Below are 204357 nucleotides of genomic sequence, written 5' to 3' on the forward strand. Positions count from 1 at the left end.
ATTCATAAATAACGTCGTAAAATAAAATATTGTTCGTTTCAACTACTTTGGGAACGGTTATTCCGTTCCAAAGTAATGTCTTTCCCAAAACCGGATGTTGTTGAAAGTTATATTTTTCTTACTCTACCACCGCTACTCTTATGCCAATTATATAAGTGTTGTTGTTATAAAAATATAAGCAGTCGTGTATAGATGCTACGAGATTGCTACGGAGCTACGAAGGAACCATTCTTAGAAACTGAAATGTGGAATTTATCTAAGAGACTCCATAAAACATTTTAAAGATTTTATCTACATCTAATACTTTTCCAAATAAATTGATATTAATTCTAACAGATTGTGTCTCATTACTCATTATAAATGATATAATTATATATAATAAATGATATAATGAATAAATAAATATGTTTTTAAATGGTTGATGGAATTGAATCATAGTTAATTATTTTATTGAAAGCGTCGATCTGTCATTTTCATACAAATATTAATCCAAAAATACCGATTGATTCTCCCATAGATGGTTTACAATAACAGATTGACTATCGATCCATCGATAGGTCATTGAAAAGTAGTTTATGAATATTGATATATCTATCTGTAGTAGTAAAAATCTCTAGTAGCAAATATTTCAAACAAAACAATGTAGAACTGAAAATCTTTTCGCTTTTACTGAAATTTGGATGTGGAACGGTGTAAGTACACTATGAATAATAAACAATACTCAACGATTCTTGTGTATCTTTCAAAAAATCTAGTTTTATTTTCTAAAAGAGTTTTATAGATATTTGGCTCGTTATCAACAGTATATTTAGCTGTGCGCGCTCAAGATCAGACATTATATCGTAACGACTTTCGAATACTCTGTTTCAAGTCTCTTGCTAATTACAATTTAGATATCAATGGCGCTACAACCTTTATAGGTTTCTGTATCTGTTTCATGATCATTTGTTAACCGAATAGGCAAGTTGGTGCCTGACGCACGCCATCGACTTTTTGGGTCTAAGGCAAACCGGTTTCCTCACGATGTTTTTTCCTTCACCGTTCGAGCTAATGTTAAATGCGCATATAGAAATCAAATCCATTGGTGCACAGCCGGGGATCGAACCTACGACCTTAGGGATGAGATCGCATCCTCTAGCCCAACACTGCTATTTTATGACTGCTAAATATTAATTACAATTTAGTTTTATTTTATAGAGACATCAGTTATAGTCATATACGTTTCATATGCCACGTTTCGAGCTTCAGAATACTACTATGGACTTTCGTGCTTAAATATAGCTTTTGCACAGTGATTGGGTGATGTTAAATGAGTCGAGAGCCGAGACATTTTCGAGACAGATCTTTTACATTGATATATCAGAGAAATTAAAATACTACCTGAATTATAGTATAGAAATTCTATAATATAAAATAGTATAGTTTAGCTAATTAGTTACATTAGTTCCTTATACTACTAGTAGATTGAGATTAATAGTAAGTACGGTATTATTACTACTGATATCAAATTCAATTTTTTGTTTTTTGATAGCCAAGGGAGCTTTAAGTTTATTCATTTATTAGTAATCTTACTGCTAACATACATATTACAAAACAAAACACTTAGAAAATATACAAATCCAAAACAGATAACATATATAAACAATATAAATAAATGAAACAGAAATGATAAGTAAGTTAATAGACAAACTTTAACGTTAATTTAACAAAACATAATTAATACTTCAGATTAAATTAATCTCAAACCCGTCTCTTCAAATATTTCCTCACATCGTCTTTGGTGAGGTGAAAAATATCAACATTCTCATAATTAGTGTCAAATGCAGTTAATTCGTTTTCTTATGAGGCACATGTAACAATTGATGCACATGTCGCATACGGATTTTTAGAGAAATGAACGACAATAAATACTATATATCCGACAATAAACAATATCGTGCAAAACTAATATCTTGCTGACTCCTACGACATTCTATTGAGTCTAAACTAAAATATTTGCAAGAATCTGCATTTGTAAAGTTGTGTTTTAAAATACACTTTACGTGGTGTGAAAACAGAAGCTTGTGTGCCGTGTACTTGATGTAATGTGTGAAATCATTTAGAAACATAGGGTTGACTTATTTTTCCGTTCGTTTATTGATCATCCTTTATTACAGGCAAATGGGTGATTCTTCTCTGCTTAACACACGTAGTCGACTTCTGAATGTCTAAACAGATAAAAAAATATCACAATGAAAACGTAAGGAAACTTCCATGATTAAATGATCGATAGATCTATAAATTTGGTGCACAGCCGAACTTCAAAAGCACTACTTCTGACAATCGCACGAAAGCATGCTTTTTATAAAATATAACTACTTGCTCACGTACACACAACATTTATAATATTATTCTTAATTTACGATCGACAAAAAGGCATTACACAAAATATTTCCGTAAATAAATTTATTGAAATACATATAAATGTTGTATTGCACCTAGGTACATTTTGATCTGAATAAACATTATATACCGAAATACTCTATTGTCTTGTGTACAATATTTGTTTAACAATGTTTAACATCAATTAATTTAACAATAAAATGTACGATGTTATATTTACATTAGTATCACTTGCCAAACTTGATGACATGTACGAATGGTTTCATTAATATATTATTTTATCACTTATTTGTTTGTTGTTATTAATTTTGCCGTTTGGCGAGTAACATCTCTTGCGTAGTATCGATCGACAGATGTCCTTATAAGGCGAGAATAAGAATAATATTAGTGCAGAATTTCAAATATAATTTTGTATGTATTTTCGACGTAGTTCTCTCAATATCTGTAGCCCTGATAACGCAACCTTGGATTGCGCGGCGCTATTGAGGGTTACACCAGAGCAGATTTCTACGGTCTTGAGTCGGTTTCCTTACATTTTTTCCCTTCCCCATAGCAAGTATTAATTGCTCACAATCCTCAGGGTTGAAAGCCTCGCGCCTCGCCACTGGTCTACTTAAAGCTACAGGCACACATTGACTAGCAAAGAGAATCTAGCGTTACTTTTTTAATTGCCAATTTAAAAATAATTTGATCTACGTCTTTTAAGGGCAATTTAAGTTTTATGAGTCATGACAAGTGAACATATACATAATTAAGTAGTTATGTTTTCATGCATTAAGTAGTACTCGTAGTAGGTACAATATTCCTTTAGAACTAAATTGTTTCTATTTAAGTTTATAATGGTTTATTCAGACCATTTAAGTACGCAAAAATACTGAAAGAGTATAGAATTCATAGTAATGTTAATAAGATAATATGTTGCTAAATATGTAGCTTAAAAATGCTTTTCCATTTTTTATATCAGTTAAAAATAAGACCATACAAATTAGTAACTTCCCTATGGACAGCTCGAGGTGACTTTCAATCTGGCCATGACGTACATCAATACGCGTAGGTAGTGAAAACATCGTGTATTTGATCTTGAAAGACGACCATTTTACTTGGAGCTCCATGCCATTAAAACCGTTTCATATCTCGGGAAATATTTTCAATGGAATTCGTAGAGTTCAGGTTAAAGTTGTTATAGATTTTGTAATACTATATCCTAACCTTGCTGTGAATAGTACGCGCCCACGCGCGACTTACAAAATGATGCGCTCCTAATTTACCTTGCCTTAAATTAAATTAATAAAGGTAGACTCTACCACATATATATTTATGTATTGTTTTATTTATTTATTTATATTAGGCAACAGGCAGCCTTATCGCTAACAAGCGATTTCTTCCAGGCAACCCTAATATGGCAGAATAAACAAAAGAAGTTGCGTTTTATTTCTTCACATTTCACTTATTTTACTGTAGTATTTCAAGATTCTATAGATGGCTCTGTTATACAAGTATGACATCCAAAAACTCCAATATGTCAAAATTGTATTGTATTTAACTTTCGGAAGTCATGCCCCGCGTTCGAAAGAAAGAGATGGTAATCGGAGTCCATTATCGAATTTGAGTTGATGTTCTGTTTGTTGCTGACGTTTTTTCCTAATGAGTTGCGAAATTATAAATTACTGAAGATATTTAGACATATAAAATTCAACAACCAATAAATCTACTCAAGAATTGAATAAAAAGACCCTCAAGGAAACTCTAAGGCATCCGTTGTTTGTTGACAACTCAAGACTTTTTGGAGAAGCCGGAAACGTGTCAGTGTAACGGACAGTTGTAGATGGCGCCACAATAGCCAACTTGCACAACTCCCCCGTACGTAAGTTTTCACCTTCCGGTGGGGAATTTCGCGCATAGAAATGGCAACATTACTCCATTGTTACACAAAACTTTGCTAGTAATGCTCTTCTCTATGCGTGCTTCACTCACTAATTCTGGGGTCACTCGGACAAGTTGAACAGTAAATAATTCTTATTAGACTATTCACTTTTTAAGAACCTCTAAGTTCCAAACTAATTACCACTTTATTTTGGTTGTATGAAATAGTTTTATGGTTAATCTGTCGTTGTAGATTTTCATAGAAATAGAATTCGACGGCCTTTGGCCGTATATTTTAAGTCAGAAGATAAATACTTTTCTATTCTGTATTTTTATACAGAAATCGAGCGTTATTATTCAAATAGTGAAATTGGAATGAACAATAATAATCTACCATTTGCCGAGTTCAAAGAACGATTATTTATTTATTTAGCTATAAATTCATAACATATGTGCTTATAGGACAACAAATCTTCACCTTGGAACACTGACCGCTTAGCAGGTAAATGTTCATCGAGTATACAAAGGGCGCGGCAGGGCAATGTTTGTCTATTGCATACATGACACCGCCTCTGTACAAACTGACATACGGTTCTCACATCTATTTATATTTGATCTATTTGTTACGTTAATGACCGATTTAATTGTTACTGTAAGGTTAAATGTTGTTTGTTTTTGGCACGTGTGAGAAGCATATTATTTTACGCGCAATAACTATAAGTCATAAAACAACAAAATGTGCTAACAAAAGTTACTAAACAAAGAGATTTATGATAATCTTTAAGCACTAGGCTTGCAAAAAGTGTTAAGGTGATACCTGCCAACCAAGGCTCAGACTGTGGTCTGCATATCTGTGAATATTTACTAATATTTTTTTCCTATGAATTGAGACATTCACGAGCAATGAAGAAAAGTGTTGTCAGGAAACTGGCATGTAAAATACCAATAATGTATCTAAGTTTTTTATATGTCAGCTAAAAAAGACTGCAATATTTAATTCAACACTATTGCTGTCAACTGGCTGAAAATAGATGAAAAATATTTATAAATACGAACCTTCGACTAAAAGTTGCTAAGTGTTGCTGTTATGCTTACGTATTCTCTTATTGGTCAAAATATGATATATACATTCCTTGTAGACAAGATTCGCCATATTACATATATGATAAATCCGTTCTTGTTAGTACTTATTTAATAATTGGTACTTGCTTATTGGAAAATTTGTGAAACTATCTAACTAGTTCCTACGATTTTCAAATCCCGCATAATATTTTATTTTTTCTTATCTAAGGATGTTTACCATGATGATTTACCAATACAAGTTGATTTAATGTAAAAGGAGACATCCTTACGCAAATATTGACTGCATACAGAGTCACTGACATGACTTTAATTTATAACAGTGTATGAAATTACTCTTTAGATAATTATTATACAACATTTTTTTTATACGGACAGTAATGTTGAAAAGTGAATCGTTTATACTGGTGATACAGTTTAAAATGTATTTAGGGAGAGCGTATTGTTTTAGCTGGCAGCACTGCGTGATTGTTGTAGGGTGTAATTCAAAGATGGCGCGGCACGCGTCGGTCTCGTGTCGGAAGCGCGGGCCGGAAACGCGCGAACGCCTCACCCGCCGAAACAATACAATCCTGTAAATTGAAATAAATTGATGCACTCAAATTGTTTATTCTATACAAACTTAGTTTTCTATATTATATTTTTTGCATATTAAAATAGCTATATTGTGTCTTGTTTTAAATGATGTCTTGGTAAACACTTAACATAAGCATGCCTAAGGTCTTAGATAGTTCTGTTGAATTCGTGATTTATATATTATCGAAAGTGAAGTCGTAAGAAAATACCTAACAACTATATTATTTGTGCGCCTTATACCCATAAAATACCCGTAAATTATGATCTACAAACCAATCTATTATGACGATTTGTAGATATGTAAAAACAACACATTAAATTATGTTGTTACCTATTTAGATAGCATTTAGTAAGTACCAATGTTTTATCAATAAATATCTCCCACGGGTGTTGGGATTCAGAGGGCGACGGTTTCCCGCGCCCTCGGTGACTCGTCGCGGTAATTACACAATCAGTTCTCACAATTACGTGACACTATGGTCAATTACCTGCTGAATTCATTATCTTCATTTTTATCAAAACCCTCAGACACAACAAACATTCTGGTGTTCAAGTATTCAAAATAGTTCTTAGAATTGAAACTCTCATGTACACCGACGAATCAGATATTACAGGACAATTCCGCAAGATATTACTTTAAATAAAAATACACAATTTCCTAATACTACTCTTAGTATCGTTTTTTTCTTTCATAAGAATCTATATCTTGGTTTATATACAAATTAACTTATGGTAGTGGTTCATTATTTTATTTAGTTATTCATAATTCTCACTAACAATATACATACTATATATACATAATGCATACATGCAAAATACCATTTATTTTTTATTACAATTAGTTTTCTATTGTATCCTTCATATTAAATCTGATAAAGTATAAGACTCAAGTATTAGTATCTATTGTTTCTATGTGTGTACATTGTTTAATATTAAATATTTATTTTTTAATTTATCTAAAGGTAACATTTCTATACTAAAATCAAAACATAGAGATTTTTTCTTTATTTTTAAAAATACTGAAACAGAGATTTCCATAAGAATAATAATTATGATTGACTCTACTCTATGGTTCCCTCAGATTGGGAAATGACAAATTGCGCCGGAAACGATCCATTTTGGCGGGAAACGCTACACGGAAGTCGATTCGCCAACCGCGAATACCGTCGGCGCCACTGTAAGACTTGTCATTTCTACTTCGGAAAATATCTATTCGTATAATTAATAACTCTTAGTTTGATCTTTTCAAAACCCCTTCCTAATGACAGCTGCCATTCGGGCCGCCTCCCAAGCCATCTGCACATGCTACTACATGCAACTACTTAAATAATAACATTAAATATCATATAATATAAATTAAACAACCATATAGTAAGGTCGTGCTGTGACGAATTGGGCTAAATAGATAACGTTGAAAATACAATGAAATCGTGGGGTAGCCAGGTGATGTAAGTTTTTGACAACTAACATTTGATTTTTTAATTTGTTTTGATTATTTAAGAAATGATATTAACCAACATTATAGAATGTAGTATCTGTTATATATACAATTACTGCATAAATGGTATTTATTTTGTATAAGAAGTATTTTTGGATTTACAAATGTTCATGTTATCAGCACATAAGTTTTTTATAACAACACAATATGCATCTTTTACGTGGCCAAGTAATTACTCGGTTGATAAAACTGTTTACGAGTGAGTGACGTCTATTACCATGTTACTTACAAACGATTTAACCATATTTGATATACTTACATCCGTTTTGATATGATAATTACATGAGGTTCTTTAGAATAGCTCTAAAAAGTATAGTTCGATAATTTACAAAAGAAGGCTTTTATTTGTATAACAACAAACGCTTACAATTATGACGTTTAAAAACTTTGGGTTTAGTTAAACATGTAACGATGAATCTATAAAGGACATAAAGTTATTAACGTCCCCTTAAATCTAGAAAGGCCTTTCTCGTATATTTATTTGAGTGTGACAGCTCCTTGGTGTCATTTCTTATGTAACAATAATTTACAACTGCGCCGTAGAAAATATTTGAACCTATTAATGTACAAAAAGCATATTTTAGTTTGTGACACTTGCCCTAATAAAACACAATATTAGGGGTTGTATTTCACGTTTAAAGTCAGTTTGTGATTGCAGGGTGATTACAGCGCACACGGCCGGTTACGATATGTGATAACAGTAAAAGTAATGGACAATGGCGTCAGACGGCAAATGTGTCAATATAATCGTCCCGTGTTAATGGTGTGGGCTAATTGCTTCACCTATTTAGGTAAACAGAATGAAAGGAAGGTTTACATGTGGGTATCGCATTTTATAGAGCATAGCAAGCAGAAAATTATATGATAAAACACAGAATTTAAACTGTTTTAATTAAAGTACAACACATATTATAGTGAAATTCGATTTTGATTCCAATTCCTCTATGACTGTTGCCTGTACGGAAATAGATAGAACTACAATAAATTAGGTGACCTCATTGAATCGGCATTTATTAGAGTGACAATTTCAGTAAATTTTTGGTTTGGAATTTTTAATTCAAAGTAAATCGGTAGGTATTGATTGAGCCTGTCTTGCTGCGAAACCCAACTAATTGAATGTGCTTCTTTCAAAATGTCACAACCTTACTATATATATACTTATTACATATACATGACATGTTAAAATCGAAATCCGGAATCACTATTATAGGTAGGTACTGAGTCTGTCTATCCACTATGTACTTATAATAACATTCTAAATAATTTCACAGAACAACACAAAACAAGAGGAAATGACGCATTTGTTAGACAGTTTAACAATTTAATATTGTTTATGCTAAATTATCAAGGAGGATATTTTATTATTTATATAACTAGACTCGTGCTTTTAAGCACTAGAAACGTCAAGTTGTAACAATCGAACATAATTCTCGTATTAGTCTGCTAACTCTCGCTACAAGATGATGTAATAAATTCGTGTTTATATCGATTAAATAAGACATATTTTTTTCCCTTTCTTAGCCTGCACGGTTTGTGCGTCAGCCATAAGACACATTAAAGGGGTTTAGTTTTCTATTTATGAATTTTTCATTAATATTATTACTATGTAGGTTAAAAATATAGTAAATACTCTTTCGTTAGTTACTTTAATTGTCTTTGGTTGTCATAAAATCTGTATATACGTTGTTATAAATTTGCAATCTAGTTTGACCAAAATACTCAAAGGTTTGTAAATGGGCACCTGCCCAAATGGACAAATCACTCGTCAGCTATCAAGATCACATTTTTGATTAGGTTATTGACTGATGAATCATCTCAATCTTTTCTTAAACACATAATTGATATAAAGAAATATCTTTATTTTATGTATGCTTTCATGTAGTACTATAGTATCAATGACATGTTTAGGTAGATTATTTTACTCTCCAATATACCCGCACACACAGCCATTCAAACTTTCAAACATTCACGCATACTTAATGTCTTATAAGACTTGTGTTTGATTAGTTGAAACACTAAAATGACTTTTTCTCAAAAACTGTTATAAACATGTACCGTAGATGGCACGGAATAATTGTTATCTAGTTACCCACAACACAGGGACTCCCTAGTATGGGGACTAGCGATAGATGAATTTTGAGTTTAATTTATATATATAATTTTTATATTTATATAATTTTGAATTTAAAGTTGTTATAATAGTAATAATTTATTGCAAGAATATGGCGACCGGATATAGCGGCCGGATGGGATGTCTTTGATCCCTTGGTAGATGGCACGGGCTTTGGTATGGAAATGAAGATGGTGGACACGTTTGATCAGTACCACCTTTCTTTGGACAAACATATAAACTGGGGCGGCTGCAAAGGAGGGAGAAAACAATAAGCGGCAACAATAAAGAGTCTTTCCTCCAACTTTGATTTGGTTTTCTTTAGAGTAGAGACTCTTGGGCCTTGGGATACAAGTCCCTATGCACTTGGTGCTATCATCAAATTAAAGATGTAACTTGGCGCTTGGTTGATAGTATCGGCACCCCAGAGATGGAGCTATCTTCGTTAAAAATCATTAAACGTACAAACCTACCAAACTTTTGACATTTATTTGAAATTTCTATTTATTTATCCATTTTTATTATTATTACTATGAAATTTATAAATAAATATTATCATATTGTAAATTATTTTATAATTAAGTTCATAAATAAATATCAATTAAACATATTTTGTTTTATTATATTTAAATAAACAAGGGTTTTAAATAAAACGGAGTTTTCAATGCACATGCCACTGATAACGTGCGGTAACTAAGGTACCACTTAAAGTTTTAAAACCATAAAGATATGTGCCGTTTGCACAACTAATAAATTATACCTAAGTACAAATGCACTATCAGCTTGATCATTCTTAAAAATCTAATATCTACATCTAATTTCAATAAAAGTCGATTGCATCTCTTGCGCATCAATTACTAACAATATTTCTGTTTATTAATATGCAGAGCGGTAGTATCTAATGTACTTGGTTTCCATAAACCCTGAACTCCATTAACGAAAAACAAAAACATTTTTTTCATTTATAGGCTTCAGTGCCTGTGCCTGGCTGTTTATTAATATCAACGAGTATCTGAGGGTCGAATTGTTTCAGTCCTATTATCCCAAATATAATTGTACCAGGACCAGTAAGTTTTTATAAGCGTCTTATGGTTTGCAACAAAAATTGTACAAGAACGATTAGTTTCATTTTTCATTTACAAGACCGTAACATAAAAGGGCTATTGTCGGACACCTGTGTGTACATTAACCAACATGAATGCAGCACAAGTGGTTAAAAGTTCCGATCCGCAGTCATATCCGATTGACTAATGACCGGTGGTGGGTGGAAACATCCCGCCAATACTCAATACGCAATACGTCATTGCGTAAAAAATACGTTGCGTTTGTCGGCAGCGAGACGGCGCGAATTGTATCCGCTCTTCCGACTTTTGTGTGACATCCCATTATGTCCGATATTTTTGATAAAATTAACAACACAATGGAGGGTACGCTCAATGGCTTGTTGTTCGATTGTTGCATTATTGAGAATGATAAATGTAAGGTCTTCTGCTTCCTTCCGACGGGTTTGCTAACGATTGCCCTGGATAGTAAATGCCTTTAGATTCGTATACAGTATTTAATGCTTTTATTGAGACGCGAGGAAAATGGTACGGTTAGAGATGAATAGGTATTATTTAAACTTAGTGTTGTCTTTTATTAAAATAACTTTTACACATTTAAAGAAAACACTTCACTCAACGGACCACGTCACGTCAACTTTTTCACGGTTCCTCACCGTGACCACGCACGCTGTAAAGCACGCGAAACGTCGGAAAAAAATTATGTAAAATAATTATAAGTTTATAATAATACATCTTCAATCCGTTTAAAAAGTGTTTTCTTTCAATTATTTAAACTTACTATATTATATCTTAAGGCTGTCATTTAATTATTTCTATTACGTATACTGCAGAAAATCATTATATTTATATCAATAAAACCTATATCTTTATTCAACCTAATTATTATTATTACGCAAAAAAGTAGATTGTAAAAATGTAGTACAGAGATAGATTACAGTGCAGGCTTTTTGAAATGCCTTATTCCGAGGAGTTGATCGCTGCGGCATGCAGATTAATAATCTATTTTTGTGTACTGGAATCCATACGCAACTTAGTGACTAAATTTTTGCTTACATAATTTGTTATTCCAGTTACAAAATAGTAACGTAGGGATTGGACAATGCATGGGCTTTTCAAAATAAATAAATCAGTGCCGCTAATCATGAATCATGATCAATCAATCTAATAAGCAAGTAGATGATCCTCCTGTGAGTAGCCTCCTGTGCCTGACACAAGCTGTAGGCTTTTTGGGTCTAAGTTGCCGGTTACCAAGCCGGTTTCTTCACCGGTCGGGCGAATGTTGAATGCGCTCATAGAAAGAAAGTCCATTGGTGCACAGCTGGTGACCGAACCTACGACCTCAGGGATGAGAGTCGCACGCTGAAGCCACTAGGCCAACACTGCTCTCAAGGGCCTTTAATTGACCTTTATACCTACTTCTACCACAATCTCATATCCCTTATATTCACATATGCAATATCTATTTGCATTTCAGTAATAACATTTTATGGCACAGGAGGCGAACGAGCAGGCGAGTCACTTTGCATAAAACGGAACTGCCACCCATGGTCACCTGCAACACCGGGGCTAACGAGTGTGTTGCCGACCTTTCGGGGAATGGTACGTTCTGTTCGTGAAAGCCCCCAAGTCGTATCAGTTTGGAAATACCTCTTCTGGCTGGTTCAACAAAGATGCGCGAGAGAAACTTCACTCAAAACTTCTGTCTTTATTTGTCTAACACGGCTTGGTATTCTATAGGAGTATAGCGTTCATGTAATACAGTGACACCTGGTTAATTGGGATCTCAAGGGACCAAGACATATGTACCAATTATTGAGGGTTTAAATAAACACATTTAAATTTATAGTTGTCTCATTTACAGAGGTCGAATCGTGCCGTTATTCCATTTTTAGAGGTGGAAATGTTAATAAAAATGCGTATTTTTGATGTTATGAATTTAATGTAGATATGAATGTACATACATAATGTATTGCGTCGAAAAAAATACGGTAAAGTTTATGAATTAAAGGTAATCGGTTATGTTTATTTGTATTTGATTGCTAGTTGCTAGGAAAACATGAGATATGTAGACGAGAAATGTATGTAAACAAACACGTCAAAACGTGTTAATTTGTCTCACTTATACAGGTAATTGAGCTACAGAGTCTCAATTATAGAGGTAAACATCGAAAAAGTCTTAGAATTCAAATCTTATTTAACAAGGTTCAAAAAGTCCCATTAACAGAGGTAATTTAATGAAAAAGTACCGGGACTTCGTTGCACCTCTTAATAATAGAGGTTTCTCATTTATCCAGGTCCCACTTAACCAGGTTTCACTGTACTACATATTCTCTGTTATCTATTCATTCCAAGTAAACCTTTTTTAAAATTATCTACTATATTTAAGAAAAAATTAATAACAAACGTCACAACACATTCATCAGACCCCTTTCCACGTTGTCAGATTTAATAGCCCGAAAACGGTTGTTCTACTTTCCCGATTTTGGGATTGTTTTACGCGCTATTAAACTCGCAATTCAATTATGGAAAAAGGTTCATGTTTACATTAATAAATCTTGGTTTTGTATAATTATTTTCGTGAGGGAATAACTTAATTTATTTGTGTACTTTGACAAATAAAGAAACGTTGATCAGGTACATATATAATACTTCTTACTATTGATACCTACAAACCCAATACATTACATATGAGATAAATAAAGGGTTTAATATTATTATATATATTAGACAAATCCGCTGAAGGAAACTTATGAATATTTTTTTTATATTAAAGAAAGCGTCCTTCTTTGCCTAGTAATAATATTCACTATTATGAGAATCACATATATATAAATATATATTGTATGTAAAAACATGTTTTACAGTTAAAAACACGTACATTTACATACAGATAACACTGTTTTTTTTAATATTAGTTATTGTATACTATGCTGACGTTAGAAACGTTAACATATAAAAATGTGATAAAAGAACTAAATTACTTTTTGTTTCAAGTTTCAAGTCGCGTTAATATTAGGTTTACCATATGTTAAGTGTCGTATTAAACATATGTCATGTTCAGATAAGTCGATAACTACCATCAAAAGAACACAATACATACCAAACAATCTACTCTAGCATACTTTATAACTTTAATAAGCCGGATAAATAAAATCATTTATTACACCTAACACGATAAAACAGTATTAAATCGGTTCCACTAAGACTGAATCAATATGAATGTTAAAACAACAGTTAGTAGGGTGTGAAGGCAGGGATGATTAGGCAATATCCTAAACCCTCGCCCTCCGACCTTAAACATCTCACTTAATGCACCCGAATAACTTGATCAGACATCTGATTTTGTATACTATCTGTTATATCCGTGTTACATACACTAAACTTAAGATGTATTTTTAAATTTAAATGCTTTGTTTTTTCAAATTAATACTTAAGGTGTCAAATTAACACTTGAAACAAAAGTAATTTAGTTCTTTTATCACATTTTTATATGTTAACGTTTCTAACGTCTGCATAGTATTGAATGAATAATATTTAACAAAAACTCGGTGTTATCTGGTAATGTACCTACATGTTTTTAACTGGAAATATGTTAAATAGTATTTTTTTAAATATTTTTACCATACATACAATCGTAACGTTATAGGTTATTTCACTGATCTAAATAATTTAGGTATGAGTACTTTGAGGCGTCCATTAATTATGTATTTTGATAGCAGATTAAAAATATATATACGTATATATATAACAACAACTCGGTTAACGACTGACTGTATAGCCGACATCTCCTATGTATCCAAAATTCCAAATAAAAAGAAAATAAACAAAGACCCTATTTACTATGCAATCTTTGTCATTTTTATAACAATAGCCGTGAGTTTTAAATTTAACTCTGGGGTTTGGTCTAAATTGGACGTATCAGGGTGATATTAAACGGATCCATCACAGCAGATTTGCGGTGTCACCCTTTATACGCTTAATTGCATCCTCATTGTCACTACGTGCTGTGTTTTAATTTCAGTGTTTAGGTTTCCAATTAGTCAGTGACGCACATCTGTTATGGTTTGTAAGTATATGCAAGATACTATTAAACTATCACAAAACCCGACAGTCAGCCGTCGTTTTTGGGTAGGTATTCCGTTTTCCTTACGATGCCTTTCTTGAACGATAGAGTAACACAACACCTTGATCGCTGGAAGCCTGCCACGGTCCGCTTCAAGACATTGCCTTTGCGAACTAGCAAACTGTGCAATCGACTGTGGAAATGCACCTACTAAAATGAGTGTCCATGGCCTGCGATGACTGCCCTTTTTGGGCGTCCCGTAGATTCTTTTGCCATGTTGCAGCTGATACGACTGTTTTTATTCTTATAGGTTTAATTCCAAAGCACTTGGAGATTTAGATAAATGAACCTATAATCTTTAAAGAGCATATGAAATCTGTAATGTTACACAATGTGTAATACAAAACTTCTTAAAATACGTGACGTTACACGATTCGTACGTGGTATTATAAGCCTTGAATTCTATGTTAATAGAGAAAACATTGTATTATAAGTAGCATAAAATATTTTAATAAAGTTAGTACGCAATAGAGAGCTCAATGAAACGGTCGGTGAAGTCATAGACAGAGCTGCGGATTAGCTGTAAATCCATACATGTGAGGGTACTGTGACTTTTTGCCTTATGTAATAGGTGGGAGCGAGTCGTTAACAATGCTATCTGCGGTATGTATTATTTATATCTATCTAAATATGTACGGTTCAGAGTCCTGATCAATTTGTGCAGCGAACAGAAAAAAGATCAAAGGCAAAAAAGAAGCATTAAAGATGTGGTGTTGGATGAGAATGTTGTGAATATCATGGACTGCAAAAAGATAATAATAAAAACGTCCAATCTCAACCAACTAAAGCTCATCAACGATCATTTACAAATGAGTGCTAAGCAACTTTAGCCATATTGCCAGGAGAAAACCGTATAAAGTCTCGACGAGCTGGTATAGGAAGTCGAGACTGATCGCCTATCCGTTGGTGCTGTAGATAGAGTGGTATGGAAGCAGCGAGTGGACGTATTGGTTAGAGATTTTCAAGAAATGCACAAACTTCAGTAATGATGACTACGTAGAAGAACATCTTACTTTGTAAATAGAAGGCGTAAACATTTTTTTATACAGTTATTTTTGGATAGGTAAGAGAAGTATTATTTTCCAATTGTGCCCACATTTAGCATTTTCAAGTTAATGTTGGAAGATATTTGAAGCCCCGATGGAGTAGGTTTACAATAATTACATATGAAATCAAAGATTCACTCCGATATATCAGTGGTCAGAGATATTAAATCGTTTTCATCATTCAAAATGAATGCATTTGTTCTGCAACTTCTACCGCAATTACCATGTAGAGTGCTCAGAGGAGTTGTTCGAATTACCTACAGCTGAGTTTCATTGATAGGACGTCTACATCGAGGCAGACTACTGTATACCTGTATCCTCCACATTCGTCGTTTCACAACTTAGCGTTACTTAAAGCAGTTTTTGCCGTGCACCACCTCAATGTGGAACCAGCTACTCAATGAAGTATTTCCAAATTGAGACTGTTCATGGACCCTATCACTAAACATCAGATGAGTCTCCTGCTCGTTTGCCCTACTCTATATAAAACAAATTGTCTGTTGTTACTATAATGCAAAATATAACTTCACTGCAATGAAAATACAAATACGCTACTTTTTGTCGCTTGTACTAAGGGCTATATACGTAAAGGCAGGGGTGGCTTGGACACGACAATCAAAATGTAATGGTGGTTTTAATATTGTCGACGATTTATAAAGATAAGTCACTGAGAGTAAATATTAAATTTGTTAACGATACTTGGAGATTAAGTGGGAGGGCTCCTACCCGAGGGATATTTTTTTAAAACGGTAATAAATTATATACAATATGAATTCGTTTGTAATACTCTGAGTAAGAATACTTTTGTTACAGTCGAGTCGTTTTGTATACAAACTAAAACAATGTAGAAAAATAATAATTCTAATTTCAAAGCTAGATCACAGCGCCAATAAACTCTGCAGAATGTTTCTCATTCTTCTTCAGTCGTGCTCTCCATTTCTAAAGGTCGATTTAGTGACGCCGCACAAATTCCTCCTTTATTTTTTGGTAAGAACTGTAAGGGCATTTATTTGACCGGTCCAGCGAGATGGCGGTCTAGAGCCCTGAACTCTGCCATTCACTATAACTTTTTCTAAATTTTCTGGATCTTTGTGTTAAATATCAGTATCCGTTGATAACAAAGTGCAAAACCTCGGGTTTTACCTGTACCTCCGTCCGTCTGCCAGTCATCAGTAAGAGACACGTTTCTTTTCTTAGCTTACCAGGGAATAATTCCACATATATTCATCATTGCTGTGGCTTGAATTTAATTTATGTTTATTATTATCCAAAAATTGGTTTTAAAAAATGTGACCTTTGTTTTGTTTGGTTTTGCCTTACAAAGATCATTTAAGGTGTACCTTTTTTAATTTTAACGATAAACTTACTTAATTAATATTGGTATGGTATGATGGACTCAATTTCCGCACTTAGACGCGTAGTTGGTCCGTTGTGCGTAAAAGCCCTGGCTAATTTAGGCAGCCTAACTCCTTCCAGAAGCACAGAAGTCTCCCGGGCACTTCACAGGCTTCGCGGAGCGACCCCACTGTTCCGAGGATTTTTGTACGTTGATTAGCCACAGCCTCGTATTCCAGGAGTACGTGGGTGACTGATTCAATAATTAATTAATATTATAATTTAATATTTTTATATTCAATCGCTATTTAAGTATAACTAAGATCTCTTATCAAATAAAAGACAAAAACGCGTGGCAACAGTTCTATTGTTATAATTCATTTTGTTATCTTAGAAGTGTTGTGAATATGTGTGTAATGGTGAATGTGGAATGTGTTTTATTTTCTTTTACCTATGTAAATTTAACGATGGTGTAGTTAAAACTGTCTTAAATAACGCTTAGTTGTGGAACGTCAGACGTGATGCGGGTGTTGAGAGGGTAAAACTTGCAGAGTTTCTTGCCCGTTCCTCTTAGAACAAGGCCTCCTGAAGGGATGGCGTAGTCTTGCTCTTTCTTCTTGAATTTTGTAAACGTTTTTGATATTCATAGGCGCTTAGACGCATCTAAAATACGTCGCAACTAAACATATATTAATCACGTAAAATCTGAGATCAAGCTTAACAGTTTTGTTTTAGTGAAACTGACTGCCCCGGCGAAATTCGTTTTGCTTTAATGTGATTTACTTAGACTACCTTTTTAGCAGCTACTGTTTACCAACATGTAACATTGATATGTTCGATTTCGGAATAAAAAGCGAATACTAAATAAAATTTTGTTTTAAGGCCATCCACATTGCTTGAATTGGTCCAACCGTTTTAGAGTTTTGCGCTTACCAACGTATTTGGCGATTCATTATATATGGATGATAATAAATCCATCGTATATACCATAGAGTAATCCTTCAAATGGAAATTTTATTCAAATAATCATATTACGTTTCGTTAATATTGAAAAGCAGCTTACCCTTTGTTATACGTCATCAATTTTCATCTACACCCGCCCAGCTTTGTCTTCAAAGTTAATAATACGCGAGGTGTGGCGTGACGAGTCTATTGTTATAGCTTATGACCCACCCCGACATTGCACGGCAATTTGCTAATGTACGCCTGGAAAATTGTCTTAATGTTTGACAAATTCATATATAGTTCCTCTATGTATGTGTGTTTAAACGTAAATAAAATAGTTGGAAGATTGCCTGAATTTGAATTGAATTTAATAGAAAACAATTGTCCAATTAAAATTGTTTTAGCCTGAGTTTTTAACGTGGAGGTAATTTATTAACTAATAAGACAATTTTTCGTTTTTTTTAATATCAGAATGTTCTAACACTTTTCACAATTTTTATTAGTTTTTACATTTACTATTTATTCATTAAATCGTTTATTAATTGTAACACAGTATGAATTGCAAAGAATTTAAAAGCAGTTAGAACGAGTTAGCAGTCAATACTAACAGATTTGGTTTCTAAAATGAAATGATAAGTAATTATCAAAATACGCTAATATCAGAACGGAACAAACATAGGTACTGTCACAGGCTTGTTGGAGTCTCTTTCACGCTTATCCAAACTGCTTCATTAGCTTAAAAAAATAAAATTATAGAGATATTTTGTGTCCTTTACCGTTACGTATTTAAAACAAACTAATCATACTCCAGCCAGTAAAACAATAGTTCCCTTGGAATTCTAGGTATAATAACAAGGCATCACCAATAAGCCTCATCTCGTAAGTATTCCCAGTATATACTGAAATACATAAATCTTCACATATTGCCCCGCTCCGAGGCTCGGAGAAAAACCCTTGGCTGCCTCGTTATTGAGCTCTCACTCCCATTCCTTTTGTCCTTATCGCACTAACGGATATAGCTATTAAGAATAAAATAAGCCGTCTCTTTCCGATTTCAATTTACTCGAAATGGATTTTCAGGGCTTAGCGAGATCAGCAAAGTACGACAACAAACATTCGTTATGTCCTGAATTGTGTCATAGATGAAAGAAATACGTTTTATGTTTAAAAATATTAATTTACCGATTTCTGACTTTTAGGGAATCTTAATGTTACATTTATAGTGTAAGTCACGATTTTTTTATAGAGTAAGTCTCTCATATATGCTATATGACATCTATAAGTCGTGCTCAGAGACGTTCACTAAAAGATTTATAAAAGTTCACTACACATGAAAAAGTATCTTTTACCAATCTCCGTTGTTAACCCGGAGGACCTGAGATCGATTCCCGACAGAATTAAATTGTTGTTCTTAGACACAGACCAATAAAATCATCAATGAGACAGATGTTCACTCACCATTTGGGTTACGGGATATCAAGCAACATTGAAAAAAAATAGATATTTTTGTCGAATACTAGGACAGAGGAATAATAAATGTCACCGCAAGTTCTTCAAATGAATGTGGTTATTCAATAAAACTAGATAAAAGAGCACGTGATGGGCGGAGAGGCATCCGTCATGAGTGGGAGTGATCATCTAGAATTAATTTATGGGTGTTAATAGGTATATGTCCTTGGAGTCTTATAATAGGTAGAATGGATACATGTCTTTGAAGTAATTAAGCCGCAATGTTTTTTTTTTTTTAAATAGGAAGATGCCTCAAATACAATGAGGAGCTAACTACTAATTACTAGTACATAATATGCATTGTCTGCAAGGCATTACCATTTGGACATAGACAAGGAAATGTACCATTTTAAATATTCTATGGTAGTTTGGTTTGGTACTTTGCCGCAAGAGTCGGCAAAAACCCAGTAATTTATACTAAATATTGGAATTAATACTTTATCATATGAAGCTGAAGAGTTTATGTTTGTCTGATATTGTCATCATAATATAACCAATATTAATGATTTTATTATGTAAACATAAATTCATACATTAATGCAATAAGATCAAGGAATTATTTATAAACTTCGACGTGGAGTGACACTATTTTTTAGATAAATAGTTAAGTGAATATATTTGTAGTTTTAACCCCTTTTTTCGCCTTACCATGTGTTTGAATAATGATCTGAATTTTACAATTATTTTTACTACACTACAATAATTTATAAGAATACTTATGTGCGTACGCACAGCCGAGTGTGCGGTCGTCATTCATAGAACATCCCTCATTGTCCCTTTGTCCATCTGTCAGTGGCATCCCAAACATTTATTCTCTATGGGCATTTGAAAAAATCAATGTTTACCTTTATACTTGAGCACATATTTTTATACAAAGTGTGGGCTTATAATGAGAACCGTTTACAGAATAACGCCTGTTCACAAAGCTCTGTGCGCACGAATTAAATGTATGACAAATGGACTTTATACGTTGTATGGCTAGACGAAAGTTACTAATTACCATCATTCAGTACCAGCGTTATACATGGTTATATTAAAACTGCAGCTGGCCTTCATCACGCGCTGAGCAGAATACGAAATTCCACCCTCATCACCTCGTCCACCACCGACGTCTGACGTTCCACAACTAAGCGTTATTTAAGACAGTTTTTTTACAAAAAAACTACCACTATGTGTAACCAGCTACTACTAAACTATGTCCGAACTAAAACGTCTTAGGGTCCTTCAAGAAAAGAGCGTACCAATTCTTAAAAGGCCGGCTCTCGGGCATTCAGTGTCCACGGTATCAGGTGAGCCTCGTGCTCGTTTTCTGTTCATATATTTTTATATGAACACTTTATATTTAATACTACCAAAGATATTTTACCTACTTTTCGATATGTAGGTCTGAGTATATATTATACTAAGCGTGACATTATTTTGTATTAATAAAATAATTTTTTTAAGACGAAAACAAAATGTCTCATTGACACCGTGTGGTGCGATTGGTATTTAAATTGTATAGGATTTATAAATAATTCGACCGTCAAAAAACGGGAACAGTATATTAAGGCGAAGGCCGGAGAAATGTTGGCACGCTTGTTGATCGCTGTTGAGCAAGATAATTACTATTATCGTACGGATTATTCAATTTCGTATTTTTCTTCATATTAATTAATGACTTAATATTTATAATACAAAAATGTACGATCTATTATCGTTTATTAACTCAGCTTGCTAAAAATCTATCAGTTCAGGTACCTTTTACACTTAGATATAGTTTTCGTTGTTTATCATGTTCTTTAAATATGAATATTATTAAGTATAATTGAAATTAAATCTTAAATAATTTTACTGTAGTTATTTCAGGAATGCAGTAAGTGATTTACAGTTTCTGATTATGCTAACGCGATATCGCGGCATTTTTTATTGGAATTATACACTTCGTTGTATTCAATCTAATGCCGTTATCTATCGCAAACTTCATCCGTTTTAACTTTTTAATTTTAATGCGTATTTTTCTTATTCATACTGGTTTTGTAATAATCATCTTTGCCTGGTTGGCCCACTGGAAATCAGTGTTGCTGTTAACAGAAACTTGGAGCTGAATTGTGTTACTTTCTGATTAAAATATCTGTCTTTCGTGAAAATTAATTCAATTGTCTACTGTACTTTAGACCAATAAAGTTTCTTTATAAAATTTTGTATTATTTTACACATATAAGGACACTTTCGTATCGCCATACATATTGTTAAAAGCTGCCGTTCGCGGCCACTCTGGGTGGTCACCTCATTGTGGTCAAACAAAACTACTTCCTTACGGATATAGGAAACTGCCTCTCAATAGAAAGTTATTCATTACATAATGAGTACTATATTGGTATTGTTTACTCATTATATTTATCCACTGACGTTTAGAAAAGTAATTAAAAATAATATCAAACTAAACTGGATTCTGAAATAGAAGTTAGATAGAATATAATTTAATTCATATTATCTATAAAGATTGTCTTGTTTTAAGTTATCACTGGACGTTACGTTCGTAGGAAAATTAATCGTACATAACCCAAAGGTTATGGCTTCGATTACGGGCGAATCAATATCATGAATAGGAAAGGAAAGGACCATAATTTATTTACAACAACGACTGACTAGTTATTTGGAACTTTCAAACACCATCCACTCATAAACTGTAATTACTATAAGTAACAAAACCTTATTGCCATCTGGTTGAACTATGGTAATTTAAAAAAAAACATGGCGCTTTGTACGGCTCTGAACACAGATGAATTTGTGTTGAAATTGTCACTTCATAAAACAATGTCCAGCGTGGGAACTGCGTAGGATTCATATTCGCATCCGGAACCTACCTGACTTTGTTTTTGTCTTGTAAAACACTCGTACTAAATTGTCTATTGAATGTTATTTCTAAGTGTCCCATTGACGCTCAATGGACATTCATTCATCGTCGTTCATTCATGTTTGAAACGAAAAACTGTGTCTCATGATTTATATGTAAATAATTCAAGATCCTTAAAGGGTACACGGCCAAATTTCTGCATCTTATTGACCTTCTGTGAAAATAAATAATGACTAAGCCACGGACGCCATAGCAAAGAGCTTAATTCTATCTTTAAGCTAAGTTTCACAAATAAGTACATTTTAAAGCGCTTAGTTGCTTACCAATATTTTACGAAAGTAAAACTAATTAATGTGTCCTTTTTACCTCCAACTTTCATTTTGTTCCCTTTTAGAGAAGAGATTCTTGGGACGTGGGGTTCAAGTGCACCGGCGCTAATTAAAGATTAAATGCTGCCAGCGTTAAAGGTAACCTGCCCCAGGGACCAAACTTATTAAATTTGTTTTAATTTTCATTTTATTAGTCTCTAATTATTTGTATTACATCTACTTAAGAAAATTGTAAATACTATACATTTTATTGTATTTTTTAGGTATTTATGAAAGGTTTAAATAAATAAATACGGTATCTAAATGAGAACGAAGCCGACTAAAATTTAGTTTATTAAATTTAATACACTAAACTTAAGAAGACAAAGTAACAGGTTATTCTTCAGGTTATTATTCAGTCTTGAAATAAATAAATAAATTATCCATATGTAAGTATATAAATGTGCAATGAATTGATAAAATAGATAAGTTTGGAACCAGCTTATAATCACGACTTTGTCTTCGTAGAACTATTGAAAGTAAACTCTCTATCAGGGTATCTTAATCACACAAATACCACTGAATTATTTTAACGTATAGACTACCAAATATATTTTTTAAAGAAAATATATACAATTATAATTCTTAAGAACTTAATAAAATATTTTTTTTATGATATTCAAAAACAACCATTTTTTTTTCTGTCTGACCAGCGCTACATTGTCATTTTACTCTCTGAGCATTATGAATGAATGCGATATGAAATGGGCTATCGTAAACAAAATTTACCTGCGTACTACGAGTTGAACAATGAATGAAAGGGACTTCCGCCTAACACCGAATCAATTTTACGCTTCTACCGTTGCATAAAGATTTTATCCAGGCGATACAATTTAGCAATAATTTCGTACCCAATAACAAATTATATGATTGAACGCCTTTGGAGAATCATAGAACACGCCTTCTGGGTACGTTTAAATCGCGTGAGATTAACAACAAATACTTTATTGTAATACACGGCTATTTGAATTCAATATTTACGTAAGTATTTTAAATCCATGTCTTATGTGAGATTGAGGCTTCCATTTGGACGGATTGCATCGCTTGTTGTTATGTTTGTATTTCATTATTGTTTTTGCCTTTGTACAAACAAATCGAGGTATCAAATTGTTGGCAAGTTTTTCACACGAACTTCATTTGTTTTGAAAAGAAAAATTTCGATCACGATTATCAATGCCATTTACAGTGAGACGTATCTAGTTTGTCGTTTTAATATATTCCAAAATTGCTCGAAATAATACCTAATTACTTTGTTTGCTTAAAAAAAATCGAAGGGTGACTTAGTGTTGCCGTTGTATTTAATAAGGTTATATTAATTAGTACCAGTAGATGAAACAATTAGCTTCCATACTCTAATCACTACATCATTTGTAATATGAATTAAAAGAAATGATATCGAAGTCTACAAATACCCATACAACCAATTTTTAGTATAAATAATTATTAGAATAGGTATGATACGTTATCATGGTGGCGTCTTAACTTAATCAGCGCGATTGCCAATTAGATACTAATCATGACAATACTTAATGATAACAAACAATACAGACTTAAAATACTATCTATATTGTTTATTATCTATAAATATTGTAAATGTACTTCAGAATATTGATAAAATCAGTGTTTCTTATCGAATATTATATCTACGTCCCTTTGCTTATAAAGGATTTACCACCACATATAAAAATACTAGGTTGTGTGTCCTGCTTTGTATGTAAAATTTCCTTTGGAAATCAAAAGCTTGTTATTAATTATCTTTTAAATCTTTGGAGCCATTTCAGTGGAACCGGAAAATTTTCGTTGAATCTTATTTCTACATATTTTATTTTTTTAAATTCATGATTAGTAAGTACCATATATCGAACATTGTACAATCTATTGAAAGGTTGATTAAAACCTGCACAGCGTACAGTCGGTGTATAGTCAGTATCCCGTCTTGAGAGTCTCAAGAAAGGTGGCACTCAAGTCCTCATATAAACATTTATAAATGTAGTCTGTGTCCATGACACAGACTACATTTACCACATGTGATGTAGTGTTTCGATGTAGGAATACTGTATCTATCACCAAGCATATTATTGGTTATGGTTAAGGTGTGAATGGCAGCAATGGCAATGTTTTTGCAGTATAGAGATGTCTATAGATTCTATGGATGTATATGTATATGGCTATTAATCCTGTTGCGCCTATAATTATCGCTAAGACACTCGTTTGGGTATTCCACAAATGATTAAGTTCTACTTTAAGTCAGTATAATTTCTATGTTACAGTCTTTACAATTGTCGCTGTTAAAAAAGTCTTCCACACGAGCAATATATAAATTTTCCTCATCAGTTCCCTATCTATATATACCTTCATAAGACAACTCCGAATTTACAATTTTGAAATTTGGCGACAAACTGTCTGGCCGTGCCATATAAATAGATCTATCCCATACAAATCCATTATAAAAAGGCGCGTTAGTTGACGTGGGTCTTTTCCGGTGGTCCAGCATAAAGAAACCAATTATGAACAGCCATACTTCAATTCAGCTTCCGAATTTCAAAGAAACAGACAAATGGTAAAGGATTAACGTAATATAGTTTATTTTTATAACGACTTTTGAAGACAATATGTGATTTTTTTATCGGAGAAAGCTTATCACGGGCTAGCGGCGAGACGCGACGTCGGTCGGTCGCTCTTACACCTTAATGACGCGAAAATAAAAAGATTTAATAATTTTAATTAATTTTGATAGGAAAACAAACTCAATATTCTTTTATATCTTGTGGTAATATATATTTCGTATTCTTTTAATCGTCAAATAATGTAACTATCAACGTATAATCCAGTTAAATAAAATATTATCCGTAGGATTTCTTTCATTATCAAAGTGTTACCACAATACAAAGGGTGTTAAATAAAGCAAAGTGGTTCGCGAGATAAAATTGCTTTTCTAAACGGACACGACCCCCTGCGGTCAAGTAATTCTTTCCCAAAACTTTTATTCGTAATAGCTGTATAGAAACTTATTTTTCTTATAAATTAAGGCGTATGTTATTTTCCGTTTAAAAAGCTAATTATTTTAGTCTGTATTGTTGACAAATTCCCGGCGTCTCACGACATAATATCTGTCCTAGTCAGTAAAAAATATCTTACCCTGTACTAGTGATAAAATCACCGCTCATCATGGAGCCATCAGCTGGCTAAGCTCGTGTATTGATAAAGATAATTAATCATTCTCCAACAAACCAAATGACCATTAGACCCTGCTGACTCATGGACCGAACACGGTGGTCTACTAATAACTCTTCTTAAAATTACATGTACACAGCCACAAAGATATTTCAACAGTCAATATTATTGTTCTGCTAATTTATAGGTCAGTCTGCGCAATAAATTGTTGATAGTAGCCTGTGGTTCATTAATTGACGTTTGACAGCTCTTTCACAACAAGCAGCGGGGCGCTGTGCAGGAAGTGCGTCAATATTGATGTCTCAATTCTGTCCGGAAGTCAAGTAATGGCCACGCGACCACATATCCATTATTTTCATAAATGGACCTGATTTCACCTGGATTCCAAAAAACCTTTATGTATCTTTATAAACCAAGGTTAAAATAATCTCAAACATTGTGTTTAAGAATTTTCGAAGAACATTTAACGTTATATGAAAATTTGTGTAAAATAAACATTATGACATTTGATTTTAATAGAATTTTACAGTAAAATATGCTTATTATTCTAAAAATAACATGTTTTTGGAATAATCAGTGAGAAAACTTTGGTTTGAAGCGAACAGACCAACTTATAAAAACGAGGCGTTCGTTGATATTGATTTTCTGATTTACCTTCCCTCACAGATAACGACTAGCGAACGGTAACATCGTATTCAACGGTTAGTAATGAGTCAATCTTTTGTAAAATTTGTACCCAAGTTCGTTCATATTTTCTGAATTTAAAAGTTCACTGATAAGATAGCATTTAGGCTTACTTGTAGTATATAACAGCTCATTTGCGCATAAAATCCCTTAAGAATTTAAACAATATTAAATTTTCCACAAAACCTTTTTATATTTTAATTTTAACCTTTACAGACTGTGCTTCAATATTTTAGCCAATTTGTCAAAACGTACAAAAAAATAAATTTGAAATCAGCTGACGGCAGGATGTCGTATTACAATCGTGTGTAGTGGAATGAATAAAAAAGTCTGAGAAGAAACTAATAAATTATTGCTATAAATATCAGACAATTAGACAAAGCGATGATAATGCAGTCGATAAAAAAGTCTAATAAAATAAAGTATGGTATACGATAGAATAGCTCCTTTGATTGGTCGGCGATTTATTGCGCGGAAATGCCGTTACTCGCTAATATTTCCGCCCCTATTCATTTTCCTTTTTTACCAAAAAAAGGGCGCGAGATAACTTAATCAGAGTATAGTAGGACTCTGACGGATTTATTAAGAAAAAGTGACTTTTTTTTTAGTTTCTAAGGCTTTAAATCTATAGAATGCTTCGATTAAGCTACAAAAAAACTTCGTGTTTATGTTAAGTATATCAGTATTATTTCTTTGTAAATATTATTTATGGTGAAACAGAGCGCTTGAGCACAACACAGCTGATCAGAAATACAGAAGCTATATTGATAATTAATCAGACGAGCTACTGCAATTAATACGTTACGAGTTTACTAAACTGTTACAAGAAGTTTTAACGTCTTATTTTAGGTAACAAAGGGCAAACGGGCAGAAGGCTCATCGGATGTTAAGTTATACGCCATCGCATTGCCAAAAGGCCGGCCCTTAAAAAATGTCAGTCTCTCTTTCGAACTTAGTGTGGGATTCAGAAACGATCTATGACTACGGTATGTCGTACAGGTGTCAGACTAAGCGCCAATACTCGTTTTCTTACCCTAAAGAAGATAATTAATATTTTGTTAAAATAGCAAAAGTCGCGAGCGATAAGACAAATGATCATATTCGCCCCACAGTATAACCCCAAAAGTCGGTATCCGCCATATGATATATGCGAGGGTATTTCCTGGCATGGCCAGTTGCTTGATTTAGCGGAAAGTCAGATAAACCTAATGCGAACAACAAAAAATATATCACAATACACCATAAATATGACGGCCTGTCGTAAACCTTTGTCACGTGAAAAATGAGAGCGATACAAATAGAAAAACTAGATTTCGCTTGCGGCATCAACGTTCGCTTCATAAACTTCAGACGTTCAGCTGAACTTTATTCAACTGTAAACTTTTTCATCATTTATTTCTGAAAAGAATTTTGACGAATTTATCGCAACCAGATTGTATTATAATCATGATGTTGTGTGGATATAAGTGTACAACATATACAGTATTTCTTTATTTATTATTTAACTATAAAATGAGAATAAAACATCTGTTGATATTTCGTTTGAAATTAAAAATCAAATATTTAAAAAAAAATACATAAGGCTGGGTTTAACAAACAACTAATAATTTTTGGGACATCGTAGACAGGAACTAAAAATAAATATGCTGAACGCAAAGAAGGGAAAGGAAGTTCTAATATGTAAATGTACACGGCCTGTATAGATTTAATAACGAATAAAAAGCTCAAAGTATTAGGAATTGAGTTATTAATATCATACAAGTCTATTAGTCGAACCAATAAAGGGCTAGCGGTTCGCCGCTAAATGGTTTCAGCGCGTGTTGCTAAGCCTCTGCCATGTTCTAGCTTTCAATTTGATTTACTTCACATTAATGTTAGTGAATATTGAGTCTCTGATTTAGCAAACATACACCCGAGTACTGTAAATTTCCCACAGTCTTGTCGTAGTAGAATAATTTTACTTTGTAAACTAACGTTAATTCACCCGAATTTTAGTACCGCTCAATAACTTTATGGAATATAAATGAAAATTATTATTATGTTATAAAGTTTCACTACTACTTACTTTCACTACTACACCTAAAATATAGTATTGTTTTCGTTGTATAAGTTTTAATGTTCCTATTCTTAATTTAGTAAACCTTTGTCGGTTAGTATTGCACAAACTGCTTTTGGATTTCATAAGACGCCACAGTGCCAGTCACGACTTGGGTAAAAGCGAGCGTTTCCAAATCAGAAATGACTTATTTTGCATCCTGCCTAGTGCATCGTTATCGCGTTTCAACTCGATTGCACACTGACCATACACTCGCTCGTCCATCATAATATTGCTTACTACTAACACGGACAATATTGTCTTATAAATACAAACAATAATATATCCTCTTCTTTACACAATAAGAACGTAAATCCTATCATAGAATTGTGAATCAATACAACCCTCAACAGCAATCGTTGGACGATTATATGCTCTATTATGAACACCAAAAGGTTCTGTGCGATGTAATCGCTATAATTTGCTTTGTCATAAATAGGAAGTGCAAAAAGGTCAAACATCAGATAAAACTATTAGCCTGCCATACGTATAGAAACCGCATTAGTTTTTCGTTGTTGGATGGTTTTTTTTCTGTAATATTATTAAAATGTTTACCTACATATTTATTAAACTCTCAGCAAAACATATACAAAAATATTCTATTCGTAACGGCATGTTTGCAACGTAACGTATGCATTTACGCACTGATTCCAAGGTATATTTCGCTACTGCTAAAGATTTTTTAAGAGATTCAATGCATCGTTTAGAGTAGGCCATGTCATTTAAAACTGACCATAGTTTGAAGTCTAAATTGAAGAGACCTGGGCTAGATGAGGGCCAGGCTTCAGCTCTTAACAGAACGTTTTCAATCCAGGCTTGGGTAGTTCGTGCGATGTGACCAGGTGTTATATTTAAAAAAAAGTATATTGCTGTGAGGTTTCACAACATGATCTAAGACTGTATCTTGATTCACTTTGGCTGAAGTTTTCACTACTTTTTCACAAAATTGTAGTTTTATAACTCTTTGATAAGACACGCCTCACCAAACCATCACTGACGCAGGATGACCACGTTGTACTTTTCCGACGACTTGAGCAGCTTCTTTAGAACTGTGAGCATACACTTTATCATTTTGCTTATTGTAGTGTGCTTCAATTGTGAAAAAATTTCATCAGTAAAGAGGATATTTCTGTGCTTTTCACGATACGCACGCAGGTACGTATGACAGGGCATGTCCTGTGTATCGACGATAAGCGCGGAGCTTCAGGTCTCGTTAATGTCCTTTCTTGCGATAAGATTTTTTGCTTGCTAATCGACAAATTCTGGCTTTAAAATCATTAACAGCCTTTGTAGTTCTAACAGCAAATGGCCGCCCCGAACTTTTCTGGTCTTCGACAGACGAAGTGTTGTTATATCTGTTGATGATCAAGCTTTTGAAGTGTTTGGAATATGACGGCAATACCCACTTTTTACATTTAAATATTTACGTTCATTCACTAACTACCAATTTCCAAACAACCAAAGTAATGAACAATATTGGTAAACAAACAGCTCTAGAATATTCCGAATTCGCTCGTCTACTATTTTAATATAAAATATTATCAATTTTCAATGCCCTTCACAATAATAGATTGGCAATTTGTCCCCGTGTGTCAGTGGCTCCGGAGGCTGTATTTGTTGTCGCTAATCGGCTTACTCTCGCCCTTTTCAACTACGAATCGTTTTGAGAATTCATCGAAATTAATTCACAGTTTGTTTGCTATTGTCGAACTACCGACGCTCATTGTGAGTGTATTTATTTAATAACATCGACTTTGAAAGGTTCTCAATCAATGCACGGAGGCGTTGGTCCTTTGTTAAAGTAGGTATTTAAAAGAAACATGGGCAATAAGTAGGGACGTGTGAACATAATATTGTACACACATATACGTCCTCCATTTATAGACTAACATACATAGTAATAATAAAAAAACATGTGTGCGTGCACTAGTGTACACACGTAAGAAGTGAAACCTGTTTATGACCTTATTTTTCGAAAAATGATCTACTATATGCAACTTTACAGAAATTGGTTAAGTAAAGTTAAATTAGATAAAGTTTAACAATAGGCTTTTATTATCATAGACATAATATACAAATAATGCAATTATTTCATTTCACTACTAAGATTATTACAGAATTTCATTAATTTTAATATAATTATTACTATCATTGTTATCGTTATTATATATTTTTGTTATAAATCGCTTCAAATCTCTTCGAATCAACCTTGATAGGGACAAGTAAAATGGCTCGTAACGGAAAAATGTTAAGGTATTTTTTTTCCAACAACGGTAAAGAAGTTTCACTTCAATAATTAAAATTAGTTTAGAAAATTAAAACAAATTTTAAAAGTTTGGCCCTGTGGTACCTTTAACGCTGGCAGCATTTCGATACTTAATCGTTGAGCGAGAAAAGCACAAGCTCTGGGGTCACAGACTACATCATACAATATATATATATATATACATATACTGTGTCTCTTCTACAGGTGTATGTTTTCACATTATAAGAAAAAACTTTAGTTACTTTTTTGTCTAGTCAAGTCTTAATACTAAGTGTGGCCATAAATACTGTTACAATTAAAAATTAACAAAATATTACATTTGAATGTATTTCTTTCTTTTTTTTCTCATTTTGGCGCCAATGTGTGGAGTGTGGTGATAAAGAGAACTAAATCGCTGTGATTGCATTAGGTACACAAAGTCGGTATGGAGCTAAATGCAATTTTTAAAACTCTCCGCTTAGTATTAGTAAAATGTTCGTGTAATAAAAGGTACAACGAGACTTCCTCTGTTCGTAACAGAAAAAGACGTGGTGTTCGTACGAAAAAGGTGGTCAAAGCAGTAAGCGAAAGAATTTGAAGAAATCCTGTCCAAAAGCAAAAGATTTTATCAAGAAAACCATGTCGCGTATTATAAAAGATGACTTAGGACTTATAGCCTATAAGAGACACTAGTATTTTCTTAACTGTTAATTAGAAAAAGATTAGGGTGGTAAAACCGAAACAACTACTGAAACGGTACAAAGGGAAGTCACAGAAAAATTTTGTTTACGGAAGATAATTTTTATACAATTGAGCAACATTTTAACGAACAATACACCACCGTATTTATGCTCAAAGCTCTAAGGAAGCTTTCCAATTAGTGGACAGAGTGCAACGTGGGCACTATCCAACTTCAGTGATAGTTTGGTGGGGGAAGCTATGAAGGAGTGACTGAGCCATACTTTTATGAAAAAGGTATCATAACATCGGCACAAGTGAATCATCATACCATTCTTAGTGAACCCCTTAACAACACCATGTTCAATAACCAAGAATGGTCCTTCCAGCAAGACTCGGCGCCGGGTCATAAATCTCGGTCTACGCAGTCTTGGTTGGAATCGAACGATAATTTGGAATCCCTAACACAATCCGTACGATTAGCAATGAAGAATTTTACCATGGAAAGAGTGCGTGCTTCTATTGATATCTAGCCTCAACGTTTAAAGGACTATATTGCAGCCAATGGAGATCACTTCGACTAAGCTTTTTATATTTTTTAATTGTTTTATATTTATGTAATAAACTATTACTCCGTAAAATTAATAAATGTTATTTCCAATAGAATTTTTACTTTATTTCAGTATTTATAGCTAGACTAGGTTCCCTATAGTGGTGGTACTCAGCAAAAACAGCCTTAATAACGCTCAGTTGTCGAATTTGAAGTTGTTCAATTTGACCAAGTCGCATTTATATATAATAAACTAGCTTCACTTCTTCGTTACATCTGAGGGCTCTATAGAGGCTTAAGCGGCCTAATTTTTTTATAATGTATGTTGTTGTAATGTTTATCTTATAAAAATCCAAAGACTTACTTATTTACATATTTATGACATGGGAGCGTAATATAGGACAGGTGTAAAGACATGGTTGGTATGACAAGTGTCAGTAATCGGGTCGCGGCCTATCGGCAGCTCGTGATAAGATAAGCTCAGTAAATATTTAACGGGCAAACAATGGTCAGTACCTCGTTCTAATTTTCTGTAAACTATAAGCTAGGTTTATTCCAAGTATAGTTAGCTATCAATGTACGGTTAATCAGAGTTTCAGTTAACATACGTGACGGTGTACACATTCGCATTATCATTATAACTAAAATAAATAAATCAATGGTGGACTTTTTAGGTCTAGGCCTCAGATTTCTATATCGTTTTCCTTATCATTTGTTAATCTAATTAGCAGGAGTGATGATCAATAGGGTGATCTGCCTTCTGTGGCTGATGCACGCCGTCGACTTTTTTGGGAGAAAGCAAGCCGGTTTCCTCACGATGTTTTCGGTGTAAAATGGCGAAGCCTTTCGAGCGAATGTTAAATACGCACATAGAAAGAAAGTCCATTAGTGCACAGATCGAACCTACGACCTAAGTGATGAGAGTCGCACGTCGAAGACACTAGGACAACACTGCAACACTTATCATTGTAATTATGAACAGAAAAACTGAATGGATTTGTGAATTATTCACAAAGTCAAAGTTAATTTATTTAACAGATTTCTGCTTCGTCAAAATATTTAGAGCAATGCTCACCATTCCAATACAACTATAGTAATAACTGACACATGTACGTAATATACAACCATGCACCTATACTAGTTAACATTATAAATATATTGAATCTGGCGCATTGAGAATATAAATCAACATAGGCTTTAGAGCCTTCACATAGATTAATCGTTAAAAATAATGAGCGCATACAATTTATTTCTGTAATCGGAGGTCACTCAAACTATAGAGGTTTTTATAGAGAACAAAATATGTAGGAAACGTAGGTATCAACTGGCCATTTAAAGCCGGCCCTAAATGGGTAAAATCATTGCTTAGTAATATTAGGGATGACGTGTATTGCGACTGCGGAAGAATTGCTGAATCTGGCAGGGGACTGGACACTCTTCAAGAGTCTGACGGCCTCCAGTAATAGAGAGGCACAAAAAGAAGAAGAAGAAAGGCGCTCGATAGTAAAATATCCGACGTTTTTATTATTTTTGAACTAGTATCTCTTTTACCAATCAGAAAGTTTGTTTCTAAATAAATCCCTTACCAACCTGTGGGCTTCGTAGTCTGTGACTCAAAGAGTTACTCTTTAATAAATATAGTAACTGATTACAATTATTTATTCGAAAGACTAAGATGTATCCCGACGTTAACTAAATCTTTAAAATTATAAATTTTGATAAAAAATCAAGCTGTGGAGGATTAGCTGAAATAAAATCATTTATATATTTAATTTATTTAATACTCAATGTTAATAATTTATATATAATACTTTTTACAAAGACTACGGCTAATCTGGCTATACATCAATCAATGAATTATAGGAATTCATCTTAAAAAAATATTAAACAGTTATGTACACAATATACAATATACTACATTTCTACACACATTCATAAATAGTTTTCTTTGGAATATACATAAATACTCTAAACATATTTCGACTATTTTAATACTGTTCCTTATTTTCTAAATATTGCAATCTTATAAAATCTGTTTATTTCTTATATACTATGGTACAAATCATGTGGAATGTTAAGTACTGCTTGAAAAAAACTTGAATACTTTTCAAACAAGTTTAGTATTACGGTATAAATAAACAATCACATTACGCATTTACATTCAAATCTCTGAATATTTCAACCTATGACAATTTACGATAAAATAATAGGAACTACACAATACCAATGCTAACAAAAATACATTTCGTCTCTCTATTCGAGCTATAATTCAATGGGATCACACAATTGCAATATTGAATTTAACGCCGTTCATTTCTCTGTAAACTTTTTCTTATCATATCATGATCCAAATGCGTGAGTCAGTTTGATAAGTCATATTATTCACCTGCATTACATTCGATTGCAAAATCAATATAATGACTAGTTACCACAGAATAGTAATCGAACTTCACCACCAACAACCACTGGATTGGTGCGTGTGTCCCGTTGGAGGCTGATGGTGCATTGGTTGATATGGGGGCAGGGACATGCCCAACGGTGGCAAGCCATCTGGCTTGCTTAAACACGGTCTTCCATCTTTCACCAGAACGGGGACTGCAACGCGTCGCGGAGAATTCAGACCACCAACGTTCAACTCGTGCGCGCCCTTCTCTTGAACGGCCCGTTTCGTTTTGTATCTATGATTTTGAAACCATATTTTCACTTGTGTCGGCGTTAATCTTATCAAACTAGCGAGGTGTTCCCTTTCTGGTGCTGATAAGTATCTCTGTTGCCTAAATCTTCTCTCCAATTCGTAGGTCTGTGCTTTGGAGAACAACACGCGCCGCTTGCGTTTCTTATGTACTAGACTGGGGTCATTGTTGCTGGGAGGGTGATCATCGTTATCATCATCGTGATCTATAATGTCATGGTCATTGTCGTGATCGTGATCGTGGTCGTGGTCGTGACGTGGGCCAGTGGAAGGCGAAGTGGCTGATGGGCCAACATATGATAATTCTGACGCTCTAGATGTACTGTCCGGACTGGCTTGTTGACCGATGATACCTTTAACAAAATAAAAAATAAATTAATTAAACTCAAACAAAATATTGCCAATAAAAAAATTCAAAACATTGTCAAATTACGTTTACAAATCTCTACTGCAAGTACAATTGATACGAGCTAAATATTTGGGATACAAAAATGATTGACATTAGTACGACATAAAAGCCCCATAACAAAATCTTCCCATGCTGAGCACTCAAACCACTACATACAAATGTAGTGCTAAACACTCACATTTAAATCTTCCTAATCCGACCTATTTAACTACATTCGAATAGTATAAAAGCTATATTGTTCAGTGTCCCCTTACTAAAGCTTTCACACGGATATGTTAATGTGGCGGGGGCTGGGCGTGTCCCGGGGGGTGCCACTCCCACCCCCCTCAGCTGTCTCATTGTTCAATGTTTTCTACTTGAATAATCCCGTTCACCTAAGTATCTTGTTATAGGTTAACCGAAACAAGATGGCTGCTAATTAGTTAATCTAGGTATTGCTAATAGATGATAGGTTATATATATCTATGAAATTATAAGTATAAACAACCCCCTATTACATCTATTTACGATTCAGTTTGTAATTAGCAATAATATAAAATAAATGATTATCAATATTTACGAAAATGAATAAAATAAGCAAAAATGTTTTTAATTCCATAGGTATAACTCAGTGAAAGTTAAAGTTACAAATTTTCATAAAAAAAAACTTATGTTTTCGACTTTCCACATATTGGAGTTAAATAAATCCTCTTTCATTGGAAGGGATAAATTGCAGATGGCCTGAACCAGGAAGATACCGAATAAAAGCGATAGAATACAATAAAATCTATAAACGTCATCAAATAACGAACGAATAGCCCCCTAACACCCGCAAACAATGTAATTGATAGCCGACAGCTGCTCACGAGGCATCAGCTATTGGTGACAAATTTGTTCCACATCGCACCCCAAAAGTTAAACAATTAAACCAACCCCGGGAGAAATAAGGGCGTGATTCAGATTTACCGTTTAGTAAGGCAAGTGAAGACAATTCGTCGTTTTTTATTATTAAATAATAGTTATTTTATTATGTTCCGAAATAGCAATTAAAAGTGATATTTCTATTGTTGAACTTTTCCGCAATTTCTTGAATAAAACTTACGGTATATGCTTTCAAAGCTACAACATACTGTTATTTGTTATTTGCATAGAATTTTTAAAACAAATCCTACTAACTTTAAACAAATATAAAATAAAAAACGATGTCCGAACAACAAGTAAAGACTAAATAAAAAGTCAATTATCATATCTAAATAAAAATCAATGTAATCATGGATTATGTGATTTGTACAAGCAATCGAGTGGGCCTAAATATTAGCGATAAAAATAATTAATGACCAAAGATTAGCCACTCGATTTGAGGAGTACCTATTTGAAAAATAATCTCAGTACCAAGTCGTTTCGAGTGGATCTATATTTTTACGATATTTCATAGGCGATAAATGATTTGTGTAAACGATAATACGCAAACATTACAATGAACAAAATTTTATCAATGTAGGGAAACAATACGCACATAATCATCGTGAATGGAAGTAATATTTATGATTATATTATATGTTACGCTTTCACCCTTGAAAAATCACTCAAATTTACTATATTTGTAATCTATCAGAAACAAAAAACAAAAGAATATTCTTTCTTTATTAGTTTAAGCATAAATTTTAATTTTGATAAAACATTGGTACTTTATCTTTTAGTTGTATCCTATTTGAGTGTCGAGATTAACATATAAAATATCATTATGGTTTTTCGTAATACTCCAACTAAATGTATGTAATTATCTAGATATTTTTTTTATCTTTTTCACAACATTTATATATCAATATAAACGGCACATATTGACATATTTTATCTTTTGGATAAATGTGATATGCAATAAGTCGCTCCTTTTGTAGTAAGCGAGATACGCAGAGAATTATCAAAAACTACGCGTGGGTGGGTCATGATCAGGGAATGTGAAAGAAATCTAGGTATTTGTAAAATATTCTTAGAATATCTTAGAAAAATTATCTTATCTATTACCACCTAAGTTATGAAATTATAGTCACGTCCCGCAACGCTCCATGGAGCATAGAAAATATTACATAAATTATAATATTATTATTATATAAACTTTATGACTAAACGCGACTAACAAATTGAAATTACCTATATTTTAATTAGGTAGATCTCAAGCAAAACGAGGGAAATTATCCACGCCATTCTTAAGAGTGAGATCGTGCCCAATCAATGGAATCTTCTTTCCAATTGCTCATGTTGCTGCAAATATTAAGAGTTCAATATTCACTACATGTGTCGGACACTGAAAGCTGATCTAATACCTATAAAAATGAACAAATAAACCCACCATCGTTAAAACATCCAATGGAGCTGTCATTACAATATTATCCTAATCTCTATTCTTTCTTCTATATACGACATAATATAAATAATTTACCTGCACTATCATGATGATCTAATGTTAGCCAGGGCTGGTGATGCCTCAGTAGTTCATGTGAATACGGATGCTGGGGTGGGTAAGGAGGTATGTCCAGGGAACAGCCACTGATGTTGTGCGAAGTCGTATCCAGGCCCTTAGCCTCGTTTAGACCAAGGATGTCGGATATTTGGAATCCCGGCCGCTGTCCAGGCATTTTCATACTATCCAGCAACCTATAACAATATTTATACTTTAATTTTCGTACACATATCTGTCATCAGACCACCGATGTTAGAATTATGCTCTAAATATAATAATGAAAGTCTTATTAATTAGAATTCAACCCGTGCTTATAAAAATAACCGAGTTTAATTAAATTGTTGAATTTAATATAGATACTGTGTATAACTATGCATGCTTTGGGACCCACGTCATTGTGAAATAGAAAACAGTAAAGGTATGGTAGTTAGATTTAGCTTATTTAGATAAAACTGATTACAGCATTTTTTAAACAGAATACGACTACTACATATTTATAACAAGTTAAAGAACTATATTTTACAACATAATACATTTTAAATATATAGTATAACTTAGTAAAACATTATTAAATAATGTTATTCTTAGACTTTAAGGCTTGTTGATAGCACTATATAGCCTGTGTTTTTGACAGGTTGGTATTATAATCATCATAGATAATTGGTATGAACATTTTACGTAGGTCAAGGTGTTACAAAAACTCGATATTACGTTAATTAAATTCATAATAAACATTTAATTATGTCCAACTTCAAAAAAACAAGGAGATGACAGATTCGTGTTTGTTTCACTCTTTTTTATTTATCTTAGAATGTACCTAAGCAAAGGACAAGAGAAGCGGCGATGCGTAAAAATATTTTTTACAACACTTAACACATTCCTTAAGTGACGATAACAAATATTAGAACTATTGTCAACCGAGGGCCTCTCCAGAATACGTGACTTTTATAAAGAACTTCTCCAGCTCAAGTCGGCTCTATTAAAATATCAAATTAAAGTTCCCGCGACCCGTACGTGACAATTTGAATAGGCGGCTTTTCAAGAGGCTTAGCAGGTTGTAAGTCAGATGTAAAATGGTTGTAAACATAACTATTAACAAACGGTTTGTCACGACGACTTTTGAGTTTATTTGAGATTATTTTATAGGTAAGTTAAATGAGTTCATAATTAACAAACTTTCATATGCTTCTTATAATTTATTTATCTTTTACCACTCATATGGAAGTTGTAGGTATAATTTCAATAAGTATACAACAAAATACTGTACTGAAACTAGTACAATACAGGATTTATTTAAAACGTGATAAAGGCAAACCATTACAATCCTTAATTTATTATCTTGTAGACGATTCACACAACAATTTATATAGCTTTATATTTATATATGATAACATATATTTCTGTTATTCAATTATAATATAGAAGTTGTCAAATGTTCTCTAAAAATTGTTTTTTAGCCGACTAAGACAACCCATTGCTTAAAACAACCTTCTTAATGAAACATCTAGTTATTGTTTAGTGTCTTAAAAATCTTACCCGGGAAAAGCGGATCGAAAAGCCGCCGGGTATAGCGCCGGAAGGAAGGCCGGGCCCCATGGGGGGAGCAAAATAGGACTCCATGCCAACAAAGACGCTGGTGGCAGCAATGGCGGGCTGCGCTCACTATCACCTTCTTCACACTTCATCTCCCTACCGGGAGAACTCGCTTTCGGAATAATTTTGAAAACTGGTAAGAACACTCGCGTTAACACGTGCTACGTCTCGTGACGCCGCACCCGCACTAAACAACCCTCGAGTGGTCCTTGGGGTGAAGAACACCCCGCCCGCCCTTGCCTTGACAACCCACTCACTCACTGAGGGTGCTTCATTGATATAGACCAATCGCAAGCCGTACTAAAGTGGGCGGGTAGCACTATAACCAATCACAGCATCTTAAAAGCCTTACCAACAAAAAAAGTTAAGTATACTCTTTGAAAAAGCTTTCGTACGTTACGTTATGTCGCTTTTGTAATGAGTGCGCGCGTTAAGCCCATTGTTGAGGCCGGGTTCGTTATGGGTGCTATGAATGCTCGGACATAATGATTTTCATTTAGAGTGTTTTAATAAGCCCATGTAAGCTCGCTTTATATTATATCGACAACATTCATTCAATTTTTATACACACTTCAAAATATTACGCTCAATAAAAAATATTTTATCACATTTAAACAGAATTATAGGTAGTTTAAATTATATTCGATATATTTGAATCTAAACTACAATTGGAATCTCAGTTGATAAGAAATTTTATTTTTAATTCAAGACATTATAAAATTAAATATCTATTTGTTTAAATACCACGCATACCTTTTGTTGATTAAATTTCTTCAAATATAAAAAGGAAGTTGAAAATCCGTTGCAGGTGTTTTACAAGTTCTTACAACAATCTAATACAAACTGAATTGCCAACATGTGTTAGTACTTAGCGCATTGTCACTCGAAAAACAAAAGGTATTACCTGAGCTTTACGACTTGCACATGTGCGCCCGCCTTTGTTTTCTGTCGCGCTCCTTAAGCGCTTTATAATTGTTTATTGTAAGATCTCTTAACAATTGCATTTGACGTCATTTTGCTTAAATGATGTGGTACAATGAAGTTACTGAAGAACCTGTTGTAGTGTAAGAATGTTTTTTCTGCATATGTAAGTCCATCTAGTACACAAAGAGGTATACAACTACAACATTATTTATTCAAGTACATACCTAGTTGAGACAGAATTAATATAAGTTCAATACTATGCGACAATAATGCGATAAAATGTATCTAAGACCCAAATGTAGGTACAAAAAAGTCGTTGAGTAGTGTTAATTTATCATAAGATTAAAATTATTATTCGTTATGTCGACTAATTACTATTTTATCGGTGCATAAATGTAATTTTAATTTAAAAAAATGTGAAACAGCTCGTGTGTTATTATTATTATTGAAATAAAATGCAATATTTTAAAATTAAGTATTCTATAAATTTCTTAATACTCATCAAGACATTTCATTTCACACATTCTGTGGTAACGAATAATAAAAATTGTTTACTTTTAATTTAAAATTCCTCTTTAAAGGATTCAAACGTGAATTGATTATTTTTTTTACTTATACGAATAATTTCAAGGTAATAAATTTGAATGTTATAAAACAATACTTATTCTAGTAAATATTCACGATTACTCAGAATCACCTCTTTTAATATCAATATAAAGAAAATACACTTTTACCGGACTATAATACATTTATTTTTCTTTCGTTAACCGCAAGTCATATCGATGTTAACCCAGAGGTTACGCCATATGCCACCAACTAATTGTAGATAATATTTTAGTTTATGCAGTTATTTACAAATACTTTCTAAGATATTGCTATGCAATATGGATATCAAAAAAGCTTTAAATATAAAGAATGAAATTATGATAAGTTGACGGGCATTAACTATGAACATTATTAAAACATATTTCAACCCTACTAAACCTCTTAGCAATAAAAAGCGTTTCCAAAATTGTTAATATATTCGTAGGCCACGGAATTTTAATTAAAAATTAAGCAAAAGAGTGGTTATAGTGCTGATTAACATCTGCAATGATTTGTTCTGAGTTACTTGCATTACGATGATGCTTTGACAGTTCGCACGTGAAGCGACCATACAATTTACGTTCCATTCCTTAAAGGAGAGGTGAGGTGACTTTGAATTGGGATAGTATTTAGACCATACATTTTGACAACAATTATAAATAACTGATCTTATTATTATGACATGATATATGACATTTGCAATCCTATTTTAATGGACAATGCGTTTTTTATACTATTTATTATTTATATTTTTAACGAATGATCTTAAAACCGGATTACAAAAACATTAAACACAATAACACTTATTAATATACACACCATTAAAATGCTACGACCTGTGAGTAACATTCAAATTCATAAACAATAAATTTAATTGTAAATTTAATTGTTGTTGTGTTATTAATAAACATTTTCCAGCGCCGCGACAAAACGCAAGAATAGTTTTGTTAAACGAGTGTAATTGGACCTAATTAGGATTTAGGTGTTATAAATAAAAGATGTTCGTCGCTATATTTATTTCTAAAATATTTTAAATTCATCCAGTCAACTATTATTCTTTTAGTTCTTACCGCCAACGGAATAAATTTTAAAGGAACTATTGCCATTATTTAATTTACGTTATTGCGTACTGTGATGCTAACAATAAAAATACTATATCAGCCTTCAGCCTAAGCCTACTTACATACTCTATATTAGAGTAATAAATGTATATAGGTGTTATTAGTTTATTATTCTCTGCCATATTAGTACCTAATGTTTTGAGTTTATTTTTTACATAATAAATACATATTGGGTTATAAACACATTGATATTTGTATGAGTTATTCAGTTAAAAAATAATAAAAAGTTTCTATTAAAATGATACTATAGTAATTATATAAGTGTATAATAATTTGAATAAATGTATAAATTATTTCAATCGTGCTTCATTAATCACACATTTTTAAACATAATAACTTTTCATATTACCTATACAAAATTTAATATATCTTTTAAATGGGTTAGTTTTTAACTCAAAAGGGCAACAACAAAAGGTAATTTAAATGATTGGGAACGATGAGCAACCCCAAGTGCGTGCACCGACAAATGTTTAATTGACTTATTGAGAATTACTTTTTTAAATCGTTGTGCGTTATCGATACATCGCGAGCTTCGATTTTTAGTAAAGGCAATGATTACAGATCAACCACAACAGGAATCATATGACAGGTCATTTTGAATTTTCGGGGAATTTTTTTTAATTTAGTTCAGTTTTATGTCGCTCGCGTAAATTACAAAATACAGTTTTGGGTTTTGTAATTATGTGCAAAGTCAAGCTGTTGCTTTATGACAATTTTGTGTTTGTGCATACACGCCCAACTTCAAACTTAGGTGATTGAATTTCTCATTTTAAGTTACATTATATTAAAAGGCACTCTTTTTGTAAAAGGAGACGATGTTTTTTATAAAAATAGCTGCTCATCTGATGTTAAGTGATATATATCCACTCTTACACCATGACTTATGGACACTCACACTCGCAGAAGGCTCGTAAGAGCATTGCCGGCCTTCTAAAAATGTGTACGGTGGTACCGTTACAAACTACGCGAAACGCCAAAGCAATTTGATCGCTTATACCGATTAAGTATTGCTTCTATGTTTTCCATATACTATAAAGAGGTAAGCTGCAAGGGCCAGATTTGTGAGGGTCCGCGGCAGGTGCGGCAGCCCTCTTCACGGATCACTAAGTTATCCCTTCGCTTCGTTTAACATTATCCTATTGTTCACACACATCTTTCGTGTTTACCTTGCATTTTTATAAAAAAATATTTCAAGTTATTAATTGTAATTCGGCATGTGGCAAATTTCTGAGTCTGCTTTAAACTTCAAAGGCTTTGATTGATGAGTATTCTGTGCCTTCCAATCTTAACATATATTGTACTATTAATCTAAATTATTGGACCATTATGCATATAAAAATCCAAGTAATTAATATTTTTATATGCCTATTAGTTACTACTAATAAATTGAGTGAGTGCTGACTGAAGTTTATGAAACCTGTATTAGGTTTTCTATTTGTCAAGATATTTTAAAATAAACTAATTTATAGATTCATTAAATAAAAAAATACGCATCTTAACATATTACACAAAGTCACATCCCTTCCTTGTCTGTAAAGTATGAAATTTAAATATGTAATAAGTTTTATTTCTATTCATTAGAATAGTTTGAAAGTACATATAGTGAGTCGACTTCGACAATATTAATAATTGAATGTTATGATTTGAGGCATTCGATATTTTTAATCCTTGTCTTTTGTATATGCGCATTTGTAAATGTCATTGTCATTGTCAAAAAAGATACCCTGTCTCTACTAAAGCCAGTAAATAAAATCATAAAGAAGTAAAGTTTATTTGCAATCTTTATAGTCGTCAATTCCAATTAAATAGTTCCATAAAATGAAGAATGAAGTATCATTACCTAGACTAATAAGACCATTTGGTATTTGCGATGGTTAATGATAAAATAATAGGGGCTGATAACCGGCACGATAGAAAAGTAATTTGTGTAAAAGTTGAATATTATATTCGTGCCCGCCGTACCATTCACCGACGGAAAAAAACTACCCCATTACCAAATTACTCCTTTTTGCAACTCCTTAACTTTTTGCGTAACACAAACATAGCAGCATTACGAGAAATTGGATTAAAAAACTTCGAACAAATCTACTATGAGTCTAGCAAAACATTTTCGCAATAGAGAGTAAAAGTCAATGGTTTTCCAGAACGTTTCGTTACGGCAATCTGGTTAGGCACTGGCTTTAAATGGATACAAGCACGAAGGTTTCCAAACCAATTAAGGACTCCACGAAGGCCTGGGAGAGGTAACAGCTGACGGATTACGGGCTCGATGGTACTCAGCGCGACTCACCGCCAGCTGAACTCTATAGGTGTGGAACACGCAATGCGGATCGAAACGATTTACATATTGTATTTTACTTTAATAACGATTATAAATAAAAAAAATATCTCGTATCTTTAAAAGCTGATGTTGTGACCTACAGATTTTTAAATAAGGAAATTTTCTCCTATGTGGCCATTTTGATTCTATTAATACAAAAAACCACAGGCAATAATTCGTCTAGAAAACAACTGTCTAAAAGTAATGATTTGTTAACCATAGATAACTCTAAAAATCTTTTTATCAATGTGTACAGATAAAATTAAATTTTACACAATTTAAAAATAGAATTAGATATTTAAAGATTAAAAGAGTGGTATGTATTAGATGGCTTGCCGATCCATGTAGGACTTATCTTGAGATGTTAGTTGTAACTTATGTAATGGCTAAGTAGCTACTCAAAATAATTGTCAGCTTTTCAATTGATTTTTCATAATCTTAAGTGTTATTATTATTTTTAGACATAATCACAATGGGCTGCTGTGTTGGCCCTAGACTTAAAAGTGCCCTTTTCGCGTAAATATATTTTTTTCTACTTCGTTTTGCATTCAAATCAGAGCTGGAATAATAAGTTTAATTTTAATTTACAGCGATTTTACCTTATTAATAACGTAACTCCTATAACATTATATGCTACAAATGGTTAGCAAATATTCCGTTATTTTTATTTCTTTTTAGATTCGCGTGAGGAATGCAGAAGAAAAAATTCAATAACTGCGCCTTACTGTACGTTTATGGTAAGGTAAAATAATATGTTCAAAGTTTTAGTTACATGAAAGAAGTGATCGGAATTTGTATAGACAAAGTAAATTGTACTATTTTGTTTTAGCAGATTACATTAGAATTTAACTGATTAAATACTAAGTTGTAGCTGACCCAACGGAAAACCATGGAATACACATTTTTACTTTGTGTTTTACGATCTGTTTGGTCACACGGACAGTTTTCACTGCGCTGCAGAGTAAAGAGTTTGCAAGTGTCAGATAAATTAGAATGTCTCTAATAAATGAGTTTCTGTGACAAAAATATACTTAAAAAGACGAAAAATATACTTACGCATATGTATTGTATCTGTAGTCTTCCTCAATGGGGGGCTGGCGGTACTGACAAGGCTCAGTGTATTCCGGAGGTACCACTGGCCAACTCTCGTAGTTATAATACTCATTGTAACCCATCTCGTTTTCAGCCATCATTTTCATTTTACACTACACATCACACGAACACACCGATTGACTATCGACTGATCGATGCTCCCATTATCAATAATTCCTTATCATATCTATCAGCTTTCCCCATGATAAAAATACCCGCGTCGCCAATAAGTTTGCTGTGGTATTCAAAATGATATGTTAAATTATTTTTGGCCCCGTTACTAGTTACTTCTTCAGACATTAATCCTGCTTGGTGATTTTAGATGATAGCCAGGCTTGGCTGGCTGGCTAGGAAAACGCGCCAGTAAATTCTGGACAATTTGCTATTGGGTTATCCGCCTGGGATTAAATGGTAAATAGTACTATCCGGTGTTCTAACAAAAGCGCTAAATATAGACAAAATAATGCATTTACAAAATCAAAATCGAGCTCTTCTTCTTCTTAGTCTTATGATAACCTACAATATATATATATATATATATATATATATATTCATACCATGAAGTTGAATAAACCAGCTAATTTCCAGCCAAGTCTCCATGTGACCTCAGCGGTAATCAGATTTTTGTTTATTCAATTTGTATAAAAATTCGTAATATGACCTCGCGATGAAACCTAAATTAGACCAGCCGTCAAACTATAGACACAGTTTAAGCGATTCGAAATTACTTTTTGCCAAGTTTTTTTGTATCGAAGGACCAAATAATAGTTTTGAACATATAAAATACAGTATTTTAATTAAAACTATGTAGTTCATAAAGTAATGTTAATAAGACATATGTCGAATGTAGAAAACTGTATAAATTTGATATTTCAGATATTGAAAAGATTTGGGTTAATTTTGATTCAAGGAAGTGTGATTGTGAGTAAGATAAGAAACAAGACGATAATCCACTTCTACCGACTTCGGAGATATCTAGGTTATAGTTTACTATAGATAATTACCTAGAACCTACACATAATTGCACAAACTAAGTATGTCTAATAATATACAATTAATTAATTATGTAGATAGTATAAACAACTATAAAACATTATTTCTTATATAATTTTAAACCAACTTCTGCCCGCGTTGATTTCGTGTATTTTACCAAAATCTTTTACGACCTCTTCTATAATTCCGTGCATTAAAAAAACGGATGCATCCGACACCGATTCCGATATATTGGCGATACTTTGGGTTTGCCGATTAGTATCGGCGATATTTTAACTGCCGATACGATAAGTAATAAAAGTAATGTAAACGCACATCTTGTTTGATCTAGTTCGTTGCAAACGAGGCACGGACTATCTATGCCCCTCTCACCCGCTTTGTCCCCGCGTATTCCGTTTCGCTAGACACTTTAGTTGGCTTTTAACTTTTATCGCACGTAGGTTTCAACACCAGATTAAATAAAATACAGAATTACATAAATCTGTTTAATGTTATTTTTAATTATTAACTATTTGTTTTATTTTAATTTAATTATAACTATTAATTTTAAAATTAAAAAGTAAACCTTTAATATTGTTCAAAGTTTGTGACTGTTTATATATTTTAATATAACGTGGACTGAGAAGCGTACCAATACATTGATCCAGCCCCAACTCGGCATACGGACTCGCCTGTCAACCATTTGCCTACAGCGAATCGTATCTTATTTCGGCCATACAATCCGCAGAGGCAAGGAGAACTTGAACAAACGAATCGTGGTCAGTCAGAAGCAAAAGATCACGTGGCCGTTCACCAACCAGATGAACCGATCAAAAGAAACAGGTGGAAACAGATAGTTCGCTCTAGATACATCATTGCTGACCACGACACTCAGATATAAGCTGCCGATGAAAGAGAGTTTCTAATAAAAATTAAAAACTTTACCCAAAATTAGTATACTTTACCTTAATTTAATTTTAATTCAATAAGCGTTGGTATCGGTATCGTTATCGGTATCGACGATATTTCTTTAAGAGTATCGGCTACGGTATCGTATCGGTAAAAAGGCATCGTAGCATCCCTAATTAAAATATAGCACACAATAAATTATAGTATAGATAAAAACTAGAAATATAGACACCACCTGGATCTTCATTTTACAATTAGTCAATTTTACCATAAACAAGAATGCGACAATCATTAGTAGGTATATACATATTTATTATAAATAATAAATTTTTTGTCTTATCATATTCATGAATTTGATTTTTCTACTCTGCTGTTTTATTTTTTTAATTAAACATAGGTTGAATTCTAATTTAAAATATGTACATAACAGCTATTAATAAATATTCTAATAGCAACATTTACTTAGTTAGGATGACACCATCTAGATAGAAGATACTTGGCGATTGGGTAGAAACATTATTCTACCCAATTATTCATATATTATTTCATTGGGGCTTTACTTTGCCAACATTAAAAATAATGCTGAAGGCCCCACCTACGGGCCCTAGTGAGAAGATTGAAAAGAACACATTAGTCTTAAGTGCTAAACAGTGGTAAGAGAAGAAAATTAGAACACAAGAACAGTCTTTCCATTAATAGGAACTGTAAATAGTGCTATTTAACGCATTCTTATTAGTAAAATAGGTTAGACTTAAAATACTCATTAGTCTTAAGTTCTTCTAGATCCTAATGTTCCAAGGTTCAGTGAAGCGACAAAGTTAAAAAAATGTATACTCATTTGCGCATTGGATCGAAGCATATGACAAATATGAAATAAAATCTATTAATCAAGTGGTCTAATAAGAAGAATGTATGTTTTGAGCTTTAGATCATTTAATTAAAAGTCTTTTAGATCAATGAAATCGATAAATAGGAAATATGCCGACTGTAATGAGTGACATAAGAGGATGTTTTTCTCAAGTCCTTTTCTGGGAAAGTGCAAAATTTTATATGGGAAGCGCCATATTAGAAATACGACGCATAAATTGTAAGGTAGGATTGATTTTTATATATTGTGTTTTAAAAATAATAACCCCTACAATAATATTTGGAAAGTTTACTTATTGTTGCATATTTTAATGCTGATTCTTAATATATTTGCTTCGTAATTATAGTGCAAGTTAACGAGTACATGATACAAAAGATCGGGTTGCAATCCCTAAAATCTTGCTTTAATTTTTTGCGATTTTATTTATATGTATATGAGTTTATGATAATATTTTACTTGCATATGACATTGCCTAAATAAATTCATTCTGACATTTCTTTTCTCAGTTTGCAAAGTGGTTATTCTCATAATGAATCTAACACTATATTACCGCTTGTTTTTATATTTTTATATACTGTATACACACCATTGCTCAATGTTTATTTCAGACTACCAAATCCGATACTTCTTGATAATTTGCATACTATAGATATAATTAACTAAAATATACAACATATAAAAAAACTCGTGTTACCTCTGGTGGGACTCGAACCCACAATCCTCGGCTTAGGAGGCCGATGCCTTATCCATTGGGCCACAGAGGCATGCGGCTGAGTCTCGTGTAAGTGTAAGCAGTTCGGCGCGCGCGTCTTATTGCGTCACGCCTGCGTCATACAAATAATTAACGCGCCCACTGATAACAAGTTTGATATTATTTAAAATCAATTCGATCTAATACTCGTGAAACAATCTTGATAATTTATAAATTACTTTATATAACGTGTTTATTATCACTTAAATAATGCAACCATAGCATACCATTCATAGCAAATTCGACTTTAGCGCTCAAATAATAGCAGAAAGCTACCATAGTTTTATAAATACGTGTGTTGAATTATTTTAATTGATTCAATATTGCTATAGTTTGGTTTGTATTACAATTTAAATTTAAATTTTTATTAAAAGTCGATGTCGGTACTGTATTGATGCTAAAGCCCAAACACCAAAGATTTACTTTTTTTTCGACCAGTATCGAGATGACTAGTTGAATAATTATAGGTTATATAATCATAGACAATTTAATAAAGCTCTATTTTTGTAGATTTATGAAATATTATTGTTAATAGTCAGTTTAAGTGCTACACACAAGAAAAATAAAATAATGCAAAAATACATATTAATTATTACATTCATCGTTTATGAGGATTTCAATTTAAAATTAAGTACTATATTGTAGCTTTTCGCGCGGTTTAAGCAGCTAATTGAATTATAAAACCGATATTAGCACGATTGCCTATTTCCAATGGTCGATGTGCAATATCGCAAGGCACTAACATGTTTGTGTGGAAAATATGTTAATACATGCGGAGAATAACTCAAATATTACACAGACCAGACAAACAATGGACACGCTGGAACGGGCCTCAGTTTTGAAAAAGAAGCGTTGGCACACCACGTCGAAGGAGGGCGGAATTTAATAACACTATGTACAGTATTATCTGTATTTACAGCAAATATATATCTAAGTCAGTTTCTAAAATTTCTTAAAATTCTTTGTTTAATGTAAGAAACATTAAGCAACGGACAGTTGCGTACCTGGGCCACTTGTTGCGCCACGACCGCTACCAACTTCTTCAATTAATTAGAATGGGTAAAATCCAGGGTACGGAGTGTTGGCAGAAGGAAGAAATCATGACTTCGTAATATTAGGGAGTGGACGGATATTGCGACTGCGGAAGAGTTGCTGCATCTGGCACAGGACAGGACACTCTTCAAGAGACTGACGGCCAACCTCCAGTAATGGAGAGGCACTTAAACAAGCATAGCATAGCAAGCACAAATAAAAGGCTTATTATTACTAACATTTATTTTCATAAGGGCATATTGCGTCGTAAAAAATAATATATTCTTAATTAAATATATAATGCATTATAACTTATGAGCATGACAATAATTACAGTATATTCTATAATGAATGAAGTTTAATCCAGCGTCATTACTCTGTAACTCCCAATCCGAACCCACCTTCAATATTGAGTTTTTGTACCACACGATCTCAAGTTTCCGCTCAGTGCTATGGATATTAAAGATCTATCGAAATTGGGTAATAAAACTCAATACTAACTGATAAATATAAATAAATAAACTGACTGGTATTGGATATTACAGAGAACTAACGCTGCCGCTGAAACAGTTTAAATAAAATCACATTTATTTCTTTGATAAGGCAATTTTCAATAGCTTCTATTTTGTTATAAGACTGGTTAAGTTTATATTATTACAAATATCATGTTTCAACAGTTATTTATATGAATTTATAAACAATATAATAATTTGGTAAGTTAGCGTATGAAAGTATTATCACCATTAAAATAATGATCTTCCTCAATGTATGGAACTAAATTTCTACTAAACTATACAATAAGTGAGCTTTATATTTTAACAATATAAACAGTGAAGTGAATAAGTGGTCACCGTGACCACGCACACTGTAAAGCACGCGAAACGTCGGAAAAATTAAAATTTAAAATTATGTAAAATAATTATAAGTTTATAATAATACAAATAGCTTTAATCCGTTTAAAAAAATGTTTTCTTTCAATGTGTTAAAGCTAAGTTAACCAAAGACAATACTAGATCAATAAGGATTTTTGGTTGAATTTCGCACTAAATATTGCAGTTTCAACCACAGTACTCACCTGTCCCACAGCGTGTCAGAGACCAAAAAGTATTTTAGTAAAATAATACAATCAGATATACTTCTTTTCACAATTCTGGTCTATGATATAAGAGAATGAAGTGATAGGACCAATTAATTCGGTACTTTTGCTAGGGTAGGCGTTCATGGAAATTCTTTATTAATTATTATACATTTGGTATTGTAATTTTTATTAGAGCCGTTGGCTTCTTAAATAAAATAAATTAACATGAATTTTCATACACATCGCTCGCTAGTACTCCGGTCTTATTTATGCATTCCGTGACATAGTTGAGATCCAATGACAAAAAGATCATAAAATTGTATACTTAGAAAAATTCCACAATAAAGTTGCCACGACTAAACTTTCATATTTTAATACATGGCTTAAAAAGATGCTTAAATACGACAAAATATGCTTCTCATATTTGTTTGATGATCAATTTGTAAAAACAGAATTTACACGTTCTATTAATTGTTCAATTGAATTTTTTATCCACGCTCCCTCATTCATATACTTACTATATTTTTAGTGAAAAAACGCGTTGCCGCGTAAATATGACAGGAGAAAAGATTTTTTTTAAATTTATGGTCTGGTATCTTGTAGACCTTAAGACATAGATATAGAACAACTTAATTTTTTTATAAGCAAATCCTCCTTCTTCATTAAAATAACAATTATTGCAACATTACAATTATAGCAGTCATCTGTCTCTGGTGACAGTGTAAACATTATTTAACTTGGAGCTGGTCTCCTCATAGAGTCCCCCAACAAAAAGTAAGCCACTTTTTGACATAACTTAATGATAAGCCAATATATATATTAACATATTATTATTTTTTTAGATTGTTCTGTCATGTATCATGTGTCAAAACTGACGTTTTATTTCATTGTAATATTGAGTCTGTGGAAAAGACGCGAGTTGTGGCTAGTCTCGTGATTCTTTTACAAGAAGCAAATAATTTTTGACTTTTACGAAAAAACTAACGCAAACTGCTGTTTCTATAATTATTTTATCTAATTGATTGATTATTATTAATAAATTTACATAGTCTTCACGTACATATAAGATTGTTTTAGAATCTTTTATTTAAAAACAAAGTTTGGAATTACGACGTTAAACGGCCAGTTCGGTCGGCCTATATAGACATAAATCTCCTATTATTTATCCAATTTACAGGAATAGTGGACAATATCCCCCGAGGGATACCGAACGAAGGCGCTTTGGTTCCCAAATCGTTTCTTGCAAACGGGACACACGTTATAGTCGTTTATAACTATGCTTTTCGATTCATGGAACTGTTTCATCTCTTGTACCTGAAAATATTAAAGTAAAGCTAAAAATATGTTCTAACTAAATTTGAACACTATTTATAAATAGTACATCAGTCTAATTGCACCGTTTTAATTAAAGTATGTTTGTGGATTTTTATCACAGAGTTAACACAATTTGGTAGAAAGGAAAATTAGACTAATGTAATTTTTATGAGTAAGGAGGTTAAGGTCGTTATTTGTATCTCAAGTCACAACCTCGTCTGGAGCGCTGGCAATATAAACCAAAATTCACTAACAAAATGGTTTTTCCCCTTCCGAGGCCCTTTCATCTTTAACCACATTCTTAAAAACACTTCACTAACATTACATAACTCACATGACACACATTCACTAAAAATCTTAAACAAGATCTTGTCAACCTGTCCTGTGCTGATACAGAAAATATTCTTATTGTGCGAAAATTGTTGAATTATACACAGTTTGTGTTATGTAGAAATTATTGTCAAGTACAATGTCAAAAGGAAGAGATTGGCTGCCCACAACATCCTGTTATTATGTATAGTAAAGTTTTTTCTTTCTTTTTTTCCTAAATCTACATTTGGGGGTTTTATGGATAGTAAACGTTTAATTCTATGCAACCAGGGAAGCTTTATCACCAACTTTACGATAATTTCATCAAGTAGTATACGTGGTTAGCAGCGATGTGGCCAACAAGCGCTCGTCATCCCTGAATTCGTAGCGATCCCCGCTACTGTACCAATGGAGTTTCTATATGCGCATCTAATACACGCTCGTAGGATGAAGGAAAACATTGCCAGGAATACAGAATGTCTCAAATCCGAAATTAGACCTACTAATTACCTACTAGTCTATGAAATTAATATTATCAATCTCAGTCAGCTCAGCAGTCAGCTTGAATGTCTCAATTGTCCATACAATATGTACACTTAACTTCGATACCATACAAATCCTTTCCTTTATTATAACTATTTAATTTCAAGTATAGTTCGTAGTAAGATGGAAACTCAAAATAACTTTATTCTTATAGGTAAACAAGTGTTGAACTTCAACAGAAAAGACGTTAAATTTACATTTACTACCAGTTCGCAAGTCAAGGGCGTAGAGCGGGCAAGAAGAACTGGCTAGATACTCTCCGCCGCTCTTTTAAATCGCCAATTCTTGACAAACTGTTTGAACTGGAGCAAATCAATCACAAGGGTTAAAATAATCGTCAAATTTACAAAAATATAATCTATACAGTCATGTCGTGAAATTGGAAGTTACAGCCGTTCTGAATCTATTTTTGTTATATTGACAACACTGTTACTCCTCTGCCTTCTCATTCTTTTTCCACACTATACAAGGGATAGGAATGAATATTATTTTTTTTATATTACCTGTGTGTGTTCGGCGTACAACAATCCTTTTAATACTTGTGTTCGTCGCTTCATGGTGAGTTGTGTTTGAAGGGCACTCTCCAAGAAACTACTGAGACGGGCCAACGGGACGCTATCTGGTAGTACTGATAGGGCCTGTAAATTAATTATTATGGTGTATACAAAGGGAAATATAAAGTTACTTCTTTGAAGAAATAAATCATCCTAATTGCATTTATTTCATTAGTCTCTTTCTATCAAATTCTCTAAAGAGACAGATTATTTAAAATATAATATACAGTTTGTAGGGACACGTGTAAGCATGAATGTGTCGAGTAAGCGTTTTGATGTATGAACTAGCGATCAGTAGTTACTGCGCACTGCGATCGCGTGTGGACGTGGATTAGTATTGGGGAAAATATAAACTACAGTATTGAGTACCCAAGTCCTTTTATTAATCTGCGTATCCACAAGTAATTCCCATTCACAGTTAGGATAACGTATTATAAAACACAGTTACGTTACAAGTTACTGGCTTAAAAAAAATAGACGATATTATTTTCACGCGGTTATTAAACTAAGAAAGCCTAAGTGAGAAAAATTAACAGTCTTGACTCCTACATATATACTATTGATATGTGTTTGTGTGGCACTCACCTTAATAGGTGATATTTTATCCGCATGCTTTTCCAAAATACTTAGAGCCGTCTCAAGATCGGGCGTGGAGGCCTTCGGGTGTCTCGGTACAGTGGCTAAGGGTCCAGTTAATGAATTGTTCTGTTCAGGGTTCACAAGAATACGCATTAATGTTACGTATACGTCTACTGTTTTATCGTTACGTGTCCATACGTTGTCACAGTAACGTATTGCCCTGTCTACGTCACCTGTAATAATTGTCGTTATATAAAAATTATAAATTAAAACTTCATTCAAGAATTTATAGACAACAAATGCATCGAAGTCCCTTTAACAGCTCTGGTAGACTAAAAAAAATCGTAGTTTAATTTACAGATATATTATGAGTGAAAATTATCACGTTTTGTAAAATATGAATTATCCCTGTTAAGAATATTTAAATAATTAGTTAAGTGTGTCGCTTACCGAGAATCTGCACATAAATAGCCAAGGCCTGCTCATGCCTGCCCAACTTGCCCAAAATGACCGCACGCTCTTCAAATAGCGTATCATTTGGGAAATGTAAAATCACCCTTTCCGGTGTATAATGACTCGATTTCTCCAAAAACGCCACCAATTTCGACTTAATATGCTGCAATTCCTCTTCAGTACAATTCGCTTTTTTATCAGTGATTTTTTCTCTATACATATTTATGAGGGCATCGTGAAACAGATCGTGTGTGTCATTCCATGTGTGTATAACGTGTTCGAGGTAGGGTATCACCAAAGTGTCGTGTTCTCGTAGTAGAAAATCTAGGACCTTTGGCCTAGGTAGGTTTTCTACTTCTACTATGTCTTCGGTAAATATTTTTAACCCTTCCTCGGGATGTTCTTTTAATATCCAATCAGAGAATTTGAATATAAGGTTCATGTGTTCCGCGCCTGTTGAATATACACTTGTGAACCGAAGCTTAGGCTTTGAAGACACAGACAAATATTTACTGAATCAAGGGCGGATCTAGGTTCCTTACATGGATCGCACTGTTACTCCTGATTTGCTTCCAATATAATATGAAAAATTCAAAATGATGAACCGAAATGGTATTGTTTATTGGTATCTTATGTACTTTAATAGATTTTTTTTCTTTACTCGCAGTGGTTGCCTGGAAGAGATCGCCCGAAAGCGATAAGGCCGCCAGTTGCCCTCCTTTTGATTTAATAATATTTTTGTTTTTAACAATTTTTATTTATTCATTTATTAACACTTCGTTACATTACAATATAAAAAATTGAACATAATTAAATCAAAAGGAGGTCAACCAGCGGCCTTATCGCTTTCCAGCGATCTCTTCCAGGCAACCACTGTGAGTAAAGAAAAAATATGTATTAAATTACATAAGATAGGCGAGAAGTGCAAAAATACATGTTATACACAGTTATTAAGACAAAACTAAACAGGAACAAAAAAAACAAACTAAACTAAAAAGATAATACATTAAAAATAGAAAGTAAAAAGACACATATACATAATATAATTTAATTATAATGTGCAATGTCTCAAACATTGCAACGAAATTATTGTATAATACTTGGAGCAACTTCTAAAACGTTATCATTAAACGAAATAATGTAAAGTTCATTATAAGATCTAAAAGTAATAATTAAATATACCTACGTAATTTGACGTATATTATTGCATTAATAATCTATAATATAAAAATGAATCGCAAAATGTGTTGGTAAGCGCATAACTCTACAACGCCTGGACCAATTGTACCAATTCTTTTTTTTTAATGTTTGTTGAAGTCTAAGCATGGTTTTTACGGCGAGAAAAATTCGAATAATTTCCGGGAAAACCCAAAAACAGCCCTTTTCTTTTTCCCATGCAAACGTTTTAGGGTGAACGTTTCGTTACACACACTGCCCTATCATTAGGGTGACGGTTCAGTTCAGGAGATTTTTTTGCGCTAACTATAAAATAGGTAGGAACAAAAAACTGCCACATTCCAAATCTATTTGACAGAACAAAGTCTGTCAGGTCAGCTAGTAAATAATGAATCGACAAGAGACTGTATGGAGTGTATCCGTTGTACCCAACCCTGTTTGTTCTGAGTATGGTAGGTTACCAGCTACGCCTCAGAAGCGAGCTAGCTTTGTTAGTGTATTTATTTAAGATAATTACGGGTCGGTTTCATAATCTAGATATTATGGAGAGACTGGGTCTACGTATACCAAGTATAAACCTGAGGCTTCCGTCAAAACTTTTGTATTTCCGCGCGCATATTCCAACTTGTATAACAAAGCGCCACTCACGCGAGCAATACAAATAATAAACAAAATTTCAACCGAGGTAGACCTATTTGTTTGTACACTGGCTGAGTTCACAAGAGTTCCTATATTGTTATAAGATTTAAGCATATAAATATAATTAAAATGTTTTTTTATGTAGGATAACCGGTGTAGGTATTATTGTGACGTGAATAAGTTGTAACTGTTAAGGTAGAATAATGAGGTGGACTAAATAAATAAATACCTTGACAAACAAGCTCAACTAATAGACACATTTTTCATATCTTATTCCTTCATATTGCAGAAGCAAGGCTGTATCTGAGGCTGAGGTTGTAGATAAAATCATACCACTCCGTATCATCATTTGAGGTTTTAATATCATATTGGAAGAAATCAATCATGTATAGGACTTTGACAGCTTGATCCGTGGAGCGCTATATAAGCGACATAGAAGACATTTTTACCTAAGTGTTGTAAGTAGTTCTTGGTCCTGTGATATCCCTTAAGACTTGAATCTGGTTGTGATGCCTGCTCTCTCAACAACTGCAGTGCCTTTGTGTGCTGTCCCTTTGTCTGATAGAGGATGATCAGCTCGCTGTGTTTTCCGTGTTGGTGTAACGTCTTCTCGGCTTCCTCTAATCTGCAATTGTTCAGACGGAGGAGAGGAGCCACAAATGCGTCGTTCGTCTGAGGAAAATATGAAATAATTATTTAATTTATGCATACAGTAGCTAATAACCAAGATATTGGAGTTATTCACCAAACAGTTTCCAACGTAACAAGTATGTATCGTAATAAATATTAATTTATTAACACTTTGTAAAATAATAAAATTAAATAAAAATGAGGGTATAAATAAATATGTATTTGTGTATATAATATTAAAATGTGTATCTCGGCCTGTATGTTACATACATTTGAGTAGTGTATAGTAAGTTATAAATAAAATAAATAGTTATTGAAGTTACGCACTTCTTTTGGCGTGTTAGGGAAAAATTATGAAAGTAAATTCTTACGATGCGCGCGCATACCGACACCCTGAAGTTAGCCATAGTCAACATTTTAGTTATTTTGTGATACTTAAATAAATATTATTTTACTAGATAATGGGTTATAATAAAACATTCAATGTATTAAATAACTTTTTGCTATTATTAGTGTCGTTTTTCTACAAACAAAATAAAATTTTTGAAAAGATTTTTATCACGTTACGCCAAAGAAGTGTGTAACTGATCTTACGACTAAAAAGTTCAAAAACGTCATCAAAGAAATCCTAATTAAAAAAGCGTATTATAAAATCCAAGACTATGTTGACGATAAAGATGTATGGCGCTAATTCATCTCTGCATGTGCGGCTTCGCTGGCAACTTGCGCTGTACAAGTGTGTGTACCTAATTTTACACTAATAGTAAAAACTCAATTTTCTTTTGCATAGAATCTCTGTATACCTTGCATTATATAAACTTCTCAGCCGATTATTACTATTGTAACCGATTCTTTGTAAGCTAAACCATTGTTGAAAAGAGTGTCCATGGAGTTTCTTGCCGGTTCTTCTCCATGAGACCCACTTTTTGGAACCGTGCAACTAGACGTTTCATAAGAGCCTGCAAAGGCCTATTTGAAATAAAAACTTTTGATTTTGAAGTACTTTCAACGCGTATCCATAAGTACAAACACTTTTTTTATACTTAATTATTACAAAAGGACAGGAATATTAAAGTTCATTTAAAAAACTGAATCCTTCACGGACACATGGGTCACTTGGTGTCGACATTTAAAACAATAGCACACTTTGATCACGCCATATTTTAACGTTACGGTAAAAAAGAAGTTGTGAAGTCTTAAGAAATAGAATATCATTTACTCAAAATAAATAAATTTATGAATTATTTTATGTGCTAAAATCAATGTATAAGAAGGCATTTTGTAACATGTCCGAAAAACATAACTACATAATTTATAAATACCTGTAAATAGCATTTAAGCAGAGTTGTATCGATCAACTCCAACTGTTGGGCCACATTCCGCTGATTAGATTCACTCTTACTGGAACCTTCCGTATTCGTCCCAATTTGAAATCTCAGTTCCACCAAATACTCTATCAAAGCGTTTAGGGCGTTCTCTAAATCTTTCCCTTTTAATACATTTTCTTTTCCCTCAAACTTATTGTCCAACTCTGGAATAAGTTTTATGACTTCAGCTGGATCCGTTTTCAGTTTGATGAATTCTTTCATAGATTGCGAATATTGTTTGCTATCAAATAGGTCGAGTGCGTGCAGCATTTGTATAGAATCAATTGTTTGCTTCTTTTCTTCTGGCGAATTATCTGATAGTTTCTGGAAATAAGGGTTTATCAGAAAGGTTCTGTGATGTGATGAGGAACCCTGCGGTTTCTGTTCTTATTTGAAATATTAAAATCTCTCGTTTCTAACTTGACCAACTGCAATAACACATAACTTTTTTTAATAACAATAATCTTAATGTATGTATGTTGTGGAAGGGTTGGGAACCCTCTTATTAACGTCAGGAAATGCTTTTACGCATATACCTACGGTATTTTACTCCAGCAGGGATTATGTGGGACACGGACTTAATAAACTCTACCCACGAAAACCTGACGAATGACTTCAGCTGGCCAAAAGCTGAAGCTGGAGCTGGAGCTGGGAACCCTGACACAGGTATTTTTATTTTATTTTTGTGTTTCCTAATCTTACACATAATGCGTTGTTTCTCACGTATAATCTCATTTTTTTTTATAAATAAGCAAAACTACAAACGATAATTTTACATATATATATAGGTTAATAATCTCACGTTTAAAAGATGAACTTGCGTTTTTTAACTTTAAAATGAAACATTTTGTTCAACGAAAGTTGAACTGCAATAACCAAACGTTTTCCTCTTCCAAACACATCGGCTCATTAATTTATTTCGTTAATTAGGGTAACTTTGATTTATGATTTATTAATAGTTGGTTTGTTGACTTTAAAAACTTTAGCTATATCGTATAATTTCGTATTTATTTTTAGTATAATTTATGTTTTAACATTTATTTGACAGCCGCAGAACCGTCATCATACCATACATCACATAATGTTAGTCAGAAACAAAACACACATTTCAAAGTTTTATTTTACAAAAAGTGCAAAAATGATAAGCAACTTGTTTTATAGCTACTGCAACTCTGTCCGTCGCAGTAGGAAGATTTTTCTTATAGGAAAGATGACGAGCATACTGCGCGCGTCCGGCGTTTGAGGAAGGAGTATACTCTTTTATTAAACAATTGGAAGTCGTATCTACCAGAGTAGATCCTCACCGGAACACGATTCCACCGCAAAAGAAAGTGTCTGAAGCTGACCGTGGAAGGATTCCAGCCATCAAGATATGTTAAAGGGTAAAAATTATGTTTTTATAAATAAATGGGGAATATGTTAGAACTTTACATAATTGATTTTGTGGTATATGGTACAACATAGAAATACTTGTTTAACTTTATAAAACTTGCTGATATCATAATTCTACATTACATAAAAAAATCCAAGTGAAGTGTGATCAGTATTGCCATAATATATATATAAAAATTTCATCGAAGCGTGTTCAATTCACCAAATAATTTGGAGCTATATATAACTCGTTTTAGATCTTGACAGAGAAGTTTCAGATCTACAATAAGCTACGGAATTAGATGATACGAAATACTGATATCAAAATTAAAAACGGATTCACTAATGACGGAATATAACTTCCCATCTACAGTCACAGATATTTAATGAATATAATGGAATCTTTAGAAATTATAGTTTAAATATTAATATTCTTTTTTTATACAGAACCGGTCAGACGTTGGGCCACAATCCTACCTGATGTTAAGTGAGATGTGGCTTGAGGGGAAAGCCTGCGCAAGAGATGCATGTTTAAAGCCTTATTATACTGTCTAGGGAACATAGGAGGGAGCAAGAAGTTCCACCTGGGGATGTCGACAACCAAGGGATGAAACTCCAGCGTAGTTCAAAAAACTATTAAAATTTATATTAGTAAAAGATTGTTTGCTGTCTATGTAACTATCTATCTAACTATCACAATAATTTCAACCGTGGAACCATAATCCTCGATGCGTTTTTTTTAAATTACAGATAGATATAACTTGTTTTTATTACTCACCATTAAATCTATCGCAATTTGAAAGTGCTTGTCTTTCAGCAACTGTTTTCTTTGCTTCGTGATATCTACAGAAGTGAGACACCAAACTTGACCCACAGATGAAACAAATATCAGACCACGCTTACATCTGAAAATAATAATTGGAGTTTGATCCTCGAACTTTTGTCCACAGAAAGCTGACATAAGCTTGATTAAGAGTAGGCAGGCCAAAAACAAGGTGGGCTGTTGAGTTGTTAGAAACAGCAGGAAAAGACTGGCAGACTATTGGCAAAGATCAGAGGAAAGGCTCTCTCTCTCTCTGAGGCTCTATTATTATTAAGGTATTTATTCATTTATTTCAAAAATTCATTCGTAGATAATTTATACTATATTTATGATTTTACAGTTTCGCGTTATAAACTGGTATAGTATTTTTTTTAAAGATAATATTATATTAGGTATTACTTACATATGAAATTGGCGTTTTGTATGGGAGGAACAAAAAGTCAAATATTTTTAAATATGATATATTTAATTAATCAAAGTATGAACCATTGTTTTCTATGCACTTTTGCCATCTCAGGTAGTTCATTGATCCCTTTACTAAAAAACCAGTCGGACGGGATCAATATCAATAAAATCCGTGAAGGCGATTTGGACTGCCCCACCAGAGTTAATTTTTTTCCCTTGCAAGAAGTTGTCCAAATTTCGAAAAAAAATGGTAATCTGTTGGAGCAAGGTCCGGGGAGTACGGAGGATATCTTAGACATTCCAATTGAAGCTCTTCTAATTTTGTAGTCGTCTGTTGTGCAGTGTGTGGTCTAGCGTTGTCGTGAAGTAGCAGTGGCGTGGAGCGATTGACCAGCCTAAGTTGTTTAGTCGCTTGCTTTTCCATCATGGTTTGCAATTGCTGACATTAGATATCAGCCGTAATAGTCTGGCCAGATTTGAGAAAACTGCAATGAACAATACCGGCACTAGTCCACCAAACGCTTACAAGTAACTTTTTTGGGGTAAATTTTCGCTTGGGGCAGGATTTGGCTGGCTGGCCAGGATCTAACCATTGCGCTGAGCGCTTCCGATTATCGTAAAGAATCCATTTTTCATCACAGGTTATTGATGATTCAGATTCGGTTTAAAATACCTTCATTATTGTGCCGGTTCAGTAATGTAACGCAGCGCGTTACATTACTGAACGCGCGTTTGCCGGTTTGCTTCAGTCAATTCGTGAGGTACCCACCTTTCAAGCTTTTTAATCTTCCCAATTTGCTTTAAGTGAATTAAAACAGTTTTATCACTAACACCGCAGCCTGCAGCTAACTCGGACGTGGTTTGCGATGGATCCGCTTCCACAATAGCCTTCAATACTTCATTATCAACTTGGGTCTCAGGCCGTCCACGGGGCATGTTCTGCAGGTCGAAATTTCCAGAACGAAAACGTTGGAACCAAAAACGAACTGTGTTTTCTTTTGCAACATGACCGCCATACACATCATTCACCCTTCGAGTCGTTTCCGCAGCACTAGTGCCACGGCGGAACTCGTACTCGTAAATAATGCGATACTTTAAGTTTTCCATTTTCTAAAATGAGTGACGCAAACAAAAAAAAACAGAATAAAAAAACAAATGAATGACGGTCATCGAAGCACAAATACATGAGTAAATAGCTGGACAAATTTGAATTTGAAATTCCTAACCAAAGAGGAGATATTTGAGGTCAAAGTGGCCAGTAGACAAAACGCCAATTTCATATGTAAGGACCTAATATATGTTCAAACGTTGCAATGCTATTAGTTTAAACACAGACATATGAAATAAACACGTGAAAAATCCGGTTAAGTAAATGTTACAAAAAATTTAAGAAAATGCTATTTATGTGAGAAGTCAAATAAATTTTATATTTAACCGTTTTTGAATTCCACGTTAACAAAAATTTCTATAGTTTCATAAAATTAAATGATATCTCAATAATGAAGAGAAGATAGTGGTACTACAACGTTCGCTCTTGCCTTCAGATGTCTATTTGTTGATTGTATTATGATAATAATATCGTAATAAACAAGGTCTCCTGTGCTTGACATACTCTGTCGATTTTTGAGTTCAAGATACGGTTTCCTGAGACGGATGCCTTCGCAGTACGAGCGAGTGTTAAATGCGGTTTTTTTGCTCAAGGCTTTCGAGTGCACGCTTAAGCCACAAGGCCAACACTGCTCTCAATATCACAGTAGCCCAAATCATATTAATTGTAAATATATTTATCAAATAATCATATGTTAATTACTTATTAAGGCATAAGAAATCTCACCTGTACATAAGTCTTGCTTTATTCAATTCAACAAATGTTTGTATGAAGAGAGGCGGTTCAACTGTTTGCACTACAACGGTGTCTTGTAGCAAACCCAGAATGAAGGGTTCATCCCAAACTGGAATATGCAATATTTGGAATTAAGTGGAAACAGTTGTACGTAAAAAAGAAACACAGCAGACTGTCTTTCCCTTAACAGACTGTAAGTATTGTATATTTTCTTATGTTAAATATCCATACGGTTAGGTTAGATCGTAATGTGATGTCTCAATGAAGAGAAAATATATTATATAATAATAAAAGTGAAAACCCGAAAGCTTAAAATGAAAGACAATAACACACTTGACAATTTTTTTGAGGTAATACACTACAGTAATAATATAAATCTGTGACGTCATAGGAAATACTTTTTGATAAATAAAAGTATATGTGTGTGAAAGCACAGGTAAGGCATGAAAAACAATCTAACTATGCCATTGAACCAATTTTATGGAAAAGAACATGAAAACTATATTGTTTATTGTTCCAATGCTATTTTGCTTATAAGTGTACTGCAAATTCAATGCACTCAATTGTAAGCAACAACATATTACAGTTTCTTTTAAGATTACAAAATCAGTATGGAGGGAGGAGCATTACCATAGCATATTGTACAAAATTATGAATAAAGTAAACATTAACATGAAAACAAAATTAAAATTACCAACTGCGAGCGGTGCATCAGTCCATTTTATTGTCTTTTTAATTTCAACTGTCTCTTGTTTCGCTTCTTCCACTTCACCCGAAGTGTTATCTCGACCAAGTAGGAACGATGACTCTGAATATTTCGAGATTGTTGGATCATCAATCCTTTTCATTGTCTTTTTAATTTCAGAAGACTTCTTTTTAGCTTCTTCCACTAAAACTGAAGTGTTATCTCGGCCAAGTAGAAAGGATGTTTCTGAATATTTAGCTATTGTTGGGTCCAAGGATTTTGAACTACTTGGAGGGAATAAGTCCGTTGAATTATGTGATGATAACTGTAAGAAAATTATTATTAGAATTAAGAGTGAACTGCAAATATTAAAATTATTTTTATATCTTAACACCCTCATTTCCACAGCATTTTCTCTACTTTAATTCTATCTCTACCTCACCCAAAAACCACTACTTTGCGTCGGGATAAGCACTTTTCTATGTAGGGCCAAGTGAGCCTTGTTAGAGATGTTTTGCCTATACATGAACATTCCATTTAGTCTAATCTCCGCATTGACTTGTATTTCTATATTTACATACACCTTAAGTACAAACTTAACCACTAGTTCTCTTAAATCTGTATTATAGATTTGCTTTGCAATATGGCACTCATAGAAAATGGCTAAATTAATTTAGAAAACTTACATCAAAAAAAGTATATTCGCCTTTGAACCCAACACAAAGATATTGTTGACCTAAAGCCATCACCTTTGGTACATCAGGTATTGTGAAGTCAAATATATGTTTTTTAAACTCTCCATTTTTACCATAATATAGTTGCAATTTTCTTCTTACAGCTACACATAAATGTACTATTGTGTTTGATTCACCAGTCATTGATGTAGCTGACTGAAATAAATATATATTATATCAATATTTGTTAAAGAAAATATTGTATTGATCAAGATGTTAATAAAAATATATATATAAGAATAAATGTATGTATGTCACTTATTCTTATATATATATTTTTATTAACATCACACATATTTATGTACACTGTGTATTTCTAAAAGTGTCCTACCTTATTGTCTAGGGCAAACAGAGATGCACCTTTCGTATCTGCAAATGTCTTCACCAAAGGAAAGTTGAGGCCATTCATATCATACGATGAAAGCACATTATCTGTGAGACATAATAGTAATCTATCCTCTGAAAAAAATGTATTGACTTCAATTTACAAGCAGTTTCCTTATTGTTAGTTAGTTAGTATAGTATAGTTATAGTTATTTATATATGACAAAATCTTTAGTATACAAACAAATTATAGTTAGTATATAACATGTGTGGAGCTCTTCCCCAATGGCTACTATTTCCATGATGTTGGACTGTAAGCATACATTGTGAGTAGGAGGATGTGGTTTTTCAAAATATGCATAGTAACACTGCATTTGAAATACAGAAAAAAAGGAAGGCAGTATACAAGTTAAATTTACTGTATTTAATACATTACCATCAAGACTTTACCTGCAATAACTTCAATTTGTTGTATTGGTTTCTTACTAAAGTTTTTACAATATCTAATCATTTTCAATTCATACTTTTGCGTATCTTTGTTCATTAATAATGAATACATTAACAGATGTCCTTGCCGTGTTCCCAGCAACAGGTTACCATCTATAATAACATATTAAGAACGAATCTTGTCATCACATATCACAGTTCAAATGTAAATGTATAGAATAAAAAAATACCACTACGACCAAACGTAGCAATGGCCAACTTGGATAGCTCTTTTAAAATAAGAACTAAGTAGAGAATAGAGAATTTCTAGAGAATTCGAGGCTATTGATCTTGTAGAAAAGACCAAAAATTATAATTTATATACAAACTATACTCCAAAATTGTGATACTAACCATAAGCAGCTATTGTTTCTATTTGCACTGATGCATTCAGTAAATGTGTAACTTCGTAAGCTTCGTGCATTTTTAATTTGTAAATTATATATTATATTTAATTTTATCTTCGCAAATAATCTAATTAATATCTTTATGAGATAGGATAGATAGGAACCTTCGCATAACACTGATTACTATTTATTATTTGAGCCAAATTTTAAAGACTTAAACGTATTATTTAAATGTTTAAAATATTATTTTTATTTTCAAAATACAAAAGACAAAACAAAAAGTGGGTGTAGAGAAATGACTATTGACATTTGACAACATAATATGAATTATGAAAACACACTTAAAAATTTGCTGTCAAAGTCGGGTGACTGCATGAAATTACGTAAAATTCAATCACAGTCAGTCTAAAGTTTTTTTTTGTCAGTCTAGTGATCTATTGCGAGGAAAATTATAGAAAATCTATGAACCCGTCAGGCGGTCAACATATATATATAATATTTATGTTGGGCATTTATGTATTTTAGCGTTAAATATTTTTTCTCTTTATTTCTATAGTTACATTGCATTTAATGTAAGACTGTTTTAGGCATTCCACGAGTTGTGTGGAATACCTTCCATGAAAATAACAAATGTTTAAGGTGTACTTCATTTACTGACATAACTTCATGTCAATAAAGAGCTTTGGACCTATATGGTTAGGGATTAACGGCAAGCAAAACATTAAAAAAAGCTATCTTGACAATAGGATAGAAATATTATCCTAACCTATTTTAAAAATTGTTCATGGTATGGAGTGACGAGTCTTTTAGGTCGCTTAACTTTGTAAAGATTTATGGTTTAGGTTTTTTGTAGGCATTTTTTATAAAAACATTCAAACAGAAGCAAATACAAACATAACCCGAATATAAATTCGTGACCTACAACAATTACATGCGTAGGTAGAAGAATATAAGGTAGATAAGTTGCTTCGAAAAGAGATTTAAAAGATAATAGAGAAAGCTCGAATGGAATATGAAGTGTATCCTCCAACTTTTGATCGAATAGTACTAGTTTCGTATTATATCCTCTTCTCTATTTTAAAACATAATTAAGGCATAAATATATATAAATTTATTTACGATTATAGCTAATTCTAAAATCCAAACACGAAACAGTTACTTATGATCATCTTAGTTAACGCCGGAACGCATACATAGCAACAACGAATTTAGAGGATTTATATTCTCAATTTGCATTATAGAAAAATGTATCACTTATACACTTGTTAGGTTCACTTGTATACTTTGGCAAAATGAACCATACTTATTTGTAATAACTGGTTTTTACGCTTTTAACAAAAGGATAGGAAGGAGAAAATAAAAAGCCATGTACTATTCATTTAATATTTACTTTTATAATTATGTTATTTCATTCATAACTAACAACGATATGGGTGTTACGATGTATTCAAATTCAGTAAATCAAATTAAAACAAAATACAAATTTCACTCACTATTAAATTTAATATTACAGTACTAGTAATAAGAAAAACTCTTTTACTTTAAATAATTTATATAAGTCAACCCCATTTCGAAGTATGTATTTCTGAAAATTCTCGAGTAGTAAAAGTGCACGTAAATCGTGAAAGTGACAATTTAAACGGGTTCAAATTTTCCAGAAACATCGCTTCAAAAATCAGGTCACTAGTGTGTCTTAACTTTTTACACAGAGGGTCTTTAGAAGCAACGTCGATTACAAAATTCATAATAGGTAGACTTAATAAAATACAGTGTGTATCTAACCTATCGCGGCCCTTACCGAACACGTCTCCAAGTGCCGTATGCACTGCTCGAGGCTGCTCTAACTGTAAGAGCGGGCGAATCCTTCTACCGATTAACTTTACTCAAGAGTCATACCATAAAGATAATAATTATAATAATATATTTACACGAATTATAAAGGTGTGTCAGCAAATCAATAGCCTTAGGGACGAAAACTAAGCTCCACTATGTGTGATTTGAAATCTGCGCCGAGCGCGTTACATTCCTAATATACTAGAAATTTATACGTACGTACATACATAATAGTAATACAGGTGTATTATATACTTGGCCGAGGCCGTATGGGTTTGACGGGAATCAACAGATGTTCATTATAGTACACAGGTCTGTAGATATAGATACAAAATAAATCGTCAACAATACTTGCTCGTGACTTCCCCGGTTCGTACTAGACCCACTTACAAATTCGCTACATTTTGCCGAATTTGTACACATACTATTCACTAATGAAAAATAAAGGTGAAAAATCACACCCAAGGTTATTTGAATTAAAGCTACATCTAAACCATGAATAAAAGAGTTCGTTACTTTATATTAAAAGGCTTAAACCTCCCCTAATTTGTAACACGCCAGCTCCGAAGCGCAAAACGAAATCGCCCTTACTTAACACTATGACGATGAATTTAATATTACCTCATAAATGACTACTTATATAGTGTTTCCAATGATAAACTTTACACAGCAGAAATATGTATCGATTATTTTATAGAATACAATATCGAAAAACTATGACGTCACAATGGGACACAGACAGTGCAATATACATTTATCCAGAAGATAATCTGCGAAAGAAATAGAAGTCGCTACGTTAAACAAATATCTATTGAATCTTTGAATCGTTTATACAATAGATAATATTCTGAGACATTATTAATTATTAAAATTATTTGAGAGATCAGTAGACGCTAGTCATAAAAATTTACAATGCCATTGTATGCGATGAAATAATTGTCTGCTATATCGATAAGCAAGTACAAAAGTCTGCAAATCAGGTTCTTCAGTTAATAAGCACGTAATTACGTGTTTGTGACAATTGACAATACGCGAGCCTTTCTCTGTACTTTTGACAATTGACAGTACGTGAGCTATTTGTCTGTACTTTTGACAGTTCGTGAGCGAGATACTGTTGACAGTCTAAAGCACGTAACTACGTGTCTGTACGTTCGACAGTGTATGCAATTACTCTACGGGCTACAGCTCAAGCGGGATTACCTACCTTCGTACTTGACGTAAAAGCCAAAACGGACTAACAAAAACGCATAGAATTGTCAACACCGCTTAATGGTACATCAAAAGCTTAAAGGCCCGTATTCAAAAATGTAAATCAATCGAAAATTTGGCCACTTTTATGATTTTTTCATAGCTTTTATAGATTTTTCTAGCTTACAAAAGTAGTTTGATAACTTTTATTTAAATTGAAGTTTGATTTATATTTTGGATACGTGTCTTACATATTTTAATATGCTAATAAAATCAGAATAAAACTGAGTTTCAAGTATTCTATTGGAAACTTTAGACCACTAATACGTTTTTGTTCCGTGATCTTTAAGTTAAAAGCGTTCTTGGATACAGTATTGAAATTCTATACGTAGCTAACAGTTCTTAATCTACCGCAAAATTTTAGAATATACAAAATAAATCCAGATGACAATCTGTCGTTAACCAACTTTCGGAATCGAGTATAGAGGTATGTACACAACGTAGTTTTGAGCTTACAAAAGTACAAAGTAATATACCGGGTTACTACAAATTTATCCTCCTATAATGGGCCTACATTATATTAGCCAATTCCTCGTCCTATGCGTATAGACGTACTGAGCATCTATCTCTTTCCTGTTAGTTATGTTAGAAAGAGACAATGCCACACAGGAATAGCTCAGTAATCTGTGCAAGAGGAAACAAAAAATTGCATAATATAATAGGCGTTTACCGACTATGCCAAGCTTCATCGAAATATGCTACGTCACACCTATTACGCATTAAAATTTCCCGATGGCCAACACAAAAAATAACTATCACTAATTAGCGTACAAACGATTCTCGATCTAAATTCCGAGCGAGGAAGCACACAGACAGCTTTGTAATTCACGTTTAAGCGAAAAAATTATATTTCATAAACATTTAGTACCCATTAAATTTAACAGCCCAAAAAAATATTCACTTACATCCGTCTGTGCATTAAACGCTCGCTTTTAGTACAAATTATCGACCTCTGTCCGCAAAATACAATAAGCGACACAACACCTCTAGCAAAGCAACTACAAATCCAATTGAGGCTACTCTGACACAGATTTGCCCATTTTTATACTTCGTCAAAATAATTAAATTGTCAGAACTAAATTAATTTCAATTTTAAAATTTGCCAGTTGGCAACACTGTCGGTCAAGCTAACACTTGGCACTAACAGTGTCAATTTTCAAGACTTCACTAAATTTAGATATTTAAAACAGACGCTTACAGTAGCCCGTATTTCGTCGTATTTTGATCAAAAATTAACTCGTACAGTAGAAATTTACTAAACTCGAACGAATATGAATGAATTTGACATTTGACATTGATCCTAGATGTCATATATAACCAATCAATGAATCAAATTTATAATCTGCTGTCACTATCATGGAGTAATTAATATCTGTAGTTTACGGATTTGCATAAAAAATGAAATTTAAACAAATTTGTTTTTTGTATTATTTGGAACCATATGAATAATTTTCACACAAAAATTTTGTACGATGCTATATTGGTTATATCAAAATTTAAGAAAACACGCTTGTTTAATGTATAGCAAAGGGTGTAAAAAGGCTAATATATAAAAATTTTGGGCCAGGGCAGATAGCCTCAAAGCGATTTATAATTATCGGCTATTGGTTGTATTTACGTAGGCGACGCTCGTCAAATGTGTGTCTACGATGCGCTTGGGGAGCCGCCGCTAGTGCCGCTCGCTGCTGCATTTTCACCTAGAATTGTAAATTTACCATAACTCAATTTTAAAAGCTTTTACGGTATATTATTAAATTAAATAAAATAATTAACAACAACAGATATTCCTCTTTCTTCTAACATAAAGCCTATTGTAAGATTCATTGAATGTTGTACGTCAAAAACATATTTCATACATACGTTTTGGACCAAGATTTCGTAATCACCTAGACATAATGAATAATTGTAAATTAAATATCATATGTTCCCATAAACAAGACCCATGTAATCTGTGCCACCAATCAAACCCCTTCATAGAAGCAATTAAACTCACCATGGGCGTCATGTTCATGCGTTGTAGCCGCAGCTTCTGTAGCAGCCGCGCGTGGCTTCAAGAAGTCATTTAACGAAGGCTGAATAGACAACTCATAATCCGTAAAGTTGAACAATGGCGGTAAAGGACGTCCGTTGGGAAGTCTTGCGCTCGCTTCACGCAATTCGTCAAAGAAACTGTGAGCGCACGCCTGGAGTGGAGAGAGACGCGCCCCTGGCGTATATTCTAACAGACGCGAAACCAGCGATATTGCGTCCGGTGGGGTGCACGCACGGAATACCTAAAACGTGTAAAGCGTTTATAAAATGTGAATATGTACACAAGATGTGCGGTTGAGAGGCGAGACCATCACCAAACAATATCTGTCTCGCTCGCTCTTATTCTATTATAACTTAAAACGTCAATCTCTCGTTATAGGTAAGCTAACCTATCAACGAAGCACAAAATTTCAATTCAAAGATCAATACCAATTCACATAGTACTGCGTTATACAAGAGTTACGCACATAATTACACGCTGAATCCCAATAAGCACTAAGGATGTCTATAAACTTTTTATCGTTAACAGGATTAATATGTAATGACATATTAGATTAAAAGTAATGAAATTTACAATAAATAAATAAAAGTTGTTCTAAAGCGAAGTAAATTTCGTTTAAATTTACAAAATCTCTTACACTACATCTGCTGATTGCTGATATCATTTTGTGTATAAAATTGAAATTATTCAAATTTAAATCTAGCTAAATATTTATCTTTTAACAATTCAAGTCAATATTAATGTCTTACTATTAATTCAACAATGTGTTTTTATCTACAGATTAAAAAAAAACCACTGAAGATCACACAATAATAATCATAAATTCTATAGAATAGGCCAAGGCTAATTGTTAATGAAACTTCAATATGAAAAATCATATGAATTTCCATTTTGTGTTGTGGCTGTTTATTTCCTTATGTAGACATACGTGACAACGTATAAATTAAAAAAGGCATAGTTATTAGAAAACTTGCTATCAAACCTTAAAACAGATACGATTAGAGTGGTGCAATCATGAATTCTAAAGTGTATGTATGTACAGATAGTGTTAATTTAAATGTTAGAAATGTCAACCTACTTCAAATTGGATTAAACTTTGTATATGTTGTAGAGAACACGCACGCCTCACCACTCTGAACACCGACAGTAATCAGTAGATTCTATTAGTCAAAAGTAGGGTTGGCACTTGGGAGTTTGAAATAAAGTACCAATATAAATACTTTATTTACTTTGTGGCAACCCTAATACATGCCGAGGTACCTTTATTTCAAAGTACTTCGCATTCTGACGTACTTAGGTATATTATAACCACCTTATTCACATAAGTAATTCTGCTATTTGGCATTAATAGACACTGAAGAATACTCATCTCTGATAAACACAGCTGGCTTAGTGAAATTTAGAATAAATAGTTTTAATTTATGGCTAAAATAATGAATTGAAGTTCGTCAAAATGCGAATAAGACTAAACGCCGACATTAATTATAGGAATTGATTTTTTATCAAACATCCTATACATAAAAGCATTTTTTAAACGTAGACAAACATCTCAGGAGCTCCTGTAACGTGTGTGCGATGTTATCTCCTAACAAAATTTTGTACTTGTACTAAACGTTAGTACTTGGATCTGCCACAAAATTTGGATCGTTTTCTCTTATTTCTTTATATACAAAAATACAGTATAAACCATTAACATATAGGAAACATAATGTCGTCATTTAGTTTTTGTTAGCGGTGCCTTACTCTGATACGCTGGTGGTCAGTGGGTGACTTGGGCATCGTCATTCGCTCCAACAAATGCTGTAAGTACGCGACTATGTGAGTTTTACTTTGTATTAGTTGCAGTCATTTGTTAAAAGTGCTTATCGAATATACACTTATTAAGATCAAAAGCAATATTACATTTGTAAGATTTACTCCTAATTCAAGTGAATAAGAAAGAACTGGTAAACTCTCGAAGAGTCTTTTAAACGACGTTGATGCTGGCCATTGATCCAGAAGAAATTAATTTTAATAACCAAAATTGCATTCATTCACTATCGTAAGTAAAATAAATAAATGTTTCATCTTTACCACTCTATAATACTTCATAGTAAATGTTCACCAATTATATGAAATTAACGCTCCATACAGCAGATTAGTCAATACATTTTATACTGGTCCTAATAAAGTTCTTATAAGTAGATTATAAATTAAGAAAAAATATTCCGATAATATTAATTTTAGATCTACAGTGCATACAATTAAGAGAATAATATTATACATATATAAATGTTATGTATGTTGGCAATCAAAGAATACGATAAAAATATATAATTTACCTTTGCCCATGGATGACTCTTGATCTGTGGAAATTTGAATTCTGTGTAGTTGGGATTCATTTCGCGAATCTGCTCCCGCGTAGGTGTACCCAAGACCTGCAAAGCGATTATCTTTAATGTGTTTATAATAATCTAGTGGATCCTTTATGAGTTGGGCTCCAATTTTTTGGATTCTAGACTAGTTGTTTTTTCCATGCACTGAGGCACATGGAGAAAGCTAACAATACGCTTACAACCGAGAATTTATATGCATTATAATAGGGATTAGAGACGCTTATAGGCTATTTAATAATTAGAGATACTTTTATAATTGTGTGATTAGATATGAAACAAATATAATAAAGATTGTTAATCATACTTAAATCTAGTCTCAATTGTCAAATATTTATGAAGTTTAAGGCGTGTTCAATGCGAGAACATCACATGAAATGCGACTTTAAATCATAAGGGCGCACTCGGTAAAGTGAGTTTCTTACTGATTAATGATTAATAATTAAAATTTCGACATAAAATAAATTAATCAATATCGCTACAACCTTTTTAGGTCTGGGCCTCAGATTTCTGTATCTGTTTCATGATCGTTTGTGAATTGAATAGGCAAGTAGGTGATCAGCCTTCTGTGTCTGACGCACACCATTCACTTTTTGAGTCTCACGCAAACCAGTTTCCTAACGATGGCTTCCGTCACCGTTTGTGTGAATATTAAATGCGCACATAGACAGAAAGTTCGCAGAACACATTGGTTCACAGCCGGGGATCGAACCTACGACCTCAGGGATGAGTTGTACGCTAAAGCCACTGAGCCAACACCGCTCGTTAAACAATTTCCACAATTTCCAAATATACAGACCAGATTTGCAAGATGTCCATCAAATGCTACTCGTATTTCAAATAATAAATTATAAAAATTAAAATGTACTCATTCTAGCGAGCGATAACTTAACTGCAAACTTTATGAGTAGAAACCGAGGTCATACAACAAAAACCAATATTACATTATATATTTTTTCCCACCCGGGAGTTAAATCCAAAACCTGAATCAAATTTGATGGCTAACTGATTCAATTGAGATACCTTAATGATCTCCACCAGTTGATCAACTCCCGAATCTCCAGGGAATATTGGTTGGCCTAGCAACAACTCGGCTACCACGCAGCCCGCGCTCCACACATCTGAAAAGTCACCATTGATATCACAATTTTATAATATTTCTCCGGACAGTGTAAACTTTATAACGTTAGGGAGCGTTCAAGTATTACGTAGCGAATTTGGGGGGGGGGTCCTCTTGTAAAACGTTACGATGCGGGGCATAACATTATAACATTATTTTCCACTTTCCAATACTTTACACCACATAATGGTAAGTTTTTTGGTATAAAGAGTGCCTGGGGGTGGTCACGAAACGTTTTACTATTGGATACACAAACGTTACGGCGCGTTCAAGGGGGGGAGGGGTTCCAAGAATTTCCAAAAATTGCGTGACGTAATATTTGAACGCTAACTTATTCTATTTAACGTCGAAATTACTTTTGTACAATGTAATGTTTTGTATAATAACTAAATAACCCCAGAAAAGGCGCATTCCTTTCAGCCTTCTATTATAGAGGTTATAATATATACTAATAATTACATTGTTTTTTTTTTTTTTTGGTGTCTAGTAAAAAAACTACTTTTAGCAGTAAGACCGCCCACTTATATCCAGGCTAGTTTTATTTTATGTATCTCCTGTTTTGTGTTATTGTGATGTACATAAGTAACATTTTAAGCCCAATATTGAATATCGTTTTAAAAAAAGTTATATAATAGTTATCTTAACATAATTTCTGTCACACGCTCTATCCCTTTTCATTATAGCATAGAGACAATTAGATGGAAAGAGACAGAGTACTTAGTAAATCAGTATGATAATACTGAGTTATAATTAAGGAAATCTTCAGTTAAATGCTCAATGTTTTCAAGATTTTGTATTATGTGGAGACAAAGCCTTACCAATTTTAGTAGTGTAGTCAGTCGCTCCAAAGATAAGTTCGGGCGCACGGTAATATCTCGAGCAGATGTAGGACACGTTCGGCTCACCCCTCACCAAGTGCTTCGCTGACCCAAAGTCGCACAATTTGAGGACTCCAGTTTTGGGGTCCAACAGCAGATTTTGGGGCTTGATGTCTCGGTGACAGATCCCCAGTGAGTGGATGTATGCAAGGCTTCTGAACAACTGGTACATGTATAGCTAGAAGAATTTCAAACACTGTTATAGTATTTTTTTATTTTATAGCACAAATACTTTTGTCGATTATTGGTATATATTATAATTTGTACACAGTATATGTACATATGTACCTGCAGTATGCCATATAAAATATATTAGCATTACGGTAACTATACTATTTAACTTCCTACGAAACATAAAATTTACATTACCTACACATCCATGATTGCAAATAGTGTAAAAAAAAGCAGAGTGCCTAAACAAAAGCCAATCTAAAAAAATCTATGACTTTTGTCTCCAGGTACGAGACTTCCAAAGGCATTACAATGACATACAGACTTGACAGGCTTAAGATTTCGTTAATTTGGATCAACTTCAAGCTCATTCATCGTCAAGAACATTCTAGATCGTCAACGAAGAAAAATGTTTCAACTGTCAAACCATTATATGTTTAGTTATTTTTGACAACGTTCAACACGATATATAGATCAATTTGATAAAATTTTGATTGAATTGAATGCTTGTTACCTATGTACCTTTAACATTTAAACTTATACATATTGGTATTGAAAAATTACATGTTCACATCTCCATTAATCTAACCTTTATAAAACTAATTGGTATGGTCTGTTCATCTTTGGAGTAGTGACGCGCGACCTTGTACACGGTCTCGGGGATGTACTCCAGCACCAGGTTCAGGTACACTTCATCCTTCTGTAATAGAAATACACTTAGAACTGTTCACACCACAATATATTTTGGGTAAATGTTTGTGTACTGTGTAAGTTGCCTTGTTAACACCATGACAGAGATAATGTAAATATAAGTGTACATAAATAATTGTATATTAGGCATTCAGGTATGTCTAGACTTTGTTAAATGTTTTATGTCCTATGTAAAAGTCACAGTTCAATGTGCTTTAGTATCTATTCATTGGTATTATATAACATTAGATGTAAGTAAGACGTATTTGAAGTCAAGAATTTTATCTGTGCGTACATTTGTCGTTTACTAATATGCTAAAATTTTATTTGGGCAAACTGCACTTGGATTGACATGTGTGGTACCAATTCACTCTTATCCCTAGTTTTTACGAATTTTTGTTTTTGTTAAATTGTGCTAAATTTATTCGTGAAAATCGCTAAATAAAACGCTTTTCAAAAATACTCTTTCATTAATAAATAAATTGAACGTATTTTAATTCCCACTTTAAACTAAATTAATCAATAAAACATAGACTATATTTTAAATAAGTTTTCAAGGCACCAAACAGAAACAATAAACTTACACCACCAACCATAGTAAAATGTCCTTACACCCAGCCATGACCCGTTCTCCTCTCTTGGGGGAATTACTATACTATTTAAGGAACTATTTATTTTTATATTTATGATAAGCTTGGGCAGAGTAAGAATTTAAAAAAAAAGAAATAGACATCGTTATTTATTTCTTCATGTGACGTTTATGAAGAAAAAATAAATATACTAAATAAAAAATGGTGCAATGTTGCTAAAATATACATGGCCCTATACGATAGTTTAACAATATTATATCAATATTTGATACCCTAGATTGGTCTCTTATACTTTTTAATTTAGAGGTGTGGATTTCGAAATAATCTATATTGATACTTCAATAAACTATGTCCAATGATATAGCAAGCAAATCGGAGTCGAGGCGATGATAAGTGCATAAAACAAAAGCACAAAACTCAAAACAACAAGCACTTGTGTCTAACATTCATTGTATGAGTTGATCAATGACGATGATTCTTTTAACTCGAAGCTTATGGGCGCAAAACCATTTACCACACATTCAAAATAGACTGTCGCTCTAATGATGATGGGATAAATTGTCTCCTGGTAACCCTTGCCAAAAATCGGAACCTAAGGTGCGTGAGCACGCTAGCGAAAGATTTATTCATTAGACATACTGTGACATCTAGGGACTGCATTGCGTTTAGCAGTGAGCTAACTGCCTCAGGTACTGCAACCTTCCCCCAAATAAAAAAACCAGACTTTATTACCTAGGATTTAGAATAACATTACAATATAACATATATTTTCAAGAATCTTTTGGCACTTGAATGTTAGCTCGTGCATCATCCTTTGTTATTAAAAAATGTCATCCACCATATGCTTTTTCATTAACAAGATGGCGGCGCAAGTTCCGTTTACCGCGTGCCAAAATAAACTTGTATATTCAGAGATAAATGAAAAAAAAAAACATTATTTATTCACCTTTTCCCCGCTGGAGTAAAAGAAGTATTTCAATTTAACGATATTACAATGCTCCAGTCTTCGCATTATTTGAAGCTCTCGGTTCTGTAAAACAATGAAACAAAATTTGTAAGGCCTATTTTATATTTAGTTAATTTACAAATTATTGCAACATTTTAAAACTTGAGTGTAGCACAAAGGTTAATTTCATTTCAGTTACAGATTATATAAAGCAGTGATCACCTAAATTAATTGTATAAATAATATGTGATTTATAGCCTAGCTTTCATATTATTCAAACATCATGAATTTGTATTTATATAAAACCTTATTGGTAACAAAACTATTTTGTAATTATCACACTATTGCATTATGATTTACAATAGTCACTTACCTTAAACCTTTTGTCCTGGAGCACCTTTTTGATGGCAATCAGCTCACCGGTGTCGCAAAGCTTGGCCTGATAGACAACGCCGAAGCTTCCATTGCCAATTAGCTTCATGTCCGCATAGCTCACTTCTTGGGGCCGGTCGGGGCCTTGCCCCGGCGTCGCCACTACAGTCGTCACCTTTGAGCCGTCCTTGCCTGGAAAGAGAAAATATTTTTTATATTTATTGAATAAGAACATATTTTGAAACACATACAACATATGGTAAGCTTGAACGGATGAGGATTACCCATCCAAGATTTACAAGAAAATACAAATCATTACAATTACTTTCCATCCACAGCAAATTAACACTGATCACCGAAAATATTTCAAATATAATTAGTATTTCGATAAGACTATTTATGTAGAAATATTTACAATTACATTAATTTATATACGAAATATAATCTATTACATATTATCGAAGTATTGCACGGTGTGAATTCAGTCATTTATTTTTCCTAAATTGTAAAAAAGTAGTATAATAAAAGCTTTGTAAGAGACTTGGATGTGTTCAGTCTTGTCTTACCTCCTTATTTGGAAAAAAACCCGGCACAATTTCAACTCAAGAGCTCATTCCTTATCAAATAATATTTGCACTATGCTCGAAGTTTTAAATTTCAACTCGCCTAATTAACGGAGAACATACTTTCAAAATGTTTATGGATAAGCCCATCAAAATAATAACAGCTATTCTTTACAATAGAATTATAATTGTTTGTTAAAACCATTTTCCTTTCATACATTGGAGACAAGTCGTGGTAACGAATTGTATTATCATAAATAAATAATAAATATATGAATAGATTACAACGTAAAATTAAACCTTATCGCCTTGACTTACAGCGCAATTTTAAAGTTCTTGACTTAGACCATAGATTAAGATATTGAAAAGCGTATTTAGTATTCAGGAATTTTTTAAATTACCTGAATTTATCTAAAACCTTTAGATTAAATTGAAACAAGTGTTCGGCCATTAATTTAAGTTGACATTCTGCGACGTTTTTGATAAATGGTTGCATTTTTATACAAATAATAATGTGTAAATTTCAAAGTTTTCGTCGTTTGATCGCAGGATGCCAGTAGGTTCTGAATGGTTTAAATAGTAGTCAAATTGTAAACGTCCTCCTTTGGATTTTTTAAAGTCGGTTAAAAATGGTATTATTCATTAACTGAATTCTGTATATACAAAATTATATCATCACCATTAGAATAAGAAATATAAATATTTGACTGAACACCGCTTCGGGTTATAAATAAAAACAGTGACTGAGTAAAATTTCACATAAAACGCACCAAATCATGAATGATTTGTCAAAAAAGGCACTTAAAAACAATGGTATCGACAAACATATTCTCTCATTAAAGAATAATCTTAATACGATTAGTAACGTATGTACGAAAATAAATTATGAGTGAGGGTGATATTTTTGCCAACTAATTGTTTTAATACGTTTTATAAATAGCAAATATGCTTTAAGTGTGTCGTGTAAATTGGTACGGTAGAATGAACTACATCAGAGGGACAACCCTGGAGCGGAAGAACGCTATGGTGTTATGAATTTTTAAACACTGCGCATACAACAGACATTACAATAAAAGCCGCTTCATACAAATAAATTATCAATAACTACAGCTCATATAAAAAGAAAACGAGGAAAAAATGTCCAAAGTTAGTTCAGAGATCTTTTTTACATTTCGCATATAAAATACATTAAGAGAATTAGATATTAAAATTTTCTTCCGCGGTATAGAATAAAACAAAAGAATATTATAATATATTTTGTGCAGATGGCTTGGTGAGGATTCAACTGCATTACATAACGGGTCTAGAAAATATCAAGGCTAACTCGATAAAACTGTACATACCTACGCCCTGAGGCATAAAAACTGGGATAATTTTGAACCGTAGCTAAATAATTATTTTGAGGCTAGAACTCTTTCTATTTCTTTTCAATACATTATACGTGCCACGTAGATCTACGTGTAAATTTCTTACGGCAGCAGTCATATGTTGACAACATGGTCCTAGATTAGGTTGCCGATGAAACAATAATTGTTTCAGATTTGTAGGAGTGATAAACAACGCACAAAAGAGCATAAACCTTATGTCCCTAGGGAACTTTAAACAAGAGAGACTTTGTAATTAATACATATATTTAAAAAAATGTACATATGTATTTTAAATAAGAATGTATACCCACGTGCTCCACACGTCTTTTATCTTTACATTATCATAATCCATTATTTAACCGCGATATAAGTAAAAATAATAAAGTCAAAGATAACAATTAAAAAAAAACTTGAAATAATAAAAGCTTATATAATGTAATCCGACGTAACATACTTTCAGCCTACAAGTAAGTACATTGTATTAAGTATAGTATTATAAATAATAACGACCTTATAGTAACCCGCGTTTAAGCCAGTAATTAGATTGTAGCGTCCTTAGTTTCTGCATGTGATATCACAGTTACGTATGCCACTAATTAGATAAAACGAACACATAATGCGACGTAGTTGACAAAATAGTTTATAGGGATCGGTCAGTGCTACAATCAGTGAACTAACTGTGATCTTAAGGAGTCGAGGATTTTTTTTAGGAAATTATCTATTTAGAATAAACTAAACAAAAAATTAAAGGCGTTTAGATGAACGTACAGATAAAGGAAACGTTAAAAGCAGACTAAGTTTTAATACATGGCCTATAATCCTAGGCGTTTTTTTCCGTCCCAAAAAAATGTTATGGATTGGTAGACTATACTGAAACAATTTTTTAAAAACTAACAATTAAAAAACGAAAACAAATGTCTGCTTGGATAGTTACGGCACTTGATAATTTATTTTTAAAAGTCGTCCTACGCTTGCAATGGAATTTCACTGACCAACATCGCATTATTTGAAAACGCCCCAAGAGAATGAGAGAATAAATATTAGAGCCGATAAACAAGGGTAGTGCTTCTGGTAGCTTACGTCAATAGTTGCTAAGGTGTGACGGGTGGCATTTCGATTATGATAAATACTTCATTGTCTGAGTTTTTCACCTAGATATTTGTGGAGCTAGATTAAGCGCTAATGAAATGTGACAAGTAACGTGATGAGATCTTGACTATCGGCATAAGATAAGAAATTCTGCACCACTCATTGTATGTGCACCACTCTGTATTACGTATAAAATAATTGTACCCAATATATAAAAATATTCCGAGAAATTGGGTCGTAGATAAATTGCCAAAAATAGTTGTTGGTAGACATGTCAACTCGGAGGTACTAACTTCTATTGACCTAGAAAGCGGAACAAGCTTACACTGAGACAAAGAAGCAATAATTAAGATTGTGTACTTGTCTTGTCTGTAAAAATTATTTTCTTATGTGTTACCATGCATTTTAATTAGTTCTAGTGATACGGTGTTTTTAACCCCGATGTTCACTAGTTATGTAAGGCTGTATGTTTTTCTCAACATTGAGTGACGTCATTTTCTTTAAAAGTTAAGCTGTTTTATTTGTGAATTTAACTAGGGTAACAAAATTAAATGTTATTTATAATGAGCAACACCTATAAATATATCTATATATTTTTTTAAGTTTTTTTTTTGTTCGAAATGTTTTTTTGTTTACCACCAGTTATATGTGTTTATGTATACGTTTTTTTTGAATGTGTAATCATAGCTATATCTTTAATAATTGATATGTGTAGTAACTTAAATTAGCTGTAATAATAATGCAATACTATTTATATAAATTGTATTACATTATTATTACAGCATATAAAGTGAAGATGTCTAAAATAATATAACCAATGCGTGCCTTTACCCCCATAGTAGTACCCCATTTCAAAAATAAGCGGCAACACCAAAACTATAACAGCTTAAATTAGTTAGTATTGATTTAAAAAATAATGAACACGGTAACATTCACGTTTTATTATTAGAATAGAAAAATACTAAAAGCAGTTCAAATTCAAACAGAAGAAGTTATTCAAAAATATTAAAATAAAAATAAAACTATTTTGAAGAACATTTTCTACGAGAGGTTTTCTTGAGACCTCAGTAAATCTAGCTTTGGCAGTACAAAGGCTCCTACAACATTTTAATACACACTAGTAAGATTTCATTGCAAACTTTTCAGCTCATTCTTATCTTTCGAGTTTACGTTTAATGTTACTCAGTATAATTGCGTGTTTTTTTGATTACGTTATGTTTTAATAAAGTGACCCTCGTCGATAAGAACGGGCTTAGCGAATGTGAAAAGAAGCAAGTAGTTAGAGGATAGCCTGTGAATGAAGGTGGCAACGACATCAATTACTTTACTAAAACTACATGATCTAATGCTGTGCACATCTAGCACTTACGATGGGAGCCAGATCCTTTCTTATCCGATGTCAGCTCGTTCTTTTTAAGCGTATCCACTTCGCCTGCGTGTCACACACACAAAAGCAACATTAGAATTTGCACATATATAACGGTCACATTAAAATATATTCTTTTTAAACTCACTAATCGTGCGTCGAAATTTCTTACAAAAAGTAGAGATACGGTCACATGCTCGGCTCAATTGACCGTTTTTGTCGTCAAGTCGAAGGAGGGAGGGCTCCGAACGGGCAGTCACTTCCCCCACGGGACGGAGGGCCCTCGGGCCCTCGGACACGCGTAAATTTTCTAAACATATTGGTCCCGGGTAAGCCAGCTTGGATAGTGAACGCGATCACGCTCCAACTACGACTGCCGGCTAAATGCGGCACACAACGCCACGTACAACTTACATTGTCGCTAACCTAATAAACAATCCAACTAACCAATACTGACTTAATTCCAAATTCACTGCCTAAATATTGGTCATTAGAATATTATTAGCACATTCTTTTATTTGTTATAAATATTAAATATTAGAAACATACGGGATTTAAGTTTTTTGTAACTGTTAATCTTAGTAACAATTTTGTTGTATATCGCCATATGAAACAGTCAAATATATCTTCAGGAGTTACCATACCTTATCGCTCTCTTATTGGCTAGCCGAGTTGAAATTATAAGGAAATTCAAAATATAAAACTGCTTTATGATTTAGAGGTAAATAGTGAACAAGAAAGTATAACAAAGACAACAGTAAAACCAGGCATTATTCAATGGGAAAACAGGATCAAAGTACAATGAGGTCATATCAAAAGTCATATATGAATTGATCATTGTTCAGTGTCATGACCATCGCTGCCGTGTCTATCTTTTTATACATGTGATGATAATTTAGTGTTATGACTGTGACGTCATCACTCTTTACACCTACAATATTATAAATCGTTCGCACGTTGAACTATGTACACAATTCGTCAGTATCAGTGAACAAGTCACGAAACTGGATCTAAATAAGCTTATAAATAGATTTTTATTTACGAATATTGTAATTTATAAAAAACATACCTAGGATTGTCTGCGTTAAGAATTCACCTATGAAATAAATGTGTTTTTTTTTAGACTTTGAAATCTCGTTCATTAGAATAAAAAAGCTGAAACCAGAAGCATTCCTAGAACTAAATTCCCTAAAAGTTATAACGCTTTGCTAAGCAATCTGGAACGCCAGTATGTACATGCATTATTCATGTAATTGGCACGTTAAATTATTTAAAATTAAACAAATGCTCCACATTTACACAAAAACTTATCGCTTCGAGACAACTCACGTATTCGTTCCGAGTATATGAAAGTTATTACATTCAAGTTACACAGTATATTATCTAATCGCGGACCGAGAAGTTGAGAAACAAATTTATTCACAAATTGCTAATTACATTAATACTAACAAACTAAATATGGAAACGCTCTACATACAAAGATATCCATTGGTACTAATGTGAGAAAAATGTATTATATTATGTAGTAGAAGTGTTATTGTCAAAATAAGAGCCGCAACTTTGCACCAATAATACCCATATGAGTCGGTCAGTCATCGAGGGGAAATCGGCCTGTCTTAGACCTAAATATCATCAATCATAACCTAAACACAATTTACTTGACTTAGTAAATTAAGTTAAAACAGTAATACTAATTTCAGCAGAATTTTGCGTTTAATCGGGTCCTAGATAATCAACGCATCTAAAAGCGAAACACGATAAAAATTATTCATATTACTCATCGCATCAAACTTTCACCTTTCTAACATTAACAATTGATAAATTGATATCCTCGTTTTTTTGACAATTCATTCTTTCTGTGCCTACTTTATAATCTTAAAATCTTGACGTGATAACGAATCTGATACTTATAAATAGTTATATAAAGCGACAGAGGCCAATATGTTTTCGTTCTTGTGATAAGCGCGTTCAAACAAACAGTCTAACTGTTCAGCTTTAACAATATATTAGTATTGATAATATTAGTGTAGATAACCAATAAATTAATATTTCAAGCCAAAGATCGTAGTTATGACAGGACACAATTCCAACACAAATACTCGTACAGATATGCTGGTATATATATTAATATTATCGGTAACCCTCTTCGAAAAGGACTGCAATTCTTTTGGCCTTAAAAACTAACCGGCCAAGAACATATATGCAACATATGAGCAAGCGCAGCCTTGTGTCACGGCTGGGGGAGTCCATTGTTTTTGCAAGGGGACACCGTGATCCAATTCATTGACATACTATGATGCACTAAGAAACAAAGACGGAACTGGTTCTGCTGCCACTCTATCTTTGTGTGCATTTCAATTAAGTCGCCCACAAATGCTTCGGTTAAGCTGAATTCAGCTGAGCGTTATCAATGATAATGCTTAGATGTTTTATTTATAATGACAACGACTAGGATAAACTTGGGTTTGTGTTTAGCTCTTAGTCTTGTTATGTCTGAAGCTGTTACGTAATCAGTTTTAATAGGTATGTAGGTGATCAGCCTTCTCTGCCTGCCTAGGAATGAATAAGTATAAAATGATAGTTCTTTGTAGATTGTTTTCAAACATACTTTCGTATAACAAATGCAATTCCATATAATATTGTTGTTTTTAATAACGAGTAACATACTCCAGAAAAATAACTTCTTTTAATTTTATTATACAAGGCATTAAAGTCTTTACTATTATGAGTTTGCATCTCTATTATCATTGTACTCAGCTAAAGTAGTTGCTAGTTGACATCAACGTAATTAAAATATTATCTATTAGAACTTTAATTTGTAAATCGAGATAATCACATTGATAAATTGATTATTATCGAACTAGATAATTATGGTCAATCGTTATGCGGTTTATTACCACATGCCCAATATGATAAAAGGATTTAACAATATTAAGAAGTATATTTGTTCTATTAAAAGTGTGTTGCCGGCCTTTTAAGATTTGAGACGCTCTTTTCTTTAAAGACACTAAGTCGAATTGGTTCGAAAATTCTTCAGTGAGCAGCTGGTTACACAAAGTGGTGGTGCGCGACAAAACCTACCTCAAAACGCTCAGTTGTGGAACAACGGACGTCGAGGTGATACGTGTGGAATTTCACATTCTACATCGACATCATCAATCAATCAATGATGAAACTCAGCTACAGGTATTAATCTGTAAAACTACCCTGAACACTGTCCAGGGTAAATGCGGTAGAAGATGCAGAGAGATCCCATACCTCTACGCAACGCCAAGGGATCAAGCGGCTCGGATAGTGAGGGTCTGATCATCGACGATTCGAATTCGAATTCGCTCTTCGTCAAATACGGTCAAGCGGAAGGAGCTGTTACTAGGGAGCTCCCACCCAGATGTGAGAAAACATGTGGGGCCGAATTTGCGCTTTATAGAGTTGCAAGCGGCGGTCTTAGAGGCTAACTTAGCGTTTCCTTCCAAATGACCAAAAACTGTACGTGATTCAATATGTCAACGTCCAGTATTCAGAGTGTCTTCGAAGAGAGGAGTAGCGACAATGGTGTTTTTTAGCAGAAAAACGCGCAAACTTTTGTCATCTTGGGGTTAAATTAGACTAGATTTAGTCTTCCCCAGTCAGAGACTACGTAACAGTTTCGACTTCAGACACAAGTTTGTTCCGGTACTAATCAACAACTGAGAAATACCTGCCCGGACGGTGTAAAAAGTATCCCCAGTGCTGTCGTTCGCATAGCAATAAATGTTAAGTTGCAACATATCATTGATATGCAGAAAAAACAGGGTCGGGGATAGGACACAGCCCCAGCTTTCACGGGTTTAAGGTCGGAACATGCTCCGTTGGCGACGAAAGCTGAAGATCCAGTCCAGATCCAGTGGTTATCTATATTCATATAATGATCGGAATTACAAAAGACATTAAAACTGTAACACATCAACCACTCTCATTCTTCCTTAAAATTAAAAAAATTACCATAATACAACCATTATAGTTAGTCTGCATTACATTCAAAAGTTTTGCGAAATCACATTGACGAACGTTAATACTTTTACCAACTTTTACTTGTAACTATTATTACGAGTATTTGAGAGTAGATTTTTTGATAATTGCATCGTTTACGACAATGATATATAGGCCAGCGTTTAATGTAGAGAAACGATGTTTTTTAATAAATTCTAATAATCGTTGCGCGTATTCATATTTATTCCTGTGTTTTAAATATATACAAAATTTGATATCATAGTACCGTATGTAAATGATGCAAAATATAAGTTCCATACGTTGGCGTAAGTTTCTCTTTTATCTATAGTTAAACGCTAACCAGTTATCTGATCTTATCAAGCTATATTAGTGTTATATATACATAAATATGACAAACAATAGTCATAAAATCGATGACGACACTTCGTCACTGAGATAGTCAATTTGTATAGACAATTAAAATTATATGTTCAAAAAGCTACTGACAGCTTTTGTATTTTACAGAGTTGATTTTGGAATATACAACCCATACACACATGTTAATGGTATTTTCTGTATAAAAAAGCTCAGAGAACATTAGCTAACAATTGGACTCACCAATTCTCTTCGTGACTATAAAGTTATCCGATTTTCGATTGCGACGAATAGTGGCTTCATCGTTCACCGTATATGTACCACGACGACGCAACATTATTCATATTCTTTTTTTCACATTAAATCACCACAGTATTGAACACACTGGTCATTGGACGTGAAGAAACATTTACGTAACGAGCGAATTTAACTACATTGTACGTTTATTCAATAAATTATCGAAATATAAAACACAGAGCTAAATTATGCAGTTACTAGAAAGATACGTGACTGTGACTTCGCGCAGCAATTAAATAATCGTAGCTCGTGCTAGACACGCAGTCGCTACCCGCGAGTGGTCACCTGAACGACTGGCATTCAAAAACGAGAGATTGTCGCCACGCTCACATTACGAATGGCAGGATGGTGCTCTCGTCCGCACATGATAGTGAGATCGCCGCCACTCACTGAAGTCACTGATAACATAAAACATTGATAACAACTGACTGTATAATACAATTAGAAATCAACACATGACAATTGAAGTGGAAAAGTGCTATGAAATACATAAAACATATGATTTCGATTGCAATCATCGTAGATTAAATTATAAAGGATTATACCATTTGTAGGATGATTAAAGTTAGAGTTAAAATAACTGATGACACCTTAGCCTTCCAACCAACCGGGATAATATAACAGTAATTTATAAAAAGATAAATAAATGCAAACAAAAATTTATAAATTTTGATAATGCAATTTCAACAACTTAAAAAACGAATACCACTGAAAACAATTTAAAAAATCATCAATTGTCTCATTCTACAAACATAGATATGTTTAGACTAAACGCGCTACTTACTGTCTTTTTTGCAACGTTACATTAATGTTTTTGTCATTGTCACGTCATGTTTCGAGTGGAGTGCGCTCACGAAAGGTGACAGTGACAAAACTTTTTTGAAATCGAAGCATCATTTGCCGATATGGATTTCGGATCATCACGAAGGAAAATAAAGGGAAAAGAATGCTGGTGTACTCTTTGAAGTCAAAGACTACTAAGTGGAAAGTATGTTCTATAAACTTCGAGAACATCCAAAGAAATTTTCCGTTATTTCAAAATGAGTATCAGAAGTTTTGATGATTTTTTCACAGTTTAGGGCCATTAACATACGAAACTACGAACATGTGATTGTATGTGCTAGTTGAAGAAAGACTCGCTGTAACTTTAAGGTAAGTAAAAAAATATATTAGGTAACGCTCCTAAACAAGACTGCTATGGTTACATTAATAAAAACCACAGCGGTTTTCTAATGTAACATATTCTGATTATATTATATTATTTTGTATAATAAAGAGAGAAAAAAAAAAGATAATATTTATTTCAATCAAAATACATTATTTTAAATTTAAAAGTAAGGATTAATTTAATTATTTCCTGTGTTATAAAATTGGATCTTGGAAACTTAAATCTTCATTGTCTATAATGAAGATTCCCTGCTGCAAACTCTGAAATATATGATTGAATACTCGATGCTGAGGAATCTTCATAAAGTAACAGGTTATTATGGGGATTGTGGGGAGGACTCGGTGGTGGCGGTGGCAAAGAGGCTGAATATTAAGGTTTGATTTGGAAATGGGAAGGATAGTCATGTAAAGTTGGTTTTGGGAACTCGACGGTAGCACAGTATAAATGGTAAAGATAGAATATTTGGATGTGATTTGTGACTTTTGAGGATTCCCTATGTAACTTGTAGATGGACAATACATAGGAGAATAATTTCGCTGGTCGCTGCGGGAAGTTTGTCTATGAACGTCTTGATTTTTTTTTTTAATTTTGATCTGTACCTCTAATTTAATATTCTCTGTCTTAGGGACTGATTTTATTACGAAACTGAAATTTGTTACGTCAGCCCTTTATTTTCTAAAAAGATATTGTTTTTTGTATTTTTCTTTATGGAATATTTGCTTCGCTATAGTTTCTCTTCATTAGAATTACTTTCTTCTTTCTTTAGCCCCTGACCAGACTTTGTGGGTTTCTGCTCGCTTAGCTTACGTGAAAACAAGCTCTTAAATTTTTCCACCTTTTTTGTACAACTTTACCTGAAAATAAATGTTTAAGTAGTATAAAAACAATTATGAAACGTAGAAATATAAATGAGTAGTATATAGTTAAGAGTTAAAATTTTTAGGTAGGTACCTATTTATGTTTGTGTACCTTTGAGTCAAAAATACATAAAAGGACTGTTCCCCGAGAGGGGCGCACTCGACAAACGAAGCTTGATCATATTTTCGCCACAAGACATAGGTATATTTTCTACCTGTCTTGTAGTTTGTCAGATTTCATTCAATTATGTATATGTTTACTCTTTGCATAGGTTTTCATGTTTGATTGTTTATTTTCGAAAATATGATCAAACTTCGTTTCGTCCAGGCCAGATCGCAGCCTAACTAATGCGATATAATTTTGAAGTTTGTTTTTTGCAGATTGCGACTGACAACAGTTTCTAGAGCATATAATTTGAATATTTGCTGCCACCACAGTACGAGAAATTGTAAAGCCTACGTGTACCAAAACCTGGAATTTACATCCACTGTACATGCCTGAAAATACCGAAGAAAATTGGCTGATTATTTCTAATCAGTTCTACCAGCGGACAAATTAACATGTAATAACATATAATTGGACCAACGGCAAACATATTAAAATGGTTCCAGCCGGAAGGAAACGGTTCGCAGTGTTTTAATTGCAAAAAGGACTTTTCTAGCTCTTAAGGCATGGGTCGATGCAGATAATAAATTTATATACATTGACGTTGCTAATGGAGCAGCAAGTGTCTCCAGGGTCATGTCATTTCAGATCAAGAAAATTACTAGCTACTCTAAAAAAGTTTACAATTAGCGACAAGCCGCAGTTTCGGTATACTTAGTAATAAATGGAGAATTTTGCATAGGTTCTTTGACGTCAGACTCGAATTTTCTGATATTATAGTAAAAACGTGTCGCATTTTACATAATTTTGTACGGTGCAGAGATGGCATTCAATTTAGTGATACGGTGTATGAATGTCCATTAGAAAGTATAAGAAATCCGTCAGATAGAATCATATCTGCAGCCAATATACGTAATTATTTTGCGTCTTCACCACAAGGCAGTATCATAGCAATATGACAAAATTTGAATTATAATGCAGCCAAAGAGGGACGTTTTTCAAAATCTAACCTAAACCCTCTACAACGTAGAATCAAGGTAAAAATCTTACGATTTCATGAAATAAGATACACAAGGATCGATACATAAAAAAAGTTACCTTTGGTTTTAGCTATGTAATAACTGTATATACTATAAATAAAAACGTCACACTTACCTTTTGTTTGTTTGTTTGGCTTTTGTTTTTTCTTGTTTCGACAAGTTACCCCAAACATTGCTGAATATTATTTTACTTATCTCTTGCCATGCTTGAATTTTCAAATGAGACAGTCGTTTGTCGCCTTTCAGATTTTTTATCATAGAGTGCTTGTCTATTTTCCACTTCATCAATATTGATTTCATTAACAATATCCTTTTCTCAGATAGTCACTTATTGTGTAGATGATGACGCTTTTTTGCGTGCACCAAAGTCGAGAATCGAAAGGCAAAGGCGAACGAACGACGCTGAGAGTGACTATTTTATCACTCGTGCGCGCACTGCTATGAAAACCGATCGCCGTGATGACAGTTTTGTCATAGATATATTCGCTGATCGGCGTACATAAATGTCACCCAACTGTCACGTCGTGAGATGGGCTATGGTGAACGCTAGCGCCGTAACAATACTTCAAGTCTTGTTGCCTTGAAGTGAAAGAACAGCCAAAATCTATTAAAACGACATCGAAGGGACTACTGATATTAAGTCCTAGCTAAGGACTGTATATAAATTAAAAAGAACAAAACATTTGGAAAATCAATAAAACTTCTTCAAAAGTCCAACTCGAATAAAAATCCATAAATATTAGCCAAAGCTTTGCTGTGTCTATAATCAATACAGCATGGATATAGTTGTTGTAACATTAAGGGCTGCAACTTTAAATTTCACTAAATTAGCATAGCTAAATATGACAGTGATGAGGACATAAAACAGATTAGTTTAGCTCCCTTTTATTTACTACTAAATTAGTCCAGTTACACCATGGTAACAACAGTATTCTGTTCATCATAGAGTTTGACAGAAATAGACCTAAAACTCTGGTCTTTAGTAATATTTAGTAAACATGTTAAGCAATTTAAAAAAATCCAAAATGGTTTAATAGAAAATTGATCTATTGAAATTTAGAACCAGGTTAAGAAAAGTAACTAATTACATCTGTGATGTAATTGGAGGATTGTAACAGATGAGAGAAATATAGTTTGTACGAAGGTTAAAATTCAGAGTCAAGACTTAGCATGAACTATGCTCCAGTATGTCAAAATAAACACATTTTTTAAATATCCAATATGCTTTTGTTTTATGGCCACTAAACTTAGCACAAATTTTTGACTCTCAATATCACCCTCAGACATGGCCTCGCAAGCTTTGAAATTTGAAATACCATATAGGTAGAGGTAAATTGATATTGATAAAAAGATAGAAGAAAGATATAGTAATTATTATTTCAACTAGTCACTTAAACTAAATTTAGGACTGAGAAAAAAAGTACTGCATTCATATCTTCTTCAAGGTATATATATATTTTACTATTGAATTTGCTTATAATTTAAATAAAGAATATTTTTACAGAATGTTGTGATTTACATTAATTTTGTATTTAAGAAATAACATCAGATTAAAGTTTTTAAGAACCATTTTGTAAACTAATGTGATTAATGTAAATGTTTGTTGTAATTAAGTTAGTTAAAGCGTAAATCATTTAAAGTTTAAACTAATTCAAGATAAAAATGATCTCAAAATAAAAGAAATCTCTACAAATATGTGTATATTGATAATCACAGAAACCCATTCACTAAAACATTAAAACTATTATTTTACTACAAGCATATGGTAGACAATTGCTAGCTAATCTCTTAGGCAACTGTGCCTAAAATTGGTCAACTATTTATTGATACTCTTGAGTTGTGTGTTGCATGACAAAAACCCCACACAGTCATTGAAAAAGTTGTAAAGATGTGTGTATAGTGACTGCTTAAAAATCACATTATCACTTTCCATTTGTCTATTGATCATGGGTGGAGTTATATATAAGAGTTATAAGACAAAAAGTTGATAATAGAGGAAAAATAAATTATCTAATTTATATATTTGATTAGTGTTTATATTGTGGCCTAATAATATCACATATAATTTTAAAAAATAATAAATAGTTTATTATAATATGCCATGGGCTGAAATTTTGTCAATTTAGTATATGTATATTACAATAAATGCTACCATATAAAGGAAGAGAAATAAATAATTTAAATGATTATTAAAAAATATAGCTATAATGTAAAAAAATTGATAAATTACATTTTTTTTTTTAATTTCTTTAAGATTCAAAGTTATGAAAATGGATTCAATTTTTACTTTGATTAAATAAACTACATAAACTATTATTTACTTATAAATAGCCTAATTTAACAATTACGTCATAAAAAGTAACCTAACCAAGTCGAGTCGTCATAAATATTTTATTGGTAATCCTTAGGGCGACGACGGAGACGTATCTAAACCGCACTTTTACTAATTAATTTCAAATTTTGACATGATATCTGTCAAAGATGGGCCAAGGCCTATGTGGCAGGTACGATCAACATCCTATAGGCATTATTACTGTAAAGGAAATGTACCTTTCGCCGTTATCGATTATATCTAAAAATGACTTAGGTTATATGAATTCTACGCAGATAGATTTGATCAACTCTAAATATGTGTAAAATTGAGAAACGTCATAGCGTAAGAAATCACGATGGCCGACAAAGAATGGTTAAGTGGTACTCACTACTAATTTTTACTCCTCCTAAAGGTGGTTTAGGTGGTTGATTTTCAAATGTCTTTCGAACGGATTTGCTGCCCTCGGCGAATGACGTGGTCCTAGGGCGCCCGCTCATTATTAAAGATATAAAATAAACGGCCCAATCTTGAACTTCATAGATACTACTTCACATTTCTCGTTACCACCCTTGCTTGCACTCGCACTGAACTTTCTCACTTAAATCACTAAATACAAAACTGTGCATATGATTGTCGAAATTATATCACCACAATATCGCCTACAGCAGAAGAATGACGTATTTTAAGATTTTATAATACCATTTTGTTACTTTTTACAAATTTACATCAATACAATGAACAATAAATTTTTAGTTTTACGGACTGGTCGAAATCGGAATTTCACAGCAGCACAGACCAGGTTGTTCGCTCACTCATTCGGCTATTTTCGGAAAACTTTCGGATCTTCGATCAGTGACGTCAAATTCATTACACGCAAGATTCTTAATTGTCCGTTTTCTTTATTAGCCAAATTGACATTATATTTATAATTTTAATTGACATTATAAATATTATTTAACATTTTATTTTTCATATAAATATTTTAATTTATTTTAAACTGTTTTATCAATAATTTTAAACGAATCTAACTTAATCAAATAAATGTTAATGTTAAGAAGAAGTATTACACTTTTGTAAATAAAAAATTAATTAATTAATCATTAAAGTAACAATAGCTATAATATTTTATAAAATATAAGTGACCTTCTTAGCTTATAACGTAGATTGGAACAATTCAGTTCATCGATATGACGTCATATATATAGTGTTGCCATTTATTTATGAACTGTACTGCTATCTATCATAACTACGCATACTAATAAATATGTACACCAGCAGATGGCGCGTATATAAAAATATCAATACTTATATGTAACTTTTGCAGAATGAGGCATTAGCACAAAATAACAATGAATACCTTACATTCTTCGGGGCATTAAGACTTAGTTATTGTATTGTATGTGTATTTTAAAGTTATCTTTTTCACAAGAGCAAATTTAAGTAATTTTATAGTGTGTAATATATAATTAACTGGACACTGCCAAGCGTCATCATCGCTGGGGATTGTATTTATTAAAGACTAAAGTAGATTACAGTTGTACCTATCTCTTTGCATCATAAAAATGAAGCTTTAGTCGGTAACTATTTCACTCAGCAGCTTAAGTAGAAGTCGTTAATGGGACTTAAATTTAAAAGGGTATTTTTATATGTATAATTTATCCTAATTACATAAAACAATGAGTTATAATTTATATATGAATACACAAGATAAGGGTTTTAACAGCCAGAATTTTTGTTACTATTTAAGATAGGTTGGGTTTAGTATATCCATAGTGGCTATCGTTAAAGACACCACAATCACCATGCATGCAAGAACCACTTGCTGTAGGTATTTTAATACAAAGGAACCAATAATTTAAACAGTGCTTTGTTTCGTTAGTATTATTTTTAACACCGCTGCTATCTGCGAGTTGTTATCTTTTGTAATAATAACACGTTGACGTATATTTTATCAAAGTAAATATTAAATGGCGGCATATAGCGAGCTATCTGTCCATGTCATTACTATATTATTGTCACACCAGTTGCGCGTGCGTTGCGAGCCAGGCAACACGGGTTAGCCGTGGCTCCTCCACCTTACCGAGAAAGAAATTTAGCCGCTTTCAACTTTGCATATAGGAGAACAATTTGCAAAATGGAGTGTTACTACACATCTGATAGTTGCGACAGTGACAGCAGAGAGCAAAAAACCTTAGACCTATCCCATAGGTTATTGGACGGTGAAGCGATAACGTCTGAATTGGACATCATTATCAACGACAAGAATTGCGCGGCTAATTTTGAGACGATCCTGCTGTACAACAACAGAATAAAGGCATTACCGAGAGCGCTCAATCAGTTCACAAATTTAAAAATTCTTGATATAAGCAACAACCGGCTCACTGTCCTTCCAGATATACTAGGAAATTGTGCGCTGACTTCTCTTATAGCAAAACATAATAATTTAACCAATGAGTCGCTACCAAAGTCATTTTTCTCATCAAAATGTTCTCTAAAAGAACTTAATTTATGCGGAAATCGACTAAATGTATTTCCCGAACAGGTACTAGAGTTATCATCATTAAGATATCTTTATCTTGGGGGAAATAATATTGTAAATATACCAAAAGATATTTGGAAACTAAGCAGGTTAGTGAATATTATTTTAATGTTGATTGTATCTGGGTAACATAATTAAAACCCAAAACTCTATTTCTCCTGTTTAATTAATTAAGTTGCGTCGCATTAGCTCATAGATTTGTTTCCGAGAGAATATTATTAAAAGTGTTCAAATCCCGATGAATCTAATCTATTTTGAAATTATTTTTTATACGACTAACTTTATCTAAGGTAGATACTGTAGATCTATCGAAATAAAAACGACATATAGGTACTTACAATTGATTCTATTCACCAACTTGTCTAAAAAATCACACAGCAGTTGCAATCATGATATATAGTAATCCACTGGGGATTACTATATATCATGATCATTAAATCATTAAAATATTAGGCTTCCAAAAACTACTTGGAATCCAGACGAAACAGTAGTATATTATAGTAAAATATACCAAAAATCTTAAAATAATTATGAAAAATGCAGCGTTTGGTCGCAACTGATATAGAAAATAAGTTACACGTGGAATTACAGCTACTCCTTTGTTTTTTTAATCGGTAAAAAATTTCATGGTAATGTTGCCACGCGTTATTTTTGTAGAATTCCCTTTTAGTAGAAAATATCATTAAAAACGCTAATATATATATATATATATATCAAAAGCTCGGACGATGATCGCAAACGAGACTATAGCACTATACAAGAAAAATAAGAAAATATTTTAAGTAAATAGTATACTAACCACTGCAACAGTATAACAATTGTATGTTTAATTTATTAACAACAGTCATGGAGATGTTTGTTAAGAGTACTTAATTGTTATAGCTACTACTGTAAACACGTTCTATTCGTTAAATTTATTAATGAACTACTAGTCGACTTCATCGTGCAACCTATGTGTTCAATGTGCTTAAGTAGCACTGACAGACTTGACACTCCTATATTTCTGCATAATGTTTGAAATGAATATCCCAATACTAAATAAGGGCTAGTCAATCTTACGTAGTGTTAACACCAGGTGACGCACACTTGTCAGTGAAGTTTAGCTTTTGTACCTAAATCCACCGGTTTCATCAATTTATACAAAATTCCAGGCAGAGAGTTGGGACCAAAGACTATACACAAAGATCATCACATTTATCATTTGTGTTCATCAAAAAATACTTGAATTTATTTAGACATCATTCATTAATTCGCGGTACTCGAAAATGCTCTAATAGTTTAAAATAACAATGTTCTGTATTATGAAAATAATTTAATATATTTGCGTCGATTAGTTTATATACAAGGGGCATGAAGATCCTTTGCGTTCAATATCTTTCAAACTCTTTCTATGGGATCAATTGAATATAAAATAACAATAATTGATAATTAGAAAACTATATAACCCATTGGGTAATTCTCATATATACTTTAATAATTGTCAATACCATAATGATTGTCCTCAATACCCACAAATTTAGTTATAATTTGTTCTCCGACTGGAAATGGACCCAAATCGTCGTATACTTTACTTTTTTTTATAGAATGGGGCAAACGGGCAGGAGGCTCATCTGGTGTTAAGTGATCCCGCCACCCATGAACACTCAATGCCAGAGGGCTCGCGAATTCATTGCTGGCCTTTTAAGAATTGGTACGCTCTTGCTTGAAGGATCCTAAGTCGAATTAGTTCGAAAATACTTCAATGGGCAGCTGGTTTCATATAGTGTCACTAAATACCTATTACCTACAGTATAAGCGTTTAATAATATGTTACCTACTAATAAGTGTATATAGTTTAGCTTTCGAGAACGGTGTACAACAATACATATGAATTAAATTGAATAAATAAAAGTACTACTTATGTAACAATTTGCAAGTCCGCCTTATCTAAACAGATTAATTTAAAATGATCACTGATATCGATATCGCACTGTCTAGCATTATCACGATGTTTTGCAGAATTTTTATTGTTAGTGTTAATAATAATAAATTAATTTGTACAAAAACTGCGTATTGGAAAATTTTACGACACTGGCATATGCGCATTTAAAATGATACGCGTTTATTATAGTTCAACTGTTTTATACAATTTGACGAAACTAAGGCTGGGATTCGTGGTGACGTGTAGCGACCAAGACTCGTGTAACGAAATCCAATGCTTTTATCATACCGGCGTCATACTTCGGAGTTAAGTCTCCACACTGGAACTTACTTCTAGCCTAGTTCAATATTCAGAACAATTTTTTTTTATATTCGATACATTTCGCTATCAGCGTAATATAGCTAATGCTATTTTTAATATTTGGTCTCTCTCGTGCTATGATGTCTGGGCCCGTTTGCCTTCTCCACAAAAAAAAAACAGTTGTGATCATTATTTCAGCAAAAGCAAACTATGCTGTTTATAGAGCATTTAACCATAAATCATCAACTAATTGTAGAATTAGCAAACGCCAGAACCATCTATTATACAAATAAATAAATAACGTAAACAAAACATTAACCTTCATCATACAAATCAAAATATACAATTAAGTAGATAATTATTGTTTATACGAGTTATTGTATAATAGGTTCACGCCATTTTCGGTAAATGTTTAAAAAGCAAGAGATAAAAAAGCTACATAATTCTTGATAGGAGGCCTATTATAAATAACTGCTAAACAAACAAAGCTTCAATTCAATGAATTATTAGCTAAATGTTATGTCCTTGTCACTTGGTGAATTAATGAAGATGACAACACATTTTAAGACCGATGTATTTAAAGTCAACTATAAACTTGTATAGCAGTGTTGGCCCTCATCCCTGAGGTCGTAGGTTCGAGCCCCGGCTCCAACCAATGGATTTTCTTTCTATGTGCGCATTTAACATTAGCTCGAACGGTGAAGGAAAACATCGTGAGGAAACCGGCTTACCTTAGACCCAAAAAGTCGACGGCGTGTGTCGGGCACAGAAGGCTGATCAGCAACTTGCCTATTTAATTCACAAAACGATCATGAAACAGATACAGAAATCTGAGGCCCAGACCTAAAAGGTTGTAGCGCCATTGGTTTATTTATTTATTATAAACTTGTATAAATGAGACCTTAGCAATCCTGTTTAAATTACCATTAAGACTTCCACATTCTATACTTAAGTAGTCCTATATCCATACATTATCAAAACAGTGTGGATCTATTGGCTTTAGTGTGCCTTGAGGGCGTGGTTTCAACAATGGAATACCATGTGCTCAATTAACACTTGCTTTTACGGTGACTGCAAAAATCAGAGTAAGCACATGTAGAGTTGTAATGCCACTGGATTATTATTATTAATCTTGGATCAACATGTTTGGGTGCAGACCAAAAATTGACGATTCAATTCAGTCTTGTGATTTGAAATAAATTAAAAGACATTATGGACTTGAATGCTAACCATGGACATCGCATGCTCGTCCGCGCGCGTTGCCTGTCCTTAATTTTTTAATTATCTTAGCAAAGTATAAGGTATACGACCTATAGTAGATTATACCGAATATCAATCACCCGAATTATATCAACCACTTTATTTTTTTCAGTTTGCGAATACTTTCTATTGCTGGTAACAAAATTACTGACGTACCAGAATCAGTGGGCGCCCTGAAGACACTGCAGGCGTTGGTTCTAAGTGATAATCAAATTGAACAGTTGCCTGCTAGCATCGCCAACTTGCACCAACTGCGATCACTGCTGATACATAAAAACAAATTGAAAACATTGCCAACGCAAATAATCAAACTAAAATGTTTGACTGAAGTAAGTTGGGTTACTTTTTTTATTACATAATGTAGCCTGTTATTTATTGCCCTATAAAGTCAGATGTATAATGCTGGAGTGGATTCGAAGGCACAAAGCAAATATATGTAAGTATATGAGAAATCGCGGTCCTGTTCTGTAAGTTTGATTCTGTACACTCGAATTGAATTTAACTCGTTTCATTTATTACTATGGCTTAATATTATGGGGTCATGCGGCTGATGTCGAAACTACATATTCATCCTGCAGAAGAAGGCTGTTCGTGAAATCTATATAATTTAAAATATAGGGAAACTCTGAGAGATAAATTCAAGGAAATTAAAATACATACTTACCTTTCCCTCGCAATATATTTATGAAAATATTATGTATGTATGTAGAACATACGCATAATGTTAATACTCGGAACAAACGTAGGCTGCAATTTCCCCGTGTTAGACTATCTAAAGTTAGCAATATTTTTTGGGAAAAAGGATACTTTTCATTAAAAAAATCCCAGAGGCTCTTTTAATAAATTTAAGAAATGTATTAAATAAAAGCTGTGCAAAAACGCTTATTGTAAAGTTAAGTATCAATTGTCTAGTTGATAAAAGAGCCTGGGACTACTGCTAGACAAGCTACTTCTAATTCATTTGCGGTTATTTGTTTTAAAACCATTTCGTTCGTTCGTTTATTTCGGCACCACTTGCAGTCTTGAGATTCTTTTTTTTTAGTCTTTTGTACTAGTTGTCTTGTGATGGAAGGGAGATTCGTGACATGCGCACTAGGAAACTGGTCTGCGGGGTTTCCGTTCAGATTTGTAATTTAATACACATAAAGAGTGGACTATATCTCCGATCTTCTTTCTATGTCTGCCAAAGTTATTTTGTATGATATATTAAAAGAGTACCGAAAGGATTTACGCCGGCTTTTTCTCTCGGCCTAGACCCTCTGTCTTCTTTGTCGATGAGTAGGGATGTCTACCGATACAAATTTATTGACGTGGAATAAGTGATACCTGTATCTTATATTCCATAATAAACATATTTTATTTTTAGTTTACGGCAGAAGCGTAATCGACCAATCGAAAAGAAAGTCACTGAAGTCCCTAAGTCTTTATTATAATTAATTAATCTGTTATAGGTATATATTAAGGCCGGCAACGCATTTATAAATCTTTGTATGACTTAAGTGTTCAAAGGGAAAACAAAATCTAAAATTATGTTAGAAATAAAAAACTACATATCTAAAAATTCTAAATACATATATTATTAAAGAACAGTCAGCAAGAGAACTCTCTAACTGTACGATTGCTGCAAAGTTCTCGAAGCGTCAAGTTTTGTGAATAATGTACTAAATTTGAGTTTATATCCGTTTGAGTTTTATTTATATGTGTATGTTAGCCAAATACATACCTAAGTTATAGCCTCTACGTGTATGTACCTACCTACCAACTTTGTTTTACAGTTGAGTCTGCGAGACAATCCATTGGTGGTCCGTTTTGTGAGTGATATGGCAATACAACCACCTTCCTTATTGGAGTTAGCAGGACGTACTATTAAACTTCACGAGGTGCCGGTGAGACCAGGCGATGTTCCTCTAACAGTGATCAAATACCTTCAATCGGCAAATTGTTGTGTTAATCCAAAATGTAAAGGTATGCAAAATATTGATAACGATCTTAACGTACATTATCAGTATCAGTAACATGGCATGAATATATTTAGTATTTATTCGTAACTAGAATTCGCGATAATGTTGCCTTTGAGCAACATGCAAGGGGAATAAATTAGTTGAATAATTTTTGTTTCAGGTGTTTTCTTTGACAACCATGTGGAGCATATAAAATTCGTTGATTTTTGTGGGCGATATCGTATACCACTTTTGCAATACTTATGTAGCTCTAAATGCATTACCGGCAGCTGGGAGAACCGAGAAACTGAAAGAAACCCACCAACTCATATGATGCAGAAGGTGCTTTTGGGATAATTTTTCACAATATTGTTCATTTTTGTAACTTATGTGATTAGAGATATCAAATATTGGTAACTAACTTCATCTTCTATCTTAGCCTAAAGCTTATATTTTAGCTGTACTGAGAATCATAAAATATTTTAAATTTTGTAAAGAACCTTAATTATTTTTCGTTAACTATGAAATTTAACAACACATTGAAAAAACAATTTTCTTTAGTGTACTTGGGTCGTTTCTATTTGAATATATGTATTGTGAAATTGTTGCTGGGAACAACAAATTTTGTCGCAAAGGCAATTTTTTAATTGTATTAATTTCTTTGATACAGGATTTATGTTGAAACTAGCACTTGCTATCAGTGATATTAGATGCCTAATTTTAGAATATAAGAAAAATGTTTATAAACTGTTTTTTTTTATTATAATCCAAATGTATGAAATTAAATACTTTATTGTTGTTATTAATTACTATTATTTATATTTAGAAATTAAAGTCTAACTAAGCAAATGTTCCTTGTTCTTCGGCTTCTTGTAAAAATTTTAATCTTGCCTCCTTACCCCTTTGAATGGCTCCTTTAAACAATTTACAATACAACTCAACAGCAACTGGGGTATCATCATTTCCAGGTACTGGATATGTTATCAAGTTAGGATTACAATTTGTATCAACAATACCTATACTTGGTATTAACATTTTGGCACAATCTCTAACTGCAGTGTGTTGATTAAGAATATTGTTCTGTGTATTCAAAAATATACATAGATCTGGTAGCCTAGTGATGGCACCAAATTGATGGTTTGCATTTGTAAATATACCTCCTTTCCAAAATCTTGTGTGAGCATATTCCCCACACTCTAATGCAGTTTTTTCAACAATGTGAGCATTCAAGACATTCCTATTAAAAAAGCAAATAATGCCACCTCTATAGGCTATGTGTGCTGTAAAGTTAAGAGCTCTCCGAAGATGTTCAGCAGTAACATCAAGATCAAATATAAGATGACCCTGTCTAGAACCATATAAGTAAGGTGCCATTAATTCATTCAGAGAGCCCTCCTTGTGTCCAAAATGAACTCTGGCATCAAATAAGTCCTTTACATTGAATAAACTATGGACTTGGAAATAGTCTGGGTGGTCCAAAGGTGAAGATTTGGCCTTTAAAATCACTGAAATTGTAAAAAAACATTTGATAGAGTTCAGTTTTCATAATAAATTTTATGACAATAATAATTACTATAAAATTGTGTAATAGAAGATTATGGAAACTTGAGTTCACTTCAATAAAAGAACGATTTTTCTATTTGAAGTGACTATAGTCATTATTCAATTAATAAAAACTTACCCTCATTATTATCTGAGTGTTCCAATGGTTTTGCTGCTGTAGAATTATATCGAGGTATTATTGTTACATTTTTAAATATACGATCTGAAATACATAGTATATTATATAGTATTCAGGTAAAGAAAAGTATATCATGAGATGAAATGGCTGTTGATATAAACTTACTTAAAATTATTCTTGGAAACATAATGTGTATCGTTCTTAATAATTATAATTTTTAAAATAAGAATTATGATTACCGGAACCTAACTAATAACGAAATCACGATATTTTTATTTAAACTTATAAGGTTATTGCTTAGAAGAAAATCATAACATCACAGATTACCTAATAATTCAAAAATAATAAAAGCACCAAAGACTACAGACGCGGTAAAGCTGCCGATGAAGATCAAAACACACAAAAAATACGATTATACATATATTTTTTTGTTAATATAAATTATCAAAACCTTAGCTAACAACAAACGAATGATATTATTTTGTTAATTATTTAAGCGTAATTAATGACAAATGCCATTTACACATTGTAAAAGACACAAAACGACGAAATAAAAAAGCCATGGATTATATGTCTAGTCATCTAAATAGAGCGCCTCGATATTTTCTTTTTATTGTTAAAGATATTTAACACAAAACTATGTCTGCCCAGCTCAGGTGAAGTACTGTATACAGATGCGCCCAAAGCGTGGTCACACAAGAAATTGAAAATTGTGATAGAAAAGGAACCAGGCTTTTAACCATTATAAGGATGTAATGGGCTATCATAAATACAACTCATGATAGCATCATCATCAGCATTTATTTACCACATTCTCCTCTTTTAACAACAGCCCTACTGTGTCTTAAATAAAAATAGCTTAGTGTGAAAATGTCTAATTTTTTATCCCATTGTGACAGAGAAGTCAAGACAAGATTTTATTATAAAATTAATTCTAACTCCCAGATATCTTCAAGTTATTGCTTTGATAAATAACGAAAAATGTTGTCAGTATTGATCAGACCGATAAGATTTTTTTTTATTTCCTAAAAATCCTTTTCGTCACTACTTTTAGAATAATATACTATGTATAACCATTATTTGCCTTAAAGTCTTCTCTTCCAATAAACAAATATTATATAACTGAATTCTTTGTTAGAATATGGCTTGGAAAATTTTCATGAGAAACAATGGCACATAACACATCATATATTTTTTTCATATTTCGAATTGTGGATTCTTTTGAGAACTCTGTCAGTTCAGAATTACCTAAATAGTCATAGCAATCGACTTTCAGGTAAATCAACTATTTGGTGCTGGGGATCCAAACTTTCAGTTATTGTTAACAATGTCTCTCTTCTGCACTCTGGTATTTGACAAATTGACTTCCAACTATGTCAAAATGTTAATACTAACATGTTGCTTGTTTACATTTTTTTATTTGACATGAATCAACAGTCGCCCATGCGGCGATACAACTTGCAAGGTTGAATTACTGTTGAAGCCAGCTTTTGAGCGAATGTCACTAATCTTAGTGGTCGTTACTTATTTTATAAGTAGACGAATATTGAAGGGTATTGACGTTCGCTATTTATGTACTTATTAAAAACTATTCTTAGTGCCTAGGCACAAATTAAAAACCGGCAATGCCAGTCTTTCTTGCCGAATTTAAACTCATTTCGTTCTATCGTCGATTATATGGAAATTTTCCTTAAATATGGGTTTTTTGAATCTGCATGTGCTCTCTGTGGTTATTTATTATATGATTAATAAAGTGTTATCGTAAAGCACAAATGTATTCCATAATAATCGCGGTTTTACGTATAGCTTACTAATCGATGTTCCTTCAGCCGAAGACTGCAGCTTTTGCAAAATACAACCGTTGTCCTTTAAGATTCTATTTTTTATTAAATTATCTTTGTTTTGTTTTTATCTACGAAATATTTTCTGAACTTCTTATATGTTAATAAAAGTTTTAACTTGTTAACATAATTTATAACTAGGCAGGTATTACAGCCTAAAACACTGCATGTCACAATCGACTTACAGAGTTTTTATCAAAATTCACAGAGTAGTTGTCTAACAACACAATTATTTTAAGTAAAGACACGAAGTCTCTCGAACTCCAGTCGTGACAAACAATAAAAACCTGCCACGGCAACAAAGGCTCTTTGTTTTTCAAGAGGATTTTCATAAATAATTGTTATCTCTTCTCCCTCAACTATTTCCATTTCATGAATACACCTTGGTACTAGGTAATCTAAGCTGCCCAGACGTAGTTTTGTTTTTGTTATTAAACTGCAGACGTGTAATGAGTCCAGGAATGCTTGAAAATGATTCCCGTAATTCCTGTGGAATAGATATGTCTTTTTCGCCCAAAAAGCACTATATTACGAAAAAGTAATAAAATAATTTGTAGTTTTTGAAGTGAAACTTCTTTAGGCGCATGAGGGTAAAAATTTTACGGATGAAAAGTCACGAAAATGTGCAGCGTTTTTGTGGAAAAAAGGGAGAGAGCGATTGAGACCAATTGAGAGAGATGGAGAAAAATATACGCTATTGGTTCATGTATTCGTTTAGTAGTTACATATTAGAACTTTAGATGGCAATTCTATCACATAACGACTCGTACAGTAAACGCAGCTTTTTTATTTATTTATATTATCATTAGCACGTATACAATGTGAATATATACAAATACATGGAGTGATAATATACTAGCACATTATCATTTATTGGGGCTTAGTAATAATTAATTTACAAAACTTTTACTTCTGACATGCGTACTTTGGACGCCCACACTTTTGTTTATTATAAAGGAAATAGTTATAAGCTAATATACATTTTATTAGAAATCTATAATAATTATAATGTCTTGTTTTATTTCTGTAAAAATTAATAAGTGTACAAAGTATAGTCGAAAGAACCACCCAATATTGGGTTTATTGTCCAGCTTACGGTTCGGAAAGCCTATCTAGAAACTTAATTAGTCCAAGGAAAAATATAAGCTTTATATTAAATCACTGCAGTTAAAGGACTTAAAAATTAAAAAAACGTTCAATCGATTAATTAACTAATTTTTCAAATTCCAAACTAAACGTTAAGCGATTTTATTTTTTAACCGGCTGTTTGGAACTTGAAAAAAAGAAAACAAAAAAAGAAATTGTTCAAATCTGTAAAAAGGACCCTTATCTATTTCATGTAGGGTCGATGATTTAAAGCGTCACGGAGTTTTGTATGGTTTATGCTTTAAATTCTCTGTAGACAACGACGATGTTTATTCTGTGGTATGACTTTATTTATTTTCTACGATGTTATTGTTCTAGTACGAACTAATCTGTGCCTATTTTACTTGTAACTGGCATAAAGTTAAAACAATTACCATAATATTAAAAAATCTGTGCTCTAGCTCTATTATTTTGGTTTAACCTTAAGACTTGGCTTAAAGGTCTCGTTACCAGGCCATAAAACTAATAGAAAAACCTTCCTTAACACTATTGACTAAAAGAATCTATAAAAAAAAACACTATTACACTATATACTTGCTTTATTTATTCGATGGAAACATAAAACTTATTTTATTGCACTTTCATTTTTTAAATATTATAAATAAGTAATAAGCTTTAAAAAAAGGTACATCTTATTATCATTCAGGAAACTAAACAAAAAAAAAAATAACAATGAATAAGAAAAACATTGAGGATCTTGATTTATATTCAATACTCGATGTCAAAATTACAGCTACTGAAGCAGAAGTAAGAACGAATTTCATAACAATAATTACGATTTAATTTTTTATTCAGTATCTAATAACTTTTTCTAAATTGTTTCAGATCAAAAAGGCTTACAGAAAAAAGGCACTTATATGTCATCCTGACAAAAATCCAGATGATCCTAAAGCGGCAGAAACTTTTCATGAATTGTCTCGGGCTTTAGAAATACTAATAGACAAATCAGCTAGAGATGCTTATGACAAAGTACTTAGAGCAAAAGAAGCAGCAAAGTTACGACATCAAGAGTTGGATTCTAAGAGACAAAAACTTAAGGAGGATTTGGAACGACGAGAAAGAGAGGCACATTCAAGCAATAACGTTAATTTGACTGATGAACAAAAATTAGCAGCGGAAATAGAACGTTTACAGCGTGAAGGTAGCAAACTTTTACTAGAAGAACAAAAACGAGTAAAAGAAGAAATACAACGAACTTTGGGTCGTCTTAATGAACCAGGATGGGATTCAAGTTTAAACAGGATAAAGATCAAGTGGAATGTAGATAAAAATGATTCAAATAATGGTGGATATAATGAATCAAACTTGAGAAGATTTTTAAAAAAATATGGAGAAATTGTAGCTCTCATAATTTCACCTAAAAAAAGAGGTAGTGCTTTGATCGAGTTTGCAACAAAAGAAGCCTCGGAAATGGCAGTGGAATTTGAAAAGGGTATATATAATAAGATTAATTATTAAATTTAGTACAGGCTTAATTAAAAAAAACTCTTTTTACACAAAATATTTCTGGTTGTGTTGTGTATAAAGTGTAACCTAACCTAACCTGAACTAATAATTATTTATTTCAACTGCCAAAAACATGCTACAAAAAAGGTTATATGTGACAGCCACAACTGTGAGTACCGGTTTTACTGACATCAGGTGTACCTACTGCTTAGCTCCCTTTAAAAATATTAAGGAATTGTAGGTTAGATTTCTTAGTAGTAGTTAAAATATACTTGCTCTGTTGATTAACTTAATTATTTTACTTTTTTATTGCCATTCATTTTAATGCCAGCAAATATTTTAAGAAAAATCTTGGTTTTGTAGGTTTGCCTGACAACCCTCTCACATTAAAATGGTTAAATAATAGACCTATAATATCAATAAAAAAAGATGCCAATGGTCCATCACTTGTATCAGATCGAGATTATGAGTCAATTGTTTTAACCAAAATGCGACAAGCTGCAGAACGACAAAAATTAATAGAAGATATGCTAAAAGAAGAGCATGAGAAATAAAATGATAATTACTTTATTTTAATTTTTATTGCTACTCTCAAATGGTTTCCATTCATTTATAAATTCCATTACCTTTTTCCTTTGTAACTCTCCATATTCTCTTTGAGGATTTTTCCACACTGTGTGATCCAAATCTAACATTCCAGCAATTATTTCCTAAAAAACAAATAAAATTTTCATTGCAGTAAGTTAAAATTAGTATGTATTCCTCGAAAATGGAATTGAAACAAAAATAGGTTACATTAGCTTTTAAAAAATGTTTCATAAAGCACAAGTAACTTCTGAGTAGTTTATGTAGTTACAGCAAATTTAATGTACAAAAGGTTACTAACCTCAGCAAAAGTTTTTGGAAACATTGACTGATCCTCAATAACGTGAGCAAAACCTGGATCTAGACCAAAATCTATCCAAAAGTAGGGCAAGCCTTTAGGTATGCCCTTTCTAATGTTTTTGCCTTTGAGGTCAACTACTTTCTTATTCATGGACCATTCGGCTTCACATTCAAGTAATGCCTTTTTGAAGTATATTGACGCCATGTCACCTACATCCCGAGGCAATGGAACACAATTTATGACAACATGAGGATATCTGTGCAGTTTCATAGCTGTTTCATAGAACACAACATCTTTATTCTGCGAGTTGAAAAATTGTGTAATTAATTTCCTGTAAACCTATAAAACAATAACCTTAAAATAGTGTTGAAAAAAATTATAACAAGAAAAAATACAAAGCCAAAAAGTAGAAAGAATTACCATGATTTCTTCCCAGACATCTTCATCAAGAGCTGTAACACAGGTATAATGTTGGATAGTTGTTATAATACAGTGTCCTTTGACAAGTGATTTCCTGGCTGGAACTGCCATGTATACTTTATTACCACAACTTACAACAAGGTGTTTAATCATGTTCTTTGAATCAAAGCAATGCTCACATCCATCTAAAGACTTTTCTAATTTTACACTCTGGTTTATGGCCTTTTGTCTTTCTCTTTCACTGTCTTTGGCATCATTTCTATTCTTTGATATTTCATCCACAAATATATCTTCTAAATCATCATTTGGATTTTTACTTTTATTTGATATTTTGGCCAATTCTGCATCTGCATCATAGTTTGTACCATACTTTTCTTGTTGGAACTGTGAATATTATATTAGTTTAAACATTATAAAAGAAATTACAAAGTAGGCAAACAGTCTTTTTTATTATGAACATCTAAATTCTAAATTGCCTCATAATTACATGAATAACATTTTATCTTTGAAATAAAAGATTAAATTTAAAAATCTAATATGAAGAACACATACCATTTCTGAGAGATTATATTTATCATCATTACTAAAATATTTGCATCTACCACCAACATCATGTGTCTCTGCTTTACGTTTACCACCCTTGCTCTGGGAGTCTCCTCCATAGTGATTTTTTACTAATGGACGGCTGCTTCCACTTGCACTAGTAGAAATTAACATTATACCATCATCTTCATTAGTAATCACTGGATTATTTTTCCGGTATTCCCTAGCTGCTTCTAATTTATCCTTTAATTTGGAAACTAGTTGATGGTCACCCATTATTTCTGCTTTGACAATTTTAGCACCTAGTTTATTCATTTTCTCATCACTCAAGAATGCACTGTTACTTTTTTCTATGTATTCACTTTTCTGTAAGTTAGTTTCTTCATTTTGTTTAGAAGATCCACATTTCAATTCATCTTCTCCATCTCTACGCCAGTTATGAGACCGTTTATAATCATTTAAATTAAAATCCCTTCTGGCTATGTTAGGTTGTTGATGACAATAAAAGTCCTCTGTTTTGTTTTTTTTAGAAAAATAACTATTCTCATCATCAGAAGGTTTCACAAAAGGTTTTGCTTTGCGAAATTGGTCAGGAGTTTGAGGGAGCCCACTGCCTCCATCTTTCCAATATGGATTGAGTTCTCTACTGCTTGTACTAGGATTGTATGAATCTATATGTGCTTTTGGTTTTTCCAATTTAGGTTTGATATCGTCTTTCGTGTATGTTTTTATCTTACCACTCATCGACATCCATTCATCATGACCAGAGTCTTTGTTTTGTGGCCTCTCTACCCATTTATCTGACGCTGAAGAGTTTGCATCAGAGTCCTGAAAATAAGCAATTTATGTAAAGTCATTTATCTTCCTGTATTATAATAACTTGACCTAAAAACAATTCAATGACTTACATCTGATTTATGTTTTCGTTTGGACTGTTTATTTTTCTTGTGTTTTTTATTCTTTTTTTCTTTCATTCTCTATCTTGTATTGAAAAAATGTAAACACTGCTCTTTTTAAATAAATATTTTATAACAGGTTAATGGAAGTAAACATATGAGTATTAATCCATTCATTAAACCAAACTGAAACAGTATAATGAATAATCAGTTAATTACTTATCAGGAAAAAAAAAATTTCCCCTTTCTTGGCCTGCATGGAAAATATGTTTATCCGCGTTTTATTAATATTTAGTTAAGTGTCAACTGTCAAATGCAATGGTACTTTATCTTTTAATTAATTTTACGCCTGGTAACGAATATAATGTTATACAACAGCTATAGACATAATATTCTCATCGACAAGCAGTCTTTACAATAACATTTAAGTCTACAAAAGCTTCTTATATTCATAATTCATTCCAGACAAAAAATTTAAACAGATAATTTTTAACATCATTTTAGCCAAATGTAAAGGAAAATTTGCCCAGAGAGGAGAGAGGTAAACTCTATTAGTATACCGAAGTAATCTGTGGGTTAAAAAAAATGATGAAAGTTGTAACTTGGGTGTTGGTGGATATTGAAAATTAAAAACTTGATACACAGGATTTCGTTTACTAAATGTGCAGTTTTGAAGAAAAAGTTTTAACGCTAAACAAAACTATTTGAATAAATTTCAAACTGTTTCACGGGGAACTTTTTACAAAAGTAGAATAGAATATTAAGTGTGTTGCTATGTGGATTGTGAATAACACAAGTAAATAACAGGGCTTGGCTGGACCGTATTTAGAGGAACTGAAAATAAACTACTAATAGGTACGTAAATGTAACGACACTATAATTATTTCTTAAATTCCACTTGTAATCGTGAGTTTTTTATTCGTTAACGTTTTTTTATACAATGTTATTCCAATAATGTTTTCCCTGTCACAGAACCATATTATTTCAAAGTCGCTATGTTTTCAAAGAAAAAGAAGAAGCCTCTTATTTCACCACCAAGTAACTTTGAACATAGAGTGCACACTGGTTTTGATAGAAGAGAAAACAAGTTTGTTGGTCTACCATTGCAATGGGCTTCACTAGTTGGAAATAACCAGGTATGTATAGATCAAGGTTTTAATGATCTTGGTGATAAAAAAAATCTTATAAAAAGCAGTAAATTATATAGTACATATTTACAGCCCATAAGTAAGTAGCAGGGCAATAATTATCCTTTATTTACATGTAGTACTTTTTAACCTACTGACACCATTTGCTCTAGTTTTTGCAAAGTGGGTTAAACTAGAACTGTATAAACATGGCTTCATCTAAGTAGTAAGTCATAGTTATATAAGTGGTAGTTCTGTAAAATATATGTTTTTCCAGATATTAAAATCTTCAAATCGACCATTACCTTTAGTAGATCCATCAGAAATTACACCAACAGAGATTTTAGACCTAAAAACTGTTGTTAGAGGTGATCACCGGACATCATCAGTTGCAGCCATTTCAAGACCAACTTCCACAAACCCAATAACCCAACCTGTACAGAATGGGGTTATATTACCAAAAATGTCTAATGTTGCTCGGTCAAACTCTTTGAGGAGTTCAAGTCCACCAAGAATAAGAAGAGACCTTAGAGGTCAGGCAAATATTCCACCATCAGTTCCTGAAGAGTCACCTTCTGTGCAACAAGCTCCACAGTACCCAAGTTTAAGACGTGAACAGAGCAATTATACACTTAATCAGCCAGTTCGAGAATCACCTGATGAATGGTCTCAACATGCTCATGAAACAGCTATAAGATCTATGAATGACGTAAATGAAAATCCACAATCAAATATTACATATCAAAACATACAAAATGCCAATATTCCATACCAACACAGCCATCCACCCCCTCAGCCTACTTTGCATCAACCACAAGGTGGAATGAATGGAAACAATATAAATATAGGTTTGTTTTTATTATATTTATATTTGTGATTTGCAAAAGTGGTATTTGCTTCTGGTCATATATGTGTAACAAATTAATAATATGCATTCCTAGAATTTTAGCCCAGATTCTTTAATTGTCAAACCATTACTTTATTGGCTCCTTTATCTCTCACTATACATTAGGACAAAACATTAATAGTTTAATTATTATTAATATTTAAAAATACCTTCAACAATTTTTCTAAGATAAAACCGTTATAGTGTTTTTGCCTTCAAGTGTGTCACAATTTAATATTGTCATCATGATTGAGGCCTTAGCACATGCTTTGAATATGTAATGGCAATCAGTGAAGTATGAACTCTTTTAACTTACCTATAAAGTCTTAATTTATTTTGAAATAACTTATATTCAAACACATATACTATTTTTCTAATAGCTATATGTTGTAAAAAATAATTTGTGTCCTTTTACAGTGACTTTTTGGCTTAGTTGCAAAGCTATTACTTCCTTAGGTCTATAGACATATGACTTAATTCTGAATTCCTGAAAAAAGAGCAATTTCTTGCAATCATTATCACTAGCTAGGATTTTGTTATCATAAAGATGTTTTCATTACGTTTATATGTGACTTGAACTAGATGTGATTTTTCTTCTACTTATTTGGACATAAACATATTCCAGTTTTGTGATGTTTCTGTCTCGTACACACTGATATTTTATTCCAATAAGTATTTGTAAAGCTTTCTATACCTTGAAGTGCATTACTATTAAGCATAGGTTAACAGTATGATATATTGTGATATAGTTAGGAATCCTTGATTACAGATTATTTTATTTTAATTTCCCTTAGTGTAGTGTAAGCATATAAAAAATCAAATGATGATTGAACCACTAAGGTGGTTGAGTTAAATGTACTGCTATACAAATTGCTTATTGACATTCAATCGATTGAAAGACAATAAAAAATAATATTTAACTATGACTTTTTTCTTAAACTAATTATGTCATAGTATCCAATAGCTTATTACGGTCTTACATAGAAAGTTGAATATTATTTTAATCGTAATTGTTATACTTTTTAGTGTAAATAATCAGTCTTCGTTGTTTCGTCTATTATAGGTGATGCATATGGCGTACGAATCCAACATCCGGGTGCACCAGCTCTGTCTGCCTCTAAACACGAGCTACGCTTGACACATGAACAGGTCAGTAAAAGTTAATTTTATCATAGCATTATTTCTACCTTTTCTTTATATTTTAAAGCATACTTTTGGTTAAAAAATACGACGATAGTGGTATTGAATTAAGTTTCCAATCCAAATTTGTGATCAGATGTCATTTAGTCAGGATTTACAACAAATTTTCAGTTCCGCGCTGCTCTCAGACTCGTAGTAAGCGAGGGTGATCCTCGGGAGACACTAACTGGCTTCAGCAAGATTGGGAAAGGAAGTACGGGAGTGGTTTGCGTAGCCACAGACACGAGGACTCGGCGACGAGTAGCCGTCAAGATGATGAACCTACGCAATCAGCAGAGGAGGGAATTGCTGTTCAATGAAGTGGTAAGAATCATCATTTATACACAAGAATAAGTGTTAATTGCTATTAATTTATTGTAAGTTTTAACGCACGTATGTGTTAGCTAAATATATTTTTTTATTTACAATTATGCTAACACAGCAATGGTACAGTTTTCACTAATATTTATAGTTTTTTTTTAAAGTATAGGGCATAATATGATACTTGCAGGACGACTGAAACTCTTCTTTTCTCTTAAGTGGCTTGCTAAGCCATTTTATTATTTTTATTATTGTATTAAAATTTTAGTAATGATCCATATATAATATACAAAACTCAACAAATTATGAAATATTTTAAATTTTGATAGAAAATCTACCTATGTGCTTTTATATTTTAAAATATTAATTAGAAAAAATGAAAACAATTTAGGTAATAATGCGAGATTATCCACACCCAAACATCGTAGAAATGTACGCATCGTACCTTGTTGGGAATGAATTGTGGGTTGTCATGGAATATATGGCCGGTGCTTCGCTGACACAAATTGTGACGCGCGCGCGCATGGATCCAGAACAAATAGCCACTGTGTGCAAGCAGTGCTTAAAGGTGAGATTATTATTCAATTTCCTATAGAAAACCTATTAATTATAAAACTAAAATGTCTAGGGTAATTTATGGCCATCTTTGATTTCACCAAATTGAACTGTCCTAAAGCAAAAGTCATCCTATGGAATACACAAATTTCTCAAAAGTCTACTTATTACATTTTAAAGAATTTTGTCTGGGATTCCATCGTCAGATCCTGACCAATAGCTTAGTATTTCCAGTAGTTTGACAAAGTATTAACACAGTAACTCGGAAAACGTCCCGTTCTCTTATAATATATAGTCACCTCACGAAAACGAAAAATAATAATAATAATATACATTCATACATATGTTCAAACATTCATATTTACTTAATCAAAATTCGCCATAAAAAGTTATGGTTTCCGGCTATTACTTCGATCTATTGTTAAGGTATTCAATGTGTATGCCAACGTAACGTGCGTCTGTGTCTAATGGTTAATCGGGGAAAAGTGAAATGATTACGTAGAATTAGGATTTTTTTCTTTATAGCAAGGGTTAAGTTTCTTGATTGTTTTTTTTTTCTTATAGGAAAAATATATTTTAGTTGAAGAATATTTTTTTGGACAATTATTAATCCTACCTTCTACCGCATTTACCATGGGCAGTGTTCAGAAGAGTTGTTCGGTCTAATACCCGCAGTTGAGTTTCATTATCGGACGTAAAGGGAAAATACAAAATACCATCCGTATCACCTCGACGGCCGTCGTTCCACAACTGAGCGTTTTCTAAGGCAGTTTTTGCCACGCACCACCAGCTATGTGGAACCAGCTGCCCACTGAAGTATTTCCGAACCAATTCGACTTAGGGTCCTTCAAGAAAAGAGCGTACCAATTCTTGAAAGGCCAGCGACGCACTTGCGAGCCTTCTGGCAATGTGAGTGTCCATGGGTGGCGGTATGTTTAACATCAAGTGAGCCTCTTGCCCGTTTGCCTCCGATTACATTAAAAAAAAATCCTTTAAGTTTTTTTATGGCTCGTATGTGAACCACACATGAGTTATATTTGCAATAATACACACTGACTAATACGACTGATATTATATATAGAACCTGGCTCATATTATAACTAAGGAATTAATTATCTACAGGCGTTGGCGTTTTTACATGGACAAGGTGTTATTCACCGAGACATCAAATCTGACTCGATTTTGATGACGGCTGATGGACGCGTCAAACTTTCTGACTTCGGATTTTGTGCTCAGGTTTCACAGGTAACAAAAAAAACATATTTCCGTCTAATATTTATAACTTAAACAACATAAATAAATATTTAAAACGTGTCAAACTATGGGCGAAATAAGCTAAATGAATACTAATATATTATATTTGTTTTAAATCAAAATTCAATTCTTAGTATATACAATCAATAGAATCATAAAATATTTGTAAATTATATAAAGTCTAAAGTGCTTGTAGTATGGCATGAAATTGACCATGCAAAGTTCACAAAGTCTTCCCCAGCAGGGTTTCCCTATAAAACCAATGCGATTTAGATTTTATCTTAGTAACGTATTGTTTGTCGATTTCTAGGCTCGTTAGCATTTATCACAACTGTCATACTAAGAAAGATGTATTTAACAATTTCAATGTATAACTCTTTTTGTATTAACTGAATTACATGCAAATTTAAAACATGTCAGAGAAATACTTCTTATTTATATAGAGCAGTGTTGGCCTAGTGGCTTCAGCGTGCGACTCTCATCCCTGAGGTCGTAGGTTCGATCCCCGGCTGTGCACCAATGGATTTTCTTTCTATGTGCGCATTTAACATTAGCTCGAACGGTGAAGGAAAACATCGTGAGGAAACCGGCTTGCCTTAGACCCAATAAGTCGACGGCGTGCCTCAGGCACAGAAGGCTGATCACCTATTTGATTATTAGATTAACAAATGATCATGACACAGATACAGAAAACTGAGGCCCAGACCTAAAAAGGTTGTAGCGCCACTGATTTGTTTTTATTTATGTATTATTTTACTCATCTTTCTGTGTCCACTAACCCGATACAATATTCACTAACCATATAATTATTAATTATTTTGCAGGAGCTACCAAAGCGTAAATCCCTAGTAGGAACACCATACTGGATGTCACCAGAAGTTGTATCTCGATTACCTTATGGCCCAGAGGTAGATGTGTGGTCATTGGGCATTATGGTCATTGAAATGATTGATGGGGAACCCCCATTCTTTAATGAACCACCCTTGCAGGTATTTTCACATATCATCTGAATAGTTCATACAAAATTTACAGAATTATTTTAGTATAATTTCCTCGCTTAGTTATATTTTTATTTGCTATAGAATCTGTAAAAAGGATAATCTCATTTCTATCGAACAATCTTAGACAATTTGTAAAATTGAATATAATTGTATATATAAATATAATTGCCCTGTTTAGCTTAGTAAACCTTTTTTTCTTTAATGAAGTAGAAATAATTTTTAGTATAATAAACTTTATTTAACACTTAACACAACTTATAATAAAACTTTTAATGTATATAGCCTTTTTCTATTGTTGGTGTCGTTTTTTCTACAAGCGTAGAATAAGGCGAAATACAAAAAATTAAAAAAGATTTTTATCTTGTTACCTAAGAAGTATTACTACGCGCCTACGCATATTACAAGTACAAATACACACATACATATGTTTTTATTATTTTATAACAAAATTATGCAAAGTTAAGTATGAGACGACGTTTTGATGGCGGACTAAACATAAGCAAATTTATATAGTTTTTATAAATTTTATTAATGGCTCATCATCGAGTACATGAGTGTAAAAGTAATTACATTTTGTGCAGACATGTAGAGTAGCTTATGAAAAATACATACGTTCATTCGTCTATAACATTTATTTACAGGCCATGCGTCGAATCCGGGACATGCCACCCCCCCGGCCTCGTGGAGCGTCTCGCTGCCCTCCAGACTTGACTTCGTTCCTGGAGTGCGCCTTAGTTCGAGATCCAGCTCAACGGCATACGGCAGCGAGGCTACTCCACCATCCCTTGCTACGACGCGCTGGTCCACCTGCTTTGTTAGTACCTTTGATGCCACAATGATAGGACTAACATCATTTTGACACAAAATACAAGTAATGGGAAGTTTATATGTATTACATTCATGTTGCAAGAAGCTCTTCCCCTTATTTATAAAAGCAAAAAGAAACTCTTTCAGTCGAATTGTGGTAACCCTTTAATGAAAAGGATCAGTTACTTTTGTTGAAACAATGCAATTACAGTTATTATTTTTTTATGTATAAGGAAAAAAGCATTTACTTGCAACATTGAAATTGTATTGCATGTCATTTTATATACATACATAACATTTATTGTTAAATAAAATGTGGAACAAAAATATGTTGACAAGAATTGTATAAAAAATTTCATACTTAGATATTTTATTGTAACTGGCGATTAATATAAAAAAATAACTTTAAGTAAATTGTTGACCACTATTGCCATTTAAAAAAAGAATATTATCAATATAATTCAAAGCAGTTTGAATAAAGAACAATGTAATCTGTTCCACAAGTAAACATGTTTTCGTGTTGTATTTTGCTGAAGAGTATCTGTCGCAAACAATTGATACTGAAGAACAATATAATCACTAAAATCAATTGCCGTTAGAAAGCAGATGTCGATGAACGAAAGGTCAATAACCCTAAGCAACAATACCGAGTGACCGATTTCGTTGAAAGAGAATACAGTTTTCATCAACTGTTTAATATGCCATTTACAATGATAATTACTATTTGCGACTATCAAATAAAATTAGGTTAACTTGAGTTATTTTAAAAATGTATACTTCGTGGTAGTTAATTTTTCACGAAATGATATTGAAATCGACCCGAAGAAACGACGCTTTTAAGCGATATCCAAAACATGACAAAGTGTGCCTAAGATTAGTGTAAAACTGAACGGATGTGTGACTAAAATATAAGTACTTAAAACGTGCCTTGAATTGGAAAAAGCTGTGGTTAAACATCAGTTCTGCTAATGTTGTTATGAGCCTTTTTATATTTTGGTTATTGAAGCAAAAGTGGGATTTTTATGTCAACATTAGAACCGCAAGTAATACTACTTGTATACTTACATTAAAATGTAAGGTCAAGACGTTTTTTGTTTATTTTACTTTAAAAAATCTGCCTTATTCATAATTAATTGCAGTTTTTGGTCTCTTTCTGTCAAATTACGTATATAATATGTTGAAATGAGACAACAGAACTGTAGTGTAAACAGTGCAATAAGACTGATTTAGTTTCTATGAACAAGTGGGTCAATGTGTATGTATATTTTAACATGAATTTGTTTTAACGGCATTGGCCAATAAAATCAGTTGAGAATTTTAAGCATGCATTTGATCTTTTTCTACTTAAAAATTGACTGGGCTCTTAAAATACAAACTTTTACTGTAATTAGTTATCACAATTTTACAATTGCTTTGAATTTATACGGAACTATTTGTAAGCCACATACTAATTTAGATTTAATGTATTCTTTGAGAAAGATACACCAGTGAATTCATTCCACTTATCCATTCCTATGAAAAGTATATATTTGTACCTTCTTAGTATATTGATTGATAATATTTTTGCCTAGATTTTTAAATTCAATATATGTATACAAATTTGTTTTTATCGGAAAAATATCTATTAAATCATCCTTGTTGGCTATTTAGTTCTTTTACAAAAGGGTAGAGTTTGGCAAAAATTATAAATTATTAATAATGGTAAATTTAATCTGTCAAAATTGACAAGCGCGTTAAAATTTATGAATTCTTTCTTCATAACTTTATCAAATTAATTCATAAAGTCGGTTTGACTAGGGAACTTCCAACATGTATTTAATTTTTCACAATTACTTACGGACAGCTTGAAACAACTCGGGCTTAATCGATACATTTTTAAGGTTATATTTAATGATTTTGAAAGTGGGCTTAGTGCTGTAGCTGTATTTTTACAAAATTTCTAGACTTAACATTAAGTAGGTTATACAATGCCTTTTGTAGTAACTAGCCCGTCCAGTGGTTTTTAATTCGTTATAATTATATATTTACTTATAAACGTATTTTAAGCCTCGTGTGGCTTTTTAAAAATCAATTAAAAACATGTTATTTAACTAATTTAGTTTTTAGTATGTTTAGTCGTTTAATTAAAATTCGAGGCCTTAATCGGGTAGGGTTGTTAAATTTTGGCTAATTATAAGCGATCAGTGCCTAAATAAAATTAATCAGTATTATACAAATTTTGTCTATTCTTAAATAGATGTTAAATATTTATGCTCATTTTCTTTATATAATCTGTAATAGAATTGTATTTATAGAAAGTGAGTGCTTCGTAATTATGCTAATTATTAAAATCTGCATGTTTTGGACAATTGTTTTAGTAATTAAAATATATTAGTGTTATTTTTAATGTATAAACAATTTTTGTATTTCTTCACATTCCAGTTTCTTGTGTTTATTTATTTTTTCTTAGTGAAGATTATTCACGAAAATGGCTATTTTATGATGCTAGATTTAGACTGATACAGGTGGACAATTTATGCAGCTAACGATTTTTGTTACTAAAATCATTTACATATTTTATTATATAAATCACAAAGGCAATTATGGCCCCTGTGTACATTACGTTAGCTACGTATAATATTCTATACGTGTACGTACTTTTTGACAAAAAACAATATTCGCAAACATTGTCTCTCTTAATGTACTTAAATGGATGTATCGTGTTCCGCCTTCATTTCGAAATATCTTTTCAAAGCAACTATTTTTATGCTCCTTTAGTGTATAGAAAAGTCGACGCGTTCGCTTTATAAAGTAAAATAAGTTTTGTTATGAGGTTCGAAGTTTTATTGAAATATATAAAAATTTAAATAGAACTTGTAGCTTCCCCAAATTTCATTGTTAAGGTTTGTGCGAAGCCGGTATGTCAAACGTTCTATAGTTTCTGTAAGATTTATTCCAGTGTTTTCATAAATTGCCTCATAGACATAAGCCAGTTTGTATGCACATTTCATCACAAATCATGTCCGATAGATGTATTAATTTATTGTGACTCAATAAGGTTTATGCCAAATATATTGTAATATTGTCACGTTGTTAAGAAATGTTATGAAATAGAGATTTGAAAGTGACCCGTTTTTTATTATAATCCTAATAATTATCGGAATAAAAAAATCAGCTATTGCAATTGTTTCGCTTCAGGAAAAGCTGGGAAAAGTAGAAGTTGTATGGACAATGTAAACACTTCATTAATATTGCTATATCAAGCAATAAAATGTATTTTACTAATGTCTTATTAATTAAAAAAAGGAAGACTTATCCAATTGACTTCATTCCACAGCTCCTAATCAAAATGATACAAAATAATAACTTTATTTAAACCTTAACCTTAACATTGTATAACATTTGCTTCTACTGTCAAAAAGTACATATAGTATGTTTCATGAAATACAACCTCAAAGTGAAAAAAAAAAAACACAAAATACGATACAAATTAATTGTTTATTAATATTACAATGTTATAGAAACTATTTGTAGAATTCATATTCACTCTCATCCTTCTTAATGTTGTTCTTGTATCCTTTCTCGAAATCTTTTGGAAGGACAATGTACCTGAAAATAATTATAAATAACGATAACAATATTAAAATTAAACAGTGTACTTTATTTTCCTGTAAAAATCCACATTTAATATATTAGACATAAATAAATAAAATAATTTTAGAATGTTATCTGAATAAGATTTTGCTATACAATTAAAATGACTTATTGAATTATATATTATGCTTCAATTATTTAACATACCATTAATTGTCTAATAGATTAATAGATAGTTAATGTTTCAAGGGACTAATTTTCTAACATTGCGAGAAATTATATATTTTGTAGATAATAAATATTTTACCGGTTTTCCCTGACGGCATGCATTCCGGCTTCTTGACAGATGGCATTAATATCAGCTCCAGAGACGCGATCAGGTCTTGCCACAAACTCCTCCAAATCCACTTCCTCACTTAAGTTCATCTTCGCCGTGATAGTCGAGAATATCAATCGCTTTTGACGTCTGAAAACATACATTACTTAGGACTTTTACTCTTTTTCTGTAGCAGCAGCTACACACAAGTCATTTTATGTTTTAATAAAATTAAAAAATAATCTTATGCGACGGTAGAAGATAAAATATATGATTGGAATTGGTACTTAGCTAATACACTTTTATATTTAGAACATAAAGATTTTGTATGAATCTCACTTGTGATAATGAGTATAATTTTTTTCAAAAATAAATGATGTAACTATATACAGTACCTGTCAGGTAGAGGAAACTCAATTTTTCTATCAAGACGACCCGGCCTCAATAGAGCTGGGTCCAAAGTGTCAGCACGGTTGGTAGCCATTATAACCTTCAAAACAAAGTACAAAGTTGATACTTAGTTTAACATAATAAGATACAAATTGAACATATTCTATAAGTTCTTCATCGAGGGCTTTTTTAACTTACCAAAATATATTTTTAAATTAAAAGAACCCTCGGCACACTTATAATTTCTAGTTATTTTAGATTAATCAAAGCTATACCTTAACATTTGTGGTCTGGTCAAAGCCATCCATTTGGTTGAGGAGTTCCAGCAAGATTCTTTGCACCTCTCTATCAGCTCCAGTTTGTGCATCAAATCTTTATAATGAAAATTGAAAATATTATATAACTATTAACTAAGTATAAAAAATAATTAGGGTAATGCTTTCCTCCATCAGCAGTCAGCAAATCCACATATGACTTATACTTAACCGTTACCTAAGTCTGCACCACAACACAGTCTGCATTCACAGAGATGAACGTCAACTGTATTAATTATTTAAGTAGAAATAAAATCTGTTGGTTGTTTATGTAATATGTATGTTGTTTGGTAGTAGGTAAGTTAATACACATAATTATTATTTGTAATCTTTGCGGTCAAAAAACAGATAATAGGCATTTCTCAGGTATACAATATTGTATTTAAGCGTAACTTTGTTGTGGACTTTATTAATACCTTTTAGTCGCAATAGCATCAATTTCGTCGATGAAGATAATAGCAGGGCTGTTTTCCTTAGCAAGACGGAAGACATCTCTGACCATACGTGGTCCTTCACCAAGGTACTTTTGTACAAATTCTGAACCAACCACGCGAATAAACGCCGCTGAAAATATAAATAAACTGTAAAACTTTGCCCAAGTGTACTTTTGAAAAGCACAATCTGAAGAGCTGCTGTAAAACCTGATGTGATAAATGTATCAAATGAAATGCAAATATTATTTATGAACTTTTAAAAAATAATGCTTCTAAATTTACATTTACTGCCAGTTGCCAAAATATGTGTAACCTTTGTAATATGTCAACTAAGGTTATTTCAAAATACAAAACCACCACTATCAATTTGACTAATAATAAAAGTTTAAATCAACAAACCTGTAGTATGGTGAGCTACAGCTTTAGCCAACATTGTTTTTCCACAACCAGGTGGTCCATACATAAGCACTCCTCTGGGTGGCTCAATACCAATCTGTCTGTATAGCTCCACATGTGTTAAGGGCAGTTCTACAGCTTCTCTTATCTCCTGCTTTTGCGTATCCATGCCTCCAATGTCCGAGTATTGGACATCTGGCTTCTCATCTGTTAATGTTTAAGCAATACTACTTACCAAGGATATAAACATACAAAAACAACAAAGCATGGTACATTATGTCTATCATTCTATGCTCTTATTCACTCATTACTTTTAAGAGTCACCAATTAAAAGAAAATATGCAGTTCAATAATTCAGTTTTAACTATAAAAGGACAAAGAAATAAAAATTATGCTAAAGTACCTGCTTGTAACATAGATATAGAACTGTCAGCTTCAGGTGGAAGCACATCCACTAGTGCATTAGAATGTTTATGGAGTGCCACCGAGGCAGATGGCTTCAGTAGTTCCCTGTCTATTGTTGACAGAATCCGCACATAGTAATTTGATCCAGTTGTGCTCCCAACTAAGAAAAAAAAATTATATTTATATGATGTAAAGTTTTATATCAAGATGTATACAGGGCCAAATAAATTATTAACAAAACTAATTGTAATTAATCTCTTTTTTTTTACTTCCTTTGTCTAAAAGAATATCTGACAATAACATTAAGCTAAAAACACAACACAGAAAAACATTTTCTTTAAAATTGTAAATCAAGTACCAATACAAAATACACTATCATAATGCCCTAATAAAGTTGAACAGAAAGTCTAACAAAATATAAAAATACTCTTTATGTCATAATTAACTTTATATTGATTAGATTAGATTGCCTTCCTGCCTTAAGTACATCACAATATGACCAACCTATTCCTGTATTCTGATCAACCGCTTCAAGAAACTGGCCAATGACAAGTGGAACTGACTGTATTCTCTTAACCTCTTCTTGAGCATGTAAATATTCCTTCTTGAGATTCCTCTGCTCATCCTTGATATATTCTTCTTGCACCTCAAGAAACTCTAACATACGCTGGAGTTTCTATTACAGAAAATATTTATATTTCAATACAATATAAAGTACAATAACTGTTTATTGTAATAACTTAAAGTAGTATTTAAAAAAATTCAATTATGATACTTACATCTATGTTTTTAATGAGAATAGACTTCTTTAAACCTAAGAATTAGAAATCCTGAGTAAGATATGAACTATTTCAATGGAACTTGGAATTAGATCACAAGCACAAATAACTTTAAATAGTAATATGATAATCATATTAAGTAGATTACCTTGTATTTTGTGTAAAGGTCTTCGGATTCTAGCTCATCGAATGATTGTGGTCCAGAAACCACCAGCCCTTTAGTATCAGCAATTTGATCATCCTGAGAAAGAAAATTTCATTGTTACTATTGAACAAAACAGCACTCAACTTCCTATGAATAGTCAGTTAATCATTTGTACCTTTTCGGGTAGTATTATTCCAATTTCTTCCATTTTAACAATATAATTGGTATTATTAAACGAAATTCAATGTATTAAAATAATTAAATCAAAATCACCCAAGATTCAATAGGCTGGGAATGCGATTTGTAATTTGTATAGCTGTCAAAATACTATCCAGTCATGCTGTCAAGTAGACAATAGACTTAAATTGTCATACAAAGTGAAATGCACTGACTATAGTCTTAAGGGATTACCATAGACTCTTAAATACTTAAAGGATTAAAAAAAATGAGTTAATTAATTTATGATATTTTAGTTACTAAAAATAATATAACTTTATAACCTGTTATTGTGTTTAAATTTAAAATTGTGTTGTACTTCTACTATAGCAGCTGCACAAGTAATGTGGTCACTTTGCATTTTGCAATAATTATATATTTAAATTTATTAATAATCAAATCTGTGAAAAAAGAAAACCCATTGGTTACACAAATTAATATTAGTCTATTTTTTTACGTGTAATTTAATTTATTCGGATTTCATATATATGGAGTCTCAATATAAAAAAGAGGAAATTTAACACTGCTACTACCTCTAACCCCACGTTGGTCTCTTTCCGTACAGGCTATATTATAATCTATTGATTTAGATACAACTGGCGTCTGTACGTCGGAGTAAACGTCGCGTCTGCATAAAGTCAAAACTAATGCCAAAAAACGTCGCGTAGGTATAACGATTGCTACAATTATTGTGATAAAATTGACTGATTTTTTTATCAATACAATGACTCATTTTTTTAATCCCATTATTAAAATCTTTACTTTGACCACTGAAAGTTATGTGAATAGCATAATTAATAATTCTAATAATGTTAGTTTATATTGATATCATTTGTTTATTGCTATATTTAATTATTTAAATATAAAAAAGCGTTTCTGTAAGATCATAGTCACACAAGTCTTTAATTATTTCCGCATATCAGTATGTATTGGATTTTGACATGGGGGGATCTCAGGAAATCTTAGTCCTTAGACTCGTCCCTGAATCTTACGTTCTGAAAAGTTTTAAAATATAGATTACTTTACCATCTGATTGTTTATTCTTTAGTCTTTTTACTGACTGTAAAGGAGAGATTTTTAGTTTAAGTTTACTTTTAACTTTTAAGCAATTAATAATAAAGCTTATATTTTCGATACCATTGAATATAACGAAAAGCAAAATTACGAACGCACGAAATTTGTTCTCGTGTAACTACATATATAAGAGGTAGGTGGGTATAATATCTTTTCATCAGTTAGATAAACTATATATCATATACGCACACAATACGTTGATTATACAAGTGTAGGTCTAAATAGATGTTACTTTGGTTTCAAGAACAGATCGTCGTAAATTTCTTTTTGTTGAAGAAGTTGTATATTTCTTTTACAGGATGTTTAAAGTTTAAATTTTTGTATATAATGCATCAACTTCTTTTCAATAAAAAATAATTATTTCAGACCATATTTTGTTCAATGGGTTAGTAACGCTTGGTTAGTTAAATAAACAGGTTATTGTGCTGTACCAAAGTTGTCTCCATATAATGGCTTGCATGGTCTAAGAAAATAAATACTTATATAGGGTTCAAGTGTAACTAATATATATAAATAAGTTTTAAGAACCAAAATTTATCGTTATCAATTTATATTACTTAGTAAATAATAAAAAACAAATTTACGAATAAAATGTAATATTATTTTTATACAATTGAATTTTGATACACTTAGAAATCACATCGTATTAATCCTTTTCTTGCAGATTTAATTATCATTACAAATAAAATGGTGTATCGCCATTTAGAGTCTTTCTTTTATGAAATCTAAAAACGATGACACTCTTGTATAGGCTGCAGGAAGACCAAATTGGCAGCCCAAAGATGATCCGAACGATGTTATTCCGATCTGTAAGAAAAATAAATTAGTAGTAGAGACTTAATTAGGATTTTAGTCTTTTATCGGATCTAAGAGAACGCTTCTGTTAAAACCTTCAATGTAAATTACCAGATAAAATATGTAATGTTTCAGTTTATATGAAAAAGATAAAGAGGACGAAGAACTTTTCGTCCAATATATTATATACCCAACTCTTATAGAAACGACATGAAATTCGTACATACAGTAACATACTATTGAATGTGTGAAATTCTAGTATTATGTTTTTATATTTTACCAAGATTCGTGAGTCACCGTCACCGACAACGAGAGGGCCACCAGAATCTCCACCGCAAGTGCTTACGCCTCCAAATCCGCTGGTGCACAGATGTGACTCCTGGATGATAAAGGGGAAAGCCATGGAGCATACAGCTTTTGTGATCACACGCAGACGGACGTGGTTAAGACTTTGGTTTGTAGTCACTTTTTCATCTGCAACAATAATTTATTTTGTATATGAAATCAATATTACCATACATTAGTAAGATTGATTTCTACATACATTTGTATGATTACTTGTCTATAATGTTCAGGTATAACAAAAAGGATATTTAATACGACAATATTTAATGTTTTTTCTTATTTCATTATCGTGATATACGTGGCTGGGTAATTAACACACCTCATAGGTACTCGGCAGTTCAGAGTACTCGTCTTAATGAGGTATCTAGTATTGTCTTTTGTTAACATAGCTTTTACATATTGAAAGAAAACACTTTTTTACCGGATATAAGCTATGTATTATTATAAACTTAAAATTATTTTACATAATTTTAAAATTTTCCGACGTTTCGCATGCCTTACAGCGTGCGTTGTCACGGTGACCACATTTAAATTTAAAGATTAATTAGAAGATTTACCTCATTAAGAGGTATCGTCAAAATTTGCGCAAAATTATGTTTGCTACAGAGCCAGACTTTAAACAAACCATATCAACACAAAAAGAAAAAGCATTAAATAGTAAATTAATATTTACCATTGGAAGTGATTCCATAACCCGATGCCACAGCGAAGGCTCCAACAAAGGTCTCACTAGCCTGTTCTTCACTCGGCAGAGCGATCGGAGCCACCGTACCTGCCAGATTTGAATTAAATTGGTTATTATGCACAAAATAATTAATTAATAAAGCACAGATTTTTTTACAAATACATATATACTAACAAAAATTTTATATTACACAAAGAAAATGCTTACCTGAAAAAACTACTTTTTCTGGCAGTGTTACGATAGCTACATCATTACGGATCAATAACGGTGACCAATGTGGATGAGTTTGAACATCTGTTGTCTCCATTCGGATACCTCCTTTAAATAGATACACTGATCCTAGGACCACAGTCAATTTCCAGGCCTGGTTTTTACCATCATACCAGCAATGTGCAGCTGTAAGGACTTTTGTTGCCGAGACCAAGGATCCACCACACATGCCGCGGCTTTCGGTGTTTTTTATCTCAGATATGATGCCAGCCTAGTAAAGAATGTATCAATTTAACAATTTTATGTGTACACGACCAGATGGCTGATACATATGGCTGTGCACAGTTTTTAAACATTGGTACAGTATAAACAAGCCGAAACTGCAGTCCTACGCAGCCCACCTTTGTGGTGGTACATTTGAGGGATTATAGGGCTAGGTCGGAGCCACACATACCACCATATCTTCATCATACTAAATACGTGAAATAACTTACCTGATAAGTATATTGTCCAAGTGCAGCTGGTACCCCTCCAGATATTCTGGATACTTGTTCCAACTCATTTATGGATTCTTCAGCTTTTAGAATTCTCTCGGCTTCTGGAATCCCGAACCTTGTCAAGTATCCATACGCGGTATTCCATGTTGGTACACCCGCACCAAAGGTGACAGAAACCAGAGCTAATACAATTAACAGTTGCATTTTTCTGCCGAGTGATTAGTTAAAAGGAAAACCATGTATTTATAAGTCTAGTGACCAGATAAAGGCTTGAAGTACGTAAATAGAACCGTGTCCACACTTAATTGATTAGATAGAATAAACAAAAGAAATCAATATATTTTTTCTCAACACTTCTTTGTTTTATGAGATCAGTAAACAGTTTACTTTTGTAGTGTCAGTTATCATAGATTCTATCTTATCAATATTCTCAATATCTTTTTCCTTTAAAGATTTTGGTATTGACTGTTAGCTGTTATAGATAGCTGTGAGTAGTTAGTCTACACTAATTCATGAGGTAAGTACTATTTATAATTTAATACTATGATTGGTAAACTGTAAATAAAACACCCATTTAAGTTTCAATTTAAATTTTTTTCTTAACCGCTACTACCATTACATTCGTATTTTTTTTATAATTTTCAATAATACAGGAATTATAACGTTACATCATTTCATATTTTATTTAAAATTGAATTTAGAGTTATAATTTATAGACGTGCCGAATAAAAGCCTTAATTGTTTTTTTATGTGTTTTTGAGAGAGATTGCATCATTACAAGTTTTCGTTGATGAAGCTGAGGAACGACGTCACTCTAGCAAAGGCAGCAGGAAAGCCAATATCACAGCCTAGAGCGATACCAAATGACGTGACACCAATCTGGAAAAGATTTTAATCGTTATTACTGTTGTAAAAATATATATTATATTGTTTAACGAATGCGCATATCTCGCTAGTAATTATCTTGCCCATAGACATTTTCTTGTACCAACAAAAATAATTGTCATGATGATGTTACAAATTTTCATGACTGCAGAATTTAAACCTAATTAGAAAGCAATACCAGAAAAGTATACTTACCAACACACGCCTCTCGCCTCTCCGAACTACAAGGGGACCACCAGAGTCACCCTGGCAGGTACTAGTTCCTCCAAGTCCACTGGTACAAATCGTAGAATCGACCACGTGTATAGGGAAGATCGAACTACAAACGTCATTGGAAAGTACTCGGAGAGTGACGTGGTTCAGAGATTGGTTTTGATAAAGATTTCCGCCTGAAATATATCCGCTTTAAGTATATTTATAGTGTAATTAATGATGATAATTTGATGAATGTACACATTTGTAATTCTACTATAAATTCCTTTCGGACACACTGTATGCGTTTCATATAGGAAAGGCACACCATTTTGATATGGGCGGTGGTGGACCTGAGAATCTCAAACATGTCTGTCATGTCTCAAGTGAACGACCATACAAAATGCCACACGAACACGAAATAATATGTGAAATGGCGCAAAATCGAAAGATGTTTTTAAAATAAAATACGTATTCCAAATTCAAATTAATTAAAAAGATAAAAGAAATGCATTTTCAATTATAACAGAACTTATGGCCAGACTAGTTGTTTTTAGTAAATTATTGATAAAATATTATGATTGATATTATTATTGGTATATGTATAGCAAATAGAGCGAAAACATATTGTTGATTACTCTCTTATATAACTACATAAATACTGCATAATTTACGTTTATGGGACTAAAGTTTTTAAATATATTTGTATTATTTGTATCATTTTTGGTTTTTGGCGTCTATTGCTCTATATTTTAAGTATTTAAAATATAATAAATATGACGAAATACTGATACCTGATACAGTTAATCCGTATCCAGAAGCAGTGGCTTGTTCATCGACGAAGTTTTCAAAAATTTCCAGAATATTTGGTAGAGACACAGGGCTAATATTATCTGAAATATTTATATCTTTTAGATTAAATACACAACAGTATTTTTGTATGATATTCATACCAATTCTAAAAATAGCGTAAGGTCAGGTTTTTATTGCAGCAATGAGATCATGTTTTTCTAATCATACGAAATTGAGAAATTACTTTAATATATGGTACAATTTTCTTTGTTATTTCATAGTTTAAGTTACCTGTAAAGGCAATGTTTTCCGGAAGAGTAGCAATAGCGACGTCATTCCGGGCCAGTAATGGGAACCACCATTGGTGCGTTACCACGTCTGAAGTCTGGATCCTCACTCCTCCATGGAAAAGGTATACGGAACCAAGAACGACTGTGAATCTCCAGGCTTGGTTGCGACCATCGTACCAACAGTGGGCAGCCGTTAGGACTTTGTTAGCAGAAAGCAGTGAACCTCCACAGACACCACGTCCCGTCATATTGACAATATCCGAAATCATGCCAGCCTAAGTAATAAACTCATTTATTGTTTTTTTATAAACAGGGACGCCTACATCATACCCTATCAAGCACACAAGCAGGCAGATAAGTGACAAGAGGCTAAGTATCAGGGGGGGGGGGGGGAAATCTCCCCTTTCCTAAAATTGGACTTATTAATAATTATTAATACAAAAAAATTTAAGGCTAGAAATAAGGCATCGATTTTGGTGTTTGCATTTCCAAAACCTAATACGTATGTATGACATGATTTACATGACTCAACCTTCCGAGTGATTTTCAGCATCGTGGTCAGCAAGACACTGCCGCCTAGTTATGTAAAAATAATACATTTTCGTTGATATCCTTTAGAGAGGTTTTATTTAAATATATTATTGTAAAATGAAAGGACAAAGAGCAATCAGTAACTATTGATAATTGATTTTGATTGTTTTGAAAATAAAAACACGTAGAGTAATGTACTTTTAGGTTTTTGTTGTTCCCGGCCTTGTGATGTCTGTTTTCTCATACTCACTTGATAGGGATGGTCTCCAAGCTTCGCAGCTTCGCCTCCTACAATCCTCCCTGACAGGTTGTTTACGGCAGCATCTTCAGCTTTTTCAAGTTTCTCTGCTAATGGGATCGCGTATTTTGAAATGTATCCGTACGGAGACAGGTCATCTAAACTTTTCGCACATGCAAAAGGCAGTATAAGCAAAGCCACGAACAATTTCATTTTGAATGTTTTAAAAATTATTAATAATGTCATCTTTTATAGGTTATTCGATATCGGTAATTGTGATAATATTGAAGATACGAAGATAGATTTAGTACGTATTATTTACTAATCGATTTTAGCAGCTTAGCTTGACCGACTCATTTGGACTAGGTACCTATATTAATAATATTTACTTGTACTAGTATTGATTTTTTAACAACTACTTCTTTGCAAAATTCATTACTGAACGTTTTGAAAAGCCCTAAGCGATACATCGACTTTTTTTTTCTCACCCGATATTAATTGATACCGCCGCCCATGGACACTCCTACTGCCAGAGGGCTCGCGAGTGCGTTTCCGGCCTTATAAGAATTGGTAAAGCTATTATTAGATAAACTTGTTTCAGTACATTAGGGATGTTGAGACCCACTGTCTTTATCTGGTCAGACCAACGGGTAGGCGATTGACCCCGACTTCTGCTATCACTCCTCCTTACCGTTACCAACCTGTCGAGACTATTCGGTTCTCTCCTGGCAATATGGCCAAAAGTAGCTAAGCACTATTGTAAATGATAGTTGACAGTCTTGTGGTGATTTATTGATTTTTTTTGCAGTTCATGGTATTCGCAACATTCTCCTGCAACAACGTATTTCGAACGCCCCTATCTTTTTCCGGTACGCTGCAGAAATTAATCAAAGTCATATTTAAATTCTGACGAGGCGCCTTTTGATAGCATTCGACACGCTTATGTTTTGCCATATTCTAGTCAGTTTGCTCATTGCTGCCGTAACAATCTGCCATCATTTACAACTACAGTTGCATGATAATATATTTTTCATTACGTATAGTAGGTACATGAACCGCTAAATTTGATGGATTGTCAATTATTAGGTTACCCCATGAATTATCGTAATTAATTTCAATAACTTTTTCTACTTTTAATAAAGATTTATACTATCCCACTCAATATTACTATAATATTGCAATGAATCCCGTTATTTATCCTCAGGACTAGCGGTTTATCCTTCATAAACATCAAATGGACTCTACGGACAAAAAGTTGAAACAATGAAGATTAACATTAACAATTTTATGAAATCATATAAGCTGCGACTAAACTGTCATCAAAACTTTTTTGCAACGCAATTGGTGCAAAGGGTTACATGCTTAAAGAGAATAGACCCCACCTAGAAACCTCTTGTGAAACAAAAGTCACGGCGGCTGTCACTGGCTACTCACTATTCAAGCCAAATTAAATCTCTTGATAAATGTCTTCGTAACAGAATTGCAAGATATAATAAAAAATTACACTTATATAAATAAAAATGAAACGCTAAACTCGAAGTCGAGTTTTTTTTTTATTTTCTCCTTGAACTCTGTGATAACAATATAGTTTTATTTAGTACTTAGGCTTTTATTCCAGAAATGTGATCTATGGCATAGCAAAAGTTTTTATGTGGCAACAAAAAAAGGTAGGCTAAAAAAAAAATCATATTATGGCGAAACGAAGTTCGCGAGCGAACGAACGAAATGAGCTTTATAAGATTATGCATGATAAGATTCTTATTTCTTGGACACGTGAAATTTGTATCTTATAATTGTTTTAATAATCACTGAACGAATATATTATAATATACATAATTTTCAATTTATCTAATCAACGTTTTATAAATTAACACAAATTTAATTCGCTGATTAACGTGTGTACTTATGACAATTATTATTGATTAATCTATATAATGCTGTTGCGCACAAATAATTGATTGATAAATAAAATATGATGTGATATACGTTAAAGTTGAAATGGAAATATTTAGCTGCCCATTTCTTGAAACATGATCTATGATCGGGCCATGATTTCATGAAATTATAATGTATTTTCAATTTACTCGTAATAGTTTAATCTAATTTTTTCTAAAGATTCGAACGTGAATCAAACTTAAATCTAGATTCATGGCCAGTCTGAATCACTTCTGTGAAAGTTTTAATAAATTTATACTGTTCGTATTCTAGAATGTCAATGTAACTAGAATCTGGCCCTTTACTCTGTAACTCCAATAGCGATACGTACAGCGATATATATACACGGCCTAATAAGAAATATCCATCAGGTTGTTAACGATGATTTTTCCATATAAAGATAATGATTGGTAATGCATGGTGCCAAGATTTTTGGAGATACAATAGCGTCAAGAAGTCTAATAAAGAATGTGCTATTCCGTAAGGAACGTAAATTAAATTAAATCACATTTATTAATAATATATTTATAACATTACATTTACAAGTTATTATTAATGAAGTCCAAGAAAGATGTGACTCTGACGAAAGCAGCTGGGAAGCCAATAGTGCAGCCCCATCGCGATCCAAAAGATGTAATACCGATCTGAAAAAATATTAGTTTTATAATAAATAAATTTAATAAATATTGTATTGTATAGTGTATCTTTGAAAAAGAATACATACCAAGATTTGTTTGCCGTTCTTTGTGACAACGAGGGGACCACCAGAATCCCCGCGGCATGTGCTCTTTCCACCAGCACCACTGATGCATATGTTGGAATCGACTACATTAAGAGGGTAGGAATTGCGGCAAACTTCGTTGGTGATCACTGGCACTGATACACCGCTCAAGAATTGGTCTCGGGAAAGTCCTACATCTGAAAGTTATATTCATGATCAGGACTAAGTTTAAATAAGCGATATTCTGATTAAATTGTGAAATAAGTATACGTTTAGTTTTGTTCATAAATTGTTTGGTTTTGGAACCTTTGGTGTTAGTAATGTTTCCACCAGATGAAAACTATCACACATTGTACATTCAATGTCTAATATGTACTAACTTCATAGTTTTTTTTGACATTTCAAAAGATTACAAATTCTAATATACTCATAACTTACTGTCCCCAGTGAGACCGTATCCAGAAGCCACAGCTGTCTGTCCAGTAAAGTTGTCAAAGGTCTCCAGGAATGAAGGTAAAGCGATCGGTGAAATGGTTTCTGTAAGGTGTAAAGAGAATTTATCGTATCAACTTATTAATAAAAAATACGCATTAAGATGACAATTATCTTTGGTATTGTTCTGATCTAACATACCCGATAAACTGACGCTTTCAGGTAGACGTATCACCGCAATATCGTTACGTATAAGAGACGGCCACCAGTTAGCGTGCATAACAACGTCTTCGGAATAGATCCTGGTACCGCCGCTGAAGAGTAGCACAGAACCGAGGACTACCTCAAATCTTGAAAAATAAGACATAATAAATTGAAAATTTAAACATAATTGCCACTATTAACTTCATTTGGAGATATTTCCGCTTTAAAAAGACGATTAAATAGTAATACAAATACAATTAGTAATTGAACTGCTTGATCCAAGATAAATTATATCCCTTCCGATTAAAATTTTAAAGTTTTAAAAGAGCTATATAAAAAACCTAACATTGTTTTGGTAATACCCAGTTTTATACATTTATAACTAAATCTACTAATATGAACTCGTATGGATGCGAAATTTCATACATAGAAAGGCACACTTTCTTAATTAAATCTCTCTAGTAATTTAATTCTGATATAATTTATCATATTAATTTCTTGATTGTTTAATTCGGTCACCGCGTCAGTTTACATATTGAGCGAAACATTTTTACATTCACTAATTAGAAATATACAATTTAAATAAATAAAAAAATATATATTGAAAAAGCGATTTTTCTTGAAAATCTTTTAAATGTATAAATAAAAATAAATCAAAGGCGCTACATCCTTTTTGGTCTGGGCCTCTGATTTCTGTTTCAGTGTGATCATTTGTTAATCGAATGTGCCTGACGCACGCCGTCGACTTTTTAGGTCTAAGGCAAGCCGGTTTCCTCACAATGTTTTTCTGCACCGTTGGAGCTAATGTTAAATGTGCACATAGAAAGAAAATCCATTGGTGCACAGCGGGGTTTGAAGCTACGACCTTGGGGCAGAGAGTCGCATGCTTAAGCCACTAGGCCAACACATATATACACTCAACATATATATATATATATATATATATATATTAGAATTTATACTAACTCAACTAATACTTATACTGAGAAATGTAAACTCAACATGTATGGATTAATTAATAAATCTTTAATAATAATAAGACTAATATAAAATCTATGGAACCCGGAAGCAGGAGTTACAATAGAATACGAGTTACCTCCAAACCTGGTTAGTTCCGTCGAACCAGCAGTGAGCAGCAGTTACCACGCGATTAGCTGAAATCAGGGATCCACCGCATACACCTTGCCCTTGCACATTTCTAATGTCCCCAATCAAACCAGCCTGTGATTAATAATAAAGACTGAATAATGCATGTAACTGAAGGACCTGGAATTTACGAAAATACGACTGCTGCGCAGTGGATGGTAATGCTGTTTGACAAGGAAAACCAATTACGGAAACGTCCCTTGGGTTAGAGAATTACGGAGCTCACCTATTTACGTATATTATTTTCATAACAGTGACCAGTTACAAGCTACCATTATATCATCGCGAATGTCAGTTATCCATCAGTTTAATACATTTGTATATCTCATCAATATATCAATACCTACGGCATTCAAAATATAATTGTTGTCTTTAAACATAATCAAATACCTGGTATGGGAATTCGCCTATTGTAGCGGGAGCTCCTCCAGCGATTCTCGAAGACAAATACTTCTCCTCTGCTTTCCGGATTCTCTCAGCTTCGGGGATACCGATCCTCTCCATGTAGTTCCATGATGTACTCCACTCAGGGACATCCCTGATAACGTCACCAACAGCGAACGCAGTAATAGTTGCTAAGACAATCAAGACCTTCATGGTGCTAACACGATTTCGAAATTAAGGCACATAGACAGCTTATATAGATAGAGGATGTGTGGAATCGATTACGTATCATAATTAAAAGATAATAGTTTGAAGTTTATACATTATCAAGAGATTAAAGGATTATAAACGAATAGTTTAAGATGTAAAAACCAAATATGATACATCGATCGATACGTGTTATTCCTACCTTATCGGTATTGGGTTTTTGAAAACATATACGACGCGGTGAATGTCTATGTAATTTTTGTCATAATCAATTGATATTACTTAAATGATGCAAATGGGTTCTAAATGTAACTGCTGAAACATAATTAATATACTATTTTTAAGTTGTCTGTCCCCCACAAGCATTTCACAAACACTATACTACGCAAACTAGGGCTTGTCAGTAGTCGTATTATGGTAAAATATAAATATATACTCTTCATTGGAAGTTTTAAACAAATACGTAACCTAATATGTGTTATGTCTACCTTGTTGTTACCTTTAAGTGGCGCCTTTGCCAGATGGATTGTACTTGTACTGTAAATAATTTTTCACAAAAAATTAATAACAAGATAAGTTTAATGTATCATCTTTTTAGTTTAGTTTGTTTTTCATTCCTGTTTAGTTTTGTCTTAATAACTATGTTTAACATGTATTTTTGCACTTCTTGCCTATCTTATGTAATTTAATACATTTTTTCATTACTCACAGTGGTTGCCTGAAAGAGATCGCTCGAAAGCGATAAGGCCGCCAGTTGCCCTCCTTTTGATTTAATTATGTAAATTTTTTATATATTGTAATGTAACGAAGTGTTAATAAATAAATAAAGAATACGACATCTTCACTATATTCATAGTAGGTTATTATTGGTAAGGCTTTTATTTCTATATGGATATTTCAATTTAATAATCAATCAAATTTTTATCAAATAAATTAGTATATATTTTGTTTACAAAATAAAAATTTAGACAGTTAACACTTTTTATAAATAAAATGGGAAGATTTTCACGATATTCATACACAACAAAAATTATATACACTCTACAGATATTTATTTAAAAGTAACTTAAAATATATACACAGTTACACACAGAAGCAAGATACTCATTTTTAACACAATTAACTTATTATTAAGTCTTCAGGTTTTATTTATTAAATTTTTCTAAGCATGCAAATATGGACTATCAACATTTATAAATACATTTCCTTTAAAATTTTGTTTATCATTTTGCTTTTGATCTCTTACGGCTTGTAATTGACGAACACTGTGATTAATATTTTCTACAGAAACTGGATGTAGATGGGAGACCTTTTCATATGGTACTACAAGAGTTGGAGTTGTAAGCGGATGCGTCACGGTAGGTTGATGTGTTTTCTGTACTCCACGGATTCGAAGTAGATCGAAGTTTTCTGTTTGTTTTATAGGTTTAGCATATATGTTATGTTGATGTAAAATATTTACGGGAATAATGGGCCTCCGGTCAGTTATCTGTTCATTGATAAAACTCAGTGGGCCTAGTTGTAACACCCTAAAATTTGACAAACTTTGAGGATATTTTTCTGTTGGTCTTCTGATTAATTTTTCTTCAGGTTTCCCATGATTGTATGGTATCTGCGTTTCTGGTATTAGCGGTGCTTTTAGGATATTTAAATTCTCAATGTGACGATGATATAATGATTCTTGATTTTGATAAGGTTCCCTCTGATTGATGGGGAATTTGTTAATTGTTATTTGATCGGGTGCCATATATCTTAGTTCGGTTTTACCAGATTCAAGGTCTTTTATTTGAGTTTCTGTTAAATAAACTATAGCGTCCCTAGTGGCAAACTGTCTGTGTGCTTTGGTTGGTGATGACGAATTTATTATTGAAAATGTTTGAGGACCTGGGTCTAGGTCCTTTCCATGAACTAATATGAATATTATGGAGAAATAAACAGGTGCCTGTAATAGAAAGTATAACATTTAACAAATAAAAATATATATGGCCAGTCTCAATAGATATTTAGTATTGGGAAGTTAGCTTAAAGAACATTTTTATCGCTATAGTAAAAAACTTACCTGAAAAAACATTTTTTAGATGAAGAGCCGTCCAGCGAAGCTTAATGAAATCTAATCGAAACTAGAGAAATGAATCGATTTATATACATTTATACGTTCCTATAGGAAATGTTAATTATAAGATTATTTTATTATATCATAATTTACATATTCCACGATTTAACTAAATTTTAGAATTCATATATTCAGTTTCATGTGTATCTAACACATTATAATTTTGATCAATAGGGTTAATGGTATAATTTTAAGTATTCATATTTAATATTTTACCAGTATTATTACCTGTTTCTGAGCCTCGCCTCTCTCCGTTGGTGAACGGCCACATGATCTTTTGCCATCTATGTTACCAACCACGATCAGTTTCTCCAAGTTCTTATCGCCTCTGCGCATTTCAATATAAGATTTAATGTTTCAAGCACTTAAAACTGCAAATATAACAAATACTAGGAGAAAAACAACATCACTTCATAAATACAAAAAATGAACATTTTTTCAAACTGAGAGGATCAACAATGGATATCCAAACATAGCTCGTTTTACAGAATGCTCAATCTGGATATCGGTCAGTTGTATCGAAAACGCGTTCTTCTGGAAGGTGATAGTATGATATCTATTAACATCCCATGACTCGACTGATGATACGCCCCAAATACAGTAGTGCCTTTTACGAGTCGCAGAAAAAAGATGTTGGTCAAATGAGATATGTTTAGATCCTTTGGTAAGAGCGTCAAATAGGAGTGATTGAATTTACCTTAATCCACAAAGATAATATTTATCTATTAATTTCCACATCATTATTCTATCGTAATAGTTGACGACAATATTGTAACAAACAAAATAATAACCATATGGACTTATGAGTGTCTGCTTAAATAAATTATAAACAAAGGAATAGGAAAAGCAAATGAAACACTTTCTTGCTCGTTGAGAATTTTTGTCTAAAAATCCGAGGAATTTGTTTAACCCATGCCATTGCGGGATCTTCACTTGCAATAAAAGCAGCACCTGGACCACTTCTACTTGATAACAATTTTATGTACCTTCATGCTAAAACTAAATTATAAAACTAGCCCCGTTTGGGAACTCGGAGTACGACTAAATATAAATGGAAAATGGCGATGGACCCTCTATAGAAACCTGTACCGCTTACAAGAGAGGCGTTAACTAAGCTGCTTTATTCACTTGTTTACTTTGAAATAAATAAAAATTGCATAAGGAACAAGGACTATAATATAGGGTAAATAAAATTTTGTTTCCAACCACTGACGATGAATGGTTTACGTATTTGTAAGTTGCGTTACCACATCAAGTTGGCAGATATTGTGTGAGGTAGTCACTGACGAAAATTGTTTAAAACACTCAAAAGATCTTAAGTAAGTAATTTAAAATATTTGCATTTATATCCTATAAGGATTTATTTAAAAGTGTAATACTAACATAACGAACAAAATTTAATTTTTTACCAGTAATCTAGTCACGCACAAAAAGATACAATGGTACCTAGACAAGTAAAAAAACCTCTATTCTTTATTCTTTGCAATTCGCTCACAGCACTCTTCGATCCTATTACCTCTGTAAATGAGACTTTTCTAGTTAAATGAGATTTGATTCTAGGATTGTTTGATGTATCGCTATAATTGGGACTGTAGCGCAATTCCCTGTATATGACAATTTATCAGGTTGAAACAGGTTTTGACACGAGATGTGTATGTACATTCAGTTTACATCGCACATGCTTTGTTAGTAGTATTATCTGAGGTTTTGACCTACAAACAAGGTTATAAAAGTGAACATAAAATGTCCAAACGTAAATATAACATTATAGCTTCTGAATTTTTTTTAGCCACTATCAGTTTGAGATAATGGAAAGTCGTTATTTTTCGACCTCTACAAGTAAATGTTAATGAGATAACTATAGTTTTGAACCTGTTTTATTCGAAAACTGCATAATTGAAACCTCTTTAAATTAAAGTTGTAAATAAATGTGTAATTTGTCTCAAATGTGTGATTTTTATTATCTTGATGAATTTTCGATATTTTTATTCGTTTTGATACTTAAAAAGTAATAAAATCATTGATTGATGTGATACATTTTGAGGAAACTTAAACTGAAAATAACTTCATTAATATAGGTAACCAAGTACACTTATGAAAGTCAACAGAAAAGATGTTGAATTGATTCTCTATTTACATAAATCATCATTAATCGTTTTAGTAGTTTTCTTTTTTTGTAGCTGCATTGACAAAATGCGCTAAATTAGTTACCATTTTTTACATAGTCTTCGATGAGACATATTTTGTTTACTTCTAGGTGTAGATAATAGCGCGGAACGTTACCTATATTTATAACATATGTTTGTCATTGTACAGACTACTTATTAATCAATATATCCACTATCCGTATAGGTTAACTTGTATTGTGTACAGGATACAATTGTTGTGTAATTCCGCTTATTTTGTCTATAACGGTTAAAGAATCAGAGATTAAACAAAATTAATTATATCATATTTTATTTTTAACATAATATTTACAACTAGTGACTATAATATTTACAAATCTATTTACTATTTGGCACGACTCTCTTCACCAGCAACAGCTCTTCTTCTTGTAATGTGTTACGTGTTTGATGATATGTAGGGGGTAAGGTTTCCAGACGGCTACGGGAACTTCCACGTGCTTTACAATGGGTACATGAACCTTCTTTATGACTTCGTAGGGCCGCTCAACAGGAACGTGAACTTTTCTGATAACTTCGACTGGTACATGCTTAACGACTTCTACCGGAACTGGCCTTTCAACTTCAACATGCTTGGTCTTGTACACTGGGTAAGGCACGTGCTTCACAACATCGACATGAACTGGGTAGGGTTGTGGGACTGGTACTTTTACTTCTTGACGAACTGGGACTGGTACGGCGTGAGGTACAGCGACTTGAATATGTCTAGTTACTTCCACGGGAATTCGACGAACAATGTTTTGAACAACAGATTGGAGCTCGTATCTTGTTGCGGACGCGACCGGGCGACCAACACTAACACTGGTTCCAATAATTTTTGGGGCTCCAACATTAGTTGTTATTGCGGAATTGATGACAGCACCAGGTAATACTTGAGTGGAAATATCAGCGGGTCCGGAATAAGTGGGTCCAGCTAAACCAGGTTCAGCCAAGGCAGGTCCACTAAGAGAGGGTCCAGATAAAGCTGGTCCTGTGACACCGGGTCCCGACAGACCGGGGCCGTCTAATGCTGAAGATGAGAGTCCTGAGCCTCCACAGCCGGAGCCAGAACCTCCAAGGCAAGAGCTTCCTAAGCCTGACCCATCTAGTCCTGAACTAGGTCCGGAAAAGCTTGGTCCTTCAATTGGTGTGAAGCCAGATGAATGACCACTGTCGTAGGAGCCACTCAAAGCATCACCGTGTGAATTTCCGTCTAATATAGATGATCCATGGTTTGAATCATGATGAAGTCCACCGTCAATAGCACTTCCATGACTACTTAGGACACTTGGCCCTGAGGGTACACCATAGGTTGTTGAAGGTGGTCCATATGACGCTGATGGTGCATTTAGTGCTGACGAAACGTAGGAGTCTGAGCCGTGACCGTGTAAGAGGCCAGCGTTTGCACTGTAGGCTAACGCAGCCAAAATTGTTATTTTAACCTGAAACAAGTATATAATGTAATTATATATATTTAAAAAACTAATATTTTTTTAGTGTTATTTGAGTAAACACTTTATACTTCTTATTATTGTTGGTTCTTTTACAGTGCATTAAAACTTACAATAAATGCCATGGCTTTTAGCTAATCGCCTTAAGCCACCTAAAAAAAAAGGCTTGTTGTTCTCGGTTCCGAGGTCTGGTGGGTTGTGATTTGATAACGCTGCGGTCCACATATTTATACATGTTATAAAGGCTGCTCTTTCGATACAACGCACTGAATAAATTACTCAGGTCACATCAGTATTTGCCAGACTCTATGGCATCAAATGTTGCTGTTGTATTTTTAATCTTAACACACAATAATTATAACTGCTTTTAGCCAGCGAAATTGTAAATGTAATGTTTTGATATATGTTCTGCATAATTTTTTTTCTTCATTTATATATATTCAACATTTTATACGCCAGTTCAAATGGGTAACGTATTAGTTTTAAATTTCTTTAAAAAAAATCGAGTCAGGGTTGAACTAATTTTAAGACATAAGTTTTTGTTCAGATCAAAGCTATGCAAATTATTTTATTGAGAGTATTGTTAAGAGTTATTGTTGAAACCATTACTTCAACTCACAGCTTTAGTGGTCAACTAAAATCAAATAAACACGTGTCTGTCTGATTGCGCAAAAAGGAGCCCATAACCGAGAACTATGAAAAATATTCAATTATTCTTATTGATTAAGACAATTTGTGTGTCATCTACTCTCAACTATCATTTCTCGCTTAGATACTGTCTTATGATTATCAATTAAACAGATGTTTATGTATGTTTAGGCTAAGACTCATATAATATGTCAAATCAATTAATATGATTAATTGACTATCTAAGTTTGGTTTCTATAAATGCACATTACCATACATTTATAGCAGATAAAGAATTTAAAAAAAAATGTTTAAAAGTTTCCTACGGACATACATCGATTATAAATTGCTATCTTTAATCTCAGTACTTAAATTTCCGCCTAAAATCGTAAACGCGCCTTACATTTGATAAGTTACGCAATATATAAGATTTTTTGGTGCCGGATCTTTGCTTTCCTTATGTTGTAAATGCGTAATTACCAGAAACCTGACTGACTTGTTTGTTTTAATTCTAGTTCATACATAATATTACATCTTATTTGGTTTTTTCGACACTAAAGTGAAAATTGCATCACAATACTCTGAATAGTGAGATTTTATAGTCTTTATTAAAATACTCCACATTTTGTACATTATAAGTTACAATCTATCTATACTAAAATACATGACAATGACATAAATTTTCCAAAAAAAATATTATACTTCCACCTACACTATTATTATACTTTACTACTAATTACCAATTTAAAAATACTAATATTTATTCTCTTAACAATACGGATTAGGCATGCGATAGGCGTTTAACAACGCTTTTTTTAATCTTTTAACAAATGCATAGTGAATGAGCACATTCAAAGTTTTAAAAAAAAGTTTTGTTTTTAGCCTAAGATTGGTTTAAGGGCGGGATTATTAGCTAACCTTACGTTTGGTAAAGTTCCATTTTGTAACAGACCAAGGTGTTTTCTTTATTTCTTAAGCACTTAAAAGTTTCCATCGCCAATCCAATAACCATAAATTATTTTCTTCTGTCAAATAAAATTATCATAGAAAACGTATATTCGTTACACATTTGATTTGTGTTTCACCTTCCGTTACGTAAAAATTGTGTCACTTGACCCTTCATTGAGCAAGTTTTGTGCCGAAACCTGTTTATATTAATTTCACTCAGTTGGGAATGTTGTTGAATAATAAAAAAAAAACCGTTTGACCGATATATTAGTCATTCCTTCCGGTTAAAATTCTGTGTCAGTGTTTACGTAATATTGGTGCGAATTCGTGGGCCGCCATATTGATCCTCTCTTAAGTCTGATTAATCACTGGTACTAGTTCACCTACTTATGAAATATTGATATATCGTTATGAGATGCGCTCTCTGGGATATAGATATTAGTCAAGTAGTTTATATATGAATATTTAAATTATATAATTTATGCTTATGTTTGTATAATGTATGTAATTATGCTGTATCTTACTAAAGTGTATCTGTGTAATTGTTTATGTATTATATGTAATTTACTTAAGTTTACTGTTTGTTTTAGTATAAAAACCGCCTATTGCTTTTTTGCGCCTATTAAAAATGTATAATATCGTGTAATAATAGATATCTATGATAATTTTATACCTGCCATCTCATTGGTTCTAGGTATGATGTTAAAATAATAATAGTTTCGATGTAGAAAGCATAGAAACCTAATTTTCGAGAGGTTATGAGATATATACCTACATATTGTTCTGTAAAAATTATCCAAACTATTAACGTGGTATCTATTATGTTTTACCATTTAAGACACCAGTTTAGATACGAAGACCTGATCTAACTGTGTATTAAGCGCAAAAAGGCGTATTATTTTTTCTTAAGAATAAGTGGACTTAATATTTAGGCAATATATACATTATGCTGTTATTTTTATTATGTTGTGTAGAGACAGAGATAAAACAATATTTTACCATGTTTATACCTGCAAATATTTTTTTAATAGTTAATAACAAAGATTAATTATTTTATTCCCTTTGTAATATTTGTTTATACACATAGATTAGTATTTATTATAACAGTGTTAGGATTAGTTAAGATTGCAGTGATCGCCTTGCACAAAGTGAGATGGAGCTGTCGGTCATATTGTAGAAACTTCAAAAGCTTGGAATCAATTGTCCGTCGAAGATAAAGTGTACGCTCCCAGTAATAAAGAAACTGCTCAAGTGGTCAGAAAGGTACAATGTGGTCATCATCCATCAGTGATGGTTTGGAGGGAAATGTCATATAAGTACATTTTTGTGAAAGAGAGTGACAACTTCAGCAAAGGTGTAGCCAAGGTACAGTCTTGAATCTTGAAATACGCTTTCAAAAAATATACCATGGACTTTTCTGCAGGATTCTCACCAGGAGTCTCACAACGCACGAACTACCTAAGCTTGGCTTGAAACCAAAGTTCCGGAGTTTATAAGAGCTGAAGACTGGCCCTCATCTTGCCCTGACCTCAACCCCTTAGACTGCCAATTATGGTTAGTTTTAGAGGACATGGTCTGCTCTAAACGTCACGGCGACATTGAGTCTCTTAAAGAATCTTTTGAGCAAGCAGTGGCGAAATTTCTCTTGGAAACAGTGCGTAAATCCAGAGATTCGTGGCCAAACAGATTAAAGGCCCGTAAAACAGCAAAAGATGGCCATTTTAAATATAATATTTGAATAATACGACATTACTTCATTAAAACAGAATAAGTTCAGCCATAAGTGGCTGGACTAGGTATATTATATTTACTGTACCATTATGTTTATTCAATAACTAACAAATGGTGATTGTCCGTAATTCGCCCGTAAGCCCGTTACACTTTTTGTACTTACGTGACTCCCGTAGATTTTCTTAAGGAAAAACATATTTATCTGAATTCATAATCGAGACACGTCCTACGCACACTGCATTTGAAGTTGAATTGATATAATTAATAGGTGCATATTATATATATATTTGTATAGCATATTCTTTCTTAAAGATGTGCTGAACATATCACCCGCCTAATTCCATTATATAAGGTAGTAATATGGAATGCTTGACATAATAAAAAGATATTTTCTTTGGAAAACAATTTATTTTCAATATTTCTATCATTATAACTATTTACAATATAGAATTGAATATCAATTCATTAACCTAATTAATGACTTAGTTATCACCCTACATGGCAGCCTCTCGATGAGCTAACACTGAAACTATTTACAAAAGAGTAAAACGGATGAGGTAGTTGCACGGTAGTTGAATCATCTTTACCATTGAGACCATGCATCGTGACCGTGACCTTGAGCGTATTCATCGTGACCGAAACTATGGCCAACGCCATAGCTGTGGCCGAGACTCTCATGTCCATGACCATAGCTGTGGCCGAGACTTTCGTGTCCATGCCCATAGCTGTGGCCGATACTATCGTGTCCATGCCCATAGCTGCCGCCGATAATCTCGTGTCCATGCCCATAGCTGTGGCCAACACTCTCAAGACCATGTCCATAGCTGTGGCCGAGACTCTCATGTCCATGCCCATAGCTAATGCCGTGACTCCCATGTCCATGCCAGCCGTGGCTTTCGTGGGCTTTGTGGTGAACAGTCTTGAATACAGGGACTGGGTATTTCTTCACAACATGTACTGGAACCTTGATCAATTTTACGACAGGCACTTCCACAACTTTCTCAACGGGAACTGGGTGGTCAACCGGTACTTGTACTACTTTCTCAACTGGTACCTTGACAATTTTTTCCACTGGATACGGCACTGGCTTATCGATTTTTACATGTTGTATCTTAACAACTGGCACTGGAACGTTTTTTACTACTGGTACTTGGACCGGGTAAGGCTGTGGAACTGGAATCTGGACAGTTTGTGGTACTGGAACTGGGACTGGCTGTGGAACTCTGTGGTGAACATCCCTGAAGACTTGGTAAGTTTCTTCACGTACTCGATATTGTGTTGGTGCACCATTGCTGTTAGCAAGGCCGTGAATCTCATCAATAACTGGAGCCTTAGGGCCATGTGGGACTGGGTGACCATTAACAAGTCCAGGTAAAGCTCCTCCCGCAAGAACTGGTGAAGCAATTGCTGGTGCTGGTATAGAACCTCCGCTAATTACAGATCCGCCTATTCCAGATGATAGACCAGGTCCAGATAAAAGGGATCCGCTGAGACCAGAACTTAAACCATGTCCGGAAAGACCTGATCCAATAATTCCTGACGAGCCAAAGTTAGCCCCAGTAAGACTACCTGATCCGAAGTCCGAGCTATATCCTAAAGATCCCCCTCCAATTAAACCGCTCCCCGAATATGAGGCTGATGGCAAAGAACCCGAAGGGAAGGAACTAGGGGAAAAACTGGATGATCCTTCAAACCCGTTAGGTGCTGATAGATGAGGCAATGGTGCCGATCCATGACCGAAATCATGATGGGAGGGGCCATCATGATAAGAATGTTCATCTAAACCATGGTGAGAGTGATCCTGCAAGTCATGCTGTAGATCGTGAGAGTGATCATGTAAGTTGTCATGAGAATGACCATGCAGGAACCCAGCGTAGGCGCTGCTTAGTAGGATGGCTAACGTTGTCAATTTTGTCTGTGAACAAATAGGATATATGTTAAGATTTATTTATAAATTTAATTTAATTCAAATTAGTTTTAATATATATTTTTTATTTACTTACAATAGTAGCCATATTGATTAGCTAATCGCAGGCCACTCAGAGTTGTTTCTTCAACAACAAGCTAAGCTCGTTTGTAAAGTTTTCGGACATCTTACAAACTTATATATTGGCGTCATCTGTGTCGCAAAACGTTAATGAAAGTGACCGAGGAGATTCTCTCTCCTTCATTCAAAATACCGGTATAATATTATGTATCTGAATTAATTCAACGTTGAGTTACTTAAGAGTTGGCCCACTATCCGTCGATGATGTATTTTATGTCAGTTCAATGGCGAAGAGATTCCTTATTATGCGTAATAGAAAAAAAAATATATTTGTGTTATAATATAGCAATGTATCTTTAAAAGAATTAAAGACTAAAACTAAACTTGTAAATTCAATTCGTTTTTAACTCATTATATCCATTTAATTAGGGCGAGCAAATACGACTGGTATGTTATATAGAAACCAAGCATGGGTCGTTATGTTAGTTTAGTTTTTTTATTAAAGTTTACACTAACATGAAATTCATATGAATACAAAAGACCTAATAAAAAAGTTTCTAATGTTATGTTATTTTTACAATATTCTTTTAATTGTGTTATAATATGATAATGTATATTTTAAAGAATTAAAGACTTAAACTAAACTTGTGAGGCTACAGCCTTTATAAACTAGTTCTTTTAATATTTATAGATTGTACAATAAACTTTTTGTAATTCATATGTCGTTTTTATGATGATTGCCTTCGAAATTAGCCTTCAAAAATCTGGTGATGGTGATTAAATAATAAAATAAAGTAAATAACACACGACGAACTCATACCTCCTTCGACTATTTTTGAAGTCAGAAAGTATAGTGATGTATGTATAACTTATCAAAATTCAATTAGTTTTTAAGTCATTAAAACCATTTAATTAGGGTGAGCAAATACGACTGGTATGTTATATAGAAACCGGGCATAGGTCGTTTTTGTTATTAAAAATGACGCTAACCTGAAATTCGTATGTATCAAAAAGACCTAATAAAAAGTTTCTAATGTTATGGTTTTTATAATATTCTTTTAATTCTTGCATTCGTGTAGTTTATGAATGTGTGTGTAAAATTATAAGTTTTTTATACTTATAACCGTGTGTGTGTCTTTTATTTTGGTAATTATTATTTGGATTGTTGCGCCTACACATAATTTATGATTTTATTGAGGTAAGTAGATACAGGTTTCGGTCGCATGGCCACCGTAGTGAGAGTTAGCAGATGAAGCCATTCTTTAAGTTCTGGTTTACGATGTTTTAATTTACAGATAAATGTTATAGACGTTAAAATTGAGTGTAATTCATTTTTGCTAACGTAGGACCATGGTTGGCAATTTGTTGGCACGCTAAACTTATTGCAACTGGTTGATGGACTTGTAAAAGTGTCGCATTTAACAAGCTGTCGTAAATGTGGAATGGACGCAGAAAGCGAAACAAACGCAATTATTTATTATCTTAAACAATTTATCAAGTGAGATGATTTACTTGGTGTAATACACAAAGATTAGGTGCGTATTTAAGTTATCACATTATATCATGATTATATTATTCTAATATTATATTGACGTAATCTTTCTTTCTTTTATCTGGATCTGTCTTTACGTTTTAAAACTCATATTACTCCGTTTTGTGAAGAAAAGATAGTTTTGTTTAAAACTCATAGTTTTACGCAAAATACCTTAAAGTTCTCACTTAACCTTATAAGTCTATAGTAATATTATGTATACATAAATTAAAGTCGTGTTAGTTACACCAAAAATGTCTGGAACAATTATGATTTTCGTATGGATTTTGGATTGAATTCCTAATAAAAAAATGAATTTAATATTTTTATATTAATTTTAAAATCATAAATTTTCTCATTCATTTTCAAATTCGCTGTTAGACCGAACGAAGTTCGCCACGTCAGCTGGTATAATAACTTAAAGGCACACACAGTATGTATATGCCAAGTGGTCAAGCACTACAGTTATTATTAAAAATTCCGGTTTAGACGAATATCTAACTTAGGTGAGCAATATACTAATGTCACGGTGATAAAAACCGTTTGTCATTTATGGTTGATTAGAAAGTTAAACTAATAAATGTTTAATACGATATTTATTTAACAAAAACTTTGTGATCTACACACAATTATACTCGTAGAATATGCTAATTGCTAAATGCTTTAATCCTTAATAATATATAAATTATGTACATGTAACTTTGTTATGACTAAATTAATTAACAATCATTTTGTAAAATGAAAAACTATTACTATTATTTACATAGAATATTAGTCGGTATGGTTATATAAATCAAAACTATTGTAACAGTAAATTTTGTATTATATTGGTTGAAGATAGGAAAAAACCTTGGAGCATAAAAGAAAAGATTTATGCAAAGCAATACAAGGAGAAAATTTGTCACGCGGTTTTATTGTGTGCCCTCTATTCCCGATTGCTCTTCATCAACTACGTCTGACTTGTCTTCCATTACTGGAGGTGGTTTTAGTAAGGTAGAAACAGCTGGTGGGATGTCTTCAGACCGTGTGTTAGCTTCAAAAAGTGGCTCCGTCTTAAAGATTCTTAAATGTTTAGGTTTATTGATACGTCTTTTTCTATTAATTTTGTCTATGGGGTGCAGTTTACTACGAGATTTATGAGGCGCCTTTAGAACAGGGTAAGGCTGATCAATCATAGTTTTAGGAATTTTTCTTTGATACATATGACGCCCCAAATTATTAGTAAGCCTAAATCTTTCGCCCATCATCCTGTGATGTGTGTTAAAAGGCTTTATAGTCCTATCATCTTCGTTATTTGATTCCACATCGTCGTCTGTGGCCGTTGTATCTGTTGTGTCTTGTTCCATTTCTTCTACTACAGCGCCGATTAAATGGGAATTAGATGAATCTGCTATTGGTATATTTTCTGGTTCTTCTTCACTTCGTGAATATTTACTTCCTTGGTATGGATACCGACTACTACTGTACATATCGAAATATGAACTGGGAACAATTCCTAAGCTACTTAGGCTATTTCCGTTATCGTTTTTTAAAAGTAATTGTTGTAATTGCTGCAAATCAAACTTAATAGGAACTGGTTTAATGAATTGATCACGAACTGAGCTTAGTTGGCTTTCGTCAACGACAGGTTTTCCCTTAAGCATATCAGAGACTAATTTTAGGTCAACGTTAAATGGGTTAGCAACTTTAAACCCATGTATAGTTGATAACTGGTTATTACTTTGTGCATCTGGTTCTTGCTTATTCCCGTTTTGTCTTGCAGCTAATATTTTACTTATGATATCAGATGCTACGTTAACATGATGTTGTTCAATGTTTTGATTAAGTCTGACTGGAAAAGGATTCGGTAAGTTTTCCATATTAAAATTGTTTCCTGGGACTCTCAATGAATCAGGATTTAGATGTTGAGTCAGGCGTAATGGTATATCATTAAACTTAAGTAACGCAGCTAAATCTGATGGTAGTTGACTTCGCTGTAAACTGCTTTGTTGAATATTGCCTGACGTTTGAAGATTGTCTGCGTTACTAGGGTTTAGATTTCCATAATTGTTTGATTGCATTGAATCGTCAACATATCGCTTATTATTTGTCAAACTGTTATAGCTCAAAAATGTGTCTGAAGATTTTCCCTGTTGTGGAGATAGGTCCAATTGCTTTAGTCTATCTGAAAGTGAATGATAATCGTCTGGCTGAGACTTTATACTAAAGGTGTATACGTTGTTTTTATCTTTATAATAAGTTTCACTTGTAGGACGGTTGTATTGGTCTTTGTTGTGTAAAAATTTATCATTAGAATCAATACTAATGCTTGACTTTAATTGTGCGTTAGAATTTTGTACAACATTAGATACATCTATTGGTACAATATTTTTTATAGCTTTATCATGATCAAATATTTGTTTAGGTTTATTTTCCAAATAGTTTTCTCTTGCGTAGTAAGGCAATGAAGTCACATAATCAGGCTGGGTATTCCCATTTATAAATGCGTTGTTATTTGTATTATCCGGCTTGTTTTTATTCCTATCTGTGTTTGCGTAGTAAGAATTTATTAAATCTGTATTTGGATAAGCATTATTACTGTACTGTCCATTTGAAATTCGATTAAGTTCTAGCTGATGTTTATAATTATCATGAGCCTTGGTGGCCGCTCTTACAAAGTCATCTGCTTCTAATTTCTCTGAACTAGACTTCGATATTTGATTATAATTATATGGTTTACTTGTATCCATGTGAAAACTGACTTGGCTAATTGCTTCATTGTCTGATTTTGCATTATTATTTTGATATCCGGAATAGCTAGCGGTTGATACTTCAGAGCCATATGTAGGCTTTCTGTCGAGTTTCCATCCATAATCTCCGTGTGAATAAGTCGCTGTTTGCCCCATTTGTTGTTCTACTTCTCTAGCAGGACTTTTTAAATTATTGACTTGGTTATGCGGTTGAATATAACTATAATACATGTTGTTAGTATTTAAAGTATTGTAACGTTGACTATCTTGATTAACATTGTCATAATTTGCCTCATGTTTGTAGTCATCTTGATTATTAGCCATTCGGTAATGGGGATTTGTTGAATATTGGGATACAAGTATATCTTGAGCAGATTTATGTATTACACCATTATTGTAATTAGTGGCAGCATTTCCCCAGTTATCTCTCGAATCTTCTGAATAAGGAGAAGAAACAGGGGATGTCGTCGATGATGGATAGTTTTGGTATTGTACGTTAGCTGGATATCTCATTGCATTCCCAGAGTTACTGTAGTGGTCTAACTGAACTTTTTTATTGTAGATATTATTATTATCGTAGTTTAAGGTGTTCTGTCCTATAGTAGTGACTTTGTTTGTATTATAGTCTACAGTGCCAGTCTGAGTGTTCGAATATGGAGAAGATACATATGACGGTTGAAGATTAGGTGGATTCGTAATATACATAGGGGAGGGACTAGATATATAAGTATTTCCTGGAGTACTCATGTACTGATTACTTGAAGTTGACAAATATGGCGTTGCTGGTGTACTAAGCGTAGCATCTAAACCATATGTATTAGCGTTGTTAAATTGAAATGAATTTACATTGGGATTATAATAATTTAAAGATTTTTGTTCTTGTATATTTTGATTGGGCTGGTTAGCATAGTTTGCTGCAGTCATTGTAGAATACAAGAATTGGGGTTGGGGGGTAGCTGTGTAGGAGTAAACAGAAGGTTGCGTGGACATCTGTTGCTGCTGTTGCTGGTGGTACTGATTTTCTGCTCTCATTTGTTGTAAGAATTCTTCGGGTGGTAAAGAGTACTGCATGCCGGCATACTGATCGCTCGCTGACGTGTCGCTGTCTTGTGAATTGCTGTTATCGTGAGCGTCTTCTTGTTGATTTTGGAATGGATTTTTAATTCGATAGACCTTTCTAGGTTTTAAAGGCTCTCGATTGAATTCGAAATTGGCAGAATCTTCAGGCATTTGGTACCTTGTGCTCAATGCATTCTGGCTATTTGCATCATTATGTAAGTTATTAAAACCTGTGTTTGCTTCGATTTGACCTTCATTAGCAGCTTGTGGTACCCGCAGCATGTTCTGATCGTTGAATCCATCTTGACACCGTACATTTGTCAGTAGCGTCAGCATCAGTATCCATATCTGAAAAGAGGTATTTCGATTTTTATTTAGAATAAGTTGTATTTTATAATATATTTCATATGGGATTATTATGAAGTCAACGTTACTTATGATTTTATCTACATTCGAAAGGTACATCAGACCAGTTCAAACAGACAATGAAAACAGACCGGTATTTTATTATTTTTATTTACGTAATTGAAATTAAAAGACAAAAAGTAAATGCTAAAAAAAAACATGGATCTGTATTTCAAATTAATATAAAGATTTAATCTATTTTATTTTCTTACATGAGAGGAAAAAAATATCTGAATAAAACCTCCTAGTTAGTATACACATAACTTTATATAATAAATAGATAATAATTTTAATATTAAATACGGAGAAAAATGTCCAACATATATAGTATTCCTAGAGGCTATGTAATAAATAAACTTTCAACACTTTCTATTGTCTAATGTTCTAAGTCGTGAACTAATATATCCTTAAATACAGTGATGAATTAAGAGAGCAAGACCCGAAGCAAACACGCCTATTGATATCATAGAATAAGTTACGATATACATGAGCTGTGTTGGTTTAGTGCTTTCAACGTGCGACTTGGAATCGTAGGTTTAATTACCGGATGTGCACCAATGGGCTTACTGTCTACGTGCGCATTTAACACTCGCTCGTACGGTGAAGGAACACATCGTAAGGATGTGTCCCGGACCGGCTTGCCTTAGATCCAAAAGCCGACAGCCTGTGTCAGGAACAGGAGGCTGGTTACCAACTTGCCTATTGTAATGATAAATAATCATGAAACAGATAAAGATATCTGAGGCCTAGACCTAATACTTGTTGCGTTAAATTATTTCTAGTTACAAAAAAAGAAATTGTATATGATATACAAGGCCTTTATAGTTTGTAAGACTTTCTATAATCAATTCCATTCGTTATGCATGCAGTAAATATACATGGGGTTAGAGGGCATCGCTCAACAATGTTTTAAACAGTCTATTAAATCATTATGAACCTGAAGAACGATTACCTGCTAATTTTTCCTACGTTGCGGAAACTATCATTGCGTTGTGTAATTTAATATTTGGCTCAGAAATAAAAAAAATCAATGTATTTATGTAATCCTCGGGTATTCAGGGCATAAAAACATATTGTTTTACCTCGAGGTGAAAACAGTAGCTTCCAAATTCCTCCTACAAAAACCAACCTAAGAGTCCAAGCATGTCTCTTTCGAATTCTTCGCGATTTTAACGGATTGAATAGTGCTTATCCGGAGCTGGATATATTCGGTAGTAAAGCATTATTAGGTGCCTATCTCGAACCTAATTCGCTGTTTTGCTGATGATTTTTTTTGTACTAATTGTATTTTTTAATTTCTTTTTTGAAAGACATTGTTTACTTCAATTGTCTCATACAGTTTAGATGAAAGATTTTATAAAATATACAGTAGATTAAGTACAATGAATGATGTGGTAAGCTTTAATAAATAAATAAAATAAGTAGCTAATATTCTTAGAATGTTGTATTAATTTACAAAAATAGGAGAAAGCCATCTTCCTAACTGGAATTTAAAATGACAAAAAGCTTTATGTTCTGGGACCAAAGTAAAATTCTTGTAAATAGGTAAATTGGTCCAAAGACGGACGTAATAAAGCCACACTGTATTATTTATTTAGAATAATAGCTTTAAACAAAAGTGAAAATAGAATTACAGTTGATACATGGCTACGATTAAACGCAAATGCGATGCATCCGTAAAACATTGTTATTAATACTTAATAGAAAGCGAGGACAATCTATTGAAGGGTATTAAAGACGTTTAAATCGAAGTCAAGGGTCACACGACAAGATCTGTGTATTTTCTCTGCCCTTATATTGTGCCCTTTCCGAAAGTTTCACCAGGAATTCAATGGGAAAGTGATTTTTCACAACCGGCTTTTTCGTTACGTAACATTACTCAACCTTACCCTTACCACATAACATTATTTCCGTATTATATAAATGTCGTACGTTATTTAAGCTTAATCGATCCTTCTTGGTTTTGATCATATACCAATACGATACATGCTTGTTTGTTTAAGGGCCATATATCCATTTATTGCGATATTAGTTATCATTGATTAAACTGAAGTTTAATTAAAACATTTGACGCAAATAGGTACACAATATAATTTATTGGCTATTATTAGTACGTACGATCTAGTGAAACGTAAAAGAGACATGTGCGTCCGTTACATTGGTGATTTACAGCAACATTAATCTAGCACTTTGATGTCTTGAACAATAATTTTTAACAACAACGTTGTTTTGCTGGAATCAATCCCAAGACTTCCTCCACACGGGCGTTAGCTTCTAACGGAGTCGGTAACACTGCAAATACGTTGGTACAAGTTTATAGTTTGTAAATTTATAATTTCGGCTGATGACTATGAGATCCTCCTACATTTCATATTGATAATGTATATACACAATATATTACACGCTAAACGATACAATGTTTTTTACGGATAACTTGATAATTTCGCACAAAGAAAATACAATGTTTTGTAACCACGAATTGGCACACACATTACAACGTATGCGTCACTGGTTATATTATTTTCCTGACTTTCAAGTAGGTAACCATCGTTCGGTGCCGAAATTTCACTTCATTCGAATATTCCAAGAAACGAACCCATTTGTATGAACTTTAATGAAACTTGTGTATGAACTAAAAAAAACTGCACATAAACTTTTTTTGTTATTTAATTGTATTTCAACTTACAGTGTAAACATAGTTCTTTGTATTAATATTTATTTTTCATTTATATAAAGCAGGTAAAAAAGGAGATATAACCTAAAAAGTGGACCATAAAATAAAATAATGAATTATTTTTTTCACCAATGTTCTACGCTGCTATACATTGGACCCTTATAAATTATAGATATAAACCATTTCGACTACGCACTAAGCAGTAATTGTAACAAAAATCCGCATCAAAGCATTATTTGGAATTCAATGCTAAACCCCTCATTTGGGCCGGAGGTTAACAAATATACAGTCAAATTAAGTGAATTTATTTACAGATATTTTCGCAAGAAGAAAGCCTTGATACATAGTGTTTCTAAAAATATATGTACCGGTCCTTGGCCATACCCCGTCAAGGCCACAATTTGTGATTACAGAGCCATTGACCTGACGTAACAATTAACGCATAGTGACACGCAAACTTTCGAGACGACGCTCTTGAGATCTCACAGCGTGTCGGACGATCATTAATAATTTTCATTAATTGCATTATATCGGTCTAAACACTTTTCTTTCTGTTAGACAACCATCTATTTATCAGATTGAGTTATAAAACTCACATGCCTGTACGCTACCTGTGACTCAATGCAGACATTTTCTTTAATTTATTAATAAACCTTGACCGAGTCATCATACAACATAAAATACACAACATAAAATTTGTATTTAAATATCACGTATTGCTATATATTAATTTAAATTTTGTATTTTCAGGTAATTTTCCACTTCTATGAGCCGTAGTACCGCCTTTCTCACGACATACTTTAATTATGTATGGTTTAACATTTATATTTTTAAGTTAAATCATCGTATGCAGTGTATGACCGACATATGTTAGTGGTTTTAATTTCAATAAACGTTAACATTATGAAATAAGCAGTTCAAACATAATTTCGTAAACTTATATAATATTTAGCTGTGTAGAAAGTGGAATAAATTACTTTTTGACAACGGAAGTGAATATGGTGATTAATTGACATTACCTACTGATGCATTGTTCATCCATGACAAAGTGATAAATTATATCAAAGTACATCGGCAATTAAAAATGTCGGAAATAGTTTTTATATTATATGCAGATTTTTGTTAGGTTTTTGGTTCCCTGCATTGTAGATGGAGGAGGATCTATTATTTGTTTACTTGAGGTTATTATCGTATGATTAATATAGTATTTGATCCCTATAGTAATTCTTAGTAGAAAATTAAAATATATTTTTAAAAATTTGGTCCCTTTAACTCTGGGAGCGTTTCTTCGCTGTATGCCGATACTTATTCGTTAAGCGAGTAAAGCACCAGCTCTACTGAAATTTGGCAATTCAAATAATTCTGACATAATTTGTCTTGCGGCAACGTATTAACTTACTTTCATTAAAAATTGCTTTCGTTTAAATATACCTCGCTACCATGCATAATACAAAAAGTTATTCCTTTTTTTATTTTAATCTTTGAAATGTTTCCTATCTTATGTATTGCAACTGAAATAGACTCGCCTAATAATATAATAAAAACTATAATTTGTATTATTATTTAAAACAAACGGATTTTGATGACGACGAAGATAAGATAAATATTTTGTTTTGTATGTGTTCGTATAACTCTTTTCTTAGAGAGATTATAAAAGAAATGTTAAAAGAAGATCTTGTGTTTGCTGTTTAATGATAATAATGTGAAAAATGAAACTTGTCAAAGGTAATAAAGCGTTTACCTTTAAAAAAATTAAATTAAAATGAAATCTATTTTATAGATTTTTTCAAGATACTTTCTTGATCTTACTTCTTCTTCTTACTCTCGAGATTTCTTACCAAAATAGCAGCCGTGACAAACTAATCGAAAACTCCGTCAATTCGGATTAATACCTAATATTAAGTTAGTATAAAAGTTAGTGTTATAAGCGTTTTTAAAATATATTTATTTTTAATAATATTAATAATTGGGGTTTCTTCATAAATCTATAAATACCGTGACATGTATTATACGTAAGTTTATAAAAGAATCTGTAACATCATTAAATAAAGAAAACGTCTTATAATACTGCTAAGGTATGTCACGCACGTCTTTAATTAAACTGTGTATTTAACAACATAACACGTTGATATGAAATTTATTATTGGCATAACTGTGTTAGATTTAAAAAATTTAATGGATCAACAATATCATATGTCCAATTAAAATAAATATTTAAATCTTAATCATTTTTGGCACTCACCATTTGCAGTACGGAATGCATTATATAACACGAAATATCACTATTCAAAATCCAATCACATTTCACTCACAGTCCAAACTAAAGCAACATTAAAGGGTAGTTTTCTATGATCGATCAGTGTTCAAATGAAGTTCAAGGATAGTTAGAGTTAGGTTTATATATGGGGGTATCGGACCGTAAACGTTTGCATGTGTGCATTGCATCTTGCACATGCATTCCACACAATTGCAATAGCTTAGCTAGCCCTTCTTAGCAGTCTAGGTGTCTGAGAAAGGCGGTTTTACAGGTCTATCTATTGTATAGTTACATATTATCTGAGAAAATATTAACCTGGATCGAGAAGAATCAAAACTAATTTACGTAAAAGTAAATACTGTTCTATGTACAATTCTCTTTTCAAGATCAATATTGTATTTTTTTACCTAAACCAAAGACAAATGTACAATTTAAGTTTATGTAAATATATAGGTGTATGCCTATACGGGCTGTACAGGCCTTAGGCTATTTCCAGTTTCTTCCTATGTAGCTTCTTCGTATCAAACTTATGGTCATAGTGAATCTTCCCAAACCACTTTCTACAAGACAGTTATTTATGACAGAGCGTATTAGAAATAATTGTCTCCTATTGAATTTTCCGGAAGCATATTCTCACGCCTTCTTTTATTTATCACGATCTATTTATTAGCTGCCAAGTATTGCAAGTCAATTTAATTTACGAAATGATAATTTAATTAAACCAATTGTGTATGTTTTTCGAAAATTTACTTTTTATTATAAATATCAATTAAATTTAGATTTTTATAGAAAATGTGAAGGAAAATATGTAAAGCGTTTATATAATTATAATTTTTATACAACATCTTTGATTCCAGCAACAATATTTGTAACGTTACACATTTCTAGGGTATATTTTGGATACGTGGTTTAAGTTTTTTAAATCTTGATTATCATAAATCGTATCGCGGAACGCATAGCGCCTAGTGGTATAATCATACTGGTATTATGTTCCGGTGTTTTTTACTCTGAAGGCGTTTTAATTTCCTCATTCAAAACTGACTTTAGCAATATAAATATTAACATTATTGTTATTGTAATAGATCGAACCTAATAAACCTTTTTAGGTTTCTTATTTCCAATAGCTATACAAAATGTTATTTGAAGATTTTACTAACTTTCAATTATGCACTAAAAATCACTTTTAATCAAAGTTTATTTATGTATATTTATTTCTTTACACTTTGTTACATTAATAAAAAAACAAATAACATAATAACTATAATTAATGCAACGGACTGCCTTATCCCTAACAAGTAAGTAAAGTAAAGTAAGTAAGTAAGTAATGGAAAACACTAATAAAAGAAATAGGCTGAGGACCTAAGGACATACTTCCAACTAATAAATATAAAATGTACCGTTATAGTATCGAACATTCCTGAAGTATGAAACTTGCGCTTGCATTTGTTTATACTTTTGACTTAAAAATTACGAAGTTCCATATGACGTGATTCAAAGTTCATAAATAAATCAATAAGTTCATTACTTAGGAAGTGAAAAGTTCAATGTCTTTAGTAGATATTATGAACACGAAAAAGAATCAGTGAGGATAAAATACATTAATTGATAAATTAGTGTAAGGTATTTTAAGTTAATTTAAAAATTAAGCATTATTATCCTTTATGATGCTATTTTCTCTTCTATCATAGAAAGGCACTGCTTTCTTGTGTCTCCTATTTGTTTTATATAACATTTTCATGTAATCTTAAACTCGATCATTTGAAAGACACGCAAACAAAATTGCAACAACACAGCTGTTAATTAGACATACTTAAAATGATTCATTGGTAATTTTAATACTTTACGCTTTTTAGCCACTAATAGTATTAATTTTTAATATAGTTAAATAATATATGCCATGTGGCTTTTCATCCAAATAAATAGAAGCACATTTTGTAAAAAATGCAAAGTTCTACAAGGTACTATTTCATATAACAATACAATCTACAATAACCTATTAGTATATTTAAAAAAATCTATGGCCCGATAATAAATTCGCCCATCTTACTAAGTTTAAAAATTGTTACCTCTTTGATACAGAATTAACTTATAAAACAAATGTTTTGAATAATAATTAAAAAGAAACAATGGTAATAAAAGCACAGTAGAGAAAATTTACAGTTATTTTAATTAAAATAAAAACAAACATTCACATTCGCTTTATTTATTTGCAAAATGATTAAACTCGCCAATTTGTCAGAAATACCAAATTCCAATTAAAAGTATAACCAGTTCCGAACTATTTCACCTAACATATCTTTTATGTAACAATTCCTTTACCTATAATATATGCTTTGGCCAATGTCCAAAAGAAGTAGTATTCTTAACTTTCCCTAAGTTCCTGTTCATCTAGTATTTACTACCGCCTTCGAAACAGGAAAGGGTGTAGCGGACAACTTACCTATCATTAGGCAACCGGAAACTGAAATGGATGCCAATAGCGAACTTATCAATAAACATGTTAGAACCTTTGTGAGTAATTGAACCACCGATGTGGAGAAGTGGGGTGTTTTAGTGGGGGCATCCGTATTCTAATAAGGTTTTAACGCCTTTGATTAAAATTAATTGGCGTTGGACATTTAAAACTGATTTGACTTGTGTTACAATTAGAAAATGTTAAAATATCAGGTTTTTACAACATGGAAACAGATTAAATAAATAAAAAACTTTTTTTATGTACATTTTAAGCTTAATACAATATATAAGTATATACAACTTAATACAATAAAGAAATATCTAAATATGATTAATGTAATAATTAAGTTTACACGGCTACTACATCTTTAAAACGCACAGATTCTGAAAATATTATTAAACATATAATTTATATAGTAAATTTGGCTACTATGAAAAATGTTAATCAATCGGAAAAGTCTATCCTACTTTCAAGAAATCTGAATAGATAAAAGTAGTTGGTGAACTTTTGCTCTGCAAATTTTGAAAGTAAAATGTATTCGCTAAAATAATCAATGTTTATGTGATATATCATCGTTAAATAAAATTAATAATGGGGGCATACAACAAAATCAAGGCTTATTTAATGTAAATTGTTTTAATTCTTTCTGATATTTTTATTTATTTGTAAGAGTGGGTACTGGGGAGCTCCCGTACGATGCTAGCTAGTTAGTATCTATCACATCTGAGATTGTGCCTTTGACTCCTCTCTAGGAGGAGTAGCGACAAAGTGTTTGTTTTTTTGCGGAAAACTCGCAATCTTGTGTCTTGGGTTTAAATTCAACTAGATTAAGTCTACAGTCCGAGACTGCGCGTAGAAGAGTTTTAGACTTTAGACTCAAATATATTCCAGTACTGATCAACAATTGCCCTTGATGCTCCGATCAGCAAGAAAGCTAGAAATTCTGTTGTATAATTTCTCGGGCAGCCCAAAGGCTGGAAACTTCGAGAGAAGTGTTCTGTGTCACACGCAATCGAAGGCACGAAGGACACGATTGCCTCTGCCCACTTACATCTAAGGTAAACAAGGAGTATCATCTGTACTGACCATCATCTAAACGCCTGCTAAATATTTTCACACCTGCCCGTTAATAATAGTTCCCATTAATTGGGAGAATAAGGAGGTTATATTGTATTGAAGTGGTCTTCCAGCACTTTGGGACAATGCCAAGCGAGTAAAGGTAGCGGAAAAAGCGCGTTAGGACCGGAGCCAATTTAGAAGCACAATTGCGGTGATGCCTTCAGGCCTGCTCGACTTATGAATGTCTAAAAAAGCTTTGCGGACATAATTTCAGACATCAAAGTATCACACCACAGCAATGTTGGTGATGACCAAGTCATCCAGGTCGAGTGCGATTAATAGAGACAACCCAGAAGATCGGCCTTCTCCTTTGCGGTATGGTCCAGCCTGTCTACACATGAATATTTTAAACACGAATACAAACATTATTATTCTTTGTAAAAGGTTTGAACGTCTCCTCTAAGATTAAGAATAGCCTCTTTGACTGACAATCTGTCTTTGAATCAAATTTTCATTAGGCGTTTTAAAACGTTTGGTAAATTCCCCTAAGATACGTTTTACCTATATGTAATCATAGCTAAGCCATTTTCGTTCCTAGTTTTGAAGATATAAATGCAAGGACGGGAAAGAATATTGTGTTAACTTTATTATCTCATTCATTTCTGATAGCGTTAATTTAATTATAATGTATGGATGAAGATATTAGAGATAAAACAACAATTTTAATAACTTTTTAATAAGTAACAATAATAACATCCTGTTGTAAAGTTATACATTTCATTACATTAAATATATTGCACGCTGAAAATGTCCGATTTTATTCAATAATATGACTCTTAATAAATAATACAATTCAATTTCATAATACTTTTAAGTTTTACATTGCCAAGATTATATTAATGGCTTTGATTTTTATAAAATATTTGTGTAAATCATTTGTTCTCTAAACTACCATTCAGTTCTCATAGCTTGATTTTTATATTGTAACTTAGAAATTACGCATACTTTATATTAACATGACCTAATTCCTATGTTCTATTTACATTTTTTTGTTAAATTTATCTTTATGTTGACTTCTTGTCAGTCGTTTCATTCTTTTTGGCTACTTTAGAAGAAGCCGCTGCTTTATTGTCAGGTTTAGCCATTCGTTTTGGATGGCTGTGGTAATTTCTAGGGTAAGATGGCCTAGTAGGCACTGATGGTACATATTGCGTCCTAGTGTATTCTTCTTCTGGCTCCACATCGTGGGTGTAACGGCCTGCGTGGTTGTAATGCATCGATTTAGAGTTTACGTACGCTACCTTATCGCTTGTGGGTTTAAAGACGGTCTGTGGTACCATTATTCTAAATTGCGATTGATATTTTGCTGATGGCATTGGAGTTACATAGCTAACAGTTTGAACGCTCGGTTTTGAGTTCTGAGCAGCGCTATATGAGTTAGGAAATACTGCGGCAATCGTATGATCTTTGCTGGGATAGTTCTCTGACAGTACTAATGCTTTTGGTCTTTCAGATTGTTGAGATTGATATGTGTATTCTTGACCAGAATTAACACTACTTTCTTCGTACTGTTCTGAATGAATTAATCTTGAGGGGTAAACTGAAACCTGTGCTTTTTGATCAATTAAGCTAGATGTATATGAGTTGGGGTCAAAAGCAGCATGTTCCTTTGCGTTTTCTTTTTCCACTTCATACGCAGAAGAAGTGTCTGATGTTGTGTAGTACGAAGAAGTTGGATGAACAACGCTTTGCTGAATAGTGTGGTGAGGATCGTAGCTCTGAGCTGGGTATTCTTGACTTGTTTGTTCCGGTACTTTATGCTCCACAACAGAATGAGTTTCGTGTACATTGGCGCGTTGGTCTACAGATGTTTGTACATGCTGATATTCCGGCGAAGAAGATGGTTGTTCATACTGAGACTGAACGTAGTAAGAAGTGGGCTGTGCAGTTTGTGGCATATATTGATATTGATACTCGTATTGTTGTTGTGAAGGTTGACGGTACAAAGATTGAGACTGGGATACATATTTTTGTGGGCTGTAACTTGATGGATATCTAGCCATCACAGGTTTCACAGCAGAATATTGTACACCAGAATAGTCTGATTGCGTGTATGAGGGTTTAACATATGGATGAGCATAGTGTGGTTCACTTTCCTGTGGAGAGAGATTTGAATTTTGATACGCCATTATTTGTGGTGCAAATGAATATCCTTGTTTTTTGAAATATTGATTAACTAATTGCTGTAAGTTTACATTGTTGAGGTAAGACGATAGAGGATAATTGTTTGGCAGATTTGCGTACAATTCAGCTGAAGGGTTTTTAATTGAAGAACTTGGAATTCTGAGTACTAACACTGGTACTATTCTTTGGCCGAGTTGTGATTCGTGTGATCTTAAGTGGTCTTGAGTCAGACCCGCGCTCTGGTATTGGGGATTTGTTAGCAATTGAGAAGGATCTACAAAGTAATTTGGCATTACGGTAGGAAACTGGGCACTCAATCCCGAAAATTCTTGTCCATTATACGTAGTATAAAGTGTTGATGATGGCTCACTGCCATAAGTAGGAGGAGATGGTGTTTTAAACTCAACTTCAGGCTTTTTGTAATCATAAGTGGTTTGCTGTTCCTTAACGGGTACTAGTTCAAACGCTTGTGATGGCTGAATTTCAACATTAGTCGATGTTTTCTGATAATTTTCGCCTGTTTCTACGTAATGAGAGTTAAAGGTGCTCTGATGTGCGGGAATATCTTCTTGAGAATATGGATAAATCATAAACTTTCCTTTATCTTGAGCTGATTTTCCGAAATAATTGTAAGTATATCCATTATTCGTCCGGTATCCATATCCGAGATTCGCATCGATCGTTCTTTTGCCTTTGCCTTTTGCATCAGTATCATTCACTATCTCTATGGCAATAACTGCTGGTAACGTTAATTTTTTTTCAGAAGTATGTGTTACATTTTTATTTTCAACTTTGTTTTCAGTTTCCTTGCTATTACTAGGAATTTGAGATTTCACACCAAACTTTTCTTCAACCTCTCTTAAAAAATTTCTTTCTTCGGTTGTGAGGTTATCTGCTTTTTTATCTGTTTTAAGTGCTTCAAGCTTATATTTTTTTGGATCTGGATCAGCTACTGCTATCGCTCCTATCACGCAGCATAACACCTGAAATTTAAAAAAAATATATTAGGAAAGTTGCCAATTAGTTCTCTGTTAATATACTACATTTTCTCCAGGAATTATAATCTGGACATCTGTATGCTGATTGCTAAACTAAAAGGCGGAAAATACAAAACCAAGAAATTTATACGATGTTAGTCAGTTAGGACATAAGGATATAAAAAAATACAAGATGCTACAACAGAATGTAAATAACCTGTTTGTATCTTGTCTAGTTTACACAATATTCATTGCAATGCCAATGCCTAATTTGCTTGAAGATGAAATCTTTACATTGCTACATAATTACGTAATGAGAGAAGAAATAATGATATATGCTTCGTCAAATTGTGACTATGTAGAAATGTGTTAAGTTGTATCACGTATTTTTAACCGATCCACCAATTTTTATTGATTATATAATAAAGACATATAAAACTACTATATCTAATTGTCTGTTTGTCTTCAAAATAAGTATAATCAAACATTTAAAATTTAATGACATATTTCACTTGATTGTTTTCTCTATTTTTATTTGTAACACGCTATTATATTAATTACATAATTTGACTTTGGATTTCCTTTACACCACTCACATTCCATAATTGCAATATATTTACCATATTTAAGCTAAAAATTACGCATCATTTTATTTTAGACGTAAATATATCAACATTTACACAGTCAAATTTGTATTATATAACTCCAATTATGCGCAAGAGTTGGCCCCGGTAAACTCGCGCTTTTCTCCAAATCATTTGGCATAATTAAAAACCTTAATTATTCATAAACGTTTTATGTTTGCATAACATAGTTCCGTTATTTTTTTAAGATTATGCTTACGTTATGTATATACACATAATTTTGCAAAAATCTGAGGCAAAATGGTTTTGGATATTTGATTCATTTTCAAAGTTATAACAATTATATAAGATATTTCTAAATACAAACACAAATAATGCATATTACGTTTGCAATGCGATATGAAAGTTTCGCGGTGAATCTTCATAAAGAGAAAGTAATGCATCTGAATTGTTTATGTGAATGTTTCCTGTATAATCCCTATGTCATACAGTCATCATCGTTTATAACAAATCAAGAGTAAATTACTTCCAATGACTATATCACTTTTATTATTCGATTTGCTCATCTCACAAGGCCCAGAAAATTTATATACTAACTTCATATAAGAATCCACAACTGTAGATCTAATTAAAACAAAAATAAATAAGTTATTAAATAAACAATAGTGCAGTCGACACTTTAATATATTTAATTATTACTATGTCATGAGTAGAAGCCTACAAAAGGCATTACTCACTAAGTATTACAAAGAGTAATCTGCCATTTACACAGAAAGATTTTGACGCTTTTAATTGTTATTAATATAAGAACAATAGACAGCAAACGATTGCACCAATCTATACTTCTATTCAAAACACAGTCAATATGAATTGTTTTCGCAATGATAATTCTTGTTTCGAAATTTGTTATGTATTAGATGTTGAATGTAGCGTTTTGAAATTATATAGAGAAGGATTGGGCAGCTCTTCGACAGAATTAGTGACTGTTATTAATTAATAGATTAGTCTGAAGTACATGCTGGCTGCTTTATTATTTCTCATTCTGGCTTTAAATCCATAGAGCAACAACGCTAGTAAGCGCACAATGTAACGAAGAATTGTAGAGAATGTTACAATAATACAGAGTGCCATCTTGACCTCAACAAACCGCTCTTCAAAACAAGAGCAAGTGAACCACCGCCTGCATGTTTATCAAGTGATAAACAAAGTCAAGACAAAACTGTGATATATATATTTGTTTAATCTGATTCTATAATATTCCATGCGTTATTTAAATAAACGTAATGTTTAATTTTATTACATTATTAATAAAATATGTATCAATACATTTTGATTCTAGTTGCAAAAGGACTGTTTTAATTTAGATAAACATTTAAGTGTATCTGGGTCGTACACCTGTGTGGGTTTTATTTTTTAGTCTAGTTCAGAAAATCTTATCCTTTTAAGGTATGATTAAGTATCCTATGAAATTAAGTAACATTAAAGTAATAATTTTAATTGTTATGAAAAATTTCTTTTGTTATTTTTGATAAATAACATACTTTTATATTAATAATTTTCTCATGGCCGAGTTTTCTACATAAAAAACGTTCGATATTTCGTCAGTTCAATCCCTTTAAGTTCTTTGCCGGAACATAACGAACAGTGATCATACTAGTAACCATGTCAATAAGGGACTAAGTTCTTTGCCGGAACATAACGAAAACGTTTTCATATTATTGTTGTTTCTTTGTATTATCTTGTTTTCGTTTTGTGCTGTGTAACTGTTTTTGTAATTGCTTTATTTTTATATAATAATTCTTCTGTTTCTTGCCTGCTGTTGTCCTTTTTTACTATTATAATATACAATTAATTAACAAACATAGAGTATTATTGTATTAGTATATTTTCTCATGCAAGTGAATGTCGCAATATTCTTAATGGGAAATAAAAATATATTAAACCGTAATAAATACTACATCTCTGAATGCCTTAAATATAACTTATATTACCTTGTTTTTTATAACTTTGTTAAGATTTGATTATATATAATTTAAAATAGTAATACAAATTGATATTGGAGAAGAGGATTAGGTCATAGTAAACAAGTGCGCAGGCGTTTGTCATAGACCCAAAGAGCCTCATGAACATACTACCAGGCCTTTAATCGTAGCGTTTTAGAGTCACAGTCGTTAAGTTAAGTTTGTTAATATTTGCATAAATAAATTGTAAATTGTTGACTTCTGACAAATCGATTTATAATGTCCGATACATATATTTGTTTACACTAAAGGCCTTGTGTGATAACTATTTATCAATGATATTTGCAAAGACAAATGCTGTATTTTGTAATATGAACATAACGAACTGAATTGCGATATATGAATTTCCGTCTTACTTACTTTTATAATCGTATCACTCCAACGAAATTAGATAATCGAGAAAGCATTAGTTAGCTATTTCTGTCTAGCGAGACATTCATCTAAAAATGTGTTAGTATATTAACATGCAAGTTAGGGTATATCAAAACCCTTATGCCTTTCATTATATTTTATAGGTTTGTATGTACTCGTCCTTTTACGTAATTCAGCCAAAATACCTGGATACAGGTGCTACTTTTCAATTACTATCTGATACAAATTACAATAAAAAGGTTTTTATAACAGGTAAAAGATTGCATACAAATATCTAGGTAACCTGGCAATGCAGAAATTGTACCGTTATTACAAGCACAAAAAACTGAAGAACACGTATAACGTTTAACGACATCAAAAGTGAAGAATTCTTTAGTCAATCGCTCCATATTACAAATTAACAATTTAACAAAGATGTTAGATTGAAGCCCTGCCCAATAGGCATTAGATGTTAACAATATAAAATAAATTATTACTTCATATTAACTTTAGAAAGAAGTTTAAGCATTAGAGGTTGTTAGCGTTATAAAAAATCCCAATGCGAAGACGATTTCAAGATTACATTAAAGAATTAGTTCAAATAAAAAAAATCAAAGCTCGCCTAATAGTTTCAGCGACTCTCACCTCTGAGGTCGTAAGTTCTAGCCCCGACACCGTATCCAAATGGACTTTCCATCTATGTCATTCAACACTCGCTACGGTAAAAAAAAAACATTGTGGGGAAACCGGCAATGTTTTAAATCCATAAAGTTGCGGCCACAGAAGGTTGATAACTGGCTTTTAGAAAAAGCAAATTATCACGAAATACATACAGAAATCGGAGAATTTTATTATATATTTTACAAACAAAAAATAGTTAAGTTACTAGTTAAAGCTCTAAACTTTTTTTTAACGTAACAATTTAAACCATAACCGTCACTGATATTATATGTTAAAGTAATCATTAATACAAAGATATTTACCAAAATAGACCACCGCATTGTTGCTACCGGACTGCCTCTGTTAAAAGAAAAACCAACACTTCACCACACAGCACTAACACATCAAACTTTTCAAGCTATTCTGAGCTTAAGTACAAATATTCAAAGCTCTTATTCCAAACAACCGTACCTGATTTCGCGTTCGTGTCGAATACTAAAAGCAATGGGTTCGTGAATCACACTGTTACGTTCTTTTATACCTCGGAAGAGTTCAAGATGCGCCATACGAAAGCACGCCTATCTCTAGTCGAGTATAATTTGTACGACAGATGTAATTGCACTTTCCCTCCTGAACTTGACAGAACATTGACACTTAAAGGGCGAAATGTTCAAGCAGGTTTTAGTGCATCATGTATAGTATTGTTTAGAAGAAACAATCTTGATAATAAGAAGTTAATTTGCTAGTTTGACTTCACGTTCTAATCGTCTTAGGGATGGTCTAACCCCGTTACAACGTTAAATAAACATTTTATAATCTCTTTAAAGTCTCAATATAACCTTATTTCAACTTGTTGTTAATGGTTTTCCTCTTATAATTTTAGTAGTGTTGCCATATTTAACAAACGAGGCACTTACATTAGTCGTATCTACCATAAGCCTTGAATAGTTGGCGCTTTCAGTTATTTGCATATGTATATTTTTCCGGCTATTTAAGGCTATAGTATCAGAGTAATTTTGAAATATCAATATTAAATTTTTGTATAACTCAATAATCAGTTTCCTATTACAATGCCAAAGGTACAACATATGTACACAGCTTATGTCATAATTTTAAAGGTCGGCAACACACTCGCGAGCCTTCTGAGCTTCAGTGTCCATGGACGGTGTCACTTAACATCAGGGGAGCCTCCTGTCCGTTTACCCCTTGTTCTATAAAAACGAATTATAATACTAAGAATAAAAAAACACACTTTCCGCTCTCTTTTCAAAAAACGTTTTTGCCTGGTTTATTCCGTACGCTTCTATTGAAAAGTCTGAAAATTACTTTTGTTCTATCATGTGATGAACTGTTTATTGTTTTCATCTTTTTATTAATTTTCATTTACGTCATTCACAAAAAACTACCATTACGTTTCACATTTGATTAAATCTCCTTCACGTAGTCATTCATAGACAAAGATGGGAACATCTCTCGCCATTTTAAAATTAGTCTATTATAATAATTATGCGTCAGAGAGATCACATGTAACTGAGTGTTGTATAATTTAATTATTTCGTTAGACTTTAATTTCTATTTTAGATTTTTAACTGTTATTTTATTTTACCTTGTTAAAATAATTAATTATCGTTAACGTGAGGACGTTTTAGACTTTAGGGCCCTGAATGATACAGAAAAAAATCTGCCTTTGTTAAAACGGTGTTCAGATAAAATTAAAATTTCGTTTTTATGTAAGAGGACTGTGTCGTTATACAATTGTTATACAATACAGCATTTTTAAAATAAATAATTATAACGTGATTTCTTTGTATAAGAATTATTTAGAAGAAGCAAATATTATTAGACTAAATTTACATTTAAGAATAAATTTACAAAATTTCACCAATAAACCTTTAATATTTTTGTGTATTTTTGTTCGTTATTGTATTTTTGTGATGTAAGTGTTACTATTATTATGTAACATATCTATACATTTTTTATAAATAGAAATAACTTAATGTAAAAGATATACTTAAGTTATTAAAACCCTATTTAACATCGTAATGAAAAACATTACACTAACAAAACACTACCATTCTCTCATTAGCTATTCAAAATCATAAGTAGTTGCAAAAGGTTTCCTGTACCGCCGGATACCGAACATTCTCACAGTTGTCACTAATCGAACCGTGATAATTCCCACAGTTCAAGATTTTTCAATACGATGAGACCAATTTTGTGAAATTTTTATATATCAAACTATTTAATCACTCATAAGTTATAGATGCCTTGTAATGCTTTCTGAAGGTGATTAGATTTTTAAGGCAAGGTGCCTTATAATTTGGTATATTATTTAGACCGTAAGTTTTGATAACAATACGTATAGATATCTTAACTGTTCTTATTAGTGTTACATTAACATGACAATTGCATGCCTAGTTTTATATGGCTGATTGTACGGCTTTTTTATAATTTATTATTCTAAATGCTCTTTCTTTGGAAATAAACGCTTTATTACTATTATTATCTGTCGTAATTTGTTTAACACATAATAATGATCAGACAACTTAAGTAATTACGAGGGCGGCTTATCGCTAGCAAGCGATCTTTTCGATTCAATAATTGTAGTTGTGTAAACGAAATCCCATCCCATACTTACTACCTACTACCCATAAAAAACACATATACCATTCGTAATGACATCTTTCGTTTTGATATAATACAGTTTTAAAAGGTAATAAATGCGTTTTATTTTTTTGAAGTGAAACATCTTTATCGGCGTTGGAAAAAAAATTACCACATTTTTGGGTTACGCGTCACATTTTTCCGTTACGTGCCATCTTTTTCTTGTCCCTACCACGGTTGATTCGAAGAGATTCGAAGCCATTAATAACAAAAATATAAAATAACGATAACAATGATAGTAAATATCCTATTACAATTAATGAAATTCTGTAATCTTAGTACTAATAAGGTAGAATGATATAATTGTATTATTTGTATTCATGTCTATGATAATAAAAGCCTTTTGTTAAACTTTATCTAATTTAATTATATTTAACCAATTTCTGTAAAGTTGCATATAGTAGATCATTTTTCGAAAAATAAGATCATTAAGAAGTTTAACTTCTTACGTGTGTACTAGTACACGCACACATTATTTCTTGAATTATCTAATAAGCTGAATAGCCAAAATTAAAAACCTCTTCCTAATTGGCAAATTTAAGTTAATTAAAATTAATATTAGCTTAATTATTACACATATTACGTTGACATTTGATCTATAGCTCGATGAATGTCCAATAATTTATAATGAATAAAATCGTGACGGTGAGGAGACGCAATATGCTAAGTAACTTTCATAAGTGAATTACAAAAGCACGATCCATTTTTCAGTTTTATGTAATTTTTAATTTTACATATTTCTCATAATTTGTCTTCCGCGATGCATAATTAGATAGCACAAATGAATTTCGCTGTGCGAAAATACTTACGTATTGACTAGCGCATTCATATCTTGACAAAATAAATTGAAAGCATTTGTTTGATTTCTCAGCTGTGTTAGCCATGGGATAAGTGACTCGTAACCCGATTAGTATTGGATTTTCTATGTGCAAAAACTTGGTTGTACGGTGAAGGAATACATCGTTAGGAAGGAACTAAAGGCACAGACGGCTGATTTCCAACTTGCTTATAAATAAAAGAACAGGAAAATTTAAAACTAATACAAGTGCTACGTAATTTTTCTATAGATAGTTTTATCCATTTTAAATTAATTTTGTTTGTAGTTAACGTTACTGTAAAAAAGGAAGAGGTAACTCTTGTTACCTCATCCTTTTTTCAAATGTCACTTTGACATTATATACAAACAAATGAATGTGAGAAATATAGTAATAAAAGTATTTTAACGATCAAACGCATTACCCTTCTTAGATAATAAAGCTTGCTTAATATGGAAACCGTTTAATGGTACGACATGTTGTAACTTGTCACTCTTAGGTGAATAAATAGCGTACTCTTGATGATATATTTACATAGAATAATCTCCCTAAAGATACGGTTATAACTTTGGACTTAAATTTTTATTAAATATGTATAAATTTGTTTCTTTTCTTCATAATGTAAGTTTCAGTGAGATGTTTTATCCCTACTTTGTGTCAATCGAGAGAATGAAGCCTTATAAATGTTGTATACATTGAGCTATTTACCATATAACAATTGTTGAATAGTTTTAAAAGTTATACGCAATTTTTTTAAATTTACCAATGTAGAATTCAATGTACAATTCCAATGACTTGAAACTTCCATTCATAGAAGCTTTTAAACTAAAGACTTCAACGCGCATCGCTTACAATAACAAAATAATAAATGATGATGTCCTGTTTATATATTTTTAAAGCATAATATTCCCACTATATAATAATCACTAAAACCGTGGAATATTCCAAATAAATGGTGTAAAAATAAATACGGAAAAATCAACGGCATCATTAAATTTAATTAGTAAGTTTAGTCACTTAAGTAGCAATGAGCCAATTTATTGCACATCGTGATTCGTAAGTGTTAAATAGCGAAACATACCCGAGATGTTTGACAGTTTCTTATGGCCTACTGACCTGTGTTGAAGGAAACTTATAATAGACTAAAGACGTTCTGTATAAATTTACATTATTGACTTTTAATATACAGTATTGACAATATTCTTAACCTACATAGTAATCATATTAAAAAAATTATTAAAATAAATTTGAAGAGTTTGATCCCAGTTTGACAGTGTACCTTTAATCCTGGTAGTATTTCCTCGATGTATTGTGATACTTATTCGTTGAGCGAAGAAAGCAACAGCTCTGGGGTCATTGGTACTATTTACCAGGGACCAACTTAAATCTTTCATTAGCGCCTGTGCACAAGAACCTCACGCCCCAAGAAGCACTTCTCCAAAGGGAAAATAATCATAGTTGGAGGAAACTTGAGCTGTTTATTGTTTTCCGTCTGCTCTGTTAAATAAATTATATATTAAATTAACTTTCCACGTTTTTACCTATGTGTACCAGTTATATAGTACATATATGAGATACAATAGTATATCAATTACGTTTTTTTCTATATTTTATAAAATAATATAATATAATCACAATATGTTACATTAGAAAACCGTTGTGGTTTGTACTAATGTAACCATAGCAGTCTTGCAGCTAGGAGCGCGACAAATGTATAAAAGTAGTTTTTTTAATTTACTGTTTATGTTGGCTATCTAATATCTGACTGGGTAGATCATTTATTAGCCGTATTTTAGTAAAATAGAACCTTACGAAACGATATTAAAAACTCTATAAATCAAATAAAAGCTTTTAATTCGGGCATAAAAATCCATAGAACAGTTGTCACAATTTTACTTAAAAGCTATTTTTATCTGTATTTAATTTAATGTATGCATAATTAATCAGAGATGCGCAAATTTAAATTATGTAATTTAAAAACGTAAAAAATAGAGCTAACGTTGAGTCGTTAAACAACAAAAAAGCCTTCAGAATTAAATACTGCACTTTATTGCGTATTGCAATTCTAAGCGTACTTTAGTGCTCATGAGAAGGTCAATGACCCGTGAAATGTACACGTTAAACAAGTTACAATCCGTTGGTGCATAGCCGTAAATCAAACGCACTCAGGGTTGTGGAAAACATTCTTCATCTCGGTGTCTCTACATTACTGAAAATTGGCCAACAGCATGTCGTCTCCTGTGCCACATATAGCAACTCTTCCGCAGTCGCAATACCCGTGAAGTACCTAACGTTACGAAAACATGTTTTATCCTTTTGCCCTTCTGTTGCTTACCCTGGATACAATAAATACTTATTAAAATATAATTATTCACATTTTTTTGTCATAGAATCTTTGTGGATCAAAAAAATAAAAGTACATATTCTTACGTATAATGTTAAATATGGTTAAATATTTTAGTAACATATATTTCTATAGTGGATTATGAAAATTAAACTCAACTTACAAATCCGTTTAGTCTATTTGCAAGAATATAGTAATTATCATGAATTAAAACGGACATTACACAATCATATTAAGAAAAGTAATTAATTCATAACTTTTATGTAACTAATTTAACATTTTAGTATGGAAAACAACTAGTAACCTACAGATCGATGTATGTCAGTCGTCTTCCGGGCTACTTATGTTTGTGCTTCTCCGTAACGCCATACTTTACAATAAATCAATTTTCATGTTGAATATGATTAATAGTTCTGTTTGTTACGAGCCTGTAAAAATTCCTCCAAAAATCTCCATATATTATCGGTAAGATAACGAAGCGCAGACCGTCTCCTTTCTAATAAAGAAACACAAGATCAATTGTCTAACTGTTGGTCTGACCAGATAATGACAACAATAGCTACTAACATTGCCCCATGCCCTGAAACAGACCGAGCAATTGTGTTAGATAACCACGACCTTCAGTAACGAAAATAACATATAATATGTTTAAAAGGAGTATATATCCTTTGTTACGAGCCTGTAAAAAATCCTCCGTAAATCTTCATATATTATCGGTAAGATAAGGAAGCGCAGACCGTCTCCTTTCTAATAAAGAAACACGAGATCAATTGTCTAACTGTTGGTCTGACCAGATAATGACAACAACAGCTACTAACATTGCCCCATGCCCTGAAACAGACCGAGCAATTGTGTTAGATAACCACGACCTTCAGTAACGAAAATAACAAATAATATGTTTAAAAGGAGTATATATCCATAGCACTAAACTGTTCAATGAGTACACCTCATATATCCTCACTTTCAAGCCATCACACAACACAGCCTAATTTTAATAACTTAAAATATTTAATAATTTTTATGTTTTTCTTTTGTAAATTTTTGAACCTTTTTGTATATATTGTGTATATCTATATGCTATGCGCATATCATTAGTATAATTGTTTTTTATATATTATATAATTGTTATGTATTGTGTTAGCTGTAGGGTTTCGAAATATATAATATACAGACGAAATGCACACATGCCTAAAAGGAGTTACTGACTGGTTATATCATCGTTCAATCAACATTTAATATGAAAAGCAATTCCTATTTCCTATTAATCCCTTTAAAACTTCATCCACATGGGATACTTATAACAAACCTTTCAAAGACAAAACCACATATATTCACCTCTATAAGACGCTTGTGCAGTCTCAGTTGGAATACGCTAGTCTAATCTGGAATCCCTACTACGCTATATATGTCACACAACTGGAGGCTGTACAAAAGAAATTTTACGTATTTTAAATTGTCGCATGAACGGTGGTAGGGCTAAATACAACGAACTTTAAAAAAAATATAATTTACTTTCTTTGAGTACTAGGCGTAGTTTGATAGATTGTGTTTCATTATAAGAAAAATATGCGTACATGAATTAACTTGTTCAAATCTTCTCGAACTCATAAGATTCAATATTCCTGCCAGATCTCTACGCTCGCACAGAACCTTTAACCTTCCGACTCCCAGAACCAACATTGGGTTCCGTGAGCCTCTTCACAGGATGTGTTCTACTTTTGATTCTTCTACTAATATCGATCTTTTTTCGCACTCCTCTACTGCTTCATTTAAGAATAGGTTAGAACAACTATTCGCGTAGTAAACCTTGTATCTTTCTTCTTATTTTGGCTACAAGTATATCTGTCGTTCTACCGATCTATAATCTTTGTATTGTCTACTTAAATATTTTGTTCTGCTGTCATGTCACGTTTTGTTTTGTTTTGCTTAAGGATATAAATCCTTTTTTTTATCAGTGAAACTTTTTGTGGATATATCCAATGCTTTAATTCTTATGTTTATATTTCTTTTCTGACTTCTACTTTTAGAGTCTGTTTCTGTCTGTTTCCCAAATGAATAAATAAATACAATTGATATGTGAAACAACTTCTTCGATCCTTCAATCATCTACGCACGCGTGGTTTTCACTTTCTGAGACAAGTGCTTAGCATGCATGAATTCGGGTGTAATAACCGTTGAGATGTTTTCTTTGAATTATTTATGAGTGCGATCTCACATCACGTTAAATGACCGTAATGTTATGTAACGCAATGTGAATTAATCGTAATCAGGTGCTCTAGTTATTTCGCTGATCTATTATTATGAATGATTGATGGGATCATTAGAAATATTGTCATGGAGAAATCTTTTTGAAACATATGTTAGGTAACTGTAAAGTTATCTACATCTGGTTAAAAGGAGATTTATAACTCCTACTATTTTGATGCAGTTAGTGTATACTACTCCTTTACTAGTCTGCGACTTGTGTCCTGATCGATGAGTACAGTATGATGATACTTTTGATGTTAGAGGCTTTTGTTTCCTCACGATGTTTTCCTTAACCATGCAAATAGATTGTCGAACTAGTTCGGACTCACTAAATGCTTACACTGTTCTTGTATGAAGCTTGGTTTTAAAGTGTTTAATTGTATTTGAACTGATTTGTATTAATTTTATTTATTAGTATTAATAAAATTGTCATTGTATTTTGTATCTGTATTTTATCTTGAAAAACACTCATAAACATATCTTAATATTTGTTTGTGTGTGGATAAAATACGAAAATGGACATAAGAGTATGAATCTGCAAAAAATGGAAGTAGAATTTATAATTTCTGTATTATGTAATATAAATTAGTCTACTTCTTTATACTCGTTTAATATATACCATAATAGTATGATGTCTTTATATTTAGACTTTGCAGCGTACAACTGTTAATTATTTTAAAGTAAAAATATTTTATAGTATTAAATTATGTTGCATAACGTTGGCGTAAGGTAGCATAGCATAGGACAGGAAGCGCTTAAGTTTCTTCTTTGGAGGCCAAGACACTTTTGAGGCCAAGAGAGGCAGAGCTAGCGGAGAGAGTGTGAATGTGTGTATTTTTTACTTATAGAGCATTTGTATAAATACAAACAGAACAATGACATTAAAGCCTTATCAACGTTATTTCTACAATTATATTGAGTTAACTATAAAACATTTTTTTCAACTTTACTCAGGCGTGAGCTTAAGTTATCATCTACATCTGTAATGGAATCCCGGGGAATCTAAGCTATAGAACAAATAATAAAGACATTCACACACAATTCTAACACTTTCACCTCGTAAAATAATCTTAAAATACTTTAATCTAAATCGTAGTTAATATACAAAAGACCTAAATTAATAATTCATGTAATCCATATTCATTATCAAATATACATTATAGTGCTTAGAAAATATGTTTAATTAAATAATAAATGTGGTAAACTGAGAAAATACAGGAAATAGCTATTATATATTATGCGTTTTATTGGGTAACACCTCTTGCATGAACATATATTTATGTTTATTAAGTATTTTAAATAATTATAAAATTAAGCTCTTAAGCAGGAACTAATAACAAATGTCTAGTTAGTTTCAACTTTAAATGCAAATTAACTGGAAAAAGAGAAAATTGCATGTTATCTAATGCCTCGTGATCGCAAAAATATGTATGTTTAAAAAAATACAAGTTGTAATCCCTCATTTTTTAAAAGTCATTTCAGACATTATAAAAAAAACAGTTAAAAGATTTGTTAATTTGTAGTTTATTGAAGTATATTCCATTTTTAATGCGTTTACCAACATATTTGTTAATAGCGCCCTCTCGTGGTATTTTAAAACACTCGGTACTATTATAAAAGTGTACGTATATCAAACATAACGCGCTATGGTTAATGTCAATATTAAATACCCATCTCAAGAAATAGATGGCACTAATGCAGTTTTAAATAAATAAAAATATTATGTGTTTCGATTGTGTGCAAAATTTATCTGAAATCTAATGGTGATTGAGGTAGATATGTTTCTGAATATTTCGTTGATTATTTTATTTGGTTTGCTTACCTGTAATAATTATTTATTAGGAACTCGAATAGATGAGTCAGACGTTAAGCCTCTAAATTTGTCCAACTATCAATAATTACTTTGACAGGTATTTAATTTATTCGTATCTAGCATATAACAACTTTTTTGTGTGTCCATGTGTACAGTGCCTTCGGCCTAAATGCATTTACACGGAGGTTCATTATTAATGTTTATAAATGAATTATTCTATCGAAGTAGATTCAATAGGTTTGTTTAATCCGGATAAAGTTATTATTTTTATAAATTAAATGAGGAAGAAATGTACCCAAATCTAACATTACTTTATTGTTTGTATTTACATATAAGGACTGGAAGTATATTACATTCCGATTAAATATAATGGGTATAACTCGAAAAAAACAAAGTACTGAAAACATTTCACTTTTTATGCTATTTACAAAACATGACTGACACAAACAATGGTAGTTTTAAGAAATGTAATATAATTATTTCGCAAAATCCGTTTCAAACCAAACAGTTACGTAATAATTATGAGTCAAAGTGAGACTTTCTTTCTTAAAAAATATTCGAAAGGGAAGTAAAACAATACTTTGTGCTAAATTTTTATTAGTAACAAAATACTGACCAATGGAAAATTCTTTTAAACTTAGTGTGTAAAAGCTTTTCATTCATAAAAACTAAAACTATTCTTTGTGTTCGAACTATTCGCTAAAACACTGATATTTGTGATAATTCAAAAAAAACGAACGCTAGTTAAAACAATAAACTTCCATTAAATTTTATGAATATAAGGATTAAAATATAAATTACTACAAAACAACACTTAACCTATACGAGTATATACAATGACTGCCCTAATACATAAAGATAATTCAAATTATTTATTAATTATAACTTATTACTTGTAAATTCTAATAATAGACAAATTGATAAGTTCCTTCGGGTTCGATATAAAATTTGAATAGCTCCATAATTTCCGTTAATGTATTGGAACATAATAAAACTAATTTTAATAAATATACACAAACCATTTGCGATTTCTTCGTGATCACACTTAACAATCGTTGTACTACAATTACTTTGAACATTTAGTTGGCATTATTCAAAAAAGTTTATCCGTTAATTCTATTTGGGTGTTTAAGCATGACTTATTTACTAATCCTTTAATTTACAATTACTTAGCTAGTTTTGGAGCTCTTTTATGTTGGCCAAAAGTGACACCACCTGCTGCGGTGTGGTACATTTGATTGGGAAGGAAACCACGTTCATAATATCTTGGTGTGGGATAAACTTGGGGAAAACCGCGTCCACTCGACAGTGCCTCGTAAGTTGACAATGCGTCTTTGGTATAACCTCTCTTTAAATACTCTAGTTGCACGCTTGATGGGATATAGGATTCCAACAAAGACGACGGTCTCCTTTTAAATGGAACTCCATACGCCTCACTGGGCTTAGGAGTGAAACCGGTAGAAATCAGTGGCCCATTTGTTGCGTATATAGGCTTTGACAAGGGGCGGTATGTTGGCAAAGCCTTTGGTATATGTGATAAGTGTGGTGGCGATGGTTTCAATAATAATGGACTTGGATGAGGCAACTCGATAGCTGTCCTATACTCATCTCTCACTGGAGCTCGTGAATTATAGTATCTTGGATATTCTTGTTGAGATACATACGGACCTTCTGCTTGTGATGAAAATCCTTGACCGTGATTTTGGTCAATGGAATTAGAGTAATGATTTATCTGCTGGTAATTTTTAAAAGGTGGCGCTACCAGAGCCGTCTGGTAATTAGCTATAGGACTTTGGTATGTTTGGTATGATTGTGGTGGGCTTGCACTAGGCTGCGGCGGTGGAAGTGTTGGCTGTGGATAACCGATGAATGCCACTGGAGTTGTGTAGGGCTGAATAAAACTTGGAACTTGTGCATTCCCGGTCGGAGTAATAAAAGTAGGGACAACATAGTTCTGTTGTTGTTGCTGTTGGGGGCTGTTTGGATAACTGTTTTGAGGTGCAGATGGAGCATATTGTGTGCCATGAGGTTGTGCCTGTGGTATCTGCTCGTTGTAGTATTGTGGTACTATGTAGAGCATAGGCACATTAGATATATAGCCTACTGGTTGATGTTGATCATATTGAGGTTTAGTTGGAGATTCGGGAGACTCAGTGACAGCGTATTGTTGCACGTAACGTGGGTGTTGCGTTGTCGGTGAAGGTGCATTGTAGTACTGAATGAAATTATTTTTCAGATATCCCAAATCGGGTGCGGACACCGCACTGGGTCCTTGAGGCCGTTCCTTTTCGTACTCCGTTTGCCTTTCACTTTTCAAATTATCCTCTTCGATATCTTCTAGTTCTATCTTCTTATCCGCTGTTGCGGCCGCTACAAGCAAAGCGACTGCGTATATCTGAAAGTAAAAGCTGAATTTTAGGATGTCCGGCCCTGGTCACTGCACTAATATTATGCTCGTTGTAAACAGGTGAGCGGTAAAAAGTGCACTTGCGAAACTGGTTTGAAGCGAAGGCATTTGTAAAAGGGATCGTAGCTTTTACTCTTATTTACGCGATTATCTAATTGCATTCCACATGATTCCACACGGAGATGTAATCTGCGGATTTAATGGCTACCCAAATTAACTTTTAGGTGGCAGCTAACCGCTGTAGTTATGCAATAATTTACTACGTATAAGTACTTATAAAAATGATTGACGAGGCAACACTGATTAATACAATGAATACGATTAAGAAACAAACATTTTCAGTTATATTATAAACACTTAAAATTAACTTATAATAACGTGAAGAATTTAGTACATCTTTGTATTATTTATTATTATATTCCCCTTTCACAGGAAAGTATCTAAAAATATTAACCCACGGCCAAACTTAAAACTAGTGCGTGACAACGGAAGCGATCGTGAGAATGTCTATACAATATATAATTAAGTGTTATTTGATCATTTATTTAGATAAGAAGTAATCGAAATTCAATCCATCAAAGTTCACCTTTAACACTTTATATTCCGGCTACTTTAAATGATTACTTTTTAAATTGACGTGGTAAAAAGGTGATCACTGAGTTATCGGTTTGATACGATTATCTGAGACATAAATCTGTTACGAGGAGTAACTATTATATAGAATCAAACCTCCTTATTCATAAAAACTAAATCAATCTGCACTCTATTTACACGTGCTCTCTTTGGTCTCTTTTTGTCAAATTATGTGTACGCTGTGATGAAAAGAGACAGGTTTTAATTACAACGACGCAACGTCTAAGTCAGTTTTTTTTAAATCAACTTTGGACTAATATTTATTCTAATCTTATTTTGTTAAAGGCCTAGCCTATGCCTTACAAGCAGACATATTTTTTCGTTGGAGATGTTGTTAATAAATACAAACTGATGTACACACTAAGAACTGTGACTTAATGCTAAGTGTGACTCCCGTATGTCAAAAACGTATTGGATTTTGATATAGTCATTGTCCTTGGTATATCTCGTTTCTGAATCCTTTGTTCTCTCTGGCCGGAAAATAGGAAAACAATGTTTGGAACTTGAATTTGGAACGTCACATATTAATCAAACTTAAACAAGTGACACAAACATTATAGTTTTATAATATTATTACTAGAACCTCAAAATACCTTATTTTCACGCATTAAACATATTTTGATGAATTTTTAAAGAGAGAAACTTCAGATGTTTTACTGTCTTCGTGACAAGAGTCATTTGTAGAACAAACTAAATTATTATAACGACTTCCGTCTTTTTGTTGTCGTGAGATGAATATTTTATTTTTATAATTGAGTTGAATATGTAATTCATTTTTTGATTGGGTTGGGAAAAGGTAATATAATTAAAATGGTTGCATATTCGAGGCTGAGGTGTGGTGAGGTAATTACAAAATAAATTCATTTTAATTATCAATGTTATTTGATCACTCCAGATTAACTTTCTCACTCACTTTAGAAAGTATTAGCCTCAGTTAGTTACAAATCCTAAAACAGTAAATTTATTCATTTGGCTACTAAGTCAAGAGAGTGAATCCTTTAAACAATTCTCACAATCGAAACTCGCCTCACTATGCAACCTAACTTTTAATTAGTCTATACTATATATAAATCCAATCACAAAATATGTATGTTGTTAAGCGCTAAAGTCGAAGACTGGACCAGATTCGAGTACTTTTTTTATTATTGATTCCTTGAAGGAGGTTTTTATGGAGAAAACAAAATTACAATTAGTTTAATTAGGTACTTAGGTTTTATTTCGGAAAAATGAACAGTCTCCATGGGGTATCACAGGAAAAAGTTCTATTTGTTGGTATGTAGATAAAGGTAAAAGTAAAGGCTAAGTAAAAAAATCATATTCAGCAGAAATGCAGTTCAAAAATTTAAGTTAAGAAGTTCAAGGGCAGTTTTTAATATCTTATCTTTTAGATGCGGTCAATGTTATAAGTTTAGCTACAGCAAAATCGACTTACTACTTATAGAACGAGAGATTAATATATACGTAACGTTGAATCCAATGTTAAAGATGCAAGTTACAATATCATTGCCGATTCGCGTAAAATTTAATAACGTTGCAAAATATTAACCACACCTGATAACTGAGCCGTTTCATCAGACATAATAGCATGTATTTTAAACTGGACCACACCATATGTGGTAATATTGCGAAACAGAATTTTGAACTTTTTGTTCGAATCTATACGCATATTGAACTCTTTTCCAACTCCATTCTATAAATGAGTATTCAATAAAACTTATCAGTGTTTGGCCTCCATTAAAGTTTGAAAAAAAGGGAATCATCGTCTTTTCTATTTTATTAGTAATTTTAAATGTGTTTAAAATGTAGATTTTTAGTGAAATTTTTCGTGAATATTTTCTACAGCTTTCAGCCTTCTTACTCTAGTACCTACTTACTTGTGTAAATAATTATTTAATAAAAATAGAATTACTGAGTTCCCTCATAAATAATAAAAATAATATATAAAAATATTATTTTTCATTTTAAACAAGTTTGTATTATGGCTCACAAAAACGAAGCGGTCCAGGCTCCGTTTAATCTTATAGTTAAGTTAATTAATAAAGAAAAAGTTTGTCAATAAAATCTGCAGGTTTTTTTTTATTGAAATAGTCCTTAAGGCGAATGTTTAACATTCGTTAAATAATCTAATATGCTAATTTTGTTTATCTGCGTGCGCGCTGTAAAATAAGGTATTTGAATACGCCCAAGAAGGCGAAGCTTTCCGTATTTGGCACTTTTTATTGAAATTCTCGACAACAGTACTTATTTTCTGGAATATTCGTAATGCATTCACAGAAGGTTTCTGTTTGTAACTGTGTCGAGATAGAAACAGGTTTAATTATTTATTTAACGTGATATTAAAATTTGCATTATTTTTTAAAATAAATACAACTATTTACCGTATTATAAATAACAACTATATTTTATTAAATTTAAATTAAAAACTGACCTTGAACAAAAGCATTTTTCAGTTTCTTCCGCTCGTAACTTCACAGTGCACCTTACAAACGCCGGATTGACATTGTCACGATCTCTAGTGCGCACGCGCAATGTCCATGTCCACCAAAGAATCCTATAATTGAAACAAACCAATGGTTAACTTTTTAACTCTCTCCTAATCACTGCATCGAAGTAGGACGATTTCATTTTTGATTTACAAAAGTTCAAACATTTTATTAGGTCATATCATGTATGTAATTGAATCAGTTAACATAATTTAATTAATCGATTACACAATACAACACTTTATAATAAAAAAATATTTACTTGCAAAAAACAGGAAAAACGTACAACCTTCTCTCCGTTTGGTACCTAAATGGTTGCCGTATCATGTGGTAGTTTGTTAAATACAACTAGTCTACATATCAACGAAAGGCGTAGCGTCATACAATACGCACTTACGGAGAGCGAAAGCAAATATCGGATTAATATAGTAATATGATACTATCCTAGGAAGAATACAGGGCTAAAAACCTTATCATCTAATGACTCCGTAATCTATTATAGAAAACGCTATGTTCTATTAATATTAATTCTAATAAATCTATTTTAGTTCTGCATAAGAAGCATTCCAGTCTTTAGTTACAACCTCAATTGGGGCTTGGGCAGGCGTATTTCTACGTCCCTTAAATCGAGTACATGATAATGGTTTCGTCAAGATCAAACCCTAGACCTGAGAGTTTTACGTTATCAAGTGATTGTTCTAGGCTACCTAGGGATACCTTGATATTGCAAAAATACAGGACTTAATTTACTTTTTAATGAAGACATAATTTATTATTTAATAATATCAAAAATAACGTATATTTTCATTTTAAAAGTATAACACGTGCCCCTTTAACTTTGGAATAATTATTAATTTTCCAACAATGTAGATTTATGAAATATATAAAAGAAATTATATCAAAGCAATTTTCATTGCCTTAAAATAAAAACGTTGAAAAATACAAAATTGATTTGATATCAAACTGTAGATACAATAATCTAAAAAATAATTATCATACACTTAAGTCTTTATGTAACCATTGTGCTTTGAAATGAGTTCAAAAGCTCATCACCAATAAGTGTTATTATTTGCTCGAATTTGGCAGTTGAATTGCTGGTTACTCGACATCATTTACTGTTATTAGATCAAGTGATTTCGAAATTCTTTACAGAGATGCTATTGTGTTTTGACAACTATGATAATTATTTATATTTTCTAGGTTTTTTACCACAGTGGCTTAGTGGTTAGTGCACATAACGTAATATTGATAATATATAATTAATAATATTGATTTCCGGATCATTTTGGAATATGTCCTATGCCTCGTTGGGGGATCACGAGACTTGAGTTTCTGCTGTTTTTACTGCTGAGCTTTCACTGGTTGAATATTAGTAATTTGTACATTTGAGATTGTAACTGGAGTTTTGCTTTGTAGTTTAAGGCTTATTTTTTAATTAGTTTTGGTATCAACGTATTACATCTACAACCTATTTTAATGTTTGTTTTTTGTAATGCAAAAATGACTTTTGTGTTTACTTGACTGTATTCGCTCGCAATTTGTAAGTTACCGGCCTTTGACGGGCATCATACGACTCTATTTTTTGTATGGATGGATGTTGAAAATTCTTCTTGTATCTTAAAAATCTCTTTGAAATCGCGAACTGTCTCAAAATGGGCAGTTCGGTACTTTACTATTTCAATAAAATTCTCTGGATCAGAATATATTGTGGCTGTGTTAATAAATTATATCACAGGATAACGACTCCGCCCTAACATAGTACTTATAGCTGACCGCGTCACTTTCTACGCCTAGTAAGTGGATTGCTCGATATTACCGATCTCACTTTCCATTGAATATCCCTTACATTATACATTCATCTAAATGAAACACAAACTTTTTGTGGTTCTCTGTAATTTAGACTGAGTGCCGTAAAAGGTTTTTTGTGTACCTATTATTTCGAGTAATGTATGTCGTTTTTGTAATTTAAAGAGCAAGAGGTGATTTTACATAATCCATACAGTGCTATGTAATTTCACATAAGCGACTCTGCCATTTTATATGATTTTCAGTAGAATTCAGTCTCTGAGTGTTTGATACCCCACCCCAAAGGAATTCAGAGCAAAAACATTTTCATCTTTTTGACGTAGATATGTAATAATTATCATGTTTAAAGAAGGTTTTTAACCAAAAAACTTATGAACAAACCGACTAGAAACAATCATTGATTTCCCGTGAATCAATCCCATGACATCTAATTCAATCCAGCCATGTGTGATTATAGTGATAAGATAGTCAAAAGCAGCCGCAATAATAAATATGAATTAAGCTAAATTTTGTTATTCTCAATTGCATAGAATTTCGTTTAGTATCTTGATGTAACCTATGACATCCCACAAAGTTCAAGACTAAAAGGTTAATGGACAATCGATTTAAATTAAGTCATAGATAATAAGCAGTTGGGTGACGGCTTGTCTCTTATCATTTTATGATAAAACCTTTTGAAACTTAAATAATCATCGAGGGTGATTAGCGTTAAATGAAAAGTTTTTGTACGTTTAGACGGCCAATGTTATTTTTATATTCGTAAAAATGGTCTTCTATATTAATAATTATAATTAGAATTTGTATTAAAATAAATATAGGCCGGCAAGGCACCCACTAAAAAGAGTGTCTCGTAGGCTTGTTTGCTGCTATTCCATATAAAAAATTAAAAAAGAACACACCAGTATGTAACATAAGTTCCAAAGGTACGTTTCCTTAAATAAGTCGCAACTAACCTAGGATGAAATTCCGTAGTGTATTTATTTTGTTCTTTAGACAATCATAATTATTATACTATCATTATACATAAACATAATACTTATTGGACGATTCAATATGGAATTACTCTTTTAGTTTTATATGAATAACATAAATTGTAATCAAAACATCGCATAACCATTTTGTAGTTACATAATTACAAAACGGTCAAACAGAGCAACTATGTACTAAAAATGTAAAGTGCATTCACCGATTAATTTTTAACTGGGCCCTGCCTACTGCGAGTCACGATATTTCATATAAAACTTTATACATTAATCACAACCTACTACTTAATTAAGATGGTAGGCAGATGAGCGATTGGTTGAAACACAGGATGTTTGTCAATATTTATGGGAATTTGATTGACCCAGAAGTGCTTCATGGTGCATTGTAAAGGATTTCCTTTGAATAATTGGCTAATTATTAGATAATAGTGTCTGGGTGAAGCTTCCGTGTAATGAAAGTCTTGGATTCACACATATATGTACTTATTGCAGCGTATAAGTTATCATCGTGTGTTTTTTAATTTTTGTTTTTCTTAATTACTATATTTCTGTATTTATATATTATGATTAAGTAAAATTAATGGTTGTAGGATAAAAAAGTTATTTAAAAACTGGCTGCGAGCCAACATTAACCCCAGGTTAGGTTTATTTAGTTAAATTTCCACTTTACATTCTTCGAGTCAAACTTGTAACGTTTCGTCAACGTTATAATATTATTATAGAAGAATTATATCATCCTAAAAGGAAGTCTAAAAACAAAATGGACACACAAATAATATATTTTCTATTCTCATTTTTTGATAACATCATCTATATAACGATTGCGTATTTAAAGAATGATACAAATAATACGCAAGCAATTAGTGGCTCGCGCAAACCCTTTCACTGCTTGATAGCCACGTGTTGACGTTACGACATAACTTTTTTTCACACATCCATTACATAAATTATAACAATCATATATATTCTTGTTAAAATATATCTTTTTTAAATGATCTTTATATGAAAATGATTGTCTAATCATATACTTTTTAATATAAAAAAAACGGTATGATCATACATATCATATGATACCAGATCATACCCGGTTTTTAGCTTTTATCAATCAATTAAGATATTAGCTTAAGTCAATCGCTGAAATAACTGCTGTTTACTAATAAAAATCTCCGTTTTAAATCTTTGCAAGTCAGGCTTAAAGTTTGTTGATCTGAAGTAATGATGAGTTTAACTATTTATTGATGAATATTTAAATTACGCAATAATTCATGTTAGTCAATATTAACAACAAACTAGGTCCAGACAAAAGACCCAATTTGCTTTTAAATTCCATTGGACTAGTTCCATTCCATTGGGCAATGGGCATTCTTAACCTCAATTTTTAAACGTCTTGTAAATTTAATCTACAACATCTTTACCATGTTGATGATTGTATTTCATAAAATATAATTCCTTCATTTGGGTGTTAACATTTAATTACTGTATACTTAACATTTGCAAATGTGGCTTTCTTTCTTAATTGTCCTTAATAACAATTCATTAAACTTTATGAACGAAAACAAGTACGTTTATTATTATAATTGCGGTGTATAATCTCTTTTGACAATCTTTACTGTAAATTGTTAAGATAGTAAAGAAATAACTAAGGTCAACAAAATATTTATTAATAAATAACAGCTTGTTAGAACTTAAATTAACATGCATAAATAGTACTGATTAACAATCTTCCATTAAGTAAAATAAGGCATTATATTTTGGTATATGTATTGCGCGTATTATAAGAGTTTTTAAATACATTGTTAGAGTCAGAAGCAATATAATCGGTTTGGGCGTCACTGTCTTCTTTAGGCGCAGCGGATTGATGTGAATTCAATTTTTCGTACTCATTCGGCGAACCGCCAGTTGCTGGCTGAGTTGAATAATTTGGTTTCGCTTGGGGCTGGTAAAATACTCCATGAGCTGGACTCGTCAATCCTAGGTTACTATATTGGCCGATTTGTGGAAAGACTAACATAGACGGATGACTTAAAAACGGGTTCCCAAATGAAGGTAACGAATAGTGAGGGAAGTTGAAGTGGCCGTGTGGGGTGTTAAAGATCGGAGCATGTGGAGTGATGTGATTTGAGGGATTCGCGAGAACTGTTTGAGGATATTGGACAATTGATTGTGCGGGGTAAGGGGTAGGTTGGAGGAGAGTTACTACATTACCCGGTTTTTGTTGAACGACATACTTCTGTTGATAACCACCATTTGGTACGAAATTTATAGGTACGAATTGTGATGTCTGTGGGACGGTTGCTTGATGCGATTGGGAGGCCTCTGAGTTAGAGTAATACTGACTCGGTTGATTAGGATAGAACGTGTTGGAAACTGGGTTTTGATATGCTGGTTGAGGGTTTTGGGGATAAATGCTGTACGTGTATTCGGGTTTTTGCGCTCCCGTTGGAATAGCATTTAGGACGTTCGCTTTACTAGCGCCTCTCTTCTTTTGCTCTGCGTCTTCGACCTCGTTGGCCAATACCAGCGCAGTGAAAGCGATGCAGATCTGAAATAAAATGATTCGTCATAACACTTCAAAAGGCACATTCAAGTCGATCAATCAGCTCCTTGTTACATCGTTCGTTAGTTGCGAGGCCGTTCACAAATCATTTTGCAACGGGTGATGCTAATGAAACAAAGTACTTACGAAAATTTCCCTTCTCGCCATGGTTAATTTTTCTTTGAAAATCAATTTACATTGCCTAAAGGAAAGTGTCCTATCCAATGGTGCTCGGAAAAGTGTAAGCAAATATCAAGTTCACGCATTTATATGAGCGGTTAGGTACAAGTTATGTATCAAGGGGCAGTACTGGAGGAAGTGACCGCTCATAGGTCTTTGTCCTGCCCCGTAACAGATCCAGTTCTAGCCACTAGCTTCCTGAACCGTACGGAAATGATCGATACGACCAAGAGTTACGAGTCACAACATATTTTTCAATACTTAAGTAAGTTACGTCGCTGAGAATATTAGAAATAATTACAGTTTAGTCTAATATATAGCTTTAAGTTGATTTTTGCGATTGATAAAGTAATAAATAAGCTAATAATTTCTTGCAAAGGAGAGGATTTTAATACTTATCTATTGCATCGTTGATTTCGCAGGACAATTGAAAAAGGGAAACTAATATATTATTACGGAAAATTAATTAAAAACATATTGCTTTTAACATTACAGGCATTTTTTGTTAGCTGATAAATAAAGAATATCTTCATTGTAGATAGATAAGATGTGGGGTTTGAACCCTAGAAAACCTCTCAATTAATATATCATATAATTTGAATAACAGTGTGGTATATAAAGACTATATCGCGTTCAGCAATTAAGTAAGATTGAAAACGCATTGGAATATTTTACAGATTTATGACTTATCCTAACATATCCTATTAGTAAATAGTATAATGTCTTTAATTTGTTTTTAATGTACATGATAGTATATGCCAGGAAGCAGCGGCGGCGTTAGGGATGGCGAACATGGGCGATCGCCCGGGGCGTCGCGCAACAACCCAAGCAAATTAAAAAAAATATCGATTTTTTTTCTTTTTTTTAAATTTAAGACCATTGAATTTGATCCTTAATTATATACGGTAAATTAAAATAGTCTGAATCCTCAAAATGACCCCGGTTTGTGGCCCATAACAATTACTGATGTAGACCGAACTGAGTTTGTATTAAAAGGTCCAATCCGAGTTAAAGCTGATTTATTTCCCGTTTTTTTTTTTTTTTTTTTTTATGTAATAGCAGGCAAACGGGCAAGAGGCTCACCTGATGTGAAGCGATACCGCCGCCCATGGACACTCACATTGCCAGAAGGCTCGCAAGTGCGTTGCCGGCCTTTCAAGAATTGGTACGCTCTTTTCTTGAAGGACCCTAAGTCGAATTGGTTCGGAAATACTTCAGTGGGCAGCTGGTTCCACATAGTGGTGGTGCGCGGCAAAAACTGCCTTAGAAAACGCTCAGTTGTGGACCGACGAACGTCGAGGTGATACGGATGGTATTTTGTATTTTGCCTTGACGTACGATAATGAAACTCAGCTGCGGGTATTAGACCGAACAACTCTTCTGAACACTCCCCATGGTAAATGCGGTAGAAGATGCAGAGGGACCCAACATCTCTACGCAACGCCAAGGGATCAAGCCGCACGGAAAGTGATTGGTCGTCGACGATTCGAACCGCTCTTCGTTGAATACGGTCAAGTGGAAGGAGCTGGTACTGGGGAGCTCCCGCCCAGAGGTGAGAACAGTATTCCATGTGGGGCCGAATTTGCGCTTTATAGAGTTGCAAGCGGTGGCCCGGAGTGAAGTACCGTTAATGATAATGGACGGCAATTCAGTGCATATCATTATAATAAGATATTAGTTAACGGTGACAAGCTTGAAAGGCGCTGGATGATTTATTTACAAACAAAGGATGCCACTTACTGCTTTCCGTGTCGGGCTGGGAAATACAAAAATTTGACCAAGTAAAGCAGTGTGTTATTGGAAACACTTGGGTGATTACCTAAAGTCTCACGAATCACGTCGACAACACAAAGATTGTATGTTGAAATGGATTAATTTAGAGAATGGTTTAAAAAGCTGTTCCACTAGTGACTTCTTGGCCCAGTCACAAATTAAACAAGAAAGGCAACGTTGTAGAGATGTTTTAGAATGATAGCTTGCAAATTTTTTAGCATCTGACAATTTAGTTTTCAGGGACCATAGAGAGAAGTTAACATCTGACTTAGATTCGAGTGAGACAAGCGGAAACTTTATAGATTTAGCCAAGTTTATGATAGCCCGATTTGATCCCGTGCTGAGACTTCATCTAAAACAAGTAATGGATAAGATCATCAATGACCACTACATGGGAAATACTATTTAAAATGAACTCATACAATTAATGGAAAGTCACGTGACGACTCAAATTGTTGAAAAAATAATAAATATTACTCGATAATTCCTGATTACGATTACGATTTTTTAATTCAGCTGAAATTGAATATCATTTTATTGGTTTCTGAGCCTTCGAAACAACCACAGCTGAGAGTTTGACTAATTATATAATCACATAATTAGAACAGTTAGGTATATCATTGCAGAACTGCAGAGGTTAAGGATTTGATAATGGTCCCAATATGCGTGGTGAAAAAAGTGGTGTCCAAAAACGTATTATTGAAATTAATGCACTTGTTTATTTTTTACCTTGTGGGAGTCATAGCTGAAATCTCATCCTAGGAGATGCAGCATCATCTTGTGTCCAAGCAAAATCTTTTATTGGTTTGCTACAAAGGTTGTACACTCTGTTTGGCGGATCAAGTCAGAGGTGGGCTTTTTTAAATGCTCATGTAAAATCGTTATCGCTAAAACCACTCTCAAAAAATGGGATGGGAGTGCAAGTTAGCATCAGTAAAGGCCGTTAAATACCAACTAAGTGAAATATTTGGTACTTTAAAGTTTTTAACAGAAAACAACAGATTGTCAGTTGGTCAGTGAATGCCATTCTATAGAAAAGTAAATAACTACCTGCTATAATTTGTAGATTCACTTGTTATATTGTAAATATCATAAACTTTATTAACCTGTGATATAAACTTTATCAACTTGAGATATAAACATTATAAACTTGAGAAATAAAGCTTATTAAATTGAGATATAAACTTTATTGACCTGAGATATAAACTTTATTAACTTGAGATATAAACTTTATTGACCTGACATATAATCTTAATTTACTTGAAATATAAACTTTATAAACTTGAGATATAAACTTTACTGACCTGAGATATAATCTTAATTAACTTGAGATATAAACTTTCTTCACTTAAGATATAAACTTTATTGACCTGAGATATAAACTTTATTGAACTGAGATAAAAACTTTATGCACTTGCACATGCACTTAGATGTGGCTATACAACACCAAGGCGCATTCACAAATCCGCTCAATAATTATGCATAAAATGGTTTTCAGTCATCTCTTGTAACAGAGTCAGAAGACGACTTAAAAAAAGGTATTTTGATAATGAAGGGGAAGATGAAACTCCTGAATTGAATGCGGAATTAATTTTCAAAATAAACTATGTCATTGTCGACAATGTGAGCGCAAGCTGCCATTCTAGGTTTGAGGCTCTTAAACGTCATGAGAGAATATTTGGTCAAAAATAATATAAAAAAAAATTAAAGGAAATTAGTGATAGTGAACTTTTGAAGAACTTGCACATATCTATGACAGGAGTAGAATCATGCGATATTGATGGACATGAATTGTACGAAGTACTGAATATGTTCATCCGTGTGTATGAAGGAAATGACGACATTAAAACATATCTGAGGAATTTTATGACACAAGACCGGCTTTTAGCCCTTGCTATTATTTCAATCGAGAACGATGTGACTCATTGATTAGATTATTGTGCTTTAATTTAATATTTTAGCCTTAGGAAAAGCCGCAATCACCAATTTTAAAATGTCATCGTCAACTCATTTTGTAATTGTTAATTTTGTAAACCTTTTAATGTAATATATTTTAAAACTCACATTTCATAACTTAAGCATTTCTCCTCAAACATGACAAATACCTAAACCAAACAACCAGACCTACTTTCGCATCCACATACTTTTCACGAATGACAAAGGGCCTCGTAAAGACTTGCCGCCCGGAGCCTAGCAATGGTTAAGGCCGCCTATGCCAGGAAGCTATAAAATTGTTTGAGAATGGCGAAAACGTGAGATTCCACGCCGCCTTGCTCGATCTTAGATGTGCGTTCATTGAATGTGCGAAGTTTCCATTAACACATAACTACTAATTTTGTGATTAATAATTAGTTCTTATTTGGGGCATTTTTAAGAAGCAAAACTTAATAAGTATTGTTTGTGTTAATGATTAAACTGTCCTATACTTTATGAAGTTAGAAAAAGTATGAAATAATTGTTGTTGTACGCAAAGACGCGGACGAATACTAATAATATAAGCACTGTGAGTTTAAAAAAAGCTAAAAACCAAGTTTTAAAACTTAAATTATACATCCTAGTCATTCCAAGTAAAATAAAATTTATATATACACACCACAACCAACTCTACTCATTTTTTTAATAATTATACTAACGATATAACCAATCATATGGAAAACAGTATATCAAAAGATTGAAACATTTACGATAAAATCAATACAAAATAATTAATACATTTAACTATACTTAGTTAAAGTATAGCTACACCTAATTTGGTTGTGTTGTGTGATGGTCTGAACGTGAGGATGTGTATGTATGGGTTGTGCTCATGATACAGGTTATTTAGCGCTTTGAATATTCTTTATACTTCTTGCAGCATATTCCGCGATAGCTTAACAAGTCGTGGCTTAACTTGAATAAAGGCGTTGTATGTCCAGGCCGATTGGTTGCTGAGAAACGTGAAACAAAGGACAATTACGAGACTGGTAGGAACATGGAAGTGCAATTTTCCTAATAGTACAATTATTTTTATCTGAGATGACGTCATGAATTTATCAGGTACAGAAATATGAAACCTAGAACTAAAAGGCGCCATTGGTTGTTTATACAGTCTCGATTTACAAACTTTCGTTTCCATTAGGTACGTATTTTTGTATACAACGAGTAATCGCGCCATCATTGACCTGACAACTGTATCTTTATGTTTGTAAATAATAAATGTCGATAATAGTACTGATAAAATACGATAGATGGAGCTATTATAAAAACTATTATATATGTGAAGAAATGAATATTGTTTTAGTAATAAGATTACTTAACTTTGTTAGTAAAACCTTTATAAGCGATATCTATCGGCTATAAATATTAAGGTTGTGGGTAAAAGATACAGATCAATTAATGTTAAAGTAAGTATATTAAAAGAACGATACTTTAAAATTATTCAGGAAATACTCTAATGTAAGTAAGTATGAAAATAATTTTCCTACCTGCTTCATTGAGTAAAATATTAACAAACAGGTCATCTTCAAATCTATCAGACATTTAATGACACTGCGAGTTGGTTCCTTTTTACTTATTACGAACTTCATGTTATTTATATTCATTAAACCCCTAATGAAGAGCCCTGGATTTGCACCAGAAATCTTACACGCATAACGAGTACTTTTGTTCGTTTGACCTAGCATTTGGAAAATTCATATGGATGTGCTCCTTTCAAATAATGACAGCTTGCGCTCCAGGACAGAACAGCCACTAATGAACTCCCCTCTTCCACAGAGGAATCCAGCATTTAGGTGTCGTACTTAGTTTCTACCTTTTTACATTTTTTTGTTATGCTTCATCGGATCCTTTGCGACATGTATACAGTATGTATGATGAACAGTTATAAATGATCAGATATTTTCTCTATTTGATCTCGTAACAATAATTCGCATCAAAATACAATCCTATTTGTTATAAAATCAGTCTTAATGTACGGCTGTGAGACTTGATCGCGAACTGGGCGAAACATAAAATATTGCGTAAAATCCTAGGGCCGACTAGAAGGCAGGGCGGCTAGAGATGCCAATACAAGGCTGGAAATTGACTAATGGCTATGATACCTTGAGCTTATAGGCCAAGTTCAGGCAGTGAAGAGAGTATACCTAGGTACCACTGGATCTACAGAGTGGAGAAGGACCTCTTACCTTAGAAATCAAGGAATTGGCGGGAGGTGGCACAGGACCGCTGGGTCAGGACAGGACAGGTGCACTGGCAGAGTCTCATTTCGGAGGCCAAGATACTGATTGGCTCTCAGAGCCAAGTAAAACCATAATAAGTCACTTTAACTCCTAATCTCTTCTCTACATCGAACTAGAAGTAGTATAGTCTTGCTGGTCGTTTCGTACATCATCATATTGGATTATCCTCACACTTAAATCTGTGAAAATAGTGCACCATGCCCCATTGATATTTTCCTTGATGGCGTTCGTTTGAACCATGATTGGATCATTGGGTGCATATGCTAATTGCACTAAGCTACTCTGATGATGGAACTTGACGGGTTGCTTAAAATTGTGTGATTATTGTTAAAGTATATTTATTAAATTCAGACGAAAATAGTACAATGTCAATTATTTTGTTAATTTACTAATAATTTTTGATGTTGCGTGTCTTCAGGCCGTAAATTGTAACATTTTAACACTTACAATGTTTTAATTTAAATAGTTTAATGATTTATCCAAAATATATGAACCTTTTGGTACAACCAAAGACAAATAAGGTGTTAACTGAATGATTGACCAATCAACTCTACTTACTTTTTATTTAAAGCATCTCTTGGCAATATTCCACAAATGTCCAATTTTTAAAGCGACTTTTTTGTAGAAATTTGATTTGCTTTTCTGCTTAACATTCTACCATGTGATTTCAGTAGATTCACCTTAGGAAGTAATACAGATGATGATTATAAATATTAATACTACTACTCCGATTTCAGTAGATAGTAGACTGGCTCGGTTTGTACCGCACGTGGCGTATCTCGGACGTAGGTGCAATTCCGGGTAAAATCATAGTTTTAATGATGACTTAAGTTAAAAATAATTATTAAATAAATTCCAAGAAATTATTATGTCCCGTTCAGCGTCACATAATACCAAATATCTATATAAAACGCAACTACGGTATGATTTCATTTGTTTTTTTTAAACACGATATAGCTAATATATATAATATAATACCTTTATTGAGTAGATGCTCTAAATCGATACAAATAAAACAAGAATCAACCATTAACCGTTAGTAGTTGACGATAGATTATCAGAAGTGAAACAATATAAATATAAAGGCTATTTACATTATATAATATAAATCAGTACCAATATAAATAAAAAACAAGATCTCTTACATAAGTGAGATGGGAATTCGGAAGTGAACGCCGCCGCTAGCGCCAAATATTACTCAGACCGTGAAAGAACATCATTGTTTGTATATTTACAATCTTACATAGCTATTTACATAATATATTTGGTAATAGTGGATAATCTTTTACCGTAGGAAAAATTTATTTGTTCTTTTAGTATAACAAATAGGCCACAAATGAAAGATAGTGTAAAGAAGCTTCTAAGGAAATAATAAATTTAGTTCCTTCGATAATTAATTTGTTGTCAAAATAGTCTTTGTTACTTATGTTACTTAACGTTATTATTGTTTTGAAATCTATTGAATTTGTCATTAATTTACTTTTGAAGTTACATAAGATTTTGAATTATTAAAGCAATTAAATATTCGAGACTGTATAGAATCTTGGCAACTACTCAAAGATAATGTGCAGTTTCCAATTTCCCGACTTTCCTATAAGTGAAACTAGCCACGTGTCGATTATTCAAGCAACAATATCACCTTTCCCATCTACGCGCCTACTTTGTAATATAATCTAATCTAACCGCTGTAGCTCAGTTCCAATCGGCATATTGCAGGGTCAAAACCTGGGATAAATACAAAAAATAAGGAGAGGAGTCTCCGTTTGTTGATTGATATTTGTTTCTGCGTTTACAAAAGAACCTACCCGTTAAAATATTGATAAAACAAAAGAGGTGTACTTTGCTAGCGGTAAATTTAGTGGGAATAAAATACAGTTTTACAACAATGATTTTTATTCAACAATCAACAATTTTATAATAGCTATTATTAATAAATAGTCTACCTTATCGTATACATTTTTATTTACAGATATTCGCTGCGCATTCATACACGTATATAGCGTATATAACATTGTGTTATTTTTAATATTATACTTGATTTACAATAGTATCTTCAATAGAAAGCAATTTGATAAGCTCGACGGCAACAATTGAAGCGTTCATCTGATAAATTAGCGGAACATACGCAAATAAACAACACCTACAGCAAAATAACGCTTTCGTTCACTCACGTTTTCTTAAACATACATAATCCACACGTAATCAAGCCTCTATTTACAGCACCGTTTCAATATTTGTACGATTATCTTAATGAATACGGGGTTTAAGTTCTTCGCTGTATTTGATCGTGTTGTAACTCGTTTCGCTGTAAGCGCCATGCGAGTCCTTTGGTGGTAAATAGCGTGTGCTCTGTCCACCAAAGCTGTATTTCGGCCCAGATGAGTAAGAATTCAATGAACTGTGACCAGAGCTTGGGCTTTTGTATGAAACGCTTCCGGCTCCAAAGCTAGCTCCAGGGCTATGTTTAGATGAAGTTACGTAGTACTGAGGGGTTTGCGATAAAGCGCTATGGCCATTGCTGGGGCTGTACGCAGATGAAGGAAAAGTCTGAGCACCGTGGCCCAATTGACCGCTGGCCGAGAAAGTTGATGCAATTGACTCTAAGGAGCCTACGCCTTCGCCAGATTTAGTAGGTAAATACGTTTGCGAGATATATTTAGGTGAACCACCGCTGAGTCCAGCCAATGAACCAAAACCATGACCATGAGCACCAGCCCCTAAGGACAAACCACCAGCATGATAATTACCAAAAGACGGTGCAGCATATGATCCGGATAAGGAATGTCCTCCCTCACTCTGAACTGAACCCAGGAATGCAGAGGGTTTAAAAGATGATTTTCCTGGAGAAGCATAATTTCCAGCGTAAGCGTTTAATGAACCACCAAATGATTGTCCTGAATTACCTAATGAATAACCGGACAGGGACTGAGCAGGCTCTCCGTAAGAGATAGATGCTCCTTCATTGATGGAATGACCGCCGCTTTGAGAGGCGTAATTTTGTGCTTGATTGGCTTGAGGATCCGGAGAGAATAGAACTGGTCCTGTGGAACTGTAAGAACCTAATCCCTTAGTGCCAGCAGCATATGATGGGACTACGGGTTGTGCTGCTTCTCCTAAAGTATATTGTTGCGAGTTTGGTGAGCTATAAGCGAATTGAGGAACAGCAAGTTCTTGACCTCCATGTGCGTTCTGAACGCCAAACTGATACACTCCTTGACTACCAGGCGACAATGTGAGCGCTCCAGAGTTTAATCCATGGGAAAGTTGTCTCATCAGCTGCGAGAGATCGTTGGAAACAAGACCGGGGTGAGATGGTTGTAGTGTAATTGGGGCTAGTTGAAGAGCGCCGTGACCACTTGCTGGTAACCCTTCAGATGGCACTTGGTAGGCAGCACCAGATATTTGATTTGCAAAACTATAAGAGGGCTTGCCACCTCCTACACTATAACCAGCGCCGATGCTGATAGCCGAACCTGCATCTTCGTGTCCTTGTGTAGGCGACTGGAAGTTGTACGCCTGGCTTGAGTGGCCTTGTGATCCATAGCCAATCGCAGCCTCTCTCTTATCCTTAGGATCTTCAACTTTCGCTTTTATAGCCCATGTTGTTGATATACATAATATGAATGCGACCTGCGAACAGAAATAAGTGTGTTAAATATCAGCCCAACATCGCTGACATTGTACTTCACTTTCGATAATGCTAATAAGTAAAATGGCGGGAATCCCAAACAGGTTTTCCTACTTCACATAAAAATAAACCCGCATGGTAGTAATCAAGATTATAGCTGCTATTATAAATTTCATTTCACTTTTACAACTTTTACTTTGAAATAAATCTATGCAGGCGCAATCGATATGCTTATTTGCGAACATTGATTAAAGTGTATATATGTAAATTTATCATTAACAAAGACCTGTTATAAATGCAGTATTTTTAACCAATTTAAATGCCAAATAAATGACATCTTTAGATGTTTTGTACGTTTAATCTTAATCCACAAATTCATTATCCAAACAGTCCACTTTTAAATTATCCATCACAAAGCTCACACTCACCGTGAATTTCATATTGAATGCTTATTAGAACGCGTAACACGTTATATCTAAACCACTATACTAGTATTAATCTAACACTAACACAAACTAACACGGCTGTCTGCCACAGCCGCCGAATTTGTAATGTAGTGTCGTAGGAATTTCACCGAATTTATAAGAGAGCGAGCGGCTCGCACCCGCTGAGCTCGACGGAGGGTAAAAGTATCGGAGGACCCTTTCACTGAACTGCCTGAAAGAATGGGAGCATCTGGCTTCCGAGCCCAACAATGAGGTAATAGCAGCGGAAGCATTACGTCATATACACGCTTTGATGCATTTATTGGGGGCGACAATCTAAGTAAACGCGCTTTAGTAGATGCGGTTTTAACTACGAAGTACAGTTAAATTATAGAAAAACTTACCATACAAAATTTATATAAAAAGGAAAACACAAATAAAAATAAATATTTGCTCAATGTCTCTGATCTTAAATACGTCAATATCACTTTTCTTTGAACACTCATGTGTGGAATTAGCAAGATGCACTTTCATTTGACTATATTGACTTCATAAAACGTGTGCTGCACGGTAATGACCTTACCAGTTACGTTAATAAAGACTTTACGGAGATGTTAACGGAAGTTAGTGAGATTAATCAATTCGTATCGGCTCAAGTTGAAATTGATATTTTCCGTACTCTCGCACATAAGGAGATTTGTTGCTTTTTAATTTATGTTACATTTAAGTAACACAAAATAGAAGTTAGAACTTGATGAAACATCTTATTACGTTCCTCTGATCGAAATCAGTTAAGTTTAAACTAAACGAAATGAACTAAAAATCCATCACTCACCAGTAATATATTTTTAATATATGTCATAAATAATAAAAAAAGTTGATTAATATATATTTTAATCATGTCATTTCCGAGAGCAGAAAAATACATATCAATTTGATATCCTTGTTCTTTAGATTTTTTGAAGTCGATTAAAAATATAAATTTCAAGACATTTCAAACATATTTTCAATTAAATTCTTATTAGTAAAAAACTCAAAAATGAAAATGATAAAACTAATATTGTATCACATACTACAATTATTATAATTATACCTTTAAGTTCGGCCTATCACTACGAAAGTAACATCGTAGTTCGTACCTTCCTGCTTTCCATTTAACCTTCGAGGAACCTCCTCCTAATGGAGACTGCCTTCATAACTCTCATAATCTCATCCAAAATTACATTAAAAAAATATATTGTAAGTCTCTACGCAATTTAATTTAATAAACGTTTTATTATTACTTTAGCAAACATATCAACATTTTATTCATAATAAATGTAACTTAAATAAAGTTGTAATAATAACATTCCTTTTTACAAAAATTAGTATTGTACCTTTCACTACGGTTTTACAATACAATTATTAAATATTAGCTTGATTTTTTAATAACATAATTTTCAATAGTAATTATAAAATTAAATACAATTTCATTTAAGGGTAATTAAAGGATGTGTTATCTACACATAAATTTCATTTTCATTGTAATGATCGTATCACACAAGAAAGCCATGTTACGGCGAAAAAACAACACAACTTTTCTATTAACATGACAGACTCACAAGTACGTCTTATGTAATAAATTACTGGTTACTTTGTTGTACTCCACGACTGATATAGATCTAAAGTAAATAAGAGTAAAAAAAACAAAAGTTATCGTATATTGAAGATTTTTGTTTTTTTAAGTATTATAAGTGCATATTCTGTTTCACGTTATAAGTCATATTTTCCTTCATGACCTAATTGTTATAACCACTTGCATTTTTTTAAAGTTTACACATATAAAATTCTTCGGAAAAACGTGAAACGATCATTAAGTATTCCAGTCAAAAACCGTTACATGAGGTCATTGTTGAATAAACAAAGTTGATGATATAACACTATTGTTTTGGATCAATTTCCAAATTCGTGCATTCGTTGCAACAGAAATTACAAAGAGGTCGTGGTGCACCTGCTATTTTAAGTAATTTCCATGAAAGTTTTATTTATTTACATTTTCAGTGGTAAACAAAAATAAATCATATCATTTTATCACGCTATTATTCCTTATTGAGGGCTGTAATTTTGATAGAAGCACATTGACGTGTTTAATGGTGGTGTTTTTAACTTTTTTTTAAATATATATAAATTACGGAAACGGGAAAACGGCTGATCTGATGTTAAGTGATACACGTACTCACACTACCAGAAGGCTCACAAGTGCGTTGCCAACCTTAACTGCGTTTTTAACTTAGTCAAACTTATGGTACAGTAACAATTAGAAGTTTAAGGTAGCAGTGTAACGAGTGTTTTTCTATAGTTGCCAACACTATTCTTAACCTCATGCGCCGGAAGTTGGTTTAGAAAGCTTTTAAATCGTGATATTGTCAACGCCAATGTCACAATGGCATTTTCATGAAAATTTAATTTTATTATTAATCCAAATTTTGTTTTTTTTTTTTTTTTTATAAAATAGGGGGCAAACGGGCAGGAGGCTCACCTAATTGTAATTAATAACTCAAATTTACTTATTCTATTGGCCCGTGACTGATGATCTGTCCCCGAAACGATATTTTTAGCTCTATGATCTAAGCTGTACCGTGTGCCATTCAGTCTCCATAACCAATTGAAATTACTTATTTTAATAGCATTAACTTTCACACACACGATTTTATAGACAAATATAATATATATACCAGTATTTTTTTACTCCTAAAAGAATTCACTTATCTGAAAACTGAAACAAAATTTTATGCTTGAAACACATTAAATGCATTACAATTCACACGCCTCCATACTATAAATGTAATCTTTAATCACGTGTTATGTTTAATTACAAGATACTTGTCAAAATTTACAAGTTGTTATAACTAAACGCGGCATTTATGATAATCAGTGGTGATATAACAACATCGCAGTTAAGTTTACGCTCTAGAGAAATGTAACCCACGAGTACTATTCATTTACATAAAACAAGTCCAGTCAGTTTCTTTGATTGGTAGAAGTTACCAATCCAATAAGTTAGTATAGGTAAGTAAGTTATAAATTCTACCAATTTATAAAAATTAAAAATATGTAACTTTTAACCCAACTAAGTCAGAAATAGTACGTTAAATACTTTCAATTCTATATATAAAATATATAAAACTACATTAAACAGCCTTAAAATGATTGTAAATATTATTTTACCATCAGCTACGCATTTATTAATAATCCGATGACGTTCCTCTATGTAGCGAATTTCTACCTTATATTAATAAAAATATTGAAAACATATAAACATATGTTTTGTTACTGTTAAGCGATAAAACACTTTTTGCTTTGCTTTTTGCACTTGCTTTACTAATGCAGAAAAACAATAATTATTACACAAACAAACATTAATACATAAATTACAAGATTTTTTTTTTACAATTTTATTTATGAGGTTATTCTAGAAAAAAAATTGTAACAGTACCAAGATGACAAAATTAAGATGTGATGAGAAAGGCAAAACTATTGTGTCAGACTAACGAAATTTTTAATGATCTGAGACATTCTTAAATCACTTAAATATTGGCTAAAATACTACATAAATATACTATTAATTACCCGTGTCACGTGTAAATTTCGATGATTCGTTTCTTATCTTATTAGTCTTTAGGTAAATTTTATTCAATATAATACCAGTTTTTTACTAAAGATCCAGTTATAAATGTAGCAATTACTCAGTCTAGACGAAAAACAGGGTCTCTGATGCTAAATGCATCTGAATAGTTAAGCGCGCCCGACGGCAAAGACTACAATTTATCAATTATCGTGAGACAATAAGCAATTTTCTTGTATCTAGAGCGTCCTTCTTAAATTACTTCTTACATAACAAATGTTATATTGATGATTCACACCGCATTTTCACTTTTATGGACGCATTTTACAAATCAAGACGAATATTACACACCCACACACGGATGTTGATTTTTCTATTACATATTATTTGTTCACTATTTAAAACCCTTACAAATTTGCCCAAAGCAAACAAACGCGCAATTTGCATTAAAAAATACGGTTATATTAATATATACGTAGTTTTATTTATAGAAACAAAAACACCAACTATTTAAAGAATGTAATAACTTTGGATATAGATACCACATATCTAAATGTCGTTAATTAGTTTGTAAAGGTCGGTCACTCTTTTATTCTTCCCAATTAAAACAACAATATTCTGCTGACCAGGATATTCGTGCTATACGTATAAATTAGGTCAAGCTTTTTTTGTTTGACACTTATTTAACTTTTTTATTTTGGCTAAGCGATTGGGTACATAAATAGAAACAGCCAATTAAAATGTGATTTCTATATTATTAGTCAGTTTTAATCAATATTCTTTACTTGAATAATCACAAGCGCCAGACAAGACTGACTGACTGGAATACTACTACTGTTGCAAAAATTAAGAACAATGTAAAAGTCTAGATTAACGAATCTTAATTAGTTTAGAAATAATTTCTCCTAATTAAAAAAAAAACAAAAAGATTACGTAAAGTTTTATAAAATTTGAGAAACTAATACAGTGTCATGCAAAAACTTAATTATTTCTTACATACCTAAATGACCGACTTTCTAGTGGTGATTAAGAATTTTTAAACACATCGCAAGTTACTACAACTTTACTGAAAGCCTTGAAGCATGTTTTGTAATTTACGGAAACGTCTATAACCAATTTTGAAAGATCGAATTGAAAATCGATTCTAGTTCATACAATTAATTGCGAAAAAAATAGTTAACAAAACAGTTCTGGGCGAATAGTCAGTTTTTGATGGTAAAAGCACAATCGTCGATTATCAATATAATCGATTTCCAGTAATGGCGTCTTCATTTCTTTGTGTGAAACTTTATTTTAAAAAGCAATTTTCTTCTATTTTGTTAGTCATTGATTTCAACCAATGGAGATTCCATGTCATTTTATTATAGGTAAACTTTCATCGAGTTCCATTACTATGAAATAAGTACATTAATTAAGACATCTGATGTGCATAAATAAATACAGCGTCAATCAGAATGTAATCATAATTAAAGTGTGCTCTAAGAATGAAGACTATTATTCAATACCACATCCGGTTCGGCAAAAAATGCTCCACTTTGTGAACCTATTCTTTTTAAAAGTAACTCTATTCATTACAGTGAAGCAACTTTTATATAATCGCAGTTAAATGGTCTTATTCATAAACTATAAACCTTAAGTTTCTGTTTTTTAAGTGAAATAATGTGGTTGATAATCTGAACAATGTAAAACAACGACAAAAGTTATTTTTAAATTAAACAATTTATATAAATATATTAGCAAATAGCGATATCAAATAATAACAAAACGCTAGTAAACAATATGGAAAACATAATAAGGCAACAATAGATACAAATACTAGTCATAATCAAGTTAAGTAAATAATCGAATAAATTCTTAAATAAAGAGTTTTGTGTAAATGTCACTGCCAATAAACAACCAATATACACAGGGACCGAATAATGGTCGCACAAATAAAAGTTTAGGTGTCTGTTGTAGAGAGATGCGTTTCGCTACTGCTTCGTCATCACCAAATAGCGATGATAAGCAAAGTATTTGAAAACAGTAATTACATAATGGGAACATGTTTGTTTTGTAAACAATATGTATCAAGAAATTTATATGACTTCGTATAAAACTCGTCTTTAGTAGTACGTACAAAGTCTAAAGCATCAGCTTGTTTCAATTTTTTGTTCTATTAATATTAATTTATGTTTATACATCGTTTATTAACTTTCACTTAATATAACATAGTGTCGTTAATATAAAAACCAGTATCCGCTCCTACTTCCGTGAATAGTAATAATTGTGATCGAAATTCTATTCAAGCATATTTAGCCAATTTTAGTGTTAGCATGGTGGTTCATTAACCCGTAAATAATCTTTTTTTTATATTACGGGGGCATATAATCATCATACTAGAACATTAAGAAGGTAGAATATAAATGACTACCAAAAATTTAATTTTTAACTGTGATGGATTCAACAAGTGGTCAATCATTTCAGTTTTAGTCGAGTTAAATAGATTATAGCAATGATTATAGTTGGTGATTCTTCATATATACTACTATAATAATATTATTAAACTTATATTGTTTATCGTTGACTATAGTCCTATTGACAGATCAAGTTGATACCCTCAGCCACACGTAGGGAACATGGAACTTAAGTCAAGCAAATCATACAGGACTGTAGTTTGTTCATCGTAATAATAAAACCTATAAATCTAAATCTAATTTATTAACAATCCATTAAGAACATCACTTGAGAATGCCAATATTACATAAATATTACGACGTATTATTTAATGGAAATGTTCAGTATCCGCTATACCTACTGATTTAGTTATGGCATCCAGTTTATAATTAAAAAGTTTGTATTTAATTCATAAAAGTTAAATAACTCACATATAAATAAACCCCAGCGCAAAAATACCCTACAAATTTCGAGCCCTCGTCTGACCCAGTTGTTTTTTAAAAATATGTTAATTATATAAGCCTTTTATAACGTATAAAATAACGTTTTCATTCCATACCACATAAAAACATATTTTAAGTGCTGTGATCCATTTTCAAACCCATTTCATAGAATTCACTTTACCT

At 32.7% G+C, this 204357-nt stretch overlaps 18 protein-coding genes and 1 non-coding gene across 27 annotated transcripts; 3 read left to right on the top strand and 16 right to left on the bottom strand.

Moving 5' to 3' along the window:
• Nucleotides 1–33992: 33992 nt before the first annotated feature.
• On the bottom strand, nt 33993–45474 carry LOC123709518 (homeobox protein vnd-like). 3 transcript variants are annotated; one of them, XM_045660915.1, is made up of 4 exons: nt 45305–45424; nt 39242–39410; nt 37685–37899; nt 33993–35209 (listed from the first exon to the last, which is right to left on the bottom strand). In XM_045660915.1, exons 1-4 carry the CDS (start codon nt 45411–45413, stop codon nt 34614–34616), a joined length of 1089 nt encoding a protein of 362 aa, XP_045516871.1. In that variant the 5' UTR covers nt 45414–45424; the 3' UTR covers nt 33993–34613. The 3 variants fall into 3 exon arrangements, with proteins under 3 accessions (XP_045516871.1, XP_045516877.1, XP_045516886.1); XM_045660930.1 differs by lacking the exon at nt 33993–35209 and adding an exon at nt 37467–37506; XM_045660921.1 differs by lacking the exon at nt 39242–39410 and having other exon boundaries at nt 45305–45474.
• Nucleotides 45475–48780: 3306 nt separating this feature from the next.
• On the bottom strand, nt 48781–48853 carry Trnar-ccu. The gene has a single exon. It is a non-coding gene; the product is annotated as a tRNA-Arg (tRNA).
• Nucleotides 48854–50121: 1268 nt separating this feature from the next.
• LOC123709250 (vam6/Vps39-like protein) lies at nt 50122–65740 on the bottom strand. The gene is made up of 13 exons (XM_045660408.1): nt 65540–65740; nt 65150–65299; nt 64707–64834; nt 64328–64531; nt 63651–63966; nt 62948–63065; nt 60664–60790; nt 58470–58838; nt 56967–57189; nt 54700–55155; nt 54256–54482; nt 53620–53754; nt 50122–52264 (listed from the first exon to the last, which is right to left on the bottom strand). The coding sequence occupies exons 1-13, from the start codon at nt 65607–65609 to the stop codon at nt 52109–52111; spliced, it is 2679 nt and encodes an 892-aa protein (XP_045516364.1). The 5' UTR covers nt 65610–65740; the 3' UTR covers nt 50122–52108.
• A 1161-nt stretch (nt 65741–66901) lies between these two features.
• On the bottom strand, nt 66902–93102 carry LOC123706937 (glycogen synthase kinase-3 beta-like). 5 transcript variants are annotated; one of them, XM_045656633.1, is made up of 11 exons: nt 92684–93102; nt 82173–82235; nt 77786–77976; nt 77413–77496; nt 77106–77165; nt 75776–75886; nt 74956–75193; nt 74041–74138; nt 72967–73062; nt 70607–70886; nt 66902–70310 (listed from the first exon to the last, which is right to left on the bottom strand). In XM_045656633.1, exons 1-11 carry the CDS (start codon nt 92790–92792, stop codon nt 70258–70260), a joined length of 1383 nt encoding a protein of 460 aa, XP_045512589.1. In that variant the 5' UTR covers nt 92793–93102; the 3' UTR covers nt 66902–70257. The 5 variants fall into 5 exon arrangements, with proteins under 5 accessions (XP_045512589.1, XP_045512765.1, XP_045512680.1 ...); XM_045656809.1 differs by lacking the exon at nt 82173–82235; XM_045656724.1 differs by lacking the exon at nt 77106–77165.
• Nucleotides 93103–94313: 1211 nt separating this feature from the next.
• On the top strand, nt 94314–101057 carry LOC123710352 (leucine-rich repeat-containing protein 58). The gene is made up of 4 exons (XM_045662186.1): nt 94314–94923; nt 98428–98644; nt 100091–100280; nt 100437–101057. The coding sequence occupies exons 1-4, from the start codon at nt 94430–94432 to the stop codon at nt 100610–100612; spliced, it is 1077 nt and encodes a 358-aa protein (XP_045518142.1). The 5' UTR covers nt 94314–94429; the 3' UTR covers nt 100613–101057.
• LOC123710362 (28S ribosomal protein S2, mitochondrial) lies at nt 101047–102271 on the bottom strand. The gene is made up of 3 exons (XM_045662197.1): nt 102102–102271; nt 101937–102020; nt 101047–101760 (listed from the first exon to the last, which is right to left on the bottom strand). Exons 1-3 carry the CDS (start codon nt 102121–102123, stop codon nt 101096–101098), a joined length of 771 nt encoding a protein of 256 aa, XP_045518153.1. The 5' UTR covers nt 102124–102271; the 3' UTR covers nt 101047–101095.
• A 2979-nt stretch (nt 102272–105250) lies between these two features.
• On the top strand, nt 105251–106939 carry LOC123710991 (dnaJ homolog subfamily C member 17). The gene is made up of 3 exons (XM_045663357.1): nt 105251–105670; nt 105749–106355; nt 106733–106939. Exons 1-3 carry the CDS (start codon nt 105596–105598, stop codon nt 106921–106923), a joined length of 873 nt encoding a protein of 290 aa, XP_045519313.1. The 5' UTR covers nt 105251–105595; the 3' UTR covers nt 106924–106939.
• LOC123710979 (CWF19-like protein 2 homolog) lies at nt 106933–109402 on the bottom strand. Of its 2 annotated transcripts, none has more exons than XM_045663344.1 (5): nt 109127–109402; nt 108228–109046; nt 107676–108059; nt 107256–107555; nt 106933–107079 (listed from the first exon to the last, which is right to left on the bottom strand). In XM_045663344.1, the coding sequence occupies exons 1-5, from the start codon at nt 109190–109192 to the stop codon at nt 106942–106944; spliced, it is 1707 nt and encodes a 568-aa protein (XP_045519300.1). In that variant the 5' UTR covers nt 109193–109402; the 3' UTR covers nt 106933–106941. The 2 variants fall into 2 exon arrangements, with proteins under 2 accessions (XP_045519300.1, XP_045519293.1); XM_045663337.1 differs by having other exon boundaries at nt 107256–107594; nt 109127–109401.
• A 307-nt stretch (nt 109403–109709) lies between these two features.
• On the top strand, nt 109710–119351 carry LOC123709846 (serine/threonine-protein kinase PAK mbt). Its single transcript, XM_045661427.1, has 9 exons — nt 109710–109969; nt 110087–110250; nt 110519–111089; nt 112191–112276; nt 112439–112630; nt 113019–113195; nt 114305–114427; nt 115261–115425; nt 116079–119351. The coding sequence occupies exons 2-9, from the start codon at nt 110110–110112 to the stop codon at nt 116274–116276; spliced, it is 1653 nt and encodes a 550-aa protein (XP_045517383.1). The 5' UTR covers nt 109710–109969; nt 110087–110109; the 3' UTR covers nt 116277–119351.
• Nucleotides 119352–119702: 351 nt separating this feature from the next.
• On the bottom strand, nt 119703–123325 carry LOC123714026 (26S proteasome regulatory subunit 6B). Its single transcript, XM_045668036.1, has 10 exons — nt 123172–123325; nt 123000–123092; nt 122577–122748; nt 122071–122232; nt 121671–121874; nt 121254–121401; nt 120799–120895; nt 120529–120623; nt 120125–120283; nt 119703–119832 (listed from the first exon to the last, which is right to left on the bottom strand). The coding sequence occupies exons 1-10, from the start codon at nt 123202–123204 to the stop codon at nt 119748–119750; spliced, it is 1248 nt and encodes a 415-aa protein (XP_045523992.1). The 5' UTR covers nt 123205–123325; the 3' UTR covers nt 119703–119747.
• Nucleotides 123326–124858: 1533 nt separating this feature from the next.
• LOC123718152 (brachyurin-like) lies at nt 124859–127205 on the bottom strand. Its single transcript, XM_045674610.1, has 5 exons — nt 126816–127205; nt 126319–126592; nt 126100–126198; nt 125362–125555; nt 124859–125093 (listed from the first exon to the last, which is right to left on the bottom strand). Exons 1-5 carry the CDS (start codon nt 127020–127022, stop codon nt 124989–124991), a joined length of 879 nt encoding a protein of 292 aa, XP_045530566.1. The 5' UTR covers nt 127023–127205; the 3' UTR covers nt 124859–124988.
• A 365-nt stretch (nt 127206–127570) lies between these two features.
• On the bottom strand, nt 127571–134805 carry LOC123706680. The gene is made up of 11 exons (XM_045656012.1): nt 134575–134805; nt 134135–134259; nt 133036–133184; nt 132841–132939; nt 132406–132599; nt 132224–132325; nt 129759–129992; nt 128979–129252; nt 128690–128788; nt 127899–128092; nt 127571–127697 (listed from the first exon to the last, which is right to left on the bottom strand). The coding sequence occupies exons 1-11, from the start codon at nt 134779–134781 to the stop codon at nt 127593–127595; spliced, it is 1782 nt and encodes a 593-aa protein (XP_045511968.1). The 5' UTR covers nt 134782–134805; the 3' UTR covers nt 127571–127592.
• Nucleotides 134806–139418: 4613 nt separating this feature from the next.
• On the bottom strand, nt 139419–140626 carry LOC123712059 (exported repetitive protein-like). The gene is made up of 2 exons (XM_045664998.1): nt 140615–140626; nt 139419–140492 (listed from the first exon to the last, which is right to left on the bottom strand). The coding sequence occupies exons 1-2, from the start codon at nt 140624–140626 to the stop codon at nt 139419–139421; spliced, it is 1086 nt and encodes a 361-aa protein (XP_045520954.1).
• A 3764-nt stretch (nt 140627–144390) lies between these two features.
• Nucleotides 144391–145822, bottom strand: LOC123706684 (chorion protein S38-like). The gene is made up of 3 exons (XM_045656026.1): nt 145811–145822; nt 145329–145722; nt 144391–145214 (listed from the first exon to the last, which is right to left on the bottom strand). Exons 1-3 carry the CDS (start codon nt 145820–145822, stop codon nt 144391–144393), a joined length of 1230 nt encoding a protein of 409 aa, XP_045511982.1.
• A 2414-nt stretch (nt 145823–148236) lies between these two features.
• On the bottom strand, nt 148237–159996 carry LOC123706689 (putative uncharacterized protein DDB_G0282133). The gene is made up of 4 exons (XM_045656039.1): nt 159991–159996; nt 159752–159772; nt 149628–151461; nt 148237–149591 (listed from the first exon to the last, which is right to left on the bottom strand). Exons 1-4 carry the CDS (start codon nt 159994–159996, stop codon nt 148237–148239), a joined length of 3216 nt encoding a protein of 1071 aa, XP_045511995.1.
• A 1031-nt stretch (nt 159997–161027) lies between these two features.
• LOC123706698 lies at nt 161028–163747 on the bottom strand. The gene is made up of 2 exons (XM_045656052.1): nt 163721–163747; nt 161028–163130 (listed from the first exon to the last, which is right to left on the bottom strand). Exons 1-2 carry the CDS (start codon nt 163745–163747, stop codon nt 161028–161030), a joined length of 2130 nt encoding a protein of 709 aa, XP_045512008.1.
• A 13671-nt stretch (nt 163748–177418) lies between these two features.
• LOC123710257 (extensin-like) lies at nt 177419–182446 on the bottom strand. Of its 2 annotated transcripts, none has more exons than XM_045662063.1 (3): nt 182409–182446; nt 182092–182214; nt 177419–179018 (listed from the first exon to the last, which is right to left on the bottom strand). In XM_045662063.1, exons 2-3 carry the CDS (start codon nt 182104–182106, stop codon nt 177789–177791), a joined length of 1245 nt encoding a protein of 414 aa, XP_045518019.1. In that variant the 5' UTR covers nt 182107–182214; nt 182409–182446; the 3' UTR covers nt 177419–177788. The 2 variants fall into 2 exon arrangements, with proteins under 2 accessions (XP_045518019.1, XP_045518011.1); XM_045662055.1 differs by having other exon boundaries at nt 182433–182445.
• Nucleotides 182447–186679: 4233 nt separating this feature from the next.
• LOC123706705 lies at nt 186680–187639 on the bottom strand. Its single transcript, XM_045656066.1, has 3 exons — nt 187619–187639; nt 187141–187477; nt 186680–186891 (listed from the first exon to the last, which is right to left on the bottom strand). Exons 1-3 carry the CDS (start codon nt 187637–187639, stop codon nt 186680–186682), a joined length of 570 nt encoding a protein of 189 aa, XP_045512022.1.
• Nucleotides 187640–195586: 7947 nt separating this feature from the next.
• LOC123716074 (prisilkin-39-like) lies at nt 195587–197831 on the bottom strand. The gene is made up of 2 exons (XM_045671613.1): nt 197698–197831; nt 195587–197271 (listed from the first exon to the last, which is right to left on the bottom strand). Exons 1-2 carry the CDS (start codon nt 197707–197709, stop codon nt 195889–195891), a joined length of 1395 nt encoding a protein of 464 aa, XP_045527569.1. The 5' UTR covers nt 197710–197831; the 3' UTR covers nt 195587–195888.
• Nucleotides 197832–204357: the final 6526 nt, after the last annotated feature.

Source organism: Pieris brassicae, chromosome 1 (genome assembly GCF_905147105.1).
Source record: "Pieris brassicae chromosome 1, ilPieBrab1.1, whole genome shotgun sequence".
Classification (NCBI taxonomy): Eukaryota; Metazoa; Arthropoda; class Insecta; order Lepidoptera; family Pieridae; genus Pieris; species Pieris brassicae.

What these genes read in the sequence shown, in the direction of transcription:
- LOC123709518 (XM_045660915.1), bottom strand. Translation starts at nt 45,413, where the DNA reads ATGAGTATTATAACTACGAGAGTTGGCCAGTGGTACCTCCGGAATACA. An exon ending in TACAGATACAATACATATGC is followed by an intron (nt 39,411 to 45,304) that starts GTAAGTATATTT and finishes TTATTCCGAAAG; the next exon opens with CGAGTTCTCCCGGTAGGGAG. An exon ending in TTTCGATCCGCTTTTCCCGG is followed by an intron (nt 37,900 to 39,241) that starts GTAAGATTTTTA and finishes ATATTGTTATAG; the next exon opens with GTTGCTGGATAGTATGAAAA.
- LOC123709250 (XM_045660408.1), bottom strand. Translation starts at nt 65,609, where the DNA reads ATGCACGAAGCTTACGAAGTTACACATTTACTGAATGCATCAGTGCAA. An exon ending in AGAAACAATAGCTGCTTATG is followed by an intron (nt 65,300 to 65,539) that starts GTTAGTATCACA and finishes ATGTTATTATAG; the next exon opens with ATGGTAACCTGTTGCTGGGA. An exon ending in GCGAATATACTTTTTTTGAT is followed by an intron (nt 63,967 to 64,327) that starts GTAAGTTTTCTA and finishes ATTTTCTTACAG; the next exon opens with TTATCATCACATAATTCAAC.
- LOC123706937 (XM_045656633.1), bottom strand. Translation starts at nt 92,792, where the DNA reads ATGAGCGGGCGCCCTAGGACCACGTCATTCGCCGAGGGCAGCAAATCC. An exon ending in AACTGGTGGAGATCATTAAG is followed by an intron (nt 73,063 to 74,040) that starts GTATCTCAATTG and finishes ATCGCTTTGCAG; the next exon opens with GTCTTGGGTACACCTACGCG. An exon ending in AGAGTCATCCATGGGCAAAG is followed by an intron (nt 70,887 to 72,966) that starts GTAAATTATATA and finishes TACACGTTTTAG; the next exon opens with GTATTCCGTGCGTGCACCCC.
- LOC123710352 (XM_045662186.1), top strand. Translation starts at nt 94,430, where the DNA reads ATGGAGTGTTACTACACATCTGATAGTTGCGACAGTGACAGCAGAGAG. An exon ending in GATATTTGGAAACTAAGCAG is followed by an intron (nt 94,924 to 98,427) that starts GTTAGTGAATAT and finishes TATTTTTTTCAG; the next exon opens with TTTGCGAATACTTTCTATTG. An exon ending in TGTTAATCCAAAATGTAAAG is followed by an intron (nt 100,281 to 100,436) that starts GTATGCAAAATA and finishes TTTTTGTTTCAG; the next exon opens with GTGTTTTCTTTGACAACCAT.
- LOC123710362 (XM_045662197.1), bottom strand. Translation starts at nt 102,123, where the DNA reads ATGTTTCCAAGAATAATTTTAA. An exon ending in GTTTCCAAGAATAATTTTAA is followed by an intron (nt 102,021 to 102,101) that starts GTAAGTTTATAT and finishes TATGTATTTCAG; the next exon opens with ATCGTATATTTAAAAATGTA. An exon ending in ACACTCAGATAATAATGAGG is followed by an intron (nt 101,761 to 101,936) that starts GTAAGTTTTTAT and finishes TTACAATTTCAG; the next exon opens with TGATTTTAAAGGCCAAATCT.
- LOC123710991 (XM_045663357.1), top strand. Translation starts at nt 105,596, where the DNA reads ATGAATAAGAAAAACATTGAGGATCTTGATTTATATTCAATACTCGAT. An exon ending in TTACAGCTACTGAAGCAGAA is followed by an intron (nt 105,671 to 105,748) that starts GTAAGAACGAAT and finishes AAATTGTTTCAG; the next exon opens with ATCAAAAAGGCTTACAGAAA. An exon ending in GGCAGTGGAATTTGAAAAGG is followed by an intron (nt 106,356 to 106,732) that starts GTATATATAATA and finishes TTGGTTTTGTAG; the next exon opens with GTTTGCCTGACAACCCTCTC.
- LOC123710979 (XM_045663337.1), bottom strand. Translation starts at nt 109,192, where the DNA reads ATGAAAGAAAAAAAGAATAAAAAACACAAGAAAAATAAACAGTCCAAA. An exon ending in AACGAAAACATAAATCAGAT is followed by an intron (nt 109,047 to 109,126) that starts GTAAGTCATTGA and finishes GCTTATTTTCAG; the next exon opens with GACTCTGATGCAAACTCTTC. An exon ending in ATGTCTGGGAAGAAATCATG is followed by an intron (nt 107,595 to 107,675) that starts GTAATTCTTTCT and finishes ATTGTTTTATAG; the next exon opens with GTTTACAGGAAATTAATTAC.
- LOC123709846 (XM_045661427.1), top strand. Translation starts at nt 110,110, where the DNA reads ATGTTTTCAAAGAAAAAGAAGAAGCCTCTTATTTCACCACCAAGTAAC. An exon ending in TACGCTTGACACATGAACAG is followed by an intron (nt 112,277 to 112,438) that starts GTCAGTAAAAGT and finishes ACAAATTTTCAG; the next exon opens with TTCCGCGCTGCTCTCAGACT. An exon ending in TTAATGAACCACCCTTGCAG is followed by an intron (nt 115,426 to 116,078) that starts GTATTTTCACAT and finishes ATTTATTTACAG; the next exon opens with GCCATGCGTCGAATCCGGGA.
- LOC123714026 (XM_045668036.1), bottom strand. Translation starts at nt 123,204, where the DNA reads ATGGAAGAAATTGGAATAATACTACCCGAAAAG. An exon ending in ACCTTTACACAAAATACAAG is followed by an intron (nt 122,749 to 122,999) that starts GTAATCTACTTA and finishes TTTCTGTAATAG; the next exon opens with AAACTCCAGCGTATGTTAGA. An exon ending in TGATCAGAATACAGGAATAG is followed by an intron (nt 122,233 to 122,576) that starts GTTGGTCATATT and finishes TTTTTTTCTTAG; the next exon opens with TTGGGAGCACAACTGGATCA.
- LOC123718152 (XM_045674610.1), bottom strand. Translation starts at nt 127,022, where the DNA reads ATGCAACTGTTAATTGTATTAGCTCTGGTTTCTGTCACCTTTGGTGCG. An exon ending in TTGGACAATATACTTATCAG is followed by an intron (nt 126,593 to 126,815) that starts GTAAGTTATTTC and finishes ATTCTTTACTAG; the next exon opens with GCTGGCATCATATCTGAGAT. An exon ending in AGAAAAAGTAGTTTTTTCAG is followed by an intron (nt 126,199 to 126,318) that starts GTAAGCATTTTC and finishes CAAATCTGGCAG; the next exon opens with GTACGGTGGCTCCGATCGCT.
- LOC123706680 (XM_045656012.1), bottom strand. Translation starts at nt 134,781, where the DNA reads ATGAAGGTCTTGATTGTCTTAGCAACTATTACTGCGTTCGCTGTTGGT. An exon ending in GGAACTAACCAGGTTTGGAG is followed by an intron (nt 133,185 to 134,134) that starts GTAACTCGTATT and finishes TTATTTTTCAAG; the next exon opens with ATTTGAGGTAGTCCTCGGTT. An exon ending in AGAACGGCAAACAAATCTTG is followed by an intron (nt 132,326 to 132,405) that starts GTATGTATTCTT and finishes ATATTTTTTCAG; the next exon opens with ATCGGTATTACATCTTTTGG.
- LOC123706684 (XM_045656026.1), bottom strand. An exon ending in GTCAGGAATTATTGGATCAG is followed by an intron (nt 145,215 to 145,328) that starts GTCTTTCCGGAC and finishes TACCAGCACCAG; the next exon opens with CAATTGCTTCACCAGTTCTT.
- LOC123706689 (XM_045656039.1), bottom strand. An exon ending in CTAAAACTCTTCTACGCGCA is followed by an intron (nt 151,462 to 159,751) that starts GTCTCGGACTGT and finishes ACCTCTTTTCAG; the next exon opens with ATATGGATACTGATGCTGAC. An exon ending in ACAATTAAAGTCAAGCATTA is followed by an intron (nt 149,592 to 149,627) that starts GTATTGATTCTA and finishes TACACAACAAAG; the next exon opens with ACCAATACAACCGTCCTACA.
- LOC123706698 (XM_045656052.1), bottom strand. Translation starts at nt 163,747, where the DNA reads ATGGTAAATATATTGCAATTATGGAAT. An exon ending in ATATATTGCAATTATGGAAT is followed by an intron (nt 163,131 to 163,720) that starts GTGAGTGGTGTA and finishes TTTAAATTTCAG; the next exon opens with GTGTTATGCTGCGTGATAGG.
- LOC123706705 (XM_045656066.1), bottom strand. Translation starts at nt 187,639, where the DNA reads ATGGCGAGAAGGGAAATTTTC. An exon ending in TGGCGAGAAGGGAAATTTTC is followed by an intron (nt 187,478 to 187,618) that starts GTAAGTACTTTG and finishes ATTTTATTTCAG; the next exon opens with ATCTGCATCGCTTTCACTGC. An exon ending in TGTCGTTCAACAAAAACCGG is followed by an intron (nt 186,892 to 187,140) that starts GTAATGTAGTAA and finishes TGACGAGTCCAG; the next exon opens with CTCATGGAGTATTTTACCAG.